This window comes from Chiloscyllium plagiosum, unplaced genomic scaffold (genome assembly GCF_037043375.1).
Source record: "Chiloscyllium plagiosum isolate Xiang-an unplaced genomic scaffold, Cpla_swu_hap1 HiC_scaffold_46, whole genome shotgun sequence".
Classification (NCBI taxonomy): domain Eukaryota; kingdom Metazoa; phylum Chordata; class Chondrichthyes; order Orectolobiformes; family Hemiscylliidae; genus Chiloscyllium; species Chiloscyllium plagiosum.
This window is the reverse complement of record NW_028270184.1, coordinates 9,145,972-9,434,329: the sequence shown is the minus strand read 5'-3', so window position 1 is coordinate 9,434,329 and position 288,358 is coordinate 9,145,972. Positions and strand designations below refer to the sequence as shown.

Sequence of the window (288,358 nt, the reverse complement as noted above, 5' to 3'; positions counted from 1 at the left end):
GTCAGTACTAAGGGTGGGCTGCACTGTTGGAGGGTCAGTACTGGGGGAGTGCCGCACTGTCGGAGGGTCAGTACTGAGGGAGCGCCGCACTGTCCTAGGGTCAGTACTGAGGGAGTGCCGCACTGTCGGAGGGTCAGTACTGAGGGAGCGCCGCACTGTCGGAGGGTCAGTACTGAGGGAGCGCCGCACTGTCGGAGGGTCAGTACTGAGGGAGCGCCGCATTGTCGGAGGGTCAGTACTGAGGGAGCGCCGCACTGTCGGAGGGTCAGTGCTGAAGGAGTGCCACACTGTCAGAGGGTCAGTGCTGAGGGAGCGCAGCACTGTCGGAGGGTCAGTGCTGAGGGAATGCCGCACTGTCGGAGGGTCAGTACTGAGGGAGTGCCGCACTGTCAGAGGGTCAGTGCTGAAGGAGTGCCACACTGTCAGAGGGTCAGTATTGAGGGAGTACCGCACTATCGGAGGGTCAGTACTGAGGGAGCGCCGCACTGTTGGAGGGTCAGTACTGAGGGAGTGCCGCACTGTCGGAGGGTCAGTACTCAGGGAGTGCCGCACTGTCAGAGGGTCAGTACTGAGGGAGTGCCGCACTGTCGGAGGGTCAGTACTGAGGGAGTGCCGCACTGTCGGAGGGTCAGTACTGAGGGAGCTCCGCACTGTCAGAGGGTCAGTGCTGAGGGTATGCTGTACTGTCAGAGGGTCAGTACTGAGGGAGTGCAGCACTGTCAGAGGGTCAGAACTGAGGGAGCGCCGCACTGTCAGAGGGTTAGTGCTAAGGGAATACCGCACTGTCAGAGGGTCAGTACTGAGGGAATGCCGCACTGTCGGAGGGTCAGTACTGAGGGAGTGCCACACTGTAAGAGGGTCAGTACTGAAGGAGTGCCACACTGTCAGAGGGTCAGTGCTGAGGGAGTGCCGCACTGTCGGAGGGTCAGTACTGAGGGAGCGCCGCACTGTCAGAGGGTCAATACTGAGGGAATGCCGCACTGTCGGTGGGTCAGTACTGAGGGAGTGCCGCACTGTCAGAGGGTCAGTGCTGAAGGAGTGCCGCACTGTCGGAGGGTCAGTACTGAGGGAGTACCGCACTGTCGGAGGGTCAGTACTGAGGGAGTGCTGCACTGTCAGAGGGTAAGTGCTGAGGGAGTGCGGCACTGTCAGAGGGTCAGTACTGAGGGAGTGACGCACTGTCGGAGGGTCAGTACTGAGGGAGCTCCGCACTGTCAGAGGGTCAGTACTGAGGGAGTACCGCACTGTCAGAGGGTCAGGACTGAGGGAGTGCCGCATTGTCAGAGGGTCAGTGCTGAGGGTATGCTGTACTGTCAGAGGGTCAGTACTGAGGGAGTGCTGCACTGCCGGAGGGTCAGTACTGAGGGAGCGCCGCACTGTCGGAGGGTCAGTACTGAGGGAGTGCTGTACTGTCGGAGGGTCAGTGCTGACGGAGCTCTGCACTGTCAGAGGGTCAGTACTGAGGGGGTGCCACACTGTCGGAGGGTCAGTACTGAGGGAGTGCCGCACTGTCGGAGGATCAGTACTGAGGTAGCGCCGCACTGTCGGAGGGTCAGTACTTATGGAGTGCCGCACTGTCGGAGGGTCAGTGCTGAGTGAGTGCCGCACTGTCGGAGGGTCAGTACTGAGGGAGTGCTGCAGTGTTGGAGGGTCAGTACTAAGGGTTGGCTGCACTGTTGGAGGGTCAGTACTGGGGGAGTGCCACACTGTCGGAGGGTCAGCACTGAGGGAGCGCCGAACTTTCCTAGGGTCAGTACTGAGGGAGTGCCGCACTGTCGGAGGGTCAGTACTGAGGGAGTGCCGCACTGTTGGAGGGCCAGTACTGAGAGAGTGCCGCACTGTCAGAGGGTCAGTACTGAGGGAGTGCCGCACTGTTGTAGGGTCAGTACTGAGGGAGCGCCGCACTGTCGGAGGGTCAGTACTGAGGGAGCGCCGCACTGTCGGAGGGTCAGTGCTGAGGTAGCGCCGCACTGTCGGAGGGTCAGTACTGATGGAGTGCCGCACTGTCGGAGGGTCAGTGCTGAGTGAGTGCTGCAGTGTCGGAGGGTCAGTACTAAGGGTTGGCTGCACTGTTGGAGGGTCTGTACTGGGGGACTGCCGCACTGTCGGAGGGTCAGCACTGAGGGAGCGCCGAACTTTCCTAGGGTCAGTACTGAGGGAGTGCCGCACTGTTGGAGGGTCAGTACTGAGGGAGTGCCGCACTGTTGGAGGGCCAGTACTGAGAGAGTGCCGCACTGTCAGAGGGTCAGTACTGAGGGAGTGCCGCACTGTTGTAGGGTCAGTACTGAGGGAGCGCCGCACTGTCGGAGGGTCAGTACTGAGGGAGCGCCGCACTGTCGGAGGGTCAGTACTGAGGGAGCGCCGCACTGTCGGAGGGTCAGTACTGAGGGAGCGCCGCACTGTCGGAGGGTCAGTACTGAGGTAGCACTGCACTGTCTGAGGGTCAGTACTGAGGGAGTGCTGCATGTCAGAGGGTTAGTGCTGAGGGAGTGCAGCACTGCCAGAGGGTCAGTGCTGAGGGAGTGCCGCACTGTCATGGGTCAGTACTGAGGGAGCGCCACACTGTCGGAGGGTCAATACTGAGGGAGTGCTGCACTGTCAGAGGGTCAGTGCTGAGGGAGCGCCACACTGTCGGAGGGTCAGTACTGAGGGAGTGCCGCACTGTCGGAGGGTCAGTACTGAGGCAGCGCCGCACTGTCGGAGGGTCAGTACTGAGGGAATGCTGTACTGTCAGAGGGTCAGTGCTGAGGGAGTGCGACACTGTCGGAGGGTCAGTACTGAGGCAGCGCCGCACTGTCGGAGGGTCAGTACTGAGGCAGCGCCGCACTGTCGGAGGGTCAGTGCTGAGGGAGCGCCGCACTGTCGGAGGGTCAGTACTGAGGCAGCGCCGCACTGTCGGAGGGTCAGTGCTGAGGGAGTGCCGCACTGTCGGATGGTCAGTACTGAGGCAGCGCCGCACTGTCGGAGGGTCAGTACTGAGGCAGCGCCGCACTGTCGGAGGGTCAGTACTGAGGGAGTGCTGCACTGTCGGAGGGTCAGTACTGAGGCAGCGCCGCACTGTCGGACGGTCAGTACTGAGGTAGGGCCGCACTGTCGTAGGGTCAGTACTGAGGGAGTGCTGCACTGTCAGAGTTTCAGTCCCGAGCGAGTGCCGCACTGTCGGAGGGTAAGTACTGAGGGAGCGCCGCATTGTCAAAGGGTCAGTACTGAGGGAGTGCCGCACTGTCAGAGGGTCAGTACTGAGGGAGGGCCGCACTGTCGGAGGGTCGGTACTGAGGGAGTGCCGCACTGTCAGAGGGTCAGTACTGAGGGAGGGCCGCACTGTCGTAGGGTCAGTACTGAGGGAGTGCTGCACTGTCAGAGTTTCAGTCCCGAGCGAGTGCCGCACTGTCGGAGGGTAAGTACTGAGGGAGCGCCGCATTGTCAAAGGGTCAGTACTGAGGGAGTGCCGCACTGTCAGAGGGTCAGTACTGAGGGAGGGCCGCACTGTCGGAGGGTCGGTACTGAGGGAGTGCCGCACTGTCAGAGGGTCAGTACTGAGGGAGGGCCGCACTGTCGTAGGGTCAGTACTGAGGGAGCGCCGCACTGTCGGAGGGTCAGGACTGAGGGAGTGCCGCACTGTCGGAGGGTCATTACTGAGGCAGTGCCGCACTGTCGGAGGGTCAGTACTGAGGGAGTGCCGTAATGACGGAGGGTCAGTGCTGAGGGAGGGCTGCACTGTCGGAGGGTCAGTACTGAGGGAGCGCCGCACTGTCGGAGGGTCAGTACTGAGGGAGTGCTGCAGTGTCGGAGGGTCAGTACTAAGGGTGGGCTGCACTGTTGGAGGGTCAGTACTGGGGGAGTGCCGCACTGTCGGAGGGTCAGTACTGAGGGAGCGCCGCACTGTCCTAGGGTCAGTACTGAGGGAGTGCCGCACTGTCGGAGGGTCAGTACTGAGGGAGCGCCGCACTGTCGGAGGGTCAGTACTGAGGGAGCGCCGCACTGTCGGAGGGTCAGTACTGAGGGAGCGCCGCATTGTCGGAGGGTCAGTACTGAGGGAGCGCCGCACTGTCGGAGGGTCAGTGCTGAAGGAGTGCCACACTGTCAGAGGGTCAGTGCTGAGGGAGCGCAGCACTGTCGGAGGGTCAGTGCTGAGGGAATGCCGCACTGTCGGAGGGTCAGTACTGAGGGAGTGCCGCACTGTCAGAGGGTCAGTGCTGAAGGAGTGCCACACTGTCAGAGGGTCAGTATTGAGGGAGTACCGCACTATCGGAGGGTCAGTACTGAGGGAGCGCCGCACTGTTGGAGGGTCAGTACTGAGGGAGTGCCGCACTGTCGGAGGGTCAGTACTCAGGGAGTGCCGCACTGTCAGAGGGTCAGTACTGAGGGAGTGCCGCACTGTCGGAGGGTCAGTACTGAGGGAGTGCCGCACTGTCGGAGGGTCAGTACTGAGGGAGCTCCGCACTGTCAGAGGGTCAGTGCTGAGGGTATGCTGTACTGTCAGAGGGTCAGTACTGAGGGAGTGCAGCACTGTCAGAGGGTCAGAACTGAGGGAGCGCCGCACTGTCAGAGGGTTAGTGCTAAGGGAATACCGCACTGTCAGAGGGTCAGTACTGAGGGAATGCCGCACTGTCGGAGGGTCAGTACTGAGGGAGTGCCACACTGTAAGAGGGTCAGTACTGAAGGAGTGCCACACTGTCAGAGGGTCAGTGCTGAGGGAGTGCCGCACTGTCGGAGGGTCAGTACTGAGGGAGCGCCGCACTGTCAGAGGGTCAATACTGAGGGAATGCCGCACTGTCGGTGGGTCAGTACTGAGGGAGTGCCGCACTGTCAGAGGGTCAGTGCTGAAGGAGTGCCGCACTGTCGGAGGGTCAGTACTGAGGGAGTACCGCACTGTCGGAGGGTCAGTACTGAGGGAGTGCTGCACTGTCAGAGGGTAAGTGCTGAGGGAGTGCGGCACTGTCAGAGGGTCAGTACTGAGGGAGTGACGCACTGTCGGAGGGTCAGTACTGAGGGAGCTCCGCACTGTCAGAGGGTCAGTACTGAGGGAGTACCGCACTGTCAGAGGGTCAGGACTGAGGGAGTGCCGCATTGTCAGAGGGTCAGTGCTGAGGGTATGCTGTACTGTCAGAGGGTCAGTACTGAGGGAGTGCTGCACTGCCGGAGGGTCAGTACTGAGGGAGCGCCGCACTGTCGGAGGGTCAGTACTGAGGGAGTGCTGTACTGTCGGAGGGTCAGTGCTGACGGAGCTCTGCACTGTCAGAGGGTCAGTACTGAGGGGGTGCCACACTGTCGGAGGGTCAGTACTGAGGGAGTGCCGCACTGTCGGAGGATCAGTACTGAGGTAGCGCCGCACTGTCGGAGGGTCAGTACTTATGGAGTGCCGCACTGTCGGAGGGTCAGTGCTGAGTGAGTGCCGCACTGTCGGAGGGTCAGTACTGAGGGAGTGCTGCAGTGTTGGAGGGTCAGTACTAAGGGTTGGCTGCACTGTTGGAGGGTCAGTACTGGGGGAGTGCCACACTGTCGGAGGGTCAGCACTGAGGGAGCGCCGAACTTTCCTAGGGTCAGTACTGAGGGAGTGCCGCACTGTCGGAGGGTCAGTACTGAGGGAGTGCCGCACTGTTGGAGGGCCAGTACTGAGAGAGTGCCGCACTGTCAGAGGGTCAGTACTGAGGGAGTGCCGCACTGTTGTAGGGTCAGTACTGAGGGAGCGCCGCACTGTCGGAGGGTCAGTACTGAGGGAGCGCCGCACTGTCGGAGGGTCAGTGCTGAGGTAGCGCCGCACTGTCGGAGGGTCAGTACTGATGGAGTGCCGCACTGTCGGAGGGTCAGTGCTGAGTGAGTGCTGCAGTGTCGGAGGGTCAGTACTAAGGGTTGGCTGCACTGTTGGAGGGTCAGTACTGGGGGACTGCCGCACTGTCGGAGGGTCAGCACTGAGGGAGCGCCGAACTTTCCTAGGGTCAGTACTGAGGGAGTGCCGCACTGTTGGAGGGTCAGTACTGAGGGAGTGCCGCACTGTTGGAGGGCCAGTACTGAGAGAGTGCCGCACTGTCAGAGGGTCAGTACTGAGGGAGTGCCGCACTGTTGTAGGGTCAGTACTGAGGGAGCGCCGCACTGTCGGAGGGTCAGTACTGAGGGAGCGCCGCACTGTCGGAGGGTCAGTACTGAGGGAGCGCCGCACTGTCGGAGGGTCAGTACTGAGGGAGCGCCGCACTGTCGGAGGGTCAGTACTGAGGTAGCACTGCACTGTCTGAGGGTCAGTACTGAGGGAGTGCTGCATGTCAGAGGGTTAGTGCTGAGGGAGTGCAGCACTGCCAGAGGGTCAGTGCTGAGGGAGTGCCGCACTGTCATGGGTCAGTACTGAGGGAGCGCCACACTGTCGGAGGGTCAATACTGAGGGAGTGCTGCACTGTCAGAGGGTCAGTGCTGAGGGAGCGCCACACTGTCGGAGGGTCAGTACTGAGGGAGTGCCGCACTGTCGGAGGGTCAGTACTGAGGGAGCGCCGCACTGTCGGAGGGTCAGTACTGAGGGAGCGCCGCACTGTCGGAGGGTCAGTACTGAGGGAGCGCCGCACTGTCGGAGGGTCAGTACTGAGGGAGCGCCGCACTGTCGGAGGGTCAGTACTGAGGGAGTGCTGCACTGTCAGAGGGTTAGTGCTGAGGGAGTGCCGCACTGCCAGGGGGTCAGTGCTGAGGGAGTGCCGCACTGTCGGAGGGTCAATACTGAGGGAGTGCCGCACTGTCGGTTGGTCAGTACTGAGGGAATGCTGTACTGTCAGAGGGTCAGTGCTGAGGGAGTGCGACACTGTAGGAGAGTCAGTACTGAGGGAGCGCCGCACTGTCGGAGGGTCAATACTGAGGGAGCGCCGCACTGTCGGAGGGTCAGTACTGAGGCAGCGCCGCACTGTCGGAGGGTCAGTACTGAGGCAGCGCCGCACTGTCGGAGGGTCAGTGCTGAGGGAGCGCCGCACTGTCGGAGGGTCAGTACTGAGGCAGCGCCGCACTGTCGGAGGGTCAGTGCTGAGGGAGTGCCGCACTGTCGGAGGGTCAGTACTGAGGCAGCGCCGCACTGTCGGAGGGTCAGTACTGAGGCAGCGCCGCACTGTCGGAGGGTCAGTACTGAGGGAGTGCTGCACTGTCGGAGGGTCAGTACTGAGGCAGCGCCGCACTGTCGGACGGTCAGTACTGAGGTAGGGCCGCACTGTCGTAGGGTCAGTACTGAGGGAGTGCTGCACTGTCAGAGTTTCAGTCCCGAGCGAGTGCCGCACTGTCGGAGGGTAAGTACTGAGGGAGCGCCGCATTGTCAAAGGGTCAGTACTGAGGGAGTGCCGCACTGTCAGAGGGTCAGTACTGAGGGAGGGCCGCACTGTCGGAGGGTCGGTACTGAGGGAGTGCCGCACTGTCAGAGGGTCAGTACTGAGGGAGGGCCGCACTGTCGTAGGGTCAGTACTGAGGGAGCGCCGCACTGTCGGAGGGTCAGGACTGAGGGAGTGCCGCACTGTCGGAGGGTCATTACTGAGGCAGTGCCGCACTGTCGGAGGGTCAGTACTGAGGGAGTGCCGTAATGACGGAGGGTCAGTGCTGAGGGAGGGCTGCACTGTCGGAGGGTCAGTACTGAGGGAGCGCCGCACTGTCGGAGGGTCAGTACTGAGGGAGTGCTGCAGTGTCGGAGGGTCAGTACTAAGGGTGGGCTGCACTGTTGGAGGGTCAGTACTGGGGGAGTGCCGCACTGTCGGAGGGTCAGTACTGAGGGAGCGCCACACTGTCCTAGGGTCAGTACTGAGGGAGTGCTGCACTGTCGGAGGGTCAGTACTGAGGGAGCGCCGCACTGTTGGAGGGTCAGTGCTGAGGGAGCGCCGCACTGTCGGAGGGTCAGTACTGAGGGAGTGCCGCACTGTCGGAGGGTCAGTACTGAGGGAGCGCCGCACTGTCGGAGGGTCAGTACTGAGGGAGCGCCGCATTGTCGGAGGGTCAGTACTGAGGGAGCGCCGCACTGTCGGAGGGTCAGTACTGAGGTAGCGCCGCACTGTCGGAGGGTCAGTACTGAGGGAGTGCCGCACTGTCGGAGGGTCAGTACTGAGAGAATGCCGCACTGTCGGAGGGTCAGTACTGAGGGAGTGCCGCACTGTCGGAGGGTCAGTACTGAGGGAGCGCCGCACTGTCGGAGGGTCAGTACTGAGGGAGCGCCGCACTGTCGGAGGGTCAGTACTGAGGGAGCGCCGCACTGTCGGAGGGTCAGTACTGAGGTAGCGCCGCACTGTCGGAGGGTCAGTACTGAGGGAGTGCTGCACTGTCAGAGGGTTAGAGCTGAGGGAGTGCCGCACTGCCAGGGGGTCAGTGCTGAGGGAGTGCCGCACTGTCAGAGGGTCAGTACTGAGGGAGCGCCGCACTGTCGGAGGGTCAGTACTGAGGGAGTGCCGCACTGTCGGAGGGTCAGTACTGAGGGAGTGCCACACTGTCATGGGTCAGTACTGAGGGGGCGCCGCACTGTCGGAGGGTCAATACTGAGGGAGCGCCGCACTGTCGGAGGGTCAATACTGAGGGAGTGCCGCACTGTCGGAGGGTCAGTACTGAGGCAGCGCAGCACTGTCGGTTGGTCAGTACTGAGGGAGTACTGCACTGTCGGAGGGTCAGTACTGAGGGAATGCTGTACTGTCAGAGGGTCAGTGCTGAGGGAGTGCTACACTGTCAGAGGGTCAGTACTGAGGGAGTGCCGCACTGTCGAAGGGTCAATACTGAGGCAGCGCCGCACTGTCGGTTGGTCAGTACTGAGGCAGCGCCGCACTGTCGGAGGGTCAGTACTGAGGGAATGCTGTACTGTCAGAGGGTCAGTGCTGAGGGAGTGCTACACTGTCAGAGGGTCAGTACTGAGGGAGTGCAGCACTGTCGGACGATCAGTGCTGAGGGAATGCTGCACTGTCAGAGGGTCAGTGCTGAGGGAGTGCTGCACTGTCAGAGGGTCAGTGCTGAGGGAGTGCGCCACTGTCAGAGGGTCAGGACTGAGGGAGTGCCGCACTGTCGGAGGGTCAGTACTGAGGGAGCTCCGCACTGTCAGAGGGTCAGTACTGAGGGAGTGCCGCACTGTCAGAGGGTCAGGACTGAGGGAGTGCCGCACTGTCAGAGGGTCAGTGCTGAGGGTATGCTGTACTGTCAGAGGGTCAGTACTGAGGGAGTGCTGCACTGCCGGAGGGTCAGTACTGAGAGAGTGCCGCACTGTCGGAGGGTCAGTACTGAGGGAGTGCCGCACTGTCGGAGGGTCAGTACTGAGGGAGCGCCGCACTGTCGGAGGGTCAGTACTGAGGGAGCGCCGCACTGTCGGAGGGTCAGTACTGAGGGAGTGCCGCACTGTCGGAGGGTCAGTACTGAGGGAGCGCCGCACTGTCGGAGGGTCAGTACTGAGGTAGCGCCGCACTGTCGGAGGGTCAGTACTGAGGGAGTGCTGCACCGTCAGAGGGTCAGTGCTGAGTGAGTGCCGCACTGTCGGAGGGTCAGTACTGAGGGAGTGCTGCAGTGTCGGAGGGTCAGTACTAAGGGTGGGCTGCACTGTTGGAGGGTCAGTACTGGGGGAGTGCCGCACTGTCGGAGGGTCAGTACTGAGGGAGTGCCTCACTGTCGGAGGGTCAGTACTGAGGGAGCGCCGCACTGTCGGAGGGTCAGTACTGAGGGAGTGCCGCACTGTCGGAGGGTCAGTACTGAGGGAGCGCCGCACTGTCCTAGGGTCAGTACTGAGGGAGTGCCGCACTGTCGGAGGGTCAGTACTGAGGTAGCGCCGCACTGTCGGAGGGTCAGTACTGAGGGAGTGCCGCACTGTCGGAGGGTCAGTACTGAGGGAGCGCCGCACTGTCGGAGGGTCAGTACTGAGGGAGTGCCGCACTGTCGGAGGGTCAGTACTGAGGGAGCGCCGCACTGTCGGAGGGTCAGTACTGAGGTAGCGCCGCACTGTCGGAGGGTCAGTACTGAGGGAGTGCTGCACTGTCAGAGGGTTAGTGCTGAGGGAGTGCCGCACTGTCATGGGTCAGTACTGAGGGAGCGCCGCACTGTCGGAGGGTCAATACTGAGGGAGTGCTGCACTATCAGAGGGTCAGTGCTGAGGGAGTGCCGCACTGTCAGAGGGTCAGTACTGAGGGAGCGCCGCACTGTCGGAGGGTCAGTACTGAGGTAGCGCCGCACTGTCGGAGGGTCAGTACTGAGGGAGTGCTGCACTGTCAGAGGGTTAGTGCTGAGGGAGTGCCGCACTGTCTGAGGGTCAGTACTGAGGGAGTGCCACACTGTCATGGGTCAGTACTGAGGGAGCGCCGTACTGCCAGGGGGTCAGTGCTGAGGGAATGCCGCACTGTCGGAGGGTCAGTACTGAGGGAGTGCCACACTGTCATGGGTCAGTACTGAGGGAGCGCCGCACTGTCGGAGGGTCAATACTGAGGGAGCGCCGCACTGTCGGAGGGTCAATACTGAGGGAGTGCCGCACTGTCGGAGGGTCAGTACTGAGGGAATGCTGTACTGTCAGAGGGTCAGTGCTGAGGGAGTGCTACACTGTCAGAGGGTCAGTACTGAGGGAGCGCCGCACTGTCGAAGGGTCAATACTGAGGCAGCGCCGCACTGTCGGTTGGTCAGTACTAAGGCAGCGCCGCACTGTCGGAGGGTCAGTACTGAGGGAGTGCTGCACTATCAGAGGGTCAGTGCTGAGGGAGTGCCGCACTGTCAGAGGGTCAGTACTGAGGGAGTGCTGCACTATCAGAGGGTCAGTGCTGAGGGAGTGCCGCACTGTCAGAGGGTCAGTACTGAGGGAGCGCCGCACTGTCGGAGGGTCAGTACTGAGGTAGCGCCGCACTGTCGGAGGGTCAGTACTGAGGGAGTGCTGCACTGTCAGAGGGTTAGTGCTGAGGGAGTGCCGTACTGCCAGGGGGTCAGTGCTGAGGGAATGCCGCACTGTCGGAGGGTCAGTACTGAGGGAGTGCCACACTGTCATGGGTCAGTACTGAGGGAGCGCCGCACTGTCGGAGGGTCAATACTGAGGGAGCGCCGCACTGTCGGAGGGTCAATACTGAGGGAGTGCTGCACTGTCAGAGGGTCAGTGCTGAGGGAGTGCTGCACTGTCAGAGGGTCAGTGCTGAGGGAGTGCTGCACTGTCAGAGGGTCAGTGCTGTGTGTGCTCTGCTTGCTCTATGATAAGTGGCAGGACCCCTTTCCTACCTTCTAACATTTGGGATATTTGAGCCAATATATCAGTGGCTGTGCGAGTCTCAACGCGAAACCCTGAGGCTGTGAAGCTTGTTGTGTTCATGAAAATCCTACTTGGAGATGAAAGGTTGCTCAAACTGCGTGTTCAGATGGACAAAAACACTCTTCATCATGCCTGCATATCTCAGGGGGTTGGGAATGCCTGCTGACTCACTCTGATCGTCACAGGAAAGAGGAAGATAATCATTGTATCGCAACAAGTTATCAAAGTGCCATCTTTGTCTCGCTGTTTTCTCAACCATTAACAATATGTGCTCTCTGGATATCTCCAATCAAATCAAGATTGCTTGCATAACTGGTTTAGGAAAAACAGGTTCAAAGCAAATTAGGTCACAACAGAAACAGGCAGAGGCCATTCAGCCTCTCACATTCATCCTGTCACCACTGGCATGACAGAGTGCCGCACCGTCGGAGGGTCAGTGCTGAGGGAGTGCCGCACTGTCGGAGGGTCAGTGCTGAGGGAGCACTGCATTGTCGGAGGGTCAGTACTGAGGGAGTGCCGCACTGTCAGAGGGTCAATGCTGAGGGAGTGCCGCACTGTCGGAGGGTCAGTACTGAGGGAGTGCCGTACTGTCGGAGGGTCAGTGCTGAGGGAGTGCCGCACTGTCGGAGGGTCAGTGCTGAGGGAGTGCCGCACTGTCAGAGGGTCAATGCTGAGGGAGTGCCGCACTGTCAGAGGGTCAGTACTGAGGGAGTGCCGCACAGTGGGAGGGTCAGTACTGAGGGAGTGCTGCACTGTCGGAGGGTCAGTGCTGAGGGAGTGCCGCACTGTCAGAGGGTCAGTACTGAGGGAGTGCTGCACTGTCGAATGGGTCAGTATTGAGGGAGTGCCGCACTGTCGGAGGGTCAGTATTAAGGGAGCGCCGCACTGTCAGAGGGTCAGTACTGAGGGAGCGCCGCACTGTCGGAGGGTCAGTACTGAGGGAGTGCCGCACTGTCAGAGGGTCAGTACTGAGGGAGCGCCGCACTGTCGGAGGGTCAATACTGAGGGAGTGCCGCACTGTTAGAGGGTCAGTACTGAGGGAGTGCTGCACTGTCGGAGGGTCAGGACTGAGGGAGTGCCGCACTGTCGGAGGGTCAGTACTGAGGGAGTGCCGCACTGTCGGAGGGTCAGTACTGAGGGAGTGCCGCACTGTCGGAGGGTCAGTACTGAGGGAGTGCCGCACTCTCAGAGGGTCAGTACTGAGGGAGTGCCGCACTGTCGGAGGGTTTGTCCTGAGGGAGTGCCGCACTGTCAGAGGGTTAGTACTGAGGGAGTGCCGCATTGTCGGAGGGTCAGTACTGAGGGAGTGCCGCACTGTCAGAGGGTCAGTACTGAGGGAGTGCCGCACTGTCGGAGGGTTTGTCCTGAGGGAGTGCCGCACTGGCGGAGGGTCAGTACTGATGGAGTGCCGCACTGTCAGAGGGTCAGTACTGAGGGAGTGCCACCCTGTCGGAGGGTCAGGACTGAGGGAGTGCCACCCTGTCGGAGGGTCAGGACTGAGGGAGTGCCACCCTGTCGGAGGGTCAGTGCTGAGGGAGTGCCGCATTGTCGGAGGGTCAGTACTGAGGGAGTGCCGCACTGTCGGTGGGTCAGTGCTGAGGGAGTGCCTCACTGTCAGAGGGTCAGGACTGAGGGAGTGCCGCACTGTCGGAGGGTCAGTACTGAGGGAGTGCAGCACTGTTGGAGGGTCAGTACTGAGGGAGACCCGCACTGTCGGAGGGTCAGTGCTGAGGGAGTGCCGCACTGTCGGAGGGTCAGTGCTGAGGGAGTGCCGCACTGTCGGAGGGTCAGTGCTGAGGGAGTGCCGCACTGTCGGAGGGTCAGTGCTGAGGGAGCACCGCACTGTCAGAGGGTCCTTCGAGTTCAGGTGCACGGTTCTCTGGAAGTGGAGTCCCAGGTAGACAGGGCAGTGAGGAAGGCTTTTGGTACACTGGCCTTCATCAGTCAGGGCCCTGAGGACAGAAGTTGGGACGTTATGATGCAGTTGTACAGGACGTTGGTGAGGCAGGTCAGGCAGCACTTGGAGTATTGTGTTCGGTTTTGGTCCCCGTGCGATAGGAAGGATGTTATTAAACTGGAAAGAGTGCGGAAGGAATTTACAAGGATGTTGGCAGGACTCAAGGGTCTGAGTTATAGGGAGAGGTTGGACAAGCGAGGGCTGTTTCCTTTAGAGCGTAGGAGACTGAGGGGGGGAGCTTATAGAGGTGTATAAGATCATGAGGGGCATGGACAGGGTGAATGCACTCAGTCTTTTCCCCAGGGTCGGGGAATCGAGGACTAGAGGGCATCAGTTTAAGGTGAGAGGGGGAAAGAATAAAAGGGAATCTGAGGGGTAACGTTTTTACCCAGAGGGGGGTACGCAGATGGAATGAGCTGCCAGAGGAAGTGGTTGAGGCGGGTACATTAACAACATTTAAAAGACATTTGGACAAATCCATGGATAGGAAAGGGTTAGAAGGATATGGGCCAAGTGCAGGGACATGGGGTTAGAGTGGGCGGCCATTTTGGTCGGAGTGGACCAGTTTGGGCTGAAGGGCCTCTCTCCGTGCTGGAGGAGTCTATGACTCTCTGACTCTGTTCAATACACACATAGACTCTCACTGGGTTACAGTCACATACACTGACCCTCATGGGGGACAGCTCACATACACACTGACCCTCACTGGGGTACAGCTCACATACACACACTGACCCTCACTGGGGTACAGCTCACACACACACACTGACCCTCACTGGGAGACAGCTCACACACACACACTGACCCTCACTGGGAGACCGCTTACAGCTCACACACACTTACACTGACTCTCACTGGGGTACAGCTCACACACACACATTGACTCTCACTGGGGTACAGCTCACACACACACACTGACCCTCACTGGGGTACAGCTCACATACACACACTGACCCTCACTGGGAGACCGCTTACAGCTCACACACACTTACACTGACTCTCACTGGGGTACAGCTCTCACACACACATTGACTCTCACTGGGGTACAGCTCACACACACACACTGACCCTCACTGGGGTACAGCTCACACACACACACTGACCCTCACTGGGGTACAGCTCACAGACACACACTGACCCTCACTGGGGTACAGCTCACATACACACACTGACCCTCACTGGGCTACAGCTCACACCCACACACTGACCCTCACTGGGGTACAGCTCACACACACACACACACACTGGCCCTCACTGGTGTACAGCTCACACAGACACACTGACCCTCACTGGGGTACACCTCACATACACACACTGACCCTCACTGGGGTACAGCTCACACACACACACTGACTCTCACAGGGGTACAGCTCACATACATGCATTGACCCTCACAGGGGTACAGCTCACACACACACACTGACCCTCACTGGGGTACAGCTCACACACACACACACACACTGGCCCTCACTGGTGTACAGCTCACACAGACACACTGACCCTCACTGGGGTACAGCTCACATATATACCCACACACACATTGATTATCACTGGTGTATAGCTCCTACACTCTGATTCTCAATAGGGTTCAGCTTCTACACACACTGACATTCACTGTGTGTGGGACTCATGTCCAGGGAGGGTCAGTGTGTGTGACTGTACCCGGGTGAGGGTCAGTGTGTGTGTGGGAGCTGTACCCCAGTGAGGGTCAGTGTGTGTGTGGGAGCTGTACCCCAGTGAGAGTCAGCGTGTGTGTGTGAGCTGTACCCCAGTGAGGGTCAGTGCATGTATGTGAGCTGTACCCCAGTGAAAGTCAGTGTGTGTGTGTGAGCTGGACCCCAGTGCGAGTCAGTGTTTGTATATGAGCTGTATCCCAGTGAGAGTCAGTGTGTGTGTGTGAGCTGTACCCCAGTGAGAGTCAGTGGTGTCTGTGAGCTGTACCCCAGTGAGAGTCAGTGTGTGTATGTGAGCTGCACCCCAGTGAGAGACAGTGTGTGTGTGTGTGTGAGCTGTACCCCAGTGAGGGTCTGTGTGTGTGGGAGCTGTACCCCAGTGTGGATCAGTGTGTGTGTGTGAGCTGTACCCCAGTGAGGGTCAGTGTGTGTGTGGGAGCTGTACCCCAGTGAGGGTCAGTGTGTGTGTGTGAGCTGTACCCCAGTGAGAGTCAGTATGTGTGTGTGAGCTGTACCCCAGTGAGGGTCAGTGTGTGTGTGTGAGCAGTACCCCAGTGAGGGTCAGAGTGTGTGTGAGCTGTACCCCAGTGAGGGTCAGTGTGTGTGTGTGAGCTGTACCCCAGTGAGGGTCAGTGTGTGTGTGGGAGCTGTACCCCAGTGAGGGTCAGTGTGTGTGTGTGAGCTGTACCCCAGTGAGAGTCAGTGTGTGTGTGTGAGCTGTACCCCAGTGAGGGTCAGTGTGTGTGTGTGTCTGTGAGCTGTACCCCAGTGAGAGTCAGTTTGTGTGTGTGAGCTGTACCCCAGTGAGGGTCAGTCTGTGTGTGTGTCTGTGAGCTGTACCCCAGTGAGGGTCAGTGTGTGTGTGGGAGCTGTACCCCAGTGAGGGTCAGTGTGTGTGTGTGGGAGCTGTACCCCAGTGAGGCTCAGTGTGTGTGTGTCGGACTGTACCCCATTGAGTGTCGGTGGGTATGTGTGGGAGCCGAACCCCAGTGAGAGTCAGTGTGTATGCGTGAGCTGTACCCCAGTGAGGGTCAGTGTGTGTCTGTGAGCTGTACCCCAGTGAGGGTCAGTCTGTGTGTTGGAGCCGTACCCCAGTGAGGGTCAGTGTGTGTGGGGGCGCTGTACCCCAGTGAGGGTCAGTGTGTGTGTGTGAGCTGTACCCCAGTGAGAGTCAGTGTGTATGCGTGAGCTGTACCCCAGTGAGGGTCAGTGTGTGTCTGTGAGCTGTACCCCAGTGAGGGTCAGTCTGTGTGTTGGAGCCGTACCCCAGTGAGGGTCAGTGTGTGTGGGGGCGCTGTACCCCAGTGAGGGTCAGTGTGTGTGTGTGAGCTGTACCCCAGTGAGAGTCAGTGTGTATGCGTGAGCTGTACCCCAGTGAGGGTCAGTGTGTGTCTGTGAGCTGTACCCCAGTGAGGGTCAGTCTGTGTGTTGGAGCCGTACCCCAGTGAGGGTCAGTGTGTGTGGGGGCGCTGTACCCCAGTGAGGGTCAGTGTGTGTGTGTGTGCTGTACCCCAGTGGGAGTCAGTACATGTATGTGAGCTGTACCCCAGTGAGGGTCAGTGTGTGTGTGTGAGCTGTACCCCAGTGAGAGTCAGTGTGTGTGTGTGAGCTGTAACCCAGTGAGGGTCAGTGCATGTATGTGAGCTGTACCCCAGTGTGAGTCAGTGTGTGTCTGTGAGCTGTACCCCAGTGAGGGTCAGTGTGTGTGTGTGAGCTGTACCCCAGTGAGGGTCAGTGTGTGAGTGTGAGCTGTACCCCAGTGAGAGTCAGTGCGTGTGTGTGAGCTGTACCCCAGTGAGAGTCAGTGTGTGTGTGTGAGCTGTCTCCCAGTGAGGGTCAGTGTGTGTGTGTGAGCTGTACCCCAGTGAGAGTCAGTGTGTGTGTGTGTGAGCTGTCTCCCAGTGAGGGTCAGTGTGTGTGTGTGAGCTGTCTCCCAGTGAGGGTCAGTGTGTGTGTGAGAGCTGTACCCCAGTGACAGTCAATGTGTGTGTGTGAGCTGTCTCCCAGTGAGGGTCAGTGTGTGTGTGTGAGCTGTCTCCCAGTGAGGGTCAGTGTGTGTGTGTGAGCTGTCTCCCAGTGAGGGTCAGTGTGTGTGTGAGAGCTGTACCCCAGTGACAGCCAATGTGTGCGTGTGAGCTGTCTCCCAGTGAGGGTCAGTGTATGTGTGGGAGCTGTACCCCAGTGAGAGTCAGTGTGTGTGTGTGAGCTGTACCCCAGTGAGGGTCAGTGTGTGTGTGTGAGCTGTACGCCAGTGAGGGTCAGTGTGTGTGTGTGGGTGCTGTACCCAGTGAGGGTCAGTGTGTGTGTGGGAGCTGTCTCCCAGTGAGGGTCAGTGTGTGTGTGGGAGCTGTACCCCAGTGATAGTCAGTGTGTGTCTGTGAGCTGTACCCCAGTGAGGGTCAGTGTGTGTGCGCGAGAGCTCTACCCCAGTGAGGGTCAGTGTGCGTGTGGGAGCTGTACCCCAGTGAGAGTCAGTGTGTGTGTGGGAGCTGTACCCCAGTGAGGGTCAGTGTGTGTGTGGGAGCTGTACCCCAGTGTGAGTCAATGTGTGTGTGTGAGCTGTACCCCAGTGAGAGTCAGTGTGTGTGTGGGAGCTGTACCCCAGTGAGGGTCAGTGTGTGTGTGGGAGCTGTACCCCAGTGAGAGTCAGTGTGTGTGTGGGAGCTGTACCCCAGTGAGGGTCAGTGTGTGTGTGGGAGCTGTACCCCAGTGAGAGTCAGTGTGTGTGTGGGAGCTGTACCCCAGTGAGGGTCAGTGTGTGTGTGGGAGCTGTACCCCAGTGTGAGTCAGTGTGTGTGTGGGAGCTGTACCCCAGTGAGGGTCAGTGTGTGTGTGGGAGCTGTACCCCAGTGAGAGTCAGTGTGTGTGTGGGAGCTGTACCCCAGTGAGGGTCAGTGTGTGTGTGGGAGCTGTACCCCAGTGTGAGTCAATGTGTGTGTGTGAGCTGTACCCCAGTGAGAGTCAGTGTGTGTGTGGGAGCTGTACCCCAGTGAGAGTCAGTGTGTGTCTGTGAGCTGTACCCCAGTGAGGGTCAGTGTGTGTGTGGGAGCTGTACTCCAGTGAGGGTCAGTGTGTGTGTGTGAGCTGTACCCCAGTGAGCGTTAGTGTGTATGTGGGAGCTGGACCCCAGTGAGGGTCAGTGTGTGTGTGGGAGCTGTACCCCAGTGAGAGTCAGTGGTGTCTGTGAGCTGTACCCCAGTGAGAGTCAGTGTGTGTATGTGAGCTGTACCCCAGTGAGAGTCAGTGTGTGTCTGTGAGCTGTACCCCAGTGAGGGTCAGTGCATGTATGTGAGCTGTACTCCAGTGAAAGTCAGTGTGTGTGTGTGAGCTGTACCCCAGTGAGAGTCAGTGTGTGTATGTGAGCTGTATCCCAGTGAGAGTCAGTGTGTGTGTGTGAGCTGTACCCCAGTGAGAGTCAGTGGTGTCTGTGAGCTGTACCCCAGTGAGAGTCAGTGTGTGTGTGTGAGCTGTACCCCAGTGAGAGTCAGTGTGTGTGTGTGTGTGTGTGTGAGCTGTACCCCAGTGAGAGTCAGTGTGTGTGTGTGAGCTGTATCCCAGTGAGAGTCAGTGTGTGTGTGTGAGCTGTACCCCAGTGAGGGTCAGTGTGTTTGTGGGAGCTGTACCCCAGTGAGGGTCAGGGTGTGTATGTGAGCTATATCCCAGTGAGAGTCAGTTTGTTTGAGGGAGCTGTACCCCAGTGAGTTTGAGTGTGTGTGTTTTGGAGCTGTACCCCAGTGAGGATCAGTGTGTCGGAGCAGTACCCCAGTGAGGGTCAATGTGTGTGTGTGAGCTGTATCCCAGTGAGAGTCAGTGTGTGTCTGTGAGCTGTACCCCAGTGAGGGTCAGTGTGAGTGTGGGAGCTGTCTCCCAGTGAAAGTCAGTGTGTGTGTGGGAGCTGTACCCCGGTGAGAGTCAGTTTGTGTGAGGGAGCTGTACCCCAGTGAGTTTGAGTGTGTGTGTTTTGAAGCTGTACCCCAGTGAGGGTCAGTGTGTCGGTGCTGTATCCCAGTGAGGGTCAGTGTGTGTGTGTGAGCTGTATCCCAGTGAGAGCCAGTGTGAGTGTGGGAGCTGTCTCCCAGTGAGGGTCAGTGTGTGTGTGGGAGCTGTACCCCAGTGAGAGTCAGTGTGTGTGTGTATGTGGGAGCTGTACCCCAGTGAGGGTCAGTGTGTGTGTGTGAGCTGTACCCCAGTGAGGGTCAGTGTGTGTGTGTGAGCTGTACCCCAGTGAGGGTCAGTGTGTGTATGTGAGCTGTACCCCTGTGAGGGTCAGTGTGTGTGTGGGAGCTGTACCCCAGTGAGGGTCAGTGTGTGTGTGTGAGCTGTACCCCAGTGAGGGTCAGTGTGTGTGTGTGTGAGCTGTACCCCAGTGAGGGTCAGTGTGTGTGTGTGGGAGCTGTACCCCAGTGAGGGTCAGTGTGTGTGTGTGAGCTGTACCCCAGTGAGAGTTAGTGTGTGTGTGTGAGCTGTACCCCAGTGAGGGTCAGTGTGTGTGTGTGTGTGTGTGTGAGCTGTACCCCAGTGAGGGTCAGTGTGTGTGTGTGGGAGCTGTACCCCAGTGAGGGTCAGTGTGTGTGTGTGAGCTGTACCCCAGTGAGAGTTAGTGTGTGTGTGTGAGCTGTACCCCAGTGAGGGTCAGTGTGTGTGTGTGAGCTGTACCCCAGTGAGAGTTAGTGTGTGTGTGGGAGCTGTACCCCAGTGAGGGTCAGTGTGTGGGAGCTGTACCCCAGTGAGGGTCAGTGTGTGGGAGCTGTACCCCAGTGAGGGTCAGTGTGTGGGAGCTGTACCCCAGTGAGGGTCAGTGTGTTTGTGGGAGCTGTACCCCAGTGAGTTTGTGTGTGTGTGTTGGAGCTGTACCCCGATGAGGGTCAGTGTGTGTGTGTGAGCTGTACCCCAGTGAGAGTCAGTGTGTTTGTGGGAGCTGTACCCCAGTGAGGGTCAGTGTGTGTGTGTGAGCTGTCTCCCAGTGAGGGTCAGTGTGTGTGTGTGAGCTGTACCCCAGTGAGAGTCAGTGTGTGTGTGTGTGAGCTGTCTCCCAGTGAGGGTCAGTGTGTGTGTGTGAGCTGTCTCCCAGTGAGGGTCAGTGTGTGTGTGAGAGCTGTACCCCAGTGACAGTCAATGTGTGTGTGTGAGCTGTCTCCCAGTGAGGGTCAGTGTGTGTGTGTGTGAGCTGTCTCCCAGTGAGGGTCAGTGTGTGTGTGTGAGCTGTCTCCCAGTGAGGGTCAGTGTGTGTGTGAGAGCTGTACCCCAGTGACAGCCAATGTGTGCGTGTGAGCTGTCTCCCAGTGAGGGTCAGTGTATGTGTGGGAGCTGTACCCCAGTGAGAGTCAGTGTGTGTGTGTGAGCTGTACCCCAGTGAGGGTCAGTGTGTGTGTGTGAGCTGTACGCCAGTGAGGGTCAGTGTGTGTGTGTGGGTGCTGTACCCAGTGAGGGTCAGTGTGTGTGTGGGAGCTGTCTCCCAGTGAGGGTCAGTGTGTGTGTGGGAGCTGTACCCCAGTGATAGTCAGTGTGTGTCTGTGAGCTGTACCCCAGTGAGGGTCAGTGTGTGTGTGCGAGAGCTCTACCCCAGTGAGGGTCAGTGTGCGTGTGGGAGCTGTACCCCAGTGAGAGTCAGTGTGTGTGTGGGAGCTGTACCCCAGTGAGGGTCAGTGTGTGTGTGGGAGCTGTACCCCAGTGTGAGTCAATGTGTGTGTGTGAGCTGTACCCCAGTGAGAGTCAGTGTGTGTGTGGGAGCTGTACCCCAGTGAGGGTCAGTGTGTGTGTGGGAGCTGTACCCCAGTGAGAGTCAGTGTGTGTGTGGGAGCTGTACCCCAGTGAGGGTCAGTGTGTGTGTGGGAGCTGTACCCCAGTGAGAGTCAGTGTGTGTGTGGGAGCTGTACCCCAGTGAGGGTCAGTGTGTGTGTGGGAGCTGTACCCCAGTGTGAGTCAGTGTGTGTGTGGGAGCTGTACCCCAGTGAGGGTCAGTGTGTGTGTGGGAGCTGTACCCCAGTGAGAGTCAGTGTGTGTGTGGGAGCTGTACCCCAGTGAGGGTCAGTGTGTGTGTGGGAGCTGTACCCCAGTGTGAGTCAATGTGTGTGTGTGAGCTGTACCCCAGTGAGAGTCAGTGTGTGTGTGGGAGCTGTACCCCAGTGAGAGTCAGTGTGTGTCTGTGAGCTGTACCCCAGTGAGGGTCAGTGTGTGTGTGGGAGCTGTACTCCAGTGAGGGTCAGTGTGTGTGTGTGAGCTGTACCCCAGTGAGCGTTAGTGTGTATGTGGGAGCTGGACCCCAGTGAGGGTCAGTGTGTGTGTGGGAGCTGTACCCCAGTGAGAGTCAGTGGTGTCTGTGAGCTGTACCCCAGTGAGAGTCAGTGTGTGTATGTGAGCTGTACCCCAGTGAGAGTCAGTGTGTGTCTGTGAGCTGTACCCCAGTGAGGGTCAGTGCATGTATGTGAGCTGTACTCCAGTGAAAGTCAGTGTGTGTGTGTGAGCTGTACCCCAGTGAGAGTCAGTGTGTGTATGTGAGCTGTATCCCAGTGAGAGTCAGTGTGTGTGTGTGAGCTGTACCCCAGTGAGAGTCAGTGGTGTCTGTGAGCTGTACCCCAGTGAGAGTCAGTGTGTGTGTGTGAGCTGTACCCCAGTGAGAGTCAGTGTGTGTGTGTGTGTGTGTGTGAGCTGTACCCCAGTGAGAGTCAGTGTGTGTGTGTGAGCTGTATCCCAGTGAGAGTCAGTGTGTGTGTGTGAGCTGTACCCCAGTGAGGGTCAGTGTGTTTGTGGGAGCTGTACCCCAGTGAGGGTCAGGGTGTGTATGTGAGCTATATCCCAGTGAGAGTCAGTTTGTTTGAGGGAGCTGTACCCCAGTGAGTTTGAGTGTGTGTGTTTTGGAGCTGTACCCCAGTGAGGATCAGTGTGTCGGAGCAGTACCCCAGTGAGGGTCAATGTGTGTGTGTGAGCTGTATCCCAGTGAGAGTCAGTGTGTGTCTGTGAGCTGTACCCCAGTGAGGGTCAGTGTGAGTGTGGGAGCTGTCTCCCAGTGAAAGTCAGTGTGTGTGTGGGAGCTGTACCCCGGTGAGAGTCAGTTTGTGTGAGGGAGCTGTACCCCAGTGAGTTTGAGTGTGTGTGTTTTGAAGCTGTACCCCAGTGAGGGTCAGTGTGTCGGTGCTGTATCCCAGTGAGGGTCAGTGTGTGTGTGTGAGCTGTATCCCAGTGAGAGCCAGTGTGAGTGTGGGAGCTGTCTCCCAGTGAGGGTCAGTGTGTGTGTGGGAGCTGTACCCCAGTGAGAGTCAGTGTGTGTGTGTATGTGGGAGCTGTACCCCAGTGAGGGTCAGTGTGTGTGTGTGAGCTGTACCCCAGTGAGGGTCAGTGTGTGTGTGTGAGCTGTACCCCAGTGAGGGTCAGTGTGTGTATGTGAGCTGTACCCCTGTGAGGGTCAGTGTGTGTGTGGGAGCTGTACCCCAGTGAGGGTCAGTGTGTGTGTGTGAGCTGTACCCCAGTGAGGGTCAGTGTGTGTGTGTGTGAGCTGTACCCCAGTGAGGGTCAGTGTGTGTGTGTGGGAGCTGTACCCCAGTGAGGGTCAGTGTGTGTGTGTGAGCTGTACCCCAGTGAGAGTTAGTGTGTGTGTGTGAGCTGTACCCCAGTGAGGGTCAGTGTGTGTGTGTGTGTGTGTGTGAGCTGTACCCCAGTGAGGGTCAGTGTGTGTGTGTGGGAGCTGTACCCCAGTGAGGGTCAGTGTGTGTGTGTGAGCTGTACCCCAGTGAGAGTTAGTGTGTGTGTGTGAGCTGTACCCCAGTGAGGGTCAGTGTGTGTGTGTGTGTGTGTGTGAGCTGTACCCCAGTGAGAGTTAGTGTGTGTGTGGGAGCTGTACCCCAGTGAGGGTCAGTGTGTGGGAGCTGTACCCCAGTGAGGGTCAGTGTGTGGGAGCTGTACCCCAGTGAGGGTCAGTGTGTGGGAGCTGTACCCCAGTGAGGGTCAGTGTGTTTGTGGGAGCTGTACCCCAGTGAGTTTGTGTGTGTGTGTTGGAGCTGTACCCCGATGAGGGTCAGTGTGTGTGTGTGAGCTGTACCCCAGTGAGAGTCAGTGTGTTTGTGGGAGCTGTACCCCAGTGAGGGTCAGTGTGTGTCTGTCAGCTGTACCCCAGTGAGAGTCAGTGTGTGTGTGTGAGCTGTACCCCAGTGAGGGTCAGTCTGTGTGTGTGAGCTGTACCCCAGTGAGGGTCAGTGTGTGTATGTGAGCTGTACCCCAGTGAGAGTCAGTGTGTGTGTGTGTGTGAGCTGTACCCCAGTGAGGGTCAGTGTGTGTGTGTGAGCTGTACCCCAGTGAGGGTCAGTGTGTGTGTGTGAGCTGTACCCCAGTGAGGGTCAGTGTGTGTGTGTGAGCTGTACCCCAGTGAGGGTCAGTGTGCGTGTGTGAGCTGTACCCCAGTGAGGGTCAGTGTGTGTATGTGAGTTGTACCCCAGTGAGGGTCAGTGTGTGTATGTGAGTTGTACCCCAGTGTGAGTCAGTGTGTGTGTGTGAGAGCTGTACCCCAGTGAGGGTCAGTGTGTGTGTGGGTGCTGTACCCCAGTGAGTTTGAGTGTGTGTTTTGGAGCTGTACCCCAGTGAGGGTCAGTGTGTGTGAGCAGTACCCCAGTGAGCTTCAGAGTGTGTGTTAGAGCTGTACACCAGTGAGGGTCAGTGTGTGTGTTGGAGCTGTACCCCAGTGAGGGTCAGTGAGTGTGTGAGCTGTACCCCAGTGAGGGTCAGTGTTTGTCTGTGAGCTGCACCCCAGTGAGAGTCAGTGTGTGTGAGTGTGAGCTGTACCCCAGTGAGAGTCAGTGTGTGTGTGTATGTGAGCTGTACCCCAGTGAGGGTCAGTGTGTGTGTGAGAGTTGTACCCCAGTGAGAGTCAGTGTGTGTATATGGGAGCTGTACACCAGTGAGGGTCAGTGTGGGTATGTGTGAGCTGTACCCCAGTGAGAGTCAGTGTGTGTATGTGGGAGCTGTACCCCAGTGATGGTCAGTGTGTTTGTGGGAGCTGTACCCCAGTGAGTTTGTGTGTGTGTGTTGGAGCTGTACCCCAGTGAGAGTCAGTGTGTGTGTGAGCTGTACCCCAGTGAGCTTCAGTGTGTGTGTGAGCTGTACCCCAGTGAGGGTCAGTGTGTGTGTGAGAGCTGTACCCCAGTGAGGGTCTGTCTGTGTGTGTGAGCTGTACCCCAGTGAGGGTCAGTGTGTGTATGTGAGCTGTACCCCAGTGAGAGTAGGTGTGTGTATGTGGGAGCTGTACCCCAGTGAGAGTCAGTGTGTGTATGTGTGAGCTGTACCCCAGTGAGGGTCAGTGTGTGTATGTGGGAGCTGTACCCCAGTGAGGATCAGTGTGTGTGTGTGAGCTGTACCCCAGTGAGGGTCAGTGTGTGTGTGGGAGCTGTACCCCAGTGAGGGTCAGTGTGTGTGTGTGAGCTGTACCCCAGTGAGGGTCAGTGTGTGTGTGTGAGCTGTACTCCAGTGAGGGTCAGTGTGTGTGTGTGAGCTGTACCCCAGTGAGGGTCAGTCTGTGTGTGTGAGCTGTACCCCAGTGAGGGTCAGTGTGCGTTTGTGAGCTGTACCCCAGTGAGGGTCAGTGTGTGTATGTGAGTTGTACCCCAGTGAGGGTCAGTGTGTGTGTGGGAGCTGTACCCCAGTGAGGGTCAGTGTGTGTGTGAGAGCTGTACCCCAGTGTGAGTTAGTGTGTGTGTGTGAGAGCTGTACCCCAGTGAGGGTCAGTGTGTGTGTGGTTGCTGTACCCCAGTGAGTTTGAGTGTGTATTTTGGAGCTGTACCCCAGTGAGGGTCAGTGTGTTTGTGGGAGCTGTACCCCAGTGAGTTTGTGTGTGTGTGTTGGAGCTGTACCCCAGTGAGGGTCAGTGTGTGTGTGTGAGCTGTACCCCAGTGAGGGTCAGTGTGTGTCTGTGAGCTGCACCCCAGTGAGAGTCAGTGTGTGTGAGTGTGAGCTGTACCCCAGTGAGCGTCAGTGTGTGTGTGTATGTGAGCTGTACCCCAGTGAGGGTCAGTGTGTGTGTGAGAGCTGTACCCCAGTGAGAGTCAGTGTATGTATATGGGAGCTGTACCCCAGTGAGGGTCAGTGTGTTGTGGGAGCTGTACCCCAGTGAGTTTGTGTGTGTGTGTTGGAGCTGTACTCCAGTGAGAGTCAGTGTGTGTGTGTGTGAGCTGTACCCCAGTGAGGGTTAGTGTGTGTATGTGAGCTGTACCCCAGTGAGAGCCAGTGTGTATATATGGGAGTTGTACCCCAGTGAGAGTCAGTGTGTGTATGTGGGAGCTGTACCCCAGTGAGAGTCAGTGTGTGTATGTGGGAGCTGTACCCCAGTGAGAGTCAGTGTGTGTATGTGAGCTGTACCCCAGTGAGGGTCAGTGTGTGTATGTGAGCTGTACCCCAGTGAGGGTCAGTGTGTGTGTGTGAGCTGTACCCCAGTGAGAGTCAGTGTGTGTGTGTGAGCTGTACCCCAGTGAGAGTCAGTGTGTGTGTGTGAGCTGTACCCCAGTGAGGATCAGTGTGTGTGTCTGAGCTGTATCCCAGTGAGGGTCAGTGTGTGTGTGTGAGCTGTACCCCAGTGAGGATCAGTGTGTGTGTCTGAGCTGTACCCCAGTGAGAGTCAGTGTGGGTGTGTGTGTGAGCTTGACCCCAGTGAGAGTCAGTGTGTGTGTGTGTGTGAGCTGTATCCCAGTGTGGGTCAGTGTGTGTGTGTGAGCTGTACCCCAGTGAGAGTCAGTGTGTGTTTGTGAGCTGTATCCCAGTGTGGGTCAGTGTATGTGTGTGAGCTGTACCCCAGTGACGGTCAGTGTGTGTGTGTGGGAGCTGTACCCCAGTGAGGGTCAGTGTGTGTGTGTGAGCTGTCTCCCAGTGAGAGTCAGTGTGTGTGTGTGAGCTGTACACCAGTGAGGGTCAGTGTGTGTGTGAGAGCTGTATCCCAGTGACGGTCAGTGTGTGTGTGTGAGCTGTACCCCAGTGAGGGTCAGTGTGTGTATGTGAGCTGTACCCCAGTGAGGGTCAGTTTGTGTGTGTGGGAGCTGTACCCCAGTGAGGGTCAGTGTGTGTGTGAGAGCTGTACCCCAGTGAGGGTCAGTGTGTGTGTGAGAGCTGTACCCCAGTGAGGGTCAGTGTGTGTGAGCTGTACCCCAGTGAGGGTCAGTGTGTGTGTGAGAGCTGTACCCCAGTGAGGGTCAGTGTGTGGGAGCTGTACCCCAGTGAGAGAGTCAGTGTGTTTGTGGGAGCTGTACCCCAGTGAGAATCAGTGTGTGTGTGGGAGCTGTACCCCAGTGGGGTATATCAGAGAGTGTTACAGAGAGGGGTATGGTGTATATCAGAGAGTGTTACAGTGAGGGGTTTGGGCTCTATCAGAGAGTGTTACAGTGAGAGGTGTGGGGTATATCAGAGAGTGTTACAGTGAGGGCTGTGGGGTATATCAGAGAGTGTTACGGTGAGGGGTATGGGGTATATCAGAGACTGTTACAGTGAAGGGTGTGGGGTATATCTGAGAGTGTTACAGTGAGGGGTGTGGGGTATATCAGAGAGTGTTACAGTGAGGGGTGTGGGGTATATCAGAGAGTGTTACGGTGAGGGGTGTGGGGTGTATCAGAGAGTGTTACAGTGAGGGGTGTGGGGTATATCAGAGAGTGTTACAGTGAGGGGTATGGGGTATATCAGAGAGTGTTACAGTGAGGGGTGTGGGGTATATCAGAGAGTGTTACAGTGAGGGGTGTGGGGTATATCAGGGAGTATTACAGTGAGGGGTGTGGGGTATATCAGAGAGTGTTACAGTGAGGTGTGTGGTGTATATCAGAGAGTGTTACAGTGAGGGGTGTGGGGTATATCAGAGATTGTTACAGTGAGGGGTGTGGGGTATGTCTGAGAGTGTTACTGTGAGGGCTGTGGGGTATATCAGAGAGTATTACAGTGAGGGGTGTGGGGTATATCAGAGAGTGTTACAGTGAGGGGTGTGTGATATATCAGAGAGTGTTACAGTGTGGGGTGTGGGTTATATCAGGGAGTGTTACAATGAGGGGTGTGGGGTATATCAGAGAGTGTTACAGTGAGGGGTGTGGGGTATGTCTGAGAGTGTTACAGTGAGGGGTGTGGGGTATATCAGAGAGTGTTACAGTGAGGGGTGTGGAGTATATCAGAGAGTGTTACAGTGAGGGGTGTGGGGTATGTCTGAGAGTGTTACTGTGAGGGGTGTGGGGTATATCAGAGAGTATTACAGTGAGGGGTGTGAGGTATATCAGAGAGTGTTACAGTGAGGGGTGTGGGGTATATCAGAGAGTGTTACAGTGAGGGGTGTGGGGTATATCAGAGAGTGTTACATTGAGGGGTGTGGGTTATATCGGAGAGTGTTAAAGTGAGGGGTGTGGGGTGATTCGGAGAGTATTACAGTGTGGGGTGTGGGGTATATCGGAGAGTATTACAGTGAGGGGTGTGGGGTATATCAGAGAGTGTTACAGTGAGGGGTGTGGGGTATATCAGTGAGTGTTACAGTGAGGGGTGTGGGGTATATCAGAGAGTGTTACAGTGAGGGGTGTGGGGTATATCAGAGAGTGTTACAGTGAGGGGTGTGGGGTATATCAGAGAGTGTTACATTGAGGGGTGTGGGTTATATCGGAGAGTGTTAAAGTGAGGGGTGTGGGGTGATTCGGAGAGTATTACAGTGAGGGGTGTGGGGTATATCAGAGAGTATTACAGTGAGGGGTGTGAGGTATATCAGAGAGTGTTACAGTGAGGGGTGTGGGGTATATCAGAGAGTGTTACAGTGAGGGGTGTGGGGTATATCAGAGAGTGTTACATTGAGGGGTGTGGGTTATATCGGAGAGTGTTAAAGTGAGGGGTGTGGGGTGATTCGGAGAGTATTACAGTGTGGGGTGTGGGGTATATCGGAGAGTATTACAGTGAGGGGTGTGGGGTATATCAGAGAGTGTTACAGTGAGGGGTGTGGGGTATATCAGTGAGTGTTACAGTGAGGGGTGTGGGGTATATCAGAGAGTGTTACAGTGAGGGGTGTGGGGTATATCAGGGAGTGTTACAGTGAGGGGTGTGGGGTATATCAGAGAGTGTTACAGTGAGGGGTGTGGGGTATATCGGGGAGTGTTACAGTGAGGGGTGTGGGGTATATCAGAGTGTGTTACAGTGAGGGGTGTGGGGTATATCAGAGAGTGTTACAGTGAGGGGTACTACCTCAGTACTGACCCTCTAGTTTACCCAGCGTTTAGCCAAATCCATATGTCTGTGTGCCAGCCCTCTGCTTGCTGACCTTTGCGAATTGCCTTACCATCAGTCAGTGCCCAGTACTGAAGTGAAGGAGGATGACTGTGGACTTGTCTATGATGAGGGAGAGCATTCGAGGCCGTGAAGGGATTATCTCCAATGGGCAGAGCGCGGTCGTTGCAATTTACTGTGGACAGCTCTTTGGGAGCAACCGGCCAGGGGAGTACTGAATGAGTGGCAGGACAGAGGAAGCTCAGTGGAACAGAGAGATGCTTGGCACTGGCCCACGGGTCTCTGAAGGCAGAAGCGCCCATTACTCAGGTAGTTCCAAAGGCTTACAAGAGTTTATCAGGTCACGGCAAAGGGTAGTGAAGAAGTTGTTTGGCACATCTGCTTATATTGGTCAGAGCATTGAGTAGAGGGGTTGGGAGGTCACATTGCAGCTGTACAGGACCTTGGTGAGGACACCTTCAGAATACTGCGTTCAATTCTGTTTGCACTTCTACAGCAAGGATGGTGCTACTCCTGAAGGGGGTCACAAAAGATGAACCAGGATGTTGCTGGGGTTGGGCTGTTTCAGCTATAGAGAGGGGCTGAATACATTGGGACTATTTTTCCCTGGAGTGTCGGAGGCTGAGGGGTGACCTTATAGAAGTTGCTAAAAACCATGAGGGGCACGAATAGGGTGAATAGGCAATGTCTTCTTCCTGGGGTGGGGGAGTCCAGAACTAGAGGGGCATAGGTTTAGGGTGAGAGGAGAAAGATATAAAAGAGATCTAAGGGGCAACTTTTTCACACAGAGGGTGGTGTGTGTATGGAATGAGCTGCCAGAGGAAGTGGTGGAGGCTGGTACAATGACAACATTTAAAAGGCATCTGGATGGGGACATGAATAGGAAGGATTTGGAGGGATTTGGACCAAGTGCTGGGAAATGGGACTAGATTAGGTTGGGATATCTGGTCGGCATGGACGAGTTGGGCCGAAGGGTCTGTTTCTGTGAAGTACATCTCTATGACTCTGTGATTCTCAGTCAGAACAGGGTCTCATGCGGTCTGCGGTCAGACTCTGAACTGGTCAGAGTCTTGCTCCAGCTGCTGGGAAATGTGTTGGTGTCCAATGCTGTGCAGCTATTAATGACTGGGTTACTTGAGACACCATTCATGAACGGCATGATGGCACATTTTTGGCAGAAATGATCATGGGCCTGATATAGCGCCAACTGATCTAACACATCACGGGCAGCGCCAGGTGTCACAGCACCAGCGCACATCAGCTGGTAACCGAGGCCAGGAACAACAGTGCATACTGTAACACTCCCTGATATACCCCACACCCCTCACTGATATACCCCACACCCCTCACTGATATACCCCACACCCCTCACTGTAACACTCCCTGATATACCCCACACCCCTCACTGATATACCCCACACCCCTCACTGATATACCCCACACCCCTCACTGATATACCCCACACCCCTCACTGTAACACTCTCTGATATACCCCACACCCCTCACTGTAACACTCTCTGATATATCTCACACCTCTCACTGTAACACTCTCTGATATACCCCACACCTCACACTGTAACACTCCCTGATATACCCCACACCCCTCACTGATATACCCCACACCCCTCACTGATATACCCCACACCCCTCACTGTAACACTCTCTGATATATCTCACACCTCTCACTGTAACACTCTCTGATATACCCCACACCTCACACTGTAACACTCCCTGATATACCCCACACCCCTCACTGATATACCCCACACCCCTCACTGATATACCCCACACCCCTCACTGTAACACTCTCTGATATACCCCACACCCCTCACTGATATACCCCACACCCCTCACTGATATACCCCACACCCCTCACTGTAACACTCTCTGATATACCCCACACCCCTCACTGTAACATTCTGTGATATATCTCACACCCCTCACTGTAACACTCTCTGATATACCCCACACCCCACACTGTAACACTCTCTGATATACCCCACACCCCTTACTGTAACACTCCCCGATATACCCCACACCCCTCACTGTAACACTCTCTGATATACCCCACACCCCTCACTGTAACACACTCTGATATACCCCACACCCCACACTGTAACACTCTCCGATATACCCCACACCCCTCACTGTAACACTCTCTGAGAAACCCCACACCCCACACTGTAACATTCTCCGATATACCCCACACCCCTCACTATAACAATCTGATATACCCCACACCCCTCACTGTAACACTCTATGATATTTCCCAACCCCCTCACTGTAACACTCTCTGATATACCCCACACCCCTCACTGTAACACTCTCTGATATATCTCACACCCCTCACTGTAACACTCTCTGATATACCCCACACCTCACACTGTAACACTCCCTGATATACCCCACACCCCTCACTGATATACACCACACCCCTCACTGCTTTACCCCACACCCCTCACTGTAACACTCTCTGATATACCCCACACCTCACACTGTAACACTCCCTGATATACCCCACACCCCTCACTGATATACCCCACATCCCTCACTGTAACACTCTCTGATATATCTCACACCCCTCACTGTAACACTCTCTGATATACCCCACACTGTAACACTCTCTGATATACCCCCCACCCCCCACTGTAACACCCTCTGATATTACCCAACACCCCTCACTGTAACACTCCCTGATATACCCCACACCCCTCACTGCAACTCTCTCTGATATACCCCACACCCCTCACTGTAACATTCCCCGATATACCCCACACCCCTCACTGTAACACTCCCCGATATACCCCACACCCCTCACTGTAACACTCCCCGATATACCCCACACCCCTCACTGTAACACTCTCTGACATACCCCATAACCCTCACTGTAACACTCACTGATATAACCCACACCCCTCATTGTAACACTCTCAGATATACCCCACACCCCTCACTATAATACACTGATATACCCCACACCCCTCACTGTATCACCCTCTGATATACCCCACACCCCTCACTGTAACACTCTCTGATATATCCCACACCCCTCACTGTAACACTCCCCGATATACCCCACACCCCTCACTGTAACACTCTCTGATATACCCCACACCCCTCACTGTAACACTCTCCGATATACTCCACACCCCTCACTGTAACACTCTCTGATATACCCCACACCCCACACTGTAACACTCTCCGATATACCCCACACCCCTCACTGTAACACTCCCCGATATACTTCACAACCCTCACTGTAACATTCCCCGATATACCCCACACCCCTCACTGTAACACTCACTGATATACCCCACACCCCTCTCTGTAACACTCACTGACATACCCCACACCCCTCACTGTAACACTCTCTGATATACCCCACACCCCTCACTATAACACTCTGATATACCCCACACCCCTCTCTGTAACACTCCCCGATATACCCCACACCCCTCTCTGTAACACGCACTGATATACCCCACACCCCTCACTATAACACTCTCAGATATACCCCACACCCCTCACTATAACACTCTGATATACCCCACACCCCTCTCTGTAACACTCACTGATATACCCCACACACCTCACTATAGCACTCTCAGATATACCCTACACCCCTCACTATAACATTCTGACATACCCCACACCCCTCACTGTAACACTCTCTGATATACCCCACACCCCTCACTATAACACTCTGATATACCCCACACCCCTCTCTGTAACACTCCCCGATATACCCCACACCCCTCTCTGTAACACGCACTGATATACCCCACACCCCTCACTATAACACTCTCAGATATACCCCACACCCCTCACTATAACACTCTGATATACCCCACACCCCTCTCTGTAACACTCACTGATATACCCCACACACCTCACTATAGCACTCTCAGATATACCCTACACCCCTCACTATAACATTCTGATATAGCCCATACCCCTCACTGTAACACTCCCCGATATACCCCACAACCCTCACTGTAACATTCCCCGATATACCCCACACCCCTCACTGTAACACTCCCCGATATACCCCACACCCCTCACTGTAACACTCCCCGATATACCCCACACCCCTCACTGTAACACGCCCCGATATACCCCACACCCCTCACTGTAACACTCTCTGACATACCCCATAACCCTCACTGTAACACTCACTGATATAACCCACACCCCTCATTGTAACACTCTCTGATATACCCCACACCCCTCACTATAATACTCTGATATACCCCACACCCCTCACTGTATCACCCTCTGATATACCCCACACCCCTCACTGTAACACTCTCTGATATATCCCACACCCCTCACTGTAACACTCCCCGATATACCCCACATCCCTCACTGTAACACTCTCTGATATACCCCACACCCCTCACTGTAACACTCCCCGATATACCCCACACCCTTCACTGTAACACTCCCTGATATACCCCACTTCCCTCACTGAAACACTCTCTGATATACCCCACACCCCTCACTGTAACACTCTCTGATATACCCCACATCCCTCACTGTAACACTCTCTGATATACCCTACTCCCCTCACTGTAACACTCTCTGATATACCCCACACCCCTCACTGTAACACTCTCTGATATACCCCACACCCCTCACTGTAACACTCTCTGATATTTCCCAACCCCCTCACTGTAACACTCTCTGATATACCCCACACCCCTCACTGTAACACTCTCTGATATTTCCCAACCCCCTCACTGTAACACTCTCTGATATACCCCAACCCCCTCACTGTAACACTCCCTGATATTTCCCAACCCCCTCACTGTAACACTCTCTGATATACCCCACACCCCTCACTGTAACACTCTCTGATATATCCCACACCCCTCACTGTAACACTCTCTGATATACCCCACACCCCTCACTGTAACACTCTCTGATATATCCCACACCCCTCACTGTAACACTCTCTGATATTTCCCAACCCCCTCACACTGTAACACTCCCTGATATACCCCACACCCCTCACTGATATACCCCACACCCCTCACTGATATACCCCACACCCCTCATTGTAACACTCTCTGATATACCCCACACCCCTCACTGATATACCCCACACCCCTCACTGTAACACTCTCTGATATACCCCACACCCCTCACTGTAACACTCTCTGATATACCCCACACCCCTCACTGTAACACTCCCCGATATACCCCACACCCCTCACTGTAACACTCTCTGATATACCCCACACCCCTCACTGTAACACTCTCTGATATTTCCCAACCCCCTCACTGTAACACTCTCTGATATACCCCACACCCCTCACTGTAACACTCTCTGATATTTCCCAACCCCCTCACTGTAACACTCTCTGATATACCCCAACACCCTCACTGTAACACTCCCTGATATTTCCCAACACCCTCACTGTAACACTCTCTGATATACCCCACACCCCTCACTGTAACACTCTCTGATATACCCCACACCCCTCACTGTAACACTCTCTGATATATCCCACACCCCTCACTGTAACACTCTCTGATATTTCCCAACCCCCTCACAGTAACACTCTCTGATATTTCCCAACCCCCTCACTGTAACACTCTCTGATATACCCCGCACCCCTCACTGTAACACTCTATGATATTTCCCAACCCCCTCACTGTAACACTCTCTGATATACCCCACACCCCTCACTGTAACACTCTCTGATATACCCCACACCCCTCACTGTAACACTCTCTGATATTTCCCAACCCCCTCACTGTAACACTCTCAGATATTTCCCAACCCCCTCACTGTACCAGGTTTCTCTGATCCTGTGGTTGTCTGCCTGAGCATGTGTGGAAGAGTAGGAACAGCTGATGTGTCATGTGGGTTAAATTCGCATCCTGTGTCCTGAACACAACATACTGAGGTCATTGTGAATGTTCAATAGAAATTACTCCATAGTCCTGTTGGATCCAGCTTTTCCCGTTTCCCACATTGGACACAATCCCAATGGATGCAAACCCCTCTCCCTCATCACCATTGTACACAATCCCAATGGACCCAAACCCCTCTCCCTCATCCCCATTGTACACAATCCCAATGGACCCAAAACCCTTCCCATTTACTCCCATTGTACACAATCCCAAAGGACCCAAAACCCTTCCCATTTACTCCCATTGTACATAATCCCAATGGACACAAACCCCTTCCCATTCACTCCCATTGTACACAATCCAAATGGATAAAACCCCTTCCCATTTACTCCTATTGTACACAATCCCAATGGACCCAAACCCCTTCCCATTTACTCCTATTGTACACAATCCCAATGGACCCAAACCCCTTCCCATTCACTCCCATTGTACACAATCCCAATGGACCCAAACCCCTTCCCATTCACTCCCATTGTACACAACCTCAATGGACCCAAACCCCTTCCCATTCATTCCCACTGTACTCAATCCCCAACGGACCCAAACCCCTTCCCGTTCCCTCCCACTGGACACAATCCCAATGGATAAAACCCCATTCCTGTTCCGTCCTGCCTCAATAATCTTGATGAAAGAAGGGGTGTGGATGAGGCTGACCATTCACCTCAGGGCTAGCAGGTCAGATTAGCATTGACTGAGCCAGATGTAGGCCCTGTTTTCCCATGACCAGAATCGAACCTTTGGTCCACTTTACTCATTAGCACACCATGTGATGACGCCTGACCCACATCACAAAGAGTGTGGAGGAGTCGCTCTCAATGGTCAGAAGATTTAATTGACCAGCAGTGTGACAGGAGGAGGACATCGCTCACGGTCTGTCTGACCTGGAGCTCACTGACTGAGTACCAATTACTACTGGGAGGGCAGACAGAGGGAGCTTTACTCAGTGTCCTGTCGTTGGTCTCAGAATACATCAACGTCTCCCATACACGGCAGCCCCACTGTAACACACGCCTTCCATACAAAACATGAAAACACTGGAGTAATCCCTTTCCACTAACTCCTGTGCAGTGAACGAGCAAGCACTGGGACACACACACACACACACAGTTGTACTTACAGAGGGTCAGTACTGAGGGAGTGCTGCACTGTCAGAGGGTCAGTACTGAGGGAGCGCCGCACTGTCAGAGGGTCAGTACTGAGGGAGTGCTGCACTGTCAGAGGGTCAGTACTGAGGGAGCGCCGCACTGTCGGAGGGTCAGTACTGAGGGAGCGCCGCACTGTCGGAGGGTCAGTACTGAGGGAGTGCCGCACTGTCAGAGGGTCAGTACTGAGGGAGTGCTGCACTGTCAGAGGGTCAGTACTGAGGGAGCGCCGCACTGTCGGAGGGTCAATACTGAGGGAGTGCAGCACTGTCGGAGGGTCAGTACTGAGGGAGTGCTGCACTGTTGGGAGTGTCAGTACTGAGGGAGTGCTGTACTGTCGGAGGGTCAGTGCTGAGAGAGTGCCGCACTGTCGGAGGGTCAGTGCTGAGGGAGCGCCGCGCTTTCGGAGGGTCAGTACTGAGGGAGCACCGCACTATCACAGGGTCAGTGTTGAGGGAGTGCTGCACTGTCGGAGGGTCAGTGCTGAGGGAGCACCGCACTGTCACAGGGTCAGTACTGAGGGAGTGCTGCACTGTCGGAGGGTCAGTACTGAGCGAGCGCCGCACTGTCGGAGGGTCAGTACTGAGGGAGTGCCGCACTGTCGGAGGGTCAGTACTGAGGGAGTGCCGCACTGTCGGAGGGTCAGTACTGAGGGAGCACCGCACTATCACAGGGTCAGTGTTGAGGGAGTGCCGCACTGTCGGAGGGTCAGTGCTGAGGGAGCACCGCACTGTCACAGGGTCAGTACTGAGGGAGTGCTGCACTGTCGGAGGGTCAGTACTGAGCGAGCGCCGCACTGTCGGAGGGTCAGTACTGAGGGAGTGCCGCACTGTCGGGGGGTCAGTACTGAGGGAGTGCCGCATTGTCAGAGGGTCAGTACTGAGGGAGCGCCGCACTGTCGGAGGGTCAGTACTGAGGGAGTGCTGCACTGTCAGAGGATCAGTACTGAGGGAGTGCCGCACTGTCGGAGGGTCAGTACTGATGGAGTGCCGCACTGTGGGAGGGTCAGTACTGAGGGAGTGCTACACTGTCCTAGGGTCAGTACTGAGGGAGTGCCACACTGTCGGAGGGTCAGTACTGAGGGAGTGCTACACTGTCGGAGGGTCAGTACTGAGGGAATGCCGCACTGTCAGAGGGTCAGTACTGAGGGAGTGCCGCATTGTCAGAGGGTCAGTACTGAGGGAGTGCCGCACTGTCAGAGGGTCAGTACTGAGTGAGTGCCGCACTGTCGGAGGGTCAGTACTGAGCGAGCGCCGCACTGTCGGAGGGTCAGTACTGAGGGAGTGCCACACTGTCAGAGGGTCAGTACTGAGCGAGCGCCGCACTGTCGGAGGGTCAGTACTGAGGGAGTGCCGCACTGTCGGAGGGTCCGTACTGAGGGAGTGCTGCACTGTCGGAGGGTCAGTACTGAGGGAGTGCCGCACTGTCGGAGGGTCAGTACTGAGGGAGTGCCACACTGTCGGAGGGTCAGTACTGAGCGAGTGCCGCACTGTCGGAGGGTCAGTACTGAGGGAGTGTTGCACTGTCAGAGGGTCAGTACTGAGGGAGTGCCGCACTGTCGGAGGGTCAGTACTGAGCGAGCGCCGCACTGTCGGAGGGTCAGTACTGAGCGAGCGCCGCACTGTTCAAATCTAGAATTAAAAGCCAGCTTAAAGGTAACCATTGTTGACGATCGTGAAAACCAATCTGCTTCACTTAAGGTGGGTGGGAGGGGGATATCTGCTATATCCACCTGGACTGGACAGATATGAGACTCCAGACCCACAGTGAGACTGACAGTGCGTTGTCCTTGAGCCAACAGGGGAATGGACAGCTACTCTCACAATTGATCAACTAAGAATTAATAGCCACTAGTTGGGTGAAAAAGATCTCAAAGCCTTTTGAAACGCTGAGTCTGTGGGCTCCCCAGAACCTCTCAAATCTGAGGAACCAGCCCCCAATGTGTCCCCTATGCTTCAGGAAGGATACACTGCAGCTGGTAACAATACCAGGATCGAAGGGGTTAAATTACACGACGGGGTGAGTTGGGGGCTCTACTCCCATGAGTGGGAGACATTAAGGGGGCGAACAGTTCAAGGGGTTTAAAGGTCACGGTGGGGTCAAGTAGCTATTTCCTCTTGATGAAGTTTCCCCAAAAGAAAAGCGAGTTTCAGAATGGGGAGCCAGCTCCTTCCTCGAGGGGAGGGTGGGGAAATGCGTACTCTCAAAGTGGGGGTGGGAACTCGGATCGATTTGCGCCAACACTACCCCGCGGCCCCAATCCTCCCCGCAACCCCTCGCAAAGGGCAGGGAGAGATCGAAAATACCCAAACGCAGGGGAACGGTTTTAGTCCGTCCATTCGACTCCAGGGAGGAAACGCCCGAGCTGGGGGAAAGGTTGAGGATTCGGACCAGCAGCGCCAATGGGCAGAGTGGTCTGGCGAAGGTCGAACAGCCCTCCCCCACTTCCTGGCCTGGCCTCGCCCCCAACAACTTGAACCCAACATCGCAGCCTGGGGGCCAACTTGGACGAGGGCTACCGTCAGCCACTTCGTTGGGGGGAGGGGGTTTGGGGCTGGAGGGGGGTGTGTCCTGACCTCCCCTGCCTGCCCCAACCACGGCTGCATCCACCTATCCCCACACACCTCACCCCCCTGTCCAACCTTACAGCTGTGTGAGGTTCATCAGGAAAGGTGCTATGTAAATGCAGGTCAATGTTGTTGCCAGTGTGTTTGAAAGGGAGAGAGAGACAATGAGACAGAGAAATAGAGAGAGAGAGAGAATGCGAAAGAGGTTTTGTCCACACATGGCTGGGGCAATAGGAGCTGCACTTTTCAGAAGAGCTGGTCACACAGCTGTACACTGACAGGGAGGGTATGTACACAGACAGGGAGGGTACGTACACAGACAGGGAGGGTGTGTACACAGACAGGGAGGGTATGTACACAGACAGGGAGGGTACGTACACAGACAGGGAGGGTATGTACACTGACAGGGAGGGTATGTACACAGACAGGGAGGGTATGTACACAGACAGGGAGGGTATGTACACTGACAGGGAGGGTGTGTACACTGACAGGGAGGGTATGTACACAGACAGGGAGGGTATGTACACTGACAGGGAGGGTATGTACACAGACAGGGAGGGTATGTACACTGACAGGGAGGGTATGTACACTGACAGGGAGGGTATGTACACAGACAGGGAGGGTACGTAAACAGACAGGGAGGGTGTGTACACAGACAGGGAGGGTACCTACACTGACAGGGAGGGTATGTACACAGACAGGGAGGGTACGTACACTGACAGGGAGGGTATGTACACAGACAGGGAGGGTACGTACACTGACAGGGAGGGTATGCACACAGACAGGGAGGGTATGTACACTGACAGGGAGGGTATGTACACTGACAGGGAGGGTATGTACACAGACAGGGAGGGCATGTACAGTGACAGGGAGGGAATGTACAGTGACAGGGAGGGTACGTACACTGACAGGGAGGGTATGTACAGTGACAGGGAGGGTATGTACACAGACAGGGAGGGTGTGTACACTGACAGGGAGGGTATGTACAGTGACAGGGAGGGTATGTACACTGACAGGGAGGGTATGCACACAGACAGGGAGGGCATGTACACAGACAGGGAGGGTATGTACACTGACAGGGAGGGTATGTACACAGACAGGGAGGGTATGTACAGTGACAGGGAGGGAATGTACAGTGACAGGGAGGGTACGTACACTGACAGGGAGGGTATGTACACTGACAGGGAGGGTATGTACACAGACAGGGAGGGTATGTACACAGACAGGGAGGGTGTGTACACTGACAGGGAGGGTATGTACAGTGACAGGGAGGGTATGTACACTGACAGGGAGGGTATGCACACAGACAGGGAGGGCATGTACACAGACAGGGAGGGTATGTACACAGACAGGGAGGGTATGTACACTGACAGGGAGGGTGTGTACACAGACAGGGAGGGTATGTACACTGACAGGGAGGGTATGTACACAGACAGGGAGGGTATGTACACTGACAGGGAAGGTATGTACAGTGACTGGGAGGGTATGTACACTGACAGGGAGGGTATGTACACTGACAGGGAGGGTATGTACACTGACTGGGAGGGTATGTACAGTGACTGGGAGGGTATGTACACAGACAGGGAGGGCATGTACACAGACAGGGAGGGTATGTACACTGACAGGGAAGGTATGTACAGTGACTGGGAGGGTATGTACACAGACAGGGAGGGTGTGTACACTGACAGGGAGGGTATATTCACTGACAGGGAGGGTACGCACACAGACAGGGAGGGTATGTACACTGACAGGCAGGGTATGTACACAGACAGGGAGGGCATGTACACAGACAGGGAGGGTATGTACACAGACAGGGAGGGTATGTACACTGACAGGGAGGGTGTGTACACAGACAGGGAGGGTATGTACACTGACAGGGAGGGTATGTACACAGACAGGGAGGGTATGTACACTGACAGGGAAGGTATGTACAGTGACTGGGAGGGTATGTACACTGACAGGGAGGGTATGTACACTGACAGGGAGGGTATGTACACTGACTGGGAGGGTATGTACAGTGACTGGGAGGGTATGTACACAGACAGGGAGGGCATGTACACAGACAGGGAGGGTATGTACACTGACAGGGAAGGTATGTACAGTGACTGGGAGGGTATGTACACAGACAGGGAGGGTGTGTACACTGACAGGGAGGGTATGTACACTGACAGGCAGGGTATGTACACAGACAGAGAGGGTGTGTACACTGACAGGGAGGGTATGTACACTGACAGGGAGGGTATGTACACAGACAGGGAGGGTATGTACACTGACAGGGATGGTATGTACAGTGACTGGGAGGGTATGTACACTGACAGGGATGGTATGTACAGTGACAGGGAGGGTATGTACACAGTCAGAGAGGGTATGCACACAGACAGGGAGGGTTTTTACACAGGGAGGGTGTGTACACTGACAGGGAGCGTATGTTTACTGACAGGGAGGGTACGTACATAGACAGAGAGGGTATGTACACTGACAGGGTGGGTACGTACACAGACAGAGAGGGTGTGTACACTGACAGGGAGGGTATGTACACTGACAGGGAGGGTGTGTACACTGACAGGGAGGGTATGTACACAGACAGGGAGGGTATGTATAGTGACTGGGAGGGTATGTACAGTGACTGGGAGGGTATGTACACTGACAGGGAGGGTATGTACACTGACAGGGAGGGTATGTACACAGACAGGGAGGGCATGTACACTGACAGAGAGGGTATGTACAGTGACTGGGAGGGTATGTACAGTGACTGGGAGGGTATGTACACTGACATGGAGGGTATGTACAGTGACTAGGAGAGTATGTACACTGACAGGGAAGGTATGTACAGTGACTGGGAGAGTATGTACACTGACAGGGAAGGTATGTACAGTGACTGGGAGAGTATGTACACTGACAGGGAAGGTATGTACAGTGACTGGGAGAGTATGTACACTGACAGGGAGGGTATGTACTCTGACAGGGAGGGTATGTACAGTGACTGGGAGGGTATGTACACTGACAGGGAAGGTATGTACAGTGACTGGGAGGGTATGTACACTGACAGGGAGGGTATGTACACTGACATGGAGGGTATGTACACAGACAGGGAGGGTATGTGCAGTGACTGGGAGGGTATGTACACTGACTGGGAGGGTATGTACACAGACAGGGAGGGTATGTACACTGACCGGAAGGGTTTGTACAGTGACTGGGAGGGTATGTACACAGACAGGGAGGGTATGTACAGTGACTGGGAGGGTATGTACACTGACAGGGAGGGTATGTGCAGTGACTGGGAGGGTATGTGCACTGACAGGGAGGGTACGTACATAGACAGAGAGGGTATGTACACTGACAGAGAGGGTGTGTACACTGACAGGGAGGGTACGTACATAGACAGAGAGGGTATGTACAGTGACTGGGAGGGTATGTACACAGACAGGGAGGGTGTGTACACTGACAGGGAGGGTTTGTACACAGACAGAGAGGGTATTTACATAGAAAGGGAGGGTATGTACACTGACAGGGAGGGTATATTCACTGACAGGGAGGGTACGCACACAGACAGGGATGGTATGTACACTGACAGGCAGGGTATGTACACAGACAGAGAGGGTGTGTACACTGACAGGGAGGGTATGTACACTGACAGGGAGGGTATGTACACAGACAGGGAGGGTGTGTACACTGACAGGGAGGGCATATAAAGTGACTGGGAGGGTATGTACACTGACAGGGATGGTATGTACAGTGACAGGGAGGGTATGTACACAGTCAGAGAGGGTATGCACACAGACAGGGAGGGTTTTTACACAGGGAGGGTGTGTACACTGACAGGGAGGGTATGTTTACTGACAGGGAGGGTACGTACATAGACAGAGAGGGTATGTACACTGACAGGGTGGGTACGTACACAGACAGAGAGGGTGTGTACACTGACAGGGCGGGTACGTACACAGACAGAGAGGGTGTGTACACTGACAGGGAGGGTATGTACAGTGACTGGGAGGGTATGTACACAGACATGGAGGGTGTGTACACTGACAGGGAGGGTTTGTACACAGACAGAGAGGGTATTTACATAGACAGGGAGGGTATGTACACTGACAGGGAGGGTATGTACATTGACAGGGAGGGTACGCACACAGACAGGGAGGGTATGTACTCTGACAGGCAGGGTACGTACACAGACAGGGAGGGTGTGTACACTGACAGTGGAGTATGTACACTGACTGGGGGGGTATGTACACAGACTGGGAGGGTATTTACACTGACAGGGAGGGTATGTATACTGACAGGGAGGGAATGTACACTGACAGGGAAGGAATGTACACTGACAGAGAGGGTATGTACACAGACTGGGAGGGTATGCACACTGACAGGGAGGGTATTACACTGACAGGGAGGGTATGTACACTGACAGGGAGGGTATGCACACAGACTGGGAGGGTATGCACACTGACAGGGAGGGTATGCACACAGACAGGGAGGGTATGTACACAGACTGGGAGGGTATGTACACTGACAGGGAGGGTATGCACACAGACTGGGAGGGTATGCACACTGACAGGGAGGGTATGTACAGTGACTGGGAGGGTATGTACACAGACTGGGAGGGTATGTACACTGACAGTGAGGGTATGTACACAGACTGGGAGGGTATGCACACTGACAGGGAGGGTATGTACAGTGACTGGGAGGGTATGTACACTGACAGGGAGGGTATGTACACTGACAGGGAGGGTGTGTACACTGACAGGGAGGGTATGTACACAGACAGGGAGGGTATGTATAGTGACTGGGAGGGTATGTACACTGACAGGGAGGGTATGTACACAGACAGGGAGGGCATGTACACTGACAGAGAGGGTATGTACAGTGACTGGGAGGGTATGTACACTGACAGGGAGGGTATGTACAGTGACTGGGAGGGTATGTACTCTGACAGGGAGGGTATGTACAGTGACTGGGAGAGTATGTACACTGACAGGGAGGGTATGTACAGTGACTCGGAGGGTATGTACACTGACTGGGAGGGTATGTACACTGACAGGGAGGGTATGTACAGTGACTGGGAGGGTATGTACACAGACAGGGAGGATATGTACACTGACAGGGAGGGTGTGTATACTGACAGGGAGGGTATGTACACAGACAGGGAGGATATGTACACTGACAGGGAGGGTGTGTATACTGACAGGGAGGGTATGTACACTGACAGGGAGGGTATTTACACTGACAGGGAGGGTATGTACACTGACAGGGAGGGTATGTATACTGACAGGGAGGGAATGTTCACTGACAGGGAAGGAATGTACACTGACAGAGAGGGTATGTACACTGACTGGGAGGGTTTGTACACAGACAGGGAAGGTATGTACACTGACAGGGAAGGTATGCACACAGACTGGGAGGGTATGCACAGTGACTGGGAGGGTATGTACACAGACTGGGAGGGTATGTACACTGACAGTGAGGGTATGTACACAGACTGGGAAGGTATGTACACTGACAGGGAGGGTGTGTACACTGACAGGGAGGGTATGTACACAGACAGGAAGGGTATGTATAGTGACTGGGAGGGTATGTACACTGACAGGGAGGGTATGTACACAGACAGGGAGGGCATGTACACTGACAGAGAGGGTATGTACAGTGACTGGGAGGGTATGTACAGTGACTGGGAGGGTATGTACAGTGACTGGGAGGGTATGTACACTGACAGGGAGGGTATGTACAGTGACTGGGAGGGCATGTACACTGACAGGGAGGGTATGTACAGTGACTGGGAGGGTATGTACAGTGACTGGGAGGGTATGTACACTGACAGGGAGGGTATGTACAGTGACTGGGAGGGTATGTACACTGACAGGGAGGGTATGTACAGTGACTGGGAGGGTATGTACACAGACAGGGAGGATATGTACACTGACAGGGAGGGTGTGTATACTGACAGGGAGGGTATGTACACAGACAGGGAGGATATGTACACTGACAGGGAGGGTGTGTATACTGACAGGGAGGGTATGTACACTGACAGGGAGGGTATTTACACTGACAGGGAGGGTATGTACACTGACAGGGAGGGTATGTATACTGACAGGGAGGGAATGTTCACTGACAGGGAAGGAATGTACACTGACAGAGAGGGTATGTACACTGACTGGGAGGGTTTGTACACAGACAGGGAAGGTATGTACACTGACAGGGAAGGTATGCACACAGACTGGGAGGGTATGCACAGTGACTGGGAGGGTATGTACACAGACTGGGAGGGTATGTACACTGACAGTGAGGGTATGTACACAGACTGGGAAGGTATGTACACTGACAGGGAGGGTGTGTACACTGACAGGGAGGGTATGTACACAGACAGGGAGGGTATGTATAGTGACTGGGAGGGTATGTACACTGACAGGGAGGGTATGTACACAGACAGGGAGGGCATGTACACTGACAGAGAGGGTATGTACAGTGACTGGGAGGGTATGTACAGTGACTGGGAGGGTATGTACAGTGACTGGGAGGGTATGTACACTGACAGGGAGGGTATGTACAGTGACTGGGAGGGCATGTACACTGACAGGGAGGGTATGTACAGTGACTGGGAGGGTATGTACAGTGACTGGGAGGGTATGTACACTGACAGGGAGGGTATGTACAGTGACTGGGAGGGCATGTACACTGACAGGGAGGGTATGTACAGTGACTGGGAGGGTATGTACAGTGACTGGGAGGGTATGTACACTGACAGGGAGGGTATGTACAGTGACTGGGAGGGCATGTACACTGACAGGGAGGGTATGTACAGTGACTGGGAGGGTATGTACACTGACAGGGAGGGTATGTACAGTGACTGGGAGGGCATGTACACTGACAGGGAGGGTATGTACAGTGACTGGGAGGGTATGTACAGTGACTGGGAGGGTATGTACACTGACAGGGAGGGTATGTACAGTGACTGGGAGGGTATGTACAGTGACTGGGAGGGTATGTACACTGACAGGGAGGGTATGTACAGTGACTGGGAGGGCATGTACACTGACAGGGAGGGTATGTACAGTGACTGGGAGGGTATGTACACAGACAGGGAGGGTATGTACACTGACAGGGAGGGTATGTACAGTGACTGGGAGGGTATGTACACAGACTGGGGGGTATGTACACTGACTGGGAAGGTATGTACACTGAAAGGGAGGGTATGTACAGTGACTGGGAGGGTATGTACACAGACTGAGAGGGTGTGTAAAGTGACAGGGAGGGTATGTACACTGACTGGGAGGGTATGTACAGTGACAGGGAGGGTATGTACACTGACTGGGGGGGTATGTACACTGACTGGGGGGGTATGTACACTGACTGGGCGGGTGTGTACAGTGACGGGGAGGGTATGTACAGTGACTGGGAGGTTATGTACACAGACTGGGAGGGTGTGTACAGTGACTGGGAGGGCATGTACACTGACAGGGAGGGTATGTACACCGACTGGGAGGGTATGTACAGTGACTGGGAGGGCATGTACACTGACAGGGAGGGTATGTACACCGACTGGGAGGGTATGTACACTGACTGGGAGGGTGTGTACAGTGACTGGGAGGGCATGTACACTGACAGGGAGGGTATGTACACCGACTGGGAGGGTATGTACACTGACTGGGAGGGTGTGTACAGTGACTGGGAGGGCATGTACACTGACAGGGAGGGTATGTACACCGACTGGGAGGGTGTGTACACTGACTGGGAGGGTATGTACAGTGACTGGGAGGGCATGTACACTGACTGGGAGGGTGTGTACACTGACTGGGAGGGTATGTACACTGACTGGGGGGTATGTACACTGACTGGGAGGGTGTGTACAGTGACAGGGAGGGTATGTACACAGACAGGGAGGGTATGTACAGTGACTGGGAGGGCATGTACACCGACAGGGAGGGTATGTACACCGACAGGTAGGGTATGTACAGTGACTGGGAGGGCATGTACACTGACAGGGAGGGTATGTACACCGACAGGGAGGGTATGTACAGTGACTGGGAGGGCATGTACACTGACAGGGAGGGTATGTACACCGACAGGGAGGGTATGTACAGTGACTGGGAGGGCATGTACACTGACAGGGAGGGTATGTACACTGACTGGGAGGGTATGTACACTGACTGGGAGGGTGTGTACACTGACTGGGAGGGTATGTACACTGACTGGGGGGTATGTACACTGACTGGGAGGGTATGTACAGTGACTGGGAGGGCATGTACACTGACAGGGAGGGTATGTACACTGACTGGGAGGGTGTGTACAGTGACTGGGAGAGTATGTACACTGACTGGGGGGTATGTACACTGACTGGGAGGGTGTGTACACTGACTGGGAGTGTATGTACACTGACTGGGGGGGCATGTACACTGACTGGGAGGGTGTGTACACTGACTGGGAGGGTATGTACACTGACTGGGAGTATATGTACACTGACTGGGGGGTATGTACACTGACTGGGAGTGTGTGTACACTGACTGGGAGGGTATGTACACTGACTGGGAGTATATGTACACTGACTGGGAGGGTATGTACACTGACTGGGAGGGTGTGTACACTGACTGGGAGGGTATGTACACTGACTGGGGGGTATGAACACTGACTGGGGGGTATGTACACTGACTGGGAGGGTGTGTACACTGACTGGGAGTGTATGTACACTGACTGGGAGGGCATGTACACTGACTGGGAGTGTATGTACACTGACTGGGAGGGTGTGTACACTGACTGGGAGTGTATGTACACTGACTGGGAGGGTGTGTACACTGACTGGGAGTGTATGTACACTGACTGGGGGGGCATGTACACTGACAGGGAGGGTGTGTACACTGACTGGGAGGAGCACTGACAGCTGACAGGAGGCAGGCCGATGTAGAATTTCATTTCCTGAAAATGTGCAGTTGCCAGTGAGGGGGGGGATCGCAGAGACAAGTTCTGAGGCAGACTGCCGCTCTCCTGTGTCCTGGGGCTGGAGTGAGGGCAAGTAACACTCTCTCTGCCTCTGTCTGTCTCCCCTCCCTCCAGCTCGGTTGAGGGGGGGGGGTAAACCCCACACCTTCAGGGATTTCCCAGCCAAGGAAACTCCTGCAGCAATGACCTCGGTGTGGAAGAGGCTCCAACGCGTGGGTAAGCGAGCTTCCAAGTTTCAGTTCGTCGCCTCTTACCAGGAGCTGGTGATCGAATGTACTCAGAAATGGTGAGGAGTCTTTGTCTCTCTCAGGGGTTTGTCTGTCCGCGACTGTAGATGGAACTGGGCAAGAGGTGCACAGGGTGGGGAGGGGAGGGCAGGACAGGGGGAAGGGGGTGGATATTGTCGGAAACAGCGCGTTGCTGCAGCCCCGGGAGCCTGACCAAAAGTTTGAGGAAGTGAGATTTTGTCTTTTTTTAGCATTTGACACAAGCTCAATGTCCCCGTCTCTCTCTCTCTCTCTCTCTCAGGAACCCTCTCTCTCTCCCTGCTCTCCCCATAACCCCTTCTCTCTCTCTCTCCCTGCTCTCCCCATAACCCCTTCTCTCTCTCTCCCTGCTCTCCCCATAACCCCTTCTCTCTCTCTCTCTCTCTCTCTCCCCATAACCCCTTCTCTCTCTCTCTCTCTCTCTCCCCATAACCCCTTCTCTCTCTCTCTCTCTCTCTCCCCATAACCCCTTCTCTCTCTCTCTCTCTCTCCCCATAACCCCTTCTCTCTCTCTCTCTCTCTCCCCATAACCCCTTCTCTCTCTCTCTCTCTCCCCATAACCCCTTCTCTCTCTCTCTCTCTCCCCATAACCCCTTCTCTCTCTCTCTCTCTCTCCCCATAACCCCTTCTCTCTCTCTCTCTCTCTCTCCCCATAACCCTTCTCTCTCTCACTCTCTCCCCATAACCCCTTCTCTCTCTCACTCTCCCCATAACCCCTTCTCTCTCCCCCTGCTCTCCCCATAACCCCTTCTCTCTCTCACTCTCTCCCCATAACCCCTTCTCTCTCTCACTCTCTCCCATAACCCCTTCTCTCTCTCACTCTCTCCCCATAACCCCTTCTCTCTCTCACTCTCTCCCCATAACCCCTTCTCTCTCTCTCACTCTCTTCCCATAACCCCTTCTCTCTCTCTCACTCTCTCCCCATAACCCCTTCTCTCTCTCACTCTCTATTTCCCCTTCTCCAAAAAAAACCCTCTTTCTCCCCATTCTCCAAAAAGCCCCTTCTCTCTCCCCCCTCTCCGAAAAAACCCTTCAGTCTGTCTGTCTGTCTCTCTTTCTCCCCCACTCCCTGAAATCCCCCCTTCTCCCTTCCCCTTCTCCAATAAAACCCCTTCTCTCTCTCTCTCCCTTTGCAATCCCACATCTATCCTTATCTATTTACCAGCTCCCCTATCTGCAGGCTGGAAGGGAAGTTACCCCAATTTCACCCCCACCACCCCATACACACACACGCCCCCTACACTGTCAGTCCCTACCCCCAACACAAACCCTCTGCTCTGTCAGTCTCTATCCCCCCACACACCCCTGCACTGTCAGTCTCTATCCCCCCACACACCCTGCACAGTCAGTCCCTACCCCCCCACACACCCCTGCACTGTCAGTCTCTATCCCCCCACACACCCTGCACAGTCAGTCCCTACCCCCCCCCACGCACCCTGCACAGTCAGTCCCTACCCCCCCCCACGCACCCTGCACAGTCAGTCACTACCCCCCCACGCACCCTGCACAGTCAGTCACTACCCCCCCACGCACCCTGCACAGTCAGTCACTACCCCCCCACACACCCTGCACTGTCAGTCCCTACCCCCAACACCCCCCCCCTGCACTGTCAGTCCCTACCCCCCAAACACACCCCCCTGCACTGTCAGTCCCTACCCCCCACACACCCTGCACTGTCAGTCCCTGCCCCCCACACACCCTGCACTGTCAGTCCCTGCCCCCCCACACACCCTGCACTGTCAGTCCCTGCCCCCCACACACCCTGCACTGTCAGTCCCTACCCCCAACACCCCCCCGCACTGTCAGTCCCTACCCCCCAACACACCCCCCTGCACTGTCAGTCCCTACCCCCCAAACACACCCCCCCTGCACTGTCAGCCCCTACTCCCCACCCCCCCGCACTGTCAGTCCCTACCCCCAACACCCCCCCTGCACTGTCAGTCCCTACCCCCCAACACACCCCCCTGCACTCAGTCCCTACCCCCCAACACACCCCCCTGCACTGTTAGTCCCTACCCCCCAAACACACACGCCGTGCACTGTCAGTCCCTGCCCCCCACACACCCCCTACACTGTCATTCCCTACCCCCCACACACCCCCTGCACTGTCAGTCCCTGCCCCCACACCCCCCCTGCACTGTCAGTCCCTAACCCCCCACACACCCCCTGCACTGTCAGTCCCTACCCCCCCCAAAACCCCCCTGCACTCAGTCCCTATCCCCCCACAACCCCTCTGCTCTGTCAGACCCTACCCCCCCACACCCCCGCTGCACTGTCAGTCCCTAACCCCCCACACACACCCTGCACTGGCCGTTCCTTACCCCCACCCACAACCCACCTGCTCTGTCAGACCCTACCCCATCACACCCCCCTGCACTGTCAGTACCGATCCACCCCAAAACCCCCCTGCTCTGTCAGACCCTACCCCCACACCACCCCCTGCACTGTCAGTCCCTACCCCCCCCCAACCCCCCTGCTCTGTCAGTCCCTACCCCCCCCACACCTCCCCTGCACTGTCAGTCCCTACCCCCACACACACAACCCCGCACTGTCAGTCCCTGCCCCCACACCCCCCGCACTGTCAGTCCCTACCCCCCACACCCCCCCTGCACTGTCAGGCCCTACCCCCCACACCCCCCCTGCACTGTCAGGCCCTACCCCCCACACCCCCCCTGCACTGTCAGGCCCTACCCCCCACACCCCCCCTGCACTGTCAGGCCCTACCCCCCACACCCCCCCGCACTGTCAGTCCCTACCCACCCACACCCCCCGCACTGTTACTCCCTACCCCCCACACCCCCCCTGCACTGTCAGGCCCTACCCCCCACACCCCCCCTGCACTGTCAGGCCCTACCCCCCACACCCCCCCGCACTGTCAGTCCCTACCCACCCACACCCCCCGCACTGTCAGTCCCTACCCCCACACACACCCCCTGCACTGTCAGTCCCTACCCCCTCCACCCCCCCTGCTCTGTCAGTCCCTACCCCTCCCACAACCCCCCTGCTCTGTCAGACCCTACCCCCCCACACACCGCTGCACTGTCAGTCCCTACCCCCCCACAACCCCCCTGCTCTGTCAGACTATACCCCCCACGCCCCCAGCACTGTCAGTCCCTGCCCCCACAACCCCCCTGCACTGTCAGTCCCTACACCCCCCACTCCCCCCCTGCACTGTCAGTCCCTGCCCCCACACCTCCCCTGTACTGTCAGTCCCTACCCCCCCACACCTCCCCTGCACAGTCAGTCCCTACCCCCACACACACACCCTGCAATGTCAGTCCCTACCCCACCCACACCCCCCTTGCACTGTCAGACTCTACCCCCCCCATACCCTGGCACTGTCAGTCCCTGCCCCCACACACCCCTCTGCTCTGTCAGTCTCTACCCCCCCACACACACCCTGCACTGTCAGTCCCTACCCACTCCCACACACCCTGCACTGTCAGTCCCTACCCCCCACACCCCCCCTGCACTGTCAGGCCCTACCCCCCACACCCCCCCTGCACTGTCAGTCCCTACCCCCCACACCCCCCCTGCACTGTCAGGCCCTACCCCCCACACCCCCCCTGCACTGTCAGTCCCTACATCCCCCACACCTCCCCTGCACTGTCAGTCCCTACCCCCCCACACCCCCCTGCACTGTCAGTCCCTACATCCCCCACACCTCCCCTGCACTCAGTCCCTACCCGCACACACACCCTCCTGCACTGTCAGACCCTACGCCCCCCACACCCCCCTGCACTGTCAGTCCCTGCCCCCACACCCCCTCTGCACTGTCAGTCCTTACCCCCTACACCCCCCTGCTCTGTCAGTCCCTACCCCCCTCACACCCCTGCACTGTCAGTCTCTATCCCCCCACACACCCTGCACAGTCAGTCCCTACCCCCCCCCACGCACCCTGCACAGTCAGTCACTACCCCCCCACGCACCCTGCACAGTCAGTCACTACCCCCCCACGCACCCTGCACAGTCAGTCACTACCCCCCCACACACCCTGCACTGTCAGTCCCTACCCCCAACACCCCCCCCCCTGCACTGTCAGTCCCTACCCCCCAAACACACCCCCCTGCACTGTCAGTCCCTACCCCCCACACACCCTGCACTGTCAGTCCCTGCCCCCCACACACCCTGCACTGTCAGTCCCTGCCCCCCACACACCCTGCACTGTCAGTCCCTACCCCCAACACCCCCCCGCACTGATAGTCCCTACCCCCCAACACACCCCCCTGCACTGTCAGTCCCTACCCCCCAAACACACCCCCCCTGCACTGTCAGCCCCTACTCCCCACCCCCCCGCACTGTCAGTCCCTACCCCCAACACCCCCCCTGCACTGTCAGTCCCTACCCCCCAACACACCCCCCTGCACTGTTAGTCCCTACCCCCCAAACACACACGCCGTGCACTGTCAGTCCCTGCCCCCCACACACCCCCTACACTGTCATTCCCTACCCCCCACACACCCCCTGCACTGTCAGTCCCTACCACCCCCAAAACCCCCCTGCACTCAGTCCCTATCCCCCCACAACCCCTCTGCTCTGTCAGACCCTACCCCCCCACACCCCCGCTGCACTGTCAGTCCCTAACCCCCCACACACACCCTGCACTGGCCGTTCCTTTCCCCCACCCACAACCCACCTGCTCTGTCAGACCCTACCCCATCACACCCCCCTGCACTGTCAGTACCGATCCACCCCAAAACCCCCCTGCTCTGTCAGACCCTACCCCCACACCACCCCCTGCACTGTCAGTCCCTACCCCCCCCCCAACCCCCCTGCTCTGTCAGTCCCTACCCCCCCCCACACCTCCCCTGCACTGTCAGTCCCTACCCCCACACACACAACCCCGCACTGTCAGTCCCTGCCCCCACACCCCCCGCACTGTCAGGCCCTACCCCCCACACCCCCCCTGCACTGTCAGGCCCTACCCCCCACACCCCCCCTGCACTGTCAGTCCCTACCCACCCACACCCCCCCGCACTGTCAGTCCCTACCCACACCCTCCTGCACTGTCAGTCCCTACCCACCCACACCCCCCCTGCACTGTCAGTCCCTACCCACCCACACCCCCCTGCACTGTCAGTCCCTACCCACCCACACCCCCTGCACTGTCAGTCCCTACCCACCCACACCCCCTGCACTGTCAGTCCCTACCCACACCCCCCTGCACTGTCAGTCCCTACCCCCACACACCCCCCCGCACTGTCAGTCCCTACCCCCACACACCCCCCTGCACTGTCAGTCCCTACCCACCCACACCCCCCCTGCACTGTCAGTCCCTACCCACCCACACCCCCCTGCACTGTCAGTCCCTACCCACCCACACCCCCTGCACTGTCAGTCCCTACCCACCCACAACCCCTGCACTGTCAGTCCCTACCCCCACACACACCCCCTGCACTGTCAGTCCCTACCCCCTCCACCCCCCCTGCTCTGTCAGTCCCTACCCCTCCCACAACCCCCCTGCTCTGTCAGACCCTACCCCCCCACACACCGCTGCACTGTCAGTCCCTACCCCCCCACAACCCCCCTGCTCTGTCAGACTATACCCCCCACGCCCCCAGCACTGTCAGTCCCTACACCCCCCACTCCCCCCCCTGCACTGTCAGGCCCTGCCCCCACACCTCCCCTGTACTGTCAGTCCCTACCCCCCCCCCACACCCCTCTGCTCTGTCAGTCCCTACCCCCCCACACCTCCCCTGCACAGTCAGTCCCTACCCCCACACACACACCCTGCAATGTCAGTCCCTACCCCACCCACACCCCCCTTGCACTGTCAGACTCTACCCCCCCCCCCCCCCATACCCTGGCACTGTCAGTCCCTGCCCCCACACACCCCTCTGCTCTGTCAGTCTCTACCCCCCCCCCCCCCCCCCCACACACCCTGCACTGTCAGTCCCTACCCCCTCCCACACACCCTGCACTGTCAGTCCCTAACCCCCACACCCCCCCTGCACTGTCAGGCCCTACCCCCCACACCCCCCCTGCACTGTCAGGCCCTACCCCCCACACACCCCCACACTGTCAGGCCCTACCCCCCACACCCCCCCTGCACTGTCAGGCCCTACCCCCCACACCCCCCCTGCACTGTCAGTCCCTACCCCCCACACCCCCCCTGCACTGTCAGTCCCTACCCCCCACACCCCCCCTGCACTGTCAGGCCCTACCCCCCACACACCCCCACACTGTCAGTCCCTGCCCCCACACCCCCCCTGCACTGTCAGTCCCTACATCCCCCACACCTCCCCTGCACTGTCAGTCCCTACCCCCCCACACCCCCCCTGCACTGTCAGTCCCTACATCCCCCACACCCCCCCTGCACTGTCAGGCCCTACCCCCACACACCCCCACACTGTCAGTCCCTGCCCCCACACCCCCCCTGCACTGTCAGTCCCTACATCCCCCACACCCCCCCTGCACTGTCAGTCCCTACATCCCCCACACCTCCCCTGCACTGTCAGTCCCTACCCCCCCACACCCCCCCTGCACTGTCAGTCCCTACATCCCCCACACCTCCCCTGCACTCAGTCCCTACCCGCACACACACCCCCCTGCACTGTCAGACCCTACGCCCCCCCACACCCCCCTGCACTGTCAGTCCCTGCCCCCACACCCCCCCTGCACTGTCAGTCCTTACCCCCTACACCCCCCTGCTCTGTCAGTCCCTACCCCCCTCACACCTCCCCTGCACTGTCAGACCCTACCCCCCCACACAACCCCACACTGTCAGTCCCTGCCCCCACACCCCCCTGCACTGTCAGTCCCTACCCACCCACACCCCCCGCACTGTCAGACCCTACCCCCCCACACAACCCCACACTGTCAGTCCCTGCCCCCACACCCCCCTGCACTGTCAGTCCCTACCCCCCCACACACACCCTGCACTGTCAGTCCCTACCCCCCCACACATACCCTGCACTGTCAGACCCTACCTCCCCCACACCCCCCCTGCACTGTCAGACCCTACCCCCCCCACCCCCCCGCTCCGTCATTCCCTACCTCTCCCACAACCCCCCTGTTCTGTCAGACTATACCCCCCACACCCCCAGCACTGTCAGTCCCTACCCCCCCACAACCCCCCCGCACTGTCAGTCCCTATCCCCCCCACAACCCCCCTGCACTGTCAGTCCCTACCCCCCCACCCCTCCTGCACTGTCCCTATCCCTGCCCCCCACAACCCCTCTGCTCTGTCAGTCCCTACCCCCCACCCCTCCTGCACTGTCCCTATCCCTGCCCCCCACAACCCCTCTGCTCTGTCAGTCCCTACCCCCCCACCCCTCCTGCACTGTCCCTATCCCTGCCCCCCACAACCCCTCTGCTCTGTCAGTCCCTACACCCCCCACTCCCCCCCCTGCGCTGTCAGTCCCTGCCCCCCACACCCCCCCTGCACTGTCAGTCCCTACTCCCCCCACACCCCTCTGCTCTGTCAGTCTCTCCCCCCCCACACACCTCCCCTGCACAGTCAGTCCCTACCCCCACACACACCCTCTGCAATGTCATTCGCTACCCCTCCCACAACCCCCCTGCTCTGTCAGACCCTACCCCCCCACACACCCCTGCACTGTCAGTCCCTACCCCCCCCCACAACCCCCCTGCTCTGTCAGACTATACCCTCCACCCCCCCAGCACTGTCAGTCCCTGCCCCCACACCCCCCCTGCACTGTCAGTCCCTACCCCCCCACAACCCCCCTGCACTGTCAGTCCCTACCCCCCCACAACCCCCCTGCACTGTCAGTCCCTATCCCCCCCACACGCCCTCCTGCACTGTCACACCCTACCCCCCACACTCCCCCTGCACTGTCAGTCCCTGCCCCCCACACGCCCCCCTGCACTGTCACACCCTACCCCCCACACCCCCCCTGCACTGTCAGTCCCTGCCCCCCACACGCCTCCCTGCACTGTCACACCCTACCCCCCACACTCCCCCTGCACTGTCAGTCCCTGCCCCCACACCCCCCTGCACTGTCAGTCCCTATCCCCCCCACACGCCCCCCTGCACTGTCACACCCTACCCCCCACACCCCCCCTGCACTGTCAGTCCCTGCCCCCCACACGCCTCCCTGCACTGTCACACCCTACCCCCCACACTCCCCCTGCACTGTCAGTCCCTGCCCCCCACATCCCCCCCTGCACTGTCACACCCTACCCCCCACACCCCCCCTGCACTGTCAGTCCCTACCCCCCCACAACCCCCCTGCACTGTCAGTCCCTGCCCCCCACATCCCCCCCTGCACTGTCAGACCCTACCCCCCACACCCCCCCTGCACTGTCAGTCCCTACCCCCCCACAACCCCCCTGCACTGTCAGTCCCTATCCCCCCCACACGCCCTCCTGCACTGTCACACCCTACCCCCACACTCCCCCTGCACTGTCAGTCCCTGCCCCCCACACGCCCCCCTGCACTGTCACACCCTACCCCCCACACCCCCCCTGCACTGTCAGTCCCTACCCCCCACACTCCCCCTGCACTGTCAGTCCCTATCCCCCCCACACGCCCTCCTGCACTGTCACACCCTACCCCCCACACCCCCCCTGCACTGTCAGTCCCTACCCCCCACACTCCCCCTGCACTGTCAGTCCCTGCCCCCCACACCCTCCCCTGCACTGTCAGTCCCTATCCCCCCCACACGCCCTCCTGCACTGTCACACCCTACCCCCCACACCCCCCCTGCACTGTCAGACCCTACCACCCCACACTCCCCCTGCACTGTCAGATCCTACCACCCTACACCGCCCCTGCACTGTCAGTCCCTGCCCCCCACACCCTCCCCTGCACTGTCAGACCCTACCACCCCCCCACACCCCCCCCTGCACTGTCAGTCCCTGCCCCCCACATCCCCCCTGCACTGTCAGTCCCTACCCTCCCCACAACCCCCCTGCACTGTCAGATCCTACCACCCCACACCCTCCCCTGCACTGTCAGTCCCTGCCCCCCACATCCCCCCTGCACTGTCAGTCCCTACCCACCCACACCCCCCTGCACTGTCAGACCCTACCACCCCACACCCTCCCCTGCACTGTCAGACCCTACCCCCCCACACACCCCTGCACTGTCAGTCCCTACCTTCCCCACAACCCCCCTGCACTGTCAGACCCTGCCCCCCACACCCCCCCTGCACTGTCAGACCCTACCCTCCCCACAACCCCCCTGCACTGTCAGACCCTGCCCCCCACACTCCCCCTGCACTGTCAGACCCTACCCCCCCACACACCCCTGCACTGTCAGTCCCTACCCTCCCCAGAACCCCCCTGCACTGTCAGACCCTACCACCCCACACCCCCCCTGCACTGTCAGACCCTACCACCCCACACCCTCCCCTGCACTGTCAGACCCTACCACCCCACATCCCCCCTGCACAGTCAGACCCTACCCCCCCCCCACACCCTCCTGCACTGTCAGACCCTGCCGCTGTGTAACTGCTCTCATTGTGGGTGAGAGAGAGAGAGTGAATGGGGTACATGTGTTACCACTCCCCAGGCTCTGCCCGTCTGTGGTAGTGTTGGGGAACGGGTTTGCCAGGGGAGCTCACTTCCTGTTCTCCAGCAGTGCCGCCCCCTGGCTGATCGACTGCAGGACCTTCACAAGCGTGCCTCTTGGCGGTAGGGTGTTGGACGGGCTCCCAGTCCAACACACTGATGGTTCCCCACCACTCCCTTGACTGGATGCCCCTTCCCTGCCACGGCCATACGCTGGGCAAAGCAGATGTCACTCCAATCCCACCCCTAACCAGCCTTGCCCGCTCGCCACAACCTCACTCCTTGCCCACCCACCACTCCTCTGGGCCCAATAACTTGAGGTGTGAAGGGAACCGACATTTTGAGTTTACAATTCATGTTTGGGCTGTGTAGAGGGAGCTTTACTCTGTATCTAACCCCGTGCTGACTCTGTCTTGGGGAGAGTTTGATGGGGGGACAGTGTAGAGGGAGCTTTACTCTGTATCTAACCCCGTGCTGTCCCTGTCCTGGGCAGTGTTTGATGGGGGACAGTGTAGAGGGAGCTTTACTCTGTATCTAACCCCGTGCTGACTCTGTCTTGGGGAGAGTTTGATGGGGGGACAGTGTAGAGGGAGCTTTACTCTGTATCTAACCCCGTGCTGTCCCTGTCCTGGGGAGTGTTTAATGGGGGGACAGTGTAGAGGGAGCTTTACTCTGTATCTAACCCCGTGCTGACTCTGTCTTGGGGAGTGTTTGACGGGGGACAGTGTAGAGGGAGCTTTACTCTGTATCTAACCCCGTGCTGTCCCTGTTCTGGGGAGTGTTTGATGGGGGACAGTGTAGAGGGAGCTTTACTCTGTATCTAACCCTGTGCTGTCCCTGTCCTGGGGAGTGTTTGATGGGGACAGTGTAGAGAGAGCTTTACTCTGTATCTGACCCCATGCTGTCCCTGTCCAGGGGAGTGTTTGATGGGGACAGTGTAGAGGGAGTTTTACTCTGTATCTGACCCCGTGCTGTCCCTGTCCTGGGGAGTGTTTGATGGGGACAGCGTTGAGGACAGTAAAGTTGCACAGTGAGGAATGAGAATGGCGTTTTCTTTGAGAGGATGGTGGGCTGATGATTGACTGTGACTCTTTGCTGGGTATGGTCACCCTCTGTGGGTCTGACGGATTGTCAGGTATTTCCAAATCCTGCCGCTGAGTGAAACCGGGCAGCAAACAATTGGAATCGCATAGAGAATCGCATTCTCTACATAACAATCCTCTCGCTGTCCCTTTCAGGGACAGTGTGAGCTGGCTACAGTCAGTGTTGTACCTCAGACGTCCTTCGGAAGTGGTTGACCAAAACAGGGAGACTTCGACCCCCCCAGTGAAAAGGGGAATTGAGAAACTGTTGAGTAACAAGCAGAAGCTGGCCAGTGGGGAAGTGGGATTGGAACAGCTTGCTTCAGTTCACCACTTCCTGGGTTTTAGGCATTGCGTGTGTTTTGCAGGTCCTCATTGTCTCCATCCATTATCGATGGGCCCTCAGTCCTCCCTCTGTTATCATTGGGCCCTCAGGCCTCCCTCTGATATCATTGGGCCCTCAGGCCTCCCTCTGATATCATTGGGCCCTCAGGCCTCCCTCTGATATCATTGGGCCCTCAGGCCTCCCTCTGATATCATTGGGCCCTCAGGCCTCCCTCTGATATCATTGGGCCCTCAGGCCTCCCTCTGATATCATTGGGCCCTCAGGCCTCCCTCTGATATCATTGGGCCCTCAGGCCTCCCTCTGATATCATTGGGCCCTCAGGCCTCCCTCTGATATCATTGGGCCCTCAGGCCTCCCTCTGTTATCACTGGGCCCTCAGGCCTCCCTCTGTTATCACTGGGCACTCTCACATCCTTCCATTATTGCTGGGCCCTTCGGCCTCCCTCCATTATCAATGGGCCCTCAGGCTTCCCTTCATTACCACTGGACCCTCAGGCTTCCCTCCATTCACTAGGCCCTCAGGTCTCCTCCTCCTTCATTATCACCCGGCCCTCCTATTATGACTGAACCTGCAGCCTAGGCCCTGAGCTTCCCCGTCTGACCACTGGGTCCTTGGGGGCTTCTCCTCTGGCTGCAGGGCCTCCCTGATTAACAGGCCTCCCACTGTGCTGCCACGTTTGTGGAAGGGGGCGGTCAGTGAGAGCTTGCTGCTCACAAAATGGCTGCCGGTTTCCTGCAAGACAACCCCTTCGCTAGCCCTCTGTTTGGCAGTGACGTCAACTTGGGACATCAGTTGCCTTGTGGGAGATTATGCAGGCGCTCTGTTCCTCCTCCTTCGGTCTGAAAGGATGACTGAATCGTGTAGGCCCCGTATCCAGGGAGACACCGGATGGGATGGCCTGACGAGGGTGGCGTTTCACCGGCTTGGATCCCAGTCCTGGGCCACTCCTCTGGGCTGGGTGATCATCTAGTCAACCCACAATCCCGCCAACACCCCGCCAATCCCACTGTCTTGTTGTGAAAAGAGCTTGGGAGGGAGGAATTGCATTTACGTAGTGCCTTTTACCAGTTCGCCAACGGAGGACTCGGCGGGGAAGTGCCGTAAATTCTTTTTGTGATGGAGGAAGCGCCAATGCAGCTGATCAGGCGCACAGAAAGATCACAACCCAGTTTGCCGGGGCTGAGGGGGGAGCAGCAGAGAGAGGATCATTAGGCCTGGGATTTCAGGCTGGCTGGGATCCGCTCGCTTCCCAGGCGGAGAAACAAGAATAACTGAGCTGGAGCAGAGAGGGAATTGAGCAGGCACTGGTTCTGAGTTTACATTTCACAAATTCCCCACTGATTCAGACAAAGGCCAAGTGACCAAAACAGGCCAACTGAGGGAACGCTGCCAAAGATCAGATGATCTCACCGGGATTCTGCGTCTCTGTGTTGCTTCTCTTTTCATCCCAATCCTGCGATCCGAAATCACTTCCAGAGGTGGAAGGCAGGATTAGGAGGGAACATTAGGCCAGCCTACCATCTGAGCCAGCACTACCTCATTCATATAGGAATGCGCTCAGTTAGACACAACGCGCTGTCGGAGGGTCAGTACTGAGGGAGTGCCGCACTGTCGGAGGGTCAGTACTGAGGGAGTGCCGCACTGTCGGAGGGTCAGTACTGAGGGAGTGCCGCACTGTCGGAGGGTCAGTACTGAGGGAGTGCCGCACTGTCGGAGGGTCAGGACTGAGGGAGTGCTGCACTGTCGTAGGGTCAGTACTGAGGGAGTGCCACACTGTCGGAGGGTCAGTACTGAGGGAGTGCCGCACTGTTGGAGGGTCAGTACTGAGCGAGTGCCGCACTGTCGGAGGGACAGTACTGAGCGAGTGCCGCACTGTCGGAGGGTCAGTACTGAGGGAGTGCCGCACTGTCGGAGGGTCAGTGCTGAGGGACTGCCGCACTGTCGGAGGGTCAGTACTGAGGGGGTGCCGCACTGTCGGAGGGTCAGTACTGAGGGAGGGCTGCACAGTCGGATGGTCAGTACTGAGGGAGTGCCGCACTGTCGGAGGGTCAGTACTGAGGGAGCGTCGCACTGTCGGAGGGTCAGTACTGAGGGAGTGCCGCACTGTCAGAGGGTCAGTACTGAGGGAGCGCCGCACTGTCGGAGGGTCAGTACTGAGGGAGTGCTGCACTGTTAGAGGGTCAGTACTGAGGGAGCGCCGCACTGTCGGAGGGTCAGTGCTGAGGGAGTGCTGCAGTGAATGCAGGGTCTTTCAGGTGAGGTATTTATCTCCGAGTTCTGAGTGGCTGTGTCAGCGAGCATGGTTTGTCTGAGCGACAGTGAGTGAGAGTTGTTCCCTGAATGCCCTGGGGCCAGTACTGAAACCTCAACAGCACCGTGGGTGTGTGTGTGTGTCAATGCCTCTAAGCACTTGACAACGTTTTGCAATTTCCAGCACCTCACCTCAGTCACTGAAGGAGAAAGTGAACATGAGGCTTTTTATTTTGCTTTGACTGGAGCTCAGAGACGCCTTCCCGGCTCAAGGCAACCATCCCAAGGATTACAAAATCACGGAGAAAATGTTTGGGAGTCCTTTCGGACGGTTGCCCAGAACGGGAAAGCCAGTCAAACGTGGCCATTGGGAATACCTGGTCCACACTGCGTGTCGGTAAAATCTGTTGTGAAAATCCGAGAGGGGACAGAAACGCTGTAATCAGGATGTTGCCTGGTTCGGAGGGGATTAGCTCCGTGGACAGACATGACTAACTCGGAGGGAGCATCACTCAACCTGAAACGCGAACTCGGATTTTCCCTCACCAGAAGCTGCCAGAACTGCAGAGGAATTCCAGCTAAATTATCCCGATAGTGCCCAGGGATGTGCAGGTTAGGGTGGATTGGCCGTGCTAAATTGTCCCATAGTGCCTAGGGATGTGCAGGTTAGGGTGGATTGGCCGTGCTAAATTGTCCCATAGTGCCCAGGGATGTGCAGGTTCGGGTGGATTGGCCATGCAAAATTGTCCCATAGTGCCCAGGGATGTGCAGGTTAGGGTGGATTGGCCACACTAAATTGTCCCACAGTGCCCAGGGATGTGCAGGTTACGCTGGATTGGCCGTGCTAAATTGTCCCATAGTGCCTAGGGATGTGCAGGTTAGGGTGGATTGGCCGTGCTAAATTGTCCCATAGTGCCCAGGGATGTGCAGGTTAGGGTGGATTGGCCGTGCTAAATTGTCCCATAGTGCCCAGGGATGTGCAGGTTAGGGTGGATTGGCCGTGCTAAATTGTCCCATAGTGTCCAGGGATGTGCAGGTTAGGGTGGATTGGCCATGCAAAATTGTCCCATAGTGCCCAGGGATGTGCAGGTTAGGGTGGATTGGCCACACTAAATTGTCCCACAGTGCCCAGGGATGTGCAGGTTAGGGTGGATTGGCCGTGCTAAATTGTCCCATAGTGCCCAGTGATGTGCAGGTTAGGATGGATTGGCCATGCTAAATTGTCCCATAGTGCCCAGGGATGTGCAGGTTAGGGTGGATTGGCCATGCTAAATTGTCCCATAGTGCCCAGGGATGTGCAGGTTAGGGTGGATTGACCGTGCTAAATTGTCCCATAGTGCCCAGGGATGTGCAGGTTAGGGTGGATTGGCCGTGCTAAATTGTCCCATAGTGCCCAGGGATGTGCAGGTTAGGGTGGATTGGCCGTGCTAAATTGTCCCATAGTGCCCAGGGATGTGCAGGTTAGGGTGGATTGACCGTGCTAAATTTTCCCATAGTGCCCAGGGATGTGCAGGTTAGGGTGGATTGGCCGTGCTAAATTGTCCCATAGTGCCCAGGGATGTGCAGGTTAGGGTGGATTAGCCGTGCTAAATTGTCCCATAGTGTCCAGGGATGTGCAGGTTAGGGTGGATTAGCCGTGCTAAATTGTCCCATAGTGCCCAGGGATGTGCAGGTTAGGGTGGGTTGGCCATTTCAGAGGGACAGTTTCGACACGATCGGCCAAACGACTTGCTTCCACACTGGAGGGATTCTGGGCGGGGGAACAGTGAGACACAGACAGTGTGGAGGCAAAGGGTATTCCAGCCTTGAAATGCCCCCATGGGTCAACACAGGCTGGGTGGGCTGAAGGGTCGACGTCCTGGGTTACTCGCGCGTGGCGTGGGCTGGCGGGATCTTGCTGTGCGCACCCCCGTTCTCCTGCGTTATGAAAGCGTACGTTCAGATCGATACCAGGTCCTTCCCCTCGCTGAGGAGGGAGGGAGGGAGGTGGGTGGCGGAGGAGGAGGAGCTGGGGGAGAGAACATTGACCCCGGGCCAAACCCGCAACACCACCCCCCACCCCCCACTTCCTCACAGCTGGGATTTAACATCAGCGCGCACCCTCCCCCCCCGCCCCCCCCACCCAACCCCCAGCCCCATCTCTGCCGCAACCCTCCACAACCGTCACAGTTCGGAGAGTGAGAGAGAGAGAGAGAGATCACTCCCCCAACCCGACCCGACCTTAACGTTTCCAAAAGAAAACGGAAAGACTTATTTTGGCAGCCGGGCAGGTGCCCGGACAATATGGTAGCGCCGTTCTGGGAAGCTCTCTCCGGAGCTGCAAGATGGTTTTCTCAGGGGTCAGAGTTCGAGAGTGCCAGTGGAATAATCCCCCAGCCAGCACCCCTCACCACCTCCCTCCGTGAGTGATGAGTTGAAAGTCCAATAGCCGCAGAGAGAGAGAGAGAGAAAGAGAGAGAGAGAGACGGTTGTAGCAATCACTTGAGAAGACAAGGAGTCATAACTCAACAAAGGCCAATGTACAAGTGGGTTGGCAGCTTTAATCTGTCGAAGGTTAATTGTTTGTCAAGTGTGATATCATTCCAGCTGTCGCCTGTCCAAAATGCTCTCTCTATCTCTCTCTCTCTCTCTCTCTCTCCCTCTCTCGTTCTCCCTTCCTCCCTTTTGCCCACACCGCCATCCTGTTCTGTCAATCCCAACCCCGTCACACTCTCTCTCTCCCGCATCCGTCTCTTCACCAGTCATTCAGTCTCTTGCTTTCTCTTCCTCAGTCCCCCAGGGAGCCCCGCGCTGTTCAGAGGGTCAGTACTGAGGGAGTGCCGCACTGTTCAGAGGGTCAGTACTGAGGGAGTGTGGTACTGTCGGAGGGTTAGTACTGAGGGAGTGCCGCACTGTCAGAGGGTCAGTACTGAGGGAGCACGCACTGTCGGAGGGTCAGTACTGTGGGAGTGCCACACTGTCGGAAAGTCAGTACTGAAGGAGCGCTGCACTGTCGGAGGGTCAGTACTGTGGGAGTGCCACACTGTCGGAGGGTCAGTACTGAGGGAGCACGCACTGTTCAGAGGGTCAGTACTGAGGGAGTGCCGCACTGTCAGAGGGTCAGTACTGAGGGTGTGCCGCACTGTCGGAGGGTCAGTACTGAGGGAGTGTGGTACTGTCGGAGGGTCAGTACTGAGGGAGTGCCGCACTGACATAGGGTCAGTACTGTGGGAGTGCCACACTGTCGGAGGGTCAGTACTGAGGGAGCGCTGCACTGTCAGAGGGTCAGTGCTGAGGGAGTGCTGCACTGTCGGAGGGTCAGTACTGTGGGAGTGCCACACTGTCAGAGGGTCAGTACTGAGGGAGCACGCACTGTCGGAGGGTCAGTACTGAGGGAGTGCCGCACTGTCGGAGGGTCAGTACTGAGGGAGTGTGGTACTGTCGGAGGGTTAGTACTGAGGGAGTGCCGCACTGTCAGAGGGTCAGTACTGAGGGAGTGCCGCACTGTCAGAGGGTCAGTACTGAGGGAGCACGCACTGTCGGAGGGTCAGTACTGTGGGAGTGCCACACTGTCGGAAAGTCAGTACTGAAGGAGCGCTGCACTGTCGGAGGGTCAGTACTGTGGGAGTGCCACACTGTCGGAGGGTCAGTACTGAGGGAGCACGCACTGTTCAGAGGGTCAGTACTGAGGGAGTGCCGCACTGTCAGAGGGTCAGTACTGAGGGTGTGCCGCACTGTCGGAGGGTCAGTACTGAGGGAGTGTGGTACTGTCGGAGGGTCAGTACTGAGGGAGTGCCGCACTGTCATAGGGTCAGTACTGAGGGAGTGCCGCACTGTCAGAGGGTCAGTACTGAGGGAGTGCCGCACTGTCAGAGGGTCAGTACTGAGGGAGTGCGCTACTGTCGGAGGGTCAGTACTGAGGGAGTGCACTACTGTCGGAGGGTCAGTACTGAGGGAGTGCGGTACTGTCGGAGGGTCAGTACTGAGGGAGCGCCACACTGTCAGAGGGTCAGTGCTGAGGGAGTGCCGCACTGTCTGAGCTGAGGGAGTGCGGCAATGTCTGAGGGTCCTTACTGAGGGAGTGCCGCACTGTCAGAGGGCACAACTGAGGGAGTGCCGCACTGTCAGAGGGGCAGAACTGAGGGAGTGCCGCACTGTCAGAGGGGCAGAAATGAGGGAGTGCCGCACTGTGGGAGGGTCAGTACTGAGGGAGCGCCGCACTGTGGGAGGGTCAGTACTGAGGGAGTGCTGCACTGTCGGAGGGTCAGTACTGAGGGAGTGCTGCACTGTTGGAGGGTCAGTAGTGAGGGAGCGCTGCACTGTCAGAGGGTCCGTGCTGAGGGAGTGCCGCACTGTCAGCGTGTCAGTACTGAGGGAGTGCGGTACTGTCGGAGGGTCAGTACTGAGGAAGCGCTGCACTGTCGGAGGGTCAGTACTGAGGGAGTGCGGTACTGTCGGAGGGTCAGTACTGAGGGAGTGCCGCACTGTCGGAGGGTCAGTACTGAGGGAGCGCCGCACTGTCGGAGGGTCAGTGCTGAGGGAGTGCCGCACTTTCAGAAGGTCCGTACTGAGGGAGTGCCGCACTGTGGGAGGGTCAGTACTGAGGGAGCGCCGCACTGTCGGAGGGTCAGTACTGAGGGAGCGCCGCACTGTCGGAGGGTCGATACTGAGGGAGCGCCGTACTGTCGGAGGGTCAGTACTGAGGGAGTGTGCTACTGTCGGAGGGTCAGTACTGAGGGAGTGTGGTACTGTCGGAGGGTCAGTACTGAGGGAGTGCCGCACTGTCGGAGGGTCAGTACTGAGGGAGTGCCGCACTGTCGGACGGTCAGTACTGAGGGAGTGCCGCACTGTCAGTGGGTCGGTACTGAGGGAGTGCGGTACTGTCAGAGGGTCAGTACTGAGGGAGTGCGCTACTGTCGGAGGGTCAGTACTGAGGGAGTGTGGTACTGTCAGAGGGTCAGTACTGAGGGAGTGCACTACTGTCGGAGAGTCAGTACTGAGGGAGCGCCGCACTGTCTGAGGGTCCTTTCTGAGGGAGTGCCGCACTGTGAGAGGGTCAGTACTGAGGGAGTGCCGCACTGTGAGAGGGTCAGTACTGAGGGAGCGCTGCACTGTCGGAGGGTCAGTACTGAGGGAGTGCGGTACCGTCAGAGGGTCAGTACTGAGGGAGTGCTGCACTGTTGGAGGGTCCGTGCTGAGGGAGTGCTGCACTGTTGGAGGGTCAGTACTGAGGGAGTGCTGCACTGTCAGAGGGTCCGTGCTGAGGGAGTGCTGCACTGTTGGAGGGTCAGTACTGAGGGAGTGCCGCACTGTCGGAGGGTCAGTACTGAGGGAGTGCTGCACTGTCAGAGGGTCCGTGCTGAGGGAGTGCTGCACTGTCGGAGGGTCAGTACTGAGGGAGTGCCGCACTGTCGGAGGGTCAGTACTGAGAGAGTGCCGCACTGTCGGAGGGTCAGTACTGAGGGAGTGCCGCACTGTCGGAGGGTCAGTACTGAGGGAGTGCCGCACTGTGAGAGGGTCAGTACTGAGGGAGTGCCGCACTGTCGGAGGGTCAGTACTGAGGGAGTGCCGCACTGTGAGAGGGTCAGTACTGAGGGAGCGCCGCACTGTCGGAGGGTCAGTACTGAGGGAGTGCCGCACTGTCGGAGGGTCAGTACTGAGGGAGTGCCGCACTGTCGGAGGGTCAGTACTGAGGGAGCGCCGCACTGTCTGAGGGTCCTTTCTGAGGGAGTGCCGCACTGTGAGAGGGTCAGTACTGAGGGAGTGCCGCACTGTGAGAGGGTCAGTACTGAGGGAGCGCTGCACTGTCGGAGGGTCAGTACTGAGGGAGTGCGGTACCGTCAGAGGGTCAGTACTGAGGGAGTGCTGCACTGTTGGAGGGTCCGTGCTGAGGGAGTGCTGCACTGTTGGAGGGTCAGTACTGAGGGAGTGCTGCACTGTCAGAGGGTCCGTGCTGAGGGAGTGCTGCACTGTTGGAGGGTCAGTACTGAGGGAGTGCCGCACTGTCGGAGGGTCAGTACTGAGGGAGTGCTGCACTGTCAGAGGGTCCGTGCTGAGGGAGTGCTGCACTGTCGGAGGGTCAGTACTGAGGGAGTGCCGCACTGTCGGAGGGTCAGTACTGAGGGAGTGCCGCACTGTGAGAGGGTCAGTACTGAGGGAGCGCCGCACTGTCGGAGGGTCAGTACTGAGGGAGTGCCGCACCGTCGGAGGGTCAGTAGTCAGGGAGCGCCGCACTGTCGGAGGGTCAGTACTGAGGGAGTGCGGTACTGTCGGACGGTCAGTACTGAGGGAGCGCTGCACTGTCGGACGGTCAGTACTGAGGGAGCGCTGCACTGTCGGAGGGTCAGTACTGAGGGAGTGCGGTACCGTCAGAGGGTCAGTACTGAGGGAGTGCGGTACTGTCGGACGGTCAGTGCTGAGGGAGTGCTGCACTGTCAGAGGGTCAGTACTGAGGGAGTGCTGCACTGTTGGAGGATCAGTACTGAGGGAGCGCCGCACTGTCGGAGGGTCAGTACTGAGGGAGCGCCGCACTGTCAGAGGGTCAGTACTGAGGGAGTGCCGCACTGTTGGAGCCTCAGTACTGAGGGAGTGCGGTACTGTCGGAGGGTCAGTACTGAGGGAGTGCCGCACTGTTGGCGGGTCAGTACTGAGGGAGTGCCGCACTGTTGGAGGGTCAGTACTGAGGGAGCGCAGCACTGTCAGAGGGTCAGTACTGAAGGAACATCGCTCTGTCGGAGGGTCAGTACTGAGGGAGCGCCGCACTGTCGGAGGGTCAGTACTGAGGGAGCGCCGCACTGTCGGAGGGTCAGTACTGAGGGAGTGCCGCACTGTCGGAGGGTCAGTGCTGAGGGAGTGCCCCACTGTCGGAGGGTCAGTACTGAGGGAGTGCCGCACTGTCGGAAGGGCAGAACTGAGGGAGTGCCGCACTGTCAGAGGGTCAGTACTGAGGGAATGCTGCACTGTCGGAGGGTCAGTACTGAGGGAGTGCTGCACTGTCGGAGGGTCAGTACTGAGGGAGTGCTGCACTGTCGGAGGGTCAGTACTGAGGGAGTGCCGCACTGTCAGAGGGTCAGTACTGAGGGAGTGCCGCACTGTGGGAGGGTCCGTACTGAGGGAGTGCTGCACTGTCGGAGGGTCAGTACTGAGGGAGTGCCGCACTGTCAGAGGGTCAGTACTGAGGGAGTGCCGCACTGTCGGAGGGTCAGTACTGAGGGAGTGCCGCACTGTGGGAGGGTCCGTACTGAGGGAGTGCTGCACTGTCGGAGGGTCAGTACTGAGGGAGTGCCGCACTGTCAGAGGGTCAGTACTGAGGGAGTGCTGCACTGTTGGAGGGTCAGTACTGAGGGAGTGCTGCACTGTCGGAGGGTCAGTAATGAGGGAGTGCCGCACTGTCGGAGGGTCAGTACTGAGGGAGTGCCGCACTGTCGGAGGGTCAGTACTGAGGGAGCGCCATACTGTCGGAGGGTCAGTACTGAGGGAGTGCCGCACTGTCGGAGTGTCAGTACTGAGGGAGTGCCGCACTGTCGGAGGGTCAGTGCTGAGGGAGTGCCGCACTGTCGGAGGGTCAGTACTGAGGGAGTGCCGCACTGTCGGAGGGTCAGTACTGAGGGAGTGCCGCACTGTCGGAGGGTCAGTACTGAGGGAGTGCCGCACTGTCAGAGGTCAGTACTGAGGGAGCGCTGCACTGTCGGAGGGTCAGTACTGAGGGAGTGCCGCACTGTCAGAGGGTCAGTACTGAGGGAGTGCCGCACTGTCGGAGGGTCAGTACTGAGGGAGTGCCGCACTGTCGGAGGGTCAGTACTGAGGGAGCGCCGCACTGTCGGAGGGTCAGTACTGAGGGAGTGCCGCACTGTCGGAGGGTCAGTACTGAGGGAGTGCCGCACTGTCGGAGGGTCAGTACTGAGGGAGTGCCGCACTGTCGGAGGGTCAGTACTGAGGGAGTACCGCACTGTCGGAGGGTCAGTACTGAGGGAGTACTTCAGTGTCAGTCAGAGAATGTGGGTCCCTTGAGACTTCTTGTCTGGAATTTGGTACCCCATTGAATCCTGCCTGGATGTAGGAACGGGGTAATCTGAAAATATTCTATAGTTGTGCATATCCTTGTTGCGAAATCTGGGCTGGTCAATTTGAAAATTATCATCAGGACAGTGACAGCACGGGGTTAGATACAGAGTAAAGCTCCCTCTACAGTGTCCCCCATCAAACACTCCCCAGGACAGGGACAGCACGGGGTTAGATACAGAGTAAAGCTCCCTCTACACTGTCCCCCATCAAACACTCCCCAGGACAGGGACAGCACGGGGTTAGATACAGAGTAAAGCTCTCTCTACACTGTCCCCCATCAAACACTCCCCAGGACAGGGACAGCACGGTGTTAGATACAGAGTAAAGCTCCCTCTACACTGTCCCTCATCAAACACTCCCCAGGACAGGGACAGCACGGGGTAAGATACAGAGTAAAGCTCCCTCTACACTGTCCCCCCATCAAACACTCCCCAGGACAGGGACAGCACGGGGTTAGATACAGAGTAAAGCTCCCTCTACACTGTCCCCCCATCAAACACTCCCCAGGACAGGGACAGCACGGGGTAAGATACAGAGTAAAGCTCCCTCTACACTGTCCCCCCATCAAACACTCCCCAGGACAGGGACAGCACGGGGTTAGATACAGAGTAAAGCTCCCTCTACACTATCCTCCATCAAACACTCCCCAGGACAGGGACAGCACAGGGTTCGATACAGAGTAAAGCTCCCTCTACACTGTCCCCATCAAACACTCCCCAGGACAGGGACAGCACAGGGTTCGATACAGAGGAAAGGTCTCTCTACACTGTCCCCCATCAAACACTCCCCAGGACAGGGACAGCACAGGGTTCGATACAGAGGAAAGGTCTCTCTACACTGTCCCCCATCAAACACTCCCCAGGACAGGGACAGCACAGGGTTCGATACAGAGGAAAGGTCTCTCTACTTTTTAAGTGAAAAGACAGCACAGCAAATGAATGGTGCTGGTCATTTCAGCAACTCCCAGGGGGAGGGGGCTCCACTAATATCCCCACCCTCCATGACGGAGGAGCCCAGAACATCAGGGCGAAAGACAAGGCTGAAACTTTCAACCTTCAGTCAGAAGTGCCCAGTGGATGGTCCACCTCAGCTTCCTCCCGCAGTCCCCAGTATCGCGGAGATCAGTGTTCATCCATTTCGAGTCACTCCACGTGATTATCAGGACACGGTTGGAGGCACTGGATACTGCAAAGGCTGTGGGCCCTGACAACATTCTGGCGAGAGGTCTGAAGACCTGATCTCCAGAACCTGCCGCTCCCCTAGCCAAGCTGTTCCACTGCAACACTAGCATCCACCCGACAATGTGGAACAGTGCCCAGGTATGTCCTGTACATAAAAAGCAGGATAAATCCAACCTGGCCAATTACCACCCCATCCGTCTCCTCTCCATCATCAGGAAGGGGTAACCGACAGTGCCAACAAGCAGCACCCACTCAGTGATGCCCACTTTGGGATCCCCCAGGGCCACTCAGCTCCTGACCTCATCACAGCCTCGGTCCAAACATGGACAGAAGTGCTGGATTCCAGAGGGGTGAGGGGAGAGGGACAGCCCTTGGCATCGAGGCTGCATTCGACCGGGTGTGGCATCAAGGAGCCCTGGCAAATCCTGGAATGAGTGGGTATCGGGGGCACACTCTCTGCTGGTTGGACACGTAGGAAGATGGTGGTGGTTGTTGGAGGGTCAGTCATCTCAGCTCCAGGACATCTCTGCAGGAGTCCCTCAGGGGAGTGTCCTGGGCCCAACCATCTTCAGCTGCTTCATCAATGACCTTCCCCTTGTCATAAGGTCAGACGTGGGGATGTACACCAATGATAGCACAATGTTCAGCACCACTCACCGCTCCTCAGAGACTAAAGCAGTCTGTGTTCAAGCCTTGAAGAGGTGCCAAGGGGGAGTTCTCAGTCTCCTGGGGTCAGTAGTTAACATCAGAAAAAAGCTTAAGATAGGGTGACCATCGTATTGCTGTATTGGAACTTGGATTGTTGGTGTTGCTGGCTGGGCAAGCCCCTATCCCTAATTGCCCCTTTGAGAAGGTGATGAGCTGTTGGTTTGAACCTCTGTAGTCCATGGTCAGTCGGTCGATGCCCTGAGGGAGGGAGTTCCAGGATTTTGACCCAGCGACACTGAAGGAACGGCCGATATGGGGAGTGGGAACTTGCAGGGGGTGATGTTCCCACTGCCCCTGTCCTTCTGGATGGAAGTGGGCGTGGGTTTGGAAGGCGCTGTCTGAGGACCCTCGGGGAGTTGCTGCAGTGCGGCTTGTAGATGGTACACACTGCTGTTACTGAGGAGTGGAGGGAGGGGGTGTGGTGCCAATCAAGTGGGGGCTGCTTTGTCCCTAGATGGTGTGGAGCTTCTCGAATGTTGTTGGAGCTACCCCCCCCCTCCACCTTCACCCCCCCCCCCCCCCGCATCCAGGGGCAAGTGGGGAGTATTCCCTCACCCTCCTGACTTGTCCCTTGTCGACGGTGGGACAGGAAGCCATTGGGAATGCAAACTGTAAAGCAGAAACAGCTGGGAAACCTCAGCAGGTACCCGCAGAGAGAAATCGAGAGTCAACATTTCAGGTCCAGCGACCCTCCCTTCAGAACTCGGTGGACAGGGGAGGGGTGGGGGGAGGGCTTTGGAGTCAGGAGGTGAGTTCCTGACCCTGAACTCTTGATTGAGAAGGCGTTTCGAGTACAGGAGTCCTGCTCTGAATCCTGCAGCCTTTGGTGAGACCGCGCCAGGGAATATTGGGCGTGGTGGGTTTTTGGAATCCACACTCGAGGAAGGAGAGTGCTGAATTGGAGGCAGATTAATCCTGCCCTGTGATGGGGAAGCTGAGGAAACTGGGATCGATAGTCTTCGGATTTGGAAGCATGAGCGATGAGAGCGTTGAGATGTACGAGATTCTGAAGGGATTGAGAGGGTCAGCGCCGCGAGATTGGTTCCCCTGTTGGCGTCTAGAACAATGGACCCAGTTTTGGGATAAAGGCCCAATCGTTTAGTACCGAGATGAGGGAAAATTGGTTTTCACTAAGAGTGGGGAAGGCAATGGCCTAGTGGTATTATCATACAACATAGAACAATACAGCGCAGAACAGGCCCTTCGGCCCTCAATGTTGCGCCGACCTGTGAACTATTCTCAGCTCGTCCCCCTACACTATCCCGAAATCATCCATGTGCTTATCTAAGGATTGTTTAAATCTCCCTCATGTGGTTGAGTTGACTACATTAGCGGGTAGGGCATTCCACACCCTTACCACTCTCTGCCTAAAGAACCTGCCTCTGACATCTCAATTTGTATTTCTGCCCTCTCTTACAAGCTGACGTCATCATCCTCGGAAAAGGACTCTCACTGTCTACCCTATCTAATCCTCTGATCGTCTTGTATGTCTCTATTAAATCCCCTCTTAGCCGTCTTCTTTCCAATGAGAACAGGTTCAAGTCCCTCAGCCTTTCCTCATAAGACCTTCCCTCCAGACCAGGCAACATCTTGGAAAATCCCCTCTGCACCTTTTTTCCAATGCTTCCACATCCTTCCCGAAATATGGGGACCAGAACTGTACACAATATTCCAAGTGTGGCCGCACCAGGAACACTGTTAATCCAGGACCATCAGTACCAGTTCCTGGGTTCAAATGGGAGATAGTGGAATTTTGGTTTTCATTTTAAAAAAAAAATATAGAATTAAGAACTTGATGGTGACCGTGAATCCATTGTTGGGAAGAACGTGTCTGGGTTCACGAAAGCAAAAACAGGTCCCAAAGCCTGAAGAAGGAGGACCCGCAATGTCAACTCTGCTTTCTCTCTGCAGATTTGCTGAGTTTTTCTGTTTTTAATCTCCTCAAGGGAAGGAGACTGCCGTCCTTACACACAGCGTAGAACATTCCAGCGCAGTACAGGCCCTCCGGCCCTCGATGTTGCGCCGACCTGTCAAACCAATCTGAAGCCCATCTAACCTACACTGTATTCCGTTTTCATCCATATGTTTATCCAAATGCCCTTAAAGTTGGCGAGTCTACTACTACCCTGGTCTGGGCCTACGTTGTACACCCACAGCAATGCCTTCTGGGTAATAAACACTGGCCTGGCCAGCCTGCCCCTCATCCTGTGAACGGACAGCATGAGAAAGGAAAAGGGAGGGGTGGAGTGACAAAGATTTGGGGTGGGGGAGGGGTGGTCAAGGGGATACGGGGCTGAAAACTGGTAACCGAGGTCCGAGATTAGTCGTCATATTGAAAGGGGCAGCCGGCCGATGGGATGCATGGGCTCCACCCGCACCCCGATCTGGTTTAGCGTTTGCCGGATGAAGTGGGTTGTGACAGAGACATACTCAGCTGTCACAGAGAAGCAACAGAGTAGGTGTGGTAGGGTGGGGGTGGACTACAACCGCAGGCCGGAATGCTGTCCTTGAGTGTTAGGGGTGGGATAGAGGTTGTTAGCTGAGTTGCTCGGCTACGAGATACGCCCTTGCGGCCTGCGAGGGGAGAGATAAGCAGCCTGCTGGGTAAAGTGACGGAGAACGTAGCTAATTCCGGGAAGCCTGACTCAGGAGGGCTGAGCTCCATTGACATGCAAGGGCGAGAGAGCCAAGGGCTCATTGTTTCCGACTAAAATAGGCCGGACTCGAGGGAGATAGATAGCGAGAGAGAAAGAGAGAGACAGAGCTGAACTGAGGCAGCTAGCTGACCGGTGAAGAATCTCCCTTTAATCCTCACACCCGCATTCCCGCCCTGTCGCATGATCCTGTGTCTGCCTGTGGGTGACGCCAGTGTTGCTAGGGCAACAAAACCACGAGCTAGGCCCTGCTTGAAGCCTGCTCTGTGGGCTCATGCCAAGCCGTGCTGTTGTCCTCTGACAGGGCCTCCGGACTTCGAATAATGGAGTTATCCAGCACAGAAACAGGCCCTTCGGCCCAACTCGTCCATGCCGACCAAGTATCCTAAATTAATCTAGTCCCAATTAGAGTCATAGAGATGTACAGCACGGAGACAGACCCTTCGTCCCATCTTGTCCATATCTTCCATTAATCCAGTCCCATTTGCCAGCACTTGGCCCATATCCCTCTAAACCTTTCCTAATCATATACCCATCCATTTTCAATGTTGTCATTGTACCAGCCTCTACCACTTCCTCTGGCAGCTCATTCCATACACGCACCACCCTCTGCGTGAAACAGTTGCCCCTCGGGTCCCTTTTAAATCTTTCCCCTCTCACCCTAAACCTATGCCCTCTAGTTCTGGACTCCCATACCCAGGGAAAATGACCTTGTCTATTTACCCTATCCATGCCCCTCATGGCGTAATAAACCTCTATAAGGTCACCCCTCAGCCTCTGACGCTCGAGGGAAAACTGCTCCAGCCAGTTCAGTCTCTTCCTGTAGCTCAAACCCTCCAACGCTGGCAACTTCTTTGAAGGGAGCGGTTGTGTTAATTCCCGTAACACAGGAACCAGCCACCAAGAGCTTAGCAGCACAACAGACATTTATCACTGCTCCTGGTAACCACATTCATGAAAACCCGTGTGGCCAACGCAGTCGCTCACTTCCCTCAGCACGCCACACTTTAAGTGGCCCCAGTTAGGAGAGAGTCTGAGACTTTTAACCCCTTATTTCACATGCTCTGATACCGTGACAATATCCTGCAAGGTATATTGGCGGTCTAATGTATGACACAGTGCGACATATACCCATCATCCCTTGGCATCACATCCCCCATCTCAGCTCCTATCCCTCCAGTAGACAAGGCCATACTGCGCAGAGGACAGGTCTCAGGCTTTTCAAAGACACTAGGCCCGTCTCCATGACAACATGCCCCATGATCAGCCAGCACCCCGACACACCCACCAAGTGAGAAAATTGACCGTACTGACCACAGTGGTGTCAAAGACCTTCAGGAAGCTCATTACATCCCAGAGGCCAGGCCAACAGGTCAGTCATCCACAGGGTTATGGTGTGCCTGGCCATGACCCATCCCTAATTCCAGACGGGCAGTTCAGACTCATCCACATCACAATTGGTCTGGAGTTATGTGCAGGCCAGACCAGGTAAGGATAGCAGATTTCCCGCACGCAAAGGCATGAGTGAAACATATGGGCTGTTCCTGATAATGGGCAACGGTTTCTCGGTGACCATTATATTCTTAATTCCATGTTTTTACTGAATCCAAAGTCCACCTTCTGCAGGGTTGGGATTCAAATCCTGTCCCCAGAGATTTACCTGAATCTCTGGATTAACAGTCCAGCGATTATACCATCAGACTACCACATTCCCTTATTGGAGGGTCAGTATTGAGGGAGCGCCGCACTGTCGGAGGGTCAGTGCTGAGGGAGTGCCACATTGTCAAAGGGTCAGTGCTGAGGGGGTGCCACATTGTCGGAGGGTCAGTGCTGAGGGAGCGCCACACTGTCGGAGGGTCAGTACTGAGGTAGTGCCGCACTGTCGGAGGGTCAGTACTGAGGGAGTGCCGCACTGTTGGAGGGTCAGTACTGAGGGAGCGCCGCACTGTCGGAGGGTCAGTACTGAGGGAGTGCCGCACTGTCGGAGGGTCAGTACTGAGGGAGCACCACACTGTCGGAGGGTCAGTACTGAGGGAGTGCCGCACTGTTGGAGGGTCAGTACTGAGGGAGTGCCGCACTGTCGGAGGGTCAGTACTGAGGGAGCACCACACTGTCGGAGGGTCAGTACTGAGGGAGTGCCGCACTGTCGGAGGGTCAGTACTGAGGGAGCGCCGCACTGTCGGAGGGTCAGTACTGAGGGAGCGCCACACTGTCGGAGGGTCAGTACTGAGGGAGCGCCGCACTGTCGGAGGGTCAGTACTGAGGGAGCGCCACACTGTCGGAGGGTCAGTACTGAGGTAGCGCCACACTGTCGGAGGGTCAGTACTGAGGTAGCGCCGCACTGTCGGAGGGTCAGTACTGAGGGAGTGCCGCACTGTCGGAGGGTCAGTACTGAGGGAGCACCACACTGTCGGAGGGTCAGTACTGAGGGAGCGCCGCACTGTCGGAGGGTCAGTACTGAGGGAGTGCCGCACTGTCGGAGGGTCAGTACTGAGGGAGCACCACACTGTCGGAGGGTCAGTACTGAGGGAGTGCTGTACTGTTGGTTTCAGTTGAGTAGTTAACCTGAGGACCCTCCTGGAGAGTGGAAATGATGTTAACAGCTGGATTCGATGGATGTGATGGGGAGTGCCACAGTGCAGGGACCTTCTCTCTGCGGTCAATAACTCTCAGTCTTATAGAATAGAATAGAATAGAATAGATGTCCTACAGTGTGGAAACAGGCCCTTCAGCCCAACAAGTCCACACTGACCCTCCGCAGAGTATCCCAACCAAACTCTTTCCCCTGCCCTATTACTCTACATTTACCCCTGAATAATGCACCTAACCTGCACATCCCTGGACACTATGGGGCAATTTAGCACGGCCAATCCACCCTAACCTGCACATCCCTGGGCACTATGGGACAATTTAGCACGGCCAATCCACCCTAACCTGCACATCCCTGGGCACTATGGGGCAATTTAGCACGGCCAATCCACCCTAACCTGCTCATCCCTGGACACGATGGGGCAATTTAGCACGGCCAATCCACCATAACCTGCACATCACTGGACACTATGGGACAATTTAGCACGGCCAATCCACCCTAACCTGCACATCCCTGGGCACTATGGGACAATTTAGCACGGCCAATCCACCCTAACCTTCACATCCCTGGGCACTATGGGACAATTTAGCACGGCCAATCCACCCTAACCTGCACATCCCTGGGCACTATGGGGCAATTTAGCACGGCCAATCCACCCTAACCTGCTCATCCCTGGACACGATGGGGCAATTTAGCACGGCCAATCCACCATAACCTGTACATCCCTGGGCACTATGGGACAATTTAGCACGGCCAATCCACCATAACCTGCACATCACTGGACACTATGGGACAATTTAGCACGGCCAATCCACCATAACCTGCACATCACTGGACACTATGGGACAATTTAGCACGGCCAATCCACCATAACCTGCACATCACTGGACACTATGGGACAATTTAGCACGGCCAATCCACCCTAACCTGCACATCCCTGGGCACTATGGGACAATTTAGCACGGCCAATCCACCCTAACCTGCACATCCCAGGGCACTATGGGTCAATTTAGCACGGCCAATCCACCATAACCTGCACATCACTGGACACTATGGGACAATTTAGCACGGCCAATCCACCCTAACCTGCACATCCCTGGACACTATGGGACAATTTAGCACGGCCAATCCACCCTAACCTGTACATCCCTGGGCACTATGGGACAATTTAGCACGGCCAATCCACCATAACCTGCACATCACTGGACACTATGGGACAATTTAGCACGGCCAATCCACCATAACCTGCACATCACTGGACACTATGGGACAATTTAGCACGGCCAATCCACCATAACCTGCACATCACTGGACACTATGGGACAATTTAGCACGGCCAATCCACCCTAACCTGCACATCCCTGGGCACTATGGGACAATTTAGCACGGCCAATCCACCCTAACCTGCACATCCCAGGGCACTATGGGTCAATTTAGCACGGCCAATCCACCCTAACCTGCACATCCCTGGGCACTATGGGACAATTTAGCATGGCCAATCCACCCGAGCCTGCACATCTTTGGACTGTGTGAGGAAACCGGAGCACCTGGAGGAAACCCCATACAGACACGGGGAGAATGTGCAAACTCCACACAGACAGTCGCCCGAGGGTGGGATCGAACCCAGGTCCCTGGTACTGGGAGGCAGCGGTGCTAACCACTGAGCCACCGTGCTGTCCCCTCTTAATGAAATCACATGTGGGGCTAAAGGAGACAGATGTTGCAGCTCATTGTCGCCTTGCCATCCGCGGGATCTTGCTGTGTACAATTCAGCCGCCCACAGTCACTGCAGGCCCCTGAGCAGCACTCGAGAGGGGGCATCCTGGGGTAAATGCAGGTCTGAGGTGTTCGGCCGTTACGAGATGGGAGCGGGACACGGTGACAGCGGCGAGCGAGCGAGCGAGACGGGCTGGGTGGTCTGTCACTCGGGGAGGGGAGTGGGCTGGCTGGAGGGTGTGAGGGGCGCGCGGTGGCTGGGCGCTGGGGAGGGTGCTGGTCCGGGCCGGAAGGTGGAGGTCGGATCCTGAGGGCACTGACGCCTTTCCCGTCCTTGTTGCAGGCAACCAGACAAACTGATTGTGGTGTGGACCCGAAGGAACAGGAGGATTTGTTCGAAGGTATGGTGGGAAGTGAGCTCCTGTCACCACCCCCCCCACCCAACCTCCGTGTGCGTGCTGGAGGTGACTCTGCAACGACAGAGAGCTGCCTTTCACTAGCGCCTTTTTGACACAATCGACAAGAGCAGGAGGAGGCCATTCGGCCCCTGCTCCGCCATCCAATGGGATCATGGCTGACCATCCGACTCCTTCCTCCCTGTTCCCCGCTGTCCCCCTTCAGCCCCAAGAACTTCATCCAACTCCTTCCTGAAAACATTCAATGTTTTGGCCCCAGGCTTCCCCCCCCCACCTACTCTCTGGGGAAGACATTTCTCCCCATCTCAGTCTGAAACCCCCCCACCCCATAATCCTTAGACTGTGACTTCCCACCGGGTTCTGGGCTCCCCGGATCAACATTCTTGGCCCTGTCTGGTCCTGTTGGAATTTTAGCGGTTTCTCTGAGATCCCCCTCCTCATTCTCCCCAAACCCCCCCCCCCCCCGCAAGTGAGTACAGTCCGAACTGATCCAGTCTCTCTACGTATGTCAGTCCCACCATCCCGGGAATCAGGCTGGGAAACCTTTCCCTGCACTCCTTTCCTTGTCAGAACATCTGTCCTCAGATACGGAGACCCCCAAACTGCTCACAATACCCCATGGGGGGTGGTCTCACCCAGAACAATGGCTCCAGTACGCCAACTCTCTCGCTGTGGAGGGCAACGTTCCCCACCTCCCATGCTTACTCTCAGTGACTGGCGTACAGGGACACCCAGGTCTCCATAAGACCATAAGGTGTAGGAGTGGAAGAAAGGCCATTTGGCCCATCCACTCCCCCATTCCGTCATGGGCATTCCAACCCCACTTACCCACACTCTCCCCGTCGCCCTTAATTCCTTGCCAGATCAAGAATTTATCAATCTCTGCCTTCAAGACATTTAACGTCCCGGCCTCCACTGCGCTCCGCGGCAATGAATTCCACAGGCCCCCCACTCTCCGGCTGAAGAAATGTCTCCTCATTTCCGTTCTCAATTGACCCCCTCGAATTCTAAGGCTGTGCCCACGGGGTCCTAGTCTACCCGCCTAACGGAAACAAATCCACCCTTTCTAAGCCATGCGTTATCTTGTAAGTTTCTGTTAGATCTCCCCTCAACCTTCTAACCTCTCGTGAATACAATCCCAGGATCCTCAGCCGCCTCACTGCACCTTCCCCCGCTTTTCCCAATCTATCGCCGTTCGGATAATAATCCGCCTTCCTGCGTTTGCTCCCAATGTGGATTTTCCTCATGTTGATCTACGTTACACTGCATCTGCCATGCTCTTGCCCGTTCAAATCACACTGCACCCTCCTCACTGCTCACCCTCCCGCCCACCTCTGTGTCAAATTTGGGAGATATTGCAAAATATCCAAAATCGGAATCCTTAGTATAGATTGGGAATAGTCGGAGTCCCGAGCACTGAATGTGGAAAAAGACGGTTTTATTGCTGTTTCCTCGGAGAAAGTGTGGTCTGCAGATGCTGGGGATCAGAGCTTAAAAATGTGTTGCTGGAAAAGCGCAGCAGGCCAGGCAGCATCTAGGGAACAGGAGAATCGACGTTTCGGGCATGAGCCCTTCTTCAGGAATGAGGAAAGTGTGTCCAGCAGACTAAGATAAAAGGTAGGGAGGAGGGACTTGGGGGAGGGGCGTTGGGAATGCGTTAGGTGGAAGGAGGTCAAGGTGAGGGTGATAGGCCGGAGTGGGGGTGGGGCCGGAGAGGTCAGGAAGAAGATTGCAGGTTAGGAAGGCGGTGCTGAGTCCGAGGGTTGGGACTAGGACAGGGTGGGGGGAGGGGAAATGAGGAAACTGGAGAAATCTGAGTTCATCCCTTGTGGTTGGAGGGTTCCTAGGCGGAAGATGAGGCGCTCTTCCTCCAACCGTCGTGTTGCTATGGTCTGGCAATGGAGGAGGCCAAGGACCTGCACGTCCTTGGCGGAGTGGGAGGGGGAGTTGAAGTGTTCTGATGGATATATCAGAAATTCACCTGCACTTCCACACACATCATCTATTGCATCCGCTGCACCCAATGTGGCCTCCTCTATATTGGGGAGACAGGCCGCCTACTTGCGGAACGTTTCAGAGAACACCTCTGGGACACCTGGACCAACCAACCCAACCACCCCGTGGCTCAACACTTCAACTCCCCCTCCCACTCCACCAAGGACATGCAGGTTCTTGGACTCCTCCATTGCCAGACCATAGCAACAGGACGGTTGGAGGAAGAGCACCTCATCTTCCACCTAGGAACCCTCCAACCACAAGGGATGAGCTCCGATTTCTCCAGTTTCCTCATTTCCCCTCCCCCCACCTTGTCTCAGTCAAATCCCTCAAACTCAGCACCGCCTTCCTAACCTGCAATCTTCTTCCTGACCTCTCCGCCCCCACCCCCACTCCGGTCTATCACCGTCACCTTAACCTCCTTCCACCTATCGCATTTCCGACGCCCCTCCCCCAAGTCCCTCCTCCCTACCTTTTATCTTAGCCTGCTGGACACACTTTCCTCATTCCTGAAGAAGGGCTCATGCCCTAAACGTTGATTCTCCTGTTCCCTGGATGCTGCCTGTCCTGCTGCGCTTTTCCAGCAACACATTTTTAAGCTCTGTGTTTTCCGTCAGCCCTCCATCCGTGCCAGTACACTAGCCCCAGTCCCACGTGCTTTAATTTTACAAATTCATCTCCAAAGTCGGACCTTATTGGAAGCCTTCTGAAAGTCCAAAGAAACCACATCGACTGGCTCGTCCTTATCAACTCCCGCAGTTACATCCTCAAAACGTTCCAGGCAAATGTGGCTTCCCTTTTGCTGACCCTGTCACGTTTTTGCCAAGGGCTCCGCGTTGCAATCTCTCCGAGGCGATGGCCTGGTGAGCCTAACGTTGGATTGTTAATCCAGAGACTCGGGGAATGTTCCAGGGAGGCTGGGTTCGATTCCCGCCACGGCAGCTGGTGCAACTTGAGTTTTAAAAAAAAAAACAATCTGGAATTAATGACGATCGTGAATCCATTGTTGGAAAGACAAACCCACCCGGTTCGGGAAGGAAACTGCCATCATTACCTGGTCTGGGCCTACACGTGACTCCAAACCCCACGGCGGTGTGGTTGACTCTCAACTGCCCCTCTGGGTAATTAGGGACAGGACAATAAATCATAGAATCCCTATGGTGTGGAAACTGGCCATTGGGCCCAACATGTCCACACCAACCCTCCGAAGCGTAACCCACCCAGACCCATTCCCCTACCCCATTACTCTACGTTTACCCTTGACTCATGCGCCTCACCTTCATATCCCTGGGCACTATGGGACAATTTAGCACGGCCAATCCCCCCTAACCTGCACACCCCTGGGCACTATGGGACAATTTAGCACGGCCAATCCACCCTAACCTGCACATCCCTGGGCACTATGGGACAATTTAGCATGGCCAATCCCCCCTAACCTGCACATCCCTGGGCACTATGGGACAATTTAGCATGGCCAATCCACCCTAACCTGCACATCCCTGGGCACTATGGGACAATTTAGCACGGCCAATCCACCCTAACCTGCATATCACTGGGCACTATGGGACAATTTAGCACGGCCAATCCACCCTAACCTGCATATCACTGGGCACTATGGGACAATTTAGCACGGCCAATCCACCCTAACCTGCACACCCCTGGGCACTATGGGACAATTTAGCACGGCCAATCCACCCTAACCTGCATATCACTGGGCACTATGGGACAATTTAGCACGGCCAATCCACCCTAACCTGCATATCACTGGGCACTATGGGACAATTTAGCACGGCCAATCCACCCTAACCTGCACATCCCTGGGCACTATGGGACAATTTAGCACGGCCAATCCACCCTAACCTGCACATCCCTGGGCACTATGGGACAATTTAGCACGGCCAATCCACCCTAACCTGCATATCACTGGGCACTATGGGACAATTTAGCACGGCCAATCCACCCTAACCTGCACACCCCTGGGCACAGTGGGACAATTTAGCACGGCCAATCCACCCTAACTTGCACAGTGTATGCGTGGGTTTCCTCCGGGTGCTCTGGTTTCCTCCCACAGTCCAAAGATGTGCAGGTCAGGTGAATTGGCCATGCTAAATTGCCCGTAGTGTTAGGTAAGGGGTAAATGTAGGGGTATGGGTGGGTTCCGCTTCGGCGGGTCGGTGTGTACTTGTTGGGCCGATGGGCCTGTTTCCACACTGTAATGTAATTTAATCTAATATAATCTAATCTAATCTAATCCCCGGGCACTATGGGACAATTTAGCACGGCCAATCCACCCTAACCTGCACATCCCTGGGCACTATGGGACAATTTAGCACGGCCAATCCACCCTAACCTGCACATCCCTGGGCACTATGGGACAATTTAGCACGGCCAATCCACCCTAACCTGCACATCCCTGGGCACTATGGGACAATTTAGCACGGCCAATCCACCCTAACCTGCACATCCCTGGGCACTATGGGACAATTTAGCACGGCCAATCTACCCTAAACTGCACATCCCTGGGCACTATGGGTCAATTTAGCACGGCCAATCCACCCTAACCTGCACATCCCTGGGCACTATGGGACAATTTAGCACGGCCAATCCACCCTAACCTGCACATCCGTGGACACTATGGGACAATTTAGCACGGCCAATCCACCCTAACCTGCACACACTCACAGACACACACACTCTCTCTCTCTCCCAATCCCCTAAAAACATTCACACACACCCACTCTCACACACACCCGTACACCCTCACATACATGCACTATTTCAGACACACACTTCCATACACATTCCCCGCCCCCCACTCTCAGTCACACCCATATACACAACTCACACTCACTTACAGATACACACTCTCTCATACTCAATCACTGGACACGCTCCTCAGTTCAAGATGGCTGATCTCTGTGTGGCCCTGACTCCACTCACCCACCTCAGAGAACCTCCCACCCTTGCTCCCTCCCTCCATCGTGACAGCACGTACTGGGCCTGCAATCCACTCCCGCCCACTGGGAACACCCTCTGAGTGAAAAATAAAACCCTTCACCATCTCTGTCTTCACGCATGGGGGGAGAGATGGTCTCAACGCTCACTCTGTACGTCCACTCGAGGATATCACACTTCTAGGTTGGGCTGAACGGCCTCGTTGTCCAGCTTCCGGGCTGTTCAGAGACGTTTTTAACCGGGGAATTTGGCCTGTGCCTTCGTGTGTTTCCAATCAGTCCCTATTTCTGTTCTCTTTCAGCCTCACAGCTGGCAGCCGGGCATCAATAACCCGTACCGCGGCATGGTGCTGTGGCCTGTACCGGAAAACGTCGACATCTCCGTAACCCTCTACAAGGTAGGCAAGGGTCAACCACTACAACACTCCCTCAGCACTGACCCTCTGACAGTGCGGCACTCCCTCAGCACTGACCCTCCGACAGTGCGGCACTCCCTCAGTACTGACCCTCCGACAGTGCGGCACTCCCTCAGTACTGACCCTCCGACAGTGCGGCACTCCCTCAGTACTGACCCTCCGACAGTGCGTTACTCCCTCAGTACTGACCCTCCGACAGTGCTGCACTCCCTCAGCACTGACCCTCCGACAGTGCGGCACTCCCTCAGCACTGACCCTCCGACAGTGCGGCACTCCCTCAGCACTGACCCTCCGACAGTGCGGCACTCCCTCAGTACTGACCCTCCGACAGTGCGGCACTCCCTCAGTACTGACCCTCCGACAGTGCGGCACTCCCTCAGTACTGACCCTCCGACAGTGCGGCACTCCCTCAGTACTGACCCTCCGACAGTGCGTTACTCCCTCAGTACTGACCCTCCGACAGTGCTGCACTCCCTCAGCACTGACCCTCCGACAGTGCGGCACTCCCTCAGCACTGACCCTCCGACAGTGCGGCACTCCCTCAGCACTGACCCTCCGACAGTGCGGCACTCCCTCAGCACTGACCCTCCGACAGTGCGGCACTCCCTCAGCACTGACCCTCCGACAGTGCGGCACTCCCTCAGCACTGACCCTCGGACAGTGCGGCGCTCCCTCAGTACTGACCCTCCGACAGTGCGGCACTACCTGAGTACTGACCCTCCGACAGTGCGGCGTTCCCTCAGTACTGACCCTCTGACAGTGCAGCACTCCCTCAGTACTGACCCTCTGACAGTGCGGCACTCCCTCAGTACTGACCCTCTGACAGTGCAGCACTCCCTCAGTACTGACCCTCTGACAGTGCGGCACTCCCTCAGTACTGACCCTCCGACAGTGCGGCGTTCCCTCAGTACTGACCCTCCGACAGTGTGGCGCTCCCTCAGTACTGACCCTCCGACAGTGCTGCGTTCCCTCAGTACTGACCCTCTGACAGTGCGGCACTCCCTCAGCACTGACCCTCCGACAGTGCGGCACTCCCTCAGCACTGACCCTCCGACAGTGCGGCACTCCCTCAGCACTGACCCTCCCACACTGCCGAGCTCCCTCAGCACTGACCCTCCCACACTGCCGAGCTCCCTCAGCACTGACCCTCCCACACCGTGCAGCTCCCTCACTGTTGGGCTGGGTAATGTGATCTGTAGTGGAATTTGGTCTCACACAGTGAGGGAAGTGGGCAAGATCTGGCATGCCCCATTGGTTGCCAGCCCCCTGCCTAGCTTAGCGTGCAGATTCCAAACTGGCATCCAGGGTAATCGGGAGACTGGCGAAGGCAGCGTTCGGCCTGCCTGTTTATATCTGCAGCTCTGTGCCTGTGCTGTAAGCACAGTGGCACATTTGTCACAACCATTTCAAATCCTTTGCTGCATTCTGCCTTGACTCACAACCCGTGGTATGTGCAGAATATTTGCATGTAAACAAGGATTTGTTTTAGTTTTGCCTGTCCTCCTGCGAGGGGAGATTTCATGGATCTCTGCCTGTGCAAACGCAGGGCATTGATATTATCCACAGTGTCCATCAGACCAGGAGTTGGCACAGCCTATTCCAGCTCTCCCTACAGCGCCAACCCTCCAACCCCTGGCAACACCCTTGTCAATCCTACAGCTGCACTTTCCCAAGACCGTTTCGCGTGCCCCTCTGAACTACTCCCCACCCCACCCCCAACTCCAATTTAACTGCAGCTTGGTGACCTTTCACCTGTCCGAGAGAGGGGCTCTCTCTACTATTGCAAATGGAATGCAAGGCTCCCTCTACACTGTCCCCCATCAAACACTCCCCAGGACAGGGACAGCACGGGGTTAGATACAGAGTAAAGCTCCCTCTACACTGTCCCCCATCAAACACTCCCCAGGACAGGGACAGCACGGGGTTAGATACAGAGTAAAGCTCCCTCTACACTGTCCCCCATCAAACACTCCCCAGGACAGGGACAGCATGGGGTTAGATACAGAGTAAAGCTCCCTCTACACTGTCCCCCATCAAACACTCCCCAGGACAGGGACAGCACGGGGTTAGATACAGAGTAAAGCTCCCTCTACACTGTCCCCCATCAAACACTCCCCAGGACAGGGATAGCACGGGGTTAGATAAAGAGTAAAGCTCCCTCTACACTGTCCCCCCATCAATCACTCCCCAGGACAGGGACAGCATGGGGTTAGATACAGAGTAAAGCTCCCTCTACACTGTCCCCCATCAAACACTCCCCAGGACAGGGACAGCACGGGGTTAGATACAGAGTAAAGCTCCCTCTACACTGTCCCCCATCAAACACTCCCCAGGACAGGGACAGCACGGGGTTAGATACAGAATGAAGCTCCCTCTACACTGTCCCCCCATCAAAACTCCCCAGGACAGGGACAGTACGGGATTAGATACAGAATGAAGCTCCCTCTACACTGTCCCCCATCAAACACTCCCCAGGACAGGGACAGCACGGGGTTAGATACAGAGTAAAGCTCCCTTTACACTGTCCCCCATCAAACACTCCCCAGGACAGGGACAGCACGGGGTTAGATACAGAGTAAAGCTCCCTCTACACTGTCCCCCCATCAAACACTCCTTGGACAGGGACAGCACGGGGTTAGATACAGAGTAAAGCTCCCTCTACACTGTCCCCCATCAAACACTCCCCAGGACAGGGACAGCACAGGGTTAGATACAGAGTAAAGCTCCCTCTACACTGTCCCTCATCAAACACTCCCCAGGTCAGGGACACCACGGGGTTTGATACAGAGTAGAGGTCCGAGGCCTAGCTCTCCAGGCCTAAAGCAGTGACCACCTCTCTGCTTGTGTGTGTGCCCACAGAGTGTGGTGTCGGTGTGCCTTCCACGTTTCTCTCAGCTCCTCCAATCTAACCCCACCCGCCCAGCCTGTGAGCGTCTGAGGGCCTCAGCTGACGCTCGGACTTTAAGCCCTGGTGGACACCAACCCCCCCCAGCCTCGTGCCCCTTGACCCCGAGAGGTCAAAGTTCGGGTGGCCTTATCCTTCTTCCCAAACCGGAAAACGTGGCAGGGAATTGTGGGCAGCCCTGACCCTGAACGTGTCCCTTTTGTTTTTTTGACAGGACCCCCTCGCTGAAGAATTTGAAGACAAGGAATGGACCTTCGTTATCGAAAACGTAAAGCCAGCCTTAACCGTGTTAACGGCGACCAAACGCACGCGGGGTTTCGATCGCGACAACGCGGGGGCTGGGGGGGGAGGGGGGGAGGGTGGGGGGTAGTGTTTCCAGTGGTGGGAGGGTGGCGGTGGGGTGGAGCGGGGAAGGCCCAGAGATGTGTGGGAGGGCGCCCACGACAGGGTGAGAGATCAGGAGGGTGAGGTGCGCTTGAATCGGGCAGCTCTTTCGCAACGGGCCAGGTAAGGACGTCGAGAACTCGGAACAGGAGTCGGACATTTGGCCCGTCGAGCTTGTTCCGCCATTGAGTAAGATCGAGGGCTGACCCTTTCCTGGCCTCAGCCCCACTTCCCTGCCCTCCCACCCTCACTCTTAGTTCCTTCAGTGTTCAAAAAAAAAATCTACCTTTAGCTTTAAAAACATTGACTGAAGTAGCGTCAACTATTTCACTGGGCAGGGAAGTCCCAAGATTCGCAAACCTCTGGGTGAAAAAGTTCCTTCTCAATTCAGTCCAAAACCTGCTCACCCTAATCTTGAGGCTATGCCCTTTTGTCCTAGTTTCACCTGCCAGTGGAAACATCCTCTCTACTTCTATCTTATCTATTCCCTTCATAATTTTATCTGTTTCTAGGGCAGCACGGTGGCACAGTGGTTAGCACTGCTGCCTCACAGCGCCAGAGACCCGGGTTCAATTCCAACTGTCTGTGTGGAGTGTGCACATTCTCCCCGTGTCTGCGTGTGGGTTTTCTCCCTCAGTCTGAAGATTAGGGTGTATTGGCCGTGATATAGTGTTAGGTGTAGGGGAATGGGTAGGGGGTGGGTTACTCTTCGCAGGGTCAGTGTGGACCTGTTGGGCCGAAGGGCCTGTTTCCACACTGTAGGGAATCTCATCAAAGTTACCCCCCCCCCCCCTCATTCTTCTGAATTCCAATGAATATAATCCCAGTCTCTCCTCATAAGCCAACCCCCTCCACTCCGGAATCAACCGAGTGAACCGCCCCTGCACCCCCTCTAGTGCCATTACATCCTTTCTCAAGTAAGGAGACCAAAGCTCCCATAAGTAGTCATAGCCATAGAGTCATACGGCACAGAAACAGACCCTTCGGTCCAACCAGTCCGTGCCGAAAAGAATAACTCCAGGTGTGGCCTCACCAGCACCCCACACAGCCGCAACGTAACCTCTCTACCTTTAAACTCAATCCCTTTTGCGATGAAGGACAAAATTCCGTTTGCCTTCCTAATTCCCTGTTGTACCTGCAGACCAACCTTCTGGGATTCATGCACAAGGGCACCCAGGGTCCCTCTGCACAGCGGAGGAGAAGGTGACGCTGGAGATCAGAGTCGAGAGGGTGTGGTGCTGGAAAAGCACAGCAGGTCGGGCAGCAACCGAGGAGCAGGAGAATCGACGAATCAGATGAAGGGCTTATGCCCGAAATGTTGACACGCCTGCTCCTCGGATGCTGCCCGGCCGGCTGTGCTTTTCCAACCCCCCCCCCTCACACTCTCAACTCTCTGCGTGGCAGCATGCTGCAATCTTTTACTGTTCAAGTAATAGTCCTTTTTTGCTGTTATTTCTCCCAACATGGATGACTTCACGTTCATTAACATTGTCATCCGTCATAAATTGCCCATAGCGTTAAGTGCATGAGTCAGAGGGAAATGGGTCTGGGTGGGTTACTCTTTGGAGGGCCGGTGTGGACTGGTTGGACCGAAGGGCCTGTTCCCACACTGTAAGGAATCTAATCTAATCAGTGCTTGGAATGATCAGGACCGAATCACAAGAATGCCAAATCGCGAAGGGAACGGGAATCTACAGCGGGTGAAAAACGCACTGAGCATAAGGGCTAGGAGCACAAGTAGGCCGCTCAGCCCCTCCAGCCTGCTCCCCCATTCAATGGCTGATCTCATCTCGGCCCCAACCTCCACTCCCCGCTCCCTTTAACCCAGCACTGACTAAACATCTGTCCGTCTCCTCCTGAAATTTATTCAGCGGCTCCTGCATGTTGGAACATGGAGAAGTACAGCACAGAACAGGCCCTTTAGCCCACAATGTTATGCCGAGATTTAATCCTCATGTCAAATATAGTTACTTAACCTATGCACCCCTCAACTCACTGCTCTCCATGTGCATGTCCAGCAGTCGCTTAAATGTCCCCAATGACTTTGATTCCACCACCACCGCTGACAACGCATTCCATCCATTCACAACTCTCTGGGTAAAGAACTTACCTCTGACGTCTCTTTATACCTTCAAACTATGACATCTCGTATCCTTCAATCCTGCCCTGGGGAAAAGTCTCTGGCTATTGACTCTATCTATTCCTCTCATTATTTTGTACACCTCGATCAGGTCTCCTCTCTTCCTCCTCCTCTCCAGAGAGATAAGTCCAAGCTTATTCAACCTTTCTTCATAAGGCAAGCCCTCCAGTCCAGGCAGCATCCTGGTAAACCTTCTTTGCACCCTCTCCAAAGCCTCTGTATCTTTCCTATAGGAGGGTGACCAGAACTGGACACAATATCCCAAGTGTGGTCTCAGTGTAGAGCTGCAGCAAAACCTCGCGGCTCTTAAACTCGATATACCGGTTAATGAAAGCCAAAACACCATATGCTTTCTTAACAATGTTCGGGGTGGGGGGGCAGTGCGTTCCACAGTTTTGCCACTCACTCTCTTATCCTGAAACGATACCCTCTCATTCTCAATTGCCCCCCACACCAACATGAGGAAACATCCTCTCTATTTGTCGGTCCCTCCCTCTTCAGCGTCGCACAGAGCTCCATTAGAGATCTCCTCCTGTTCGTCTCAACTCCAGAGAGTATCGGCCCGAGCTGCTCCATCTCTCTCCACAAGACAAAACTTTTCATGTGTAGGTTAGCCGCATCACTCAGGGGTTAATGTCAAGTAATAGGGGAGGGGAAAGGGGTCTGGGAGGGTTACTGTCCGGAGGGTTGGTGTTGACTTGTTGGGCTGAATGGCCTGCTTCCACACTGTTATGATTCTATGAAAATCCCCATCTCTCGAAGTAGTGGTGGCTGGGACATTGCAACATTTAAGAGGCACCTGGATGGGGATATGAATAGGAAGGGTTTAGAGGGATATGGGCCGGGTGCTGGCAGGTGGGACGAAATTGGGTTGGGATATCTAGTCGGCATGAACGGGTTGGACCGAAGGGTCTGTTTCCGTGCTGTACATCTCAATGACTCTATTGCTCTGTAATATGGACTTCCACAGTGTCACTCTTCACCATGGGACGTCCAAATGAACATTACAGTGAATGTGCCATTACTCGGAAAGCAGGAATGGTTGCAGTCTGGGAGGTCAGCTGCATACTGCAAGATTCCACACACATCAACAAGATAATAACCCTGAGGTTTTGTGTTGAGATGTTGTTTCTGGAATGTACATTGACCCCACGATAGCAGGGAAGAGACACACACACACACACACACACCTGTATCTCCAATGTGCCCATGGGAACACGGATGACCACACACGTGGGTTGGCATGGTGGCACAGTGGTTAGCACTGCTGCCTCACGACGCCAGGGACCCAGATTGGATCCCACCCTCGGGTGACTGTCTGGGAGGAGTTTGCACGTTCTCCCCCCCCATGTCTGTGTGGGGTTTTCTCCGGGTGCTCCAGTTTCCTCACACAGTTCAAAGGTGTGCAGGTTAGGGTGGATTGGCCGTGTTAAATTGTCCCATAGTGTCCAGGGATGTGCAGGTTAGGGTGGATTGGCCATGCTAAATTGTCCCATAGTGCCCAGGGATGTGCAGGTTAGGGTGGATTAGCCGTGCTAAATTGTCCCATAGTGCCCAGAGATGTGCAGGTTAGGGTGGATTGGCCGTGCTAAATTGTCCCATAGTGCCCAGGGATGTGCAGGTTAGGGTGGATTGGCCGTGCTAAATTGTCCCATAGTGCCCAGGGATGCGCAGGTTAGGGTGGATTGGCCGTGCTAAATTGTCCCATAGTGTCCAGGGGTAAATATAGGGTAAGGGAAAGGGTCTGGGTGGGTTACTCTTCAAAGTGTGGACTTGTTGGCCTGTTTCGTCACTGTAGGGATCTAATCATAAAAACATAGGCAGGGCCACCAAGTGGTGTATCACAGTGCGGCACACCCTCAGTACTGACCCTCCGACAGTGCGGCACTCCCTCAGCACTGACCCTCTAACAGTGCAGCACGCCCTCAGCACTGACCCTCTGACAGTGCAGCACTCCCTCAGCACTGACCCTCTGACAGTGCGGCGCTCCCTCAGTACTGACCCTCTGACAGTGCAGCACTCCCTCAGCACTGACCCTCCGACAGTGTGGCACTCCCTCAGCACTGACCCTCCGACAGTGCGGCACACCCTCAGTACTGACCCTCCGACAGTGCGGCACTCCCTCAGCACTGACCCTCCAACAGTCTGCACTCCCTCAGCACTGACCCTCCGACAGTGCAGCACTCCCTCAGCACTGACCCTCCGACAGTGCAGCACTCCCTCAGCACTGACCCAGAGGTGAGATTTCCTGATTGTGGTAGCCTTCAGACTGTGGCCCATTAACCTGCGCTCTGCCCTGACTCACTGCGCTGACTCACTGTGGGGAGGGTAAACATTGTGCAAATCTATTCTTGCACTGCCGTTGAGTACCGGATGTGTGATTTGAGTCACATGTCAGTGTCATCCTTGTAAAGAGAGAGACACTCCCTCCTCGAAACAATATTCCTGAACCTGTCACCCGGGCATCATCAATCAACAGTGTCGCAGATTACTTAACCAGTTGTTCACCTGACTCATGTGTTCTGCTCGGGATAAAACATCTCCTCCCTCCTTGCTTGGCCCCATACCCACAAACATCCCCTCCCTCCAACCCCCTGACGCTCAGTAGCAGCAGTGTGTACCATCTACAAGACGCACAGCAGCAACTCCCTGAGGCTCCTCAGACAGCACCTTCCAAACCCACCACCATCTTAGAAGGTCAAGGGGCAGCAGATACATGGGGAACACCACCCCCCCTCCTGCAAGTTCCCACCACTCCCCATCCTGACTTGGGAATATATCGGCCGTTCCCTGGTTCAGAATCCTGGAACTCCCTCCCCCAGGGCATTGTGGGTCTAACCCACAGCACACGGACTGCAGCGGTTCAAGATGGCCGCTCACCTCACCTTCCGAAGGGGGGCAACTGGGGATGGGGGAGGGGCGATAAATGCTGGGCCCTGCCAGGGATTAGTGAGTTAATTCAGCCAGTGAGGGCCACGTTGCAGGAATATATGAAACTTGCTCCGTCAACTGCGTTCGAAACAGTTCATTTGCGGCTAAGTATCTCCTCTCTTGGACATAAGCGTTCTTTTTGAGCGGAGAAATTGAGATACCGAGAAATAGGTTGTGTGTGGGTTTGAGGCATGAATCATGAAAACTCCGTCTGTTTCTCGTCCTCCTCAGGAACGAAAAGGGCATCGAAAGGTGCTGGCATCTGCCGATATAAACATGAAGAAATACGCCAGTCCAATGCCCACCATGACAGACGTCAAGCTCAAACTCAAACCCCTCTCCGTCAAGGTCATCTGTGCCACGCTGCAGTTCTCCCTCTCCTGTGTCTTCCTCCGAGAAGGACGGGCAACGTGAGTGACAATACGGCACTCCCTCAGCACTGACCCTCCGACAGTGCGGCACTCCCTCAGCACTGACCCTCCGACAGTGCGGCACTCCCTCAATACTGACCCTCCGACAGTGCAGCGCTCCCTCAGTACTGACCCTCCGACAGTGCGGTACTCCCTCAGTACTGACCCTCCGACAATACGGCACTCCCTCAGCACTGACCCTCCGACAGTACGGCACTCCCTCAGTACTGACCCACTGACAGTGCGGCGCTCCCTCAGTACTGACCCTCAGTACTGACAGTGCGGCACTCCATCAGCACTGACCCTCCCACAGTGCGGTACTCCCTCAGTACTGACCCTCAGACACTGCAGCACTTCCTCAGCATTGACCCTCCGACAGTGCGGCACTCCCTCAGCCCTGACCCTCCGACAGTGTGGCATTCTGACAGTGCGGCACTCCCTCAGTACTGACCCTATAACAGTGCAGCACTCCCTCAGTACTGACCCTCCGACAGTGCAGCACTCCCTCAGTACTGACCCTCCGACAGTGCGGCACACCCTCAGTACTGACAGTGCGGCACTCCCTCAGCACTGACCCTCCCACAGTGCTGTACTCCCTCAGTACTGACCCTCAGACACTGCAGCACTTCCTCAGCATTGACCCTCCGACAGTGCGGCACTCCCTCAGCCCTGACCCTCCGACGGTGTGGCATTCTGACAGTGCGGCACTCCCTCAGTACTGACCCTATAACAGTGCAGCACTCCCTCAGTACTGACCCTCCGACAGTGCAGCACTCCCTCAGTACTGACCCTCCGACAGTGCGGCACTCCCTCAGTACTGACCCTATAACAGTGCAGCACTCCCTCAGTACTGACCCTCCGACAGTGCAGCACTCCCTCAGTACTGACCCTCCGACAGTGCGGCACTCCCTCAGTACTAACCCTCCGACAGTGCGGCACTCCCTCAGTACTGACCCTCCGACAGTGCGGCACTCCCTCAGTACTGACCCTCCGACAGTGCGGCACTCCCTCAGTACTGACCCTCCGACAGTGCGGCACTCCCTCAGTACTGACCCTCCGACAGTGCGGCACTCCCTCAGCACTGACCCTCCGACAGTGCGGCACCCCCTCAGTACTGAAGTGTCTGGCCTGAGATGTGTACCTCTGGGTCGGAGCGGAGAGTGGTGTGCCCTTGCCAGCGCGGCTAGCGGCCGGGGAATACCAGTGAGGGAGTCCCGTTGGCTGGTGTGGCGGGATCGTGTATCCCGAGATGGACGTGTCGGAGTCTGCTCACTCCTGCGTTAACCGTCATCTGAGTGTAGGCCACCCCTGAGCCCCTGCTCCTCCTTGTGCCTGCAGGGACGAAGACATGCAGAGCCTGGCCAGCCTGATGAGCGTGAAGCAGGCTGACATCGGGAATTTGGACGATTTTGCCGAGGAGAGTGACGAGGAGGGGGATGATCGGCGGGTACATCAGGAAGACAAGGCCAGCAGGCTGAAAGGTGAGTGGGCGTGTTCATGCGGCGCTGACCACTCTCTCTCCACAAACCTGGCAGCATTTGGCTGAAGACGTTTTGTGTCCCCGAGGGTCCCCCAGTTTGTCAACCGGTTTGCCGTCAAGTGTTTTGCTTTCTGGCAATTGGCCGTCTCCAAATCATCACCCCCCCCTGGATTGGAAGCCCCATCCACTCCCTCCAATGGTAGCCGCGTGTGCTATCCGCTCGATCCACCGCGGAAATTCACCCGTTCTTGAATCAGCACCTTCCAAACCCTATCCAAAAGGACATGTAACTACCATCTCCACCCACAAAATCCCTCGCGAGCCACTCCCCGCCCTGACTTGGAAATATATCCCCTCTCGGTCAAAATGCCTCCCTCCCAGCACCACTCTAATCTTGACTCTGATCTCCAGCATCTGTAGTCCTCACTCTCACCTCCCTCCCTAAGGGTCTACCTACAGCACACAGACTGCGGCGGTTCAAGAAGGCAGCTCACCCATTCCCCACCTTCGCAAGGAGCAATTAGAGGCAGAGAAAAAAATGGTGGCCCCAGCCAGCGATGCCCACATCCCGTGAATTAGTGTCTATCCTGTGACTAACATTTCGCAGTGAATAATTGACAGGGTTTGTCTGAATGTTGAACGACAGACAAGAGTCTACAGACACCATTGAGACAGTCATTGACAGGGAACATTCGAAATAGTCTATTTAAGAAGTTAACACCAGCAAACAGACTGCTGAGTTCATTTAAACACTGAACGAAAGCTGCCTGCAGAATCTATTTAACTGCTAATCGACGGTCTGCAGAATCTAAGCAGAGTCTCTGCTAACTACAGCAAACAACACTCAAATGAAACATCTAGCAACTCCTGCCTCTAAAAATTGCGGGGACTTTTTTGGCAAATTGCGGGCTGTCAGATTTTTTTTTGTCTTTTTGAAAAATCCCCCCTGTGGGTAATTTTGATCCTAGCCTCTTCCAGCACTCCAAGGTCTCTTTATTCAGCAACATTCCCCAGGACCTGACCATTAAGTGTATAAGTCCGACCTGGTTTGCCTTTCCCACAATGCAACACTTCGCATTTATCGGAATTAAACTCCATCTGCCACTTCTCAGCCCATTGGCCCATCTGAGCAAGATCCTGTTGTAATCTGAGGTAACCCTCTTCGCTGTCCACTACACCTCCAATTTTGGTGTCATCTGCAAACTTACTAAATATACCCCCCTGTTCATATCCAAATCATTGATATTTATGACATAAAGCACCGATCCTTGTGGCACTCCACTGGTCACAGGCCTTCCGTCTGAAAAACAACCCTCCACCACCACCCTCTGTCTTCTACCTTTGAGCCAGTTCTGTATCCAAACGGCTACTTGTCCCTGTATTCCATGAGATCAAGCCTTGCTCACCAGTCGCCTATGAGGAACGCCTCACTGAAGTCCATTTGAATCATGTCCACCGCTCTGCCCTCATCAATCCACTTTGTTACTTCTTCAAAAAAATCAATTAGATTAGATTCCCTACAGTGTGGAAACAGGCCCTTCGGCCCAACTTGTCCACACCGACCTTCCAAAAATTAACCCACCCAGACCCATTTTCCCTCTGACTAATGCACCGAACACTTGGGCAATTTAGCATGGCCAATCCATCCTAACCTGCACATCCCTGGGCACTATGGGACAATTTAGCACGGCCAATCCATCCTAACCTGCACATCCCTGGGCACTATGGGACAATTTAGCACGGTCAATCCACCCTAACCTGCACATCCCTGGGCACTATGGGACAATTTAGCACGGCCAATCCACCCTAACCTGCACATCCCTGGGCACTATGGGACAATTTAGCACGGCCAATCCATCCTAACCTGCACATCCCTGGACACTATGGGACAATTTAGCACGGCCAATCCACCCTAACTTGCACATCCCTGGGCACTATGGGACAATTTAGCACGGCCAATCCACCCTAACCTGCACATCCTTGCGCACTATGGGACAATTTAGCACGGCCAATCCACCCTAACCTGCACACCCCTGGGCACTATGGGACAATTTAGCATGGCCAATCCACCCTAACCTGCACATCCCAAGGCATTATGGGACAATTTAGCATGGCCAATCCACCCTAACCTGCACATCCCTGGGCACTATGTGACAATTTAGCACGGCTAACCCACCCTAACCTGCACATCCCTGGGCACTATGGGACAATTTAACACGGCCAATCCACCCTAACCTGCACATCCCATGGTATTATGGGACAATTTAGCACGGCCAGTCCACCCTAACTGCGCATTAGTGAGACATGATTTCCCACGCACAAAGCCATGTTGACTATCCCGAATCAGTCCTTGCCTTTCCAAATACATGTACATCCTGTCCCTCAGGATTCCCTCCAACAACTTGTCCACCACCGAGGTCAGGCTCACCGGTCTATAGTTCCCTGGCTTGTCTTTACCACCCTTCTTAAACAGTGGCACCACGTTTGCCAACCTCCAGTCTTCTGGCACCTCACCCGTGACTATCGATGATACAAATATCTCAGCAAGAGGCCCAGCAATCACTTCTCTAGCTTCCCACAGAGTTATCGGGTACACCTGATCAGCTCCTGGGGATTTAATCTTCGGGCTAAAGGGTATAGGGAGAGAAAGGGGGAACGGGGGAAGCAGACCTGAAGGACTGAATGGCCTACTCCTGCTCAATTTTTGAAAGAAATATTTTAAATTTTTAATCCTTTTCCCAAGCTTCGCTCTGCCATCCCCAAAGCAGTGAAACTGAACTTTTGAGCCCGACGCTCTGGGTCCGCAGCAAGCCCTGATGAAGCGAGGGTGGGAGGTTTGCATTTCACTGGCGCCTTTACCCCACCTCGGGCTCGACAGCCAACGGAGCTGCTCTGAAACCGGGTTGCTGTGGTAACCAGCGCAACTGGGGGAGGTGGGGTGACCGGCAAGGAGGTGGGGTGGGGGGGAGAGCCGATGGGAAAGCAGAACCAAGGTCACAATCAAATCTAGGACAGCAGGCTCGAGGGGCCGAATGGCCTATTTTCTCCCGTACCTTTATGATTTCATACCAACCCTTTGGTCAGCAAATGGATATTGTCCCCGAGCAGGGGTAGATTTGTGATTATGGTGGCAAAAAGACATGAAGGACAATTGTTTTACACAGAATGTGTGGAAAGAATGTAAGTGGTGGATGCTGATAGAGTTTGAACTTTAATAGACATCTCGATGACTACGTGAATAAGAAATGTCTGGACAGACGTGGGCCAAACACGGGTGGGTGGGACGGGTGTAGTTTGGGATTATGGTTGACATGGACTGGTTGAATCAAAGGGTCTGATTCCGTGCTGTATGACTCTGAGGCTCAACCACAAAATAATGCAACAGCATACAAAATAGTACATTTCCGAGGGTTCAGAGGGATGTGGGCCAAGTGCTGGCAAATGGATCGAGATTAGACCAAGACATCTGGGCGGCACAGACGAGTTGTTACCGGAAGGGTCTATTTCCGTGCCGTGCACCTCTATGTCTCAGGTTCCCACTTCGTCGATTACTTTTGGTGGTACCAGCTCAGAGGTTGGAATTAGCGATGACTCCTCCCCGCAAGATGGGCTGTCAGGTCTGACCTGGAGCTATTTCTGCCTGTTCTCTGACAGCTCCCTCTCCATTCCATCCCAGGTTTTAAGTTCCTCTTGCGCACGGAGCAGCTGAGAGGTGGGTGACTGCGGCGACAGGGATTGCTGTTTGTGTGTGTGTGTGTGTGTTGAGTGCCGCTAACATCTCCCCCGGTCCCACCACCCCTGCATCCAGGCCGGGTTTTCATACGGCACCCCCGCCCTGTGTGATTGAGTCCAGTGCCGGAGATTGAAATAGCTCTCTGGCTCAGTTTGCACGAGGATGCCCCACCCAGGCGGGTGAACTCATGTCCTTGTTACCGTAACCCGTAGATTACTGCACCATCTAAAACTGACGCTGTTACCGTAATCCGTGGATTACTGCACCATCTAAAACTCACGCCATTACCGTAACCCGTGGATTACTGCACCATCTAAAACTGACCCCATTACCGTAATCCGTGGATTACTGCACCATCTAAAACTGACCCCATTACCGTAAGACGTGGATTACTGCACCATCTAAAACTCACGCCATTACCGTAACCCGTGGATTACTGCACCATCTAAAACTGACCCCATTACCGTAATCCGTGGATTACTGCACCATCTAAAACTGACCCCATTACCGTAAGACGTGGATTACTGCACCATCTAAAACTGACGCCGTTACCGTAATGCCTGGATTACTGCACCATCTAAAACTGAGGCTGCTACTGTAATCCGTGGATTACTGCACCATCTAAAAACTGACGCCGTTACCGTAATCCGTGGATCACTGCACCATCTAATACTGGTGCCATTACCGTAATCCGTGGGATACTGCACCATCTAAAACTAACGGTGTTACCGTAATCCGTGGGTTACTGCACCATCTGAAACTGACACGGTACCGTAATCCGTGGATTACTGCACCATCTACAACTGACGCCGTTGCCATAACCCGTGGATTACTGCACCATCTAAAACTGACACCGTTACCGTAACCCCTGGATTACGGCGCCATCTAAAACTGACGCCGTTACCATAATCCGTGTATTACTCCACCATCTAAAACTGACACCGTTACTGTATACCGTGGATTACCACACCATCTAAAACTGATGCTGTTACCGTAACCTGTGGATTACTGCACCATCTAAAACTGACGCCGTTACCGTAATCCGTGGATTACTGCACCATCTAAAACTGAGGCTGATACCGTAATCCATGGGTTACAGCACCATCTAAAACTGACGTGGTTACCGTAATCTGTGGATTACTGCACCATCTAAAACTGACGCCATTACCGTAGCCCGTGGATTACTGCACCATCTAAAACTGACACCATTACCGTAACCCGTGGATTACTGCACCATCTAAAACTGACGCTGTTACTGAAATCCGTGGATTACTGCACCATCTAAAACTGACGCTGTTACTGTAATCCGTAGATTACTGCACCATCTAAAACTGACGCCATTACCGTAACCCGTGGATTACTGCACCATCTAAAACTGACGCGGTTACCGTAATCCATGGATTACTGCACCATCTAAAACTGACGCTGTTACCATAACCCTGGATTACTGCACCATCTAAAACTGTCGCCGTTACCGTAACCCATGGATTACTGCACCATCCAAAACTGAGGCTGTTACCGTAATCCGTGGATTACTGCAGCATCTAAAAATGGACGTCGTTATCGTAATCCCTGGATTACCGAACCATCTAAAACTGATGCTGTTACCGATATCCGTGGATTACTGCACCATCTAAAACTGACCCCATTACCGTAAGACGTGGATTACTGCACCATCTAAAAATGGACGTCGTTACCATAACCCTGGATTACTGCACCATCTAAAACTGAGGCTGTTACCGTAATCTGTGTATTACTGCACCATCTAAAACTGACGACATTACTGTAACCCATGGATTACTGCACCATCTAAAACTGATGCCGTTACCGTAATCCGTGGATTACTGCACCATCTAAAAACTGACATACTTACCGTAATCCGTGGATTACTGCACCATCTAAAACTGACCCCATTACCGTAATCCGTGGATTACTGCACCATCTAAAACTGACCCCATTACCGTAAGACGTGGATTACTGCACCATCTAAAACTGACGCCGTTACCGTAATGCCTGGATTACTGCACCATCTAAAACTGAGGCTGCTACTGTAATCCGTGGATTACTGCACCATCTAAAAACTGACGCCGTTACCGTAATCCGTGGATCACTGCACCATCTAATACTGGTGCCATTACCGTAATCCGTGGGATACTGCACCATCTAAAACTAACGGTGTTACCGTAATCCGTGGGTTACTGCACCATCTGAAACTGACACGGTACCGTAATCCGTGGATTACTGCACCATCTACAACTGACGCCGTTGCCATAACCCGTGGATTACTGCACCATCTAAAACTGACACCGTTACCGTAACCCCTGGATTACGGCGCCATCTAAAACTGACGCCGTTACCATAATCCGTGTATTACTGCACCATCTAAAACTGACACCGTTACTGTATACCGTGGATTACCACACCATCTAAAACTGATGCTGTTACCGTAACCTGTGGATTACTGCACCATCTAAAACTGACGCCGTTACCGTAATCCGTGGATTACTGCACCATCTAAAACTGACGCCGTTACCGTAATCCGTGGATTACTGCACCATCTAAAACTGATGCTGTTACTGTAATCCGTGGATTACTGCACCATCTAAAACTGAGGCTGTTACCATAATCCATGGATTACTGCACCATCTAAAACTGACGCCATTACCGTAACCCGTGGATTACTGCACCATCTAAAACTGACGCTGTTACTGAAATCCGTGGATTACTGCACCATCTAAAACTGACGCTGTTACTGTAATCCGTAGATTACTGCACCATCTAAAACTGACGCGGTTACCGTAATCCATGGATTACTGCACCATCTAAAACTGACGCTGTTACCATAACCCTGGATTACTGCACCATCTAAAACTGTCGCCGTTACCGTAATCCGTGGATTACTGCAACATCTAAAAATGGACGTCGTTATCGTAATCCCTGGATTACTGCACCATCTAAAACTGTCGCCGTTACCGTAATCCGTGGATTACTGCAGCATCTAAAAATGGACGTCGTTATCGTAATCCCTGGATTACCGAACCATCTAAAACTGATGCTGTTACCGATATCCGTGGATTACTGCACCATCTAAAACTGACCCCATTACCGTAAGACGTGGATTACTGCACCATCTAAAAATGGACGTCGTTACCATAACCCTGGATTACTGCACCATCTAAAACTGAGGCTGTTACCGTAATCTGTGTATTACTGCACCATCTAAAACTGACGACATTACTGTAACCCATGGATTACTGCACCATCTAAAACTGATGCCGTTACCGTAATCCGTGGATTACTGCACCATCTAAAAACTGACATACTTACCGTAATCCGTGGATTACTGCACCATCTAAAACTGACCCCATTACCGTAATCCGTGGATTACTGCACCATCTAAAACTGACCCCATTACCGTAAGACGTGGATTACTGCACCATCTAAAACTGACGCCGTTACCGTAATGCCTGGATTACTGCACCATCTAAAACTGAGGCTGCTACTGTAATCCGTGGATTACTGCACCATCTAAAAACTGACGCCGTTACCGTAATCCGTGGATCACTGCACCATCTAATACTGGTGCCATTACCGTAATCCGTGGGATACTGCACCATCTAAAACTAACGGTGTTACCGTAATCCGTGGGTTACTGCACCATCTGAAACTGACACGGTACCGTAATCCGTGGATTACTGCACCATCTACAACTGACGCCGTTGCCATAACCCGTGGATTACTGCACCATCTAAAACTGACACCGTTACCGTAACCCCTGGATTACGGCGCCATCTAAAACTGACGCCGTTACCATAATCCGTGTATTACTGCACCATCTAAAACTGACACCGTTACTGTATACCGTGGATTACCACACCATCTAAAACTGATGCTGTTACCGTAACCTGTGGATTACTGCACCATCTAAAACTGACGCCGTTACCGTAATCCGTGGATTACTGCACCATCTAAAACTGACGCCGTTACCGTAATCCGTGGATTACTGCACCATCTAAAACTGATGCTGTTACTGTAATCCGTGGATTACTGCACCATCTAAAACTGAGGCTGTTACCATAATCCATGGATTACTGCACCATCTAAAACTGACGCCATTACCGTAACCCGTGGATTACTGCACCATCTAAAACTGACGCTGTTACTGAAATCCGTGGATTACTGCACCATCTAAAACTGACGCTGTTACTGTAATCCGTAGATTACTGCACCATCTAAAACTGACGCGGTTACCGTAATCCATGGATTACTGCACCATCTAAAACTGACGCTGTTACCATAACCCTGGATTACTGCACCATCTAAAACTGTCGCCGTTACCGTAATCCGTGGATTACTGCAACATCTAAAAATGGACGTCGTTATCGTAATCCCTGGATTACTGCACCATCTAAAACTGTCGCCGTTACCGTAATCCGTGGATTACTGCAGCATCTAAAAATGGACGTCGTTATCGTAATCCCTGGATTACCGAACCATCTAAAACTGATGCTGTTACCGATATCCGTGGATTACTGCACCATCTAAAACTGACCCCATTACCGTAAGACGTGGATTACTGCACCATCTAAAAATGGACGTCGTTACCATAACCCTGGATTACTGCACCATCTAAAACTGAGGCTGTTACCGTAATCTGTGTATTACTGCACCATCTAAAACTGACGACATTACTGTAACCCATGGATTACTGCACCATCTAAAACTGATGCCATTACCGTAAGCCGAGGATTACTGCACCATCTAAAAACTGACATACTTACCGTAATCCGTGGATTACTGCACCATCTAAAACTGACCCCATTACCGTAATCCGTGGATTACTGCACCATCTAAAAACTGACATACTTACCGTAATCCGTGGATTACTGCACCATCTAAAACTGACCCCATTACCGTAATCCGTGGATTACTGCACCATCTAAAACTGACCCCATTACCGTAAGACGTGGATTACTGCACCATCTAAAACTGACGCCGTTACCGTAATGCCTGGATTACTGCACCATCTAAAACTGAGGCTGCTACTGTAATCCGTGGATTACTGCACCATCTAAAAACTGACGCCGTTACCGTAATCCCTGGATCACTGCACCATCTAATACTGGTGCCATTACCGTAATCCGTGGGATACTGCACCATCTAAAACTAACGGTGTTACCGTAATCCGTGGGTTACTGCACCATCTGAAACTGACACGGTACCGTAATCCGTGGATTACTGCACCATCTACAACTGACGCCGTTGCCATAACCCGTGGATTACTGCACCATCTAAAACTGACACCGTTACCGTAACCCCTGGATTACGGCGCCATCTAAAACTGACGCCGTTACCATAATCCGTGTATTACTGCACCATCTAAAACTGACACCGTTACTGTATACCGTGGATTACCACACCATCTAAAACTGATGCTGTTACCGTAACCTGTGGATTACTGCACCATCTAAAACTGACACCGTTACCGTAATCCGTGGATTACTGCACCATCTAAAACTGACGCCGTTACCGTAATCCGTGGATTACTGCACCATCTAAAACTGATGCTGTTACTGTAATCCGTGGATTACTGCACCATCTAAAACTGAAGCTGTTACCGTAATCCATGGGTTACAGCACCATCTAAAACTGACGTGGTTACCGTAATCTGTGGATTACTGCACCATCTAAAACTGACGCCATAACCGTAACCCGTGGATTACTGCACCATCTAAAACTGACACCATTACCGTAACCCGTGGATTACTGCACCATCTAAAACTGACGCTGTTACTGAAATCCGTGGATTACTGCACCATCTAAAACTGACGCTGTTACTGTAATCCGTAGATTACTGCACCATCTAAAACTGACGCGGTTACCGTAATCCATGGATTACTGCACCATCTAAAACTGACGCTGTTACCATAACCCTGGATTACTGCACCATCTAAAACTGTCGCCGTTACCGTAACCCATGGATTACTGCACCATCCAAAACTGACGCTGTTACCGTAATCCGTGGATTACTGCAACATCTAAAAATGGACGTCGTTATCGTAATCCCTGGATTACCGAACCATCTAAAACTGATGCTGTTACCGATATCCGTGGATTACTGCACCATCTAAAACTGACCCCATTACCGTAAGACGTGGATTACTGCACCATCTAAAAATGGACGTCGTTACCATAACCCTGGATTACTGCACCATCTAAAACTGAGGCTGTTACCGTAATCTGTGGATTACTGCACCATCTAAAACTGACGACATTACTGTAACCCATGGATTACTGCACCATCTGAAACTGATGCCGTTACCGTAACCCGTGGATTACTGCACCATCTAAAAACTGACATACTTACCGTAATCCGTGGATTACTGCACCATCTAAAACTGACCCCATTACCGTAAGACGTGGATTACTGCACCGTCTAAAACTGACGCCGTTACCGTAACCCGTGGATTACTGCACCATCTAAAACTGACGCCATTACCGTAACCCGTGGATTACTGCACCATCTAAAACTGAGGCTGTTATCGTAATCCGTGGATTACTGCACCATCTAAAACTGTCGCTGTTACCGTAATCCGTGGATTACTGCACCATCTAAAACTGTCGCTGTTACCGTAATCCGTGGATTACTGCACCATCTAAAACCGACGCCGTTACCGTAACCCGTGGATTACTGCACCATCTAAAACTGAGGCTGTTACCGTAACCTGTGGATTACTGCACCATCTAAAACTGATGCTGTTACCGTAACCTGTGGATTACTGCACCATCTAAAACCGACGCTGTTACCGTAATCCATGGATTACTGCACCATCTAAAACTGACACCGTTACCGTAACCCGTGGATTACTGCACCATCTAAAACTGACACTGTTATCGTAATCCGTGGGTTACTGCACCATCTAACACGGACGCTGTTACCGTAACCCGTGGATTACTGCACCATCTATAACTGACACCGTTACCGTAATCCGTGGGTTACTGCACCATCTAAAACTGACGCTGTTACCGTAATCCATGGATTACTGCACCATCTAAAACTGACACCGTTACCGTAATCCGTGGATTACTGCACCATCTAAAACTGATGCCGTTACCGTAATCCATGGATTACTGCACCATCTAAAACTGAGGCTGTTACCGTAATCCGTGGGTTACGGCACCATCTAAAACTGACACTGTTAGCGTAATCCATGGATTACTGTCTGTGTCTGATTTACCATCATGCACTGATAAAACTATCTTTGTTACCGTAATCCCTGGACTACTCCCTCTGAAATTGGCATTGCCACCATAATCTATGTATTACTGCCTTCCCCTGAAATTGACACTGCTATTGTAATACATAGAATATGACACTGTTACTGTAATCCACAGATTACTGCCTCCATTTGAAACTGATTTGTTACTGTATTCTGTGGTCACTGACACTGTTACCGTAATCCACAGATTACCGCCTCCATCTGAAACTGATATTGTTACCATAATATGTGGATTACGACCTCTGTCTGAAACTGACACTGTCACCATAATCTAGATTATAGCCACCACCTGGAACTGATATTGTTACCATAATCCATGGACTATTCCCTCCACCTGAAACTGGCACTGTTACCATAGTCTATGGATTAATGACTCCACCTGATAGTGACACCATTACCGTAATCCATGGATTATGCCCTCAGTTAAAATTGACACAATTACTGTAATCCATGAATGATACCTTTCATCTGGACTATGCCATTACATAACCTCACGCTACTGGCTCCATCTAAAATGGTCCTTTACCTCTATCCCTGGAGCACTGCTGCAAAGAAACTGTCCCCAGCACCTTATTACTGGAGAACTGCCCTCATATAAACCATCCCTTTCACTTTATACTGCATATATCCAAGAGGACAGGTAGAATCTGTGCAGTGGCAAACTATGTGAACATTTCATTTAGCTGTCAACAATCAGATGCCCCCAGTCATGCTGAGTATCTCCAGCTCCTTCCGTTCGTGTTTCAAATGTCCAGACAATTTTAACTTTCCCATAACCTTAGTCTCTGATGTCCAGCCTCCCTGCAAAACTGTTCCATTACCTTATTCTCTGAAGTGCAGTTCCTCGGTAAATTTACCCCATTACCTCATTCTCTGGCCAGCAGACCCTCTGTATTCCCACTCCACTACCTCATTCTCTGGCCAGCAGCCCCTCTGTAATCCCACTCCACTACCTTATTCTCTGGAGTGCTGCCCCTCTGTAATCCCACTCCATTACCTTATTCTCTGGAGTGCAGCCCCTCTGTAATCCCACTCCACTACCTTATTCTGTGGAGTGCAGACCCTCTGTAATCCCTCTCCATTACCTTATTTTCTGGAGTGCAGACCCTCTGTATTCCCACTCCACTACCTTATTCTCTGGCCAGCAGCCCCTCTGTAATCCCACTCCACTACCTTATTCTCTGGAGTGCAGCCCCTCTGTAATCCCACTCCACTACCTTATTCTCTGGAGTGCAGCCCCTCTGTAATCCCACTCCACTACCTTATTCTCTGGAGTGCTGCCCCTCTGTAATCCCACTCCATTACCTTATTTTCTGGAGTGCAGCCCCTCTGTAATCCCACTCCACTACCTTATTCTCTGGAGTGCTGCCCCTCTGTAATCCCACTCCATTACCTTATTTTCTGGAGTGCAGACCCTCTGTATTCCCACTCCATTACCTTATTCTCTGGAGTGTGCACCCCCTGTAATCCCACTCCATTACCTTATTCTGTGGAGTGAAGCCCCACTCTGTTACCTTATTCTCTGGAGTGTAAGCCCTCTGTAAACCCATTCCATTACCTTATTTTCTGGAGTGCAGCTCCTCTGTAAACCTTTACTGCATTACCTTATTCTCTGGAGTGCAGCCCCTGCCGAAGCATTCCCTGGCAGCTTTTTCTCTGCGTCTGCTCCTAATGTTCTCTGAGGTGCTATGGTGCTGCTGTAAATGGGTTGGCCTTGTGTCTCACCCAGCCAGCTACCTCTCAGGTGGATCTCAGCCCGACCAACTATTCGACCATGGTGGTGTCACCACAGTGCATGTGTCTCACACTCTGCAGGAATGCTTTGTTAATGATCAGGGAAAGGGTTTGCAGGCTACTGTGTCTAATATTGGAGAGAATACCCATGGGGGTGACAGGCAGGGGTGAATGCTACTCCTAGTAAAGGAGAGACTCCAGCATCCAGGAGCTGTGACTGTACATATCCTCTTCCCCTCTTCCTTCCCTTATTGAACGTGGGCCCGTCGGTGTGTGTTGCTAATGCAGTGTGCATGCTCATTAAACGTGTGGTTTGTTTCTTGCATGTTTCCTGAGTGGACCACCCCTCCTGACGCCCCATCAGAGACGGGTCATAAAGTTATTGATGGGCACAAGTGAGGTGGCATTGCAAATCCGGTGTGTGGGATAATAGATTGTGTAATTAACTTAGGTTTGAACGCACAAACGCAAAGCCCTTTGTCATTGATTTGTTGACCAGTAAGATGCTCTAATCAGCGGTTTCCCAAAGCCAAATGTTTGCGTTGATTGGAGGCGGCTGTTTGAGGGTAAATCCACATTGAACTTACGGGACTATTTCAAATGGCAGTTGTTAAGAGTTCAGGGTGCAGCACATTCTTGCGAGTATTCTTGCCATAGGTATGGCAAGTTACTTGAACCTTGGGTGACCCAGAGATGCTTTGATCTTCATCAAATAGGAAAAGGAAGCTGATGTAAGTTCTAGGAGGATGGGAACTGACAACAGAAAGTAGGAAAGCACTGAAACGAGGAATTAGAAAGGCGAAAAGGGTTCATGAAAAGTCATCAGCACACAGGATCAAGGAGAATCCCAAGGCTTTTTACACATAAATAAAAAGCGAGAGGGTAGCCAGACCCATTCCGGGGCACGAATGTCCAGAGGCAGAAGAGTAGGTGAGGTCTGAAAGGAATATTTTGTGTCAGTATTCACCAAGGAGAAGGAATTGGTGGAGGATGATCTGAGGGAAGGCAGTTTCTAAGCAAAGTTGCTATTAAAAAGGAAGAGTTTTTCTTTAGATTAGATTAGATTAGATTACTCACAGTGTGGAAACAGGCCCTTTGGCCCAACAAGTCCACACCGACCCACCGAAGCGTGACCCACCCAGACCCATTCCCCTACATTTACGCCTTCACCTAACACTATGGGACAATTTAGCACGGCCAATCCACCCTAACCTGCACATCCCTGGGCACTATGGGACAATTTAGCACGGCCAATCCACCCTAACCTGCACATCCCTGGGCACTATGGGACAATTTAGCACGGCCAATCCACCCTAACCTGCACATCCCTGGACACTATGGGACAATTTAGCACGGCCAATCCACCCTAACCTGCACATCCCTGGGCACTATGGGACAATTTAGCACGGCCAATCCACCCTAACCTGCACATCCCTGGACACTATGGGACAATTTAGCACGGCCAATCCACCCTAACCTGCACATCCCTGGGCACTATGGGACAATTTAGCATGGCCAATCCACCCTAACCTGCACATCCCTGGGCACTATGGGACAATTTAGCACGGCCAATCCACCCTAACCTGCACATCCCTGGGCACTATGGGACAATTTAGCACGGCCAATCCACCCTAACCTGCACATCCCTGGGCACTTTGGGACAATTTAGCACGGCCAATCCACCCTAACCTGCACATCCCTGGGCACTTTGGGACAATTTAGCACGGCCAATTCACTCTAACCTGCACATCCCTCGACACTATGGGACAATTTAGCACGGCCAATCCACCCTAACCTGCACATCCCTGGACACTATGGGACAATTTAGCACGGCCAATCCACCCTAACCTGCACATCACTGGACACTATGGGACAATTTAACACGGCCAATCCACCCTAACCTGCACATCCCTGGACACTATGGGACATTTTAGCATGGCCAATCCACCCTAACCTGCACATCCCTGGGCACTATGGGACAATTTAGCACGGCCAATCCACCCTAACCTGCACATCCCTGGGCACTACGGGACAATTTAGCACGGCCAATCCACCCTAACCTGCACATCCCTGGGCACTGTGTGACAATTTAGCAAGGCCAATCCACCCTAACCTGCACATCCCTGGGCACTATGGGACAATTTAGCACGGCCAATCCACCCTAACCTGCACATCCCTGGGCACTATGGGACAATTTAGCATGGCCAATCCACCCTAACCTGCACATCCCTGGGCACTATGTGGCAATTTAGCATGGCCAATCCACCCGAACCTGCACATCACTGGGCACTATGGGACAATTTAGCACGGCCAATCCACCCTAACCTGCACATCCCTGGGCACTATGTGGCAATTTAGCATGGCCAATCCACCCTAACCTGCACATCACTGGACACTATGGGACAATTTAGCACGGCCAATCCACCCTAACCTGCACATCACTGGACACTATGGGACAATTTAGCACGGCCAATCCACCCTAACCTGCACATCCCTGGACACTATGGGACAATTTAGCACGGCCAATCCACCCTAACCTGCACATCCCTGGGCACTATGGGACAATTTAGCACGGCCAATCCAACCTAACCTGCACGTCCCTGGGCACTATGGGACAATTTAGCACGGCCAATCCACCCTAACCTGCACATCACTGGACACTATGAGACAATTTAGCACAGCCAATCCATCCTAACCTGCACATCACTGGACACTATGGGACAATTTAACACAGCCAATCCACCCTAACCTGCACATCCCTGGGCACCATGGGACAATTTCTCACGGCCAATCCACCCTAACCTGCACATCCCTGGGCACCATGGGACAATTTAGCACGGCCAATCCACCCTAACCCGCACATCCCTGGGCACTATGGGACAATTTAGCACGGCTAATCCACCCTAACCTGCACATCCCTGGGCACCATGGGACAATTTAGCACGGCCAATCCACCCTAACCTGCACATCCCTGGGCACCATGGGACAATTTAGCACGGCCAATCCACACTAACCTGCACATCACTGGACACTATGAGACAATTTAGCACGGCCAATCCATCCTAACCTGCACATCACTGGACACTATGGGACAATTTAACACAGCCAATCCACCCTAACCTGCACATCCCTGGGCACCATGGGACAATTTCTCACGGCCAATCCACCCTAACCTGCACATCCCTGGGCACCATGGGACAATTTAGCACGGCCAATCCACCCTAACCCGCACATCCCTGGGCACTCTGGGACAATTTAGCACGGCTAATCCACCCTAACCTGCACATCCCTGGGCACCATGGGACAATTTAGCACGGCCAATCCACCCTAACCTGCACATCCCTGGGCACCATGGGACAATTTAACACGGCCAATCCACCCTAACCTGCACATCCCTGGGCACTATGGGACAATTTAGCTCGGCCAATCCACCCTAACCTGCATATCCCTGGACACTATGGACAATTTAACACAGCCAATCCACCCTAACCTACACATCCCTGGACAATATGGGACAGTTTAACACAACCAATCCACCCTAACCTGCACATCCCTGGATACTATGGGACAATTTAGCACGGCCAATCCACCCTAACCTGCACATCCCTGGATACTATGGGACAATTTAGCACGGCCAATCCACCCTAACCTGCACATCCCTGGGCACTATAGGACAATTTAGCATGGCCAATCCACCCTAACCTGCACATCCCTGGGCACTATGGGACAATTTAGCACGGCCAATCCACCCTAACCTGCACATCCCTGGACACTAAGGGACAATTTAGCATGGCCAATCCACCCTAACCTGCACATCCCTGGGCACTATAGGACAATTTAGCATGGCCAATCCACCCTAACCTGCACATCCCTGGGCACTATGGGACAATTTAGCATGGCCAATCCACCCTAACCTGCACATCCCTGGGCACTATGGGACAATTTAGCACGGCCAATCCACCCTAAACTGCACATCCCTGGGCGCTATGGGACAATATAGCATAGCCAATCCACCCTAACCTGCACATCCCTGGGCACTATGGGACAATTTAGCATGGCCAATCCACCCTAACCTGCGCAGGTGTTGTCCAACTTAAAAAGTGTTCAGGTAGATAAGTCCCCGGAATCTAACGGGATCTATCCCAGAGGCAAGAACACAAATTTCTGGAGTATTGACGGACATCTTTCTACCCTCTTTGACCACAGGTGAGGTCCCAGGGGACTGGAGAATAGCTAATGTTGTCCCATTGTTTAAGAAGGGTAACAGGGATAATCCAGGGAATTACAGGCCTGTGAGCCCCGTGTCAGTCGTAGGGAAATAATTGGAAAAGATTCTCAGGGACAAGGTCTATCAGCATTTTGGCGCAAATGGACCGATTAGCGATAGACAGCCTGGATCTGTGTGGGGGAGGTGGTGCCTCACTAACTTGATGGAGGTTTGTGAGGAGGTGATGAAGATGATTGAGGGAAAAGCGGTTGATATTGTCCAGATGGACTTCAGTAAAGCCTCTGACAAGGTCCCTCATGGCAGACTGGTACAAAAGGTGAAGTCACATGGTATCAGGGGTGAGATGGCAAGATGGAGACAGAACTGGCTTAGTCAGAGGAGGCAGAGGGTAGCGGGGAAAGGATACTTTTCGGAATGGAGGGCTGTGACTAGTGGTGTTCCACAGGGATCAGTGCTGGGACCTCTGCTGTTCATGATCTACATAAATGGTTTGGAGGAAAATGTAGCTGGTCTAATTAATATGTTTGCAGACGATACAAAGATTAGTGGGGTTGCATAGAGTGAGGAGGATTGTCAGAGGATACAGCAGGATATAGATCAGCTGGAGTTACGGGCAGGAAGGTGGCAGATGGAGTTTAATCTGGAAAAAATGTGAGGTTTGGAAGGTCAAGTACAGGTGGAAATTATACAGTGAATGGCAGAACCCCTTGGAGTATTGATATGCAGAGGGATCTGGGTGTGCAGGCCCACAGATCACTGAGGGGGGGGCAGCGCAGTAGACAAGGGAGTGAAAAAGGCCAATGGCATGCTGACCTTCATTGGGACGGGCATCGAGTATAAGGATGGACAAGTTATGCTGCAGCTTGATAGAGCTTTGGTTTGACCACACTTGGAATATTGTGTGCAGTTCTGGTTACCACACTACCTGAAGGAAGTGGATGCTTTGGAGAGGGTACGGAAAAGGTTTACCAGGATGTGGCCTGGTCTGGGGGACTTTAGCGATGAAGGAAGGATCAGATAGACTGGGTTTGTTTTCACTGGAAGGCAGGAGGTTGAGGGGGCGACCTGATCGAGGTTTATAAGGTTGTGAATGGCAATGGATAGAGTGGAGGCTTTTTCCCAGGGTGGAGGGGTCAGTTACCAGGAATGCAGGTTCACAGTGTGTGTTTGGGGGGAGGGAACACATGGGGGGAGGGGGATGTTTAAAAGAGATGTGCGAGGCAAGTTATCCACACAGAGGGTGATGAGGGCCTAGAACACGCTGCCAGAGGAGGGGTGGAAACAGACACAGCAGCAGCATTCAAGGAACACCTGAACAAATACATGAACAGGAAGGGACGAGAGGAAGAATAAGAGGTGTGTGTGTGTCTGTGTATATATTAGAGTGAGTGAGTGTCTGTGTGTATATTAGAGTGAGTGAGTGTGTGTGTGTATATTAGAGTGAGTGTGTGTGTGTGTGTATATTAGAGTGAGTGTGTGTGTATGTCTGTGTGTATATTAGAGTGAGTGAGTGTGTGTGTGTGTATTAGAGTGAGTGACTGTGTGTGTGTATATTAGAGTGAGTGAGTGTGTGTGTGTGTATTAGAGTGAGTGAGTGTGTGTGTGTGTATTAGAGTGAGTGAGTGTGTGTGTGTATATTAGAGTGAGTGTGTGTGTGTTTCTGTGTGTATATTAGGGTGAGTGTGTGTATGTCTGTGTGTATATTAGAGTGAGTGACTGTGTGTGTGTATATTAGAGTGAGTGACTGTGTGTGTGTATATTAGAGTGAGTGAGTGTGTGTGTGTGTGTATTAGAGTGAGTGAGTGTGTGTGTGTGTATTAGAGTGAGTGAGTGTGTGTGTGTATATTAGAGTGAGTGTGTGTGTATGTCTGTGTGTATATTAGAGTGAGTGAGTGTGTGTGTGTGTATTAGAGTGAGTGAGTGTGTGTGTGTATATTAGAGTGAGTGTGTGTGTATGTCTGTGTGTATATTAGAGTGAGTGAGTGTGTGTGTGTATATTAGAGTGAGTGAGTGTGTGTGTGTGTATTAGAGTGAGTGTGTGTGTGTGTATTAGAGTGAGTGAGTGTGTGTGTGTATATTAGAGTGAGTGAGTGTGTGTGTGTATATTAGAGTGAGTGAGTGTGTGTGTGTGTATTAGAGTGAGTGAGTGTGTGTGTGTGTATTAGAGTGAGTGAGTGTGTGTGTGTATATTAGAGTGAGTGTGTGTGTGTTTCTGTGTGTATATTAGGGTGAGTGTGTGTATGTCTGTGTGTATATTAGAGTGAGTGACTGTGTGTGTGTATATTAGAGTGAGTGAGTGTGTGTGTGTGTATTAGAGTGAGTGAGTGTGTGTGTGTGTATTAGAGTGAGTGAGTGTGTGTGTGTATATTAGAGTGAGTGTGTGTGTATGTCTGTGTGTATATTAGAGTGAGTGAGTGTGTGTGTGTGTATTAGAGTGAGTGAGTGTGTGTGTGTATATTAGAGTGAGTGTGTGTGTATGTCTGTGTGTATATTAGAGTGAGTGAGTGTGTGTGTGTATATTAGAGTGAGTGAGTGTGTGTGTGTGTATTAGAGTGAGTGAGTGTGTGTGTGTGTATTAGAGTGAGTGAGTGTGTGTGTGTATATTAGAGTGAGTGAGTGTGTGTGTGTGTATATTAGAGTGAGTGAGTGTGTGTGTATGTCTGTGTGTATATTAGAGTGAGTGAGTGTGTGTGTGTGTATTAGAGTGAGTGAGTGTGTGTGTGTGTATTAGAGTGAGTGAGTGTGTGTGTGTATATTAGAGTGAGTGAGTGTGTGTGTGTATATTAGAGTGAGTGAGTGTGTGTGTGTGTATTTGAGTGTGTGTGTGTATTAGAGTGAGTGAGTGTGTGTGTGTATATTAGAGTGAGTGTGTGTGTGTATATTAGAGTGAGTGAGTGTGTGTGTGTGTGTATTAGAGTGAGTGAGTGTGTGTGTGTGTATTAGAGTGAGTGAGTGTGTGTGTGTATATTAGAGTGAGTGTGTGTGTATGTCTGTGTGTATATTAGAGTGAGTGAGTGTGTGTGTATATTAGAGTGAGTGTGTGTGTGTGTATATTAGAGTGAGTGAGTGTGTGTGTGTGTCTGTGTGTATATTAGAGTGTGTGTGTGTCTGTGTGTATATTAGAGTGAGTGAGTGAGTGTGTGTATATTAGAGTGAGTGAGTGTGTGTGTATATTAGAGTGAGTGAGTGTGTGTGTGTATATTAGAGTGAGTGCGTGTGTATGTCTGTGTGTATATTATAGTGAGTGAGTGTGTGTGTATATTAGAGTGAGTGTGTGTGTATATTAGAGTGAGTGAGTGTGTGTGTGTATATTAGAGTGAGTGAGTGTGTCTGTGTGTATATTAGAGTGAGTGTGTGTGTGTGTCTGTGTGTATATTAGAGTGAGTGTGTGTGTGTGTATATTAGAGTGAGTGAGTGTGTGTGTCTGTGTGTGTATTAGAGTAAGCGTGTATGTGTATATTAGAGTGAGTGAGTGTGTGTGTGTCTGTGTGTATATTAGAGTGAGTGAGTGTGTATGTGCATATTAGAGTGAGTGTGTATGTATATTAGAGTGAGTGAGTGTGTGTGTGTCTGTGTGTATATTAGAGTGTGAGTGTGTGTGTGTATTTTAGAGTGAGTCAGTGTGTGTGTGTATATTAGAGTGAGTGAGTGTGTGAGTGTGTCTCTGTGTGTATATTAGAGTGAGTGAGTGTGTGTGTGTCTGCGTGTATATTAGAGTGTGTGTGTGTATATTAGAGTGAGTGTGTGAGTGTGTGTCTGTGTGTATATTAGCGTGTGTGTGTGTGCCTGTGTGTATATTAGAGTGAGTGTGTGTGTGTATTAGAGAGTGAGTGTGTGTGTGTATTAGAGTGTGTGTGTGTCTGTGTGTACATTAGAGTGTGTGTGTGTCTGTGTGTATATTAGAGTGTGTGTGTGTCTGTGTATATATTAGAGTGAGTGTGTGTCTGTATATTAGAATGAGTGTGTGTCTGTATATTAGTGTGAGTGTGTGTCTGTGTGTATATTAGTGAGTGAGTGTGTCTGTGTATTTTAGTGAGTGAGTGTGTCTGTGTGTATATTAGAGTGAGTTTGTGTGTGTGTCTGTGTGTATATTGGAGTGAGTGAGTGTGTGTGTGTGTATATTAGAGTGAGTGTGTGTCTGTGTGTATATTAGAGTGAGTGTGTGTCTGTGTGTATATTAGAGTGTGTGTCTGTGCGTATATTAGAGTGTGTATGTCTGTGTGTATATTAGAATGAGTGTGTGTGTGTGTGTATATTAGAGTGAGTGTGTGTTTGTGTATATTAGAGTGAATGTGTGTGTGTCTGTCTGTATATTAGAGTGAGTGTGTGTGTGTATATATTACAGTGAGTGTGTGTCTGTGTGTATGAGTGTGTGTATGTTAGAGTGAGTGTGTTTCTGTGTGTATATTAGAGTGAGTGAGTGTGTCTGTGTGTATATTAGAGTGAGTGTGTGTGTGTATATTAGAGTGAGTGAGTGTGTGTGTGTGTCGTGTGTATATTAGAGTGAGTGTGTGTGTATATTAGAGTGAATGTGTGTGTGTGTGTCTGTATATTAGAGTGAGTGTGTGTGTGTGTATATATTTCAGTGAGTGTGTGTCTGTGTGTATGAGTGTGTGTATGTTAGAGTGAGTGTGTTTCTGTGTGTATATTAGAGTGAGTGTGTGTGTGTGTCTGTGTGTATATTAGAGTGAGTGTGTGTGTATATTAGAGTGAGTGTGTGTGTATATTAGAGTGAGTGTGTGTGTGTATATTAGAGTGAGTGTGTGTGTGTATATTAGAGTGAGCGTGTGTGTGTCGTGTGTGTCGTGTGTATATTAGAGTGTGTGTGTTTGTGTGTATGTTAGTGAGTGAGTGTGTATGTGTCTGTGTGTATATTAGAGTGAGTGAGTGTGTGTGTGCGTGTATATATATTAGAGTGAGTGTGTGTGTCTGTGTGTATATTAGAGTGAGTGAGTGTCTGTGTGTATATTAGAGTGAGTGAGTGTGTGTGTGTATATATTAGAGTGAGTGTGTGTGTCTGTGTGTATATTAGAGTGAGTGTGTGTGTGTGTCTGTATGTATATTAAAGTGAGTGTGTGTATCTGTGTGTATATTAGAGTGAGTGTGTGTGTGTATATTTCAGTGAGTGTGTGTCTGTGTGTATGAGTGTGTGTATGTTAGAGTGAGTGTGTTTCTGTGTGTATATTAGAGTGAGTGAGTGTGTGTGTGTGTGTCGTGTGTATATTAGAGTGAGTGTGTGTGTGTCTGTGTGTATATTAGAGTGAGTGTGTGTGTGTGTGTATACATTAGAGTGAGTGTGTGTGTCTGTGTGTATATTTGAGTGAGTGTGTGTGTGTCGTGTGTATATTAGAGTGAGTGTGTGTGTGTATGTTAGAGTGAGTGAGTGTGTGTGTGTTTCTGTGTGTATATTAGGGTGAGTGTGTGTGTGTCTGTGTGTATATTAGAGTGAGTGAGTGTGTGTGTGTCTGTGTGTATATTAGAGTGAGTGAGTGTGTGTGTGTCTGCGTGTATATTCGAGTGTGTGTGTATATTAGAGTGAGTGTGTGAGTGTGTGTCTGTGTGTATGAGTGTGTGTATGTTAGAGTGAGTGTGTGTTTGTGTGTATGTTAGAGTGAGTGAGTGTGTGTGTCTGTGTGTATATTAGAGTGAGTGAGTGTGTGTGTCTGTGTGTATATTAGAGTGAGTGTGTGTGTGTATATATATTAGAGTGAGTGTGTGTGTCTGTGTGTATATTAGAGTGAGTGTGTGTGTGTTTCTGTGTGTATATTAGGGTGAGTGTGTGTATGTCTGTGTGTATATTAGAGTGAGTGACTGTGTGTGTATATTAGAGTGAGTGACTGTGTGTGTGTATATTAGAGTGAGTGAGTGTGTGTGTGTGTATTAGAGTGAGTGAGTGTGTGTGTGTGTATTAGAGTGAGTGAGTGTGTGTGTGTATATTAGAGTGAGTGTGTGTGTATGTCTGTGTGTATATTAGAGTGAGTGAGTGTGTGTGTGTGTATTAGAGTGAGTGAGTGTGTGTGTGTATATTAGAGTGAGTGTGTGTGTATGTCTGTGTGTATATTAGAGTGAGTGAGTGTGTGTGTGTATATTAGAGTGAGTGAGTGTGTGTGTGTGTATTAGAGTGAGTGTGTGTGTGTGTATTAGAGTGAGTGAGTGTGTGTGTGTATATTAGAGTGAGTGAGTGTGTGTGTGTATATTAGAGTGAGTGAGTGTGTGTGTGTGTATTAGAGTGAGTGAGTGTGTGTGTGTGTATTAGAGTGAGTGAGTGTGTGTGTGTATATTAGAGTGAGTGTGTGTGTGTTTCTGTGTGTATATTAGGGTGAGTGTGTGTATGTCTGTGTGTATATTAGAGTGAGTGACTGTGTGTGTGTATATTAGAGTGAGTGAGTGTGTGTGTGTGTATTAGAGTGAGTGAGTGTGTGTGTGTGTATTAGAGTGAGTGAGTGTGTGTGTGTATATTAGAGTGAGTGTGTGTGTATGTCTGTGTGTATATTAGAGTGAGTGAGTGTGTGTGTGTGTATTAGAGTGAGTGAGTGTGTGTGTGTATATTAGAGTGAGTGTGTGTGTATGTCTGTGTGTATATTAGAGTGAGTGAGTGTGTGTGTGTATATTAGAGTGAGTGAGTGTGTGTGTGTGTATTAGAGTGAGTGAGTGTGTGTGTGTATATTAGAGTGAGTGAGTGTGTGTGTGTGTATATTAGAGTGAGTGAGTGTGTGTGTATGTCTGTGTGTATATTAGAGTGAGTGAGTGTGTGTGTGTGTATTAGAGTGAGTGAGTGTGTGTGTGTGTATTAGAGTGAGTGAGTGTGTGTGTGTATATTAGAGTGAGTGAGTGTGTGTGTGTATATTAGAGTGAGTGAGTGTGTGTGTGTGTATTTGAGTGTGTGTGTGTATTAGAGTGAGTGAGTGTGTGTGTGTATATTAGAGTGAGTGTGTGTGTGTATATTAGAGTGAGTGAGTGTGTGTGTGTGTGTATTAGAGTGAGTGAGTGTGTGTGTGTGTATTAGAGTGAGTGAGTGTGTGTGTGTATATTAGAGTGAGTGTGTGTGTATGTCTGTGTGTATATTAGAGTGAGTGAGTGTGTGTGTATATTAGAGTGAGTGTGTGTGTGTGTATATTAGAGTGAGTGAGTGTGTGTGTGTGTCTGTGTGTATATTAGAGTGTGTGTGTGTCTGTGTGTATATTAGAGTGAGTGAGTGTGTGTGTATATTAGAGTGAGTGAGTGTGTGTGTATATTAGAGTGAGTGAGTGTGTGTGTGTATATTAGAGTGAGTGCGTGTGTATGTCTGTGTGTATATTATAGTGAGTGAGTGTGTGTGTATATTAGAGTGAGTGTGTGTGTATATTAGAGTGAGTGAGTGTGTGTGTGTATATTAGAGTGAGTGAGTGTGTCTGTGTGTATATTAGAGTGAGTGTGTGTGTGTGTCTGTGTGTATATTAGAGTGAGTGTGTGTGTGTGTATATTAGAGTGAGTGAGTGTGTGTGTCTGTGTGTGTATTAGAGTAAGCGTGTATGTGTATATTAGAGTGAGTGAGTGTGTGTGTGTCTGTGTGTATATTAGAGTGAGTGAGTGTGTATGTGCATATTAGAGTGAGTGTGTATGTATATTAGAGTGAGTGAGTGTGTGTGTGTCTGTGTGTATATTAGAGTGTGAGTGTGTGTGTGTATTTTAGAGTGAGTCAGTGTGTGTGTGTATATTAGAGTGAGTGAGTGTGTGAGTGTGTCTCTGTGTGTATATTAGAGTGAGTGAGTGTGTGTGTGTCTGCGTGTATATTAGAGTGTGTGTGTGTATATTAGAGTGAGTGTGTGAGTGTGTGTCTGTGTGTATATTAGCGTGTGTGTGTGTGCCTGTGTGTATATTAGAGTGAGTGTGTGTGTGTATTAGAGAGTGAGTGTGTGTGTGTATTAGAGAGTGAGTGTGTGTGTGTATTAGAGTGTGTGTGTGTCTGTGTGTACATTAGAGTGTGTGTGTGTCTGTGTGTATATTAGAGTGTGTGTGTGTCTGTGTATATATTAGAGTGAGTGTGTGTCTGTATATTAGAATGAGTGTGTGTCTGTATATTAGTGTGAGTGTGTGTCTGTGTGTATATTAGTGAGTGAGTGTGTCTGTGTATTTTAGTGAGTGAGTGTGTCTGTGTGTATATTAGAGTGAGTTTGTGTGTGTGTCTGTGTGTATATTGGAGTGAGTGAGTGTGTGTGTGTGTATATTAGAGTGAGTGTGTGTCTGTGTGTATATTAGAGTGAGTGTGTGTCTGTGTGTATATTAGAGTGTGTGTCTGTGCGTATATTAGAGTGTGTATGTCTGTGTGTATATTAGAATGAGTGTGTGTGTGTGTGTATATTAGAGTGAGTGTGTGTTTGTGTATATTAGAGTGAATGTGTGTGTGTCTGTCTGTATATTAGAGTGAGTGTGTGTGTGTATATATTACAGTGAGTGTGTGTCTGTGTGTATGAGTGTGTGTATGTTAGAGTGAGTGTGTTTCTGTGTGTATATTAGAGTGAGTGAGTGTGTCTGTGTGTATATTAGAGTGAGTGTGTGTATATTAGAGTGAGTGAGTGTGTGTGTGTGTCGTGTGTATATTAGAGTGAGTGTGTGTGTATATTAGAGTGAATGTGTGTGTGTGTGTCTGTATATTAGAGTGAGTGTGTGTGTGTGTATATATTTCAGTGAGTGTGTGTCTGTGTGTATGAGTGTGTGTATGTTAGAGTGAGTGTGTTTCTGTGTGTATATTAGAGTGAGTGTGTGTGTGTGTCTGTGTGTATATTAGAGTGAGTGTGTGTGTATATTAGAGTGAGTGTGTGTGTGTGTATATTAGAGTGAGTGTGTGTGTGTATATTAGAGTGAGCGTGTGTGTGTCGTGTGTGTCGTGTGTATATTAGAGTGTGTGTGTTTGTGTGTATGTTAGTGAGTGAGTGTGTATGTGTCTGTGTGTATATTAGAGTGAGTGAGTGTGTGTGTGCGTGTATATATATTAGAGTGAGTGTGTGTGTCTGTGTGTATATTAGAGTGAGTGAGTGTCTGTGTGTATATTAGAGTGAGTGAGTGTGTGTGTGTATATATTAGAGTGAGTGTGTGTGTCTGTGTGTATATTAGAGTGAGTGTGTGTGTGTGTCTGTATGTATATTAAAGTGAGTGTGTGTATCTGTGTGTATATTAGAGTGAGTGTGTGTGTGTATATTTCAGTGAGTGTGTGTCTGTGTGTATGAGTGTGTGTATGTTAGAGTGAGTGTGTTTCTGTGTGTATATTAGAGTGAGTGAGTGTGTGTGTGTGTGTCGTGTGTATATTAGAGTGAGTGTGTGTGTGTCTGTGTGTATATTAGAGTGAGTGTGTGTGTGTGTGTATACATTAGAGTGAGTGTGTGTGTCTGTGTGTATATTTGAGTGAGTGTGTGTGTGTCGTGTGTATATTAGAGTGAGTGTGTGTGTGTATGTTAGAGTGAGTGAGTGTGTGTGTGTCTGTGTGTATATTAGAGTGAGTGAGTGTGTGTGTGTGTATATATTAGAGTGAGTGTGTGTGTGTTTCTGTGTGTATATTAGGGTGAGTGTGTGTGTGTCTGTGTGTATATTAGAGTGAGTGAGTGTGTGTGTGTCTGTGTGTATATTAGAGTGAGTGAGTGTGTGTGTGTCTGCGTGTATATTCGAGTGTGTGTGTATATTAGAGTGAGTGTGTGAGTGTGTGTCTGTGTGTATGAGTGTGTGTATGTTAGAGTGAGTGTGTGTTTGTGTGTATGTTAGAGTGAGTGAGTGTGTGTGTCTGTGTGTATATTAGAGTGAGTGAGTGTGTGTGTCTGTGTGTATATTAGAGTGAGTGTGTGTGTGTATATATATTAGAGTGAGTGTGTGTGTCTGTGTGTATATTAGAGTGAGTGTGTGTGTGTTTCTGTGTGTATATTAGGGTGAGTGTGTGTATGTCTGTGTGTATATTAGAGTGAGTGACTGTGTGTGTATATTAGAGTGAGTGACTGTGTGTGTGTATATTAGAGTGAGTGAGTGTGTGTGTGTGTATTAGAGTGAGTGAGTGTGTGTGTGTGTATTAGAGTGAGTGAGTGTGTGTGTGTATATTAGAGTGAGTGTGTGTGTATGTCTGTGTGTATATTAGAGTGAGTGAGTGTGTGTGTGTGTATTAGAGTGAGTGAGTGTGTGTGTGTATATTAGAGTGAGTGTGTGTGTATGTCTGTGTGTATATTAGAGTGAGTGAGTGTGTGTGTGTATATTAGAGTGAGTGAGTGTGTGTGTGTGTATTAGAGTGAGTGTGTGTGTGTGTATTAGAGTGAGTGAGTGTGTGTGTGTATATTAGAGTGAGTGAGTGTGTGTGTGTATATTAGAGTGAGTGAGTGTGTGTGTGTGTATTAGAGTGAGTGAGTGTGTGTGTGTGTATTAGAGTGAGTGAGTGTGTGTGTGTATATTAGAGTGAGTGTGTGTGTGTTTCTGTGTGTATATTAGGGTGAGTGTGTGTATGTCTGTGTGTATATTAGAGTGAGTGACTGTGTGTGTGTATATTAGAGTGAGTGAGTGTGTGTGTGTGTATTAGAGTGAGTGAGTGTGTGTGTGTGTATTAGAGTGAGTGAGTGTGTGTGTGTATATTAGAGTGAGTGTGTGTGTATGTCTGTGTGTATATTAGAGTGAGTGAGTGTGTGTGTGTGTATTAGAGTGAGTGAGTGTGTGTGTGTATATTAGAGTGAGTGTGTGTGTATGTCTGTGTGTATATTAGAGTGAGTGAGTGTGTGTGTGTATATTAGAGTGAGTGAGTGTGTGTGTGTGTATTAGAGTGAGTGAGTGTGTGTGTGTATATTAGAGTGAGTGAGTGTGTGTGTGTGTATATTAGAGTGAGTGAGTGTGTGTGTATGTCTGTGTGTATATTAGAGTGAGTGAGTGTGTGTGTGTGTATTAGAGTGAGTGAGTGTGTGTGTGTGTATTAGAGTGAGTGAGTGTGTGTGTGTATATTAGAGTGAGTGAGTGTGTGTGTGTATATTAGAGTGAGTGAGTGTGTGTGTGTGTATTTGAGTGTGTGTGTGTATTAGAGTGAGTGAGTGTGTGTGTGTATATTAGAGTGAGTGTGTGTGTGTATATTAGAGTGAGTGAGTGTGTGTGTGTGTGTATTAGAGTGAGTGAGTGTGTGTGTGTGTATTAGAGTGAGTGAGTGTGTGTGTGTGTATATTAGAGTGAGTGTGTGTGTATGTCTGTGTGTATATTAGAGTGAGTGAGTGTGTGTGTATATTAGAGTGAGTGTGTGTGTGTGTATATTAGAGTGAGTGTGTGTGTGTATATTAGAGTGAGTGAGTGTGTGTGTGTGTCGTGTGTATATTAGAGTGAGTGAGTGTGTGTGTGTATATATTAGAGTGAGTGTGTGTGTCTGTGTGAATATTAGAGTGAGTGTGTGTGTGTGTGTCTGTGTGTATATTAAAGTGAGTGTGTGTATCTGTGTGTATATTAGAGTGAGTGTGTGTGTGTGTGTATATTTCAGTGAGTGTGTGTCTGTGTGTATGAGTGTGTGTATGTTAGAGTGAGTGTGTTTCTGTGTGTATATTAGAGTGAGTGAGTGTGTGTGTGTGTCTGTGTGTATATTAGAGTGAGTGTGTGTGTGTATATTAGAGTGAGTGAGTGTGTGTGTGTGTCGTGTGTATATTAGAGTGAGTGTGTGTGTGTCTGTGTGTATATTAGAGTGAGTGTGTGTGTGTCTGTGTGTATATTAGAGTGAGTGTGTGTGTGTTTCTGTGTGTATATTAGGGTGAGTGTGTGTGTGTCTGTGTGTATATTAGAGTGAGTGAGTGTGTGTGTGTCTGTGTGTATATTAGAGTGAGTGAGTGTGTGTGTGTCTGCGTGTATATTAGAGTGTGTGTGTATATTAGAGTGAGTGTGTGAGTGTGTGTCTGTGTGTATATTAGCATGTGTGTGTGTGTCTGTGTGTATATTAGAGTGAGTGTGTGTGTGTATTAGAGTGAGTGTGTGTGTGTCTGTGTGTATATTAGAGTGAGTGTGTGTGTCTGTGTATATTAGTGTGAGTGTGTGTCTGTGTGTATATTAGAGTGAGTGTGTCTGTGTATATTAGTGAGTGAGTTTGTGTGTGTGTCTGTGTGTATATTGGAGTGAGTGAGTGTGTGTGTGTACATTAGAGTGAGTGTGTGAGTGTGTGTCTGTGCGTATATTAGAGTGTGTGTGTCTGTGCCTATATTAGAGTGTGTGTGTCTGTGTGCATATTAGAATGAGTGTGTGTGTGTATATTAGAGTGAGTGTGTGTGTGTATATTAGAGTGAATGTGTGTGTGTCTGTCTGTATATTAGAGTGAGTGTGTGTGTATATTTCAGTGAGTGTGTGTCTGTGTGTATGAGTGTGTGTATGTTAGAGTGAGTGTGTTTCTGTGTGTATATTAGAGTGAGTGAGTGTGTGTGTATGTCTGTGTGTATATTAGAGTGAGTGTGTGTGTGTATATTAGAGTGAGTGAGTGTGTGTGTGTGTGTGGTGTGTATATTAGAGTGAGTGTGTGTGTGTCTGTGTGTATATTAGAGTGAGTGAGTGTGTGTGTGTGTATATATTAGAGTGAGTGTGTGTGTCTGTGTGTATATTAGAGTGAGTGTGTGTGTGTCTGTGTGTATATTAGAGTGAGTGTGTGTGTGTCTGTGTGTATATTAATGAGTGTGTGTGTGTCTGTGTGTATATTAGAGTGAGTGTGTGTGTGTATATTAGAGTGAGTGTGTGTGTGTCTGTGTGTATATTAGAGTGAGTGAGTGTGTGTGTGTATATTAGAGTGAGTGTGTGTGTCTGTGTGTATATTAGAGTGAGTGTGTGTGTGTCTGTGTGTATATTAGAGTGAGTGTGTGAGTGTGTGTGTCTGTGTGTATATTAGAGTGAGTGAGTGTGTGTGTGTACATTAGAGTGAGTGAGTGTGTGTGTATATTAGAGTGAGTGAGTGTGTGTGTGTGTGCGTATATGTGAGTGAGTGTGTGTGTGGGGACAGTTTTCATATGGAAGGGCGAAATGTGCTAGCACAGGTTTGGAGGGCCGAAGGGCCTGTTCTTGTGCTGTATTGTTCTTTGTTTTTGTTTCTTGATCTGGAGGGAGATAGGGTCATCAACACTACTTTACTCTATCCCATTCTCTCTCTACCTCTCACTGTCTCACGGCCTTTCCCTCTCGCGTTGTCTCACCCTCTCATGCATCCTGTTTCTCTCTGGTGTCTTCTGTTTCTTACTGTCCCTCATCTCCCCCCCCCCCCCCCCCCCCCACCCCGCCCACCATCTCTCTCCTCTCTCTAGTGCCCTCCCTCACGTTCTGTCTCCCTCTCTCCCTTACTTATGACTTATATCTAAACCTTTCTGTCTCTTGCAGTTCTCTCTGTCGCAGACCTCCCCTCTGTCACTCACCCACTTTTTTGGAGCCATCTCTGTCTCACTGCTCTGTCTCTCTATCTCATGCTGTCTCTTTCAATTCCATGTTTTCTTGTTCATATCCTCTCTCCACCTAATTTGCCCTCTTTCACTCTCTCCTGTGTCCTCTCTCTCTTTCTCTCTCTCTGTCTCTCCTTTTCTCTGTCTGATGTCCCCTCTCTTTGTCTCTCTTTTTTCCTCCTCTCTTTTTCTCTTTCTTGCATGCACCATCTCTCTCGCAGCCCCCACGTTTCTTGTCCCCTTCACTATCGGCCCTTTTTTTTGCTCTCTCTTTACTACCTGAGAGGGCTTACGAAACAGAGAGAGTAAAAATGACCCAGAGGCATCAATGGAAGCCAGGTCATCCCAGCCTGCACTGCAGTGTTGAAAGATTAAAACTCTACTAAAGCTTACCTCTCCTGCACCACCTATCACAAATTTTCTCCCATCTGTCTTCTCCCTTGTCTTCCCCGTCTGTCTCTCTCTCGTAATCATCCCTCTGTCATATCTGTTCTGTCTTTCTCTCTGATGCCCTCTGTCTTTTTCCTGCCTTCTCTCTCTCTCTTGTTCTCTCCTTATTTTCTCGTACCATGCTCCCCTTTCCTCTTTCTTGCGTGCTCTCTCTTTCATCTGCTCTCCCTCTCCCTCACAGCACCCCTCTCTCTCACCCTCTCCTTCTCCAGTCTATTTTGTCCTGTCTTCATAGCCCCAGAGGGTTAGAGAGAGAGAGAAGGCAAACAAAGAGGGAGAGGCATCAATGGGGGCTAGAGTATCCCAGCATGCACTGCAGTGTTGAAAGCTCCCTATCCAATCTCCAGGGTCTCTTGAGAGACCGTTCAGCTTTTGACATTGACCTGGGTTGACATTTCCTTACTTTCTCTCTTTGTCTCATGACTCTCTCTCTCTCTGTCATGTGACTTTTTCTCTCATGAACCCCTTTTCTCTGTCTCTCTCCTGAGTCTTTCTCTGTCTCTCTTGTAACTCTCTCATTTGCACTCTCTGTTTCTCTCTCTCTCTCACGTACATCCTCCTTCTCACTCTCAATCCTTCTGTCTCTCATTCCATCTCATCTCCTTTTCTCTCTCTCTTATATCCCTCTCTCTCTCTCTCTCTCTCTTTCTCACTCACACACTCTCCCTCTCTCACACTCTCAGCCACAGACTTGCAGGGGTTTGTGTGAGAGGGGGGAAGAGAGAGAGACAGAGACAGCAAACAAAGATTGCGAGACACTGATGAGCTTTCCCAAACTCAGGTGCTGATTTCTCCCCAGTCCTCACTGCAGCAATAACTCTCTGGCTGTTGTGTTGTAGACATCAGTGAACCTCTCAGCACACTTCAAGAGGAGGAGGAAGACGCTGGAGTAGCCGGAAGCAGTAGGGACACAGCAGGTGAGTTTCTGTGAGCACCTTCAGCCTCCGATGACCCTGCCTTGTTCAGCTTCCTCCTGCATGTTGTGATGATTCCAATACCTAACCCAACAGACTTAGGCTGGACACTCTGAGGCAGCATTGGTGTAACCAGGACAGTCATCACCCACACTCTCTCTCTCACACATACACTGTCACTCTCTCACACACACGATACTCACACATGCTCTCTCACTGTAACACATACACCACATACACACTCTCTCTCTCACACACATACACTGTCACTCTCTCACACACGATACTCACACATGCTCTCTCACTGTAACACATACACCACACACACACTCTCTCTCTCACACACATACACTGTCACTCTCTCACACACACGATACTCACACATGCTCTCTCACTGTAACACATACACCACATACACACTCTCTCTCACACACACACACATACACTGTCACTCTCTCACACACACGATACTCACACATGCTCTCTCACTGTAACACATACACCACATACACACTCTCTCTCTCACACATACACTGTCACTCTCTCACACACACGATACTCACACATGCTCTCTCACTGTAACACATACACCACATACACACTCTCTCTCTCACACATACACTGTCACTCTCTCACACACACGATACTCACACATGCTCTCTCACTGTAACACATACACCACATACACACTCTCTCTCTCACACACACACATACACTGTCACTCTCTCACACACACAATACTCACACATGCTCTCTCACTGTAACACATACACCACATACACACTCTCTCTCTCACACACACATACACTGTCACTCTCTCACACACACGATACTCACACATGCTCTCTCACTGTAACACATACACCACATACACACTCTCTCTCACACACGCACATACACTGTCACTCTCTCACACACACGATACTCACACATGCTCTCTCACTGTAACACATACACCACATACACACTCTCTCTCTCACACACACACATACACTGTCACTCTCTCACACACACGATACTCACACATGCTCTCTCACTGTAACACATACACCACATACACACTCTCTCTCACACACACACATACACTGTCACTCTCTCACACACACAATACTCACACATGCTCTCTCACTGTAACACATACACCACATACACACACTCTCTCTCACACACACACATACACTGTCACTCTCTCACACACACGATACTCACACATGCTCTCTCACTGTAACACATACACCACATACACACTCTCTCACACACACACATACACTGTCACTCTCTCACACACACGATACTCACACATGCTCTCTCACTGTAACACATACACCACATACACACTCTCTCTCTCACACACATACACTGTCTCTCTCTCACACACGATACTCACACATGCTCTCTCACTGTAACACATACACCACATACACACTCTCTCTCACACACATACACTGTCACTCTCTCACACACACAATACTCACACATGCTCTCTCACTGTAACACATACACCACACACACACTCTCTCTCACACACACACACACATACACTGTCACTCTCTCTCACACACGATACTCACACATGCTCTCTCACTGTAACACATACACCACATACACACTCTCTCACACACACACATACACTGTCACTCTCTCACACACACAATACTCACACAGCTCTCTCACTGTAACACATACACCACATACACACTCTCTCTCTCACACACACATACACTGTCACTCTCTCACACACACAATACTCACACATGCTCTCTCACTGTAACACATACACCACATACACACTCTCTCTCTCACACACACATACACTGTCACTCTCTCACACACAATACTCACACATGCTCTCTCACTGTAACACATACACCACATACACACTCTCTCTCTCACACACACACATACACTGTCACTCTCTCTCACACACAATTCTCACACATGCTCTCTCACTGTAACACATACACCACATACACACTCTCTCTCTCACACACATACACTGTCACTCTCTCACACACACAATACTCACACATGCTCTCTCACTGTAACACATACACCACATACACACTCTCTCTCACACACACACACATACACTGTCACTCTCTCACACACACGATACTCACACATGCTCTCTCACTGTAACACATACACCACACCCACACTCTCTCTCTCACACACACACATACACTGTCACTCTCTCACACACACAATACTCACACATGCTCTCTCACTGTAACACATACACCACATACACACTCTCTCACACACACGCACATACACTGTCACTCTCTCACACACACGATACTCACACATGCTCTCTCACTGTAACACATACACCACATACACACTCTCTCTCTCACACACACACATACACTGTCACTCTCTCACACACACGATACTCACACATGCTCTCTCACTGTAACACATACACCACATACACACTCTCTCTCACACACATACACTGTCACTCTCTCACACACACAATACTCACACATGCTCTCTCACTGTAACACATACACCACATACACTCTCTCTCTCACACACACACATACACTGTCACTCTCTCACACACACAATACTCACACATGCTCTCTCACTGTAACACATACACCACATACACACTCTCTCACACACACATACACTGTCACTCTCTCACACACACGATACTCACACATGCTCTCTCACTGTAACACATACACCACACACACTCTCTCTCTCTCACACACATACACTGTCACTCTCTCACACACACGATACTCACACATGCTCTCTCACTGTAACACATACACCACATACACACTCTCTCTCTCACACACATACACTGTCACTCTCTCACACACACAATACTCACACATGCTCTCTCACTGTAACACATACACCACATACACACTCTCTCTCACACACACACATACACTGTCACTCTCTCACACACACAATACTCACACATGCTCTCTCACTGTAACACATACACCACATACACACTCTCTCTCTCACACACACACATACACTGTCACTCTCTCTCACACACGATACTCACACATGCTCTCTCACTGTAACACATACACCACATACACACTCTCTCTCACACACACACATACACTGTCACTCTCTCACACACACAATACTCACACATGCTCTCTCACTGTAACACATACACCACATACACACTCTCTCTCTCACACACATACACTGTCACTCTCTCACACACGATACTCACACATGCTCTCTCACTGTAACACATACACCACATACACACACTCTCTCACACACACACACATACACTGTCACTCTCTCTCACACACACGATACTCACACATGCTCTCTCACTGTAACACATACACCACATACACACTCTCTCACACACACGCACATACACTGTCACTCTCTCACACACGATACTCACACATGCTCTCTCACTGTAACACATACACCACATACACACACTCTCTCACACACACACACATACACTGTCACTCTCTCTCACACACGATACTCACACATGCTCTCTCACTGTAACACATACACCACATACACACTCTCTCTCTCACACACATACACTGTCACTCTCTCACACACACGATACTCACACATGCTCTCTCACTGTAACACATACACCACACACACACTCTCTCTCTCACACACACATACACTGTCACTCTCTCACACACACGATACTCACACATGCTCTCTCACTGTAACACATACAACACATACACACTCTCTCTCACACATACACATACACTGTCACTCTCTCACACACACGATACTCACACATGCTCTCTCACTGTAACACATACACCACATACACACTCTCTCTCACACACACACACATACACTGTCACTCTCTCTCACACACGATACTCACACATGCTCTCTCACTGTAACACATACACCACATACACACTCTCTCTCACACACATACACTGTCACTCTCTCTCACACACAATACTCACACATGCTCTCTCACTGTAACACATACACCACATACACACTCTCTCTCACACATACACATACACTGTCACTCTCTCACACACACAATACTCACACATGCTCTCTCACTGTAACACATACACCACATACACACTCTCTCTCACACACACACACACACTGTCACTCTCTCACACACACGATACTCACACATGCTCTCTCACTGTAACACATACACCACATACACACTCTCTCTCTCTCACATACACATACACTGTCACTCTCTCACACACACGATACTCACACATGCTCTCTCACTGTAACACATACACCACATACACACTCTCTCTCACACACACACATACACTGTCACTCTCTCACACACACGATACTCACACATGCTCTCTCACTGTAACACATACACCACATACACACACTCTCTCTCACACACACATACACTGTCACTCTCTCACACACACGATACTCACACATGCTCTCTCACTGTAACACATACACCACATACACACTCTCTCTCTCTCACACATACACATACACTGTCACTCTCTCACACACACGATACTCACACATGCTCTCTCACTGTAACACATACACCACATACACACACTCTCTCTCACACACACATACACTGTCACTCTCTCACACACACGATACTCACACATGCTCTCTCACTGTAACACATACACCACATACACACTCTCTCACACACACATACACTGTCACTCTCTCTCACACACGATACTCACACATGCTCTCTCACTGTAACACATACACCACATACACACTCTCTCTCACACATACACATACACTGACACTCTCTCTCACACACGATACTCACACATGCTCTCTCACTGTAACACATACACCATATACACACTCTCTCTCACACACACACATACACTGTCACTCTCTCACACACACAATACTCACACATGCTCTCTCACTGTAACACATACACCACATACACACTCTCTCTCTCACACACATACACTGTCACTCTCTCACACACGATACTCACACATGCTCTCTCACTGTAACACATACACCACATACACACTCTCTCTCTCACACACATACACTGTCACTCTCTCACACACGATACTCACACATGCTCTCTCACTGTAACACATACACCACATACACACTCTCTCTCTCACACACACACACATACACTGTCACTCTCTCACACACAATACTCACACATGCTCTCTCACTGTAACACATACACCACATACACACTCTCTCTCTCACACACACACATACACAGTCACTCTCTCTCACACATAATACTCACACATGCTCTCTCATTGTAACACATACACCACATACACACTCTCTCTCTCACACACATACACTGTCACTCTCTCACACACACGATACTCACACATGCTCTCTCACTGTAACACATACACCACATACACACTCTCTCTCACACACATACACTGTCACTCTCTCACACACACAATACTCACACATGCTCTCTCACTGTAACACATACACCACATACACTCTCTCTCTCACACACACACATACACTGTCACTCTCTCACACACACAATACTCACACATGCTCTCTCACTGTAACACATACACCACACACACTCTCTCTCTCACACACATACACTGTCACTCTCTCACACACACGATACTCACACATGCTCTCTCACTGTAACACATACACCACATACACACTCTCTCACACACACACATACACTGTCACTCTCTCACACACACAATACTCACACATGCTCTCTCACTGTAACACATACACCACACACACTCTCTCTCTCACACACACACATACACTGTCACTCTCTCACACACACGATACTCACACATGCTCTCTCACTGTAACACATACACCACACACACTCTCTCTCTCACACACACACATACACTGTCACTCTCTCACACACACGATACTCACACATGCTCTCTCACTGTAACACATACACCATATACACACTCTCTCTCTCACACACATACACTGTCACTCTCTCTCACACACGATACTCACACATGCTCTCTCACTGTAACACATACACCACATACACTCTCTCTCTCACACACACACATACACTGTCACTCTCTCACACACACGATACTCACACATGCTCTCTCACTGTAACACATACACCACATACACACACTCTCTCACACACACACACATACACTGTCACTCTCTCTCACACACGATACTCACACATGCTCTCTCACTGTAACACATACACCACATACACACTCTCTCTCTCACACACATACACTGTCACTCTCTCACACACACGATACTCACACATGCTCTCTCACTGTAACACATACACCACACACACACTCTCTCTCTCACACACACACATACACTGTCACTCTCTCACACACACGATACTCACACATGCTCTCTCACTGTAACACATACACCACATACACACTCTCTCTCACACATACACATACACTGTCACTCTCTCACACACACGATACTCACACATGCTCTCTCACTGTAACACATACACCACATACACACTCTCTCTCACACACACACACATACACTGTCACTCTCTCTCACACACGATACTCACACATGCTCTCTCACTGTAACACATACACCACATACACACTCTCTCTCTCACATACACACATACACTGTCACTCTCTCTCACACACAATACTCACACATGCTCTCTCACTGTAACACATACACCACATGCACACTCTCTCTCACACATACACATACACTGTCACTCTCTCACACACACAATACTCACACATGCTCTCTCACTGTAACACATACACCACATACACACTCTCTCTCACACACACACACACACTGTCACTCTCTCACACACACGATACTCACACATGCTCTCTCACTGTAACACATACACCACATACACACTCTCTCTCTCACATACACATACACTGTCACTCTCTCACACACACGATACTCACACATGCTCTCTCACTGTAACACATACACCACATACACACTCTCTCACACACACACACATACACTGTCACTCTCTCACACACACGATACTCACACATGCTCTCTCACTGTAACACATACACCACATACACACTCTCTCTCTCACACACACACATACACTGTCACTCTCTCACACACACGATACTCACACATGCTCTCTCACTGTAACACATACACCACATACACACACTCTCTCTCACACACACATACACTGTCACTCTCTGACACACACGATACTCACACATGCTCTCTCACTGTAACACATACACCACATACACACTCTCTCTCTCTCACACATACACATACACTGTCACTCTCTCACACACACGATACTCACACATGCTCTCTCACTGTAACACATACACCACATACACACTCTCTCTCTCACACACACACATACACTGTCACTCTCTCACACATACAATACTCACACATGCTCTCTCACTGTAACACATACACCACATACACACTCTCTCTCTCTCACACACACATACACTGTCACTCTCTCACACACACAATACTCACACATGCTCTCTCACTGTAACACATACACCACATACACACACTCTCTCTCACACACACATACACTGTCACTCTCTCACACACACGATACTCACACATGCTCTCTCACTGTAACACATACACCACATACACACTCTCTCACACACACATACACTGTCACTCTCTCTCACACACGATACTCACACATGCTCTCTCACTGTAACACATACACCACATACACACTCTCTCTCACACATACACATACACTGACACTCTCTCTCACACACGATACTCACACATGCTCTCTCACTGTAACACATACACCATATACACACTCTCTCTCACACACACACATACACTGTCACTCTCTCACACACACAATACTCACACATGCTCTCTCACTGTAACACATACACCACATACACACTCTCTCTCTCACACACATACACTGTCACTCTCTCACACACGATACTCACACATGCTCTCTCACTGTAACACATACACCACATACACACTCTCTCTCTCACACACATACACTGTCACTCTCTCACACACGATACTCACACATGCTCTCTCACTGTAACACATACACCACATACACACTCTCTCTCTCACACACACACACATACACTGTCACTCTCTCACACACAATACTCACACATGCTCTCTCACTGTAACACATACACCACATACACACTCTCTCTCTCACACACACACATACACTGTCACTCTCTCTCACACATAATACTCACACATGCTCTCTCATTGTAACACATACACCACATACACACTCTCTCTCTCACACACATACACTGTCACTCTCTCACACACACGATACTCACACATGCTCTCTCACTGTAACACATACACCACATACACACTCTCTCTCACACACATACACTGTCACTCTCTCACACACACAATACTCACACATGCTCTCTCACTGTAACACATACACCACATACACTCTCTCTCTCACACACACACATACACTGTCACTCTCTCACACACACAATACTCACACATGCTCTCTCACTGTAACACATACACCACACACACTCTCTCTCTCACACACATACACTGTCACTCTCTCACACACACGATACTCACACATGCTCTCTCACTGTAACACATACACCACATACACACTCTCTCACACACACACATACACTGTCACTCTCTCACACACACAATACTCACACATGCTCTCTCACTGTAACACATACACCACACACACTCTCTCTCTCTCACACACACACATACACTGTCACTCTCTCACACACACGATACTCACACATGCTCTCTCACTGTAACACATATACCACACACACTCTCTCTCTCACACACACACATACACTGTCACTCTCTCACACACACGATACTCACACATGCTCTCTCACTGTAACACATACACCATATACACACTCTCTCTCTCACACACATACACTGTCACTCTCTCTCACACACGATACTCACACATGCTCTCTCACTGTAACACATACACCACATACACACTCTCTCACACACACACATACACTGTCACTCTCTCACACACACGATACTCACACATGCTCTCTCACTGTAACACATACACCACATACATACTCTCTCTCTCACATACACATACACTGTCACTCTCTCTCACACACAATACTCACACATGCTCTCTCACTGTAACACATACACCACATACACTCTCTCTCTCACACACACACATACACTGTCACTCTCTCACACACACGATACTCACACATGCTCTCTCACTGTAACACATACACCACATACACACTCTCTCTCTCACACACATACACTGTCACTCTCTCTCACACACGATACTCACACATGCTCTCTCACTGTAACACATACACCACATACACTCTCTCTCTCACACATACACATACACTGTCACTCTCTCTCACACACGATACTCACACATGCTCTCTCACTGTAACACATACACCACATACACACTCTCTCTCTCACACACATACACTGTCACTCTCTCACACACGATACTCACACATGCTCTCTCACTGTAACACATACACCACACACACACTCTCTCTCTCACACACACATACACTGTCACTCTCTCACACACACAATACTCACACATGCTCTCTCACTGTAACACATACACCACATACACACTCTCTCTCACACACACACACATACACTGTCACTCTCTCTCACACACGATACTCACACATGCTCTCTCACTGTAACACATACACCACATACACACTCTCTCTCACACACGCACATACACTGTCACTCTCTCACACACACAATACTCACACATGCTCTCTCACTGTAACACATACACCACATACACACTCTCTCACACACACGCACATACACTGTCACTCTCTCACACACACGATACTCTCACATGCTCTCTCACTGTAACACATACACCACATACACACTCTCTCTCTCTCACACACATACACTGTCACTCTCTCACACACACGATACTCACACATGCTCTCTCACTGTAACACATACACCACATACACACTCTCTCTCACACATACACATACACTGTCACTCTCTCACACACACAATACTCACACATGCTCTCTCACTGTAACACATACACCACATACACACTCTCTCTCTCACACACACACACACTGTCACTCTCTCACACACACGATACTCACACATGCTCTCTCACTGTAACACATACACCACACACACACTCTCTCTCACACACACACACACACTGTCACTCTCTCTCACACACGATACTCACACATGCTCTCTCACTGTAACACATACACCACATACACACTCTCTCTCTCACACACACACATACACTGTCACTCTCTCACACACACGATACTCACACATGCTCTCTCATTGTAACACATACACCACATACACACTCTCTCTCTCACACACACATACACTGTCACTCTCTCACACACACGATACTCACACATGCTCTCTCACTGTAACACATACACCACATACACACTCTCTCTCTCACACACACATACACTGTCACTCTCTCACACACACGATACTCACACATGCTCTCTCACTGTAACACATACACCACATACACACTCTCTCTCACACACACACATACACTGTCACTCTCTCACACACACGATACTCACACATGCTCTCTTACTGTAACACATACACCACATACACACTCTCTCTCTCACATACACACATACACTGTCACTCTCTCACACACACAATACTCACACATGCTCTCTCACTGTAACACATACACCACATACACACTCTCTCTCACACACACACACACTGTCACTCTCTCACACACACGATACTCACACATGCTCTCTCACTGTAACACATACACCACATACACACTCTCTCTCTCACATACACATACACTGTCACTCTCTCACACACACGATACTCACACATGCTCTCTCACTGTAACACATACACCACATACACACTCTCTCTCACACACACACATACACTGTCACTCTCTCTCACACACGATACTCACACATGCTCTCTCACTGTAACACATACACCACATACACACTCTCTCTCTCTCACACATACACATACACTGTCACTCTCTCACACACACGATACTCACACATGCTCTCTCACTGTAACACATACACCACATACACACACTCTCTCTCACACACACATACACTGTCACTCTCTCACACACACGATACTCACACATGCTCTCTCACTGTAACACATACACCACATACACACTCTCTCACACACACATACACTGTCACTCTCTCTCACACACGATACTCACACATGCTCTCTCACTGTAACACATACACCACATACACACTCTCTCTCACACATACACATACACTGACACTCTCTCTCACACACGATACTCACACATGCTCTCTCACTGTAACACATACACCATATACACACTCTCTCTCACACACACACATACACTGTCACTCTCTCACACACACAATACTCACACATGCTCTCTCACTGTAACACATACACCACATACACACTCTCTCTCTCACACACATACACTGTCACTCTCTCACACACGATACTCACACATGCTCTCTCACTGTAACACATACACCACATACACACTCTCTCTCTCACACACACACACATACACTGTCACTCTCTCACACACAATACTCACACATGCTCTCTCACTGTAACACATACACCACATACACACTCTCTCTCTCACACACACACATACACTGTCACTCTCTCTCACACATAATACTCACACATGCTCTCTCATTGTAACACATACACCACATACACACTCTCTCTCTCACACACATACACTGTCACTCTCTCACACACACGATACTCACACATGCTCTCTCACTGTAACACATACACCACATACACACTCTCTCTCACACACATACACTGTCACTCTCTCACACACACAATACTCACACATGCTCTCTCACTGTAACACATACACCACATACACTCTCTCTCTCACACACACACATACACTGTCACTCTCTCACACACACAATACTCACACATGCTCTCTCACTGTAACACATACACCACACACACTCTCTCTCTCACACACATACACTGTCACTCTCTCACACACACGATACTCACACATGCTCTCTCACTGTAACACATACACCACATACACACTCTCTCACACACACACATACACTGTCACTCTCTCACACACACAATACTCACACATGCTCTCTCACTGTAACACATACACCACACACACTCTCTCTCTCACACACACACATACACTGTCACTCTCTCACACACACGATACTCACACATGCTCTCTCACTGTAACACATACACCACACACACTCTCTCTCTCACACACACACATACACTGTCACTCTCTCACACACACGATACTCACACATGCTCTCTCACTGTAACACATACACCATATACACACTCTCTCTCACACACGCACATACACTGTCACTCTCTCACACACACAATACTCACACATGCTCTCTCACTGTAACACATACACCACATACACACTCTCTCACACACACGCACATACACTGTCACTCTCTCACACACACGATACTCTCACATGCTCTCTCACTGTAACACATACACCACATACACACTCTCTCTCTCTCACACACATACACTGTCACTCTCTCACACACACGATACTCACACATGCTCTCTCACTGTAACACATACACCACATACACACTCTCTCTCACACATACACATACACTGTCACTCTCTCACACACACAATACTCACACATGCTCTCTCACTGTAACACATACACCACATACACACTCTCTCTCTCACACACACACACACTGTCACTCTCTCACACACACGATACTCACACATGCTCTCTCACTGTAACACATACACCACACACACACTCTCTCTCACACACACACACACTGTCACTCTCTCTCACACACGATACTCACACATGCTCTCTCACTGTAACACATACACCACATACACACTCTCTCTCTCACACACACACATACACTGTCACTCTCTCACACACACGATACTCACACATGCTCTCTCACTGTAACACATACACCACATACACACTCTCTCTCTCACACACACATACACTGTCACTCTCTCACACACACGATACTCACACATGCTCTCTCACTGTAACACATACACCACATACACACTCTCTCTCTCACACACACATACACTGTCACTCTCTCACACACACGATACTCACACATGCTCTCTCACTGTAACACATACACCACATACACACTCTCTCTCACACACACACATACACTGTCACTCTCTCACACACACGATACTCACACATGCTCTCTTACTGTAACACATACACCACATACACACTCTCTCTCTCACATACACACATACACTGTCACTCTCTCACACACACAATACTCACACATGCTCTCTCACTGTAACACATACACCACATACACACTCTCTCTCTCACACACATACACTGTCACTCTCTCACACACGATACTCACACATGCTCTCTCACTGTAACACATACACCACATACACACTCTCTCTCACACACACACACACTGTCACTCTCTCACACACACGATACTCACACATGCTCTCTCACTGTAACACATACACCACATACACACTCTCTCTCTCACATACACATACACTGTCACTCTCTCACACACACGATACTCACACATGCTCTCTCACTGTAACACATACACCACATACACACTCTCTCTCACACACACACATACACTGTCACTCTCTCTCACACACGATACTCACACATGCTCTCTCACTGTAACACATACACCACATACACACTCTCTCTCTCTCACACATACACATACACTGTCACTCTCTCACACACACGATACTCACACATGCTCTCTCACTGTAACACATACACCACATACACACACTCTCTCTCACACACACATACACTGTCACTCTCTCACACACACGATACTCACACATGCTCTCTCACTGTAACACATACACCACATACACACTCTCTCACACACACATACACTGTCACTCTCTCTCACACACGATACTCACACATGCTCTCTCACTGTAACACATACACCACATACACACTCTCTCTCACACATACACATACACTGACACTCTCTCTCACACACGATACTCACACATGCTCTCTCACTGTAACACATACACCATATACACACTCTCTCTCACACACACACATACACTGTCACTCTCTCACACACACAATACTCACACATGCTCTCTCACTGTAACACATACACCACATACACACTCTCTCTCTCACACACATACACTGTCACTCTCTCACACACGATACTCACACATGCTCTCTCACTGTAACACATACACCACATACACACTCTCTCTCTCACACACACACACATACACTGTCACTCTCTCACACACAATACTCACACATGCTCTCTCACTGTAACACATACACCACATACACACTCTCTCTCTCACACACACACATACACTGTCACTCTCTCTCACACATAATACTCACACATGCTCTCTCATTGTAACACATACACCACATACACACTCTCTCTCTCACACACATACACTGTCACTCTCTCACACACACGATACTCACACATGCTCTCTCACTGTAACACATACACCACATACACACTCTCTCTCACACACATACACTGTCACTCTCTCACACACACAATACTCACACATGCTCTCTCACTGTAACACATACACCACATACACTCTCTCTCTCACACACACACATACACTGTCACTCTCTCACACACACAATACTCACACATGCTCTCTCACTGTAACACATACACCACACACACTCTCTCTCTCACACACATACACTGTCACTCTCTCACACACACGATACTCACACATGCTCTCTCACTGTAACACATACACCACATACACACTCTCTCACACACACACATACACTGTCACTCTCTCACACACACAATACTCACACATGCTCTCTCACTGTAACACATACACCACACACACTCTCTCTCTCACACACACACATACACTGTCACTCTCTCACACACACGATACTCACACATGCTCTCTCACTGTAACACATACACCACACACACTCTCTCTCTCACACACACACATACACTGTCACTCTCTCACACACACGATACTCACACATGCTCTCTCACTGTAACACATACACCATATACACACTCTCTCTCTCACACACATACACTGTCACTCTCTCTCACACACGATACTCACACATGCTCTCTCACTGTAACACATACACCACATACACTCTCTCTCTCACACATACACATACACTGTCACTCTCTCTCACACACGATACTCACACATGCTCTCTCACTGTAACACATACACCACATACACACTCTCTCTCTCACACACATACACTGTCACTCTCTCACACACGATACTCACACATGCTCTCTCACTGTAACACATACACCACATACACACTCTCTCTCTCACACACATACACTGTCACTCTCTCAGACACACGATACTCACACATGCTCTCTCACTGTAACACATACACCACACACACACTCTCTCTCTCACACACACATACACTGTCACTCTCTCACACACACGATACTCACACATGCTCTCTCACTGTAACACATACACCACATACACACTCTCTCTCACACACACACACATACACTGTCACTCTCTCTCACACACGATACTCACACATGCTCTCTCACTGTAACACATACACCACATACACACTCTCTCTCACACACGCACATACACTGTCACTCTCTCACACACACAATACTCACACATGCTCTCTCACTGTAACACATACACCACATACACACTCTCTCACACACACGCACATACACTGTCACTCTCTCACACACACGATACTCTCACATGCTCTCTCACTGTAACACATACACCACATACACACTCTCTCTCACACACATACACTGTCACTCTCTCACACACACGATACTCACACATGCTCTCTCACTGTAACACATACACCACATACACACTCTCTCTCACACATACACATACACTGTCACTCTCTCACACACACAATACTCACACATGCTCTCTCACTGTAACACATACACCACACACACTCTCTCTCTCACACACATACACTGTCACTCTCTCACACACACGATACTCACACATGCTCTCTCACTGTAACACATACACCACATACACACTCTCTCACACACACACATACACTGTCACTCTCTCACACACACGATACTCACACATGCTCTCTTACTGTAACACATACACCACATACACACTCTCTCTCTCACATACACACATACACTGTCACTCTCTCACACACACAATACTCACACATGCTCTCTCACTGTAACACATACACCACATACACACTCTCTCTCACACACACACACATACACTGTCACTCTCTCACACACACGATACTCACACATGCTCTCTCACTGTAACACATACACCACATACACACTCTCTCTCTCACATACACATACACTGTCACTCTCTCACACACACGATACTCACACATGCTCTCTCACTGTAACACATACACCACATACACACTCTCTCTCACACACACACATACACTGTCACTCTCTCTCACACACGATACTCACACATGCTCTCTCACTGTAACACATACACCACATACACACTCTCTCTCTCACACACACACATACACTGTCACTCTCTCACATACACGATACTCACACATGCTCTCTCACTGTAACACATACACCACATACACACACTCTCTCTCACACACACATACACTGTCACTCTCTCACACACACGATACTCACACATGCTCTCTCACTGTAACACATACACCACATACACACTCTCTCTCACACACACATACACTGTCACTCTCTCACACACACGATACTCACACATGCTCTCTCACTGTAACACATACACCACATACACACACTCTCTCTCACACACACATACACTGTCACTCTCTCACACACACGATACTCACACATGCTCTCTCACTGTAACACATACACCACATACACACTCTCTCTCACACACACATACACTGTCACTCTCTCACACACACGATACTCACACATGCTCTCTCACTGTAACACATACACCACATACACACTCTCTCTCTCTCACACATACACATACACTGTCACTCTCTCACACACACGATACTCACACATGCTCTCTCACTGTAACACATACACCACATACACACACTCTCTCACACACACACACATACACTGTCACTCTCTCTCACACACGATACTCACACATGCTCTCTCACTGTAACACATACACCACATACACACTCTCTCTCTCACACACATACACTGTCACTCTCTCACACACACGATACTCACACATGCTCTCACACTGTAACACATACACCACACACACACTCTCTCTCTCACACACACATACACTGTCACTCTCTCACACACACGATACTCACACATGCTCTCTCACTGTAACACATACACCACATACACACGCTCTCTCACACATACACATACACTGTCACTCTCTCACACACACGATACTCACACATGCTCTCTCACTGTAACACATACACCACATACACACTCTCTCTCACACACACACATACACTGTCACTCTCTCTCACACACGATACTCACACATGCTGTCTCACTGTAACACATACACCACATACACACTCTCTCTCACACACACACACATACACTGTCACTCTCTCTCACACACGATACTCACACATGCTGTCTCACTGTAACACATACACCACATACACACTCTCTCTCTCACATACACACATACACTGTCACTCTCTCTCACACACAATACTCACACATGCTCTCTCACTGTAACACATACACCACATACACACTCTCTCTCACACATACACATACACTGTCACTCTCTCACACACACAATACTCACACATGCTCTCTCACTGTAACACATACACCACATACACACTCTCTCTCACACACACACACACTGTCACTCTCTCACACACACGATACTCACACATGCTCTCTCACTGTAACACATACACCACATACACACTCTCTCTCTCACATACACATACACTGTCACTCTCTCACACACACGATACTCACACATGCTCTCTCACTGTAACACATACACCACATACACACTCTCTCTCACACACACACATACACTGTCACTCTCTCACACACACGATACTCACACATGCTCTCTCACTGTAACACATACACCACATACACACTCTCTCTCTCACACACACACATACACTGTCACTCTCTCACACACACGATACTCACACATGCTCTCTCACTGTAACACATACACCACATACACACACTCTCTCTCACACACACATACACTGTCACTCTCTCACACACACGATACTCACACATGCTCTCTCACTGTAACACATACACCACATACACACTCTCTCTCACACACACATACACTGTCACTCTCTCACACACACGATACTCACACATGCTCTCTCACTGTAACACATACACCACACACACACTCTCTCTCTCACACACACATACACTGTCACTCTCTCTCACACACGATACTCACACATGCTCTCTCACTGTAACACATACACCACACACACACTCTCTCTCTCACACACACATACACTGTCACTCTCTCTCACACACAATACTCACACATGCTCTCTCACTGTAACACATACACCACATACACACTCTCTCTCTCTCACACATACACATACACTGTCACTCTCTCACACACACGATACTCACACATGCTCTCTCACTGTAACACATACACCACATACACACACTCTCTCTCACACACACATACACTGTCACTCTCTCTCACACACGATACTCACACATGCTCTCTCACTGTAACACATACACCACATACACACTCTCTCACACACACATACACTGTCACTCTCTCTCACACACGATACTCACACATGCTCTCTCACTGTAACACATACACCACATACACACTCTCTCTCACACATGCACATACACTGACACTCTCTCTCACACACGATACTCACACATGCTCTCTCACTGTAACACATACACCATATACACACTCTCTCTCACACACACACATACACTGTCACTCTCTCACACACACAATACTCACACATGCTCTCTCACTGTAACACATACACCACATACACACTCTCTCTCTCACACACATACACTGTCACTCTCTCACACACGATACTCACACATGCTCTCTCACTGTAACACATACACCACATACACACTCTCTCTCTCACACACATACACTGTCACTCTCTCACACACGATACTCACACATGCTCTCTCACTGTAACACATACACCACATACACACTCTCTCTCTCACACACACACACATACACTGTCACTCTCTCACACACAATACTCACACATGCTCTCTCACTGTAACACATACACCACATACACACTCTCTCTCTCACACACATACACTGTCACTCTCTCACACACAATACTCACACATGCTCTCTCATTGTAACACATACACCACATACACACTCTCTCTCACACATACACATACACTGTCACTCTCTCACACACATAATACTCACACATGCTCTCTCATTGTAACACATACACCACATACACACTCTCTCTCACACACACACATACACTGTCACTCTCTCACACACACGATACTCACACATGCTCTCTCACTGTAACACATACACCACATACACACTCTCTCTCTCACACACATACACTGTCACTCTCTCACACACACGATACTCACACATGCTCTCTCACTGTAACACATACACCACATACACACTCTCTCTCACACACATACACTGTCACTCTCTCACACACACAATACTCACACATGCTCTCTCACTGTAACACATACACCACATACACACTCCCTCTCACACACACATACACTGTCACTCTCACACACACACGATACTCACACATGCTCTCTCACTGTAACACATACACCACATACACACTCTCTCTCTCACACACATACACTGTCACTCTCTCACACACACGATACTCACACATGCTCTCTCACTGTAACACATACACCACATACACTCTCTCTCTCACACACACACATACACTGTCACTCTCTCACACACACGATACTCACACATGCTCTCTCACTGTAACACATACACCACATACACTCTCTCTCTCACACACATACACTGTCACTCTCTCTCACACACGATACTCACACATGCTCTCTCACTGTAACACATACACCACATACACACTCTCTCACACACACACATACACTGTCACTCTCTCACACACACAATACTCACACATGCTCTCTCACTGTAACACATACACCACACACACTCTCTCTCTCACACACACACATACACTGTCACTCTCTCACACACACGATACTCACACATGCTCTCTCACTGTAACACATACACCACACACACTCTCTCTCTCACACCCACACATACACTGTCACTCTCTCACACACACGATACTCACACATGCTCTCTCACTGTTACACATACACCATATACACACTCTCTCTCTCACACACATACACTGTCACTCTCTCTCACACACGATACTCACACATGCTCTCTCACTGTAACACATACACCACATACACTCTCTCTCTCACACACACACATACACTGTCACTCTCTCACACACACGATACTCACACATGCTCTCTCACTGTAACACATACACCACATACACACTCTCTCTCTCACACACATACACTGTCACTCTCTCACACACGATACTCACACATGCTCTCTCACTGTAACACATACACCACATACACACTCTCTCTCTCACACACATACACTGTCACTCTCTCACACACACGATACTCACACATGCTCTCTCACTGTAACACATACACCACATACACACTCTCTCACACACACGCACATACACTGTCACTCTCTCACACACACGATACTCTCACATGCTCTCTCACTGTAACACATACACCACATACACACTCTCTCTCTCACACACATACACTGTCACTCTCTCACACACACGATACTCACACATGCTCTCTCACTGTAACACATACACCACATACACACTCTCTCTCACACACGCACATACACTGTCACTCTCTCACACACACAATACTCACACATGCTCTCTCACTGTAACACATACACCACATACACACTCTCTCACACACACGCACATACACTGTCACTCTCTCACACACACGATACTCTCACATGCTCTCTCACTGTAACACATACACCACATACACACTCTCTCTCTCACACACATACACTGTCACTCTCTCACACACACGATACTCACACATGCTCTCTCACTGTAACACATACACCACATACACACTCTCTCTCACACATACACATACACTGTCACTCTCTCACACACACAATACTCACACATGCTCTCTCACTGTAACACATACACCACATACACACTCTCTCTCTCTCACACACACACACATACACTGTCACTCTCTCTCACACACGATACTCACACATGCTCTCTCACTGTAACACATACACCACATACACACTCTCTCTCACACACGCACATACACTGTCACTCTCTCACACACACAATACTCACACATGCTCTCTCACTGTAACACATACACCACATACACACTCTCTCACACACACGCACATACACTGTCACTCTCTCACACACACGATACTCTCACATGCTCTCTCACTGTAACACATACACCACATACACACTCTCTCTCTCACACACATACACTGTCACTCTCTCACACACACGATACTCACACATGCTCTCTCACTGTAACACATACACCACATACACACTCTCTCTCACACATACACATACACTGTCACTCTCTCACACACACAATACTCACACATGCTCTCTCACTGTAACACATACACCACATACACACTCTCTCTCTCTCACACACACACACTGTCACTCTCTCACACACACGATACTCACACATGCTCTCTCACTGTAACACATACACCACACACACACTCTCTCTCACACACACACACACACTGTCACTCTCTCTCACACACGATACTCACACATGCTCTCTCACTGTAACACATACACCACATACACACTCTCTCTCTCACACACACACATACACTGTCACTCTCTCACACACACGATACTCACACATGCTCTCTCACTGTAACACATACACCACATACACACTCTCTCTCACACACACACATACACTGTCACTCTCTCACACACACGATACTCACACATGCTCTCTCACTGTAACACATACACCACATACACACACTCTCTCTCACACACACATACACTGTCACTCTCTCACACACACGATACTCACACATGCTCTCTCACTGTAACACATACACCACATACACACTCTCTCTCACACACACATACACTGTCACTCTCTCACACACACAATACTCACACATGCTCTCTCACTGTAACACATACACCACATACACACTCTCTCTCTCACATACACATACACTGTCACTCTCTCTCACACACAATACTCACACATGCTCTCTCACTGTAACACATACACCACATACACACTCTCTCTCACACACACACACACACTGTCACTCTCTCACACACACGATACTCACACATGCTCTCTCACTGTAACACATACACCACATACACACTCTCTCTCTCACACACACACATACACTGTCACTCTCTCACACACACGATACTCACACATGCTCTCTCACTGTAACACAGACACCACATACACACACTCTCTCTCACACACACATACACTGTCACTCTCTCACACACACGATACTCACACATGCTCTCTCACTGTAACACATACACCACACACACTCTCTCTCTCACACACACACACACTGTCACTCTCTCACACACACAATACTCACACATGCTCTCTCACTGTAACACATACACCACATACACACTCTCTCTCTCACACACACACACACACTGTCAGTCTCTCACACACACGATACTCACACATGCTCTCTCACTGTAACACATACACCATATACACACTCTCTCTCTCTCACACATACACATACACTGTCACTCTCTCTCACACACGATACTCACACATGCTCTCTCACTGTAACACATACACCACATACACACTCTCTCTCACACACACACACACACACTGTCACTCTCTCACACACACGATACTCACACATGCTCTCTCACTGTAACACATACACCACACACACTCTCTCTCTCACACACACATACACTGTCACTCTCTCACACACACAATACTCACACATGCTCTCTCACTGTAACACATACACCACATACACACTCTCTCTCTCACACACACACACACTGTCACTCTCTCACACACACGATACTCACACATGCTCTCTCACTGTAACACATACACCACATACACACTCTCTCTCACACACACACACATACACTGTCACTCTCTCTCACACACGATACTCACACATGCTCTCTCACTGTAACACATACACCACATACACACTCTCTCTCTCACACACACACATACACTGTCACTCTCTCACACACACGATACTCACACATGCTCTCTCACTGTAACACATACACCACATACACACTCTCTCACACACACATACACTGTCACTCTCTCTCACACACGATACTCACACATGCTCTCTCACTGTAACACATACACCACATACACACTCTCTCTCACACATACACATACACTGACACTCTCTCTCACACACGATACTCACACATGCTCTCTCACTGTAACACATACACCATATACACACTCTCTCTCACACACACACATACACTGTCACTCTCTCACACACACAATACTCACACATGCTCTCTCACTGTAACACATACACCACATACACACTCTCTCTCTCACACACATACACTGTCACTCTCTCACACACGATACTCACACATGCTCTCTCACTGTAACACATACACCACATACACACTCTCTCTCTCACACACACACACATACACTGTCACTCTCTCACACACAATACTCACACATGCTCTCTCACTGTAACACATACACCACATACACACTCTCTCTCTCACACACACACATACACTGTCACTCTCTCTCACACATAATACTCACACATGCTCTCTCACTGTAACACATACACCACATACACACTCTCTCTCTCACACACATACACTGTCACTCTCTCACACACACGATACTCACACATGCTCTCTCACTGTAACACATACACCACATACACACTCTCTCTCACACACACACATACACTGTCACTCTCTCACACACACAATACTCACACATGCTCTCTCACTGTAACACATACACCACATACACACTCTCTCTCTCTCACACACACACACATACACTGTCACTCTCTCTCACACACGATACTCACACATGCTCTCTCACTGTAACACATACACCACATACACACTCTCTCTCACACACGCACATACACTGTCACTCTCTCACACACACAATACTCACACATGCTCTCTCACTGTAACACATACACCACATACACACTCTCTCACACACACGCACATACACTGTCACTCTCTCACACACACGATACTCTCACATGCTCTCTCACTGTAACACATACACCACATACACACTCTCTCTCTCACACACATACACTGTCACTCTCTCACACACACGATACTCACACATGCTCTCTCACTGTAACACATACACCACATACACACTCTCTCTCTCACACACACACATACACAGTCACTCTCTCACACACACGATACTCACACATGCTCTCTCACTGTAACACATACACCACATACACACTCTCTCTCACACATACACATACACTGTCACTCTCTCACACACACAATACTCACACATGCTCTCTCACTGTAACACATACACCACATACACACTCTCTCTCTCTCACACACACACACTGTCACTCTCTCACACACACGATACTCACACATGCTCTCTCACTGTAACACATACACCACACACACACTCTCTCTCACACACACACACACACTGTCACTCTCTCTCACACACGATACTCACACATGCTCTCTCACTGTAACACATACACCACATACACACTCTCTCTCTCACACACACACATACACTGTCACTCTCTCACACACACGATACTCACACATGCTCTCTCACTGTAACACATACACCACATACACACACTCTCTCTCACACACACATACACTGTCACTCTCTCACACACACGATACTCACACATGCTCTCTCACTGTAACACATACACCACATACACACTCTCTCTCACACACACACACATACACTGTCACTCTCTCTCACACACGATACTCACACACGCTCTCTCACTGTAACACATACACCACACACACTCTCTCTCTCACACACACATACACTGTCACTCTCTCACACACACGATACTCACACATGCTCTCTCACTGTAACACATACACCACATACACACTCTCTCTCTCACACACACATACACTGTCACTCTCTCACACACACGATACTCACACATGCTCTCTCACTGTAACACATACACCACATACACACTCTCTCTCACACACACACATACACTGTCACTCTCTCACACACACGATACTCACACATGCTCTCTTACTGTAACACATACACCACATACACACTCTCTCTCTCACATACACACATACACTGTCACTCTCTCACACACACAATACTCACACATGCTCTCTCACTGTAACACATACACCACATACACACTCTCTCTCACACACACACACATACACTGTCACTCTCTCTCACACACGATACTCACACACGCTCTCTCACTGTAACACATACACCACACACACTCTCTCTCACACACACACATACACTGTCACTCTCTCACACACGATACTCACACATGCTCTCTCACTGTAACACATACACCACATACACACTCTCTCTCTCACACACACATACACTGTCACTCTCTCACACACACGATACTCACACATGCTCTCTCACTGTAACACATACACCACATACACACTCTCTCTCTCACACACACATACACTGTCACTCTCTCACACACACGATACTCACACATGCTCTCTCACTGTAACACATACACCACATACACACTCTCTCTCACACACACACATACACTGTCACTCTCTCACACACACGATACTCACACATGCTCTCTTACTGTAACACATACACCACATACACACTCTCTCTCTCACATACACACATACACTGTCACTCTCTCACACACACAATACTCACACATGCTCTCTCACTGTAACACATACACCACATACACACTCTCTCTCACACACACACACACTGTCACTCTCTCACACACACGATACTCACACATGCTCTCTCACTGTAACACATACACCACATACACACTCTCTCTCTCACATACACATACACTGTCACTCTCTCACACACACGATACTCACACATGCTCTCTCACTGTAACACATACACCACATACACACTCTCTCTCACACACACACATACACTGTCACTCTCTCTCACACACGATACTCACACATGCTCTCTCACTGTAACACATACACCACATACACACTCTCTCTCTCACACACACACATACACTGTCACTCTCTCACACACACGATACTCACACATGCTCTCTCACTGTAACACATACACCACATACACACACTCTCTCTCACACACACATACACTGTCACTCTCTCACACACACGATACTCACACATGCTCTCTCACTGTAACACATACACCACATACACACTCTCTCTCACACACACATACACTGTCACTCTCTCACACACACGATACTCACACATGCTCTCTCACTGTAACACATACACCACATACACACACTCTCTCTCACACACACATACACTGTCACTCTCTCACACACACGATACTCACACATGCTCTCTCACTGTAACACATACACCACACACACTCTCTCTCTCACACACACACACACTGTCACTCTCTCACACACACAATACTCACACATGCTCTCTCACTGTAACACATACACCACATACACACTCTCTCTCTCACACACACACACACTGTCACTCTCTCACACACACGATACTCACACATGCTCTCTCACTGTAACACATACACCATATACACACTCTCTCTCTCTCACACATACACATACACTGTCACTCTCTCTCACACACGATACTCACACATGCTCTCTCACTGTAACACATACACCACATACACACTCTCTCTCACACACACACACATACACTGTCACTCTCTCTCACACACGATACTCACACATGCTCTCTCACTGTAACACATACACCACATACACACTCTCTCTCTCACACACACACATACACTGTCACTCTCTCACACACACGATACTCACACATGCTCTCTCACTGTAACACATACACCACATACACACTCTCTCACACACACATACACTGTCACTCTCTCTCACACACGATACTCACACATGCTCTCTCACTGTAACACATACACCACATACACACTCTCTCTCTCACACACACACACATACACTGTCACTCTCTCACACACAATACTCACACATGCTCTCTCACTGTAACACATACACCACATACACACTCTCTCTCTCACACACACACATACACTGTCACTCTCTCTCACACATAATACTCACACATGCTCTCTCACTGTAACACATACACCACATACACACTCTCTCTCTCACACACATACACTGTCACTCTCTCACACACACGATACTCACACATGCTCTCTCACTGTAACACATACACCACATACACACTCTCTCTCACACACACACTGTCACTCTCTCACACACACAATACTCACACATGCTCTCTCACTGTAACACATACACCACATACACTCTCTCTCTCACACACACACATACACTGTCACTCTCTCACACACACAATACTCACACATGCTCTCTCACTGTAACACATACACCACACACACTCTCTCTCTCACACACATACACTGTCACTCTCTCACACACACGATACTCACACATGCTCTCTCACTGTAACACATACACCACATACACACTCTCTCACACACACACATACACTGTCACTCTCTCACACACACAATACTCACACATGCTCTCTCACTGTAACACATACACCATATACACACTCTCTCTCTCTCACACATACACATACACTGTCACTCTCTCTCACACACGATACTCACACATGCTCTCTCACTGTAACACATACACCACATACACACTCTCTCTCACACACACACACATACACTGTCACTCTCTCTCACACACGATACTCACACATGCTCTCTCACTGTAACACATACACCACATACACACTCTCTCTCTCACACACACACATACACTGTCACTCTCTCACACACACGATACTCACACATGCTCTCTCACTGTAACACATACACCACATACACACTCTCTCACACACACATACACTGTCACTCTCTCTCACACACGATACTCACACATGCTCTCTCACTGTAACACATACACCACATACACACTCTCTCTCACACATACACATACACTGACACTCTCTCTCACACACGATACTCACACATGCTCTCTCACTGTAACACATACACCATATACACACTCTCTCTCACACACACACATACACTGTCACTCTCTCACACACACAATACTCACACATGCTCTCTCACTGTAACACATACACCACATACACACTCTCTCTCTCACACACATACACTGTCACTCTCTCACACACGATACTCACACATGCTCTCTCACTGTAACACATACACCACATACACACTCTCTCTCTCACACACACACACATACACTGTCACTCTCTCACACACAATACTCACACATGCTCTCTCACTGTAACACATACACCACATACACACTCTCTCTCTCACACACACACATACACTGTCACTCTCTCTCACACATAATACTCACACATGCTCTCTCACTGTAACACATACACCACATACACACTCTCTCTCTCACACACATACACTGTCACTCTCTCACACACACGATACTCACACATGCTCTCTCACTGTAACACATACACCACATACACACTCTCTCTCACACACACACTGTCACTCTCTCACACACACAATACTCACACATGCTCTCTCACTGTAACACATACACCACATACACTCTCTCTCTCACACACACACATACACTGTCACTCTCTCACACACACAATACTCACACATGCTCTCTCACTGTAACACATACACCACACACACTCTCTCTCTCACACACATACACTGTCACTCTCTCACACACACGATACTCACACATGCTCTCTCACTGTAACACATACACCACATACACACTCTCTCACACACACACATACACTGTCACTCTCTCACACACACAATACTCACACATGCTCTCTCACTGTAACACATACACCACACACACTCTCTCTCTCACACACACACATACACTGTCACTCTCTCACACACACAATACTCACACATGCTCTCTCACTGTAACACATACACCACATACACTCTCTCTCTCACACACACACATACACTGTCACTCTCTCACACACACAATACTCACACATGCTCTCTCACTGTAACACATACACCATATACACACTCTCTCTCACACACACACATACACTGTCACTCTCTCACACACACAATACTCACACATGCTCTCTCACTGTAACACATACACCACATACACACTCTCTCTCTCACACACATACACTGTCACTCTCTCACACACGATACTCACACATGCTCTCTCACTGTAACACATACACCACATACACACTCTCTCTCTCACACACACACACATACACTGTCACTCTCTCACACACAATACTCACACATGCTCTCTCACTGTAACACATACACCACATACACACTCTCTCTCTCACACACACACATACACTGTCACTCTCTCTCACACATAATACTCACACATGCTCTCTCACTGTAACACATACACCACATACACACTCTCTCTCTCACACACATACACTGTCACTCTCTCACACACACGATACTCACACATGCTCTCTCACTGTAACACATACACCACATACACACTCTCTCTCACACACACACATACACTGTCACTCTCTCACACACACAATACTCACACATGCTCTCTCACTGTAACACATACACCACATACACACTCTCTCTCTCTCACACACACACACATACACTGTCACTCTCTCTCACACACGATACTCACACATGCTCTCTCACTGTAACACATACACCACATACACACTCTCTCTCACACACGCACATACACTGTCACTCTCTCACACACACAATACTCACACATGCTCTCTCACTGTAACACATACACCACATACACACTCTCTCACACACACGCACAAACACTGTCACTCTCTCACACACACGATACTCTCACATGCTCTCTCACTGTAACACATACACCACATACACACTCTCTCTCTCACACACATACACTGTCACTCTCTCACACACACGATACTCACACATGCTCTCTCACTGTAACACATACACCACATACACACTCTCTCTCTCACACACACACATACACAGTCACTCTCTCACACACACGATACTCACACATGCTCTCTCACTGTAACACATACACCACATACACACTCTCTCTCACACATACACATACACTGTCACTCTCTCACACACACAATACTCACACATGCTCTCTCACTGTAACACATACACCACATACACACTCTCTCTCTCTCACACACACACACTGTCACTCTCTCACACACACGATACTCACACATGCTCTCTCACTGTAACACATACACCACACACACACTCTCTCTCACACACACACACACACTGTCACTCTCTCTCACACACGATACTCACACATGCTCTCTCACTGTAACACATACACCACATACACACTCTCTCTCTCACACACACACATACACTGTCACTCTCTCACACACACGATACTCACACATGCTCTCTCACTGTAACACATACACCACATACACACACTCTCTCTCACACACACATACACTGTCACTCTCTCACACACACGATACTCACACATGCTCTCTCACTGTAACACATACACCACATACACACTCTCTCTCACACACACACACATACACTGTCACTCTCTCTCACACACGATACTCACACACGCTCTCTCACTGTAACACATACACCACACACACTCTCTCTCTCACACACACATACACTGTCACTCTCTCACACACACGATACTCACACATGCTCTCTCACTGTAACACATACACCACATACACACTCTCTCTCTCACACACACATACACTGTCACTCTCTCACACACACGATACTCACACATGCTCTCTCACTGTAACACATACACCACATACACACTCTCTCTCACACACACACATACACTGTCACTCTCTCACACACACGATACTCACACATGCTCTCTTACTGTAACACATACACCACATACACACTCTCTCTCTCACATACACACATACACTGTCACTCTCTCACACACACAATACTCACACATGCTCTCTCACTGTAACACATACACCACATACACACTCTCTCTCACACACACACACATACACTGTCACTCTCTCTCACACACGATACTCACACACGCTCTCTCACTGTAACACATACACCACACACACTCTCTCTCACACACACACATACACTGTCACTCTCTCACACACGATACTCACACATGCTCTCTCACTGTAACACATACACCACATACACACTCTCTCTCTCACACACACATACACTGTCACTCTCTCACACACACGATACTCACACATGCTCTCTCACTGTAACACATACACCACATACACACTCTCTCTCTCACACACACATACACTGTCACTCTCTCACACACACGATACTCACACATGCTCTCTCACTGTAACACATACACCACATACACACTCTCTCTCACACACACACATACACTGTCACTCTCTCACACACACGATACTCACACATGCTCTCTTACTGTAACACATACACCACATACACACTCTCTCTCTCACATACACACATACACTGTCACTCTCTCACACACACAATACTCACACATGCTCTCTCACTGTAACACATACACCACATACACACTCTCTCTCACACACACACACACTGTCACTCTCTCACACACACGATACTCACACATGCTCTCTCACTGTAACACATACACCACATACACACTCTCTCTCTCACATACACATACACTGTCACTCTCTCACACACACGATACTCACACATGCTCTCTCACTGTAACACATACACCACATACACACTCTCTCTCACACACACACATACACTGTCACTCTCTCTCACACACGATACTCACACATGCTCTCTCACTGTAACACATACACCACATACACACTCTCTCTCTCACACACACACATACACTGTCACTCTCTCACACACACGATACTCACACATGCTCTCTCACTGTAACACATACACCACATACACACACTCTCTCTCACACACACATACACTGTCACTCTCTCACACACACGATACTCACACATGCTCTCTCACTGTAACACATACACCACATACACACTCTCTCTCACACACACATACACTGTCACTCTCTCACACACACGATACTCACACATGCTCTCTCACTGTAACACATACACCACATACACACACTCTCTCTCACACACACATACACTGTCACTCTCTCACACACACGATACTCACACATGCTCTCTCACTGTAACACATACACCACACACACTCTCTCTCTCACACACACACACACTGTCACTCTCTCACACACACAATACTCACACATGCTCTCTCACTGTAACACATACACCACATACACACTCTCTCTCTCACACACACACACACTGTCACTCTCTCACACACACGATACTCACACATGCTCTCTCACTGTAACACATACACCATATACACACTCTCTCTCTCTCACACATACACATACACTGTCACTCTCTCTCACACACGATACTCACACATGCTCTCTCACTGTAACACATACACCACATACACACTCTCTCTCACACACACACACATACACTGTCACTCTCTCTCACACACGATACTCACACATGCTCTCTCACTGTAACACATACACCACATACACACTCTCTCTCTCACACACACACATACACTGTCACTCTCTCACACACACGATACTCACACATGCTCTCTCACTGTAACACATACACCACATACACACTCTCTCACACACACATACACTGTCACTCTCTCTCACACACGATACTCACACATGCTCTCTCACTGTAACACATACACCACATACACACTCTCTCTCTCACACACACACACATACACTGTCACTCTCTCACACACAATACTCACACATGCTCTCTCACTGTAACACATACACCACATACACACTCTCTCTCTCACACACACACATACACTGTCACTCTCTCTCACACATAATACTCACACATGCTCTCTCACTGTAACACATACACCACATACACACTCTCTCTCTCACACACATACACTGTCACTCTCTCACACACACGATACTCACACATGCTCTCTCACTGTAACACATACACCACATACACACTCTCTCTCACACACACACTGTCACTCTCTCACACACACAATACTCACACATGCTCTCTCACTGTAACACATACACCACATACACTCTCTCTCTCACACACACACATACACTGTCACTCTCTCACACACACAATACTCACACATGCTCTCTCACTGTAACACATACACCACACACACTCTCTCTCTCACACACATACACTGTCACTCTCTCACACACACGATACTCACACATGCTCTCTCACTGTAACACATACACCACATACACACTCTCTCACACACACACATACACTGTCACTCTCTCACACACACAATACTCACACATGCTCTCTCACTGTAACACATACACCATATACACACTCTCTCTCTCTCACACATACACATACACTGTCACTCTCTCTCACACACGATACTCACACATGCTCTCTCACTGTAACACATACACCACATACACACTCTCTCTCACACACACACACATACACTGTCACTCTCTCTCACACACGATACTCACACATGCTCTCTCACTGTAACACATACACCACATACACACTCTCTCTCTCACACACACACATACACTGTCACTCTCTCACACACACGATACTCACACATGCTCTCTCACTGTAACACATACACCACATACACACTCTCTCTCTCACATACACATACACTGTCACTCTCTCTCACACACGATACTCACACATGCTCTCTCACTGTAACACATACACCACATACACACTCTCTCTCACACATACACATACACTGACACTCTCTCTCACACACGATACTCACACATGCTCTCTCACTGTAACACATACACCATATACACACTCTCTCTCACACACACACATACACTGTCACTCTCTCACACACACAATACTCACACATGCTCTCTCACTGTAACACATACACCACATACACACTCTCTCTCTCACACACATACACTGTCACTCTCTCACACACGATACTCACACATGCTCTCTCACTGTAACACATACACCACATACACACTCTCTCTCTCACACACACACACATACACTGTCACTCTCTCACACACAATACTCACACATGCTCTCTCACTGTAACACATACACCACATACACACTCTCTCTCTCACACACACACATACACTGTCACTCTCTCTCACACATAATACTCACACATGCTCTCTCACTGTAACACATACACCACATACACACTCTCTCTCTCACACACATACACTGTCACTCTCTCACACACACGATACTCACACATGCTCTCTCACTGTAACACATACACCACATACACACTCTCTCTCACACACACACTGTCACTCTCTCACACACACAATACTCACACATGCTCTCTCACTGTAACACATACACCACATACACTCTCTCTCTCACACACACACATACACTGTCACTCTCTCACACACACAATACTCACACATGCTCTCTCACTGTAACACATACACCACACACACTCTCTCTCTCACACACATACACTGTCACTCTCTCACACACACGATACTCACACATGCTCTCTCACTGTAACACATACACCACATACACACTCTCTCACACACACACATACACTGTCACTCTCTCACACACACAATACTCACACATGCTCTCTCACTGTAACACATACACCACACACACTCTCTCTCTCACACACAGACATACACTGTCACTCTCTCACACACACGATACTCACACATGCTCTCTCACTGTAACACATACACCACACACACTCTCTCTCTCACACACACACATACACTGTCACTCTCTCACACACACGATACTCACACATGCTCTCTCACTGTAACACATACACCATATACACACTCTCTCTCTCACACACATACACTGTCACTCTCTCTCACACACGATACTCACACATGCTCTCTCACTGTAACACATACACCACATACACTCTCTCTCTCACACACACACATACACTGTCACTCTCTCACACACACGATACTCACACATGCTCTCTCACTGTAACACATACACCATATACACACTCTCTCTCTCACACACATACACTATCACTCTCTCTCACACACGATACTCACACATGCTCTCTCACTGTAACACATACACCACATACACACTCTCTCACACACACACATACACTGTCACTCTCTCACACACACAATACTCACACATGCTCTCTCACTGTAACACATACACCACATACACACTCTCTCTCTCACACACATACACTGTCACTCTCTCACACACGATACTCACACATGCTCTCTCACTGTAACACATACACCACACACACACTCTCTCTCACACACACACACACACTGTCACTCTCTCTCACACACAATACTCACACATGCTCTCTCACTGTAACACATACACCACATACACACTCTCTCTCTCACACACATACACTGTCACTCTCTCACACACACAATACTCACACATGCTCTCTCACTGTAACACATACACCACATACACACTCTCTCACACACATACACTGTCACTCTCTCTCACACACGATACTCACACATGCTCTCTCACTGTAACACATACACCACATACACACTCTCTCTCACACATACACATACACTGTCACTCTCTCTCACACACGATACTCACACATGCTCTCTCACTGTAACACATACACCATATACACACTCTCTCTCTCACACACACACATACACTGTCACTCTCTCACACACACGATACTCACACATGCTCTCTCACTGTAACACATACACCATATACACAGTCTCTCTCTCTCACACACTTACTCTCTCACATACACAAACACACTCTCACACACACATTCATTCTTACTTTTACTCTTACACACACATGCTCACTCACTCTCATACACACACACAATCTTCCACACACATACACTGTCACTCTCACACACTCACAAACACTCACACACACACACACTCTATCTCTCTCAAACTCACTCACTCACACACACACGGTCACTCACTCTCATACACACGTACTCTCACACACTCACCCACATACACTGTCATACACACACACACACTCATACACCCACACACTCTCATACATGCTCTCTCGCTCTAACACATACACTCTCACACACACTCACACACGCACTCCCACACACCCCCTCACACACATACACTGTCACTCTCACACACATTCATACACACACACACTCTCTCTCATACATGCTCTCTCCCTCTAATCACACACACTCTCACACACACACTCTCATGCACACACTTACTCTCTCACATACACATGCTCACTCTCACACACACACGCTCACTCTCACACACACACGCTCACTCACTCTCATACGCACACACTCCCACACATACACTGTCACTCTTTCACACACACGACCGTCTCACATATGCACTGTCACGCACCTACACACTCACTCTCACACATATTCATTCACTCTCATTGACACACACTCTCCCACACACTCTCTCACACACACAAGCTGTCACTCTCACACACACGCTCACTCTCATACAAAAGTTAAGATGGGGAGAGGGCAGAGTAGAGGGTGCTTTACTCTGTATTTAACCCTAAGCTGTCCCTGTCCTGGGTGTGTTTGGTGGGTGAACAGGGTAGAGGGAGCTTTAATCTCTAACTCTGGGCTGTCCCTGTCCTGAGCGTGTTTGATGGGGCAGCAATGTAGAGGGAGCTTTATTCTGTATCTAATGCCATGTTGTCCCTGCCTTGGGGGTATCTGAAGGGGGGGAAAGCAGTGTAGAGAAGGCTTGCTCTGTATCTAACCCTGTGGAGTACATTTTGACACACAGCAACGATGCCAGCTGGATCGAAAATGGATGCCAAGGCCCATTACGGTTCAGAGGTCATGGAGACCAGTTTGAACCCCTTCAGCCCAGTCCGTCAGGCTCAGACTGGACACGAGAGATCTGTCAGCAAGGATCACCTCGCATCAGGAGGCTCAGACCAGGGTCAGAGCCGCAAGCAAGGAGGTGTCGCACGTCAGCCTCCCGATAACACCATGGTGACCCCGGTTAGCCCGCCTGGGGACCAAGGGTCCGAGGCCAAACCGACCTGCAACAGAGAGGGGCCAGGCTTCAGTGGGACCCGGCCACTCGTCCCTGACGCAGCCCAGCCTAGGAATCCCTTCGAAGAGGTGTCCACCCCCTTACCCCAGCCCCACAAGCCTGTGGAACCAGGCCGCAATGACGTTGCCAAGCAACCACAGACAGGCACGACGGATGACGGGTAAGTGAGTGAGAGGGGTTTGGGGACGTTGCAAATGAGCCTTTTCCATTTGAGGCAGAGACGCAGCTGAGACGCATAAAACTCTGGTCAGACCGCACTTGGATTATTGAGAGCAGTTTTGGGCCCCATATCTAAGGAAAGATGTTGCTGGTCTGGGAGGGGGTCAGAGAGATGTACAGCGCGGAAACAGACCCTTCGGTCCAACTGGTCCATGCTAACCGGATGCCCGAAATTATTCTAGGCCCATTTGCCAGCACTCGGCCCACATCCTTCTAAATCCTTCTTATTCATATCCCCATCCAGTTACCTATTTAATTGTACCACCATTCCTCTCACAGCTCGTTCCACACACACTGCGTGAAAAAGCTGTCCCTCAGGCCCCTTTTATATCTTTCCCATGCCCCTCTAGTTTTGGAATCTCCGACCCTGGGGACAAAATCCTTGTCTATTCACCCTATCCCTGCCCCTCGTGATTTTATAAACCTCTATAAGGTCACCCCTCAGCCTTCGATGCTCCAGGGAAAACAGCCCCAGCCTGTTTAGCCTCTCCCTGTAGCTCAAACCTATTGCTCCAGACGAGGTTCACAAGAACGACCCCGGGGATGAGGAGCTTGTCATGTGGGGAGCGGGTGAGGACTCTGGGTCTGTACTCGATGGGGTTTAGAAGGATGGGTTGGGGGGGGGGGGGAGGAATCTGATTGAAACGTACAGAATACTGAGAGGCCTGGATAGAGTGGGCATGGGGAAGATGTCTAGGAGGGACGTGGACCCGAGGGCACAGCCTCAGAGGGAAGGGACTGAGATGAGGAGGAATCTCTTCAGCCTTCAGAGGGGGTGAACCTGTGGGACTCATTGTCACAGAGGGCCGTGGAGGGGCAGTCACTGAGGCAGAGACAGATGGGTTCCTCATTGGGAAGGAGATAAAAGCTTGTTTTATTCATTCACAGGATGAGGGTGTAGCTAGCTAGGCAACATTTATTGCCCATCCCCAATTGCCCCAGAGGGCAGTTAAGAGTCAACCCCATTGATGTGGGTCTGGAGTCACGTGTAGGCCCAGACCAGGTATGGATGGCAGTTTCCTTCCCTGAAGGGACATTAGCGACCCAGATGGATTTTCCCAACAATCCGCAATGGATTCACGGTCATCATTAGACTCTCCATTCCCAGTATTTATTGAATTCAAATTCCATCATCTATCTTGACGGGATTCAAATCCGGGTCCCCGGAACATTATCTCGGCCTCTGGGTTACCAGGGAAAGGGAGAAGGCTGGAGAATGGGGTTCGAGAAACATACCAACCGTGATAGAATGGCAGGGTATGGGCCGAATGGCCTAATTGTGCACCTCTGTCTCATGGTCTTCTTATAGGCCTCAACCCTCCCACTTCTCTCTGTGTCGCCAGTCCCATCCTTCAGCCTACAGAGTTGGGATTTCAAGAGTGATTTTGTCACAGCGTAGAAACTGGAATGGTTATTGTGCCCATCACAGGAGGTCCTTTGGCCCATCAAATATCCCTGCTGGCTGTCTGAAGGAAGAACGCAGTCACTTCCATCCCCCACCACCCTCCTGTCTCATCTTTCCTGTCCAGATGACGATGAAGTTTTAATACAGGAAACGATAAGCAAGACAGTGACAGGAAGGGACAGTGAGTTCAAATCCACCACCCTGTCAGACTGGAAAAGTAAATGGAGATGGTGAAAGGGTCCATACCTGAATGCACAGTGGTGGTGTCGGTCTTCATTATAGTGGGAAAAGTGAGTTTGTGGAGTTAATAATAGAAAATAATGTCTGGAAGGGGTATTTTACATCACTCATCACCATAGGGAGTACAAGTAACATCGCAGAAGCAGTGATAGACTGGGAAATAGAAGAGATTGAGGAATTCAAGAACATCACAAAATGACTGCCAGACTAGATTTAGATTAGATTTAGATTAGATTAGATTTAGATTTAGATTTAGATTAGATTACAGTGTGGAAACAGGCCCTTCGGCCCAACAAGTCCACACCGACCCGCCGAAGCGAAACCCACCCATACCCCTACATTTACCCCTTTAACCTAACACTACGGGCAATTTAGTATGGCCAATTCACCTGACCCTGCACATCTTTGGACTGTGGGAGGAAACCGGAGCACCCGGAGGAAACCCACGCAGACACGGGGAGAACGTGCAAACTCCACACAGTCAGTCGCCTGAGGCAGGAATTGAACCCGGGTCTCTGGCGCTGCGAGGCAGCAGTGCTAACCACTGTGCCACCGTGCCGCCCACTACTCAGACCCCTTGGCATCATGGTAGCCCACAAACCCACCAACACACTAAAACAGCAGCTAATGAACTTGAAAGACCCTATACAGACAGCAAGCAAAACTAATGTCATTTACAAAGTACCGTGCAAGGTCTGTAACAAACACTATATTGGACAAACAGACAGAAAACTAGCCACCAGGATACATGAACATCAACTAGCCACAAAACAACATGACCCACTCTCACTAGTATCCTTACATACGGATGAGGAAGGGCACCACTTCGACTGGGACAACACATCCATCCTAGGACAAGCCAAACAGAGACACGCACGAGAATTCCTAAAAGCATGGCATTCCAACCAGAACTCTATCAACAAACACATCGAGTTAGACCCCATCTACCAACCCCTGAGAAAAAGGACAGGAAGGGACTTCACCACAGGAAATGACATCACCAACCCAAAGAAACCCAAACAGATACATAGAAAGCAGGAATTATCAGCAGTGCTTTGTCTGAGGCCCACTGAAGATGTTACCTAGTAGGGTGACAAAACTTCTGGAAATGAACCTTCCAGCTCAGGGAGCAAACCATCATCCAGGAGCATCACAATTACCAGAGAAAGGTTGAGACTGTGAGCTGACAAGTTGCAAGTAGATTTAATCGTAGGATCTTAAAAGAAGTGTGACAGTGGATGCATTGGTTTTAATTTTTAAACTCAGGGAAGACTGGACGGTAATGAATAGTGTTTTTATTTGAAAAAGGGAGAGAACGAGACAGGAAACAACATGGCACCTTTATCACTCGCTACCAATTCCTTAATTGCTACCTTCTCATGTCCTGTTCAGAGAAAACATTCAGCCGTGCGATTAGTAATTTTTCAAAATTGCCGGAGTTACTGATAGCGAGGAGGATTGTCAAAGGGATATGGATAGATTGCGGATTGGGGCAGAGAAATAACAGATGGACAAATGCATCCATACTGACCATAGAGTCATAGAAATGTACAGCACAGAAACAGACCCTTCAGCCCAACTCCTCCATACTGACCATAGAGTCATAGAGATGTACAGCACGGAAAGAGACCCTTCAGCCCAACCCCTCCATACTGACCATAGAGTCATAGAGATGTACAGCACGGAAACAGACCCTTCGGCCCTACCCCTCCATACTGACCATAGAGTCATAGAGATGTACAGCACGGAAACAGACCCTTCGGCCCTACCCCTCCATACTGACCATAGAGTCATAGAGATGTACAGCGTGGAAACAGACTCTTCATCCATGCCAACCAGATATCCCAAGCTAATCTAGTCCCATTTGCCAGCACGTGGCCCATATCCCTCTAAACCCTTCCCATTCTATCCCCACCCAGATGCCTTTTAAATGCTGTCACTGTACCAGCCTCCACCACTTCCTCTGGCAGCTCATTCCACACACTCCCCACCCTTTAGCTTCTGCAACCTATGGTTGTTTGTTTTATTTCAGTGTGCACAGGTACTGATCAGTAAAGTGAATGGATAACGATGCGGGGAAGTGGGAAATTGCCTGTTTTGTCAGGAAGAAGACAGACAAATTAAGCGGATTAGCAAAGGGTGAGAGGTTACGCAGCTCTGAGATGCAGAGGGACCGGGGTGTACTACTTTATGAGCCATAAACTATCAGTAGGGGAAAGTGAGGACCACAGATGCTGGAGATCAGATTCGAAGAGTGAGGCGCTGGAAAAGCACAGCAGGTCAGGCAGCATTTGAGGAACAGGAGAATCAACATTTCGGGCATAAGCCCTTCATCAGGAAGGCCTTCCTGTTGGCAGACTATTAGTATGCAGGTGCAGCAAGTAATCAAGAAAGCTCATGGACTGTTCTGTTTTATTGAGAGAGGAATTGAATGTAAGAGTTATGCTTCAGCTATACAGGGTATTGATGAGACCACATCTGGAATACTGTGCATAATATTGGTCTCTTTTTTTGGATTTTTTTTAGATTTTAGATTACAAAGATGTGCAGGTCAGGTGAATTGGCCATGCTAAATTGCCCGTAGTGTTAGGTAAGGGGTAAATGTAGGGGAATGGGTGGGTTGCGCTTCGGCGGGTCGGTGTGGACTTGTTGGGCCGAAGGGCCTGTTTCCACACTGTAATGTAATCTAAAAAGAATACTATGTGGAGAGGGTGTATCCCCTTCCAGGAATCTAGAATGAGGGGTCATTGTTTAAAAACAAGGGACTGCCCATTTAAGACAGAGATGGGAATTTATTTTCTCTTTTGCATGAAATTCTGGCCTCCTTGCTATCGGAAAGATGTTGGGAAACTTGAAAGGGTTCAGAAAAGGTTTACAAGGATGTTGCCAGGGTTGGAGGGTTTGAGCTACAGGGAGAGGCTGAACAGGCTGGGGCTGTTTTCCCTGGAGCGTCGGAGGCTGAGGGGGGACCTTATAGAGGTTTATAAAATCATGAGGGGCATAGATAGGGTAAATAGAGAAGGTCTTTTCCCTGGGGTGGGGGAGTCCAGAACTAGAGGGGCATAGGTTTAGGGTGAGAGGGGAAAGATACAAAAGAGACCTAATGGGCAACTTTGTCACACAGAGGGTGGTACGTGTATGGAATGAGCTGCCAGAGGATGTGGTGGAGGCTGGTACAATGACAACACTTAAAAGGCATCTGGATGGGGACATGAATAGGAAGGATTTGGGGGGATATGGGCCGGGTGCTGGAAGGTGGGACTACACCTCTGTGACTCTTTAATGGCTGTGAGTCCATGGAACTCAAAGGGTTGTGGAAGTAGCGTTCCACCGAGGTCTCGTTACACCCCACCTTATCCTAAACTGCCACTGTTCAGATCATAATCTGTGTGGCTGACCAAAGTGGATAGCCTCACATTTATCCACATGGTAGTGCATTTGCGAAGTATTTACCCTCTCAGCCAGCCTGTCCAAGTCCCCCTGCAGCCTCTTAGCATCCTCCTCATAGTAAATACACTGCCACCCCAGCTTAATGTCGTCTGCGCACTTGGAGATAGTGTGTTTCAAATCCTTCATCCAAATAGTTAATGTATACTGTGAACAGCTGGGGTCCCAGCACTGAACCTGTGCCACACTCCACTCGTCTCTGCCTGCCTCTCGGAAAAGGACCCGTTTATTTCCAGCTCTCTGCTTCCTGTCTGCCACAGCGTTCTCTCTCCGTGTCGACACATTAGCTCTGATACTGCGAGCTTTAATTTTCCTTCCTGATCTCTTGTGTGGAACCTTGTCAAAAGCTTTTTGAAAGATCAGATACACAACATCGACTGATGCACCCTTGTCTACTCTACTGGTCGCATCAGGACATTGCAGGGGATTTGTCAAGCAAATTCCCTTTAGTGAATCTGTGCTGATCCTCTCACTGCTTTCCAAATGCTCAGTTATTACATCCTTCATGACAGACTCCAGCGCTTTCCCCAATTTGTTCACGTTCAGGAAGGGAACCTGCCTGGTCAATCCAGGTTAGACCTGTAAGGGTGTCCGGTCCCACAATTGCCCTGTCTTTTGGTGAACTGTGACAATGAGCCACCGCCTTCTGTCGGGTCATTTAAGAAGTGGCTTCCTGCAGCCACTCACCTTGCCCAGTCCAACAGCACCATCCCCCTCACCGACCCCCGACCCCTGCCCGGCCTCTGCCATTGCCTCCGGATCCAAATCCTCTCAGGAAGGACTCAACACAAATCTCTAAAAACAAGGAAGAAGATCCTATGTATTAAAACTCCAGCTGTAGCATGCTGGGTTCCACTCAGTCATCCCACGTTGGGTTCCAGTGTTGCTTGTTGGCCTGCAGTGTTGGGTTACAGTCATGACGTGTTGGGTTACAGTCATGACGTGTTGGGTGACAGTCATCACGTGTTGGATTACAGTCATCGCATGTTGGATTACAGTCATCACATGTTGGATTACAGTCATCACATGTTGGATTATAATCATCATGTGTTGGGTTCCAGTCATCGCATGTTGGGTTACAGTCATTGTGTATTGGGTTACAATCATTGCGTGCCGGGGTACAGTCATTGCGTGTTGGGGTACAGTCATTGCGTGTTGGGGTACAGTTATTGCGTGTTGGGGTACAGTTATTGCCTGTTGGTTTACCGTCAATGCGTGTGGGGTTAAAGTCATCGTGTGTGGGGTTACAATCATCGCATGTTGGGTTATACTCATTGCATGTTGGGATACAGTGATCACGTGCTGGGTTACATTCATCGCATGTTGGGTTATAGTCATTGCGTGTTGTGGTACAGTCATTGCGTGTTGAATTAGTCATCACGTGTTCGGTTACAGTCATGATGTGTCGGGGTACAGTCATCATGTGTTGGGGTATGGTCATGGCGTGTTGGGTTACACTCATCACATGTTGGGGTCCAGTCATCGCGTGTTGGGGTACAGTCACTACGTGTTGAAAGTTAAAAATCACACAACACCAGGTTTTATATATTGAAAAAGACCAGGATTTTCAGTATATAATTTTAGTTACATCACACTGTAAACGTTTGCGATAAATTCTGCGTGTTATGACCCTATTCTCCACAACCACCTGATGAAGGAGCGTCGCTCCGAAAGCTGGTGCTTCCAAATAAACCTGTCGGACTGCAACCTGGTGTGGTATGATTTTTAATTTTGTACACCCCAGTCCAACAGTGGCGTCTCCAAATCATTGTGTGTTGAGTTCCAGTCATTGTGTGTTGAGTTCCAGTCATTGTGTGTTGAGTTCCAGTCATTATTCACTCATCACGTGTTGAACTAGACCTACTGTATGTTGATGAACATTCATTTTGTGCCACCCTCACTGTTTCAGCTCAGTGAAGCCTGTGGAGGCCGGAGGAGAGAAGCCTTTGCCGGCTCCACGTTTAAAGAAAAGACAGCACAGTTTGACCCTGCCCACCGAAGATCGGGCACCGCCCGATGGAGCAGGGGTCACCTCCACAGGAACTCCTGATACGACGGGCACATCCAAGGTGTCAGCGCCACGGCCGGACGCCGTCAACCGGGGTTCGGAGCCCAGCCGCAAGGTGGAAGGGTCAATCTCAACCGCCAATGGGCAGGATGGCACAGCTGGCAATAGAAGGTCCACTCCCGAGGACTCCACAGCCAATCAGAACGAAGGCAAAACCAAGCGGAAGGCCCCGCCCCCACCGATAGTGCTCAACAGCAACGTGCAAATGGCGGAATCCAACGTGGGAGCCCGGGACTCCCAGGAAACAGCAGCAGGACCTGCTTTAGTAAGCCCTGATCATGCACGCTCAATCTCACCAACAACTCACACTGCTAGCTTCACTGAGGGGGTTAACTCGTGAAGGCTAGGGTGCCCCAGCAGTCACTGTGCTTCAGATGAATGAGAGGGATTCTTGTAGAAGATGTTGTAGTATGACGGGCTTTGGCAAGGCTGGATGTCGAGGATACATCTCCTTCGACTAGATCCTCTGACAGTGCCGTGTTCCCTCAGTACTGACCCTCCGACAATGCAGCACTCCCTCAGCACTGACCATCTGACAGTGCGGCACTCCCTCAGTACTGACCCTCCGACAGTGCGGCGCTCCCTCAGCACTGACCCTCCGACAGTGCGGCGCTCCCTCAGCACTGACCCTCCGACAGTGCGGCACTCCCTCAGCACTGACCCTCCGACAGTGCGGCGCTCCCTCAGTACTGACCCTCTGACAGTGCGGCGCTCCCTCAGTACTGACCCTCCGACAGTGCGATGTTCCCTCAGTACTGACCCTCCGACAGTGCTGCACTCCCTCAGTACTGACCCTCCGACAGTGCGGCCCTCCCTCACCACTGACCCTCCGACAGTGCGGCCCTCCCTCACCACTGACCCTCCAACAGTGCGGCACTCCCTCAACACTGACCCTCCGACAGTGTGGCACTCCCTCAGCACTGACCCTCCGACAGTGCAGCACTCCCTCAGTACTGACCCTCCGACAGTGTGGCGCTCCCTCAGTACTGACCCTCCGACAGTGCGGCACTCCCTCAGTACTGACCCTCCGACAGTGCGGCACTCCCTCAGCACTGACCCTCCGACAGTGCAGCACTCCCTCAGTACTGACCCTCCGACAGTGTGGCGCTCCCTCAGTACTGACCCTCCGACAGTGCGGCACTCCCTCAGTACTGACCCTCCGACAGTGCGGCACTCCCTCAGTACTGACCCTCCGACAGTGTGGCGCTCCCTCAGTACTGACCCTCCGACAGTGCGGCACTCCCTCAGTACTGACCCTCCGACAGTGCGGCACTCCCTCAGTACTGACCCTCCGACAGTGCGGCACTCCCTCAGTACTGACCCTCCGACAGTGCGGCGCTCCCTCAGCACTGACCCTCCGACAGTGTGGCACTCCCTCAGTACTGACCCTCTGAAAGTGCGGAACTCCCTCAGTACTGACCCCCCGACAGTGCGGCACTCCCTCAGCACTGACCCTCCGACAGTGTAGCACTCCCTCAGCACTGACCCTCCGACAGTGTAGCACTCCCTCAGTACTGACCCTCCGACAGTGCGGCGCTCCCTCAGCACTGACCCTCCGACAGTGTAGCACTCCCTCAGCACTGACCCTCCGACAGTGCGGCACTCCCTCAGTACTGACCCTCCGACAGTGCGGCACTCCCTCAGCACTGACCCTCTGAAAGTGTGGCGCTCCCTCAGTTTGTTGTATGAGCTGAAATTTCGGTTCTGGACTTGTGACTTGGAGAATCGTAGACAGCGTTTGGTACAGTTCTATCACTGGGCTAATCAGGTACAGGCCTGCTCTGGGAACCTGTGCCGGAATCCTGCACTGTGGTGTTTGGAAGTAAATTTATCTGGGACACAACGAGTGAGTCTGGACTGACCTTGGGTCTATTTTGAAGTTGTCAGGCAAATCTGACTGTGTTCTCTCCATTTCTCTGCCCCCCCCCCCCCAACCCGTTGCCTTTTTCCAGCAGAGCCCGGTCCAGAGTCTGGCCAATGCCAGCCGCTCCCTGCTGGACTGGTGCAGGGCAGTAACGCAGGATTACCAGCGGCTGAAGATCACCAATTTCACCACCTCCTGGAGGAACGGCCTTGCCTTCTGCGCCATCCTGCACCACTTCCACCCGGAACTCATGTATGTGCTGCTGCATTGAGTTAGCGCCGCTGGCCAGGGTCACGCTCCTCCCTCCCTCCCCTAGCCGTGGACGGTCGACAGAACGCTCCCAGCAGCTCAGCTCTTCTCCTTTACCGTCGCAGCCCCTGTGCCCGGCTTGTTCCCTCCTGCTGAGTCACCTTTCTCTGAATTGTTACAGTGTTGGGTGGAGGCCATTGGGCCCACCCTACCTGCCCCGGTTCTATCCCCCAATGCCAATCCCCTGCCCTTTTCCCCCGTATCCCTGCCTACAATTTCCATCTAATGCCCCCCTCCCTCTTGAATCCCTCCATTGACCCTCCCCTATATTTCCAGGCAGGGTACCCCACCCCCTCACCGCTCGCTGGGTGGAAATGTTTACCCCTCACATCACCCTCGCTTTGTTTGTCCCTCACTTTAAATCCACGCCCCCTCTCCCTCCCATTCCCGTTCCCTTTTCCCAGCGGGAACACCTCCTCCCTATCCACTCTGTCCACCCCCCCCGTCCCTCTCTCGGCCTTCCCCTCACCGAGGGGGAACGGCCCCCAGCTTCTGCACTCTCTCCCTGTCCCTGAGGTTTCTCATCCCCCAGAACCCTTCGTGTAAATTGCTTCTGCACTCTCTCTCTTTCATGCTCTCTCTCCCCCTCTCTGTCTCCCCTGTCTCTCACTTTCCCTCTCTCTCCCTTGTTCTCTCTCCCTCTCTCTCTGCCTCCCCCATTTTCTCTCTCTCTCTTTACCCCCACTCTCTCTCTCTCCCTCCCCCATTTTTCTCTATCTCGCCCCCATTCTCTCACCCTCCCTCTCTCTCTCCACCTCTCTCACTCCCCCCCTCTCTCTCCTCCCCCCCTCTCTCTCCATCTCTCTCCCTCTCTCTCACTCCCCCACTCTCTCTCTCTCTCACCCCATTCTCTCTCCCTCACCCCACTCTCCCCTCCTCTACCTCTCCCTCTCTCTCCCTCCCTCTCCTCCCCCCCCCCTCTCTTTCTCCCACCCCCCCCCCATCTATCTTTCTCTATCTATCTCTCTCACATTGTTCCTATAATTTGGTGCCCACAACTGGACATGTTACTCCAGCTGAGGTCTGACCTGGGCCTTGTCCAAATTCCCCATCTCCTCCCTGCTCTTGGACTCCCTGTCCCTGTGAATGAAGCTGAGGACACTGCCTGCTTTATTAGCTGCTCTCTCTCCACCTGCCAGGGACACGTACACCCAGCTCCCTCTGCTCCTGCACCCCCCTTTTAGAATTTGATATCACCTTGTCCGGCCCACAAACGTCACTCCACACGATCACAGATTGATGTGGAAATGGCCAACTGAGGGCGCTAGGCCTATCCACAGAGTCCGCCACAGTAACACGGGGGGGGGTGGTGGGGGGAGGGGGTTTAGGGGTTGGGGGGGGGGTGTGGGGGGAGAGGTTTCGGGGTTACTTACAAAATCGGGAGAACTGTCCCACAGACTCGTCAAGCTCGGACTGAATCCGTCCTTCTCAAGGATAATCGGTCTTCAAATGTTGGCCTTGCCGTTCCCCCCCAAATGGGTGGTTCAAGGGATATCGGAAAGGGAGCGGGAGGGGAGGGTCTTTAGTCCTCTCGTTCTTGTCTACTCACCATTCCATCTTCCCCTCTCCTCCTTCCCTCAGAGATTACTCCTCGCTGGACCCTCACGATATCAAGACCAACAACAAGAAGGTGAGCAGAGGACCAGTCCTCAGGCTTTCGTGAGAGCTAGGCCTCGAGCCTTCACAAGAACTAGGCCCCCGGTTTCCTCCCACAGTCCAAAGATGCGCAGGTTAGGGTGGGTTGGCCATGCTAAATTGTCCCATAGTGCCCAGGGATGTGCAGGTTAGGGTGGATTGGCCATACTAAATTGTCCCATAGTGCCCAGGGATGTGCAGGTTAGGGTGGATTGGCCGTGCTAAATTGTCCCATAGTGCCCAGGGATGTGCAGGTTAGGGTGGATTGGCCATGCTAAATTGTCCCATAGTGCCCAGGGATGTGCAGGTTAGGGTGGATTGGCCATGCTAAATTGTCTCATAGTGCCCAGGGATGTGCAGGTTAGGGTGGATTGGCCGTGCTAAATTGTCCCATAGTGCCCAGGGATGTGCAGGTTAGGGTGGATTGGCCGTGCTAAATTGTCTCATAGTGCCCAGGGATGTGCAGGTTAGGGTGGATTGGCCGTGCTAAATTGTCCCATAGTGCCCAGGGATGTGCAGGTTAGGGTGGATTGGCCATGGGAAATGTGGAGTTATGGGATGTGATATGTTGAGGGGTGGGGTGGTGGGGTTGGAGTCTGGGCTCTTTGGAATGTCAGTGCAGTCTCGATGGGCAGAATGGTCGCTGTTGGGATTCTACCGGGACAAGGGCAGGTGGGAAGGGTATCCGAGCAGGTGCTACCCCGTTCTCCACATCCCAGCTACCCGTTGTGTTGGGGGGAAACATTAAATAACATTGCTGTCACTGCCCGTCCCTTTTAACATCCTCTCACCCCCGACCCTCTGCAGGCCTTCGACGGCTTCGCTAGCCTCGGCATCTCCCGGCTCCTGGAGCCGGCGGACATGGTGCTCCTCGCCATTCCCGACAAGCTCATCGTCATGACCTACCTGTGCCAGATCCGGGCCCACTTCACCGGGCAGGAGCTCAACGTGGTGCACATCGAGGAGAACAGCAGCGAGAGCACCTACAAGGTAGGCAACTTTGACTCGGACTCGCACAGCTCCCTGGACCCCGTCCAGTTTTACTCGGAGAGAATGGAGGCACAACTGTCAGCCCCGGTACCACAGAGGCCTGGCAGGCCTAAGAAGGAGGCCCTGAAGAGGGCCAGCAAAGGCTTGGCCAGCGGCAGCGAGGACCTAGAATCCCCCAGGCCCAGTATGGGCTCCCCCGCGGCGGTTACCTCCGGTTACCAACCCCAGGCTTCGGTCGCCATGCTAGGCCCCCAAGCTACAGAGGCCAGGCCGGCCACAGGGGCGGGGCCCCCGGCTCCGGGTCGTGCTCCCTTGACACTGGCCGACCCACTCGAGGGTCCCGCGACGTCCGGGGATGCCCCGGCCTTGGAGGGCCAGGCAGGTGCCCAAGGGGCGCCTGTGCCCATGACTCGCAAGAAGCACCGGGGTGCGGCCATGGCAGAGGTGGAGGGGGGACCCACGGGGCCGCCAGCCTCGGAGGATCATGGGAAGAACGGCCAAGTGGTCATCACCGAGGATGTTGGGACACCCGTGGGGTCAAGAGCCTCAGAGGACCATGGGAAGAGTGGCCAACTGGTTATTACAGAGGATGATGACATACCCATGAGGGCAAGAGCCTCAGAGGATTATGGGAAGAGTAACCACCTGGTCATTACAGAGGATGATGGAATATCGATGGGGGCAAGCACCTTGGAGGACCATGGGAAGACTAGCCAACTGGTCATTACAGAGGATGATGGGATATCCATGGGGGCAAGCACCAAGGACCATGGGAAGAGTAGCCCACTGGTCATTACTGAGGATAATAGTTTACCCACGGAAACAAGACCTTCAGAGGACCATTTGGAAAGTGGCCAACTGGTCATCACAGAGGATGATGAAATACCCAAGGGGGCGAGAGTCTTGGAGGACCATGGGAAGGGAGGCCAACTGGTCATTAGAGAGGATGATGGAGCACCCATTGGGACACCAGTGTTGGATGATCTTGCAAAGGCCAAAGAGCCTTGCTCTGCTGAGGATACGGGGTCGTTGGCAACCCCAGAGCTCCGGGAGAAGTCTGGGGCTCTGCCTATCACAGTCGGCGATGAGGAACTGCCTGACCCCGAGGCTGATGGGAGGATGGCTGCCCAGGGGTATGATGGGAAGGCCCTGGAGCAGGCCGGTGTGGGGCTGGGCAGCAAACTACAGGAGCAGACGGCGGCGGTGACCAATGAGGAGCTGGAAGCGGAGAGGTTGGGCGATGGGAACGCCGTGGAATTGTCCCACAGGGAAGATGCCCCAGCGTCAGCCTTGGCCACATCAGAGGACGGAGCAAGGCCCGAAGTGGCGACTCTCCCCGAGGACGGCGCTGAGGGCCCAAAACCTGGCACCACGACGCCTCCTGTCGCCGAAGAGTCTGGGATGAGAGCCGGCCCCGGGGAGCAGGAGACCTCACGGGAGGCTCCTCAGCGGATGGGAAGGGCGGCAGAAGTGGACAGGATGGACCAGGCGAGGCCGGGGGAGCCCAGCGGCGGAACCTCACCCCCAGGAGGAGGGCACGGGGGTGGCCGGCCGGAACGGATGCAGCGCTCCCTGTCGTCGGAGAGCAGGTCCCCAGGAAGGACGGGCAAGTCCGGCTTCTCCCACATCCGGGACGCCGACCTGGTCAGGAAGAGGCGCTCCCGGAGGCGCAGTGACTCTGTGGAGGAGACTGATGCCACTCACTGCCAGACCGACGTGGTGAGCAGCGGGTCAAGGCCGGAGGTAAACAGGAGCAGGAGGGCTCCTGGTTCAGAGTGAGGGGCAGGGGTGGCAACCTGGAGGGACTGTGTGTGTCTGTGAGAGACAGAGAGAGATAGAAGGAGAGAGAGAGAGAGAGTGGGTGTGTGTGTGTGTGAGAGAGTATACAGACACACATACACCCACACACACTCTCTCTCACACACACACATCGACACACACACACCCACTCTCTCTCTCTCTCTCATACATACATTCACACACACACACACTCTCTCACACACATACCCTCTCTCTCTCTCTCTCTATCTCACACAAACACCGACACAGACACACAGACACACTCTCTCTCTCTCTCTCTCTCTCTCTATCTTACACACATTCACACAGACACACACAGACACACAAACGATCACACACTCTCACTCACACAGGCACGCACACACAGACACACACACACTCTCACATACACTCACACAGACACACACACAAACACTCTCTCTATCTCACATATAAACATTCACAGGCACACACACACCTCTCTCTCTCACTCACACACACACAGATACACACATGTACACACATTCACAAAGACATACATGATCACACACACAGACACATATGTGATCACAGACACAGGCTCGCGCACACACACACACACAGACACAGACACACACACACAATTACACACAGATACACAAAAATGAACATACACATTGCATAATACCCGGTTTGTTGACTATACAGGACAGGAGCTGACACTGAAACACAAACAGGGGCTGGACAGTCAGCAGAAAAATCCCAGATTGATTTTCACACACAGTTACCCGGCACCCATCAGCTAAAGCCAAACCTCGGGACTGCTTTCACTTTTGACAGGACCTTAGCTGAGTTGTTTTCAGAACCAGAAGACAGAGACCAGGAAACCACATACAAATTTGAAACAACATAAACATCAAATACAATCCTTTTCTGCAGTTTCAAAGCACAAAATTTGTATCAGGGCAGGGACGACATGGGGTTAGATACAGAGTAAAGCTCCCTCTACACTGTCCCCCCATCAAACACTCCCCAGGACAGGGACAGCACGGGGTTAGATACAGAGTAAAGCTCTCTCTACACTATCCCCCCATCAAACACTCCCCAGGACAGGGACAGCACGGGGTTAGATACAGAGTAAAGCTCCCTCTACACTGTCCCCCCATCAAACACTCCCCAGGACAGGGACAGCATGGGGTTAGATACAGAGTAAAGCTCTCTCTACACTGTCCCCCATCAAACACTCCCCAGTACAGGGACAGCACGGGGTTAGATACAGAGTAAAGCTCCCTCTACACTGTCCCCCCATCAAACACTCCCCAGGACAGGGACAGCATGGGGTTAGATACAGAGTAAAGCTCTCTCTACACTGTCCCCCATCAAACACTCCCCAGTACAGGGACAGCACGGGGTTAGATACAGAGTAAAGCTCCCTCTACACTGTCCCCCCATCAAACACTCCCCAGGACAGGGACGACATGGGGTTAGATACAGAGTAAAGCTCTCTCTACACTATCCCCCCATCAAACACTCCCCAGGACAGGGACAGCATGGGGTTAGATACAGAGTAAAGCTCTCTCTACACTGTCCCCCATCAAACACTCCCCAGTACAGGGACAGCACGGGGTTAGATACAGAGTAAAGCTCCCTCTACACTGTCCCCCCATCAAACACTCCCTAGGACAAGGACAGCATGGGGTTAGATAAAGAGTAAAGCTCCCTCTACACTGTCCCCCATCAAACACTCCCAGGACAGGGACAGCACGGGGTTAGTTACAGAGTAAAGCTCCCTCTTCACTGTCCCCCATCAAACACTTCCCAGGACAGGGACAGCACGGGGTTAGGTACAGAGTAAAGCTCCCTCTACACTGTCCCCCCATCAAACACTCCCCAGGACAGGGACAGCACAAGGTTAGATAAAGAGTAAAGCTCTCTCTACACTGTCCCCCATCAATCACTCCCCAGGACAGGGACAGGGGTTAGATACAGAGTAAAGCTCCCTCTACATTGTCCCCCCATCAAACACTCCCCAGGACTGGGATAGGGGTTAGAATACAGAGCAGTACAGCACAGTACGGGCCCTTCGGCCCTCGATGTGCTGCCAGCCTTTTATCCTCCTCTAAGATCAGACTAACCGACAACCCCTTCACTTTACTGTCATCCAAGAGTCGCTTATGTGTCCCTAATGTATCTGACTCTACGGCCACTGCTGGCAGTGCGTTCCGCACACCCACCACTCTCTGTGTAAAGAACTGACATCTCCCCTAAATCTCCCACATGGTGTTAGGGATAGAGTAAAGTTCCCTTTAAACTTAAATGTTGCAGTTAATATTAGCACAGCAATATTCCACAAACAATCATGTGATCAATGCTTGCAGTTTGAGTGAGAAACACAGGTACAGGGAACACAGCGAAATTATCCCCTGCTCCTGGTCCAATAGTCACTCCATGACCGTCCGACAGTGCAGCACTCCCTCAGTACTGACCCTCCGACAATGCAACACTCCCTCAGTACTGACCCTCCGACAATGCAACACTCCCTCAGTACTGACCCTCCGACAATGCAGCACTCCCTCAGTACTGACCCTCCGACAGTGCGGCACTCCCTCAGTACTGACCCTCCGACAGTGCGGCACTCCCTCAGTACTGACCGTCCGACAGTGCGGCACTCCCTCAGTACTGACCCTCCGACAGTGCGGCACTCCCTCAGTACTGACCCTCCGACAGTGCGACACTCCCTCAGTACTGACCCTCCGACAGTGCGGCACTCCCTCAGTACTGACCCTCCGACAATGCAGCACTCCCTCAGTACTGACCCTCCGACAGTGTGGCTCTCCCTCAGTACTGACCCTCCGACAGTGTGGCGCTCCCTCAGCACTGACCCTCCGACAGTACGGCACTCCCTCAGTACTGACCCTCCGACAGTGCAACACACCCTCAGCACTGACCCTCCGACAGTGTGGCTCTCCCTCAGTACTGACCCTCCGACAGTGTGGCGCTCCCTCAGTACTGACCCTCCGACAGTGCGGCAGTCCCTCAGTACTGACCCGCCGACAGTGCAACACACCCTCAGCACTGAGCCTCCGACAGTGTGGCACTCCCTCAGTACTGACCCTCCGACAATGCGGCACTCCCTCAGTACTGATCCTCCGACAGTGCGGCACTCCCTCAGTACTGACCCTCCGACAATGCGGCACTCCCTCAGTACTGACCCTCCGACAGTGCGGCACTCCCTCAGTACTGACCCTCCGACAGTGCGGCACTCCCTCAGTACTGACCCTCCGACAATGCGGCACTCCCTCAGTACTGACCCTCCGACAGTGCGGCACTCCCTCAGTACTGACCCTCCGACAGTGCGGCGCTCCCTCAGTACTGACCCTCCGACAGTGTGGCACTCCCTCAGTACTGACCCTCCGACAGTGCGGCACTCCCTCAGTACTGACCCTCTGACAGTGCGGCACTCCCTCAGTACTGACCCTCCGACAATGCGGCACTCACTCAGTACTGACCCTCCGACAGTGCGGCACTCCCTCAGCACTGACCCTCTGACAGTGCAGCACTCCCTCAGTACTGACCCTCCGACAATGCAACACACCCTCAGCACTGACCCTCCGACAGTGCGGCTCTCCCTCAGCACTGACCCTCCGACAGTGCGACACTCCCTCAGTACTGACCCTCCGACAGTGCGGCACTCCCTCAGCACTGACCCTCCGACAGTGCGGCACTCCCTCAGTACTGACCCTCCGACAGTGCGGCTCTCCCTCAGCACTGACCCTCCGACGGTGCGGCACTCCCTCAGTACTGACCCTCCGACAATGCGGCACTCCCTCAGTACTGACCCTCCGACAGTGCGGCACTCCCTCAGCACTGACCCTCCGACAGTGCGGCACACCCTCAGTACTGACCCTCCGACAGTGCGGCTCTCCCTCAGTACTGACTCTCCGACAGTGCAGCACTCCCTCAGTACTGACCCTCCGACAGTGCGGCACTCCCTCAGTACTGACCCTCCGACAGTGCGGCACTCCCTCAGTACTGACCCTCCGACAGTGCGGCACTCCCTCAGTACTGACCCTCCGACAGTGCGGCACTCCCTCAGTACTGACCCTCCGACAGTGCGGCACTCCCTCAGTACTGACCCTTCGACAGTGCAGCACTCCCTCAGCACTGACCCTCCGACAGTGCGGCTCTCCCTCAGCACTGATCCTCCGACAGTGCGGCGCTCCCTCAGCACTGACCCTCCGACAATGCAGCACTCCCTCAGCACTGACCCTCCGACAGTGCGGCACTCCCTCAGCACTGACCCTCCGACAGTGCGGCACGCACTCAGCACTGACCCTCCGACAGTGCGGCACTCCCTCAGTACTGACCCTCCGACAGTGCGGCTCTCCCTCAGCACTGACCCTCCGACAGTGCGGCACTCCCTCAGTACTGACCCTCCGTCAGTGCGGCACTCCCTCAGTACTGACCCTCCGACAGTGCGGCACTCCCTCAGTACTGACCCTCCGACAGTGCGGCACTCCCTCAGTACTGACCCTCCGACAGTGCGGCTCTCCCTCAGCACTGACCCTCCGACAGTGCGGCACTCCCTCAGCACTGACCCTCCGACAATGCGGCGCTCCCTCAGTACTGACCCTCCGACAGTGCGGCGCTCCCTCAGCACTGACCCTCCGACAGTGCGGCACGCACTCAGCACTGACCCTCCGACAGTGCGGCGCTCCCTCAGCACTGACCCTCCGACAATGCAGCACTCCCTCAGTACTGACCCACCGACAGTGCGGCGCTCCCTCAGCACTGACCCTCCGACAATGCAGCACTCCCTCAGTACTGACCCTCCGACAGTGCGGCTCTCCCTCAGCACTGACCCTCCGACAGTGCGACTCTCCCTCAGCACTGACCCTCCGACAGTGCGGCACTCCCTCAGCACTGACCCTCCGACAGTGCGGCATGCACTCAGCACTGACCCTCCGACAGTGCGGCGCTCCCTCAGCACTGACCCTCCGACAATGCAGCACTCCCTCAGCACTGACCCTCCGACAGGGCGGCACTCCCTCAGCACTGACCCTCCGACAATGCAGCACTCCCTCAGCACTGACCCTCCGACAGGGCGGCACTCCCTCAGCACTGACCCTCCGACAGTGCGGCACGCACTCAGCACTGACCCTCCGACAGTGCGGCACTCCCTCAGTACTGACCCTCCGACAGTGCGGCTCTCCCTCAGCACTGACCCTCCGACAGTGCGGCACTCCCTCAGTACTGACCCTCCGACAGTGCGGCACTCCCTCAGTACTGCCCCTCCGACAGTGCGGCACTCCCTCAGTACTGACCCTCCGACAGTGCGGCACTCCCTCAGTACTGACCCTCCGACAGTGGGCTCTCCCTCAGCACTGACCCTCCGACAGTGCGGCTCTCCCTCAGTACTGACCCTTTGACAGTGCAGCACTCCCTCAGTACTGACCCTCCGACAGTGCGGCACTCCCTCAGTACTGACCCTCCGACAGTGCGGCACTCCCTCAGTACTGACCCTCCGACAGTGCGGCACTCCCTCAGTACTGACCCTCCGACAGTGCGGCACTCCCTCAGCACTGACCTTCCGACAGTGCGGCACGCACTCAGCACTGACCTTCCGACAGTGCGGCACGCACTCAGCACTGACCCTCCGACAATGCGGCGCTCCCTCAGTACTGACCCTCCGACAGTGCGGCGCTCCCTCAGCACTGACCCTCCGACAGTGCGGCACGCACTCAGCACTGACCCTCCGACAGTGCGGCACTCCCTCAGTACTGACCCTCCGACAATGCGGCGCTCCCTCAGCATTGACCCTCCGACAGTGCGGCACTCCCTCAGTACTGACCCTCCGACAGTGCGGCACTGCCTCAGTACTGACGCTCCGACAGTGCGGCACTCCCTCAGTACTGACCCTCCGACAGTGCGGCACTCCCTCAGTACTGACCCTCCGACAGTGCGGCTCTCCCTCAGCACTGACCCTCCGACAGTGCGGCACTCCCTCAGTACTGACCCTCCGACATTGCAGCACTCCCTCAGTACTGACCCTCCGACAGTGCGGCGCTCCCTCAGCACTGACCCTCCGACAGTGCGGCATTGCCTCAGTACTGACCCTCCGACAGTGCGGCGCTCCCTCAGCACTGACCCTCCGACAGTGCGGCACTCCCTCAGTACTGACCCTCCGACCGTGCGGCGCTCCCTCAGCACTGACCCTCCGACAGTGCGGCATTGCCTCAGTACTGACCCTCCGACAGTGCGGCACTCCCTCAGTACTGACCCTCCGACAGTGCGGCACTCCCTCAGTACTGACCCTCCGACAGTGCGGCACTCCCTCAGCACTGACCCTCCGACAGTGCGGCACTCCCTCAGTACTGACCCTCCGACAGTGCGGCACTCCCTCAGTACTGACCCTCCGACAGTGCGGCACTCCCTCAGCACTGACCCTCCGACAGTGCGGCACTCCCTCAGCACTGACCCTCTGACAGTGCGGCACTCCCTCAGTACTGACCCTCCGACAGTGCGGCACTCCCTCAGTACTGACCCTCCGACAGTGCGGCACTCCCTCAGCACTGACCCTCTGACAGTGCAGCACTCCCTCAGTACTGACCCTCCGACAGTGCGGCACTCCCTCAGTACTGACCCTCCGACAGTGCGGCACTCCCTCAGCACTGACCCTCTGACAGTGCAGCACTCCCTCAGTACTGACCCTCCGACAGTGCGGCACTCCCTCAGCACTGACCCTCCGACAGTGCGGCACTCCCTCAGCACTGACCCTCTGACAGTGCAGCACTCCCTCAGCACTGACCCTCCGACAGTGCGGCACTCCCTCAGTACTGACCCTCCGACAGTGCGGCACTCCCTCAGTACTGACCCTCCGACAGTGCGGCACTCCCTCAGCACTGACCCTCTGACAGTGCAGCACTCCCTCAGTACTGACCCTCCGACAGTGTTGAGTGAGTTCTGTTTGAAGACCCCCTCTCCGTCCTGCAGTGGATCAGGCTGTTGCATTTGACATGGTTTCTTTTGGCAGGTGGATGTCACTGAAGTCCAGGTGGAAATCTGCTCCGAGTCTCACCCCAGGGTGACTTCGCCCCATCAGGCTGGAGTCCAACATGGCGCTGACCATCGCCCAGGTATGACCTTCTCTGGGCCAACCGTCAGGCACCTGGGTGAATCCGAGACAGTCGGGGATGTTTCGCAACCCCCTCCCTCGATCATCCTTCCCCTTCTCCTTCCAGTGACACTCTCTTCCTCAGGGGTTGACCGTGAACGCTGAGTTTAACGGTACCATCTTGAGGGTGGTGCCTGCCAAACGCGTGTGACCCCAGGGTTACGTCTCCTGTGTTGACACCTTCCAGCCATTGGCGGAGGGGCGGTTCTGTCTGAGAATCCATCTGCAGAGGAGCGGCCATTCAGCCAATCAAGCCCGTGCTAACTGCCTGCTCCCTGTGCTCAAGGGTACGTCCTCCATGCTGAGGTAACCCCCGTGTGCGCTCCCTCCTATCACACAGCCGAGAGCTGGTGAACAGACTTTGTTGAAGCTCATCTCAACTGTGTTGACCGATGTATTTACCGTCTGGTGTATCCTGTTGCAGGATACGGTGTTGCGCAGTCTCACCGCTCTCCGTGCCATCTTATAAAACCCCCGACAAATGAACCGGACCGTGGAAGACAAAGGCGGAGACCTGAACAAGGCAAGGAAGTGTCCAATGTCACACTCCCTTCTTGCTAAGTGCTCCGTCACATGGGCCTGGGTGAGGAGGTGCTACCTACGAGACCTCTTTGCCACCGCCTCCAGGACAACCGTCAGGAACCTTGGTGCCATCTTTCCCTCCCCTGATGCCCTTGGCACTGTGGGCCTCACCAGTGCAGACACACCAAGTCAAACAAGGATTCCCTCCAGTGTGGAAACAGGCCCTTCGGCTCAACAGACCCACACTGACACTCTGAAACGTAACCCACCCGGACCCATTCCCCTACCATATTACTCTACATTTACCCCTGGCTAACACAGCTAACCTGCACATCCCTAGGCACGATGGGACAATTTAGCACGGCCAATCCACCCTAACCTGCACATCCCTGGGCACTATGGGACAATTTAGCACGGCCAATCCACCCTAACCTGCACATCCCTGGGCACTATGGGACAATTTAGCACGGCCAATCCACCCTAACCTGCACATCCCTGGGCACGATGGGACAATTTAGCACGGCCAATCCACCCTAACCTGCACATCCCTGGGCACTATGGGACAATTTAGCACGGCCAATCCACCCTAACCTGCACATCCCTGGGCACTATGGGACAATTTAGCACGGCCAATCCACCCTAACCTGCACATCCCTGGGCACGATGGGACAATTTAGCACGGCCAATCCACCCTAACCTGCACATCCCTGGGCACTATGGGACAATTTAGCATGGCCAATCCACCCTAACCTGCACATCCCTGGGCACTATGGGACAATTTAGCACGGCCAATCCACCCTAACCTGCACATCCCTGGGCACGATGGGACAATGTAGCACGGCCAATCCACCCTAACCTGCACATCCCTGGGCACTATGGGACAATTTAGCATGGCCAATCCACCCTAACCTGCACATCCCTGGACACTATGGGACAATTTAGCACGGCCAATCCACCCTAACCTGCACATCCCTGGGCACGATGGGACAATGTAGCACGGCCAATCCACCCTAACCTGCACATCCCTGGGCACTATGGGACAATTTTGCACGGCCAATCCACCCTAACCTGCACATCCCTGGGCACTATGGGACAATTTTGCACGGCCAATCCACCCTAACCTGCACATCTTTGAACTGAGAGAGGAAACCGGAGCATCCGGAGGAAACCCCACGCAGACTCGGGAGAATGTGCAAACTCCACACAGACACTCTCCTGAGGGTGGAATCGAACCTGGGTCCCTGGCACCCTGAGGCAGCAGCACTAACCCACTGAGCCACTGTATAGCCCTCAAAGCGGGAGTGAGTTCGACATTTGTACCGCCGTCAGAGTGAGGGAAGCCTTTCCGAAATTCCCAACTTGATTTATAAGTGGGTCCTGTGTTGAGGGCCTCCATTTGAGCTCTCAATCAAAGTTCAGTCACTGAGCGCACCCATCCCTAATTGCCTCAGAGTGAGAGTATTTCCCACATCTACCCCAACAACAAAAAAAAAGACCTTTCATAGTTTTAAAGCCCCCGGTCAGGTCAACCGTGGAATGCAGTTTCTGTGGAAAAACACCCACAGCCACTCCAGTGAAACCTCCCGGTTTTGCAACTAGACCCTGACTTTACCATCGCTCCCTTTCCCCTGTTCGTCGGCTCCCAGACCATTTCAGCTACTCCGTGCGGGAAATGCAGATGGGGTCGGATTCTGTCTGATCGGTCTCGTTCTGCTCTGCAGAGATGAGGAGGCAGAGGTCGCTCCAGGAGGACAGAGCCCAGGAGAAAGAGAATGTGCCGGAAAAAAAGACTGAGGAAGACAACCCGGTATGTACCGCCTCCGTCCCACTCCGGAAGGCAAAGACACGCGCTTATTTTAAATATGTCACACTACCCCAGCTACGACAATTCAAACCACAAGCTCACGCAATGTTCGACTAATGTCCGAATAACTGAGCCGGGCAACTGCGCAGGCTCAAGCAGTGGGAGAACTGGTAGGATCCAGTCTGTCGCTGTATAACACTGGGGTGCAGTACTGGTGGGGACAGGTCTGTCGCTGTATAACACTGGGGTACAGTACTGGTGGGGACAGGTCTGTCTCTGTATAACACTGGGGTACAGTACGGGTGGGGACAGGTCTGTCACTGTATAACACTGGGGTACAGTACGGGTGGGGACAGGTCTGTCGCTGTATAACACTGGGGTACAGTACTGGTGGGGACAGGTCTGTCACTGTATAACACTGGGGTACAGTACGGGTGGGGACAGGTCTGTCGCTGTATAACACTGGGGTACAGTACTGGTGGGGACAGGTCTGTCTCTGTATAACACTAGGGTACAGTACTGGTGGGGACAGGTCTGTCACTGTATAACACTGGGGTACAGTATGGGTGGGGACGGATCTGTCGCTGTATAACACCGGGGTACAGTACTGGTGGGGACAGGTCTGTCACTGTATAACACTGGGGTACAGTACTGGTGGGGACAGGTCTGTCACTGTATAACACTGGGGTACAGTACGGGTGGGGACAGGTCTGTCGCTGTATAACACTGGGGTACAGTACGGGTGGGGACAGGTCTGTCGCTGTATAACACTGGGGTACAGTACTGGTGGGGACAGGTCTGTCGCTGTATAACACTGAGGTACAGTACTGGTGGGGACAGGCCTGTCACTGTATAACACTGGGGTACAGTACGGGTGGGGACAGGTCTGTCGCTGTATAACACTGGGGTACAGTACGGGTGGGGACAGGTCTGTCGCTGTATAACACTGGGGTACAGTACTGGTGGGGACAGGTCTGTCGCCGTATAACACTGGGGCACAGTACTGGTGGGGACAGGTCTGTCGCTGTATAACACTGGGTACAGTACAGGTGGGGACAGGTCTGTCGCTGTATAACACTGGGGCACAGTACTGGTGGGGACAGGTCTGTCGCTGTATAACACTGGGGTACAGTACTGGTGGGGACAGGTCTGTCGCTGTATAACACTGGGGCACAGTACTGGTGGGGACAGGCCTGTCTCTGTATACCACTGGGGGTACAGTACTGGTGGGGACAGGTCTGTTACTGTATAACACTGGGGTACAGTACTGGTGGGGACAGGTCTGTCACTGTATAACACTGGGGTACAGTACGGATGGGGACGGGTCTGTCGCTGTATAACACGGGTACAGTACTGGTGGGGACGGGCCTGTCCCTGTATAACACTGGGGTACAGTACTGGTGGGGACGGATCTGTCGCTGTATAACACTGGGGTACAGTACGGGTGGGGACAGGTCTGTCGCTGTATAACACTGGGGTACAGTACTGGTGGGGACAGGTCTGTCGCTGTATAACACTGAGGTACAGTACTGGTGGGGACAGGCCTGTCACTGTATAACACTGGGGTACAGTACGGGTGGGGACAGGTCTGTCGCTGTATAACACTGGGGTACAGTACGGGTGGGGACAGGTCTGTCGCTGTATAACACTGGGGTACAGTACTGGTGGGGACAGGTCTGTCGCCGTATAACACTGGGGCACAGTACTGGTGGGGACAGGTCTGTCGCTGTATAACACTGGGTACAGTACAGGTGGGGACAGGTCTGTCGCTGTATAACACTGGGGCACAGTACTGGTGGGGACAGGTCTGTCGCTGTATAACACTGGGGTACAGTACTGGTGGGGACAGGTCTGTCGCTGTATAACACTGGGGCACAGTACTGGTGGGGACAGGCCTGTCTCTGTATACCACTGGGGGTACAGTACTGGTGGGGACAGGTCTGTTACTGTATAACACTGGGGTACAGTACTGGTGGGGACAGGTCTGTTACTGTATAACACTGGGGTACAGTACGGATGGGGACGGGTCTGTCGCTGTATAACACTGGGGTGCAGTACAGGTGGGGACGGATCTGTCGCTGTATAACACTGGGGCACAGTACTGGTGGGGACAGGTCTGTCACTGTATAACACTGGGGTACAGTACGGATGGGGACGGGTCTGTCGCTGTATAACACTGGGGTGCAGTACGGGTGGGGACGGATCTGTCGCTGTATAACACGGGTACAGTACTGGTGGGGACGGGCCTGTCACTGTATAACACTGGGGTACAGTACGGGTGGGGACGGATCTGTCACTGTATAACACGGGTACAGTACTGGTGGGGACGGGTCTGTCACTGTATAACACTGGGGTACAGTACGGGTGGGGACAGGTCTGTCACTGTATAACACTGGGTACAGTACTGGTGGGGACAGGTCTGTCGCTGTATAACACTGGGTACAGTACTGGTGGGGACAGGTCTGTCGCTGTATAACACTGGGGTACAGTACTGGTGGGGACAGGTCTGTCGCTGTATAACACTGGGGTACAGTACTGGTGGGGGACAGGTCTGTCACTGTATAACACTGGGGTACAGTACAGGTGGGGACAGGTCTGTCGCTGTATAACACTGGGTACAGTACTGGTGGGGACAGGTCTGTTACTGTATAACACTGGGGTACAGTACTGGTGGGGACAGGTCTGTCGCTGTATAACACTGGGGTACAGTACTGGTGGGGACGGGTCTGTCACTGTATAACACGGGTACAGTACTGGTGGGGACAGGTCTGTCACTATATAACACTGGGGTACAGTACAGGTGGGGACAGGTCTGTCACTGTATAACACTGGGGTACAGTACTGGTGGGGACAGGTCTGTCGCTGTATAACACTGGGGTACAGTACTGGTGGGGACAGGTCTGTCCCTGTATAACACTGGGGTACAGTACTGGTGGGGACGGATCTGTCACTGTATAACACTGGGGTACAGTACTGGTGGGGACAGGTCTGTCGCTGTATAACACTGGGTACAGTACTGGTGGGATCCAGTCTGTCGCTGTATAACACTGGGGTACAGTACTGGTGGGGACGGGTCTGTCGCTGTATAACACTGGGGTACAGTACTGGTGGGGACTGGTCTGTCGCTGTATAACACTGGGTACAGTACTGGTGGGATCCAGTCTGTCGCTGTATAACACTGGGGTACAGTACTGGTGGGGACGGGTCTGTCGCTGTATAACACTGGGGTACAGTACGGGTGGGGACGGGTCTGTCGCTGTATAACACTGGGGTACAGTACGGGTGGGGACGGGTCTGTCGCTGTATAACACTGGGGTACAGTACGGGTGGGGACAGGTCTGTCCCTGTATAACACTGGGGTACAGTACTGGTGGGGACGGATCTGTCACTGTATAACACTGGGGTACAGTACTGGTGGGGACAGGTCTGTCGCCGTATAACACTGGGGCACAGTACTGGTGGGGACAGGTCTGTCGCTGTATAACACTGGGTACAGTACAGGTGGGGACAGGTCTGTCGCTGTATAACACTGGGGTACAGTACTGATGGGGACAGGTCTGTCACTGTATAACACTGGGGTACAGTATGGGTGGGGACGGATCTGTCGCTGTATAACACCGGGGTACAGTACTGGTGGGGACAGGTCTGTCACTGTATAACACTGGGGTACAGTACTGGTGGGGACAGGTCTGTCACTGTATAACACTGGGGTACAGTACGGGTGGGGACAGGTCTGTCGCTGTATAACACTGGGGTACAGTACTGGTGGGGACAGGTCTGTCGCTGTATAACACTGGGGTACAGTACTGGTGGGGACAGGTCTGTCGCTGTATAACACTGGGGTACAGTACTGGTGGGGACAGGCCTGTCACTGTATAACACTGGGGTACAGTACGGGTGGGGACAGGTCTGTCGCTGTATAACACTGGGGTACAGTACGGGTGGGGACAGGTCTGTCGCTGTATAACACTGGGGTACAGTACTGGTGGGGACAGGTCTGTCGCCGTATAACACTGGGGCACAGTACTGGTGGGGACAGGTCTGTCGCTGTATAACACTGGGTACAGTACTGGTGGGGACAGGTCTGTCACTGTATAACACTGGGGTACAGTACAGGTGGGGACAGGTCTGTCACTGTATAACACTGGGGTACAGTACAGGTGGGGACAGGTCTGTCGCTGTATAACACTGGGGCACAGTACTGGTGGGGACAGGTCTGTTGCTGTATAACACTGGGGTACAGTACTGGTGGGGACAGGTCTGTCACTGTATAACACTGGGGTACAGTACAGGTGGGGACAGGTCTGTCGCTGTATAACACTGGGGCACAGTACTGGTGGGGACAGGTCTGTCGCTGTATAACACTGGGGTACAGTACTGGTGGGGACAGGTCTGTCGCTGTATAACACTGGGGCACAGTACTGGTGGGCACAGGTCTGTCGCTGTATAACACTGGGGTGCAGTACGGGTGGGGACGGATCTGTCGCTGTATAACACTGGGGTACAGTACGGGTGGGGACAGGTCTGTCACTGTATAACACTGGGGTACAGTACGGATGGGGACAGGTCTGTCGCTGTATAACACTGGGGTACAGTACTGGTGGGGACTGGTCTGTCACTGTGTAACACTGGGGCACAGTACTGGTGGGGACAGGTCTGTCACTGTATAACACTGGGGTACAGTACGGATGGGGACGGGTCTGTCGCTGTATAACACGGGTACAGTACTGGTGGGGACGGGCCTGTCACTGTATAACACTGGGGTACAGTACGGGTGGGGACGGATCTGTCACTGTATAACACGGGTACAGTACTGGTGGGGACGGGTCTGTCACTGTATAACACTGGGGTACAGTACGGGTGGGGACAGGTCTGTCACTGTATAACACTGGGTACAGTACTGGTGGGGACAGGTCTGTCGCTGTATAACACTGGGTACAGTACTGGTGGGGACAGGTCTGTCGCTGTATAACACTGGGGTACAGTACTGGTGGGGACAGGTCTGTCGCTGTATAACACTGGGGTACAGTACTGGTGGGGACAGGTCTGTCGCTGTATAACACTGGGTACAGTACTGGTGGGGACAGGTCTGTCGCTGTATAACACTGGGGTACAGTACTGGTGGGGACAGGTCTGTCCCTGTATAACACTGGGGTACAGTACTGGTGGGGACGGATCTGTCACTGTATAACACTGGGGTACAGTACTGGTGGGGACAGGTCTGTCGCTGTATAACACTGGGTACAGTACTGGTGGGATCCAGTCTGTCGCTGTATAACACTGGGGTACAGTACTGGTGGGGACGGGTCTGTCGCTGTATAACACTGGGGTACAGTACTGGTGGGGACAGGTCTGTCGCTGTATAACACTGGGTACAGTACTGGTGGGATCCAGTCTGTCGCTGTATAACACTGGGGTACAGTACTGGTGGGGACGGGTCTGTCGCTGTATAACACTGGGGTACAGTACGGGTGGGGACGGGTCTGTCGCTGTATAACACTGGGGTACAGTACGGGTGGGGACGGGTCTGTCGCTGTATAACACTGGGGTACAGTACGGGTGGGGACAGGTCTGTCCCTGTATAACACTGGGGTACAGTACTGGTGGGGACGGATCTGTCACTGTATAACACTGGGGTACAGTACTGGTGGGGACGGGTCGGTCGCTGTATAACACTGGGGTACAGTACGGATGGGGACGGGTCTGTCGCTGTATAACACTGGGGTACAGTACTGGTGGGGACGGGTCTGTCGCTGTATAACACTGGGGTACAGTACTGGTGGGGACAGGTCTGTCACTGTATAACACTGGGGTACAGTACGGGTGGGGACAGGTCTGTCCCTGTATAACACTGGGGTACAGTACGGGTGGGGACAGGTCTGTCGCTGTATAACACTGGGGTACAGTGTGGGTGGGGACAGGTCTGTCACTATATAACACTGGGGTACAGTACTGGTGGGGACAGGTCTGTCACTGTATAACACTGGGGTACAGTACGGGTGGGGACAGGTCTGTCCCTGTATAACACTGGGGTACAGTACGGGTGGGGACAGGTCTGTCACTGTATAACACTGGGGTACAGTACTGGTGGGGACAGGTCTGTCACTGTATAACACTGGGGTACAGTGTGGGTGGGGACAGGTCTGTCACTATATAACACTGGGGTACAGTACTGGTGGGGACAGGTCTGTCACTATATAACACTGGGGTACAGTACTGGTGGGGACAGGTCTGTCGCTGTATAACACTGGGGTACAGTACTGGTGGGGACAGGTCTGTCACTGTATAACACTGGGGTACAGTACTGGTGGGGACAGGTCTGTCACTGTATAACACTGGGGTACAGTACTGGTGGGGACGGGTCTGTCGCTGTATAACACTGGGGTACAGTACTGGTGGGGACGGGTCTGTCACTGTATAACACCGGGGTACAGTACGGGTGGGGACAGGTCTGTCACTGTATAACACTGGGGTACAGTACTGGTGGGGACAGGTCTGTCACTGTATAACACTGGGGTACAGTACTGGTGGGGACAGGCCTGTCACTGTATAACACTGGGGTACAGTACGGGTGGGGACAGGTCTGTCACTGTATAACATTGGGGTACAGTACTGGTGGGGACAGGTCTGTCACTGTATAACACTGGGGCACAGTACGGGTGGGGACAGGTCTGTCACTGTATAACACTGGGGTACAGTACTGGTGGGGATGGGTCTGTCACTGTCTAACACTGGGGCACAGTACGGGTGGGGACGGGTCTGTCACTGTATAACACCGGGGTACAGTACTGGTGGGGATGGGTCTGTCACTGTATAACACTGGGTTGCAGCACGGGTGGGGACAGGTCTGTCACTGTATAACACGGGGTACAGTACGGTTGGGGACAGGTCTGTCACTGTATAACACTGGGGTACAGTACTGGTGGGGACAGGTCTGTCACTGTATAACACTGGGGTACAGTACTGGTGGGGACAGGTCTGTCACAGTATAACACTGGGGTACAGTACGGGTGGGGACAGGTCTGTCACTGTATAACACGGGGTACAGTACGGGTGGGGACAGGTCTGTCACTGTATAACACTGGGGTGCAGTACTGGTGGGGCCTGGCCTGTCACTGTATAACACTGGGGTACAGAACTGGTGGGGACAGGTCTGTCACTGTATAACACTGGGGTACAGTACTGGTGGGGACAGGTCTGTCACAGTATAACACTGGGGTACAGTACTGGTGGGGACAGGTCTGTCACAGTATAACACTGGGGTACAGTACGGGTGGGGACAGGTCTGTCACTGTATAACACGGGGTACAGTACGGGTGGGGACAGGTCTGTCACTGTATAACACTGGGGTGCAGTACTGGTGGGGCCTGGCCTGTCACTGTATAACACTGGGGTACAGAACTGGTGGGGACAGGTCTGTCACTGTATAACACTGGGGTACAGTACTGGTGGGGACAGGTCTGTCACAGTATAACACTGGGGTACAGTACTGGTGGGGACAGGTCTGTCTCTGTATAACACTGGGGTATAATGTGGGTGGGGACAGGTCTGTCGCTGTATAACACTGGGGTACAGTACTGGTGGGGACAGGTCTGTCGCTGTATAACACTGGGTGACAGTACTGGTGGGAACAGGTCTGTCGCTGTATAACACTGGGGTACAGTACTGGTGGGGACAGGTCTGTCGCTGTATAACACTGGGTGACAGTACTGGTGGGGACAGGTCTGTCGCTGTATAACACTGGGGTACAGTACTGGTGAGGACGGGTCTGTCTCTGTATAACACTGGGGTACAGTACTGGTGGGGACGGGTCTGTCGCTGTATAACACTGGGGTACAGTACTGGTGGGGACAGGTCTGTCGCTGTATAACACGGGGTACAGTACGGGTGGGGACAGGTCTGTCACTGTATAACACTGGGTACAGTACGGGTGGGGACAGGTCTGTCGCTGTATAACACTGGGGTACAGTACTGGTGGGGACGGGTCTGTCGCTGTATAACACCGGGGTACAGTACGGGTGGGGACAGGTCTGTCGCTGTATAACACTGGGTACAGTACTGGTGGGATCCAGTCTGTCGCTGTATAACACTGGGGTACAGTACTGGTGGGGACGGGTCTGTCACTGTATAACACCGGGGTACAGTACTGGTGGGGACAGGTCTGTCGCTGTATAACACTGGGTACAGTACTGGTGGGATCCAGTCTGTCGCTGTATAACACTGGGGTACAGTACTGGTGGGGACGGGTCTGTCGCTGTATAACACTGGGGTACAGTACGGGTGGGGACGGGTCTGTCGCTGTATAACACTGGGGTACAGTACGGGTGGGGACGGGTCTGTCGCTGTATAACACTGGGGTACAGTACGGGTGGGGACAGGTCTGTCCCTGTATAACACTGGGGTACAGTACTGGTGGGGACGGATCTGTCACTGTATAACACTGGGGTACAGTACTGGTGGGGACGGGTCGGTCGCTGTATAACACTGGGGTACAGTACGGATGGGGACGGGTCTGTCGCTGTATAACACTGGGGTACAGTACTGGTGGGGACGGGTCTGTCGCTGTATAACACTGGGGTACAGTACTGGTGGGGACAGGTCTGTCACTGTATAACACTGGGGTACAGTACTGGTGGGGACAGGCCTGTCACTGTATAACACTGGGGTACAGTACTGGTGGGTACAGGTCTGTCACTGTATAACACTGGGGCACAGTACGGGTGGGGACAGGTCTGTCGCTGTATAACACTGGGGTACAGTACTGGTGGGGACAGGTCTGTCCCTGTATAACACTGGGGTACAGTACTGGTGGGGACAGGTCTGTCACTGTATAACACTGGGGTACAGTACTGGTGGGGACAGGTCTGTCCCTGTATAACACTGGGGTACAGTACTGGTGGGGACAGGTCTGTCACTGTATAACACTGGGGCACAGTACTGGTGGGGACAGGTCTGTCTCTGTATAACACTGGGGTACAGTACTGGTGGGGACAGGTCTGTCCCTGTATAACACTGGGGTACAGTACTGGTGGGGACAGGTCTGTCACTGTATAACACTGGGGTACAGTACTGGTGGGGACAGGTCTGTCACTGTATAACACTGGGGTACAGTACTGGTAGGGACAGGTCTGTCGCTGTATAACACTGGGGTACAGTACTGGTGGGGACGGGTCTGTCACTGTATAACACTGGGGTACAGTACTGGTGGGGACAGGTCTGTCGCTGTATAACACTGGGGTATAGTACTGGTGGGGACGGGTCTGTCGCTGTATAACACTGGGGTACAGTACTGGTGGAGAGAGGGATATCTTTGCATAACAGTGGCAAGTAACATTCATGACATACAGGTGGCAGGCAATGACCATTTACATCAAACTATAATCTAACCATCACCTTCATGGGTTAACACTATCCCGAAACTCAGTTAGACTTGCCATATCAACACAAGCGGCTGCAAGAGCAGGTCAGAAGTGAGAAATACTGCAGGGTGTATCTCACTTCCTGACCAAGGCACTCCACCATCGACAAGGATCGTGTCACTGCACATGGACTGCACTGGTTCAAGATGGCAGCTCATCCCCACCTTCTCAAGGGAGCAATCAGGGATGGGCAACTAATGTTGGCCCAGTCAGCGATGCCCATATACTGTTAGGGAATGAAAAATATCCCATAGACTTGGCATCGCGAGTGACCGTCTAAATCCATCTTCAATGCGAGGAGGGGGCAGGGGGGATTCTGCCTCTCCCACCCCTCACGGACGTCATGTTCCAGACTCCCACCACCCTCTGGGTGAAAACGTTTCCCCTCACGTCCCCCTCGAAAGCTCCTGCTCCTTCCCTGAAACTGATGCCCCCACCCCCGGTCACTGACCCTCCCCACCAAGAGGGGGTAACGTTCCTTCCTATCTATCTAAGCCCCCCCATCATTTTATCCATCTCAGTCACGCCCCCCTCTCAGTCTCCTCTGCTCTATGGAAAGCGACCCCAGTCTGTCCAATCTCTCTCCATCGCTGAAACTCTCCAGCCCCGGGTAACATCCTGGGAAATCTCCCTCTGCCCCCTCTCCCAGCGCTATCCCGTTCAGATCATGTGCATTCAGGAACTGCACACAGTATTGTAGCTGTGAGCTCACCAACAGTTCCATCTCCTTGCTCTGAAAAGCTGTGCCTCAGCCTATAAAAGCAAATGTCCTATACACCTTCGCAGCCACTTTATCGACCAGTCCAAATACCTTAAGGGACCACTGTATAATGGCGGGTCAATACCGCGGGTTGTGCAAATCCCCAGGCCCATTTCATTCAGCCTCCTGTACACAGTATCTCACATACTGAGCCTCCTGTACACAGTATCTCACACACTGAGCCTCCTGTACACAGTATCTCACACACTGAGCCTCCTGTACATAGTATCTCACACACTGAGCCTCCTGTACACAGTATCTCACACACTGAGCCTCCTGTACACAGTATCTCACACACTGAGCCTCCTGTACATAGTATCTCACACACTGAGCCTCCTGTACACAGTATCTCACACACTGAGCCTCCTGTATTCAGTATCTCACACACTGAGCCTCCTGTACATAGTATCTCACACACTGAGCCTCCTGTACATAGTATCTCACACACTGAGCCTCCAGTATTCAGTATCTCATACACTGACCCTCCTGTACACAGTATCTCACACACTGAGCCTCCTGTACATAGTATCTCACACACTGAGCATCTTGTACACAGTATCTCACACACTGAGCCTCCTGTACATAGTATCTCACACACTGAGCATCCTGTACACAGTATCTCACACACTGACCCTCCTGTATTCAGTATCTCACACACTGAGCCTCCTGTATTCAGTATCACACACACTGACCCTCCTGTATTCAGTATCACACACACTGACCCTCCTGTACACAGTATCTCACACACTGACCCTCCTGTATTCAGTATCTCACACACTGAGCCTCCTGCGCACTGTAGCTCACACAGTGAGCCTCCTCTACACAGTATCTCACACACTGACCCTCCTGTATTCTGTAACACACACACTGAGCATCCTGTATTCAGTAACTAATGCAGAGGAATGGGATTGTGGGAGATATAGCAGTTTGGATCAGTAATTGGCTTGCTGAAAGAAGACAGAGGGTGGTGGTTGATGGGAAATGTTCATCCTGGAGTCCAGTTACCAGTGGTGTGCCACAAGGGTCGGTGTTGGGTCCACTGCTGTTCGTCATTTTTATAAATGACCTGGATGAGGGTGTAGAAGGGTGGGTTAGTAAATTTGCGGACGACACTAAGGTCGGTTGAGTTGTGGATAGTGACGAAGGATGCAGTAGGTTACAGAGAGACATAGATAAGGTGCAGAGCTGGGCTGAGAGGTGGCAAATGGAGTTTAATGTGGACAAGTGTAAGGTATTTCACTTTGGTCGGAGTAACCGGAATGCAAAGTACTGGGCTAATGGTAAGATTCTTGGTAGTGTAGATGAGCAGAGAGATCTCGGTGTCCAGGTACACAGATCCTTGAAAGTTGCCACCCAGATTGACAGTGTTGTTAAGGCAGCATACAGTGTTTTAGCTTTTATTAATAGAGGGATCGAGTTCCGGAACCATGACGTTATGCTACAGCTGTACAAAGCTTTGGTGCGGCCGCACTTGGAGTATTGTGTACAGGTCTGGTCACCGCATTATAAGAAGCTTTGGAAAGGGTGCAGAGGAGATTTACCAGGATGTTGCCTGGGTATGGAGGGAAGGTCTTACGAGGAAAGGCTGAGGGACTTGAGGCTGTTCTCGTTAGAGAGAAGAAGGTTGAGAGGTGACTTAATAGAGACATACAAGATAATCAGAGGGTTAGATAGGGTGGACAGGGAGAGCCTTTTTCCAAGTATGGGGACGGCAAACACGAGGGGACACAACTTTAAAGTGAGGGGGGATAGATATAAGACAGATGTCAGAGGTAGTTTCTTTACTCAGAGAGTAGTAAGGGTATGGAATGCTTTGCCTGCAACGGTAGTAGATTCGCCAAGTTTAAGTACATTTAAGTCGTCATTGGCCAAGCATATGGACGTACATGGAATAGTGTAGGTGGGATGGGCTTCAGATTAGTATGACAGGGTGGCGCAACATCAAGGGCTGAAGGGCCTGTACTGCGCTGTAATGTTCTATGTCCTATGTTGCATGTTCTATGACCATCCTGTATTCAGTATCTCTCACACTGAGTCTCCTGCACACAGTATCTCACACACTGAGCATCCTGTATTCAGTATCTCACACACTGAGCCTCACGGATTCAGTGTCTTACACACTTAGCCTCCTGTATTCAGTATCTAACACACTGAGCGTCCTGTATTCAGTATCTCACACACTGAGCTTCCTGTATTCTGTATCTAACACACTTAGCATCCTGCATTCAGTATCTAACACACTGAACCTCCTGCACACAGTATCTCACACACTGAGCATCCTGTATTCAGTATCTCACATACTGACCCTCCTGTATTCAGTATCTCACACACTGAGCATCCTGTATTCAGTATCTCACAAACTGAGCATCCTGTATTCAGTATCTCACACACTGAGCCTCCCCCTGTATTCAGTATCTCACACACTGAGCCTCCTGTATTCAGTATCTCACACACTGAGCCTCCTGTACACAGTATCTCACACACTGACCCTCCTGTACACAGTATCTCACACACTGAGTATCTTGTATTCAGTATCTCACACACTGAGCATTCTGTATTCAGTATCTCACACACTGAGCATCCTGTATTCAGTATCTCTCACACTGAGCCCCCTGTATTCAGTATCTCTCACACTGAGCCCCCTGTATTCAGTATCTCACACACTGAACATCCTGTATTCAGTATCTCTCACACTGAGCCCCCTGTATTCAGTATCTCACACACTAAGTATCGTGTATTCAGTATCTCTCACATTGAGCCTCCTGTATTCAGTATCTCACACACTGAGTACCGTGTATTCAGTATCTCACACACTGACCCTCCTGTACACAGTATCTCACACACTGAGCATCTTGTATTCAGTATCTCACACACTGAGCATTCTGTATTCAGTATCTCACACACTGAGCATCCTGTATTCAGTATCTCTCACACTGAGCCCCCTGTATTCAGTATCTCACACACTGAACATCCTGTATTCAGTATCTCTCACACTGAGCCCCCTGTATTCAGTATCTCACACACTGAGTATCGTGTATTCAGTATCTCTCACATTGACCCTCCTGTATTCAGTATCTCACACACTGATCGTCCTGTATTCAGTATCTCACACACTGAGCCCCCTGTATTCAGTATCTCACACAGTGAGCATCGTGTATTCAGTATCTCACACACTGACCCTCCTGTATTCAGTATCTCACACAGTGAGCATCGTGTATTCAGTATCTCACAGTGACCCTCCTGTATTCAGTATCTCACACAGTGAGCATCGTGTATTCAGTATCTCACACACTGACCCTCCTGTACATAGTATCTCACACACTGAGCCACCTGTACATAGTATCTCACACACTGAGCCTCCTGTACATAGTATCTCACACACTGAGCATCCTGTACACAGTATCTCACACATTGAGCATCCTGTATTCAGTATCTCACACACTGAGCATCCTGTATTCAGTATCACACACACTGACCCTCCTGTATTCAGTATCACACACACTGACCCTCCTGTATTCAGTATCTCACACACTGATCCTCCTGTATTCAGTATCTCACACACTGAGCCTCCTGTATTCAGTATCTCACACAGTGAGCATTGTGTATTCAGTATCTTACACACTGAGCCTCCTGTATTCAGTATCTCACACACTGAGCCTCCTGTATTCAGTATCTCACACAGTGAGCATCGTGTATTCAGTATCTCACACACTGAGCCTCCTGTATTTAGTATCTCACACAGTGAGCATCGTGTATTCAGTATCTCACACACTGACCCTCCTGTATTCAGTATCTCACACAGTGAGCATCGTGTATTCAGTATCTCACACACTGACCCTCCTCTATTCAGTATCTCACACAGTGAGCATCGTGTATTCAGTATCTCACACACTGACCCTCCTGTATTCAGTATTTCACACAGTGAGCATCGTGTATTCAGTATCTCACACAGTGAGCATCGTGTATTCAGTATTTCACACAATGAGCATCGTGTATTCAGTATCTCACACAGTGAGCATCATGTATTCAGTATCTTACACACTGACCCTCCTGTATTCAGTATCTCACACACTGATCCTCCTGTATTCAGTATCTCACACACTGAGCCTCCTGTATTCAGTATCTCACACAGTGAGCATTGTGTATTCAGTATCTTACACACTGAGCCTCCTGTATTCAGTATCTCACACACTGAGCCTCCTGTATTCAGTATCTCACACACTGAGCATCGTGTATTCAGTATCTCACACACTGACCCTCCTGTATTCAGTATCTCACACAGTGAGCATCGTGTATTCAGTTTCTCACACACTGACCCTCCTGTATTCAGTATCTCACACAGTGAGCATCGTGTATTCAGTATCTCACACACTGACCCTCCTGTATTCAGTATCTCACACAGTGAGCATCGTGTATTCAGTATCTCACACACTGACCCTCCTGTATTCAGTATTTCACACAGTGAGCATCGTGTATTCAGTATCTCACACAGTGAGCATCGTGTATTCAGTATTTCACACAATGAGCATCGTGTATTCAGTATCTCACACACTGACCCTCCTGTATTCAGTATCTCACACAGTGAGCATCATGTATTCAGTATCTTACACACTGACCCTCCTGTATTCAGTATCTCACACACTGATCCTCCTGTATTCAGTATCTCACACACTGAGCCTCCTGTATTCAGTATCTCACACAGTGAGCATTGTGTATTCAGTATCTTACACACTGAGCCTCCTGTATTCAGTATCTCACACAGTGAGCATCGTGTATTCAGTATCTCACACACTGACCCTCCTGTATTCAGTATCTCACACAGTGAGCCTCCTGTATTCAGTATCTCACACAGTGAGCCTCCTGTATTCAGTATCACACACAGTGAGCATTGTGTATTCAGTATCTCACACACTGACCCTCCTGTATTCAGTATATCACACATTGAGCATCCTGTATTCAGTATCTCACACACTGAGCATCTTGTATTCAGTATCTCATACACTGACCCTCCTGAATTCAGTATCTCTCACACTGAGCCCCCTGTATTCAGTATCACACACCCTGCCCATGTCCACACCTAGCCTACTATGCTGAGTAGCTCACACTGGTTTTTGCAGCGGCTGCGAGACACCAGTCAGTATGTCCTTGGGGAGCTGACCGCACTGGAGAGTGAACAGAGGCAGATAGACTCTCGGGCGGCTGTCGTTGAGAAGAAACTACGCAGGATCATGGAAACAGGCAAGTAACATCCTCAGGGGAGGGGATTGGGGGAGGAGTGCCAGTGTGGGGAGGGTCGAAAGATTGCTGGATGGGGGGAAAGAGGTGAACCCGATGGAGACTTGATAAGGAGAAAGTGTTTGGAAATGGGGAGAAAAGTAGAATTCAGGTGCAGGAGTGGGTAAAATTTCACTTTGATGCAACTGACAATCAGTTAGAGTACAAATGTTTAACAATCTGAACCAAGTCTGCCCATGGGCACTATGGGGCAATTTAGCACGGCCAATCCACCCTAACCTGCACATCCCTGGGCACTATGGGGCAATTTAGCACGGCCAATCCACCCTAACCTGCACATCCCTGGACACTATGGGACAATTTAGCACGGCCAATCCACCCTAACCTGCACATCCCTGGGCACTATGGGACAATTTAGCACGGCCAATCCACCCTAACCTGCACATCCCTGGACACTATGGGACAATTTAGCACGGCCAATCCACCCTAACCTGCACATCCCTGGGCACTATGGGACAATTTAGCACGGCCAATTCACCCTAACCTGCACATCCCTGGACACTATGGGGCAATTTAGCACGGCCAATCCACCCTAACCTGCACATCCCTGGGCACTATGGGGCAATTTAGCACGGCCAATCCACACTAACCTGCACATCCCTGGGCACTATGGGACAATTTAGCACGGCCAATCCACCCTAACCTGCACATCCCTGGGCACTATGGGACAATTTAGCACGGCCAATCCACCCTAACCTGCACATCCCTGGACACTATGGGACAATTTAGCACGGCCAATCCACCCTAACCTGCACATCCCTGGACACTATGGGACAATTTAGCACGGCCAATTCACCCTAACCTGCACATCCCTGGACACTATGGGGCAATTTAGCACGGCCAATCCACCCTAACCTGCACATCCCTGGGCACTATGGGGCAATTTAGCACGGCCAATCCACCCTAACCTGCACATCCCTGGGCACTATGGGACAATTTAGCACGGCCAATCCACCCTAACCTGCACATCCCTGGGCACTATGGGGCAATTTAGCACGGCCAATCCACCCTAACCTGCACATCCGTGGGCACTATGGGGCAATTTAGCACGGCCAATCCACCCTAACCTGCACATCCGTGGGCACTATGGGGCAATTTAGCACGGCCAATCCACCCTAACCTGCACATCCCTGGACACTATGGGGCAATTTAGCACGGCCAATCCACCCTAACCTGCACATCCCTGCGCACTATGGGACAATTTAGCACCGCCAATCCACCCTAACCTGCAGACCCCTGGACACTATGGGACAATTTAGCACGGCCAATCCACCCGAACCTGCACATCCCTGGACACTATGGGACAATTTAGCACGGCCAATCCACCCTAATCTGCACATCCCTGGGCACTACGGGACAATTTAGCACGGCCAATCCACACTAACCTGCACATCCCTGGGCACTGTGGGACAATTTAGCACGGCCAATCCACCCTAACCTGCAGACCCCTGGACACTATGGGACAATTTAGCACGGCCAATCCACCCTAACCTGCACATCCCTGGGCACTATGGGACAATTTAGCACGGCCAATCCACCCTAACCTGCACATCCCTGGGCACTATGGGACAATTTAGCACGGCCAATCCACCCTAACCTGCACATCCCTGGGCACTATGGGACAATTTAGCACGGCCAATCCACCCTAACCTGCACATCCCTGGGCACTATGGGACAATTTAGCACGGCCAATCCACCCTAACCTGCACATCCCTGGGCACTATGGGACAATTTAGCACGGCCAATCCACACTAACCTGCACATCCCTGGACACTACGGGACAATTTAGCACGGCCAATCCACACTAACCTGCACATCCCTGGGCACTGTGGGACAATTTAGCACGGCCAATCCACCCTAACCTGCAGACCCCTGGACACTATGGGACAATTTAGCACGGCCAATCCACCCTAACCTGCACATCCCTGGGCACTATGGGACAATTTAGCACGGCCAATCCACCCTAACCTGCACATCCCTGGGCACTATGGGACAATTTAGCACGGCCAATCCATCCTAACCCGCACATCTTTAGACAGTGGGAGGAAACCGGAGCACCCGGAGGAAACCCCATAAAAACACGGGGAGAATGTGCAAACTCCACACAGTCGCCTGAGGGTGGGATTTTACCCGAGTCCCTGGTGCTGTGAGGCAGCAGGGCCAACCACTGAGCCCTAGCTGTGCTGAAAGCGCGGTCAGTGATAGCCAGAGAATGCACATCACTGGAAACTGGGGGGGGGTAGAATGTGGAATGGGAAAGGGGAGGGGGGGAGAGGAGAGAAGCGAGGCTGGGGGGATGGTGGTGTGTGGGGAGAAGCCTATGAAGATGAGTGTGTGGAAAAATCTGACAATCCAGGTGACGGGACAGTGAAATTGCAGTGGGCTCGGAACACACCAATGCCAAAAGCCCCACTGTTTCATATGTTTCGGATGACATTCCTTGAAGAGCTTGGTTTCAGTGACAATGACTGATGGTTACAGGTCGTGACAGGGTGGAGGAGGAGGATCTGATCCAGGAATGGTTCGTGCTGGTTAATAAGAAAAACGCACTGATTCGGAGACAGGACCAACTGCAGCTTCTGTGAGTCTGGAAACCTCGACCGTTCCCAGTGTGTGACAGGATCCGATTCTCATCCGGCCACCCCCCCCCCCCCCCCCCCCCCCCCCCAGCACACCTCCTACAGATTCCACCCTCTCTTCCCGAGTTTATTTTAATCACATGTGAATCTAACGAGCGCACAATGTCAGGCTACCAGTGACCCTCCTCCCACACCCCCCAGGACAGGGACAGCACGGGGTTAGATACAGAGTAAAGCTCCCTCTACACTGACCCCCCATCAAACACTCCCCAGGATAGGGGCAGCACGGGGTTAGATACAGAGTAAAGCTCCCTCTACACTGTCCCCCATCAAACACTCCCCAGGACAGGGACAGCACGGGGTTAGATACAGAGTAAAGCTCCCTCTACACTGTCCCCCATCAAACACTCCCCAGGACAGGGACAGCACGGGGTTAGATACAGAGTAAAGCTCCCTCTACACTGACCCCCCATCAAACACTCCCCAGGATAGGGGCAGCACGGGGTTAGATACAGAGTAAAGCTCCCTCTACACTGACCCCCCATCAAACACTCCCCAGGATAGGGGCAGCACGGGGTTAGATACAGAGTAAAGCTCCCTCTACACTGACCCCCCATCAAACACTCCCCAGGACAGGGACAGCACGGGGTTAGATACAGAGTAAAGCTCCCTCTACACTGACCCCCCATCAAACACTCCCCAGGACAGGGACAGCACGGGGTTAGATACAGAGTAAAGCTCCCTCTACACTCTCCCCCATCAAACACTCCCCAGGACAGGGACAGCACGGGGTTAGATACAGAGTAAAGCTCCCTCTACACTGTCCCCCATCAAACACTCCCCAGGGCAGGGACAGCACGGGGTTAGATACAGAGTAAAGCTCCCTCTACACTATCCCATCAAACACTCCCCAGGACAGGGAGAGCATGGGGTTAGATCCAGAGTAAAGCTTCCTCTACACTGTCCCCCATCAACACACTCCCCAGGACAGGGACAGCACGGGGTTGGATACCGACAGAAGTGTGGAATCCCTCCAGAAAGTCTGCATAACCTGCTGAAGAAGTCTCTCACCCTCACCAAACCTCACTTGTTACTTCTTCCTTTCAGGGAGGAGGAACATAATCTCGAGAGGAGGTTTGAGCTACTGAACCGGGAGTTACGGGCAATGATGGGCATCGAAGGTAGGATATCGCTCTGAAGGATCAATAACCTCTGACCTCTGTCATAGATACACGATCCCGATAGATTATGGGAACACCACCCCCTGTAAGTTCCCCTCCTGGTCACTCCCCATCCCGACCTGGGAATATATCGGCCATTCCTTCAGTGTCCTTGGGTCAGAATCCTGGAACTCCCTCCCTCAGTGCATTGTGGGTCTAACCCACAGCGCACGGACTGCAGCGGTTCAAGATGGCCGCTCACTCCCACCTTCTCCAGGGGTAATTGGGGAAGGGGGCAATAAATGCTGGGCCCAGCCAGCGACACCCACATCTCACGAGACAATGAACATAAAAACTGTGGAACGCTGCCCGGTAATCTCGTCACACTGTGCACAATTCTTGTAAACTTTATTGCTGTCGAAGTCAAACTCACAGGAGAAAAATCATAACGGGTTTCCTGCTTTTTGAATTGTTTCCTGAGTGTTTGCGCCAGCTTCCTGTGTTCATTGTGCCAGCGTAGTCAAGTGTCTCGGAATATCAAGATGTTCGTGAACCTCGGGAGATTGTCATGCAGAGAAACAATCATGGTTTAGCAGAGAGTGATAGCCTGCGAATCTATCTCACATTGATATACGCCGCCATTGAGGGACTAAAAGCAAACTATTGATGTATACAGGGTTTTTTAAAAGTCCTATTCATTCATGGGGTGTGGGCATTGCTGGCCGGGTCACCTTTATAGCCCATCCCTAACTGCCCCCTTGAGAAGGAGGTGGTGAGATGCCCTTCTAGAGTTGATACAATCTATAGCAGGACTTATACACTTAATGGTAAGGTCCTGGGGAGTTTTGCTGAACAAAGAGACCTTGGAGTGCAGGTTCATAGCTCCTAGAAAGTGGAGTCACAGGTAGATAGGATAGTGAAGAAGGCAGTTGGTATGCTTTCCTTTATTGGTCAGAGTATTGAGTACAGGAGTTGGGAGGTCATGTTGCGGCTGTACAGGACATTGGTTAGGCCGCTGTTGGAATATTGCGTGCAATTCTGGTCGTCTTCCTATCAGAAAGATGTGAAACTTGAAAGGGTTTAGAAAAGATTTACAAGGATGTTGCCAGGGTTGGAGGGTTTGAGTTACAGGGAGAGGCTGAACAGGCTGGGGCTGTTTTCCCTGGAGTGTCGGAGGCTGAGGGGTGACCTTATAGCGGTTTACAAAATTACGAGAGGCATGGATAGGGTGAATAGGCAAAGTCTTTTCCCTGCGGTCGGGGAGTCCAGAACTAGAGGGGCATAGGTTTAGGGTGAGAGGGGAAAGATATAAAAGAGACCTAAGGGGCATTTTTTTCACACGGAGGGTGGTACGTGTATGGAATGAGCTGCCAGAGGAAGTGGTGGAGGCTGGTACAATTGCAACATTTAAGAGACATTTGGATGGGTATATGAATAGGAAGGGTTTGGAGGGATATGGGCCGGGTGCTGGCAGGTGGGACTAGATTGGGTTGGGATATCTGGTCGGCATGGACGGGTTGGGCCGAAGGGTCTGTTTCCATGCTGTATGACTCCATGACTCTATGTGCTGCAGGCAGACCCACAATGCCAGAGAGTCATACAGCAGGAATACAGACCCTTTGGCCCAACCAGTCCACGCTGACCACAATCCCAAACTGAATTAGTCCCAACTGCCCATAACCCTCCAAACATTTCTTATTTAGGTTTTTGTCCAAATGTCTTTGAAGTATTGCAACTGTACCTCCATCCCACATGTTTATTCCACACACCAACCACTCTCTGTGTAAAAATAAGTTGCCCCTCATGTCTTTTTTAAATCTTTCTCCTCTCACCTTAATATGCCCCCAAATCTTGAAATCCCTCACCCAAGGGAAAAGGCACCTGCCATTCACCTCATGATTTTATAAACCTCTAGAAGGTCACCCCTCAACCTCCTACACTCCAGTGAAAAAAGTCCCGGCCTATCCTGCCTCTCCTTCTAACTCAAACCCTGAATTCCTGGCAACGTTCTGGTAACTCTCTTCTCACTGAGATATGATTAGATTAGATTACTTTTTTTTTAGATTAGATTAGATTACTTACAGTGTGGAAACAGGCCCTTCGGCCCAACAAGTCCACACTGACCCGCCGAAGCGCAACCCACCCATTCCCCTACATTTACCCCTTTACCTAACACTACGGGCAATTTAGCATGGCCAATTCACCCTAACCTGCACATCTTTGGACTGTGGGAGGAAACCGGAGCAACCGGAGGAAACCCACGCAGACACGGGGAGAATGTACAAACTCCACACAGTCAGTCGCCTAAGTCAGGAATTGAACCCGGGTCTCTGGCGCTGTGAGGCAGCAGTGCTAACCACTGTGCCACCGTGCCGCCCACTTTCACCTTTCACATGAGTCTTCTTTTAACAGCAGAACAGATGCTGATCATACTAAAGAATAGATTTTAAAACAACCAATATAAGTTGTATTTGACAATTAGAATGAAGAAGGGCTTATGCCCCGAAACGTCGATTCTCCTTCTCCTTGGATGCTGCCTGACCTGCTGCGCTTTTCCAGCAACACATTTTTAAGCTCTGATCTCCAGCATCTGCAGTCCTCACTTTCTCCCAATGAGAATGATCTCAAAACATGTGGGCAAACAAAGTCCTGATCTTTGGGTGGCACGGTGGTTAGCACTGCTGCCTTACAGCACCAGAGACCCAGGTTCAATTCCCGCCTCAGGCGGCTGTCTGTGTGGAGTTTGCACATTCGCCCCGTGTCTGCGTGGGTTTCCTCCGGGTGCTCCGGATTCCTCCCACAGTCCAAAAATGTGCAGGTTAGGGTGAATTGGCCATGCTAAATTGTCCCATAGTGCCCAGGGATGTGCAGGTTAGGGTGGATTGGCTGTGCTAAATTGTCCCATAGTGCCCAGGGATGTGCAGGTTAGGGTGGATTGGCCGTGCTAAATTGTCCCATAGTGCCCAGTGATGTGCAGGTTAGGGTGGATTAGCCGTGCTAAATTGTCCCATAGTGCCCAGGGATGTGCAGGTTAGGGTGGATTGGCCGTGCTAAATTGTCCCGTAGTGCCCAGTGATGTGCAGGTTAGGGTGGATTGGCCGTGCTAAATTGCCCCATAGTGCCCAGGGATGTGCAGGTTAGTGTGGATTGGCTGTGCTAAATTGCCCGTAGTGTTAGGTAAGGGGTAAATGTATGGGAATGGGTCTGGGTGGGTTGCACTTCGCCGGGTTGGTGTGGACTTGTTGGGCCGAACGGCCTGTTTCCACACTGTAATCACTTGTCCTGACACTATCCATTAAGGAGACACAAGTGAAATTATACCCCAGGATTGGACTTAGCTGAGAGTTTCCTTGAAATGAACATTTAATGAGACATTTCTCAATCTGCTGACACTAATTTTTCACAAATCTGAGAGCTTAAACGTTCTCAGTTCTAATAACCTGCAGATTTGTCACCGAACTCCCGCAGTTTAGAAACTTTGCAATCTCAGCCCTTCTCCTGAAATACCATACTTATTTATCTGTCCCGAATCCTTCTGAAGAGAAACAGTAAAGCGGTTTCTGAACTTCACACTGGTATTTTGTGAACTGAACTGAAAAATCTGCTTCAGAGCTGCATTTAAAGGGGGAGCTTGCTTGTCTGAAAACAAACCTAATGTTTATTCTGCCTGTCATAAAGCCTTCAGGAAGCCTGGCGCTGGAAAAGCACAGCCAACCGAGCAGCATCCGAGAGGCAGGCAGAGTAGACATTCCTGATGAAGGGCTCCTGCCCGAAATGTTGACGCTCCTGCTCCTCGGGTGCTGCCTGACTGGCTGTGCTTTTCCAGTGGCACATGTTTTGACTCTGATCTACAGCATCTGCAGTCCTCACGTTCTCCGAACTAACCAGCCTCCCATTTACAACACAGAGGTTTGCAGGCACCTGCTCTCTGACACGTATTGGATTTGCTCACTGTTCCAGCAGGACTTTCTGACCTTGATTTTTTTTTAATAGTGAAAGCAAAACCCTTCACAAACGGAACCAACACCCGTATGCCGCTATTTTTAAATCTAAACTCTAAAAATGATATAAATACCCGGTACACATTACACACCTTCCAATGTAGTGCATACCACAGTGTGCTAACATCGACAGAGGGACATAGTGCACAGATGGACACTGGCGACACACATACCGCTGCGACTGACTCAAGCCACGGAAGTCATTTGTGGGCACCCCCAGAGCCTTTTTTTAAGCAGTAACGCAACTGATGACCACTGATGGGTGGCACGGTGGCTCAATGGTTGGAACTGCTGCCTCACAGCCCCATGGACCCAGGTTTGAACCCATCCTCAGGTGACTGCGTGGATTTCCTCTGGGTGCTCCATTTCCGCCCACAGTCCAAACATGTTTAGGTGAGGGTGGATTGGCCATGCTACATTGGTCCATAATACCCAGGGGTGTGCAGGTTAGGGTGGATTGGCCGTGCTAAATTGTCCCATAGTGTCCAGGGATGTGCAGGTTAGGGTGGATTGGCCGTGCTAAATTGTCCCATAGTGCCCAAGGATGTGCAGGTTAGGGTGGATTGGCCATGCTAACTTGTCCCATAGTGCCCAGGGATGTGCAGGTTAGGGTGGATTGGCCGTGCTAAATTGTCCCGTAGTATCTAGGGATATGCAGTTTGGATACATTAGTCAGGAGTAAATGTAGAGTAATAGGATAGGGGAATGGGTCTGCTGGGTTCCTCTTTGGAGGGTCGGTGTGGACCTGTTGGGCCGAAGGGCCTGTTTCCACACTGTCGGGATTCTATGATTAAACAATTGTTTTACCCGCTGCTACCACTTCTAAAGCCCAGAACCGATTCCAGCCTCCATATTTGTCCCTTGACCGTCACTTGCTCAGAAACGAAAAGGCAGATGCTTGGGGGCGGCAAGGGTGTCTTGGCGAGCTCGCTGTGCAGAGTCTGTCTGCCGTTGTCCCCTACCTGAACCCAGCCACCGCCTTCAGAGGCTTCCTGGGGTCGCGACAGGTGCTAGAGGAATGTGACCTCCTCTCTCTCTCTTCCTCGCGTAGAGTGGAAGAAGACGGATGCCCAGCAGCGGCGAGAGCGATTGTTACTGGAGGAACTCGTCTCCCTGGTCAATAAGCGGGACAGCCTGGTTCGAGACCTGGACGCCAAGGAGAGATTGTGAGTTTAACGGCAGCTCCCTTCCCACCCAGACCATCTCAGGGAACCGCGGCTAGCCCAGGGGCATGGATGAAAAGCATCTGTGATTTCCCATTTTCAAGCACTTTGCACGCTGGGTCTTGCGCCAGGGTTTGACAGATGAGCTGGAGAGATGGGGTGGGTCAACAGCACACGGGGGTTCACTGACTGGGAGGTATGGGCATCAGGAGACGAGAGAGCCAAAGCCATGGCGGTCCCATTGGGTCTCAGATAACTCTGGGCGGGGAACGCGGGAGAGTGGGGGCTCACCTGGAAGAGTAGGGACAATCTGGAACTCGCTCCCATAGGGAGCGGGGAGTCTCGCCTAGCAATGGCCTAGTGGTGTTACTGCTGGACGGTTAATCCAGAGGTGAAAACGTGTTGCTGGAAAAGCACAGCAGGCCAGGCAGCGTCCAAGGAGCAGGAGAATCGACGTTTCGGGCGACCCAAGCAATATTCCGGGGAAACTCAGGTTCGAATCCCACCACGGCAGAATTTGAATTCAAGAAACATTTGGACTCAAGAGTCTAAAGATGGACCATCAATGGGGAAAAACCCACCAAAGTCCCCTAGAGAAGGAATTCACATTCGGCCAATCATTTTAAATTATGCCCCAGTTTTACAAGGATGTCGCTGGGGTTGGAGGGTTTGAGCTACAGGGAGAAGCTGAATAGGCTGGGGCTGTTTTCTCTGGAGGCTGAGAGGTGACCCTATAGAGAATTATACAACCATGAGGGGCAAGGAACAGGGTGAATAGACAAGGTCTTTTCCCTGGGGTGGGGGAGTCCAAAACTAGAGGGCGTGGGTTTAGGGTGAGAGGGGAAAGATATAAAAGGGACCTGAGGGGCAACGTTTTCACCCAGAGGGTGGTCCGTGTATGGAATGAGCTGCCAGAGGAAGTGGTGGAGGCTGGTACAATGGCAACATTTAAAAGGCATCTGGATGGGGACTTGAATAGGAAGGATTTGGAGGGATATAGGCCAAGTGCTGGCAAATGGGACTAGATTGGGTTGGGATATCTGGTCGGCATGGACGAGTTGGACCGAAGGGTCTGTTTCCGTGCTGTACGTCTCAATGACTCTAACGTAACCCCTGAAATCCGCGGATCGTCCTTGTCTTTGCGTGGACGTGTTATGAGGCTGACCCAGACACAGAGGGGCCGAGTGGGGGCCTGCTGCTGGTGAGCTGTAGAGTAGCTCAAGTAATAATCCTGTGTTTGTTTTCTGCCCCTTCCATCCCCGTCCCCACCACCCCATTCCCCAACCCGCACCTCCACCCCTTGTCCTGTCCCCCTGTCCCCTTACCCTAGCGCTGAGGAGGAAGACGCCCGTCTGGAGCGAGGCCTGCAACACAGGCGTCAGAAGTATAGCCGCCGGGAGAAATGCGTGATAAACTGAGCGAGCGAGGCAGAGAAGGAGAGAGAGAGAGATGGAGAGAAAAAAAAATGGCGACAACTAGGGGGCTGAGGCAGCCCAGTGAGAACCGGCGCCATCTTGAGGGTGACAATTTGGCGCTCGACGACGCTATTTCGGTTCTTCGCCCCTGCTGGAAGGCCGAGACTATTCGGTCAGGAGTGCGTCTCTCACCAGGAGGAGAGAGCGAGCAAGGGGGTGGCCAGAAAGGTCCAGGATGGGAGGGGGAGGGGGGGGTGGGGGGAGGGGTGGCTAGCGGTGCGTTGGTCGGAGTCGGACCTGTTTGTCACGGGACTTGAAAATGCTCCCCAGGCTCATATCCACCCACCCAACCTGCTCCCCCGCCCCCCCACTCCCTCCCACAACCGCCCATGCAGTCTCTGGTCCCCCAGCTGCCAGTTTCTGCTGCTCCCACCCCTCCCTCCCAAATCGGTGAAGCTTGAAGTTAGCCAGGCCTCATGGCTAGGGGAGGATGGCAGACAGGGTTGCGTCTGAGGAGGTTTAGTTGAGGGATGGGGGCGAGTGGCCAGTTGGGGGAGGAGGAGGAGGAGGAGGAGGAAGGGGTGATGACTCTATTGACTCTTAAACGTCCCCTCTCCTGCGCAAAGAGATGCCTTACCGCCCGATTGTGGGGGGGGGGGGGGGGGGGTGTGGTGGGGTTGCACGTGTGACATTGGGCTCTGGGGGAGGCTGGTCGGCTGCTGGGGGGGCCTCACGGGCCAGTTGAGCTCAGTGCCGGCCCCCAACGTTTTTGCACCGCCTGTGGCTTGCGACCCGGCATTGTGGGTGGGGTACTGTGGGGGAGGAGGGCGGGTGGGGTTTAGTATTGGGACGATGCCCCTGGTGTGAGGAGGCCACCCTCTTGACCTCAGGTCTCCCGTTCCTCCCTTGGATCCTCTCCTTTCTCGGACTCCGATTCATTCTGTGAAGAGCACTCCCCGCCACCCCACCGCACTCCCCGCCCCTTCCACCCAGGGATGTTGGTGGGGCAGCTGGGCGCCAGTGTGCACGTGTGGTCTTTATTACTTGTGGTTAAAGGAAGCGGGATCTTGTGTCGAGTAAACTACCCTTCCTTTACGTCGTTGCACTTTCTGTGATTTGCTGTTTGGAATTAAAGCCATGTTGACAAAGCCCGCTTCCCCTTGCCATATATCCGACACTGCGGCAGTTGTTAAAGGAAGCTAAAGTTTGCTGGTAATCTGAAATAAAAACAGAACGGTTGGTATGGTGACAGCGCCCCTACCTACTGGATCAGGAGGTCGGGTTCAAGCCCTCATCGGCGCAAGACGTGTGTAATATTGATTAGGAAAATAGGTTTAGCGAGAAACGGAAAGTGCTGGAGAAACTCAGCGGGAAACGGAGTTATCGTTTCAGATACGGCGTCAAAACAAAAAGCAAATGGAAAAGTTAATGGAGCAACAGCGTGTTAATGGTGGTGGGGGAGCGATATAGGAGGGACGCATGGTGTTAATAGCAGGCGTCCCACAAGAGGGAGTAGGCCACGCCTGCTGAGGAGACCCGATGGGTGAAGGGAGGGGAGCCGGGATGGAGGGCGGTGCTCCTGGGCTGAAGGTGTGTGTCCTGAAGGCTGCAAAGTGAGCTGCAACCAGGGGCTAGTACCAACTCGCTGCCCTGAGTGGCCTTGCTCTTTTGGTGGGTGGGCGGAGCCTTAGCCACTGGGTTCTGTGAAGGTGGGGCTTATAGCCAAGGGGTGGGGCCTGTAGCTGCTGGGGCGGGGCTGTCAGTCAGGGGGCGGGGCGTCACTCAAACAGGGGACGGGGCTCAGTCAGGGGGCGCGGTGTCACTGTCAAACAGGGGGAGGGGCGTCACTGTCAAAAAGGGGGCAGGGCTGTCATTCAGGGGGCGGGGCGTCACTGTCATTCAGGGGACGGGGCGTCACAGTCATACAGGGGCGGGGCTATCAGTCAGGGGGCGGGGCGTCACTGTCAAACAGGGGCGGGGCTGTCAGTCAGGGGACGGGGCGTCACTGTCATACAGGGGCGGGGCTGTCAGTCAGGGGACGGGGCGTCACTGTCATACGGGGGCGGGGCTGTCAGTCAGGGGACGGGGCTCACTGTCATACAGGGGCGGGGCTGTCAGTCAGGGGACGGGGCTCACTGTCATACAGGGGCGGGGCTGTCAGGCAGGGGGCGGGGCGTCACTGTCATACAGGGGCGGGGCTGTCAGTCAGGGGACGGGGCGTCACTGTGATACAGGGGCGGGGCTGTCAGTCAGGGGACGGGGCGTCACTGCCATACAGGGGGCGGGGCGTCACTGTCAAACAGGGGGCGGGATTTAACTGGGAGTAAGGGTTTGTTATCAGTGGGCGGGGTTTGTTACCAAGGTAAACGTCCCGCGGTCAATATGACGAACGAAGGGGCGGGGCCTGTTAGGGGCTCGGCCAGATGCCAGATGGACCGGACTCCGTGGGCGCGTCGGCTCCTACTGCTGGGGGCGGGGTTTGCTGTCAGGGGGCGTGAGCTGGCAGTGTGGGCGGGACCCGTTTGGGAGCCCGTCCAATTGCAAGCTCGCTTCGTCGCCGGCGCTTGCGGGACACCGTCGCTAGGGGGTGGGGTCTGTTGTCGGGGGCGCGGTTGAAACCCAGACGATGGGAGTCCATTGTTGGGTTTGTCCAATGGGAAGCCGAATCGGTCCCAGAGGGCGGGACCCGATGTGGGGCTCGTCCAATTCGAAACCGGACCCGCCCCAAATAGGGCGGCATCCGCTAGTGAGGGGGCGGGCCAAAGCGACCGTTGGCCGTTGACCCTGCAGTGACCCCGTCCCGCGCTCACAACGAGGCCGAGCGTCGCCATGGTGAGTCGCTTCATTCGGAGCCGTGGCCGTTGTCCAGCTGTCGGGTCTGCCATCCCCGGATGTGGGGTGGGTGGGGGCTGCGCGAGGCGCCGCGCCACTTGTAAATACTCAATGGAGGGGAAATCACCGTCTGATTGGCTGACCGCGGCAGGTAGCGCGGCCTTGATTGGGCTTACACCTTCCCGCCGCCCGATTGGTTGGAATCGTGGGGGCGGGTGGCGCCTCGGAGAATCCTCATTGGCTGCCGCGGCAGGCGGCGGGGGGTGCGGTGGTGACGTAATGCGGATGTGCTGCGCGCGCGTGCGCGCTGGAGGCAGCACGGGACCGTAGAGACTCTGAGCTGTGAGTGGATGGGAGCCCCGGCCAATCAGAGAGAGGGGTTGGATGTGAGGTCCAGCCCACGATGGGGTGGTGAGATAGTCTCGGGTCAATGGGCTGAATGGTCTCCGTTGTGTTTAATTTTGGTTTTTTTTGGGGTGCCTTGACCCATTGTCCAGTTGCAGTTGGTTATTTAGAATGGTCACTGGGTGCACTGAGGCCAAACCCCCCCCCCCCATCATTGACAACAAGTGTACCGTCACCAGCCCTGCTCATCGTAAGGGGGCCCTGGGTGGGACTCCGCTCGTCCCTCACCAGGTTCACTACTGCCCAGGGACCCTGTCGGGCCAACCCCCCCCCCCCCCCCCCCCACCACCACCAGAGCTTTGGTACAAACCCCTTCTTCACTCCTGGTCAGACACAGTCTGTACTGCACAGCCCTGAGGAGTGTTCCCAACAGACAACACAGGAGCTGGAGTAGACCATTCGGCCCTTCCGGCTTGCTCTGCCATCCAACGTGATCATGGCTGATCATCCAACTCAGTTCCCTGTTCCTCCTTTCTTCCCTATAAACTTTGGTGCCTTTAATACAATGCACATACGCAATTATATGTGATACAATTAAAGACCTAATTTATGTCAGTCTCCTTCATAAATACACTGTCACTTGACCTCCGCTGCCTTGTGAGGTAGAGAATGCCACGTAATTCACTATCCTAGGAGTGGGGTGACCTTACAGAGGTTTATAAAATCATGAGGGGCAAGGATAGAGTAAATAGACAAGGTCTTTTCCCTGGGGTGGGGGAGTCCAGAACTAGAGGGGCATAGGTTTAGGGTGAGAGAGGAAAGAGACCTAAGGGGCAACTTCTTCACGCAGAGGGTGGTGCGTGTATGGAATAAGCTGCCAGAGGAAGTGGTAGAGGCTGGTACAGTTGCAACATTTAAAAAGCATCTGGATGGATATATGAATAGGAAGGGTTTGGGGGCTGCTGGCAGGTGGGACTAGATTGGTTTGGGCTATCTCGTCAGCGTGGACAAGTTGGACCGAAGGGTCTGTTTCCGTGCTGAAAACCTCTATGACTCAATGAAGAAATGATTCCTCGTAAATGTTCTATCCCGTAATCTGAGACTGTGTCCTCTGTATCTAGTGTGCCTGGCCTGGTTAGAATTTGATAGGTTTGAAACTTGCTCTCTCAGCTTTTTAGAGGTGGCAGCCTAACCATCGTAAACTCAGCAAGTGGAGAAGCTGGCTGCTGGGATTCACATCCGTAACACGGAGAAAATATTTCACATTAAGTGAATGCTTTCCAAGTCAGTTATCAAACAATATAAGAAGATATTGAGGAGAGGGTTACGAGAGCTGGATTTTAAGGAGCATGGTAAAGGAAGGTAGATAGAGAGAAAGCGAGAGATAGGTTTAGGGAGGGAATTCCAGAACTTACAGGCCCCCAGGATGCTGTAGCCATAGGCAACGAAATGAGTGAATTCTCAAGATGCCTGAATTCGGGAGCTCAGATTTTGGAGGATTGCTAACATGGTCACGATTGGCCGAATGACCTCTCCCTGTTGCTAAAGCCTTTACGATTCGACAGTTTGTCAGGGCAGTAGGTGGTGAGAGATAAATGGAGGGAAGGAGGCTGGGAGTGATTTTGGACCCAGTTTTTAAATTTGACAGTGGGCGGAAAAGCAGATTCGGGGGTGACGGTTACCAGAACGTGGCGAAGATTGACAGTGTTGTCAATCCTGACTTAAACCCATCGATTGGGGAATCAGGAGATTAGCATTAGTTGGGATTTGGGATGCTTTAAGATGAAGATTGAGAGAGTAATTGCTGGAAGATTGAGAGAGGGCGTGATCGGAGGCTAGGAGTGAGAAAAATCTTCCTGAATGTTGCTGGTAGAAACATGGGGGTGGTCCACAGTTGGGGAACGTACACATTGTAGCCTGGAGGTTATAGGTTTTTTTAAAAAAATCATTCGCAGGATGAGGGCATTGCCAGCAGGGCCAGCAATTATTGCCCATCCCTAATTGCCCCAGAGAGCAGTTTATAGTCACCCACATTGCTCTGGGTTTGCAGTCACATGTAGCTCAGACCAGGTAAGGATTGCATTTTCCTTCCCTTAACCAGATGGGTTTTCCCCTCCTCTCCGACCTATCACCATTACCCCCACCTTTATCTGCCTGTCGCACTCCCAGCTACCTTTTGCCAGCCCCACCCCTTTCCATTTATCCCTCCACACTCCCCCCCCACCCCCCACCCCTCCCACCTTGGCTCACAAGCCTCATTGCTGATGAACGGCTTTTGCCCGAAACATCGATCCTCCCACTCCTTGGATGCTGCCTGACCGGCTGTGCTTTCCTAACACAACACACTCTCGACTCCGATCTCCAGCATCACTTTCCCCGACAATTGACAGTGGATTCACGCTCTTCATTAGACTCTTAATTTCATATTTTTATCGAATTCAAATTCCACGATCTGACTTGGCGAGATCAGAACCCAGGACATGACCTGTGTCTCTGGATTAACAGTCCAACAATAATATCATCAGGCTGTCACCCCCCCCCTTTAAAGGGGTGGGACGGCAGAGAGACTAACTTTCTTCACATGACCCAGCCGATCTTGAATCAGCCCTCTTGCCTCCAGCGTAGGAGGGGTTTCGCCAGTCAATATTCAACCTTTCCTCACCTTGTGAATGCACTTTCCTCATCCGTCAAGTCTCAGAGTGGCACTTGAACCCATGGCTTCTGGCTCAGAGGCAGGGATGCTACCCACTGCACCTTGAAATCCTATGCCAAGTTGGTCACTAATAGACCCAGTCAGCGTAGAGTTCATACAGCGTGGAAACAGACTCTTTGGTCCAAATTGTCCACATTGACCAGACCTCCCAACCTAACCGAGTCAGCGCGACGCCCCTGCTCCTCGGATACTGCCTGAGCTGCTGCGCTTTTCCAGCGTGCCAGCCTTTTCCACTCTAGTCCCGTTTGCCAGCACCCGGCCCATGTCCCTCCAAACCCTTCCTATTCATATACCCATCCGGATGCCTTTTAAATGTTGTCATTGTACCAGCCTCTACCAACTCCTCTACCATCTCGTTCCATTCAGTCACCACCCTCTGTGTGAAAAAGTTACACCTCAAGTCCTTTTTAAAATTTTCTCCTCTCACTTTGAAGCTGTGCCTTTAATTTTGGGCTCCCCCACCCTAGGAAAAAGACCTCGGTTAGTCACCCTATCCACACCCCTCATGATTTTATAAACCTCTATAAGATCCCCCCTCAGCCTCCGGCGCTCCAGGGAAAACAGCCCCAGCCTCTTCAGCCTCTCCCTGTAGCTCAAACCCTCCAACCCTGGCAACATCCTTGTAAATCTTTTCTGAACCCTTTCAAGTTTAATATCTTCGTATAGAAGAGGGACCTAAATTGAATAAGAGGCTGCATTAAAGTCCTGTACAGCTTCAATATGACATTCCACCTCCCATACTCAATTAGGTTAGATTAGATTCTCTACAGTGTGGAAACAGGCCCTTCAGCCCTACCAGTCCGCACCGACCCTCTGAAGAGTAACCCACCCAGACCCATTTCCCTCTGACTATTGCACCTAAACACTACGGGCAATTTAGCACGGCCAGTTCACCTGACCTGCACATCTTTGGACTGTGGGAGGAAACCTACACAGACACGGGGAGAATGTGCAAACTCCACACAGAGAGGTTGGAATTGAACCCTGGACCCTGGTACTGCAAGGCAGCAGTGCTAACCACTGAGCCACCGTGCCGCCCTGGGCAAGTCTGCCAAAAGCCTTCTTCACCACCCTGTCTACCTACGACTCCACTTTGCACCTGTACCTCCAGGTCTCTTTGTTCAGCGACGCTCCCCAGCAATTCAGGAGAAACCAGTTTGCCCAGGGAGCAGTGAGAATTGTGGAACTCACTCCAAACAGGGAGCGGCTGAGCTGAGTAATGAGGATGTGTTTAAGGGGATTTTGGATAAGCGCACAAAGGACAAAGAGATGGAAGAGATGGTGAAGGGTAGATTGGAGGAGACTCATGTAAATGGGCCGAGTGGCGTATTTCTATGCTGTAAAAGCTCTCTAATTAAGCCCGGGAATGGAGTCGAAAAACAGGAGGGTCTTGCTAAATTGTACAAGGCTGCAGTCAGACGATAGCTGGAGTACAGTGAACAGTTTTGGACCCCTTATCGGCATAGGAGGTATTCCAGAGAAAGTACACGACGTCGATCCTGGGAATGGACGGACTGTGATTGAATAGGTTAGGTCTGTACTCGTTGGAGTTGAGAAGAATGAGAGAAGACTTTATTGTAACGTATAGGATTCTGAGGGGACCTGATGAAGTCGATGCAGAGAGATTCCACCACAGAGCACACCAGATGGCCTCCTTCTTTAAAGACCACAATTTCCCCTCCCACGTGGTTGCTGATGCCCTCCAGCGCATCTCATCCACTTCCTGCACCTTGAACCCCCCCCCCCTCCAACCGCAACAAGGACAGGATCCCCCCGCCCTCAGGTCCTCACCTTCCATCCCACTAACCTCGATATATATCGCATCTTCCGCTGACATTTCCGCCACCTCCAAACAGACCCCACCACCAGGGATATATCTCCCTCCCCACCCCTTTCCGTGTTCCGCAAAGACCGTTCCCTCCGTGACTACCTGGTCAGGTCCACGCTCCCCCCCACAACCCACCCTCCCATCCTGGCACTTTCCCCTGCCACCGCAGGAACTGTAAAACCTGTGCCCACACCTCCTGATTCCTGAAGAAGGGCTAATGCCTGAAACGTCGATTCTCCTGTTCCCTAGATGCTGCCTGACCTGCTGCGCTTTTCCAGCAACACATTTCCATCTCTGATCTCCAGCATCTGCAGACCTCACTTTCCCCACACCTCCTCCCTCACCTCTATCCAAGGCCCCAAAGGAGCCTTCCACATCCATCAAAGTTTTACCTGCACATCCACTAATATCATTTATTGCATCCGTTGCTCCCGATGCAGACTCCTCTACATTGGGGAGACTGGGCGCCTCCTAGCAGAGCGCTTTAGGGAACATCTCCGGGACACCCACACCAATCAACCCCACCGCCTCGTAGCCCAACATTTCAACTCCCCCTCCCACTCTGCCGAGGACATGCAGGTCCTGGGCCTCCTTCACTGCTGCTCCCTCACCACCCGACGCCTGGAGGAAGAACGCCTCATCTTCCGTCTCAGAACACTTCAACCCCAGGGCATCAATGTGGACTTCACCAGTTTCCTCATTGCCCCTCTCCCTCCCTTACCCCAGTTCCAATCTTCCAGCTCAGCACTGTCCCCATGACCTGTCCCACCTGTCCATCTTCCTTCCCACCTATCCACTCCACCCTCCTCTCTGACCTATCACCTTTACCCCCAGTTCCATCCACCTCATGCACTCTCAGCTCCCTTGCCCCCAGCCCCACACCCTTCTCATTGATCTCTCCACCCCCGAGGCTCCCAGCCTCATTCCTAATGAAGGGCTTTTGCCCACAACGTTGATTCTCCTGCTCCTCGGATGCTGCCTGACCAGCTGTGCTTTTCCAGCAACACTCTCTCAACTCCCCTCGTGGGACAGTCCAGGATCAAAGTGCATCATCTCAGAATAAGGGGTCACTCTTTTTTTTTTTAGTTTATTCGTTCTCTAGGACGTCACTAGCTAGGCCAGCAATTATTGCCCTAATGGCCCAGAGAGCAGGTAAGCTGTAGGCAGACCAGGTAAGGATGGCAGAATTCCTTCCCCAAAGGGCATCAGTGAAGCAGATGGTTCCTGGCAGCCAGCAGTGACTTCATGATCATCATTCAACTCTTAGTTCCCAGATTAGTATTGAATTCAAATTCCACCATTTACCATGGTGGGATTCGAACCCAGGTCCCCAGAACATTACATGGGTCTCTGGATTAATAGTTTATCAGTGACACCATCCCCTACCCTGGAGACAGAGATGAGGAGGAGGTTTTCAGTCAGAGGTGAGTGAATACAAAGAAGAAAGAAAATGTCCAGCCCAGGAACAGGCCCCTCCGGCCCTCCAGGCCCCTCCGGCCCTCCAAGCCTGAGCCAATCCAAATGTCTAAACCTGTCGGTCAATTCTGAAGCATTTGTATCCCTCTGCTCCCCACCTACTCATGCATCTGTCCAGACCCATCTTAAATGAATCCACCGTGCCTGCCTTTACCACCTCTGCTGGCAACGCATTCCAAACGCCCAACATCCTCTGTGTGAAGTACTTACCGCGTGTAACCCCCTTAAACTTTTCACCTCTCACCTTGAATGCGTGACCTCTCGTTATTGAACCCCTCACTCTGGGGGGGAAAAAAAACTTCTCTCTATCCACCCTGTCTATATCCTGCATGATTTTGTAAACCTCAATCAGGTCCCCACTTAATCTCCTTTTAATCTAATGAAAATAAACCTGACCTACTCGAATCTGTAGAATTCTTTACCGCAGAGGACTGCCGAGTGTGCAGCCATGAGGCGATATTCCAGGCTGAGATAGTTTATTAATCGGGAAGGGAAATCGAAGGGAAAACTCAGGAAAGGGGAGCTGAGGATTGTCAGATCGGTCATGACTTCGAAGAACAGCAGAGCAGGACACAATGGGCTGAGTGGCCTACGTCTGCTCCGAGGCCTTAGGGTGTTATCAAAGAGTGGTCCCAGATCGGAGAGGGAGAGCCAATGAGAAGAAGGGGTATCGAAGATGCCGTGGAGGACGAGAACACTTGTCCTGCTGAAAGGGTGGCTGGTTAGTGTGACACGTTCGCGCTGGGAGGGCAGACCAAGGCTTGGGTGACCGTGGCTATGACCTCGCCGGTAATGATACACTATCTCTTCTCCAAACCTCATTGCAGGCTCTCCCGCTGAAGGTGTTGGTGACAGGGGCTGCTGGTCCGATTGCCTACTCCCTGCTCGACAGGATAGCCAACGGAGAGGTGTTCGGGAATCAGCAGGTACACCACAACCAGCACAGGTCACTCGAAACGATTTTTAAAAAAAATATAGAATCCCCACGGTGTGGAAACAGGCCCTTCACCTCCACACCAACCCTCCGAAGAGTAACCCACCCAGACCCATCCCTCCACATTTCCCCTGACTAAACACTCTAACCTGCACACCCCTGGGCACTATGGGACAATTTAGCACGGCCAATCCACCCTAACCTGCACACCCCTGGGCACTATGGGACAATTTAGCACGGCCAATCCACCCTAACCTGCACATCCCTGGACACTATGGGACAATTTAGCACGGCCAATCCACCCTAACCTGCACATCCCTGGGCACTATGGGACAATTTAGCATGGTCAATCCACCCTAACCTGCACATCCCTGGGCACTATGGGACAATTTAGCACGGCCAATCCACCCTAACCTGCACATCCCTGGGCACTATGGGACAATTTAGCACGGCCAACCCACCCTAACCTGCACATCCCTGGGCACTATGGGACAATTTAGCACGGCCAATCCACCCTAACCTGCACATCCCTGGACACTATGGGACAATTTAGCATGGCCAATCCACCCTAACCTGCACATCCCTGGACACTATGGGACAATTTAGCACGGCCAATCCACCCTAACCTGCACATCCCTGGGCACTATGGGACAATTTAGCATGGCCAATCCACCCTAACCTGCACATCCCTGGGCACTATGGGACAATTTAGCACGGCCAACCCACCCTAACCTGCACATCCCTGGGCACTATGGGACAATTTAGCACGGCCAATCCACCCTAACCTGCACATCCCTGGGCACTATGGGACAATTTAGCATGGCCAATCCACCCTAACCTGCACATCCCTGGGCACTATGGGACAATTTAGCACGGCCAACCCACCCTAACCTGCACATCCCTGGGCACTATGGGACAATTTAGCACGGCCAATCCACCCTAACCTGCACATCCCTGGGCACTATGGGACAATTTAGCATGGCCAATCCACCCTAACCTGCACACCTTTGGACTGTGGGAGGAAACCCCACGCAGACACGGGGGAGAACATGCAAGCTCCACCCAGACAGTCACCCGAGACTGGAATCGAACCCTGGTCCCTGGCACTGGTGAGGCTGCAGAGCTGACCACTGAGCCACTGCCCCAGATTCTGTGTGGGTGGGTGGGTGTGGGGAGCGAAGAGGCGATCTCATCAAGGTATTCATGGTCAAGCTGATACACTGGACAGGGAGAGGCTCCTCCTTGGAAGTGATCAACAGGTTTAAAGTTTTCTGTCGAACAATCAACGCAAAAGTAAGAAGAAAAGGTTTCGTCCACAGAGTAGTTGGGGCAACCTCGCTAACCTTGGGGTAAAATGTCAGTTGGGGCTCTGGCAGGAATGTGGACCAATCAGATCAGCCCTTGACTGGGGGTGCAGTCCCGAAGGCCCACGTCCCCTCATCTTGTTTTGGGTTTGCCTTCCCGCCCGAATGTCACACTTTTGTTTCTCTTGTAGCCGGTGTTTCTGGTTCTGATGGACTTCCCCTCGATGTTGGCTGTGCTGACCGGGGTCGCCATGGAGCTACAGGACTGTGCTTTCGGACTTCTTCAAGGTACCAAGACCATGACCAGTGCTGAAATGTCAAAACACAGTGTGAAGGTATTGACAACAGATTATGCGTGGACAGTGCACAAACAGGTCATGAGGCACATTGGCTCAGTGCTGAAGATTCTGCTCCACACAAGATTCCTCTCCATCCCACCTCATCCCGGGTTATCCCCTCCATCCTCACGTATTTATCCAGTTTAGCACCTTGTTTAAAAGCAACAGAGGGAAGGGAGCATGTATTTGGTCTCTGCCAGCGTTTTTAAACCGAGTGCCAGGCCAACACAGGTAGTATCAGTGCTGAGGGAGTGCCACACTGTCGAAGGGTCAGTGCTGAGGGAGTGCCGCACTGTCGGAGGGTCAGTGCTGAGGGAGTGCAGCACTGTCGAAGGGTCAGTGCTGAGGGAATGCCGCACTGTCGGAGGGTCAGTGCTGAGAGAGTGCCGCACTGTCGGAGGGTCAGTGCTGAGGGAGTGCCGCACTGTCGGAGGGTCAGTGCTGAGGGAGTGCCGCACTGTCGGAGGGTCAGTACTGAGGGAGTGCCGCACTGTCGGAGGGTCAGTGCTGAGAGAGTGCCGCACTGTCGGAGGGTCAGTGCTGAGGGAGCGCCGCACTGTCGGAGGGTCAGTACTGAGGGAGTGCCGCACTGTCGGATGGTCAGTACTGAGGGAGTGGGCACTATCGGAGGGTCAGTGCTGAGGGAGTGCCGCACTGTCGGAGGGTCAGTACTGAGGGAGAGCCGCATTGTCGAAGGGTCAGTGCTGAGGGAATGCCGCACTGTCGGAGGGTCAGTACTGAGGGAGTGCCGCACTGTCGGAGGGTCAGTGCTGAGGGAGCGCCGCACTGTCGGAGGGTCAGTGCTGAGGGAGTGCCGCACTGTCGGAGGGTCAGTGCTGAGAGAGTGCCGCACTGTCGGAGGGTCAGTGCTGAGGGAGCGCCGCACTGTCGGAGGGTCAGTACTGAGGGAGTGGGCACTATCGGAGGGTCAGTACTGAGGGAGTGCCGCACTGTCGGAGGGTCAGTACTGAGGGAGAGCCGCACTGTCGGGGGGTCAGTACTGAGGGAGTGCCGCACTGTCGGAGGGTCAGTTCTGAGGGAGTGCCGCACTGTCGGAAGGTCAGTACTGAGGGAGTGCCGCACTGTCGGAGGGTCAGTGCTGAGGGAATGCCGCACTGTCGGAGGGTCAGTGCTGAGAGAGCGCCGCACTGTCGGAGGGTCAGTGCTGAGGGAGCGCCGCACTGTCGGAGGGTCAGTACTGAGAGAGTGCCGCACTGTCGGAGGGTCAGTACTGAGGGAGTGGGCACTATCGGAGGGTCAGTACTGAGGGAGTGCCGCACTGTCGGAGGGTCAGTACTGAGGGAGAGCCGCACTGTCGGGGGGTCAGTACTGAGGGAGTGCCGCACTGTCGGAGGGTCAGTGCTGAGAGAGTGCCGCACTGTCGGAGGGTCAGTGCTGAGGGAGCGCCGCACTGTCGGAGGGTCAGTACTGAGGGAGTGCCGCATTGTCGGATGGTCAGTACTCAGGGAGTGGGCACTATCGGAGGGTCAGTACTGAGGGAGTGCTGCACTGTCGGAGGGTCAGTACTGAGGGAGAGCCGCACTGTCGGGGGTCAGTACTGAGGGAGTGCCGCACTGTCGGAGGGTCAGTACTGAGGGAGAGCCGCACTGTCGGAGGGTCAGTACTGAGGGAGTGCTGCACTGTCGGAGGGTCAGTACTGAGGGAGTGGGCACTATCGGAGGGTCAGTACTGAGGGAGTGCCGCACTGTCGGAGGGTCAGTACTGAGGGAGAGCCGCACTGTCGGGGGGTCAGTACTGAGGGAGAGCCGCACTGTCGGAGGGTCAGTACTGAGGGAGAGCCGCACTGTCGGAAGGTCAGTGCTGAGGGAGTGCCGCACTGTCGGAGGGTCAGTACTGAGGGAGTGCCGCACTGGCGGAAGGTCAGTGCTGAGGGAGTGCCGCACTGTCGGAGGGTCAGTTCTGAGGGAGTGCCGCACTGTCGGAGGGTCAGTTCTGAGGGAGTGCTGCACTGTCGGAGGGTCAGTTCTGAGGGAGTGCCGCACTGTCGGAAGGTCAGTACTGAGGGAGAGCCGCACTGTCGGAGGGTCAGTGCTGAGGGAGTGCCGCACTGTCGGAGGGTCAGTTCTGAGGGAGTGCCGCACTGTTCGAGGGTCAGTTCTGAGAGAGTGCCGCACTGTCGGAGGGTCAGTACTGAGGGAGTGCCGCACTGTCGGAGGGTCAGTACTGAGGGAGTGCCGCACTGTCAGAGGGTCAGTACTGAGGGAGTGCTGCTCTGTCGGAGGGTCAGTACTGAGGGATTGCCGCACTGTCGGAGGGTCAGTACTGAGGGATTGCCGCACTGTCGGAGGGTCAGTGCTGAGGGAGTGCCGCACTGTCGGAGGGTCAGTACTGAGAGAGTCCTGCACTGTCGGAGGGTCAGTACTGAGAGAGTCCTGCACTGTCAGAGGGTCAGTACTGAGAGAGTCCTGCACTGTCGGAGGGTCAGTACTGAGGGAGTGCCGCACTGTCAGAGAGTCAGTACTGAGGGAGTGCCGCACTGTCGGGGGGTCAGTACTGAGGGAGTGCCGCACTGTCAGAGGGTCAGTACTGAGGGATTGCCGCACTGTCGGAGGGTCAGTACTGAGGGAGTGCTGCACTGTCGGGGGGTCAGTACTGAGGGAGTGCCGCACTGTCGGAGGGTCAGTACTGAGGGAGTGCCGCACTGTTCGAGGGTCAGTTCTGAGGGAGTGCCGCACTGTCGGAGGGTCAGTACTGAGGGAGTGCCGCACTGTTCGAGGGTCAGTTCTGAGGGAGTGCAGCACTGTCGGAGGGTCAGTACTGAGGGAGAGCCGCACTGTCAGAGGGTCAGTACTGAGGGAGTGCCGCACTGTCGGAGGTTCAGTACTGAGGGAGAGCCGCACTGTCAGAGGGTCAGTACTGAGGGGGTGCCGCACTGTCAAAGGGTCAGTACTGAGGGATTGCCGCATTGTCGGAGGGTCAGTACTGAGGGAGTGCTGCACTGTCGGAGGGTCAGTACTGAGGGAGTGCTGCACTGTCGGAGGGTCAGTACTGAGGGAGTGCTGCACGGGCGGAGGGTCACTACTGAGGGAGTGCCGCACTGTCGGAGGGTCAGTACTGAGGGTACGCCGCACTGTCGGAGGGTCAGTACTGAGGGAGTGCCACACTGTCGGAGGGTGAGTACTGAGAGAGTCCTGCACTGTCGGAGGGTCAGTACTGAGGGAGCGCCGCACTGTCGGAGGGTCAGTACTGAGGGAGTGCCGCACTGTCGGAGGGTCAGTACTGAGGGAGTGCCGCACTGTCGGAGATTCAGTACTGAGGGAGTGCCACACTGTCGGAGGGTCAGTACTGAGGGAGTGCCGCACTGTTGGAGGGTCAGTACTGAGGGAGTGCCGCACTGTCGGAGGGTCAGTACTGAGGGAGTGCCGCACTGTCGGAGGGTCAGAGCTGAGGGAGTGCTGCACTGTCGGAGGGTCAGTGCTGAGGGAGTGCCACACTGTCGGAGGGTCAGTACTGAGGGAGCGCTGCACTGTCGGAGGGTCAGTACTGAGGGAGTGCCGCACTGTCGGAGGGTCAGTACTGAGGGAGTGCCACACTGTCGGAGGGTCAGTGCTGAGGGAGTGCCGCACTGTCGGAGGGTCAGTACTGAGGGAGTGCTGCACTGTCGGAGGGTCAGTACTGAGGGAACGCCGCACTGGCGGAGGGTCAGTGCTGAGGGAGTGCCGCACTGTCGGAGGGTCAGTACTGAGGGAGTGCCGCACTGTCGGAGGGTCAGTACTGAGGGAGTGCCGCACTGTCGGAGGGTCAGTACTGAGGGAGTGCCGCACTGTCGGAGGGTCAGTACTGAGGGAGTGCCGCACTGTCGGGGAGTTAGGACTGAGGGAGTGCCGCACTGTCGGGGAGTTAGGACTGAGGGAGTGCCGCACTGTAGGAGGGTCAGTACTGAGGGAGCGCCGCACTGTCGGAGGGTCAGTACTGAGGGAGTGCCGCACTGTTGGAGGGTCAGTACTGAGGGAGTGCCGTACTGTCGGAGGGTCAGTACTGAGGGAGTGCCGCACTGTCGGAGGGTCAGTACTGAGGGAGCGCCGCACTGTCGGAGGGTCAGTGCTGAGGGAGTGCCGCACTGTCGGAGGGTCAGTGCTGAGGGAGTGCCGCACTGTCGGAGGGTCAGTACTGAGGGAGTGCCGCACTGTCGGAGGGTCAGTGCTGAGGGAGTGCCGCACTGTCGGAGGGTCAGTGCTGAGGGAGTGCAGCACTGTCGAAGGGTCAGTGCTGAGGGAATGCCGCACTGTCGGAGGGTCAGTGCTGAGAGAGTGCCGCACTGTCGGAGGGTCAGTGCTGAGGGAGTGCCGCACTGTCGGAGGGTCAGTACTGAGGGAGTGCCGTACTGTCGGAGGGTCAGTACTGAGGGAGTGCCGCACTGTCGGAGGGTCAGTACTGAGGGAGCGCCGCACTGTCGGAGGGTCAGTGCTGAGGGAGTGCCGCACTGTCGGAGGGTCAGTGCTGAGGGAGTGCCGCACTGTCGGAGGGTCAGTACTGAGGGAGTGTCGCACTGTCGGAGGGTCAGTGCTGAGGGAGTGCCGCACTGTCGGAGGGTCAGTGCTGAGGGAGTGCAGCACTGTCGAAGGGTCAGTGCTGAGGGAATGCCGCACTGTCGGAGGGTCAGTGCTGAGAGAGTGCCGCACTGTCGGAGGGTCAGTGCTGAGGGAGTGCCGCACTGTCGGAGGGTCAGTGCTGAGGGAGTGCCGCACTGTCGGAGGGTCAGTACTGAGGGAGTGCCGCACTGTCGGAGGGTCAGTGCTGAGAGAGTGCCGCACTGTCGGAGGGTCAGTGCTGAGGGAGCGCCGCACTGTCGGAGGGTCAGTACTGAGGGAGTGCCGCACTGTCGGATGGTCAGTACTGAGGGAGTGGGCACTATCGGAGGGTCAGTACTGAGGGAGTGCCGCACTGTCCGAGGGTCAGTACTGAGGGAGAGCCGCACTGTCGAAGGGTCAGTGCTGAGGGAATGCCGCACTGTCGGAGGGTCAGTGCTGAGAGAATGCCGCACTGTCGGAGGGTCAGTACTGAGGGAGTGCCGCACTGTCGGAGGGTCAGTGCTGAGAGAGCGCCGCACTGTCGGAGGGTCAGTGCTGAGGGAGTGCCGCACTGTCGGAGGGTCAGTACTGAGGGAGTGCCGCACTGTCGGAGGGTCAGTGCTGAGAGAGTGCCGCACTGTCGGAGGGTCAGTGCTGAGGGAGCGCCGCACTGTCGGAGGGTCAGTACTGAGGGAGTGGGCACTATCGGAGGGTCAGTACTGAGGGAGTGCCGCACTGTCGGAGGGTCAGTACTGAGGGAGAGCCGCACTGTCGGGGGGTCAGTACTGAGGGAGTGCCGCACTGTCGGGGGGTCAGTACTGAGGGAGTGCCGCACTGTCGGAGGGTCAGTACTGAGGGAGAGCCGCACTGTCGGAGGGTCAGTACTGAGGGAGTGCTGCACTGTCGGAGGGTCAGTTCTGAGGGAGTGCCGCACTGTCGGAAGGTCAGTACTGAGGGAGTGCCGCACTGTCGGAGGGTCAGTGCTGAGGGAATGCCGCACTGTCGGAGGGTCAGTGCTGAGGGAGCGCCGCACTGTCGGAGGGTCAGTACTGAGGGAGTGCCGCACTGTCGGAGGGTCAGTACTGAGGGAGTGGGCACTATCGGAGGGTCAGTACTGAGGGAGTGCCGCACTGTCGGAGGGTCAGTACTGAGGGAGAGCCGCACTGTCGGGGGGTCAGTACTGAGGGAGTGCCGCACTGTCGGAGGGTCAGTGCTGAGAGAGTGCCGCACTGTCGGAGGGTCAGTGCTGAGGGAGCGCCGCACTGTCGGAGGGTCAGTACTGAGGGAGTGCCGCACTGTCGGATGGTCAGTACTCAGGGAGTGGGCACTATCGGAGGGTCAGTACTGAGGGAGTGCCGCACTGTCGGAGGGTCAGTACTGAGGGAGAGCCGCACTGTCGGGGGGTCAGTACTGAGGGAGTGCCGCACTGTCGGAGGGTCAGTACTGAGGGAGAGCCGCACTGTCGGAGGGTCAGTACTGAGGGAGTGCTGCACTGTCGGAGGGTCAGTACTGAGGGAGTGGGCACTATCGGAGGGTCAGTACTGAGGGAGTGCCGCACTGTCGGAGGGTCAGTACTGAGGGAGAGCCGCACTGTCGGGGGGTCAGTACTGAGGGAGAGCCGCACTGTCGGAGGGTCAGTACTGAGGGAGAGCCGCACTGTCGGAAGGTCAGTGCTGAGGGAGTGCCGCACTGTCGGAGGGTCAGTACTGAGGGAGTGCCGCACTGTCGGAAGGTCAGTGCTGAGGGAGTGCCGCACTGTCGGAGGGTCAGTTCTGAGGGAGTGCCGCACTGTCGGAGGGTCAGTTCTGAGGGAGTGCTGCACTGTCGGAGGGTCAGTTCTGAGGGAGTGCCGCACTGTCGGAAGGTCAGTACTGAGGGAGAGCCGCACTGTCGGAGGGTCAGTGCTGAGGGAGTGCCGCACTGTCGGAGGGTCAGTTCTGAGGGAGTGCCGCACTGTTCGAGGGTCAGTACTGAGGGAGTGCTGCTCTGTCGGAGGGTCAGTACTGAGGGATTGCCGCACTGTCGGAGGGTCAGTACTGAGGGATTGCCGCACTGTCGGAGGGTCAGTGCTGAGGGAGTGCCGCACTGTCGGAGGGTCAGTACTGAGAGAGTCCTGCACTGTCGGAGGGTCAGTACTGAGAGAGTCCTGCACTGTCAGAGGGTCAGTACTGAGAGAGTCCTGCACTGTCGGAGGGTCAGTACTGAGGGAGCGCCGCACTGTCGGAGGGTCAGTACTGAGGGAGTGCTGCACTGTCGGGGGGTCAGTACTGAGGGAGTGCCGCACTGTCGGAGGGTCAGTACTGAGGGAGTGCCGCACTGTTCGAGGGTCAGTTCTGAGGGAGTGCCGCACTGTCAGAGGGTCAGTACTGAGGGAGTGCCGCACTGTCGGAGGGTCAGTACTGAGGGAGTGCCGCACTGTCGGAGGGTCAGTACTGAGGGAGTGCCGCACTGTCGGAGGGTCAGTACTGAGGGAGTGCCGCTCTGTCGGAGGGTCAGAGCTGAGGGAGTGCTGCACTGTCGGAGGGTCAGTGCTGAGGGAGTGCCACACTGTCGGAGGGTCAGTACTGAGGGAGCGCTGCACTGTCGGAGGGTCAGTACTGAGGGAGTGCCGCACTGTCGGAGGGTCAGTACTGAGGGAGTGCCACACTGTCGGAGGGTCAGTGCTGAGGGAGTGCCGCACTGTCGGAGGGTCAGTACTGAGGGAGTGCTGCACTGTCGGAGGGTCAGTACTGAGGGAACGCCGCACTGGCGGAGGGTCAGTGCTGAGGGAACGCCGCACTGGCGGAGGGTCAGTGCTGAGGGAACGCCGCACTGTCGGAGGGTCAGTACTGAGGGAGTGCCGCACTGTCGGAGGGTCAGTACTGAGGGAGTGCCGCACTGTCGGAGGGTCAGTACTGAGGGAGTGCCGCACTGTCGGAGGGTCAGTACTGAGGGAGTGCCGCACTGTCAGAGGGTCAGTACTGAGGGAGTGCCGCACTGTCGGGGAGTTAGGACTGAGGGAGTGCCGCACTGTCGGGGAGTTAGGACTGAGGGAGTGCCGCACTGTAGGAGGGTCAGTACTGAGGGAGTGCCGCACTGTCGGAGGGTCAGTACTGAGGGAGTGCCGCACTGTTGGAGGGTCAGTACTGAGGGAGTGCCGTACTGTCGGAGGGTCAGTACTGAGGGAGTGCCGCACTGTCGGAGGGTCAGTACTGAGGGAGCGCCGCACTGTCGGAGGGTCAGTGCTGAGGGAGTGCCGCACTGTCGGAGGGTCAGTGCTGAGGGAGTGCCGCACTGTCGGAGGGTCAGTACTGAGGGAGTGCCGCACTGTCGGAGGGTCAGTGCTGAGGGAGTGCCGCACTGTCGGAGGGTCAGTGCTGAGGGAGTGCCGCACTGTCGGAGGGCCAGTGCTGAGGGAGTGCCGCACTGTCGGAGGGCCAGTGCTGAGGGAGTGCCGAACTGTCGGAGGGTCAGTGCTGAGGGAGTGCCGCACTGTCGGAGGGTCAGTGCTGAGGGAGTGCCGCACTGTCGGAGGGTCAGTGCTGAGGGAGTGCTGCACTGTCGGAGGGTCAGTGCTGAGGGAGTGCCGCACCGTCGGAGGGTCAGTACTGAGGAAGTGCCGCGCTGTCGGAGGGTCAGTACTGACGGAGCGCCGCACTGTCGGAGGGTCAGTACTGAGGGAGTGCCGCACTGTCGGAGGGTCAATACTGAGGGAGTGCCGCACTGTCGGAGGGTCAGTACTGAGGGAGCGCCACACTGTCAGAGGGTCAGTACTGAGGGAGTGCCGCACTGTCAGTGGGTCAGTACTGAGGGAGTGCCGCACTGTCGGAGGGTCAGTACTGAGGGAGTGCCGCACTGTCAGAGGGTCAGTACTGAGGGAGTGCCGCACTGTCAGAGGGTCAGTACTGAGGGAGTGCTGCACTGTCGGAGGGTCAGTACTGAGGGAGTGCCGCACTGTCAGAGGGTCAGTACTGAGGGAGTGCTGCACTGTCGGAGGGTCAGTACTGAGGGAGTGCCGCACTGTCAGAGGGTCATTACTGAGAGAGTGCCGCACTGTCGGAGGGTCAGTACTGAGGGAGTGCCGCACTGTCAGAGGGTCATTACTGAGGGAGTGCTGCACTGTCGGAGGTGTTAGCTTTGTGCGTGAAGTTAAACCCAGACCTTGCTTGTTGTTGAGTGGGTGTAACAGATTCCAAGGCTGGCTTGGAAAGCAGAGCAGGCATGTTTGTCCTGTGACTCCCTCGAGTCATCTTTTTAGCAATACTTCAGCAGCTTGCAAAGAAAAAAGCCCTGCAGATACTGGAGAACTGAAAATAGAAACTTTCAGATCAGGCAAGATCTGTGGGGAGAAAAATGCAGTGTTTCCCCTGTTCAGTACTGTGGGATAGATAATTGCCAAGTATTTGGAATGGGTTGGAATACAGAGTTTAGGAAAGAAGTCATCTACTGGCAGACTGTGCCATTGTATCAACGTTGCCACTGCCGTTGTCCCTACGCAGCAAGAGATTGAGTATCGAGGTCCACCCTCCAGCAGGGAACAGAAGCTTCCAGATCAAAGTGGGTAGCCACAAAGGAACAGAGCTATCTCCGACGACTTCGTGTTCGAGCTCCACTTCTGAAGATTGACAAAGGGTCACCAGACTCCCTGCAGAGATGCTGCCAGATCAGGTGGCACGGCCCCATGGACGCGGGTTCAATACCAGCCTTCGGCAACAGTCTGTGTGGAGGTGGACATACTCTCCCCGTGTCTGCACGGGTTTCGTCCGGGTGCTCTGGTTTCCTCCCACAGTCCAAAGGTGTGCAGGTTAGGGTGGATTGGTCGTGCTAAATTGTCCCATAGTGTCCAGGGATGTGCAGGTTAGGGTGGATTGGTCGTGCTAAATTGTCCCATAGTGCCCAGGGATGTGCAGGTTAGGGTGGATTGGCCGTGCTAAATTGTCCCATAGTGTCCAGGGATGTGCAGGTTAGGGTGGATTGGTCGTGCTAAATTGTCCCATAGTGCCCAGGGATGTGCAGGTTAGGGTGGATTGGCCGTGCTAAATTGTCCCATAGTGTCCAGGGATGTGCAGGTTAGGGTGGATTGGTCGTGCTAAATTGTCCCATAGTGCCCAGGGATGTGCAGGTTAGGGTGGATTGGTCATGCTAAATTGTCCCATAGTGCCCAGGGATGTGCAGGTTAGGGTGGATTGGCCATGCTAAATTGTCCCATAGTGCCCAGGGATGTGCAGGTTAGGGTGGATTGGCCATGCTAAATTGTCCCATCGTGCCCAGGGATGTGCAGGTTAGGGTGGATTGGTCATGCTAAATTGTCCCATAGTGTCCAGCGATGTGCAGGTTAGGGTGGATTGGCCATGCTAAATTGTCCCATAGTGCCCAGGGATGTGCAGGTTAGGGTGGATTGGCCGTGCTAAATTGTCCCATAGTGCCCAGGGATGTGCAGGTTAGGGTGGATTGGCCATGCTAAATTGTCCCATAGTGTCCAGGGATGTGCAGGTTAGGGTGGATTGGTGATGCTAAATTGTCCCATAGTGCCCAGGGATGTGCAGGTTAGGGTGGATTGGCCGTGCTAAATTGTCCCATAGTGCCCAGGGATGTGCAGGTTAGGGTGGATTGGCCATGCTAAACTGTCCCGTAGTGCCCAGGGATGTGTAGGTTAGGATGAATTGGCCATGCTAAATTGTCCCATCGTGCCCAGGGATGTGCAGATTAGGGTGGATTGGCCAGGCTAAATTGTCCCATAGTGTGCAGGGATGTGCAGGTTAGGGTGGATTGGCCATACTAAATTGTCCCATAGTGTCCAGGGATGTGCAGGTTAGGGTGGATTGGCTGTGCTAAATTGTCCCATAGTGTCCAGGGATGTGCAGATTAGGGTGGATTGGCCAGGCTAAATTGTCCCGTAGTGCCCAGGGATGTGCAGGTTAGGGTGAATTGGCCATGTTAAATTGTCCCATCGTGCCCAGGGATGTGCAGATTAGGGTGGATTGGCCAGGCTAAATTGTCCCGTAGTGCCCAGGGATGTGCAGATTAGGGTGGATTGGCTGTGCTAAATTGTCCCATAGAGCCCAGGGATGTGCAGGTTAGGGTGGATTGGCCGTGCTAAATTGTCCCATAGTGCCCAGGGATGTGCAGGTTAGGGTGGATTGGCCATGCTAAATTGTCCCATAGTGTGCAGGGATGTGCAGGTTAGGGTGAATTGGCCGTGCTAAATTGTCCCATAGTGCCCAGGGATGTGCAGGTTAGGGTGGATTGGCCGTGCTAAATTGTCCCATAGTGTCCAGGGATGTGCAGGTTAGGGTGAATTGGCAGTGCTAAATTGTCCCATAGTGTCCAGGGATGTACAGGTTAGGGTGGATTGGCCGTGCGAAATTATCGCATAGAACCCTGGGATGTGCAGGTTAGGGTGGATTGGCCGTGCTAAATTGTCCTGCAGTGCCCAGGGATGTGCAGGTTAGGGTGGATTGGCCGTGCTAAATTGTCCCATAGTGCCCAGGGGTGTGCAGGTTAGGGTGGATTGGCCATGCTAAATTGTCGCATAGAGCCCTGGGATGTGCAGGTTAGGGGGGATTGGCCGTGCTAAATTGTCCTGCAGTGCCCAGGGATGTGCAGGTTAGGGTGGATTGGCCGTGCTACATTGTCCCATAGTGCCCAGGGATGTGCAGGTTAGGGTGGATTGGCCGTGCTACATTGTCCCATAGTGCCCAGGGATGTGCAGGTTAGGGTGGATTGGCCGTGCTAAATTGTCCCATAGTGTGCAGGGATGTGCAGGTTAGGGTGGATTGGCCGTGCTAAATTGTCCCATAGTGCCCAGGGATGTGCAGGTTAGGGTGGATTGGCCGTGCTAAATTGTCCCATAGTGCCCTGGGATGTGCAGGTTAGGGTGGATTGGCCAGGCTAAATTGTCCCATAGTGTGCAGGGATGTGCAGGTTAGGATGGATTGGCCGTGCTAAATTGTCCCATAGTGCCCAGGGATGTGCAGGTTAGGGTGGATTGGCCGTGCTAAATTGTCCTGCAGTGCCCAGGGATGTGCAGAGGTACAGCAATAGAGTAGGAGAGTGGGTAGGATGATCATCAGAGGGTCGTTGTTGAACCGAGGGCACAGCTGCCCTGCTCCCACTGTCGCGGTCTCTGTAAGACCTGCTGAGTTTCTCCAGCCCTCTCTGTTTGGTTTTCATTCTTGTCTCGCTGTTTGTTGGGTCTGCTGGTGGACCAATCAAACCTAACTCACCAGCCTGTTTCCTGCAGGTGTGACAGTGACAGACCGTGCCGAGGTAGGCTTTCGGGATGTGGATGTTGCGATTCTGCTTGGAGCAGCGCCCAGGGCAAAGGAAGTGGAGTGTGACGACCATTTCAAGTATAATGTTCGAATATTCAGATCCCAGGGGGAGGCCTTAGACACCTATGCCAAGAAGACTGTCAAGGTAAAGAGTTGAAATTCCTCACAGTTTATCAATATTAATTCATCGCCACCCCCTTCCTCACTAAGCTGCAGATGACTGGGTTGCAGCATGACGTGTTGAATTATTTAATTGTCAGTGAGGGAGGTCACCCAGGCCAGCCCAACCCTGTGCCTGCTGGACAGTGGTGTCAGCCTTGGATTCACCGTACGGCGCTCTCATCTACTGGAACAGCTGTTTGTGGGATGGGTATCATTGCAAACAGTTCAACCTTAAACCAGGCTGACAATCTTAATGTCAGTGCTGAGGGAGTGCCGTACTGTCGGAGGGTCAGTGCTGAGGGAGTGCCGCACTGTCAGAGGGTCAGTGCTGAGGGAGTGCCGCATTGTCGGAGGGTCAGTGCTGAGGGAGTGCTGCACTGATGGAGGGTCAGTACTGAGGGGGTGCCGCACTGTCAGAGGGGCAGTGCTGAGGGAGTGCCGCACTGTCGGAGGGGCAGTACTGAGGGAGTGCCGCATTGTCAGAGGGTCAGTGCTGAGGGAGTGCCGCACTGTTGGAGGGGCAGTACTGAGGGGGTGCCGCACTGTCAGAGGGTCAGTGCAAGGGGAGTGCTGCACTGTCGGGGGGGTCATTGCTGAGGGAGTGCCGCACTGTTGGAGGGGCAGTACTGAGGGGGTGCCGCACTGTCAGAGGGTCAGTGCAAGGGGAGTGCTGCACTGTCGGGGGGGTCATTGCTGAGGGAGTGCTGCACTGTCGGAGGGTCAGTACTGAGGGAGTGCCGCACTGTTGGAGGGGCAGTACTGAGGGAGTGCCGCACTGTTGGAGGGGCAGTACTGAGGGGGTGCCGCACTGTCAGAGGGTCAGTGCAAGGGGAGTGCTGCACTGTCGGGGGGGTCATTGCTGAGGGAGTGCTGCACTGTCGGAGGGTCAGTACTGAGGGAGTGCCGCACTGTCGGGGGGTCAGTGCTGAGGGAGTGCCGCACTGTCGGAGGGTCAGTACTGAGGGAGCGCCGCACTGTCAGAGGGTCAGTACTGAGGGAGTGCCGCACTGTCGGAGGGTCAGTACTGAGGGAGTGCCGCACTGTCGGAGGGTCAGTACTGAGGGAGTGCCGCACTGTCGGAGGGTCAGTACTGAGGGAGTGCCGCAGTGTCGGGGGGTCAGTGCTGAGGGAGCGCCGCACTGTCAGAGGGTCAGTACTGAGGGAGTGCCGCACTGTCGGAGGGTCAGTACTGAGGGAGTGCCGCACTGTCACGGGGTCAGTACTGAGAGACCACCAATCCTTACCAAACACCTTCTTCACTGTCCAGTGGTAGTGATCCCACAGCACAGGAAGAAGGCTGTTCAGCCCGTCATACCCCTGCTGGCCAAAAACGAGGAGCTAACCGTTTGAATCCTGGTCAGTCTCGCTGGGTCAGGTGGAGCCTCTCCAACAGTTCGGGCAGAATGTGAACAGGAGAGTGCAGCCTGTTTGTTCAAGAGAGCCCATCACCCAAGCTGCCCCCTCTCTCTCTCTCTCTCGTTGCTGCAGGTGCTGGTGGTGGGCAGCTCAGCAAACACCAACTGCCTCATCGCCATGACATCGGCACCCTCCATCCCACCGGAGAACTTCTCCTGCCTGACGCGGCTGGGTCAGAACCGAGCTCAGGCCCGGGTAGGTACCATGGGGAGAGGGGGCTTACGTGAGGAACCTTTTCCTGTTTCCTTTTTTTCCTCCCTTCCCTACCCTCCCCCCCCCAAACCCCGGTGCCACGCCAACCTTGACACCTAAACGTGAACAAGGTCATGCCTGCACATGCTACCAGCTCAGGGGATGTTTCCCACAAAAGCGGGGACGGGCAGAGACTGAGACCGCCTTGGGAGCCATTAGGGACAATTGCAAAGCCCAGACAAAGAGATCACTCTGCAGAAAGGTTAAAAGAGGATGGAGAGAGGGTGGGAGAGACGGTGGGAGAGAGGGAAGTGGTGGAGAGATAGAGAGAGTTGGGGGAGGGATTTGAGAGAGAGGGAGAGGCAAAGGGCAAGAGAGAGGAAAGGGGGAAGTGAGAGGGAGGATGAGGGAGAAAGATGGACAGGGAGGGAGGGGGAGAGGTGGGGAGGGAAGGGAGGGTGAAGGAGAGAGAGAGAGAGGAGGGTCAGGGGGGAGACACAAAGTTGGAGGGAGTCGGGGGGAGAGAGAGGGAGGGAGGGAGAGGGAGGACAGACTGATGAGAGAGACAGGGGGCGGGAGGAAGGGGGAGGGGAGGGAGAAGAGAGGGAGTGAGAGGGAGGAGGGACAGCGGTTGTGAGAGACAGGGAGGGAGGAGAGAGGGAGGGGGAGAGAGGAGGGAGCGATGAAAGAGAGATGGAGGAAGAGGGAGGGGCAAGAGAGAGACGGAGGAGGAACAAGGGAGGGCGGGGAGGGAGGTGGGAGGGGAGGGAGAGAGGGATGGAGGCGTTTCGGAGAGGAATTCCAGAGCTTGAGGGCTCAGGGAGCCAGAGCGATAGGAATCGGGCTGCTCAAGTGACCGGGAGCATGGAGGTCTTGGTGGAGGTGGGTTTGTGGTTTGTAGGGATCGAGGAGGTCCAGTGATTAGGAGGGGGTGGAGGCTAAGATTGTGCTGTTGGTGTACTGTGGGGTGAATTCTTCAGATTCCTGAAGAAGGGCTTATGCCCCGAAACGTCGATTCTCCTGCTCCTTTGATGCTGCCTGATCTGCTGCGCTTTTCCAGCAACACATTTTTAAGCTCTGATCTCCAGCATCTGCAGTCCTCACTTTCTCCTGTGGGGCGTATTACGCAATTAGAGAGAGAGGCGCGAGCTATCAGAGAGAAGGATTTCTCGGGGGGTTATGAAGATAGGGAAGTATTGAGGTCTGGTATGTCCACAGGGTTGCTGCGGGTTACAGAGATAGCATGTGGCTGTGATGTTGGGGGGGTTTGTGGGAGGGCTGGAGGAAGCTCTGAGAGATAGGAAGGATGTTTAGCAGGTTGCAGGGTTCGGGCATTGTAGGTGGAAGCCTGTAAAATTCCAGGGGGATGTTCTGAGAGCTGGGGGGGTGGGTCTCATTGAGAGGGAAGGGGACGCGTGACATCCAGGGTTGGAGAAGGTGACAAAGATAAGGGAGTGTGTGATCCGGCTGGGTAGGGCCACGAGGGGGGTGAGGGATGCTGGTGAGATCTCAGGGTTTCAGTGAAAGCGCCAGTGGTGACATTATCACAGGTGGGGATTTTCTCAGTCAGAGCAGCTTACAAAGAAAGGATGAAGGGAGGAGGCGCAGGGCAGATCAGGTCAGACTTATGCCTGGAGGCTTGGCGAGGGTTGGAGATCTCCAGGAGGCTGGTCGGGGGTGGTGAGGATTGGGGTGGGGGGGGGTGGAGTTTGATTGTATCAGTCTCAGGCCCCTCCCCCTCTCCCCGGGTTCATACGCTGACCGCATTGTCTCACTCCCCGGTTGCAGCTGGCCCTTACCCTGGGGACGGGCGCAGGAACCGTGCGCAACGTGATCGTCTGGGGCACACCTTCCGGCACGCAGCTCCCCGACATCGAGCATGCCTCGGTCACGTGTGACTCCCGCCCGGTTGGGCTGCAGCAGGCCCTGAGGGGCGCCGACAGGCCGGTGAGTGACGTTTACTTCCCCAGTTCATGGCGCCGGATGCCTCCCTCGATAACTGACCTGTGCTTACTTCGAAGAGTCAGAGAATCCCTCCAGTGGGAAACCAGGCCCGACAAGCCAACAACTCCACACTGACCCTCCGAAGAGTAACCCACCCAAACCCATTCCCCCTACCCTCCGAGCCTATATTTACCTGTGATTAATGCACCAAACCTACACATCCCTGGGCACTATGGGACAATTTAGCATGGCCAACCCACCCTAACCTGCACATCCCTGGGCACTATGGGACAATTTAGCACGGCCAATCCACCCTAACCTGCACATCTCTGGGCACTATGGGACAATTTAGCATGGCCAATCCACCCTAACCTGCACATCCCTGGACACTATGGGGGAATTTAGCACGGCCAATCCACCCTAACCTGCACATCCCTGGGCACTATGGGGGAATTTAGCACGGCCAATTCACCCTAACCTGCACATCCCTGGGCACTATGGGACAATTTAGCACGGCCAATCCACCCTAACCTGCACATCCCTGGGCACTATGGGACAATTTAGCACGGTCAAGCCACCCTAACCTGCACATCCCTGGGCACTATGGGACAATACAGCACAGCCAATCCACCCTAACCTGCACATCCCTGGGCACTATGAGACAATTTAGCACGGTCAAGCCACCCTAACCTGCACATCCCTGGGCACTATGGGACAATTTAGCACGGCCAATCCACCCTAACCTGCACATCCCTGGGCACTATGGGACAATTTAGCACGGCCAATCCATCCTAACCTGCACATCCCTGGGCACTATGGGGGAATTTAGCACGGCCAATCCACCCGAACCTGCACATCCCTGGGCACTATGGGACACTTTAGCACGGCCAATCCACCCTAACCTGCACATCCCTGGGCACTATGGGGGAATTTAGCACGGCCAATCCACCCGAACCTGCACATCCCTGGACACTATGGGACACTTTAGCATGGCCAATCCACCCTAACCTGCACACCTTTGGACTGTGTGAGGAAACCAGAGCACCCGGAGGAAACCCCACACAGACACGGGGAGAACGTGCAAACTCCACCCAGACGGTCGCCCAGGTTCGATTCTTCCTTTGGGCGACTGTCTGGGTGGAGTTTGCACGTTCTCCCCGTGTCTGTGTGGGGTTTCCTCACACAGAAACCAGTGCTAACCACTGAGCCACCGTGCCGCCTCTCTGTCTATCTGTCACTCTTTCTCTTTCATTCTCCCTCCTCAGGCGTTCCTGCAGCGAAAAGAAACCGTGGTACGGACAGGCTGTACTATGTCGGTCGTCTGTGCCATCTGTGACCACCTGCGGGCGCTGTGGTCTGGGACACCCGAGGTAAGTTGTGTAGAGGGGGATGATGTTGATGGTATAGAGGAAGGGGTGGGGGTAAGGGGGAATCAGAGACCAGTAGATGTGATGACCAGCGACGTCCTCCCTTGGATTGACCTTGGGTGCAATCAGAGTCGAAGAGGGTGTTGCTGGAAAAGCACAGCCGGTCAGGCGGCATCCAAGGAGCAGGCGAGTCGGCGTTTCGAGCATAAGCCCTTCGTCAGGAATGAGGCTTGTGGGCCAATGTTGACTCTAGATTCATCGATGCGCCCTCCAAGGCCTGAGCTCGTCCCCCTCACTTTCCCCGTCTCCTGAAGTTTCAAAACACACGTGCAGCAAGGCTCAAGAGGGCCAAAGGGGTGATGGTGGGGTCGGGGTGTGTGGGTGTCTGATGGTTGGGGGGGTGGGGGGGCAAGTTCTGCGGACTCGATATTCCATGTGAGAGCATCGTCCTAATCTTGGTCAACTACAGGAGGGCGCAGTAGGGAGAGGGGAGTGGTCAGAGCACAATATATGGGGTCAGTGATGCCACCAACGATGGGATTTGGGTAACATGAGTCGTGGTAATACCGACCTATGTACAAGGAATTTCGGTGGCCATCTGCTGGCATCCACCCCGTGATCTGAGAAGCAGGAGGTGCTCCTCATAAATAATTGCACCTCTGACAGCAGCCGACACTATGTGCCAATGCTAGCACATCACTGGCCCATACCCATTCACTATTGGCCCACATTCACTTGTGTGCCATACATCCTGATTATGCATCCACACCTGCTCACCACGTGCACACACTTGTTCACCACTGGTACATACTCACTCATTTTGGCCCATTTTCTGTCAGTAATTGCTCATTCTCACCCACTTCGGCCCACACCCATTCCCTGTTGACCCACCCTCTCTCCCTGTTGACCCACACGCACTCACTGTTAACTCAGATTCTCTCTGTTGACCCACACTCATTCCCTGTTGACCCACACTCACTCCCTGTTGACCCACACTCACTCCCTGTTGACCCACACACACTCCCTGTTGACCCACACACACTCCCTGTTGACCCACACTCATTCCCTGTTGACCAACACTCACTCCCTGTTGACCCACACTCACTCCCTGTTGACCCACACTCACTCCCTGTTGACCCACACACACTCCCTGCTGACCCACACACACTCCCTGCTGACCCACACTCACTCTCTGTTGACTCACACTCTCTCCCTGTTGGCCCACACTCATTCCCTGTTGACCCACACTCACTCTCTGTTGACCCACACACATTCCCTGTTGACTCACACTCTCTCTGTTGACCCACACTCACTCTTTGTTGACCCACACTCACTCTTTGTTGACCCACACTCACTCCCTCTTGACCCACACACACTCCCTGTTGACTCACACACACACTCTGTTGACCCACACTCACTCCCTGTTGACCCACACTCACTCCCTATTGACCAACACACTCTCTATGTTGACCCACACTCATTCCCTGTTGACCCACACTCACTCCCTGTTGACTCACATTCTCTCTGTTGACCCACACTCATTCCCTGTTGACCCACACTCATTCCCTGTTGACCCACACTCACTCCCTGTTGACCACTCTCACTCCCTGTTAACCCACACTGTCTCTGTTGATCCACACTCTCTCCTTGTTGATCCACACTCTCTCCTTGTTGATCCACACTCTCTCCTTGTTGATCCACACTCACTCTCTGTTGACCCACACTCACTCTCTGTTGACCCACACTCACTCCCTGTTGACCCACACTCGCTCTCTGTTGACCCACACTCGCTCTCTGTTGACCCACACTCGCTCTCTGTTGACCCACACTCATTCCCTGTTGACCCACACTCACTCTCTGTTGACCCACACACACACTCTGTTGACCCATACTCTTTCCCTGTGGACCCACACTCACTCCCTGTTGACTCACACTCACTCTCTGTTGACCCACACTCATTCCCTGTCGACACATACTCACTCTCTGTTGACTCACACTCTCTCTGTTGACCCACACTCACTCTCTGTTGACCCACACTCACTCTCTGTTGACCCACACTCTCTCTGTTGACCCACACTCACTCCCTGTTGACCCACACTGACTCTTTGTTGACCCACACTCACTCTTGTTGACTCACACTCAGTCCCTGTTGACCCACACTCAGTCCCTGTTGACCCACACTCTCTCTGTGTTGACCCACACACATTCCCTGTTGACCCACACGCACTCCCTGTTGACCCACACGCACTCCCTGTTGACCCACACGCACTCGCAGTTGACCCACACGCACTCCCCGTTGACCCACACTCAATGCCTGTTAACCCACACTCACTCTCTGTTGATCCACATGCACTCCCTGTTAACCCACACTCACTCTCTGTTGACTCACTCTCTCTGTTGACCCACACTCTCTCTGTTGACCCACACACACTTCCTGTTGACCAACACTCACTGGGTTGACCCACAGTGTCTGCTAACCCCTACACATTACTCTCTGTTGACCCACACGCGCTCACTGCTGCCTCACTCTTAATCACTGTTATTGACTATTTGCTCTGTTAGACGCTCTGTAGCTCAGCGGTTACAGCACTGGTCTTGTAAGCTAGTGGTTGTGTGTTCAAATCTCACAGGGGCCTGTTTTCATGTACCTCTGTTGCCAAACCCCCCCCACTCAGATTCAACACGATGACGTTGCCAAGGGCTTACGAATGGATGTCTGAAACAATAGGGTCATTACCCTGAAGTGACAGACACCTGACCCTGACTTTCTGGGGGAAGGGTCACCAGACCCGAAACCTTAACTCTGATTTCTCGTCTCAGACCTGCTGAGCTTTTACGGTGACTCAGCGGTTAGTGCCACTGCCTCCCAGCGCCAGGGATTCGGATTCGATTCCCGCCTCGGGCAACTGTCGGTGTGGAGTTTGCACATTCTCCCCCCATTGCGTGGGGTTTCCTCCGGGTGCTCCAGTTTCCTCACATAGTCTGAAGATGTGTAGGTTAGGGTGGATTGGCCGTGCTAAATTGTCCCATAGTGCCCAGGGATGTGCAGGTTAGGGTGGATTGGCCGTGCTAAATTGTCCCATAGTGCCCAGGGATGTGCAGGTTAGGGTGGATTGGCCGTGCTAAATTGCCCCATAGTGTCCAGGGATGTGCAGGTTAGGATGGATTGGCCGTGCTAAATTGTCGCATAGTGCCCAGGGATATGCAGGTTAGGGTGGATTGGCCGTGCTAAATTGTCCCATAGTGCCCAGGGATGTGCAGGTTAGGGTGGATTGGCCGTGCTGTATTGTCCCATAGTGCCCAGGGATGTGCAGGTTAGGGTGGATTGGCCGTGCTGTATTGTCCCATAGTGTCCAGGGATGTGCAGGTTAGGGTGGATTGGCCGTGCTAAATTGTCCCATAGTGCCCAGGGATATGCAGGTTAGGGTGGGTTGGCCGTGCTGTATTGTCCCATAGTGCCCAGGGATGTGCAGGTTAGGGTGGATTGGCTGTGCTAAATTGTCCCATAGTGTCCAGGGATGTGCAGGTTAGGGTGGATTGGCCGTGCTAAATTGTCCCATAGTGTCCAGGGATGTGCAGGTTAGGGTGGATTGGCCGTGCTAAATTGTCCCATAGTGTCCAGGGATGTGCAGGTTAGGATGGATTGGCCGTGCTAAATTGTCCCATAGTGTCCAGGGATGTGCAGGTTAGGGTGGATTGGCCGTGCTAAATTGTCCCATAGTGCCCAGGGATATGCAGGTTAGGGTGGATTGGCCGTGCTGTATTGTCCCATAGTGCCCAGGGATGTGCAGGTTAGGGTGGATTGGCCGTGCTAAATTGTCCAAAGTGTTAAATGCATTAGTCAGGGGTAAAAACAGGGTAGGTTATACTTTGGAGGGTCGGTGTGGACTTGTTGAGACAAAGGGCCTGTTTGCAGACTGAGGGGGATCTGATCATACTCATTATTATTCCATGCTGACCTGATTCTGTACTTTGCAGGGTGAGCTGGTGTCAATGGGAGTCATCTCAAATGGAAATAGCTACGGAGTTCCTGAGCAGCTTATTTACTCTTTTCCAGTAACTGTAAAGGTACTTTCAACACAGTCAGATACTGAAGTTCACAATCCAGACTAACACTCCGAGAGCCATTTTGACTGACCACCGCATTGTCGGAGGGTCAGTACTGAGGGAGTGCCGGACTGTCGGAGGGTCAGTACTGAGGGAGTGCCGGACTGTCGGAGGGTCAGTACTGAGGGAGTGCCGCACTGTCGGAGGGTCAGTACTGAGGGAGTGCCGCACTGTCAGAGGGTCAGTACTGAGGGAGTGCCGGACTGTCGGAGGGTCAGTACTGAGGGAGTGCAGCACTGTCGAAGGGTCAGTACTGAGGGAGTGCAGCACTGTCGGAGGGTCAGTACTGAGGGAGTGCAGCACTGTCGGAGGGTCAGTACTGAGGGAGTGCCACACTGTCGGAGTGTCAGTACTGAGTGAGTGCTGCACTGTCAGATGGTCAGTACTGAGGGAGTGCCGCACTGTCGGAGGGTCAGTACTGAGGGAGTGCCACATCGTCAGAGGGTCAGTACTGAGGGAGTGCTGCACTGTCAGAGGGTCAGTAATGAGGGAGTGCCGCACTGTCGGAGGGTCAGTAATGAGGGAGTGCCGCACTGTCAGATGGTCAGTACTGAGGGAGTGCCGCACTGTCGGAGGGTCAGTACTGAGGGAGTGCCGCACTGTCGGAGGTTCAGTACTGAGGGAGTGCCACATCGACAGAGGGTTAGTACTGAGGGAGTGCCGGACTGTCAGAGGGTCAGTAATGAGGGAGTGCCGCACTGTCGGAGGGTCAGTAATGTCGGAGGGTCAGTACTGAGGGAATGCTGCACTGTCGGAGGGTCAGTGCTGAGGGAGTGCTGCACTGTCGGAGGGTCAGTGCTGAGGGAGTGCCGCACTGTCAGGCGGTCAGTACTGAGGGAATGCTGCACTGTCGGAGGGTCAGTACTGAGGGAGTGCTGCACTGTCGGAGGGTCAGTACTGAGGGAGTGCCGCACTGTCGGAGGGTCAGTGCTGAGGGAGTGCCGCACTGTCAGGCGGTCAGTACTGAGGGAATGCTGCACTGTCGGAGGGTCAGTACTGAGGGAGTGCTGCACTGTCGGAGGGTCAGTACTGAGGGAGTGCCGCACTGTCAGAGGGTCAGTACTGAGGGAGTGCTGCACTGTCAGGGGGTCAGTACTGAGGGAGTGCCGCTCTATCGGAGGGTCAGTAATGAGGGAGTGCCACACTGTCAGGGGGTCAGTACTGAGGGAGTGCTGCACTGTCGGAGGGTCAGTACTGAGGGAGTGCCGCACTGTCAGAGGGTCAGTACTGAGGGAGTCCCGCACTGTCAGAGGGTCAGTACTGAGGGAGCGCCGCACTGTCGGAGGGTCAGCACTGAGGGAGTGCCGCACTGTCAGGGGGTCAGTACTGAGGGAGTGCTGCACTGTCGGAGGGTCAGTACTGAGGGAGCGCCGCACTGTCGGAGGGTCAGCACTGAGGGAGTGCCGCAATGTCGGAGGGTCAGTACAGAGTGAGTGCCGCACTGTCGGAGGGTCAGGACTGAGGGAGTGCCGCTCTATCGGAGGGTCAGTACTGAAGGAGTGCCGCACTGTCGGAGGGTCAGTGCTGAGGGAGTGCCGCTCTATCGGAGGGTCAGTACTGAAGGAGTGCCGCACTGTCAGAGGGTCAGTACTGAGGGAGTGCCGCACTGTTGGAGGGTCAGTGCTGAGGGAGTGCCACACTGTCGGAGGGTCAGTACTGAGGGAGCGCTGCACTGTCGGAGGGTCAGTGCTGAGGGAGTGCCACACTGTCGGAGGGTCAGTAATTAGGGAGTGCCGCACTGTCGGAGGGTCAATACTGAGGGAGTGCTGCACTGTCAGGGGGTCAGTACTGAGGGAGTGCCGCTCTATCGGAGGGTCAGTAATGAGGGAGTGCCACACTGTCAGGGGGTCAGTACTGAGGGAGTGCTGCACTGTCGGAGGGTCAGTACTGAGGGAGTGCCGCACTGTCAGAGGGTCAGTACTGAGGGAGTCCCGCACTGTCAGAGGGTCAGTACTGAGGGAGCGCCGCACTGTCGGAGGGTCAGCACTGAGGGAGTGCCGCACTGTCAGGGGGTCAGTACTGAGGGAGTGCTGCACTGTCGGAGGGTCAGTACTGAGGGAGCGCCGCACTGTCGGAGGGTCAGCACTGAGGGAGTGCCGCAATGTCGGAGGGTCAGTACAGAGTGAGTGCCGCACTGTCGGAGGGTCAGGACTGAGGGAGTGCCGCTCTATCGGAGGGTCAGTACTGAAGGAGTGCCGCACTGTCGGAGGGTCAGTGCTGAGGGAGTGCCGCTCTATCGGAGGGTCAGTACTGAAGGAGTGCCGCACTGTCAGAGGGTCAGTACTGAGGGAGTGCCGCACTGTTGGAGGGTCAGTGCTGAGGGAGTGCCACACTGTCGGAGGGTCAGTGCTGAGGGAGTGCCGCACTGTCGGAGGGTCAGTACTGAGGGAGTGCGGCACTGTCAGAGGGTCAGTACTGAGGGAGTGCTGCACTGTCGGAGGGTCAGTACTGAGGGAGTGCCGCACTGTCGGAGGGTCAGTACTGAGGGAGTGCCGCACTGTCGGAGGGTCAGTACTGAGGGAGTGCCGCACTGTCGGAGGGTCAGTACTGAGGGAGTGCAGCATGTCGGAGGGTCCGTACTGAGGGAGTGCAGCACTGTCAGAGGGTCAGTGCTGAGGGAGTGCCGCACTGTCGGAGGGTCAGTGCTGAGGGAGTGCCGCACTGTCGGAGGGTCAGTGCTGAGGGAGTGCAGCACTGTCGGAGGGTCAGTGCTGAGGGAGTGCCGCACTGTCGGAGGGTCAGTACTGAGGGAGTGCCGCACTGTCGGAGGGTCAGTACTGAGGGAGTGCCGCACTGTCGGAGGGTCAGTACTGAGGGAGTGCCGCACAGTCGGAGGGTCAGGACTGAGGGAGTGCCGCACTGTCGGAGGGTCAGGACTGAGGGAGTGCTGCACTGTCGGAGGGTCAGTACTGAGGGAGTGCCGCACTGTCGGAGGGTCAGTACTGAGGGAGTGCCGCACTGTCGGAGGGTCAGTACTGAGGGAGTGCCGCACTGTCGGAGGGTCAGGACTGAGGGAGTGCCGCACTGTCGGTGGGTCAGGACTGAGGGAGTGCCGCACTGTCGGAGGGTCAGTACTAAGGGAGCGCCGCACTGTCGGAGGGTCAGGACTGGGGGAGTGCCGCACTGTCGGAGGGTCAGTACTGAGGGAGTGCCGCACTGTCGGAGAGTCAGGACTGAGGGAGTGCAGCACTGTCGGAGGGTCAGTGCTGAGGGAGTGCCGCACTGTCGGAGGGTCAGTACTGAGGGAGCGCCGCACTGTCGGAGGGTCAGTACTGAGGGAGTGCAGCACTGTCGAAGGGTCAGTACTGAGGGAGTGCAGCACTGTCGGAGGGTCAGTACTGAGGGAGTGCCACACTGTCGGAGGGTCAGTACTGAGGGAGTGCAGCACTGTCGGAGGGTCAGTACTGAGGGAGTGCCACACTGTCGGAGGGTCAGTACTGAGTGAGTGCTGCACTGTCAGATGGTCAGTACTGAGGGAGTGCCGCACTGTCGGAGGGTCAGTACTGAGGGAGTGCCACATCGTCAGAGGGTCAGTACTGAGGGAGTGCTGCACTGTCGGAGGGTCAGTAATGAGGGAGTGCCGCACTGTCGGAGGGTCAGTACTGAGGGAGTGCCACACTGTTGGAGGGGCAGTACTGAGGGAGTGCCGCACTGTCGGAGGTTCAGTACTGAGGGAGTGCCGCACTATCAGAGGGTCAGTACTGAGGGAGTGCTGCACTGTCGGAGGGTCAGTACTAAGGGAGTGCCACATCGTCAGAGGGTCAGTACTGAGGGAGTGCTGCACTGTCAGAGGGTCAGTACTGAGGGAGTGCCGCACTGTCAGAGGGTCAGTAATGAGGGAGTGCCGCACTGTCGGAGGGTCAGTAATGAGGGAGTGCCGCACTGTCAGATGGTCAGTACTGAGGGAGTGCTGCACTGTCAGAGGGTCAGTACTGAGGGAGTGCCGCACTGTCAGAGGGTCAGTAATGAGGGAGTGCCGCACTGTCAGATGGTCAGTACTGAGGGAGTGCCGCACTGTCGGAGGGTCAGTACTGAGGGAGTGCCGCACTGTCGGAGGTTCAGTACTGAGGGAGTGCCACATCGTCAGAGGGTTAGTACTGAGGGAGTGCCGGACTGTCAGAGGGTCAGTAATGAGGGAGTGCCGCACTGTCGGAGGGTCAGTAATGTCGGAGGGTCAGTACTGAGGGAATGCTGCACTGTCGGAGGGTCAGTGCTGAGGGAGTGCTGCACTGTCGGAGGGTCAGTGCTGAGGGAGTGCCGCACTGTCAGGCGGTCAGTACTGAGGGAATGCTGCACTGTCGGAGGGTCAGTACTGAGGGAGTGCTGCACTGTCGGAGGGTCAGTACTGAGGGAGTGCCGCACTGTCAGAGGGTCAGTACTGAGGGAGTGCTGCACTGTCGGAGGGTCAGTACTGAGGGAGTGCCGCACTGTCGGAGGGTCAATACTGAGGGAGTGCTGCACTGTCAGGGGGTCAGTACTGAGGGAGTGCCGCTCTATCGGAGGGTCAGTACTGAGGGAGTGCCACACTGTCAGGGGGTCAGTACTGAGGGAGTGCTGCACTGTCGGAGGGTCAGTACTGAGGGAGTGCCGCACTGTCAGAGGGTCAGTACTGAGGGAGTCCCGCACTGTCAGAGGGTCAGTACTGAGGGAGCGCCGCACTGTCGGAGGGTCTGCACTGAGGGAGTGCCGCACTGTCAGAGGGTCAGTACTGAGGGAGTGCTGCACTGTCGGAGGGTCAGTACTGAGGGAGCGCCGCACTGTCGGAGGGTCAGCACTGAGGGAGTGCCGCACTGTCAGGGGGTCAGTACTGAGGGAGTGCTGCACTGTCGGAGGGTCAGTACTGAGGGAGTGCCGCACTGTCAGGGGGTCAGTCCTGAGGGAGTGCCGCAATGTCGGAGGGTCAGTACTGAGTGAGTGCCGCACTGTCGGAGGGTCAGGACTGAGGGAGTGCCGCTCTATCGGAGGGTCAGTACTGAAGGAGTGCCGCACTGTCGGAGGGTCAGTGCTGAGGGAGTGCCGCTCTATCGGAGGGTCAGTACTGAGGGAGTGCCGCACTGTCAGAGGGTCAGTACTGAGGGAGTGCCGCACTGTCAGAGGGTCAGTACTGAGGGAGTGCCGCACTGTTGGAGGGTCAGTACTGAGGGAGCGCTGCACTGTCGGAGGCTCAGTGCTGAGGGAGTGCCACACTGTCGGAGGGTCAGTACTGAGGGAGCGCTGCACTGTCGGAGGGTCAGTGCTGAGGGAGTGCCACACTGTCGGAGGGTCAGTACTGAGGGAGTGCCGCACTGTCGGAGGGTCAGTGCTGAGGGAGTGCCGCACTGTCGGAGGGTCAGTACTGAGGGAGTGCCGCACTGTCGGACTGTCAGTACTGAGGGAGTGCCGCACTGTCAGAGGGTCAGTACTGAGGGAGTGCCGCACTGTCGGAGGGTCAGTACTGAGGGAGTGCCGCACTGTCGGAGGGTCAGTACTGAGGGAGTGCCGCACTGTCGGAGGGTCAGTACTGAGCGAGTGCCGCACTGTCGGAGGGTCAGTACTGAGGGAGTGCCGCACTGTCGGACTGTCAGTACTGAGGGAGTGCCGCACTGTCAGAGGGTCAGTACTGAGGGAGTGCCGCACTGTCGGAGGGTCAGTACTGAGGGAGTGCCGCACTGTCGGAGGGTCAGTACTGAGGGAGTGCCGCACTGTCGGAGGGTCAGTACTGAGGGAGTGCCGCACTGTCGGAGGGTCAGTGCTGAGGGAGTGCCGCACTGTCGGAGGGTCAGTACTGAGGGAGTGCCGCACTGTCGGAGGGTCAGTACTGAGGGAATGCCACACTGTCGGAGGGTCAGTACTGAGGGAGTGCCGCACTGTCGGAGGGTCAGTACTGAGGGAGTGCCGCACTGTCGGAGGGTCAGTACTGAGGGAGTGCCGCACTGTCAGAGGGTCAGTACTGAGGGAGTGCCGCATTGTCGGAGGGTCAGTACTGAGGGAATGCCACACTGTCGGAGGGTCAGTACTGAGGGAGCGCCGCACTGTCGGAGGGTCAGTACTGAGGGAGTGCCGCTCTATCGGAGGGTCAGTACTGAAGGAGTGCCGCACTGTCAGAGGGTCAGTACTGAGGGAGTGCCGCACTGTCAGAGGGTCAGTACTGAGGGAGTGCCGCACTGTTGGAGGGTCAGTACTGAGGGAGCGCTGCACTGTCGAAGGGTCAGTGCTGAGGGAGTGCCACACTGTCGGAGGGTCAGTACTGAGGGAGCGCTGCACTGTCGGAGGGTCAGTGCTGAGGGAGTGCCGCACTGTCGGAGGGTCAGTACTGAGGGAGTGCCGCACTGTCGGACTGTCAGTACTGAGGGAGTGCCGCACTGTCAGAGGGTCAGTACTGAGGGAGTGCCGCACTGTCGGAGGGTCAGTACTGAGGGAGTGCCGCACTGTCGGAGGGTCAGTACTGAGGGAGTGCCGCACTGTCGGAGGGTCAGTACTGAGGGAGTGCCGCACTGTCGGACTGTCAGTACTGAGGGAGTGCCGCACTCGGTCTCTGGGTGGTCAGACCAGCATTTGTTACCTGTCCGTACACGCCTTTGAAATTGTGTGTCTTGTTTGGCCATTTCGGAGGTCGGCTAAGAAGCCACTTGACTGTTAAAGTCTGTGGAGCTACCACCATGTGAAAGGCCGTGTAGCAAAGCACAGTGTTCGAATTCAGCACTGGCCAATTCATCCCAATCTCCTTCTGCTGCCGGAGCAGGAATAACTGGGAGGCAGGCATGACTGTGAAGCCCTGAGGCTGCCGGTGGAATGGGTACTTGAGTTCGGTTGCTCAGCCATAGCGATTCGCGGGCCCAGTGTCCGACACCGTCTACTCATGGATCATCTCTGTTTCCAGGATGGAAGATGGCAGATCGTTGCTGGCCTGAGGGTTTCCGAGGTCTGCCGACTGAGGATGGCCCAGTCAGCTCAGGAGCTGCTGGAGGAGCGGAAGAGTGCCCTGAGAGCGCTGGCATGGAGTAAGTCCCGGTCCCTAAGTTGCCTGAACCCCCCCCTCGACCGCTCCAAGGGGAAACGGCAGCATAGCTCAAAAGGAGGCTGACATCCTGATAGCCCTGACCCGAGACAGTGAGGGTTATTCCCCCTCTGATCTCTGTGTGACAGCAAAATGGTCTCCAGTGGCTTCACCCTGCAGTTTCTTTGTAACAGAAATAGGCCGGGTTTGTGTGGAAACACAGTTTACAACACTGGCCATACACAGTTTGAATGTTTCTCAAAGAAATCAGAGAATCCCCACGGTGGGGAAACAGGAACTTCAATCCAATAAGTCCATACCGACCTTCCAAAAAGTAAACCTCCCCTGACCTATTACCCCTGACTAATGCACCTAGCCTGCACATCCCTGGTCACTATGGGACAATTTAACACAGCCAATCCACCCTAACCTGCACATCCCTGGGCACTGTGGGACAATTTAGCACGGCCAATCCACCCTAACCTGCACATCCCTGGGCACTGTGGGACAATTTAGCACGGCCAATCCACCCTAACCTGCACATCCCTGGGCACTGTGGGACAATTTAGCACGGCCAATCCACCCTAACCTGCACATCCCTGGGCACTATGGGACAATTTAGCACGGCCAATCCACCCTAACCTGCACATCCCTGGGCACTATGGGACAATTTAGCACGGCCAATCCACCCTAACCTGCACATCCCTGGGCACTATGGGACAATTTAGCACGGCCAATCCACCCTAACCTGCACATCCCTGGGCACTATGGGACAATTTAGCACGGCCAATCCACCCTAACCTGCACATCCCTGGGCACTATGGGACAATTTAGCACGGCCAATCCACCCTAACCTGCACATCCCTGGACACTATGGGACAATTTAGCACGGCCAATCCACCCTAACCTGCACATCCCTGGGCACTATGGGACAATTTAGCACGGCCAATCCACCCTAACCTGCACATCCCTGGACACTATGGGACAATTTAGCACGGCCAATCCACCCTAACCTGCACATCCCTGGGCACTATGGGACAATTTAGCACGGCCAATCCACCCTAACCTGCACATCCCTGGACACTATGGGACAATTTAGCACGGCTAATCCACCCTAACCTGCACATCCCTAGGCACTATGGGACAATTTAGCACGGCCAATCCACCCTAACTTGTACATCCCTGGGCACTATGGGACAATTTAGCACGGCCAATCCACCCTAACCTGCACATCCCTGGACACTGTGGGACAATTTAACACGGCCAATCCACCCTAACCTGCACATCCCTGGGCACTATGGGACAATTTAGCACGGCTAATCCACCCTTACCTGCACATCCCTGGACACTATGGGACAATTTAGCACGGCTAATCCACCCTAATCTGCACATCCCTGGGCACTATGGGACAATTTAACACGGCCAATCCACCCTAACCTGCACCTCCCTGGGCACTATGGGATAATTTAACACGGCCAATCCACCCTAACCTGCACATCCCTGGGCACTATGGGACAATTTAGCACGGCTAATCCACCCTAATCTGCACATCCCTGGGCACTATGGGACAATTTAACACGGCCAATCCACCCTAACCTGCACATCCCTGGGCACTATGGGATAATTTAGCATGGCCAATCCACCCTAACCTGCACATCCCTGGGCACTATGGGCAATTTAGCATGGCCAATCCCACCCTAAACTGCACATCCCTGGACACAATGGGACAATTTAGCATGGCCAATCCACCCTAACCTGCACATCCCTGGACACTATGGGACAATTTAGCACGGCCAATCCACCCTAACCTGCACATCCCTGGACACAATGGGACAATTTAGCACGGCCAACCCACCCTAACCTGCACATCCCTGGACACTATAGGACAATTTAGCACGGCCAATCCACCCTAACCTGCACATCCCTGGGCACTATGGGCAATTTAGCATGGCCAATCCACCCTAACCTGCACATCCCTGGACACTATGGGACAATTTAGCACGGCCAATCCACCCTAAACTGCACATCCCTGGACACTATGGGACAATTTAGCATAGCCAATCCACCCTAACCTGCACATCCCTGGGCACTATGGGACAATTTAGCATGGCCAATCCACCCTAACCTGCACATCTTTGGACTGTGGGAGGAAACCGGAGCACCCGGAGGAAACCCCACACAGACACGGGGAGAACGTGCAAACTCCACACAGTCGCCTGAGGGTGGGATTGAACCCGGGTCCCTCGCGCCCTGCCAGCCCAGTGTCCCCGTGCTTCCAGTCCCTGTTCTAGACGTGGGTGTCATGGACAGTATAGAGGAACCTTTGCTGTGCATCGAACTCTCTCCTGGGTGGTTGAAATTGAAATGAAGTCCCATCAAGAATGCGATAAAAACCTGACGCAGTTTGTGACTGGAATCCTCTTCTGATTGCAGGTAACCTCTGAGAGCTTCGTCTGAGACCCGTCACATTGACCGGAGGATTGATACGCTGGTGGGAGACACTGCTAATTCTGTTCACCATCTCCCACTTGCTCTGCCCTCACCTCGTCCTGCTAGCTCGGCAATGGCTTCTATTCACTGGGAGGACATGGCGGTCCCTGGGCAGTGAGCATTTCTTGCCTATTCCTGGTTGTCCTGGAGAAGGTGGTGGTGGAGAGCCGCCTTCTGGAACCGCTGCGATCGACCCACAGTACAGATTCTGACCCAGCCACAGGGACGTGAGACCTAAAACAGCCCCAGTAGGAATCACCATGATGTTCAGTCCAAAGGCACTGTGTCTAACTGTGGAGCTGCAGGCTCATGTTCCTCAGAACAAGCGTCAGGAGCTGCCTGGCACAAGTGACAGTGTTTGGATGCACAACAGACAGACAATTAGGATCACTTCAGACTCTGGTGAGATGCAGATGCATTCCTCCTCCTTTAAACCCCCCCCCACAATCTCTCACTCTCTCTCTCTTTCACACACACACACTCTCTCTCTCACACACACAGACACTCTTGTCTCTCTCTCTCTCTCTCTCTCACACTCACACACACACACAGACACTGTCTCTCTCTCTCACACACACACACACACACACACACACACACACACAGTCTCTCACACACACAGACACACTCTATCACTCTCTCTCACACACACACAGTCTCTCTCACACGCATACACACACTCACACACACACACACACTCACTCACTCTCTCTCTCACACACACAAACACATACTCTCTTTCTCACACACACACACTGTCACTCTCTCTTTCACACACACACAGTCTCTCTCACGCATGCACAGATACACACACACACTGTCACTCTCACACACACACAGATACACACACACACTGTCTCTCTCACACGCACACACACTCTGTCTCACACACACACACACACACACACACACTCTCACTCTCTCTCTCTCTCTCTCTCTCTCTCTCTCTCTCTCTCTCTCTCTCATCAGAGTCATGCAGCATGGAAACAGACCCTTCGGTTCAACTCGCCCCTGCTGACCAGGTTTCCCAACCTAATCTAGTGCCGTTTCCCTGCTCCTGGCCCATATCCGTCTGAACCTTTTGTATTCATGTACCGAATGTCCTTTAAATGTTGTAACTGCACCTGCCCCAACCACTCCCTTTGACAATTCCTTCCACACACGCACCACTCTCTGTGTGGAAAACAGGCCCCTCAGGTCCATTTCAGATCTATCCCCTCTCATCTTAAACCTGTGCCCTCCAGTTTTGAACTGCCCCCCTACCCTGGGGAAAAGACCTGTCTCTCCGTGCCCCTCCTGATTTTATACACCCAATGCAAGGCCACCCCTGAGTCTCCGACGCTCCAGGGAAAACAGGCCTGGCCCATCCAGCTTCCCCCTTGTGTGACGCAAACCATCTGGTCTCGGTAACATCCTGGTTAGTCACCTGGCCCCAAAAAACTGGCTCCAGCCCTTCCCACCCGCCCCCTCGCCTGTCCAATACACGACCTGGTTCAATGCACTGTTGGGAGTTTCACAGGAGGTCAATGGACAAATAGTGTTGAGAGGGGGGGGGAGGGGGGGGTGCGTGAGGGGGTGTCGGAGAGACCCTGCTGAACTCCTGTAAAGCACCGTAATAAACGTTGGCCCGGCTCTCTCATTGCGGTGACCATGGAGTTGGATCTTGACTCTGATTTCCAGCATCTGGAGTACTCACCTTAACCTGGTTCGCACAGAGGCCGAATCACGAGCTGAACTTTTCCGTCCTGTCCAGAAACGAAGGCTTGGGTTTCCCCCAGCGTCTTCCGCGACCTCGGCATGTTCAGAAACCCTTTGGCCGCCACTCAGCTACTTTTCGAAGCCTTTGTAAGGTTGCAAAGGAGGCAGCCGGGTTAGCACGCAGAAAACTCCCACAGGTGACAACGACCGTCACGTTTTCCTGATCCTTGGGGATTGAGGGATTCCCACTGGCTCCAGGACCTGAACGGGTTCGCCCACATCCCCGCCCTCCGCTGGGGCTGAGGGCCGCTGCTACCTCCCGGCGCCAGGGACCTGGGTTCGATCCCATCCTCGGGCAACTGTGTGGAGTTTGCACACTCTCTCCTCGTGTCAGTGTGAGTTTCCTCCGGGTGCTCCGATTTCCTCCCACAGTCCAAAGATGTGCAGGTTAGGGTAGGTTGGCCATGCTAAATTGTTGCTGAAAATGTGTTGCGGGAAAAGTGCAGCAGGTCAGGCAGCATCCAAGGAACAGGAGAATTGATGTTTCGGGCATAAGCCCTTCTTCATTCCTGAAGAAGGGCTTATGCCCGAAACGTCGATTCTCCTGTTCCTTGGATGCTGCCTGACCTGCTGCGCTTTTCCAGCAACACATTTTCAGCTCTGATCTCCAGCATCTGCAGACCTTCCTTTCTCTCGTGCTAAATTGTCCCATAGTGCCCAGGGATGTGCAGGTTAGGGTGGATTGGCCGTGCTAAATTGTCCCATAGTGCCCAGGGATGTGCAGGTTAGGGTGGATTGGCCGTGCTAAATTGTCCCATAGTGCCCAGGGATGTGCAGGTTAGGGTGGATTGGCCGTGCTAAATTGTCCCATAGTGCCCAGGGATGTGCAGGTTAGGGTGGATTGGCCGTGCTAAATTGTCCCATAGTGTCCAGGGATGTGCAGGTTAGGGTGGATTGGCCATGCTAAATTATCCCATAGTGTCCAGAGATGTGCAGGTTAGGGTGGATTGGCCGTGCTAAATTGTCCCATAGTGTCCAGGGATGTGCAGGCCAGGAAAGTGCACAGTTACAGGGTTAGGGTAGAAGTATGGGTCTGAGTGGGATGCTCCTCGGAGGGTTGGTGTGGACCTGGTGGGCCGAATGGCGTGTTTCCACATCGTTTGGATTCTGTGATACGTTTAGACAAAAATACACTGCAAAAGAAAACCATACAGCCCATCAAGCCTGTGTGAGGACAATCCCGTTTTCCAGAATTCGGTCCCGGACCCTGTCGGTTATGGCACTTTCCCAATGTTTTTCCCCTGTGTGATGAGGGTTCTGGACAAGGAAGTAAGTTGCTTTCCAGAGAATGGAGCTGCTCTCTCCTGAGAGAGAGAGATGGCTGGGGAGGGTGTTGATTTAACCTGAGGGTCATCCCATCTCAGGCAAGGGGTGAGGTTGAGAAGGCCATTCCTTCCTGGTAACCTCGGCATCTCACCTGAAAGGCGGAACCTCCCACACAGCGGTACTTCCTCGGCACCCCGGAGGCCAACATACCTTTTGCCAATTGCCCGGCCGGCTGCCCCTGCACCCATCCCTCGTACACTCTTCCATGATCATCCATATGCCTATCCAATGACCATTTAAATGCCCTTAACGCTGGCAAGTTCTACTCCTCTCAGTGACTCTCAGTTTCCCAATCTCCTGCTGTTCACCCTCCCAGAGTGGACAACCTCACGATGATCCACATTATACTGCCTCTCCGACGCATTTGCCCACTCAGTCAGCCTGTCCAAATCACACAGGAGTATCTCTGCATCCTCCTCACAGCTCACCCTCCCACCCAAGCTCCACACTGCGACCCGAAATCTAAAACTTTGATCCAATCTTGAACCTTGGTGATGACCCTGGTGGGGCCTGATTTCCAGTGAGGAGTGAGCCTTTATTGCCTTTCATAAGCTTCTGAACCAAGGAATGCTCTTGACGTGCTGTCACTATCGCCAAGTCACCCCTCATGACTTATGGCAGGCACCAAATTTGAAAGCAGCTTTCGAAGAGCTGGAACACTGAGGAACGCAGGGTGGTCCTCAGCAAACAGTTCACTCGGAATGGGCAACGGGTCGTGCTTATAACGAGTTGCAAAGGTTGGGTGTCGGCTGCAGTAGGAACATACGGGCAGGGATATTCCTTTCGGTCCCTGCATCCCGTTCTGTCGTTCAGCACAGAGTCTACAGCGTGGAAGCACACCCTTCGGACCAGTTAGTCCATGCCGACCATAATCCCCAACCGAACTCATCCCACCTGCCTGCGCTTGGCCCGTATCCCTCCAAACCTCGTCCTCAATTCGTGTCTTTCAAATGTTGTAAGTTTAATCCATCACTTCCCCTGGAAGTTCTTTCACGCACGAGCCACTCTCTCTAAAAAGAAAGCCTCTCGTCTTTTTTAAAAATCTTCCTTCTCTCATCTTAGTTCTTGAAATCCCCCATCCTCGGGGAAAGACACCTGCTCGTCACCTTATCCACACCCCTCATGACTTTGTAAACCTCTATAAGGTCACCCCTCAACCTCCTCTGCTCCAGCGAAAGAAATCCTGGCCCTCTCCAGCCTCTCCTTATATCTCAAGCCCTTCACTCCCAGCAACATTGTGGTAAATCTCGTCTGCACCCTCTCCATCTTAATGAAACCCTTCCTATGACAAGGAGAGTCGAAGAGTGTGCTGCTGGAAAAGCACAGCAGGTCAGGCAGCATCCGAGGAGCAGGAGAATCGACGTTTCGGGCATAAGCCTGTGGGATATAAATGAATTAATGTTATTTCTGCAACTATAAATTCTGATACAGAACAGGAATGAGAAAATATATATTCAGCAAAAAGAAAGGATATGTTAGCATGAGACGTGATTACAGAACAATGGTGGATGTATGGGCAAACAGGAAGACATCTGTTTCCCCCGCTTACACGGAGACACAGGAACAAACCCTAATTAAAGAGGTCAAAGTGGCCTCTGGATAGAAATAGATGCTGATAGAAGAAAAGCTCTGCCTAATCAATAACCTACGGTAGACTGACGTCAAACACCCTTATGGGAGTCAGAGATAAGAGTTTGTCACGGACAAGACAGGATAAACAGAAGTTGTGGGATAAGTCTTAAGGAAATGAGTGACGTAAGCGAAGCAGGGAACAAACAATGGAATAAGGAAAACATGGGAAAAAACTGTATAAATTGCAAGAGTTTTTTGGGGTTTACTGTGCATTTGTCATTGCCTTACCTGGCAATTAGACAAGGCACCCACCTGCAGGTGTACAAATAAAACGACGCTGCTGTTTCAGATATTTGGTCTCAGACTGAAATTATTGATGTGAGTGGGCTTTGTTTCTCACAAGCCCTTCATCAGGAATGTTGAAATGTCCACTCCCCTGCTCCTCGGATGCTGCCTGACCTGCTGTGCTTCTCCAGCACCACACACTCTTTGACTCTGTTCTCCAGCATCTGCAATCCTCACTCTCTCCTATAACAGGGAAAGCAGAAATGGGCACCGTGTTCCAGAAGAGGCCTCACCGAAGTCTTGTACTCAGAGGTCTGAGCAATGCTGTCTTAACCACTCTGTCTACCCATGACAGAGACTTCAAAGAATTATGTACGTAAACCCCTAGGTCTCTCTGTTCTCCAACACTACCCATGGCCCTACCTTTAATTGCATGAGTCTTGCTTTTATCTGTTTTGTTTCCTGATCTGTTTCTTAATTTCTGTCCACCCACACTGACACGGTCACCCTTAACTCCCACATACCCACCGGAATTCTAAATATCCCGGACTTTCAAGCTCCTGATTCCAAGTCTCGGCAGGTTTTTTTTGGGGTGGTGGAGGGAACGGATGGCAGTCTGGGAAGGGGGTGGGGGGAGGTAAGTTTCCACTGCCCCCATCTGCGAGGAAGTACTCCCTGATATCTCCCCCCCCCCCCCCCCCACCCCTCAGAGGCTGTGGCTCGCAAATTAAGCATCTTCCCGAGAGCCCCCCATCGCCGTTTCCGGACACCCCTCCCCGCCCCAGACCCCCACTCGAGGAATTAGTTTCTCTATCGACCCTATTTCAATCCGAGAAACATCGAGAGAAAGAGGCAGGAGGAGGCCATTCGGTCCTTCAAGCCTGCCCTGCTATCCAATCCGATCCTGGCTGACAGTCTGACTCAGTCCCGTGTCCCCTATGTCTACCCCGTTGTTATCCCTTTAGTCCTCAGAGCGATATCCAACTCCTTCTGGAAAACGCTCGACGTTTCGGCCCCAACCCCTCTCTGTGACAGAGAATCCCACAGGCTCTCCTCCCCCCCCCCCCGCTCTCTGGGGGAAGACATTTCTCCCCATCTCAGTCTGAACGGCCCCACCCTGTAATCCTTAGACTGTGAGCCCCCTCCCCCTGTCGGTTGTGAACATCCTGCGTTAACTTTTCCTGTTGGAATTTTATAGGTTTCTTTAAGATCACCCTGCCCCCTCCCCCTTCAAATAAACAAATATAGTCCAAAACAATCCAACCTCCCCTTTGATTGACCCCTCGATTAGGTCACCCGGTTAAATCTCCTTCAACCGAGGGAGAACGAGCCTGGTCTGTTAAATCCCTGGAGGCCCAGGATTGTTTTGGGTTTAATGCTAACATTCTCCCCTCTCACTCCTGCCATGACATCTTTCACAGAACATTCCAGCACAGTACAGGCCCTTCGATGTTGTGCTGACCTCCATCTAACCTACACGATTCCACTCTCATCCATATGTTTACCCAATAACCATTTAAATGCCCTTAAAGTTGGCGAGTCTGCTACTGATACAGGCAGTGTGTTCCACGCCCCTCCTATCTCTGAGTGAAGAAACTACCTCTGACATCTGTCCTACATCTATCACCCCTCAATTTAAAGCTATGTCCCTTCGTGCTAACCATCACCATCTGAGGAAAAAGGCTCTCCCTGTCCAACCTGTCAGCCGAACGAGAGATTTTCCTCCCCCCACTTTTCGAAAGGTCACTCCACCCCACTTGGCTTTTGCGAAAGACCTCCGACAGCTCCTGTTTTCGCTAACTGAAAGAAATCCAAAAGAGGATTTTCGCTTTTACGAGATGAGGTGAATTTGCTTTCCCCCATGTAAACGAAAGCTTCTTCGCTTTTACGCTATTTCGGCTTACCAAGGGTTTCATAGGAACGCTCTACTTTCAGGCAGCGGAGGAAACCTGTGGTTAGTTCCACTCGCCGGCACAGATTGGGAACAGGGCCTGTCGCAAGCTGTCGGCCATTCCGTGGCTGTTCAGTCAAGGGAGCCGTCACAGCAAGCTTGAACAGCTTGGCCTGGTACTGTCTCGTGTGGCGACTCCTTCATCACTGGAGGCTGACCTCCCTGTTCCCCTGCCTCCCCACAGCCCCCAGGGGTTAAGCGTGGAGGTCCTGGGAACGTGAGGGCCTGGACATCATGGAGCAGCTGTGGCCACATCCTGTCGAGGAAGGGTCGGGGGGGGGGGGCGGGGAAAGGGGAAAATCTCCTCGACGTCTTCTGCCGCGGGTCGTGCTGCTCGAGGATGTCCCCTGGGTTGGAAACAAAGAGATTACATTCGTTTCCAAACTCCCGGATGATTTGGCCAGTTTCATGAGGGACAGAGCAATTTTACACTGCGGGGAATACAGCACATGGTTTTAGTGCACAGCATGATCCCACTTGATACCTACCCCAGATACTTAGCTCCTAATAATAATTTAGGACTGAACTCCATCAAACACTCTCAGGACAGGGACAACACGGGGTTAGATACAGAGGAAAGCTCCCTCTACACTGTCCCCCATCAAACGCTCCCCAGGACAGGGACAGCACGGGGTTAGATACAGAGGAAAGCTCCCTCTACACTGTCCCATCAAACACTCCCCAGGACAGGGACAGCACGGGGTTAGGTACAGAGTAAAGCTCCCTCTACACTGTCACCCCATCAAACACTCCCCAGGACAGGGACAGCACGGGGTTAGATACTGAGTAAAGCTCCCTCTGCACTGTCCCCCATCAAACAGTCCCCAGGACAGGGACAGCACGGGTTTAGATACTGAGTAAAGCTCCCTCTGCACTGTCCCCCATCAAACACTCCCCAGGACAGGGACAGCACGGGGTTAGATACAGAGTAAAGCTCCATCTACACTGTCCCCCCATCAAACACTCCCCAGGACAGGGACAGCACGGGGTTAGATACAGAGTAAAGCTCCCTCTACACTGTCCCCCATCAAACGCTCCCCAGGGCAGGGACAGCACTGGGTTAGATACAGAGTAAAGCTCCCTCTACACTGTCCCCCATCAAACACTCCCCAGGACAGGGACAGCAGCCAAAATACAGACTCTCCACCTGCCTCTGTTGTCATGCTGTGAACTCTTGATTTCCCAGTGGCTGGTCTCCTGTAATTTTGAACACAGGTTGGATGTGTAACCTGCTGACAGCAGGCGGTGCTGTGAGACAGGTCTGGTCACTGCGAGACTGACTGACTGACTCACGTCCCGAGCTGAATCCCTGTTTCCCACAGTGGCGTTCGGAGAAGACACTGAACTTGAGGTTAGATCACTGCAGAGGCTCACGCTGATGATCTGAGGATTTGTCTTTGGACCACAGCTGGGAATTTAAACAAAGAATTGCGGATTCCGGAAAGCTGGAATGAAAACAGAAATGTGCTGGAGAAACTCAGCAGGTCTGCCAGTGCCTGGAGAGAGAAACAGAATTAACGTTTTCCAGTCATACAGCCTGGAAACAGCTCCTTCATTCCAACTCATCACACATCGACCAAGCATCCCAATCTGACCAAGCCCCCTCTGCCAGCACCCGGCCCATGTCCCTCCAAAGCCTTCCTATTCATATACCCATCCAAATGCCTTTTTTTTTAGATTAGATTAGATTACTTACAGTGTGGAAACAGGCCCTTCGGCCCAACAAGTCCACACCGACCCGCCGAAGCGCAACCCACCCATTCCCCTACATTTACCCCTTTACCTAACACTACGGGCAATTTAGCATGGCCAATTCACCTGACCTGCACATCTTTGTGACTGTGGGAGGAAACCGGAGCACCCGGAGGAAACCCACACAGACACGGGGAGAACGTGCAAACTCCACACAGTCAGTCGCCTGAGTCGGGAATTGAACCCGGGTCTCTGGCGCTGTGAGGCAGCAGTGCTAACCACTGTGCCACCGTGCCGCCCACTGTCTGCCACCCACTGACCTGCTGTGCTTTTCCAGCGCCGCACTCTCGACTCTGATCTCCAGCGTCTGCAGTCCTCACTGTCTCCTGTACAATCTAGGGCCCCACTATTAACTGTATAAGTCCTGCCCTGGCTTGCCTTTCCAAAATGCAACACCTCACATTTATCCAAATTACACTACATCTGCCATCTGCCGCCCACTTTAAATGCTGTCATTGTACCAGCCTCCACCACATCCTCTGGCAGCTCATTCCATACACCTACCACCCTCTGGGTGAAAAAGTTCCCCCTTAGGTCCCTTTTAAATCTTGCCCCTCTCACCCTAAAACCATGCCCCTCTAGTTCTGGACTCCCCCACCCCGGGGAAAAGACTTTGTCTATTTACTCTCTCCATTCTCCTCATGATTTTATAAACCTTTATAAGGTTCCCCCCATAGTCTCTGACACTCCAACCTCTCACTGTAGCTCAAACCGTCCAGTTCCAAGTCAATCTTTGTCAATCTTTTCTGCACCTTCTCGAGTTCACCAACATCTGTCCGACAGCAGGGAGGCCAGAATTGCGCGCAGTATTCCAAACGTGGCCTTGCCAATGTCCTGTACAGCCGCACTGTGATATTCCCAACCCTTATACTCAATGCACTGCTGAATGCTTTCTTCATTATCCTCTCTACCTGCAACTCCACTTTCAAGGAATCATGCATTTGCACCCCTCGGTCTCTTGTGTTTGGCTACACACCTGATGAAGGGCTCCTGCCCGAAATGTCGACTCTCCTGCTCCTCGGATGCTGCCTGAACCTGCTGTGCTTTTCCAGCGCCGCACTCTCGACTCTGATCTCCAGCGTCTGCAGTCCTCACTGTCTCTTGTACAATCCAGGGCCCCACTATTAACTGTATAAGTCCTGCCCTGGCTTGCCTTTCCAAAATGCAACACCTCACATTTATCCAAATTACACTACATCTGCCATTCCAGTGACCCTTCATCAGACCTATTAGATGCTGCCAGACCTGCTGAGTTTCTCCAACACTGTCTGGTCTCATTTCAGCTGGGGGATTAAATTTACTTCGTAAAATTTTAACAAAGACCTGAAAGTCATGATCGATTGTCAATCTTAGCAGGGCTTATCCACTTAATGGTAAGGTCCGAGGGAGTGTTGCTGAACAAAGAGACCTTGGAGTGCAGGTTCATAGCTCCTTGAAAGTGGGGTCGCAGGTAGATAGGATAGTGAAGAAGGCGTTTGGTATGCTTTCCTTTATTGGTCAGAGTATTGAGTACAGGAGTTGGGAGGTCATGTTGCGGCTGTGCAGGACATTGGTTAGGCCACTGTTGGAATATTGCGTGCAATTCTGGTCTCCTTCCTATCGGAAAGATGTTGTGAAACTTGAAAGGGCTCAGAAAAGATTTACAAGGATGTTGCCAGGGTTGGAGGGTTTGAGCTACAGGGAGAGGCTGAACAGGCTGGGGCTGTTTTCCCTGGAGAGTTGGAGGCTGAGGGGTGACCTTATAGAGGTTTATAAAATCATGAGGGGGCATGGATAGGGTAAATAGACAAAGTCTTTTCCCTGGGGTGGGGGAGTCCAGAAATAGAGGGGCATAGGTTTAGGGTGAGAGGGGAAAGATATAAAAGAGACCTAAGGGGCAACTTTTTCACACAGAGGGTGGTGTGTGTACGGAATGAGCTGCCAGAGGAAGTGGTGGAGGCTGGTACAATGACAACATTTAAAAGGCATCTGGATGGGGATATGAATAGGAAGGGTTTGGAGGGACATGGGCCGGGTGCTGGCAGGTGGGACTAGACTGAGTTGGGATATCTGGTCAGCATGGACGGGTTGGACCGAAGGGTCTGTTTCCGTGCTGGACATCTCTATGACTTTATAAGTGACATCTGCCATTCCAGTGACCCTTCATCAGATGCTGCCAGACTTGCTGAGTTTCTCCAGCACTGTCTGGTCATGGTCAATTATCACAAGACCTCATCTGGTTCACCAGTTCCCCTTTAGGGAGGGGAATTTTGCCTACACGTGACTCCAGACCTTACTGTGATGGGGGTGATTCTGAAGTGCCCCCCGAAGAACAGGGAGGCAACCCCATCCAGGGACAACAGGAGACACACACCAAATGCAGGGCTTTGAAATCAGTGCAGCGCTGAGTCTCATCCCAGATCCAAACCTCTGTGTTATCACTTCTGTGCTGAGTTCAGGAATGGCAATGCAAGTTTATAAAGTACCTTTAACAAGGTAACACACCCAGAGAGCTTTCACGACATGGGGCCATGCACGCTAGCTACGGGAAGCTCAGTCAGTTAGTCCAGTTTTATGGGGTGTCTTAGAGTAGAAAGGATAACACACGAGGTGGAGAGATGGAAATGGAGGACATACAAGGGGCCTGGGTTGGAGGACGGCCAAGGTCTCAAAGAGTTGTCAGAGATTACAGAGACAAGGCTGGGTTGGAGGGACTGAAGTGTATGGCTCCCCCAATACTGACCCTCTGATGGCGTGGCGCTCCCTCAGCACTGATCCTCTGGGAGTGCGGCACTCCCTCAGCACTGACCCTCTGGGAGTGCAGCACTCCCTCAGTACTGACCCTCTGGGAGTGCGGCACTCCCTCAGCACTGACCCTCTGGGAGTGCTGCACTCCCTCAGCACTGACCCTCTGGGAGTGCGGCACTCCCTCAATACTGACCCTCCGACAGTGCGATGCTCCCTCAATACTGACCCTCTGACAGTGCGGCACTCCCTCAATATTGACCCTCTGACAGTGCGGCACTCCCTCAGCGCTGACCCTCCGACGGCACGGAGCTCCCTCAACCCTGACCCTCCAATAGTGTGGCACTCCCTCAGTACTGACCCTCCGACAGTGCGGCACTCCCTCAGCACTGACCCTCCGACAGTGCGATGCTCCCTCAGGACTGACCCTCTGACAGTGCGGCACTCCCTCAGCGCTGACCCTCCGATGGTGCGGAGCTCCCTCAGCCCTGACCCTCCGACAGTGCGGCACTCCCTCAGCCTTGACCCTCCGACAGTGCAGCACTCCCTCAGTACTGACCCTCCAACAGTGCAGCACTCCCTCAGTACTGACCCTCCGACAGTGCGGCACTCCCTCAGCACTGACCCTCCGACAGTGCGGCACTCCCTCAGCACTGACCCTCTGACTGTGCGGCACTCCCTCAGTACTGACCCTCCGACTGTGCGGCACTCCCTCAGCGCTGACCCTCCGATGGTGCGGAGCTCCCTCAGTACTGACCCTCCGACAGTGCGGCACTCCCTCAGTTCCGAAGTTCAACCGTTTGTACATCCCCCTCATCCCTGAAAAAGAATCAGACACCGCTCTCCGATCAGAATTATTTTATTAATTTGAGGTGACAGGTCGCTGCCACCTCCTCCTTCAAACAGGGAAGCACAGTCCCTCTGCATGCTGGACCTTGGACATCAAGTTGAAACCATCTCAGTTGAGCCACTGTGTGTCTTGGCCGGTCTGTGTCCTTTCATCTTCAGCCCCTTGCCTCCTCGTCCAACTGTCAATCCTCGTGACTCCCCTCCGTTGAAATCCTTAACCCTTCCTCTTTGGGGGAGCGCCACTCCAGCCTCCGCCCGCGATTGATTTCCTCCCCTGGGTCCCGGCCTGTTGCCTGGCGATGTGGCGGCCTAGTGGAGGAGGCTGAGGGCTTTGGCCACCTTCACCCGGACGCTGGACACGGGGTCTTGCAGCATGGCCGCGATGTCCCCGCAGATGTTGCTGTTGGCGGCGGCCTGGTGGTACTTCCTGGGCAGCTTCTGAAGCAGGCTGGCGGCAAAGGCCACGGCGTTGCCGCGGATCTCGGGCAGCAGGCTCTTGAAGAAGGTGGCGCCCACTGCCAGGTAGATGCTGACCTTGGCCGGGAAGTCCTCAGCCACGGCCTTGGCCAGGGAGCTGAGGAAGGCCCAGTAGTCCAGCTCCCCGCCGTCGGCCAGCTCGCGGTGGAAGAGCAAGCACAGGCTGTCGGAGCCCAACAGAGGCCCGGCCGAGCGGAGGGCGCCCTTGCAGGCCTCCGCCACCTCACCGCTGCCGTCGTTCATGTGCAGGATGAGGCTGACCAAGCTGGTGTGGACCTGCTCCACGTAGAGATGCCGCAGCTCCCCCTCGCCGAAGCGGGCGAGGCTGCCGAAGAGCCGGAAGGCGCCGCCGCGCACCTGCTCGTTGCTGTGCTCGAAGAGAGGCTGGGCGGCCAGGATGACGTCGGCCAGCAGGCCCCGGGCCTGGCTCTCGTCCAGCAGCGCCAGCAGGCCCGACAGGCTGCCCAGGGCCTCCGCCTTGACCAGATCGTGCGGGTCCTCGCCCCCGCTGACGCCGGCTATCATGGCGCGCGCCAGCCTGTCGGCGTAGAGCCCCACCTTGCCCGGCTCCCCGGCCGTGGCCGCCACCGCCTTGCCCAGGGCCCGGAAGCAGAGCAGGCGCACGATGGGCACCGCGTCCTCGGCGCAGCCCAGCAGGCTGGCCAGCAGCACGTCGGTGAGCTGCAGCTCACAGGCCACAGGCTCGCTCAGCAGCTCGCCCAGGAAGGCCGCCAGGGTGACCCTCTGCGACTTGGGGGCAGCGGGCAGAGCGGCCGAGAGCCGGTGGGCGATGGCAGCCAGCTGGGGCCTGACGTGGCGAGCCACCGCCCGGGCCAGCAGTGCCACCCCCTCGTGGTGGCCCTCCGAGCTCCGGAGCAGGGCCCAGGCACCGGACTCCTCCATGGCCTGCACTACGGCCTCGGTGCGGCCCACCGTCAGCGCCACCTTCAGCGTCTCCACCGAGTAGCTGCAGATGTCCACGGTGCTCTGCTTGGAGCGCGACGGCGAGAGCTTCCAGTGCCTGGGGTCACCGGCGTGGAAGAGCTCCTGGGGGAACTCGACCCCTACACTGGAGCTGAGGTGGAGCAGCAGGGTGACAAAGAGCTGTGGGTAGAGACCCCTGACCGGACCCACCGACTCCGGGTTGGACAGCATCTCGCCCAGGGCGCAGACGATAGCCAGCGGCTCCAGCGCCGAGCAGACGGCCCCGCTCTTGTGCACCAGGGAGCCTCCCGGCCGCTCGCTGGGCGCCAGGTGCTTGCCCAGCGCCTCCAGCAGCAGCTCCATGCAGCGGGCGGCCAGAGTGGCCTCACCGGCTAGTGCCCGCCAGATCTCGCAGGTGTACCCATCGAAGGGCAGTGGGGTGCAGAGCAGGCAGGAGACCACCTCGGCTGTGTTCTGGGAGGCCAGCACGCAGATGAAGTGCACCATGGAGAGCTTGACCTGCTCGCCGGCAATCCACTGCAGCCGGATGTACAGGGCCTTCAGGATCTCGGAGACATGGCCCTCTAGCACCGCGCCGCACGAGCGCACCACGGTGTTCATGGCGATGGAGGCGGCGCTGGAGCAGGCCACGTGCGGGTCGTCCAGGCCTTCGAAGAGCACGAAGAGCAGGGTGCTGACCTGCTCCTGGGGCAGGCGCCTGGCGATGACCTTGGCCAGCTCCGAGCAGCCCCGCAGCAGCGCCTGGCTCTCCGCCTGGTCCAGCCGGGCGCCGATGGCCTTGAGGTGCTCCACCAGCTCGTCGGCCTCGCCCTCCTGCAGCCCGGCGTACCGCAGGTGGATGCGGAAGAGGGTGTAGATGCTGCCCACGGCCAGGCGCCGCACCCTGGGCACCGGGTCGGTGCAGCGGGGCACCAGGCGGCCCACCATGGTGCCCAGGTGGCTGAACTCCACCTCCGCGCGCAGCACCATCTTCTCCAGGTAGAGGGCGGCTAGCTGGGCGGTAATGTCCAGCGCCCGTTCCCGCTCGTGGTCCCGGGTGGAGATGACCCAGCCCTCCACGTGCTTGAAGACGGCCTGCAGCCCGTCGGGGGAGAGCACGTGCATCAGGATCTCATTCAGCAGGCCCTGCAGGGCCGCCGCCGTCTCGCGGTACAGGTCCTCGCGCTCCCTGCTCTCCTCCCCGGCCTTCTCCAGCGGCTGCAGGCCCAGCACGCTATCCAGGCAGGTCTTGATGAGCTCGGTCACGTAGGCCCGGTTCACCAGGGGCTCCAGTCTGATGAGGCAGGCACAGGCAGTCATCGCCAACTGGCAGACGGGCGTCTTGAGCTGGCCCCTGGCTTCGGCCTTGATCAGGCCCTGCATGGTGGCCAGCAACTCGGCCTTGCGGGCGAAGGGGTAGGAGTGCCTCCAGCGGTTGGCGTGCACAGCCTTGGCCACCAGGGTGACGGCCTTGATCAGGCTCAGCTTGACCGTGGGGTCCTTGGTCTCCACCTTGATGCCCAGCACCTTAGTGCTGGCCAGGCCCACAATGTGCTGCAGGATGCCGGCCTCCAGCCGCGGCATCAGCATCTCCTCGGGGGCGTACAGCGCCACGTAGCCGTAGCACAGGATCAGCGTGCTCTTCATCCGCTCCAGGTCACCGTCCACCTTCTCCACCAGGCTGTTGAAGAAGCTGACCGTCTTCCTCAGGCCGTCCAGCCGGACGAACTCCTCCAGCCTGGCCAGCGTGGCGTCGAAGTGGGTCATGGCGCAGAAGCCGACGCCGATGGCCAGTCCCTCGCGCTCCAGGGCCTCACCGTGCTGGGCGCTCAGCAGCATCTCCTGGAGCTGCTGGTGGATTGTCTCGGCGCTCTGGGTGTGCTGCAGCATGATGCCCAGGCACTTGTAGAGGAACTGCTTCTCCCGGGAGACGTGGGCGTACGCCAACGGGACGCCCTGCCAGGCGTTGATCTGGTTGGTCATCTCCTCGGCCAGGCGGCCGGTCCACTGGGCATTGCCCACAGTCTCCGCTGTCCGGAAGAGCAGGAGGAGCAGGTTCTTCTCCCACTGCTGCTGGGCCACGGTCTCCTCGGTGTGCTCGGCCAGGTACCTCAGCAGGGTGGGCAGCTCGGCTGCCCACAGCCCCTCCAGAGCCGGGTGGATGGTGGGGCCCAGCGCCAGCAGCAGCCCCAGAGCGGCCTCTCCCCGTTGCCGCCCCTCATAGGGCAGGGAGGCGGCCACCAGGAGGCGTGCCACCAGGGCCTGAGGGGACGGCAGGCTAGGCCGCTTGTCGTAGTTGAGCTCGAAGAGCTGCAGGCCTGGGCGCCGCTGGCCGGTGACGGCGAGCTGCAGGGCGTGGCAGACGGCCGGCAGGGCGTGCGTGTGCTGGGCCGGCGTCACATACTCCAGCAGCGAGGGCCACAGCACGGGGGTCAGCCTCTCCAGGCCCGCCATCCTGAGCAGCAGGCCCTCCGCCGTCTCCTTCAGCTCGCCGTCGCTCACATCCCCGGCCTTGGCGGGCGCCCGCGCCTCGGCCAGCCCGCACAGGCACACCACAAAGTCCAGCGCGGCGGCCCCTCCCTCCAGCTCCAGGTAGCCGCGCTCCGCCAGGACCTCGATCAGGTCCAGGAGTGCCCTCTTGACGCGGCTGGCGGGGTCCTGAAGGGGCGCCTTGATGCCGGCCAGCACGGTGGCCTTCCTGCCCTCCAGCAACCGGTGCTCGGTGACCACCAGGTGCCGGAGGATGGCCAGGGTGCCCAGGCGGCTGCGCTCGCTGTTGGCCAGCTTGTGGACCAGGAACTTCAGCACGGCGTCCGGTGAGGCCCGGGTCGCCACGGAGAAGCAGGCCAGCAGCTCCTCCCGGTTGCCGGGGGCCAGGTCGCTCTCGGGGTCGGCCGGCTGGCAGGCCTGGTGGTGGAGCGGGTGTAGCAGGCTGTCCACCTGGGCCTCCAGGCCGCGCGTGTCTGCGCCGAGCGCCACCTCCAGGGCCCGGTGCAGGAGGTGGCTGACGTGGAACGGCTCCTGCTGCTTCCTGTAGAGTGAGACCACAGCGGGCAGCAGACGGGGCAGCTCCTCCCGCAGCTTGTCCCCGCCCAGGACCTGCACCACCTCCCCCAGGGCGGTCAGCACCTCCAGCCGCAGCCTGGGCTCCTTCAGCGGGAGCCAGGCGTTGAACAGCGTGTCGTAGGCTGCGTGGATCTCGCGGCGGAAGGCCCCCTTCTTCTGGGCCTGGGCCTCCTGGTGCTGGAGAACGCTGCGGCTGAGCTGGCCCAGGGCGTTCGCCAGGGCGATCCTCATCCTGTCCGTCTTGGCCTGGCTCAGCATGGGGACGAGGGCCTCAAAGATGGCGGACAGGTACGGCGCCATGTTGCCCCCGCTGGCCAGGGCCAGGCGCGCCACCGTCCGCACCATGGAGGGGTCCGGCAGCCTATCGGCCTTGAAGCTCCTCAGCGTCTTGTCCAGGACTTCCTCGGTGTAGCTGCCTCCCAGAGCTACCAGAATGTCGCCATAGGCCTCCTTGGAGGCCTCGCTCAGGGCCTCATCGGGCCGCACCAGCTCCCGGGCGGCTGCGGCCACCAGCTGCTTGGCCGTCAGCTCGCTGACCGGGCTGCCGGCGTCCTCCACCACCAGCCGCATGGCCTGCAGGATGACGGTCCGGTGCTGCTCCTCCAACTGGCCGTGCTTGCTGAGGTAGTCCAGGCAGGAGGTGAGCAGCAGGTCGGTGTGGTGCGCCCCCAGCTCCCGGAGGGACAGCACGATCTGCCGGCGCACAGCCTCGTCCCTGTCGAAGGCCGCGTCCCGCAGCGCCTTGAGGGAGCTCTCCACGTTGCAGGCAGCCATCGTGCCTTCCGCTCTCCTCCACCGGCCGGCGTAGTCCTCCCCCCCTCCCAGCCGGGCGGCCACACCCTCCTCCTCCTCCTCCTCCTCCACGTCGGCCTCCACCTTCGCTGCCTGCCCCTCCCTCTCGCCCTCCGCCGGGAAAGTCTCAGTCGGGTCCGCGGCTCCGCCTCATCGATGGGCCAGCCTCCTAGGCCTCAGGCTCCAGCCTGGCGTGCAGCGGCGGGGGGAGTGGGGGAGCGCCTCCTTCGGAATCCTCTCCCGCGGAGCTTTCTGGGAGTTCGGAACCGGGCTGTTTTCCTGATTTTTGCTTCGCTTTCAGCCCCCCTTCGCCTGCCTCATCGAAATTTGTGGGCCCGCTCCTTCGCGCCTGGCCCCCTGCTCTTGGCCTGGCTGTCCTGTTAGCCGTCGGTGTGTCTCCTATTCCGTACTTTCTCTCTCTTTGTCTCTCTCTTTTTGTCCCGCTCAGCCTCCTGTCCCCCAAAAATCAACCTGGTCTTCTTTTACCCCCTCACCTTCCTGTCTTTGGTTTGGTTGGAATTAACAGTCACCAGGCTACGCTCCTCTCCTCCTGCCCTGCAAACTGTGCTTCTGGCAGACAGTCGATCGTGAGGTCTCTTGACCGGCTTTAGCCCCCACTGCCTCTCCTTTCCGACCTTGGGTCTTTATGTCCCTTTGGGTCTTGCCCGTTGCGATGGGTACAATCTCCTCACTCGTAGGCCTCAGTCTTGAGAGGGTCTCCCGCCTGCAGAAATCTCTCTCCCGGGTGGGGGTTTGTCGCCGTCTGCTTCCTGACCCCCCCCCCCTTGCACGGCTGCCCCCTCCGAGGTGGCTACACCGCGAGAGGGGGGCCCTGACGGATTTCACCCACCCCTCTTTGTCTGTCTTGGGCCCCCCCCCACCCCCCGCCCAACTTCCCCACCCACGCCCGGCCTCTGGTCACTTGTTGTCCATCACTCAGTACTCCGACACTTAATATTTCTCGACCAGAAGTATCTCGCCCATCCCCCGCTGCTCCATTTCCTGCCTCAAACCCTCGCCCACCCCCCACCCTGCCACCTCATCCCTCATCAAACCCCACCCCCACCTCACATCCCCCTGTGTGACCACGCGCCTCAGTGTGACGTCATGGGCTGCACCTGTGAGGTAGCAGGGGTTTAAAATGGCCGCCGATCAACTTCCCCAGGACACTCTCCCAAAGGAGAGGGCAAACCAACTTCCTGTGAAGTGAAACACACTCTTGCTGACGTTCATAGTCACTCACGGACACACTGACACACTTTCTCTCACACACACACAGATGCACACACTCAGATGCTCACACACAGACACAAAGTCTTGCACAAACACAGGGACACACTCTTAGACACACACACATACACACACTCACACAAACACACACTCATACACACGGACACATTCTTTTTCAACACTCACACATACACAGGCACACGTACACACTGCCATACACACACACTCTCACATGCACACATGAACAAATTCATACACACCCACACACAGATACCCACCCACACAGACACCCACATAATCACACTCACTCTAACTCACACACACCCTCCCTCCCACACTCACACACATACATAATCACACTCACTCTAACTCACACACACCCTCCCTCCCACACTCACACACATACATAATCACACTCACTCTAACTCACACACACCCTCCCTCACACACATACATAATCACACTCACTCTAACTCACACACACCCTCCCTCACACACATACATAATCACACTCACTCTAACTCACACACACCCTCCCTCTCTCCCTCACACACATACATAATCACACTCACTCTAACTCACACTCATTCTCTCATACACGTATCCAGTGTAAAACTCCTGAGATGTCCATCTGACCCACCCACACCCCAGCTTGCCCCTTACCTCACCTCTGCAGGCACAGAGGAGATTTTCCCGGAAGGTTTGCGGGATTTCGCAAGGCCTAACAAAAACAACCCGTTTCCACGTCCTGTTTCACTTGAGGCATTCCAGAAGGCATTAGACAGTGACTGAAACTGAAGCTAAGGTGCAGGGAGATGAGGAAAAGGGAGGAGTCATAGCTTCAGACAGTATAGAATCTGGTCCTTCGGCCCAACACGTCCATGCTGACCACATATCCCAACCTAATCCAGTCCTGTTTACCAGCACTTGGCCCATATCTCTCCAAACCCTTCCTATTCGTGTCCCCATCCAGATGCCTTTTAAATGTTGTCATTGTACCAGCCTCCACCACTTCCTCTGGCAGCTCATTCCACACACGTACCACCCTCTGTGTGAAAAAGTTGCCCCTCAGGTCCCTTTTAAATCTTTCCCCTCTCACCCTAAACCTATGCCCCTCCAGTTTTGGACTCCCCCACTCTGGGGGAGAAAAAAGACCTTGGCTATTCAACCTATCCATTTTGCTCATGATTTAATTAACCCCCACAAGCTGACCTCTGAATTTCCAGGGACAAAAGTCCCAGCCTACCCAGCCTCTCCCGATAACTGAACCCTCCCCCGATGATATCTTGGTCAATCTTTTTCCAGTTTAATGACATGCTTCTTACAGCAGAGAGACCAGAATTATACACTGTACTCCAAGAGAAGCCTCACTAATTAGTCACTACATAATGCACAGATAGCCAGCGCAGGCAAGATGGGCTGAATGGTCTTATTTTGCACTGTCACAATTCTGTAATTCAGGAATGAGAGACTTGCACGAGTGTGGAGAAGCTGGGACTGTTCTCCTCAGAGCAGAGAAGGTTAAGGGGGAGATGGAATCGAGCCATTCAAGATCACGAGGGGGGGGGGGGGGGGGACTCGATTGAGTAAATAAAGGAGAAACTGTTCCCAAACAGGGAGAGACAGCAAGAGATGTTGAGAGGGGGAGTGAGTGAGAGAGAGAGAGAGAGAGAGAGAGAGAGAGTGTTATAGAGAGTGAAGCAGAGAGTGAGAAAGAGACAGCGAGATAGAAAGAGAGAGATTGAGATAGAGACGTGATGTGGAGATGCCGGTGTTGGACTGGGGTGTACAAAGTTAAAATCACACAACACAAGGTTACATTCCAACAGGTTTAACTGGAAGCATTAGCTTTCGGAGCGTCGCTCCTTCATCAGGTGGTTGTGGAGTACACAGTTGTAGGACACAGAATTTACAGAAAACGTTTACAGTGTGATGTAACTGAAAGTTATACATTGAAAAACACCTTGATTGTTTGTTAAGTCTGTCGTCTGTTAGAATGACCATGATAGTTTCACTTAGAGTCATAAAGATGTACTGCACGGAAACAGACCCTTCGGTCCAACCCGTCCATGCCACCCAGATATCCCAACCCAATCTAGTCCCACCTGCCAGCACCCGGCCCATATCCCTCCAAACCCTTCCTATTCCTGTCCCCATCCAGATGCCTTTTAAATGTTGTCATTGTACCAGCCTCCACCACTTCCTCTGGCAGCTCATTCCACACACACACCACCATCTGCATGAAAACGTTGCCCATTAGGTCTCTTTTATATCCTTCCCCTCTCACCCTAAACCTATGCCCCTCTAGTTCTGGACTCCCCACCCCAGGGAAAAAGACTTTGTCTATTCACCCTATCCATGCCCCCTCATGATTTTATAAACCTCTATAAGGTCACCCCTCAGCCTCCGACGCTCCAGGGAAAACAGCCCCAGCCTGTTCAGCCTCTCCCTGTAGCTCAATCCCTCCAACCCTGGCAACATCCTCGTAAATCTTTTCTGAACCCTTTCAAGTTTCACAACATCTTCTTTCAAATGTAAATCACAAAACATTTTTGTGATTGTGAGATAGAGACAGATGGTGTTAGAGAGACAGACATAGGATGAGATCAGCAACGAGATCACAATAGAGAGAGACCGTGTGTGTGTGTGAGAGAGAGAGAGAGAAACAGAGTGAGAACAGAGACAGTGAAAATCAGAGTAAGGCAGTTGGTGGACACTATCACCACATACGCTACCATTAGGTTAGATTAGATTACAGTGTGGAACAGGCCCTTCGGCCCAATCAATCCACACCGACCCTCCGAAGATTAACCCACACAGACCAATTTCCCTCTGACTAATGCATCTAATGCTATGGGACAATTTAGCACGGCCAATCCACCCTAACCTGCACATCCCTGGGCACTATGGGACAATTTAGCACGGCCAATCCACCCTAACCTGCACATCCCTGGGCACTATGGGACAATTTAGCACAACCAATCCACCCTAACCTGCACATCCCTGGGCACTATGGGGCAATTTAGCACGGCCAATCCACCCTAACCTGCACATCCCTGGGCACTATAGGGCAATTTAGCAAGGCCAATCCACCCGAACCTGCACATCCCTGGACACTATGGGACAATTTAGCACGGCCAATCCTCCCTAACCTGCACATCCCTGGGCACTATAGGGCAATTTAGCACGGCCAATCCACCCTAACCTGCACATCCCTGGGCACTATAGGGCAATTTAGCACGGCCAATCCACCCTAACCTGAACATCCCTGGGCACTATGGGTAATTTAGCACGGCCAATCCACCCTAACCTGCACATCCCTGGGCACTATGGGACAGTTTAGCATGGCCGGTCCACCCTAACCTGCGCATCCCAGGGCACTATGGAACAATTTAGCACGGCCAATCCACCCTAACCTGCACATCCCTGGGCACTATGGGACAATTTAACACGACCAATCCACCCTAACCTGCACATCCCTGGGCACTATGGGAAAATTTAGCACGGCCAATCCACCCTAACCTGCACATCCCTGGGCACTGTGGGTAATTTAGCACGGCCAATCCACCCTAACCTGCACATCCCTGGGCACGATGGGACAATTTAGCACGGCCAATCCACCCTAACCTGCACATCCCTGGGCACTATGGGACAATTTAGCACGGCCAATCCACCCTAACCTGCACATCCCTGGGCACTGTGGGGCAATTTAGCACAGCCAATCCACCCTAACCTGCACATCCCTGGGCACTAAGGGACAATTTAGCATGGCCAATCCACCCTAACCTGCACATCCCTGGGCACTGTGGGACAATTTAGCACGGCCAATCCACCCTAACCTGCACATCCCTGGGCACTATGGGACAATTTAGCACGGCCAATCCGCACTAACCCGCACATTCCTGGGCACTATGGGACAATTTAGCACGGTCAATCCACCCTAACCTGCACATCCCTGGGCACTGTGGGACAATTTAGCATGGCCAATCCGCACTAACCCGCACATTCCTGGGCACAATGGGGCAATTTAGCATGGCCAATCCACCCTAACCTGCGCATCCCAGGACACTATGGGACAGTTTAGCATGGCCGGTCCTCCCTAACCTGCACATCCCTGGGCACTATGGGACAATTTAGCATGGCCAATCCACCCTAACCTGCGCATCCCAGAACACTATGGGACAATTTTACACGGCCAATCCACCCTAACCTGCACATCCCTGGACACTATGGGACAATTTAGCACGGCCAATCCACCCTAACCTGCACATCCCTGGACACTATGGGACAATTTAGCACGGCCAATCCACCCTAACCTGCACATCCCTGGGCACTGTGGTGCAATTTAGCACGGCCAATCCACCCTAACCTGCACATCCCTGGGCACTATGGGACAATTTAGCATGGCCAGTCCACCATAACCTGCACATCCCTGGACACTATGGGACAATTAACCGGCCAATCCACCCGAACCTGCACAATCCTGTGCACAATGGGACAATTTAGCACGGCCAATCCACCCTAACCTGCACATCCCTGGACGCTATGGGTCAATTTAGCACGGCCAATCCACCCTAACGGGTACATCCCTGGGCACTATGGGACAATTTATCCCGGCCAATCCGTCCTAACCTGCACATCCCTGGACACTATGGGACAGTTTAGCACGGCCAATCCACCCTAACCTGCACATCCCTGGGCACTCTGGGACAATTTAGCATGGCCAATCCACCCTAACCTGCGCATCCCAGGACACCATGGGACAGTTTAGCATGGCCGGTCCACCCTAACCTGCACATCCCTGGGCACTATGGGACAATTTAGCATGGCCAATCCACCCAAACCTGCGCATCCCAGGACACTATGGGACAATTTTACACGGCCAATCCGCCCTAACCTGCACATCCCTGGGCACTATGGGACAATTTAGCATGGCCAGTCCACCATAACCTGCACATCCCTGGACACTATGGGACAATTAACCGGCCAATCCACCCGAACCTGCACAATCCTGTGCACAATGGGACAATTTAGCACGGCCAATCCACCCTAACCTGCACATCCCTGGACGCTATGGGTCAATTTAGCACGGCCAATCCACCCTAACGGGTACATCCCTGGGCACTATGGGACAATTTATCCCGGCCAATCCGTCCTAACCTGCACATCCCTGGACACTATGGGACAGTTTAGCACGGCCAATCCACCCTAACCTGCACATCCCTGGGCACTCTGGGACAATTTAGCATGGCCAATCCACCCTAACCTGCGCATCCCAGGACACCATGGGACAGTTTAGCATGGCCGGTCCACCCTAACCTGCACATCCCTGGGCACTATGGGACAATTTAGCATGGCCAATCCACCCAAACCTGCGCATCCCAGGACACTATGGGACAATTTTACACGGCCAATCCGCCCTAACCTGCACATCCCTGGGCACTATTGGACAATTTAGCATGGCCAATCCACCCTAACCTGCACATCCCTGGGCACTATGGGACAATTTAGCATGGCCAATCCACCCTAACCTGCACATGCCTGGGCACTATGGGACAATTTAGCATGGCCAATCCACCCTAACCTGCACATGCCTGGACACAATGGGGCAATTTAGCACGGCCAATCCACCCTAACCTGCACATCCCTGGGCACTATGGGACAATTTAGCATGGCCAATTCACCCTAACCAGCACATCCCTGGGCACTATGGGACAATTTAGCACGGCCAATCCACCCTAACCTGCACATCCCTGGGCACTATGGGACAATTTAGCATGGCCAATCCACCCTAACCTGCACATCCCTGGGTACTATGGGACAATTTAGCACGGCCAATCCACCCTAACCTACACATCCCTGGACACTAGGGGCCAATTTAGCACGGCCAATCCACCCTAACCTGCACATCCCTGGACACTATGGGACAATTTAGCACGGCCAATCCACCCTAACCTGCACATCCCTGGGCACTGTGGGGCAATTTAGCACGGCCAGTCCAACCTAACCTGCACATCCCTGGGCACTGTGGGGCAATTTAGCACGGCCAATCCACCCTAACCTGCACCACCCTGGGCACTATGGGACAATTTAGCACGGCCAATCCACCCTAACCTGCACATCCCTGGGCACTCTGGGACAATTTAGCATGGCCAATCCACCCTAACCTGCGCATCCCAGAACACTATGGGACAATTTTGCACGACCAATCCACCCTAACCTGCACATCCCTGCGCACTTTGGGACAATTTAGCACGGCCAATTCACCCTAACCTGCACATCCCTGGGTACTATGGGACAATTTAGCACGGCCAATCCACCCTAACCTGCACATCCCTGAACACTATGGGACAATTTAGCACGGCCAATCCACCCTAACCTGCACATCCCTGGGCACTCTGGGACAATTTAGCATGGCCAATCCACCCTAACCTGCGCATCCCAGGACACCATGGGACAGTTTAGCATGGCCGGTCCACCCTAACCTGCAGATCCCTGGGCACTATGGGACAATTTAGCATGGCCAATCCACCCTAACCTGCGCATCCCAGGACACTATGGGACAATTTTACACGGCCAATCCGCCCTAACCTGCACATCCCTGGGCACTATGGGACAATTTAGCATGGCCAATCCACCCTAACCTGCACATCCCTGGGCACTATGGGACAATTTAGCATGGCCAATCCACCCTAACCTGCACATCCCTGGGCACTATGGGACAATTTAGCATGGCCAATCCACCCTAACCTGCACATGCCTGGACACAATGGGGCAATTTAGCACGGCCAATCCACCCTAACCTGCACATCCCTGGGCACTATGGGACAATTTAGCATGGCCAATTCACCCTAACCAGCACATCCCTGGGCACTATGGGACAATTTAGCACGGCCAATCCACCCTAACCTGCACATCCCTGGGCACTATGGAACAATTTAGCATGGCCAATCCACCCTAACCTGCACATCCCTGGGTACTATGGGACAATTTAGCACGGCCAATCCACCCTAACCTACACATCCCTGGACACTATGGGACAATTTAGCACGGCCAATCCACCCTAACCTGCACATCCCTGGACACTATGGGACAATTTAGCACAGCCAATCCACCCTAACCTGCACATCCCTGGGCACTATGGGACAATTTAGCACGGCCATTCCACCCTAACCTGCACATCCCTGGGCACTGTGGGGCAATTTAGCACGGCCAGTCTACCCTAACCTGCACATCCCTGGGCACTGTGGGGCTATTTAGCACGGCCAATCCACCCTAACCTGCACCTCCCTGGGCACTGTGGGGCAATTTAGCACGGCCAATCCACCCTAACCTGCACATCCCTGGGCACTATGGGACAATTTAGCACGGCCAATCCACCCTAACCTGCACATCCCTGGGCACTATGGGACAATTTAGCACGGCCAATCCACCCTAACCTGCACCTCCCTGGGCACTATGGGACAATTTAGCATGGCCAGTCCACCATAACCTGCACATCCCTGGGCACTGTGGTGCAATTTAGCACGGCCAATCCACCCTAACCTGCACATCCCTGGGCACTATGGGACAATTTAGCACGGCCAATCCACCCTAACCTGCACATCCCTGGGCACTATGGGACAATTTAGCATGGCCAGTCCACCATAACCTGCACATCCCTGGGCACTGTGGGGCAGTTTAGCACGGCCAATCCACCCTATCCTGCACAATCCTGGGCACAATGGGACAATTTAGCACGGCCAGTCCACCCTAACCTGCACATCCCTGGACACTATGGGACAATTAACCGGCCAATCCATCCGAACCTGCACAATCCTGTGCACAATGGGACAATTTAGCACGGCCAATCCACCCTAACCTGCACATCCCTGGACGCTATGGGTCAATTTAGCACGGCCAATCCACCCTAACGGGTACATCCCTGGGCACTATGGTACAATTTAGCACGGCCAATCCACCCTAACCTGCACATCCCTGGGCACTATGGTGCAATTTATCCCGGCCAATCTGCCCTAATCTGTACATCCCTGGACACTATGGGACAGTTTAGCATAGCCAGTCCACCCTAACCTGCACATCCCTGGACACTATGGGACAATTTAGCACGGCCAATCCACCCTAACCTGCACATCCCTGGGCACTATGGTGCAATTTATCCCGGCCAATCCACCCTAACCTGCACATCCCTGGACACTATGGGACAGTTTAGCACGGCCAATCCACCCTAACCTGCACATCCCTGGACACTATGGGACAATTTAGCACGGCCAATCCACTCTAACCTGCACATCCCTGGGCACTATGGGACAATTTAGCACGGCCAATCCACTCTAACCTGCACATCCCTGGGCACTATGGGACAATTTAGCACGGCCAATCCACCCTAACCTGCACACCCCTGGGCACTTTGGGACAATTTAGCACGGCCAATCCACTCTAACCTGCACATCCCTGGGCACTATGGGACAATTTAGCACGGCCAATCCACCCTAACCTGCACATCCCTGGCCACCATGGGACAATTTAGCACGACCAATCCACCCTAACCTGCACATCCCTGGGCACTTTGGGACAATTTAGCACGGCCAATCCACCCTAACCTGCACATCCCTGGACACTATGGGACAATTTAGCACGGCCAATCCACCCTAACCTGCACATCCCTGGGCACTCTGGGACAATTTAGCATGGCCAATCCACCCTAACCTGCGCATCCCAGAACACTATGGGACAATTTTACACGGCCAATCCACCCTAACCTGCACATCCCTGGGCACTCTGGGACAATTTAGCATGGCCAATCCACCCTAACCTGCGCATCCCAGGACACCATGGGACAGTTTAGCATGGCCGGTCCACCCTAACCTGCACATCCCTGGGCACTATGGAACAATTTAGCATGGCCAATCCACCCAAACCTGCGCATCCCAGGACACTATGGGACAATTTTACACGGCCAATCCGCCCTAACCTGCACATCCCTGGGCACTATGGGACAATTTAGCATGGCCAATCCACCCTAACCTGCACATCCCTGGGCACTATGGGACAATTTAGCATGGCCAATCCACCCTAACCTGCACATCCCTGGGCACTATGGGATAATTTAGCATGGCCAATCCACCCTGACCTGCACATGCCTGGACACAATGGGGCAATTTAGCACGGCCAATCCACCCTAACCTGCACATCCCTGGGCACTATGGGACAATTTAGCATGGCCAATTCACCCTAACCAGCACATCCCTGGGCACTATGGGACAATTTAGCACGGCCAATCCACCCTAACCTGCACATCCCTGGGCACTATGGGACAATTTAGCATGGCCAATCCACCCTAACCTGCACATCCCTGGGTACTTTGGGACAATTTAGCACGGCCAATCCACCCTAACCTACACATCCCTGGACACTATGGGACAATTTAGCACGGCCAATCCACCCTAACCTGCACATCCCTGGACACTATGGGACAATTTAGCACGGCCAATCCACCCTAACCTGCACATCCCTGGGCACTGTGGGGCAATTTAGCACGGCCAGTCCACCCTAACCTGCACATCCCTGGGCACTGTGGGGCAATTTAGCACGGCCAATCCACCCTAACCTGCACCTCCCTGGGCACTATGGGACAATTTAGCACGGCCAATCCACCCTAACCTGCACATCCCTGGGCACTCTGGGACAATTTAGCATGGCCAATCCACCCTAACGTGCGCATCCCAGAACACTATGGGACAATTTTACACGTCCAATCCACCCTAACCTGCACATCCCTGGGCACTTTGGGACAATTTAGCACGGCCAATCCACCCTAACCTGCACATCCCTGGGTACTATGGGACAATTTAGCACGGCCAATCCACCCTAACCTGCACATCCCTGAACACTATGGGACAATTTAGCACGGCCAATCCACCCTAACCTGCACATCCCTGGGCACTCTGGGACAATTTAGCATGGCCAATCCACCCTAACCTGCGCATCCCAGGACACCATGGGACAGTTTAGCATGGCCGGTCCACCCTAACCTGCAGATCCCTGGGCACTATGGGACAATTTAGCATGGCCAATCCACCCTAACCTGCGCATCCCAGGACACTATGGGACAATTTTACACGGCCAATCCGCCCTAACCTGCACATCCCTGGGCACTATGGGACAATTTAGCATGGCCAATCCACCCTAACCTGCACCTCCCTGGGCACTATGGGACAATTTAGCATGGCCAATCCACCCTAACCTGCACATCCCTGGGCACTATGGGACAATTTAGCATGGCCAATCCACCTTAACCTGCACATGCCTGGACACAATGGGGCAATTTAGCACGGCCAATCCACCCTAACCTGCACATCCCTGGGCACTATGGGACAATTTAGCATGGCCAATTCACCCTAACCAGCACATCACTGGGCACTATGGGACAATTTAGCACGGCCAATCCACCCTAACCTGCACATCCCTGGGCACTGTGGGACAATTTAGCATGGCCAATCCACCCTAACCTGCACATCCCTGGGTACTATGGGACAATTTAGCACGGCCAATCCACCCTAACCTACACATCCCTGGACACTATGGGACAATTTAGCACGGCCAATCCACCCTAACCTGCACATCCCTGGACACTATGGGACAATTTAGCACAGCCAATCCACCCTAACCTGCACATCCCTGGGCACTATGGGACAATTTAGCACGGCCATTCCACCCTAACCTGCACATCCCTGGGCACTGTGGGGCTATTTAGCACGGCCAATCCACCCTAACCTGCACCTCCCTGGGCACTATGGGACAATTTAGCACGGCCAATCCACCCTAATCTGCACATCCCTGGGCACTGTGGGGCAATTTAGCACGGCCAATCCACCCTAACCTGCACATCCCTGGGCACTATGGGACAATTTAGCATGGCCAGTCCACCATAACCTGCACATCCCTGGGCACTGTGGGGCAGTTTAGCACGGCCAATCCACCCTATCCTGCACAATCCTGGGCACAATGGGACAATTTAGCACGGCCAATCCACCCTAACCTGCACATCCCTGGACACTATGGTGCAATTTATCCCGGCCAGTCCGTCCGAACCTGCACATCCCTGGACACTATGGGACAGTTTAGCACGGCCAATCCACCCTAACCTGCACATCCCTGGGCACTTTGGGACAATTTAGCACGGCCATTCCACTCTAACCTGCACATCCCTGGGCACTATGGGACAATTTAGCACGGCCAATCCACCCTAACCTGCACATCCCTGGGCACCATGGGACAATTTAGCACGACCAATCCACCCTAACCTGCACATCCCTGGGCACTTTGGGACAATTTAGCACGGCCAATGCACCCTAACCTGCACATCCATGGTCACTATGGGACAATTTAGCACGGCCAATCCACCCTAACCTGCACATCCCTGGGCACTCTGGGACAATTTAGCATGGCCAATCCACCCTAACCTGCGCATCCCAGAACACTATGGGACAATTTTACACGGCCAATCCACTCTAACCTGCACATCCCTGGGCACTATGGGACAATTTAGCACGGCCAATCCACCCTAACCTGCACATCCCTGGGCACCATGGGACAATTTAGCACGACCAATCCACCCTAACCTGCACATCCCTGGGCACTTTGGGACAATTTAGCACGGCCAATCCACCCTAACCTGCACATCCCTGGACACTATGGGACAATTTAGCACGGCCAATCCACCCTAACCTGCACATCCCTGGACACTATGGGACAATTTAGCACGGCCAATCCACCCTAACCTGCACATCCCTGGGCACTCTGGGACAATTTAGCATGGCCAATCCACCCTAACCTGCGCATCCCAGGACACCATGGGACAGTTTAGCATGGCCGGTCCACCCTAACCTGCACATCCCTGGGCACTATGGAACAATTTAGCATGGCCAATCCACCCAAACCTGCGCATCCCAGGACACTATGGGATAATTTTACACGGCCAATCCGCCCTAACCTGCACATCCCTGGGCACTATGGGACAATTTAGCATGGCCAATCCACCCTAACCTGCACATCCCTGGGCACTATGGGACAATTTAGCATGGCCAATCCACCCTAACCTGCACATCCCTGGGCACTATGGGACAATTTAGCATGGCCAATCCACCCTAACCTGCACATGCCTGGACTCAATGGGGCAATTTAGCACGGCCAATCCACCCTAACCTGCACATCCCTGGGCACTATGGGACAATTTAGCATGGCCAATTCACCCTAACCAGCACATCCCTGGGCACTATGGGACAATTTAGCACGGCCAATCCACCCTAACCTGCACATCCCTGGGCACTATGGGACAATTTAGCATGGCCAATCCACCCTAACCTGCACATCCCTGGGTACTATGGGACAATTTAGCACGGCCAATCCACCCTAACCTACACATCCCTGGACACTATGGGACAATTTAGCACGGCCAATCCACCCTAACCTGCACATCCCTGGGCACTGTGGGGCAATTTAGCACGGCCAGTCCACCCTAACCTGCACATCCCTGGGCACTGTGGGGCAATTTAGCACGGCCAATCCACCCTAACCTGCACCTCCCTGGGCACTATGGGACAATTTAGCACGGCCAATCCACCCTAACCTGCACATCCCTGGGCACTGTGGGGCAATTTAGCACGGCCAATCCACCCTAACCTGCACATCCCTGGGCACTATGGGAGAATTTAGCACGGCCAATCCACCCTAACCTGCACCTCCCTGGGCACTATGGGACAATTTAGCACGGCCAATCCACCCTAACCTGCATATCGCTGGGCACTATGGGACAATTTAGCATGGCCAGTCCACCATAACCTGCACATCCCTGGGCACTGTGGGGCAGTTTAGCACGGCCAATCCACCCTATCCTGCACAATCCTGGGCACAATGGGACAATTTAGCACGGCCAGTCCACCCTAACCTGCACATCCCTGGGCACTATGGGACAATTAACCGGCCAATCCACCCTAACCTGCACAATCCTGTGCACAATGGGACAATTTAGCACGGCCAATCCACCCTAACCTGCACATCCCTGGACGCTATGGTACAATTTAGCACGGCCAATCCACCCTAACCTGTACATCCCTGGGCACTATGGTGCAATTTATCCCGGCCAATCTGCCCTAATCTGTACATCCCTGGACACTATGGGACAGTTTAGCATAGCCAGTCCACCCTAACCTGCACATCCCTGGACACTATGGGACAATTTAGCACGGCCAATCCACCCTAACCTGCACATCCCTGGACACTATGGGACAATTTAGCACGACCAATCCACCCTAACCTGCACATCCCTGGGCACTATGGGACAATTTAGCACGGCCAATCCACCCTAACCTGCACATCCCTGGGCACTCTGGGACAATTTCGCATGGCCAATCCACCCTAACCTGCATACCCCTGGGCACTATGGGACAATTTAGAACGGCCAATCCATCCTATCCTGCACATCCCTGGACACTATGGGACAATTTAGCACGGCCAATCCGCACTAACCCGCACATTCCTGGGCACTATGGGACAATTTAGCACGGCCAATCCATCCTAACCTGCACATCCCTGGGCACTATGGGACAATTTAGCACGCCCAATCCACCCTAACCTGCACATCCCTGGGCACTATGGGACAATTTAGCATGGCCAATCCACCCTAACCTGCACATCCCTGGACACTATGGGATAATTTAGCACGGCCAATCCACCCTAATCTGCACATCCCTGGACACTATGGGCGGCACGGTGGCACAGTGGTTAGCACTGCTGCCTCACAGCGTCAGAGACCCGGGTTCAATTCCCGCCTCAGGCGACTGACTGTGTGGAGTTTGCACGTTCTCCCCGTGTCTGCGTGGGTTTCCTCCGGGTTCTCCGGTTTCCTCCCACAGTCCAAAGATGTGCAGGTCAGGTGAATTGGCCATGCTAAATTGCCCGTAGTGTTAGGTAAGGGGTAAATGTAGAGGTATGGGTGGGTTGCGCTTCGGCGGGGCGGTGTGGACTTGTTGGGCCGAAGGGCCTGTTCCCACACTGTAATGTAATCTAATCTAATCTAATCCCTGGGCAACTATGGGACAATTTAGCATGGCCAATCCACCCTAATCTGCACATCTTTGGATTGTGGGAGGAATCTAGAACACCCGGTGGAAAGCTACGCAGACACAGTGGGGAGAACGTGTAAACTCCACACAGACAGTCGCCTGAGGGTGGGATCGAACCTGGGTCCCTGGCACTGGGAGGAGAGTCTGTCCAGCATTGATCCTCAGAGGTCAATGCTCACAGGGAAGGAATTCGAGGGAATGTAGTGTCGGGGACGTGCAGGAAGCTGGAGATAGGGTGATAGTAAAGGCTAGGGCAGGTTAATGATGGCATTTGATGCAGGGAGGCTGATATGAACCCAGGCTGGGCAGCAGCGGGGGATGTGGGATGGTTGGTACTGGAGGGCAGTTGAGCTGATCATAGTTGGAGGTGGATTTTATGGTCAAGATCGGTTGACCATCCTGAGCAAGTTCTTTCACAACAGTCCTGAGGGAGTGCCTCTCTGCTGCCCCGAATGTCAAGATCAATTGACTGCTGAATGTTTTGAGTCCCTCTCTGTCTTCCCTCCAAACACCTCCCTCCAATTCAGGAGCAGTTTCATTTTGGCAGGACAAATCAGGGCAGGACTTCTACACTTAATGGTAAGATCCCAGGGAGTGTTGCTGAACATAGAGACCTTGGAGTGCAGGTTCATAGCTCCTTGAAAGTGGAGTCGCAGGTAGATAGGACAGTGAAGAAGGCTTTTGGTATGCTTTCCTTTATTGGTCAGAGTATTGCGTACAGGAGTTGGGAGGTCATGTTACGGCTGTACAGGACATTGGTTAGGCCACTTTTGGAATATTGCGTGCAATTCTGGTCTCCTTCCTATCGGAAAGATGTTGTGAAACTTGAAAGGGTTCAGGAAAGATTTACAAGGGTATTGCCAGGGTTGGAGGGTTTGAGCTACACGGAGGCTGAGGGGTGACCTTATAGAGGTTTGTAAAATCATAAGGGGCATGGATAGGATAAATAGTCACCGTCATTTCCCCAGGGTCAGGGGGGTCCAAAACTAGAGGTTTAAGGTGAGAGGGGAAAGATTTAAAAGTGACTTAAGGGGCAACTTTTTCACACAGCGGATGGTGCGTGTATGGAATGAGCTGCCAGAGGAAGTGGTGGAGGACAGGCAGCATCCAAGGAGCAGGAAAATCAATGTTTTGGGCAAAACGCCCTTTATCAGGCATGAGGCCAGGATCCTCAGGGGTGCAGAGATAAATGGGAGGGGGTGGAGCTGGAAGGTAGCCAAGAGTACAATAGATTAGATTCTCTATAGTGTGGAAACTGGCCCTTCAGCCCATACCGCCACTCCAAACCCACTTTCCTACCCTATGTTTACCCCTGACTAATGCACCTAACACTGTGGGCAATTTAGCACGGCCAATTCACCATGACCTGCACATCTTTGGACTGTGGGAGGAAAGCAGAGCACCCGGAGGAGACCCCACACAGAGAGAATGTACAAACTCCACACAGACAGTTGCCCAAGGGTGGAATCGAACCTGGGTCCCTGGCGCTGTGAGGCAGCAGTGCTAACCCACTGAGCCACCATGCCACCCAAGGTAACCAAGTGTACAATAGGTGGATGGAGGTGGGGATGAAGGTGATAGCTCGGAGAGGAGGGTGGAGTGGATAGGTGGGACAGGTCTCTTACCTATCACCTTTATCTCCACCCCCATCCATCCATTGTACTCTTGGCTACCTTTCCCCCAACCCTACCCCCTTCCCATTTATCTCTTCCCCCCCCCCCTTCCCACCGAGGCTCCCTGCCTCATTCCTGATGAAGGGCTTTTTGTCCGAAACGTTGATTTTCCTGCCACTCGGATGCTGCCTGACCTGCTGTTCCAGCACCACTCTGATCTAGACTCTGATCCCCAGCATCTGCAGTCCTCACTTTTGCCTAGAGGAGGTGGTGGAGGCTGGTCCAACGACAACATTGAAAAGGCATCTGGATGGGGACATGAATAGGAAGGGTTTGGGGGGATATGGGCCAAGTGCTGGCAAATGGGACCAGATTGATTTAGGATATGTGGTTGGCATGGACGAGTTGGACCGAAGGGTCTGTACATCTCCATGAC

General features: G+C 53.2%; 2 protein-coding genes and 1 pseudogene across 6 annotated transcripts; 2 read left to right on the top strand and 1 right to left on the bottom strand.

Moving 5' to 3' along the window:
* The first annotated feature begins 46,606 nt into the window (after window positions 1-46,606).
* Window positions 46,607-211,893, top strand: LOC122546736 (EH domain-binding protein 1-like). Of its 5 annotated transcripts, none has more exons than XM_087983698.1 (20): window positions 46,607-46,884; window positions 77,253-77,310; window positions 82,577-82,672; window positions 85,810-85,863; window positions 91,282-91,460; window positions 92,799-92,941; window positions 96,617-96,652; window positions 124,590-124,667; window positions 161,766-162,201; window positions 169,262-169,685; window positions 171,376-171,536; window positions 173,175-173,223; window positions 174,036-175,961; window positions 183,010-183,112; window positions 185,394-185,479; window positions 200,773-200,893; window positions 203,432-203,531; window positions 204,637-204,710; window positions 209,742-209,856; window positions 211,184-211,893. In XM_087983698.1, exons 1-20 carry the CDS (start codon window positions 46,781-46,783, stop codon window positions 211,269-211,271), a joined length of 4,431 nt encoding a protein of 1,476 aa, XP_087839824.1. In that variant the 5' UTR covers window positions 46,607-46,780; the 3' UTR covers window positions 211,272-211,893. The 5 variants fall into 5 exon arrangements, with proteins under 5 accessions (XP_087839824.1, XP_087839825.1, XP_087839823.1 ...); XM_087983699.1 differs by having other exon boundaries at window positions 171,373-171,536; window positions 174,036-175,937; XM_087983697.1 differs by having other exon boundaries at window positions 171,373-171,536.
* A 2,188-nt stretch (window positions 211,894-214,081) lies between these two features.
* Window positions 214,082-255,125, top strand: LOC122543869 (malate dehydrogenase, cytoplasmic-like). The gene is made up of 10 exons (XM_087983555.1): window positions 214,082-214,100; window positions 221,290-221,388; window positions 222,892-222,988; window positions 234,793-234,968; window positions 236,474-236,596; window positions 238,382-238,540; window positions 239,803-239,907; window positions 243,883-243,972; window positions 250,871-250,991; window positions 253,421-255,125. Exons 1-10 carry the CDS (start codon window positions 214,098-214,100, stop codon window positions 253,429-253,431), a joined length of 984 nt encoding a protein of 327 aa, XP_087839681.1. The 5' UTR covers window positions 214,082-214,097; the 3' UTR covers window positions 253,432-255,125.
* A 10,573-nt stretch (window positions 255,126-265,698) lies between these two features.
* On the bottom strand, window positions 265,699-270,935 carry LOC122544000 (maestro heat-like repeat-containing protein family member 1 pseudogene; annotated as a pseudogene).
* Window positions 270,936-288,358: the final 17,423 nt, after the last annotated feature.

Bases quoted from the DNA above. Each gene is read 5' to 3' on its own strand.
- LOC122546736 (XM_087983697.1), top strand. From the start codon at position 46,781: ATGACCTCGGTGTGGAAGAGGCTCCAACGCGTGGGTAAGCGAGCTTCC. The intron at 85,864-91,281 runs GTAAAGCCAGCC...CGTCCTCCTCAG, and splicing joins GGACCTTCGTTATCGAAAAC to GAACGAAAAGGGCATCGAAA. The intron at 183,113-185,393 runs GTATGACCTTCT...TCTGCTCTGCAG, and splicing joins TGGCGCTGACCATCGCCCAG to AGATGAGGAGGCAGAGGTCG.
- LOC122543869 (XM_087983555.1), top strand. The intron at 234,969-236,473 runs GTAAAGAGTTGA...TCGTTGCTGCAG, and splicing joins ATGCCAAGAAGACTGTCAAG to GTGCTGGTGGTGGGCAGCTC. The intron at 243,973-250,870 runs GTACTTTCAACA...CTCTGTTTCCAG, and splicing joins CTTTTCCAGTAACTGTAAAG to GATGGAAGATGGCAGATCGT.